General features: G+C 43.6%; 4 protein-coding genes across 7 annotated transcripts; 2 read left to right on the plus strand and 2 right to left on the minus strand.

Moving 5' to 3' along the window:
- Positions 1-3,390: 3,390 nt before the first annotated feature.
- Positions 3,391-54,724, minus strand: Mras (muscle RAS oncogene homolog). The gene is made up of 6 exons (XM_059268438.1): positions 54,523-54,724; positions 28,618-28,827; positions 10,159-10,312; positions 8,838-8,937; positions 5,595-5,674; positions 3,391-4,343 (listed from the first exon to the last, which is right to left on the minus strand). The coding sequence occupies exons 2-6, from the start codon at positions 28,808-28,810 to the stop codon at positions 4,244-4,246; spliced, it is 627 nt and encodes a 208-aa protein (XP_059124421.1). The 5' UTR covers positions 28,811-28,827; positions 54,523-54,724; the 3' UTR covers positions 3,391-4,243.
- A 24,983-nt stretch (positions 54,725-79,707) lies between these two features.
- On the plus strand, positions 79,708-99,788 carry Nme9 (NME/NM23 family member 9). The gene is made up of 12 exons (XM_059268444.1): positions 79,708-79,804; positions 80,155-80,191; positions 83,534-83,591; positions 87,123-87,226; positions 87,907-87,978; positions 90,223-90,339; positions 91,017-91,092; positions 94,628-94,710; positions 95,024-95,116; positions 95,994-96,148; positions 97,120-97,256; positions 99,447-99,788. The coding sequence occupies exons 2-12, from the start codon at positions 80,159-80,161 to the stop codon at positions 99,506-99,508; spliced, it is 990 nt and encodes a 329-aa protein (XP_059124427.1). The 5' UTR covers positions 79,708-79,804; positions 80,155-80,158; the 3' UTR covers positions 99,509-99,788.
- A 2,527-nt stretch (positions 99,789-102,315) lies between these two features.
- Armc8 (armadillo repeat containing 8) lies at positions 102,316-197,896 on the minus strand. 4 transcript variants are annotated; one of them, XM_059268439.1, is made up of 22 exons: positions 197,618-197,894; positions 177,196-177,272; positions 163,890-163,961; positions 162,229-162,371; positions 161,871-161,968; positions 158,929-159,021; positions 155,168-155,248; positions 152,500-152,575; positions 152,313-152,403; positions 150,547-150,607; positions 148,227-148,427; positions 145,385-145,480; positions 130,236-130,318; positions 129,858-129,939; positions 127,199-127,285; positions 125,423-125,515; positions 123,033-123,182; positions 121,987-122,082; positions 114,045-114,140; positions 109,844-109,916; positions 108,462-108,555; positions 102,316-104,822 (listed from the first exon to the last, which is right to left on the minus strand). In XM_059268439.1, exons 1-22 carry the CDS (start codon positions 197,660-197,662, stop codon positions 104,789-104,791), a joined length of 2,022 nt encoding a protein of 673 aa, XP_059124422.1. In that variant the 5' UTR covers positions 197,663-197,894; the 3' UTR covers positions 102,316-104,788. The 4 variants fall into 4 exon arrangements, with proteins under 4 accessions (XP_059124422.1, XP_059124423.1, XP_059124424.1 ...); XM_059268440.1 differs by lacking the exon at positions 121,987-122,082 and having other exon boundaries at positions 197,618-197,896; XM_059268441.1 differs by lacking the exon at positions 177,196-177,272.
- A 16,714-nt stretch (positions 197,897-214,610) lies between these two features.
- Dbr1 (debranching RNA lariats 1) lies at positions 214,611-226,753 on the plus strand. Its single transcript, XM_059268445.1, has 8 exons — positions 214,611-214,953; positions 215,469-215,593; positions 217,576-217,656; positions 219,756-219,841; positions 221,486-221,710; positions 224,403-224,483; positions 224,699-224,844; positions 225,723-226,753. Exons 1-8 carry the CDS (start codon positions 214,757-214,759, stop codon positions 226,426-226,428), a joined length of 1,647 nt encoding a protein of 548 aa, XP_059124428.1. The 5' UTR covers positions 214,611-214,756; the 3' UTR covers positions 226,429-226,753.
- Positions 226,754-230,323: the final 3,570 nt, after the last annotated feature.

Genomic DNA, 230,323 nt, shown 5'->3' on the forward strand with positions numbered 1-230,323 from the left:
TATCCAGGATCTTACCTCTGTTCTTGGGCCCTGGCCTAGGTCTCAGAACCGAACAGAAAGATGATTTGTGTGAGCGTGGTCAGCTGCACCCTGCACTGAAAGCCCGTGTAATTTCTTTGCTTACTGTGAACTCAGCCCCCTTTTTATGCTTAAACATTCACATAAGCATAACGATGAGCTATTTGGCATGATGTTGGAGCCCCAAAAGCTGCAGAGAATGAAAATCCTAGGAATGAGAGCATCCCTCACTTGCATAGAGTGTTCTACCCCTTATTTAGATGCTTGAAGAATCCCCAGCTTGCATGGCAGATGGTGAGATTTCACTTATCTACAAGGCCATTGACTTTTTGTTGTTGTTGCTGTTGTTTTGGGGGTTTGGGTTTTTTTTTTTTAATTTGTTTTTGTTTTTGTTTTTTGAGGTAAGGTTTTACTCTGTAGCCCTTGCTGGCCTGGAACTCACTGTACAGACCAGGCTGGCCTCTAAACTCACAAGTATGCTTGTGCCTCCTGAGTGCTGGGGTGAAAGGCATGCATCATCACAGCTGGCCATGGCCTACATTTAAAAAACAAACTCAGAATAAAACAACAAAACCTGGGTGCCCATTTGTGTAAAGTCTTCCCGTAATTGATGATTACACTCGATGCCTATGGGAGGACACTTGTGAGCTCATGCTGTCGCTAGGCAGATTCTTGCAGCGGTTTGCAGCCGGGCCTTCCTCTAGCACAGTGGTGCTAATGCTCAACCTTCCTAACGCCGCGACCCTTTAACACAGTTCCCCATGTTGTGGTGACCCCCCCAACCATAAAATTATTTTCGATGCTACTTCATAACTGTAATTTTGCTACTGTTATGAATCATAATGTAAATGTCTGTGTTTTCTGATGGTTGTAGGCAATCCCTGTGAAGAGGTCACTCAACCCCCAGAGGGGTCGTGACCCGCAGGTTGAGAGGATATGGTGGAGCTTGGCCCAGAGGCAGTGAACCTGGGCTGAATTTCTTCTAGCGCAATGCTGCTCAAGTCATTGAGCACACGAAGCCCCGGGATCTTGTCTAAGACCTTGGGGTTGAGAACTGGAAGCAAGGAGCAGGGTGAAATAGTCATGGGGGGCAGTGGTCAGGGATCCTATTTTGAATATAAGAACCGTTTCCCCCAGAAGACGGAGGGCAGGCGGTATGCAGCTGAGGAAGTGGGTTCTACAGGAGATGCCCCCACGGCTACCAGTGGGCTTCCTCCATACTTGAAGTTTGGCTAAACCAAGGCCGTGCTCTGGAAGAGTTGAGTGTTTGGGTAAAGGACGGAGGAATCACAAAACCAGGCATATTTGAGCAAGAGGAAATAAGACAGCATTTCTCTCTGTTTCTTTATTAATAAGTAGAGATACACAAAGACTTGATAAAAAGTTACATAAAAGCCTCAAGCGTCATCAAGATGTCCAGACATCACTCTCACTTCACAATAATGGCCACCTGCTAGTACTGTCACTCAAAGGGCTCAGTGTTTCAAGTATCCGGCATTCTAGGTAAACCCCAGGCAATGTGGAGTCTCCACCCAGGTGGGCAGCTAAAGGAAGGGACCCCTCTGTGGCTCTGGACTTGGTGTAGCAGGTTCAAGGGGCTCTGAGGTTAGAGCTGGCATGGGTTAGTGGGTCACATCTCCTGGCAGGCTACACTAATTCAATCAGGTACTCTCCACAGCAAGAGTCATGGGGAGGTGGGAAACTCCTAAGGGAAACATCCAGATGTCCCGAGTGGCAAAGTGCTTGTGAAGGAAGTAGCTGTGGCATAGCCCCATTCTGGGGGAGAGGAGATGGCTAGGAGGAGAAAAGGAGGTGTCAGAGTAGTGGGAGAAAATCGGAGCACACAATAGAGAGGTAGGGATGAGGGGATTCCAGGGAGTTGTACATCAGGGGATATGATGGGAACACAGGTTTCTGAAAAAACTAGAGGGAGCCTCAGAATGACAACTACAAACCCACCTCGGTCCTGGCCAACCAGGTTTCCAGGCTTTCCCTGTTGGCTGGTGATGGAAGTGCGATGAGTTTACTTTACATGGCCTCTCTGGAAACTCTGTCAAAGGGCTCACTTCTAATTCTGGAGTGTTACCTACCCATCTCACTCATGGGAGAATGGGATTCTGGGAAATGAAAGCTTACCAAGAGGCCCGAATCAAGAGACTGCAGAAAGCCAGATGTTAGCCAGTTTAGAATGGATGCCCTGGATGATGGGCCTGGATGCTCTGCCTCTTCCGAGAGGGGCAGGAGCACTGGGAGCCTCCCTTCTGGTTACCTGTGTGACTCTAGGCAACCGCTCTGCTTCCGGTGAGAGCCCCCCTCAGCGCAGTGGAGATGTAGCTCCACAGAGGCAGGGGCATGCTGGAGGCAGGTGGCGGGAGATGGGGGGCTCTCTGGCAGTGGCTGCTGCCCTGAGTGCAGAGTCTTCTGTCTCAGCGTCCTGTGCAGAGCACCCTGACCTCACTGCTGTCCTTTCTCCAGGTGGCAGCAGCTACGGTTGAGAGTCAGGGCGCCTAAGGCTGGAACGAGCCTGGTCCTTCTAGTGTGGAAAAATTCGTAAGTATTACAGGATCTGGGAAATGGTGAGATACCTCATTTGGAATGTTCTTTGGTATCCTTTTTAGGAACAGAAAAAGTGGGGCGGGCTGGCAGTTTGACAAGAAAGAAGTTTGACCTTTAGCTAACAATCATTTCCTCCTGCAGCAGAATTGTCCCTTCGATGGGGCCTTCTGTGATGAGGACCCTGTGTGTGAACAACTTAGGACTTTCCGGACTGGGAAGGAATCATGAGGCTGGACATCCACTGGGTGCTCGCTTTCCTTGGATGTCTTTCCATGACTTTCTCCAGAGTGGCCCAGTGAGCTGGCAGATGAGCTCCTGAGCTGTGCTGCCTCCTCTTCTGACCCTCCCACAGGGTGTACTTCATTCCTGCTGTCTCCTCCATCCAGTTCCCAGCTGGAAAAACCCAGTCTTTATCCCACCAGCAGAACCAGAGAGGGAAGGGTGCATCGTGGCGGGGCGAGGGGTGTCCCTGCTGAAATAAGTGCATGGACCATGTCATCAGCTCAGCTTTCCTTTCCCTTTCCTCTAAGACAGAAGAGGGCGATGGAGGTGTGCACCAAAAGAGCCCTCTGGCTGATGCCAAGAGGCCTTTACTCACTGGCTAGGCTTATAAAGGGGGTGGTCAGCTGAGTCCGAGGGAGATGGCTTCAGGTCCTGGTGCTGCAGTGATAACAGGATTGAGTGCCTTCAGTTGAGAGCGCTCACAGAACAACAGCTTTCTGGATGGTGTCACATTCACCTCCTTGCACACGCCCCTATGTTTGTGTCGGAGGCATAGCAACACACAGGTGTGAGCAAGCAGGAAGGGATACATCTGAACACAGAATCTACCCACTGCCTAAAAAGTAAATGAACGCTTTTGCAAAGCCAGCCACTTGCCTCACCCGCTTTCGGGATAAGGAAATGCCCTCTGGGGTGAGATGGTCCCAGCTAGCTCTCACTTCAGTGGCTGTGGGGGTTGGGGGGGGGTAGCAGTGAGGGGATTTTCTTCTCTAATCTCTGCTTTTTCAACCACACCAGAAGTCCTCCAGATAAATCCATCTCCCTCTCTCCAGTCTCTGGGGTCTGTTTGCTTCCTGGGTTTAACTCCACCTCGGGCTTCCGCCAAGGCCTCAGCTAACTTCCGCCATCCCTGTTGTTCATCCTGGATGGAGTTTGGCACTGCTAGGAACTCTCAGTTAAAAAGACAAGAGCACTGTTCCAGATGCTAGCTGAGAGGTCTGCCGAAGACTTCATCAGGCAGTGGGCACAGACCTCTTTAATAAAATAATCATTACTCAAATAATTTAAAAATCTACAAAAAGACATCAGAGCTCAGACACCGGGGACAGGGCCGGGGAGGAAGCTTGTTCATGGCTTGTTTGGTACCTTGTGTGTGGATAAACACTTCCACAGCAAACCAGCCCTGTGTACTTAAAAGAAACAACACACCCACCAAGAGGCTGGGAACTGGGCTTAATCAACACACACGAAGGGCTTGGAAGCTGTGGCTTGTCTCCTGGGAGAGGTGGCAAAGCCAGACCCTGTCTGCTCCTGCCCATCCTCCCTTGCTCTCTTCCTGTGCCCAGAGCCAAGGGCTGTGGTTAGAAATGGTTCTCAGTGCAGTTAGGCAGTGGGCTGGTCCCGGGGGCTGGCAGTTCATGGTTGCTCTGCCCAGGGTCTCAGGCAGTCACAAGATCACACACTGAAGTTTGTGAGTGCCGGTGGCCCGGTCTCCTCGCCATTTTGTTTTCTTTTTCTTCTTCTGGCTTTTCTCTGGAATCTGTTGCCTGTTGAACAATGAAGGATGGAAAGACAGAATCAGACCAAGCTTTTCCTCCTCCTCTGTCCCCTCTCTATGACGCCTGGGTTGGAGGTGAAGAAGGCCTGCTCTGGACAGGCCTAGGGTGGAGGGTGCTGCTGTCCTGGCCACCCAAGGAGACCAGGCTGTGAAGCATCTCTTAGTGTAAGAAGACTGGGAGAGGAAAGGAAGGGGAACCCAGAGTCACCTGACTAGAAATCAGTGACACTGGGTGCTGATTAGATTTAGTTAGATCGTAAGCTTTATAATGGAGTTGGCTTCTGTTTTTCTATTTTTCATATCTTAGATAAAACAACTGGTCAACTGATGTTCTGCGAACATTTCCTGGGTCTAGAGGGTACCTTTGGTACCACCGGTCCACAAGCAATACACGGCAGCTCGGTGAGCACCTCGCTTCCAGCACACCCGACTGCTAACACAAACACCGAGTCAGAGCTGCGCGGAGGAATAAAGATGAGGTCAGGCTGTGCGGCCTGAGGGCCTACAGGCGGGGGTGTGCACACGGCAGGGGACCAAGAGGTGCTGAACAAGGGTCACCATTACGAGGTTAGGTCTGAGTCATAGCTGACCAGCAGCCTCTGAGTCACCCACATAAGGTGCTGCAGGCGGGGGTTTAACTGTTGGGAACAGTAAAGGGTTAGAATACTGACTAGATGGATGGCGGTAGGGAACACAGCCAGGAGGCCATGTCGGTCATCCAACATAAAGTGAGTAAGGTTTTAAAGGGATGGTCAGGAGTGTGTCTCAGGGATGCTGGCACTTAAGACCCACTTAATTCCCACTGTCAGTCTGGGAACACACACACACACACACACACACACACACACACACACACACACACACAGTGTCTCTGGAATTTGAGCCCAGGAACTGTAATTGGTTGTTTTGGGGCACAGAAGGAGGGGCCTGGTCTTTGCTGTGCGGGATATGTTGAAAGCTCAGGGTTCTGAGGGTACCAGACACCTGATCTCCACAGCATGCCTACAGCCTCCACACCCCGACTCCATTACATCTGGGGGCAGTGTAGAGGTGGAGGTAAAGGGCAGGAGGAAATGCAAAGAGGTACAAGAAACGGCAGACCATAGGCTTGGAATTGGCCAGGCTCCTGGCCCAGCACAGGAGCTGTGTTCCTCTTGTATCCAGTCACAATGTGGCTTGTCCCCTCACCACAGAGGCCACCAGGGAGGGGCACAGCTGTCAGAGAGGGTACAATGCTTACCTAATTACTCTGACGAGGTCATGGAAGGCTTTGTCCACGTTGAGAGGCGGGTCCTTGGCACTGGTTTCTATATATGGGATCTGGAAGGCAAAACGCATCTTGGTCAACCTGGCACCATGACCCACAAAGCCCTCTTTGGACAGAACCCCCACAAGGCTCTAGGACTTCTTTCCTTGTGAAGCTGGAGAGTGTCACTAATGACTTTTCTAACTCCCTCGTGTTCTCTAGTCACAGAGATACTTAATAGCTCCCTAAAATAGAATTGAGATAGTCTTTTTCCACTCAAGAACAAACTGTTTCGCTTCCCACACTGAGGCATACTGTGATCTTCTTCATTCCTCTTTTGGGGTGACCTCTGACCTTTTCCCTGGGCTCCTGCAGTGTGAACTTCAGTGGGAAGGCTGAGGAGAAATGAGCTGTGAAAAGGACTCTGGACCTTGGTCACCCTGGTCCCTTACCCCCAGCTCTCCAGCCCAGCCCCACTCTTGCCGGCTCTGTGTCTGTGTGCCTGGGGGCTCAGCAGCCACGTTTGCCCAAGGATGCTGACGGGGACAGCCCGTGGGAGCTGTGGCCGCCACCTCATGGGCCACATCCATGCCATGCCTTGGACAGGCTGAGTGGAACAAACGCTCTGGGAGGTTAGAGTACAATTCTGGGTCCTAGATAAGTACCCCATGGAATCAGGAAGTGCTCGTCCTCCACATACAAACCTGCACTGGCCTCCTGGATGGGGAGGAAGTAAGCTGGCTGGGGTTAGACCAAGGGACTTTGCTACTTTCCATAACATTTATTTTTGCTGATCACAGACTTAGTGCCTTTTATTCTAATACAATGAAAGAAGCTAACTACAGTGAAGAAAATAAGTTATTGGTTCTTCAGTGCATGAGGAGAGCGCAGAGCAAGCTGAGGGGTCTGAGCAGTTGGTGGGAAGCTCCATTGAGTTACCATCATGTGAGGTCAGATGTCCTGCTGTGGATATCGCTCTGTATAAATAAAATGCTGATTGGCCAGTAGCCAGGCAGGAAGTATAGGCGGAACAAGCAGAGAAGAGAATTCTGGGAACAGGAAGGCTGAGGCAGAGAGACCCAGCCAGCCGCCGCCATGAAAAGTGAGATGTAAGGTACTGATAAGCCACGAGCCACGTGGCAACTTATGGACTAATAGAAATGGGTTAATTTAAAATAGAAGAACTAGATAACAAGAAGTCTGCCATGGCCACACAGTTTGTAAGCAATATAGGTCTCTGTGTGTTTACTCGGTTGGGTCTGAGCGGCTGCGGGACTGGCGGGTAAGAGAGATTCATCCTGACCGTGGGCCAGGCAGGACCAGGAAAACTCTAGCTACAATGTCCACACACTGCAGTGGCCCCAAGCACAGGTCTTAGTGTGGTGAGAGACACACAAAGGGCCCAGCTCAGGCCTTCGACATTTTTATTTGAGCCTCTGATAACCCTCCACAGTGGGATGGCTATTTGGCTTCCCAGGGCTCCCTATTCCTGACTTTGCTGAATTAACCCTCAGAGGTGAACGTCATCCTGCAGTGTGAAGCAGAGCTCAGGATGACAGGCTTGCAAGAACTCCACATTGCCAGGCCAGCGGAGAGTCAGTGAGAGCCTTCTACTTCCCGACTTGGCCTCCCATGGGCAGCTGGGTGCTGTGTCAGCTTTGGAGCTTCTTGTGAACTGGACACCATGTTTAGTCATGGCAGGCATCCCGGATAAGGACCAGGTAGAACTCTACCTATGGATCAGGATATTGTGCAGCCCTGTATACATGCAGAAGGGAGGCAGGAAACCACCTCCAGCCAGAGCCCCTGGGCATCCCACACTCTTGGGAGTTCAGCAGTCCTCAGCATCTAGGGGTCTCAGAACACGTGGACCCATCTTTCTTTCTCTCATTCCATACCCAGTCTGTGAGCAAATGCTGTTGGTTCTTAGAAGTGCAGCCCAACTCTTGCTGCCCTCACGTACTGCTCAGCCTCATGTGGGTTGCCGGGGTAGCCCCTGTGTGATTCTGTTCCTCTCCTTTCCCAGTGGACTATCCTCAACATGTCACAGGAGAGAAGCTGCTTGGCCACATGTCACACCCCTCTCTGAACCATCCAATGGCTTTCCTCCTCAGCCTCTGTAAGAGTCACGTCTCCTTAAGTCACTTCTCTGACTACTCCCCTGCATCCACCTGCTTAGCCACAGTGGCTGGTTTGCTACCTTGCAAACTCCAACCTCAGGGCTTTTGCCCAGATGATTTCCTTTGCTCGGATGTTCTTTTCTCAGCTATCTGTCTGGCTATCCCTTTGCCTCCCTCCTTAAGTGCTTGCTGAAATGGACCCATCCCACCTTCTTCCCAGTCCTGACCTCCCTTCCCTAGTTTGTTTCCATAGGATGTGTCAACTTCAGACAAACTAATTTACTTTGCTTATTGCCTGTCTCCATCATAAAGGTAAGTATTGAAAAGCAGGACCTAGGATGATAGAATTAATAAAGAAATAAATACAGAAGACACACAGGCAAAACTAGCTCCTAGCATGCCTTTCTCTAGATGTAGGGTAGGCCAGTAGGCAGAGATGGGTCTACCTTGTGAGATTTTCTTTCCAGCTAGCAGGCAGGACCCCAGGAGGCCAGTACACTATGTCAATATGGGACTGGGGAACAGAGACCTGACCCAGAACTATCCAGACAGCAAGCACATTGCAGTGAACTCAGAAGGGTACAGCTGGAGCAACCCCAGTGTTAATGTTTATAAAGTGGGAATAATGATGCCTATGGCTGTAAGGGTAGAGGACTTGATACCCTGCTCCCCCAGTACAGTCCTGGGCATGGCACGGGCTCAGTGAACAGAGCAGATCACAGTGATTCAGTGTCACCAGGTGCTGGCTTGTGAGGCAGAGGAGCTACCACCTCTGCCCAGCCCCATGCCAATACAGTGCCTCCGCCAGGAGTACACCAATACCACAGCTTCCGGGCTACTCTGAAGAAAGCTGTCCACCCCCCACCCCAGAGCCTCTTAGGGCTGCAGAGGGTGCTTTCTCATTGGCTTGCTGCTCATTTCAAATAATATCCCTTCACATCGCACCCTGTGGCCTCTACAGAGCCTAGTTGCACAGGAGAAGGCCTTAGTCCCATTTCCAAAGACCAGCACTGCAGAAGGGATGACATATGAACTTTCACACATGGCCCTGAGGCTCCAACACACACACACGCATGCATGCACACACGCACGCAGACATGTGAACACACACACCTACATTGTGTTTGGTCGCCATTTCTTTTCCTTGCTCCCTGGTGATTTTCCTCAGATGCATCAAATCCACCTTGTTGGCCACGAGGATCATTGGAAATGACTCCCTGGGAAGCAGGAGAACAATAGCCAAGTGAGATTCATCCTCCTGCACCACCAACTCAAGGTGATGCCAACCAGACCTTGTGCCATGCCACCCCCTCAGTGGGTCTCCTCTTTCCAGAGGAGACAAGGGCTTGGGAAGGAGGAGCCTGGGGTCTGTAGCAAGGCTAGTGTTGAGGCTGGCCTGCAGCTGTGGGTGAGGGGCCTGGCTTCCCAGACACACTCCTCCGCGCTCCAATGCTCTGATATACAAACCATGCAGGGTTACTGCAGCCCTCGGCCAGGACACAGGAAGAGCACCAAGGACAGCGGCTGGTACTGCACAATTGGCAGCTGCAAAATCAGAATGGCTCCCAGAAGAGGAAGTGAGGGATAGAGAGGCATGCACCATAAGCATCCCACTGACATGTGAATCAAGCAAAACATCAGCCCCATGGCATTCTGGGCAATATTAGATATTTTCATATAAAAAAAAAACCCTGTGATTTGAACCCCCCCCCATGCTACTTTTTATTTCTTTGACTAGCAAGTAAATTAAGATTTCCCCACCCCTGGACCACTTAAGGTATCTCTTTTGAGGTCCATATAGTCATGGGCTGAAAGCACATCAATCCAGGGCTGTTTGCTCTGCGTGCATGTGGCCCTCTGGCAGGTGAAGTCACAAGTCCTTTCCTGTGGAATGGTCATTGACTAGATTTCTCCATCTTTATTGGGATTTCACCAAAGCTTGCTGTTTTCCTTCATTTAATTTTTCCTTCTGCATCGCTTCTTTGACTGGCAGTGTTAGGTGGGCTTAAAACAGACACTAGGTGATTTGATTACGTTATAGAGTGTGAAGAAAAAAGCCTTTAATGAACGACTTATAAATCTTCTAGTCAAATGCAATTTAACCAATTTCAGTGTGTTCTGGAGGAGAAATTCACTTTTCTTTGCATATAATGCAATTTGGTTTAATTGGAGTTGGAAAACAAAGACGTTACCAATGATTCCTTTATTGAGAGATAGTTTATGGAAATAAGAGGGGCATGGGACTTGGAGCCTTGGGAGCAGCTTAGCAACTAAGAGTCAGGGGAGATCTGTAGGGGGAGAGAGGGGAAGGGAGAGAGAGGAGGGAGGGAGGGAAGAAGAGGAGGAGGGGAGTAGAGAAGAGGGCAGGGAGGGAGAGGGAGGATTGTGCTTTCAGAAGCCAGGAACAAGAGTAGAGAGGCCCTGCCTGCTGCCCTCACCTGTCCTTGACACGCAGAATGAGCTGGTGGAAGCGGTCCACGTGCTCGAAGCTGGCCTTGTCGGTGACGGAGAACACGATGAGGAAGCCATCCCCAGTGCGCATGTACTGTTCCCGCATGGCGCTGAACTCCTCCTGCCCAGCTGTGTCTAGAACTGGAGAGGAATTAGGTCACTCCGGGGCTGCCCTTGGTTCCACTGCGGCCACCGTAGACTGTGGAACCCCAGGCGACCGCTGCTGCTCTCCCCACGGCAGCTCAGCCCCAGCTGTCCTCACTTCCAGCCACCTCAGGGGCTGCTTCAGTGAAAGGCTCTGCCTGGCTCATTTCAGCCTCTGCGCTCACTGGACCACAATTCTACGGCCCAAGGACAAGCCTCAGGAAGTCAGAGATCAACTTTCACAAGTCCCTCTGGGGAACCCCAGAGCTGGGCTTGGATTCCTCACTCAGCCCTTACACACTGGGGTTCTTTGGGGGTGTGCCTGACTCTCAGCACCTCCATTTCCTCCTTCACATATATAGAAACAGGGCCTCCACCTTGGAGCCCTCAGGTGGGGAGAACACCAAAGAAACCAGCCCAGTCAAGAGGGCCTGTCTGAGCCCTGTGTGGACAGACACCATGCAGGCCTTGAGAAAGGGACAGCCTCCGGGAATCAAGGTCCACATCCGAGGATGGCAATGGCAGGGAGGGGCATCTGGGGCAGGAATCAAGTGGAGCTGGGGAGCTCTGCCACCCTCACCACTCCCACTGCCACTGCCTGGACCCCTGATGCTCACTCCTCCTTCCCTGACATACGGTGCTCCTGTCTAGTTGAGACCTAACCCCAAAAGTACCCACGTTGCATGTGAATAATTAAAGGAGTGTGAGGCCAGGCAATTTTGTCTATTAATTTAAGAAATATCTGAGCACCTACTATATGCCAGGCAGGACCTTTGGTTACAGAGTAAATGGGGTCAAAATCCAGTAGTGAGGCAGAAAAACAATTGAATGGCTGATATAACTTTACCAGAGGTAAATACATAGTATAAGGGTCAGTCTAGTTAGCTGAAGGGTGGTTGCAGTCTTTGTTGTCCTTCTGGATAGGTCAAGAAGCTACCTCCCAGTAGATGACCTTTGAGCAATGACTAAATCAGAGCCACATGACCCCGGGAACAACATTCCAGCAGAGGGACTACCCAAAAACTCAGAGGTAGAGGTGTGGCCAACAGTTGATGGGCTGGGGGGGGAGGGGCAGGTCATGAGAGTCTGGACCAGTGAAGAATGTGGGCTAAGACATGATCCAGAGGACATCGTGAAAAGGCTAGTCCAATGCTAGGGGGTCAGGGGACAAGCCACCAGCGAAGGCAGGGAGCTTTAGGAGGCTTCCGGATAATCCAGGCAAGATATGATGGGCAGTGGCTGGACCACGGCTGGGAAGAGCAGTGACAAGATGCTGAACACTTTCTAAGACACAGCTGCACTGAGGATGCCACTGCGCCCTGAACTGAGCAACTGAGGTAAAGAAGACAGAGCTGGTGGGGCTCAGTTTCTCACATGACCTGCTGAGCCTGGCGGACTCCATGCAACACCTCAAGTCAGATCCTGAAAAGAAAGAGGGGAGAGGTGCTCAAGTAGAATCACCTGTGGACAGGGGACAAGGAAAGCCACAGAATGAGGAATCTGGGGACCCCAGGATTCCACTTCTAAGGTAGGCTGGATTCCTCCAGTTCTGCCTTTTGTCCTAAGTAAAGCCTACTCTAACTGGCAATCAAAAGTGCTATGATTTGGCTTATGTGCATGGGAAGAGATGAATGTGAGAGCGGAAGTCATGATACTAATATTGTAGTTAATATAGTCACAGACTTTAAGGTATATATTATCAAAAAAAAACCCTTAGAGATCATTCAAAAATTAAAACTCAGTATGAATCTGAAAATAAAAGAGACTCCTCTGAAGCCAGACATGGGGGTACACACCTGTAATCCCAGCACTTAGAAGGTGAATGCAGAAGGAACAGGAGTTCAAGGCCAGCCTAGGCTACATAGGGAGTTCAAGGCCAGCCTGGGCTACAAGACAGTCTATCTTCAAAACAATAATAATAATAACACAAAAACCCTTTGGAAAGAGAAATGCTCATATCTGACATTGCAGGAACATTCCCATGCTTTCTAAAAGAGTTCTTTAAAGTGAAAACTAAATCTGTGGAAGAGAAAGTTGAGTGCATTATAAATGGTGGCAGATAAGCAAACATTTGAATGAAGAAAACACTTGTTGCTCAATTAGAAGACTGTGGAAGCCGGGCTTGGTGGTCGGGTCTGTAGTTGGAACTTTTCCTGTGTCTTACTGGTGTAGTTGGCAGGATAAACACACAGAGGCTTATATTAATTACAAACTGTTTGGTCTATGGCTCTGGCTTACTGCTAGCTAGCTATTACATCTTAAATTAACCCATTTCTATTAATCTATGTATCGCCACATGTCTGTGGCTTTATCTGTATTCCATTACATCTTGCTCCCCTGGAGGCTCGCAGTGTCTCCTCTGACTCTGCCTTCCTTCTCCCTGTCTCTCTGCTTGGATTTCCCGCCTGCCTCTAAGCTGCCTTGCCATAGGCCAAAGCAGCTTATTTATTAACCAGTGGTAGCAACACATATTCACAGCATACAGAAAGACCATCCCACAGCACGGGTCTGTTCTCTCTGCTACTTATGAGGCTGAGGTGCTAGGATGGGAAATTTAAGGTGAACCCAGGCAACTTAGCAAGGCCCTGCCTCAAAATAAATGGTAAAAAGGGGGGCTAGGATATATATATATATATATATATATATATATATATATATATATATATATATATATATATATATATATATATATATAAAATTGTTGGGAAGAGAAGGGAAATACTCATTTAAATTTTTTAAATTATTTTTATCTTGAAGTGTGTGTGTGTGTGTGTGTGTGTGTGTGTGTGTGTGTGTGTGTGTATTGGTATGTTCACATGAGTGCAGTACCCAGAGGCCAGAAGTAGGCATCAGATCCCCTGGAGCTGAAGTTACAGGCTGTTGTGAACTCCCCAACACGAGTGTTGGGAACTCAACTCAGCTCCTGTGCAAGAGCAGTACATGCTCTTAACCTCTGAGCCATCTCCCCAGCCTCCATAATTCTGGTCTTAATGTGATGTCCTTATTCTGGCAATGGTTAAAGGAGATTTAATCCTGCCTGAAGTTTCCTTTGTTTAGGAAGAGGCTACAGATCCTGATTATATCCTGATGCTGATAGAAAAATACATGAAGGCATAGTCTTATGTCTATCCGATACCTCTGAAAAAGAGAAGTAAAACCTCAGACTTCCTAGTCATTAGAAGAGCTAAAGGGAGAATAAAGCATGGGGGTAATATGCAACAAAGCAAAACCAAACCTAATACAAAGTAGCTATGAAACAAGATGGCGGGAATCAGCCTATCAAAATGTCAATGACATTCTTCAGAGAACTAGAAAAGAATCCTAACACTCACATAGGAGGCAGTTCTCAAAAGTAGAATGGGAAAGTAAGTATACGTTATCATTAACAATGAGGGAAATGAAAATCAGGCGTTTACTGAGATCCTCTCTTACCCCAGTCAGAACGGCTGTCACCAAGCAAAAGGCACCAAACGCTGGCAAAGATACCAAGAAACATGCACACTGCTGTTGGAATAGAAAGGGGTGCTGCCACTGGGAAAATCCATGGAAATTGTTCAAAAGTCTAAGAACGAAACTGCTGCATGGCTCAGCTGTATCATTCCTGAGTATATACCTGACCGAGGCTAAACCACCACCACAGGACTACTTAGGCATGAAGAAGAACGGAATGCTGTTGTGTGCAGAAAAGTGGAAGCAGAAATCATCCCCCTAAGCGAAATAAGCCAGATTCAGAAAGATGAATCTATATGGAATCTATATTAAAATCTATATATGAATCATATGTGGAATCCATATTTCAAAAAAAAGTCAGGAGTGATGTCACACTCAGGAGACAGACAGGAAAACTCTGTGAGTTCCAGGCTAGCCTGGTCTATATGATACAGAGATTCTATCAATGTGTGTGTGTGTGTGTGTGTGTGTGTGTGTGTGTGTGTGTAAAGGAGACAATTTGGAAAGAGAAAAAAAGATAGGTGTGGGGGACAAGAGAGGATAACGTGAGTAATTATATACATGTATGAAAGTGTCATAACAAGGCCCATTTTTTTTTGTTTGTTTGTTTTTTTTGTTTTTTGAGACAGGGTTTCTCTGTGTAGTTTTGCGCCTTTCCTGGGACTCACTTGGTAGTCCAGGCTGGCCTCGAACTCACAGAGATCCGCCTGGCTCTGCCTCCCGAGTGCTGGGATTAAAGGCGTGCGCCACCACCGCCCGGCCACAAGGCCCATTTTTTTTAACAATATATACTAATAACATTTAAATAATAATTATAGAAAATTATGGATGATCAAAGCACACAACCTGATATACCAGTAACTGAATGTAAAACTGAAGACACAAATGACTGAAGTTATTCTTGGCCTGAGGAGACATGCATCCAGGAGGAGGAGGTGATGCTGAGCTGGGCAGCCTCTGCTTTGACGCACACACCTGGAAACACCTGGGACAGACCCCAGCTGTGTCCTGAAGGTACCCAGCTTATGTCCTCAGGAAGGTAACTCTGCCTGCTTTCCCTGCTCAGGAAGGTAGGAGGCCTCTGGGGACAGAGAGTCTTACTCATTGTGGGGGAAGGGGAGTTCTGCCAGTGTGTGTGCAGATGCAGGCTGAGCGAGGAGGCAGAGTCTAGACACGGAAAACACCAGTGCAGCAGGATCTGGTGGAGGCAGGCTGCTCTAACAGCTAGTCCCGCATGCTAGCGTTACACAAGTCTCAGGGGGGTGGGCAGCCAGCACTGAAGGGTGTCAGCCAGGGTCTCGGAGGCCTCTGTCAAGACTGCCTCCTTTCCTTCTTCCTCCTTTTCTTCTTCCTCGTTCCCTTCTCTTCTTCCTTCTCCTCTTCCTTTTCTCTCCCCCTCTCCCTTCCTCTTCCCGTCTCCCTCTCCATTCTCCACCCCCGCTCCTTTCTTCCTCCTCTTTATTCATCTAGATGTGGGTCTGGCCACCTGGATTCAGACTAGCTGTCCAGATTCCAAACACATGCTGAAGCTATGACTTCCAACTTGGAAGCCTCTTCCCCTCCTCGCTGGCTGTCCCGGCTGTCGTTGGCTCGGTGGCAGCCCTCTGAGGCGGTCGGTCTCCCTCATGGGGGGAGGGGGGGTCTCACCTCTGACCCCCATGTCTGAAGCCTTCCTCCAGTGTACGCTCTCCGTTGTTCATCTCTGTGTCTCTTAGCCTGGCCCAGCGCTACACTCTGTAGTGGAATAGCAGAGATCGAGAGCCAGGCACTGTTCCCTCAGCTCTTCTGCCAGACACAGCTCCAAAGAGGACTCAAAAAGGTGCGCAAAAGTACAAGGTGCACCCCCTGACTCAGGCAAGAAATGCCCTGACCTTGGTGAAATGGCCCTTTCAACTTTAAGGAAAAGTGTTAAAAACTGACTCTTCAACTTTCACTGATGGAGGAAACAGGGGTTCCAGAACACAGAACAGTAAAGACAGTGACCTCTAGAGATGACACGTCGTCCGCAGGACCCCATCCAGAGATTGCTGCCTTCCCGTGCTCCCCATGCTTGCCGTGCAGAGGGAGGAGGATGAAGCCTGTTTTTCAGGCAAGTCAGGTAGGGAAGCCTGTGCCTCCCTAGCCATAGGTCTGCATTAACCACGTCATCTCACCGAGCACACAGTGACAGGCTCGCTCCTTCTTGTCGGAACTGTGCGCACTCTCTGGGTCGGGTGTCTAATAGGGCAAGGCCCGGTGCCTGGCAGCAAGGCTGGATGCACCAACCATGCACTGTCCCCAGAAAAGGGGATTTTTTTTTTTTTTTCAGTTGCAAAGCACTGGCAGGCTGTGAAAGCCAGGTCACCTGGGACAGCCTCCAGGGAAGGAGCCTCCAGCTGGCTCCCTGGCCCTGGGGGAGGATTCCCTTTGGCAGTCACAGCAGCTTCCTCATCAAGATGGCTACAGCAAGTAATATTCCACAGCCACTAGCCCCGGGGATGCCTGTTCTTGACGCCACACTATTGCAGCCACGGTGCCTGGAGAGAGGGGACCGTGGGGAAGGTGTGTGTGAGGCCCAAGATCCCCTGGCTTGGTGTGCAAATTGTGGGGAGATGCTCCATGACTTTGCAGAGTTCTCAGAGGAACCAGGGATATTCATACTGTGATGCTGCTCTCAGCGATGGGATGTTACAGTTTGAATAGAAAATATGTTGAAGGCTTGGCTCCAGCTGGTGGCTCTATTTTGGGAGGTGGTGAAAATGTTCAGAGGTAGGGCCTAGGTGGAGAAAGTAGGCCACTGGGGGGCTGGCCTCTGAAAGGACTCTTGTCTCTTTCCTCCCACCCCTCTCTTTCTCTCTCTCTCTCTCTCTCTCTCTCTCTCCTTCCTGGCAAACAGCTTCCTACTCTATATATTCCTGCTCTTATGACGTTCTGCCTTACCTTAGGCCCAGAGTGAGGGAGCGGGCAGAGTGCCGACCAAACCCTCTGCAACAGTGAGCAGAAATCAACCTTTCTTCCTTTTCAACTGTTCTCTCGGGTATCTGTCAGTGATGAAAAGACTGACAGACACAGAGAAGGAATTGTAGAGGGCAGCAGAGGTCTCAGTGGCATAGCCAGAGCTCAGGAGCATCATGGGAACAGAACAGAGCCCGGAAGTGGCCCTGGTAGTTGGGAAGAAAGGAGAGACACAATGCTGGCCCACAACCCCGATTCCATCTCACAGCTACTCTGGGAGGCCAGCCGTTTAAGAGGTTAAGAAACTGAGATAAGCTGAGGTGGGAAAGCTTCAGGCTGGTGTGCTAATGAGCCATGGAGTAGGTCCAACTCTACTCCTTATGACTACCTGCCTATGAGTGAGATGCTAACACCAGCACGGCCAAACCTGGTAATAGGCAAGAAGAAAAGGAAGGGTAAAGACAGACACCCGAGGCTAGCGTCATGGAAGCCTTGAGGCTCTACTTCCTATACCCACTCCCAGTTGGCTCCATCACATTCCCCCCAGATCGACACCTGCCCCTGGGCAGACATGCAGACCTGGGAAGAGAAGACGCAAGGATGCGCTGGCACTTCCCTTTTTAGTAGAGTCCTGAGTACTAAGGAGTTTAAACACAACCATACCAACTAGTTTCCTATCCCCCTGTTACCACTACTTCCTTTATTCTCACCTCCACTCTCATCTCAGAAACGAAGCCTATTCACAATTCCCACCAAAACAGCTCACCTCAAGTCTGTGGACCCATCATGCATTGCTGGTGGGATGTAATGTTAAACACACGACCCCAAGCAGCGCACCTAGGAGAACTGAAAACTTGAAGTCCACACAAAAGCATGCAGCTGAGTGTTCCCAGTGACACCATCCATGCAAGAGCCAAGAGGTGAGGACAGCCCCAGGAACCAATGAAAGATTGAGTAAAGCTGTGTATCTGTACACCGGCATGTCACCCACACATGGAAGAGAAGAATCTAAATGCCTACTGCAACTCACTGAGCCTTCCAAGAGCTAAAGCCATTCTCAAAAGACTCACGCTGTACGATTCCAAGCATATGTGATGTGAGAGCACATAAATACACGAGGACAGAGAGTGGACTGGGCAGTTTGAGGTCTGGGGGACGGAGGATGAGGAGTGGCCGCTCGTGTATGAGTGTTTGTTGGGAGATGGAATCGATGGCTGTAATTCTAGTGATTAATAATGTGTGAATTAATTGGTGGTTTATGGACACATACAACTTTGATAGCTATGCTAAAAACCACAATTTTCCCCCTGTATCTTCTTCCCTGTGTGTGTGTGTGTGTGTGTGTGTGTGTGTTTTCCTTTTTTTTTTTTTTTTTTTTTTCCTTTCGTTTTTTGAGACAAGGTTTTTCTGTCTAACAGCCCTGGCTGTCCTGGAACTCATTTTGTAGAGCAGGCTGGTCTTGAACTCACAGAGATCTGCCCTCTCTGCCTCCCAAGTGCTGGGATTAAAGTTGTATACCGCCATGCCCAGCTGTGGATTATACCTTAATGAAAAATACATTCGAAAACAATCAGCCTCCCTCCGCTTCTCTGAAACCCATGCTCCACTCCTCCCCCGATGGTGGATACCTGTCCATGTGTCTAAGTCCATCACTTCCTCTAGGCAACAACTTGTTTCTACTCTTTCTATGAAAGGCAGTTCATATTTGACAAGTCCAGAATTAGTCTCTCGAGTCCCAGTCCCACTCCATAATTTATTTTCTCCTCCCCCATCCCATGCCTATTCACCATCCACAAACCCCGCAGTTCCTCCTCAAACTATATCTGGAATCTACCCCTTCTTGTTCCTCCCCGACAGCCCTAGGCCACCACCTCATTGTACCCCAGTTTTATTCCTCTACACCTGAGCCAGAGCAAGCCTGAAACCATCAGACATATCACATCCCTCCTCTGCTCAAAACCATCAGTCCCATCCGGTCACCACCTCCATCCACTCACCTACGAGTCTCCTTTTCATTAGCTGTGCAGAGCACCTACGTCTACTGCAAGGCAGTTCATCTCACCCTTCAGCTCCCTGCATCCCACCTGACCTGGCAGAGCTGTCAAGGACGAACAGGAACAATCTTTGCAAGGCCTTTAGCTTGGCTCGTAGCCAGCAAGGAAAGTCTGGTCAGTAGCCCCTGCTAGCACAGCCCTAAGAGCCAATCACCAGCAAGGAAGGATTTAGCCATGTGAGAGCTCTCTACCTGCAAACCCTGCCCCAGCACTCTGGACACCAGGGAGCTCCAGGCCATTGGAAGCATTTGTGCAGGGATGGCTCACATAGCCAGGAGAAAGGGTCATGTACAGACCTGCAAAGCTGGATTCATCACCCGAGGCCAGGGGCCACATTTGCTCCCACAGGGAAAAGGGGAAATTCCCCAAGTCACTGTCTTTGGGAAAGAGGGCAAAGGGTAAGATAGGCCGGCTCTGACTGTACTCGGTTCTTGGTCAGAGAGCATTTGTTGTACCCACTCTACTGCTGGCCATGGGTGGCGAGCATAAATCACCACTGGACTAAAGTCCTGGCCCAGAAAAAGCTCTCGATAAGCATTCCAGTTCCTTCCTGCCCTTCCCATGTCCTCCTCTCTTCCTGCTCTCCAGAAAGAGTGTGGATTCAAATGTTCAGGGAAAATCCAGGTCCATGCCCCCAGAGAAGACAAGAGTACTTGTGTCTAGTTTTGGGGCTGAAGCCAGTGTGGAAATGTCCTGGCTTCTGAGGGTGCCAGAGGACAGACGGCCAGCCTTTCACTCTTCACAAAGACAGCTCTTGCTGAGGAGACAGCAAGGAACAGCAGGTTGTGCGCCTGGCCTGAGAGCTCCTGGGCAGGAAGGAGTCTGGGGAACAGCTCTTCGCTGTTTTGTGGCCATGGAAGCTCCAGAGGCTGGCAGGGAAGAGAGTGAGTTTAGAGCCTCGTGGGGAGGGAAGGCCAAGGAGCACTTGCTTGTCTTGTAAGTGGACAGGGGTGTGTGTCCACAGCTATTCCGCACACTCAAAGCTTCTGCCAAAGTAGAAGTCAACACGAGAGGGTGGAGAACATGCCTGGCAGGGTCAGGAGGCATCACTTCTCTACCTGCACTGGGTGTAACATAGGGGGCGGACATGCTGAGCTCAGCAGCCTCCAGGCTCTAACCCAGCAGAACCAACAGGGACACAGCAGTGCTGAGACAAAGAACTGAACAGAGGGACCCAAAGAGAAGTACAGACCATTCCCAACAGTCAAAAGAGGGCTTCCAAGGCCCACGTGTTCATTGTCAGAGGGAATGACACCAGAAAGTGGCACACAATGCAGTGAGGTATCATTCAGCTTTGAAAAGGAAGGAAAGCCAGTGCTAAGTAAAAGGAGTCAGCTATGAAAGGACACCGATCCTTAGCATGTGACGAGGCATGTAGGCTTGCCACATTCAGGGACAGGAAGTAGAATAGTGATTGTCACGGACAAGGTGAAACAGAAGTCAGTGTGTAACAGATAAAGAGTGTCTGTGGGGAGAGATGAAAAGTTCTGGAAATGGGTGGTGAGGATGGCTACAGAGCAAGGATAATGAACTGGATAGCACACACCTGCACATTTAAATGTAGTTCCAATAGTAGATTCTATTATATATATTATATAATATATTATATATACCTATATGTATCTATATCAAGAGAGAGAGAGGAGAGAGAGGTCAACAGAAAATCTCAAGCATACAACTCAGTTTAGGGCTTCCTGATTCATAAACTGAGAGAATTGGAATGAAGTGAGCCACACAGGTACGAGCCATGGTAAGGAAGGGTCCAAAGGCAGAGACCAGAAGAGAAGCCAGTCAGCCAGGAGGAGGCACGGAAGAGAAGCCTGCAGTCGAAGGGTGGACAGACTGTGCAGAGGAGATGTCCCCAGTCCTAACCGTGGGGTGTGAGATGAGGGTCTCAGGGGAAAGAATTCAGAGCCAGCTTGCTCCAAAGCCCAGGGGTTCACAGACTTGGGATGAACTGACTTCTCTTTCCATTCTCCAGGTTCTGGGAGGACACTGGGAGTGTGGCTCTTGAAATAAAACAAGAAACAGGTTTGTCAGATAGCAGGAAGCCTGTGGACCTCGTTGGAGCGGAACCTCAGAGGGCTCCTCCTGAATGTGCCTGCATGTGTGATCACAGCCATTGGAGGCAGAGCATAGGAAGACGGGCCAAGGGTGAGATGGAATCCTGACAATCCAGCCGTGTGCCTTCTCCCTGGGGGTTCAACTCCCACTCCCAACTCCCACCAGAACTGGCTGTCACATTGGAGAAGATTCTCCTGCCCAACAGATGCTGCAGCCTGTGGTGGTCACTGGGTATTTGAGCCAGTGCTGAGTGTCAGAAGCTCAATGTATCAGTCAGTCACTAGCACTGTGACCAAGTCCCCGAGGAAACCAACTCAAGGAAGGAAAGATTTATTCAGAGATTTTTAGTTCACCGTCCTTGGTTCTGTTGATCATGGGCCTGTGCTGAAACCAAATATCATGGTGGTAGGACTATGTGGAGGACAAAGCTGTTTGTCTCCTGGAGGACAGGAAGCAAAGAGCAACAGGGGTGGGGGCTGGAGACTAAGCAGAACTTTCAAAGACACACCTCCAATGACCTGCTTCCAACAAGCAGCTCTCACCTCCAAAAATATTGTCGCTAGCTAGTGACCAAGCATTCAACACATGAGCCCATGGGAGACATTCTGTATTCAAACAATAACACTAACCCAATTTCCACCTGCAACAGCAGCTACCATGACCGTGTTTGTAAGAAGTAAAGAGTGTGTCCATGGACTTTCCCGAAGTAATGTTCAATGACACACACACAAACACACACACACACACACACACACACACACACACACACACACAATCACTGTCACTACCATCACTGTTCACACGGCCATGCTTTTGTCCTTCCTCAGTCTGGAACAGGGGAAATCAGAATCCAGAGCACCTGGATATCGGCCGGGTGTGGAGTAACTGAAGGCATCTACCCCCAGGCTTGACACATCTCCAGATGGCAGCCAGCAGGGAAGCAGGACCTCAGGGTGCTGGCTGCCCAGGAAAAGCCTTGACCCTCCCAGGTTTGCAGACCCCCCGAAAACAGACTGGCCCCAGAAAGGTTCAGTGTTACGCCCAGGCCTAAATACAACAGGCCTCTGATTAAGGTTCTCTGTATAAGGGGTCCTTCTTTTAAAAGCCGTACTCAGCTGAAATGTTTTGAGCCCTTTTTCAGTGGGAGATCTGATGCTGCAGAATGTGGGCATCCAATATCTATTCTCAGGGAAGGCCTAGGTGGGTAATGCCATATGCTAAGTGTGCTGTCTTGTTTTATGTCAACTTGACATGAGATAGAGTCATCAGAGAGGAGGGAGCCTCAACTGCGAAAATGCCTCCGTAGGATTGGACTATAGGCCATTTTTTAACTAGTGATTATGGAGGGCCCAGCCCATTATGGGTGGTGCCACCCCTGAGCTAGTGGTCCTGGCTTCTATAGCAAAGCAAGCTGAGCAAGCGTGGGGAGCAAGTCAGTAAGCAGCACCCCTCCATGTCTTCTTCATCAGCTCCAGCCTCCAGGTTCCAGCCCCAATTGATCGCTCTTGTCCTGACTTCCTTTAATGATGGACTGTGATGTGAAAGTGTAAGCCAAATAAACCCTTTCTTCCCCAATTTGATTTGGTCATGATGTTTCATCACAGCAATAGAAACCCTAAGACACTAAGTCAGGCCTGGTTTCACTGATCCAAGCTTCTAAAGTAATGCCGCAGTCATGTTTCCCCTGTCTCTGCTGCTAAGAAATGTTATCACAAAATCTAAAAGCACTCTGGAAAATACTTTTTCCCCCTCAGAAGCAAATGTCCAAAGTTACTTAGAAAAACATTAAAGAAGCTTACTTGGCAATAAAAAGAAATAGCATTGACTAAGCTTGTACAAAGCAGTGTTCTTCTCTGTATGTATTATGCAATATTTGTCTGAATGTTTTCTGTGGAACACAGCCCAAAATGAAGTGCCAAAAATGGTTCTTTTGGGAAATCCTAACAATATACTCCACTAATGTACTCCTAATATACACTTGTACAGTAAAGGGTTTTATAAGACCTGCAGTATAGAAACTTATTTCTACTTATTTAACCAGTCTATCCTAAGGTATGATATCTAATCCAATAGATAATGCCTGTAATTATTTTAGAAGGTGAAAACTGGGTGCAATGACATGTACCTTTCACCCCAGCACTCTGAAGACAGAGGCAAGCAGACCTCTGTGAGTTCAAAGGTCAGCTTGACCTACATAGTGAGTTCTAGGCTAGCCAAAGCTACATAGTTAGACCTCATATAAGAGAGAGAGAGAGAGAGAGAGAGAGAGAGAGAGAGAGAGAGAGAGAGAAGAAAAGAAAAGAAAAGAAAAGAAAAGAAAAGAAAAGAAAAGAAAAGAAAAACAGAAAAAAGCAACTGAATAACAGCAAAGAAAATGCAGAAATGGGGTCCTCCAAGCACGTGCTCCAAGCCTGATCACTGACATTGATCCCTAGGAGCCACACAGTGGAAGGAGAGAACCAACCTCTACAAGTCATCCTCTGACCCCCACACGTGTGCCATAGCCAAGGAAAGCACTCACATGCATGTGCATGCATACATGCACTAAATAAAATGTAATAAAGTACATAAATGTAAATTTTTATTTTAATAGTTATGAGTAGATTTTTTTTACTAAGAATTAAGAAAACAATGTAACTAATCAATCAAACCTGTTACTGCACATACATTGTTCAGTATTTGATAATTGATTAAAAATATGTACTGAGAGAAATTACAGGGGTGGGTGAATACTAATGCAGATGTCTTGGTCATGGAAGAGGTCACCAATAAAGTGACATTTAATAGGCTATGAATGTAGCTCAGTTGGTAAAGTACTTGCCTACCATGCCCGAAGGCCTGGCATATACCTATAATCCCAGAACTCAGGAGGCGGACGCAGGAGGATCAGAAACTCAAGTTCCACCTCAGCTGCACAGCGGGTTCAAAGTTAGCATGCCATATATGAGACCTGCCTTAAAACAAAAGACAAAATCCTAACGAATTATTTCTGCAGGAAGAAAATGCTAGAAGGGGAGAAGACCACATGCAAATTCCTGAGTAGGGACATACCTGTCTACCTGTCGCCCAATGAAACGATCAAAACCTCAGGCTGCAGACAAGTCCCCAAAGGCTGGTGTGTTTTATGTGTGATGCGCTTCTCATACCATAACATGCATCCCTTCAGTGAAGGGTAAGGATGCTGATAAACGGTATGCAGGTGCCCGGCACAAGGGCCTGAGGGTTTCAAGGTGCAGTGCAGACAGGTGAAAGTTAGGAATGGCAAAAGCCACTTTAATATAATTGGAGGGCCAGTTGCCAAGAAGCTATAGCAGTCCCAAATGTCTATGAAGGACCAGCTGTCAAGAGGATATATCAGTTCCAAGCATCTATGCATTTAACAACAGAGTGTTTTTTTTTTAAAAAAAAAAAATGCACCAGGCAAAACCCCAGCAGAAAATAAGGAATTTACAATTACACCCTGACATGCAACATACCCCTCTTAATAAATGACAGAACAAGTACTCAGAAAACCAATGAAGATACAGAAGACTTGGACAACATTATCAGTCAGTGTGATCTGTGAGGCACTCACAGAACATCCCACCCAGTGACAGCAGACTCTGAGAACATCTATAAAGACAGCCCATCTTCTGGGCACTGAGACAAACCTCAAAAAAGACTTCAAATAATGTACTCTGTGTTCCCTGATACACTGGAATTAAAGATCGAGAACAGAGAGATCTCTGGAAAAGTCCCAAATTCTTGAAAACTAAGTAAGATACTTCTAAATAACCTATGGGTCACAGAAGAAGTCTAAAGAAAAATTAGAACTTGATATGAATAGAAATTAAAACATAGGCCAGTTGTAGTGGCTCATGCCTTTAATCCACCCAACACTTGGAAGGCAGAGGTAGGCAGATCTCTGAGAGTTGAAGGCCAGCCTGGTTTATACAGTGAGTTCTAGAGAGCACTAAATAGTGAGACTCTGTCTAGGAAAGAAGGAAGGAAGGAAGGAAGGAAGGAAGGAAGGAAGGAAGAAAGGGAGGAAAGAAGGAAAACATATGTTACAATTTGTGGGGCGCAGCTAAAGGAGTAATTCAGAGAATTTTATAGTGCTAAACAAATATCCCAAGAAAAGAAAAAAAAATGACTCAACAACTCGGCTTGCATTTCAGGCAATGAGAGCAATGAGGAGCATGATGGTGTGTCCCTGAGTCTTGAGTACTTGAGAGGCTAAGGTGGAAGGATCACTGAGCCCAGGAGGAGACTAGCCTGGGCTGAACAGCAAGACACTCCTCTTCAAGGACATGAGCACAAGAGAAACGTAAATCCAAAGTAAGTAAAGAAGAAAGAGTAGGCATGAGTGGAAAATCAACAGAACTAAATGAGAATAATCAATGGGTGAGCGCTGCTCTTTGAGAAAATCCATACTTACAAAACCCAACCCTGCCTGGTCAGGAAAAGGAAAAAAAGATCCAAAGTTAACAATATCGGGAATGAGAGATGACATCAGTGTAGAATCTACAAGTATTGTAAAGATAATAAAAGATATTATGAAAACCTTTTACCAATAAGTTTGGTAACTCTGATAAATGGAACAATTTTTTTGGGGGAAAGGGCGGTTTCGAGACAGGGTTTCTCTGTGTAACCCTGGCTGTCCTGGAACTCACTCTGTAGACCAGGCTGGCCTCGAACTCAGAGATTCACCTACCTCTGCCTCCCAAGTGCTGGGATTAAAGGTGTGCACTACTACTCCCTGGCAAATGGAACACATTTTTTAAAAAAAAATCACAAACTACCAAGTTTCACTGAAGACTAAAGAAGTGACTCAATGATCCTACGTCTATTGAAGACGTTTAATTCATAGTTTAGAAGATTATCCATAAAACTTGCAGTCCAGAGGGTCTTGTCAGTGAACTCTACTGAACACGTAAGAAAGAAATTAGAAGAGGTTTACTTAAACTCTCCTAGAGAAATTGAAAAAGAAGGGTTAATTCCAACTCATTCTAGAAGGCCAGCATTACTTTCATACTAAAGTTAGATAAATAAATTATAATTTAAAAATGGTCTAATATCCCGCAAGAACATAAACCATTTCTGTATCAAATTCTTTCCAACTGGAGCCAATGGCACATGAAAGGACAGTTCATCATAACCACGGGCTATTTATTTCAGGGATGAAAAGCTAGCTACACATCAGGGAAAGGGCCAGCAAGATGGCTCAGTGCCGAAAGGCACTTGCTACCGAGCCTGATGACAGAAGTTCAAATCCAGGACCCACATGATGGGGTAGAGAATGGATTCCCCCAAGCTGTGCTCTGACCTCCACATACAGGCTCTGGCACGTGCCCCAGTTTCCCCCAACACACACACACACACACACACACACACACACACACACACACACACTAAAAATAAGTAAAATGTTTTCAAAAATTAGGGGGGAAATTTAACATAATTTACCACATTAGCAGACTAAAAAAGAAAAGCCATGTGATTTAGCAGACTAAAAAAGAAAAGCCATGTGATTATCTCAGCCAGAGAAGGCATTTGACAACATCTGACATCTGCTCCTGACTGAAAGACTCTGCAAACCAGAGGAAGGAACTTCCTTGTTCTGACAAAGGGCATCTCCACCAAATAAACCTACACTTAACACCAGACTGATGCCAAAAGACTGAACACGCCCCTTAGGATAAGGCGAGGATGCCTGTTCTCACTGCGACAACTCCGCACAATACTGGAGGCTTCAGTCACTGAAATAAGGCAAGAAAAAAAAATAAAGGCCATCAATTGGAAAGGAAAAGATAAAACTGCCTTTACGACAACATGATCATCCATGCAGAAAGGAATCTCATAAAGAACCACTAAAGCTAATAACCAGTGGGTTATATGATTAATATATAAAAACCAATTATATTGGAGGAGGTCAGGAGGCACAGGGAATGTAGTGTGTATGGGGGAGGAAATGGATTTCAATAAAGTGCAATGACATATATGTGTAAAGTGCCACAATTTATTTCATTAGTTATCTTAAACTCATTTTAAAAATTAGAGATTGTAGCCAGGCGGTGGTGGCACATGCCTTTACTCCCAGCACTTGGGAGGCAGAGGCAGGCAGATTGAGTTTGAGGCCAGCCTGGTCTACAGACAGAGTTCCAGGACGACCAAGGTTGCACAGAGAAACCCTGTCTCAACAAAACAAAACAAAACAAACCCCCAAAATTAGAAATCATTTATACTTATATATTCTAGCAGCAAACAATTAAAGCTAAAATTAAAAACATTTATCATAACATCAATGCAGATGTAAGTATAAATCTGACAAAATGTACATAAAAGACCTATATATTCAAAAGTAAAAATCAATTGAGAGATCAAGGAAGACCTAAATAAGTGGAGAGAGACAGTGTTCACAGGTTAAAAGGCTCAGCATTGTCAGCTAAGACATCAGTTCTCAAGACTGAGGATATGGTTCAGGACTATGTCACTTGCCTAGCATGTGTTAAGGCCCCAGGTTCAGCACTGAACACTACAGAAATTCCTTCAGGTTGTACACAAATTCCACACTATCCCAAACAAAATCAGAAATTTTACCTGACTTTATAATTCATATATTCATTCTCATGGCTTTGACTACTAAGCTTGTTATAAAGCCATAGCTGTTAAGGCAGTGGTACTTTATCTTACATCAGACATCCAGATCAAAGACAGACTACACGGGGAATTGGGTCTCACCATTGGGACAAAGTCAACTGGAAGGAAGAATCTTTAACAAGGAACTCTGGGAGATTTGTTCCACCCCCATGCCACATGCAAAGTGTACAGAATAGAGAACAAAACGTAAATGAAAAACCCAAACAATTAAACTTCCAGGAGAAACCATGAGAAATGCTGTTATGACCTTGGGTTAAGCAAAGATTTCTTAGACAAAATACCGAAAGTACACTCTGTGAAAGAACTAATAAAGTAGACGTCATCAAAACAAAAACGTCTAGTCTTTGAAAGAAACTGTCAAGAGAATGGAAAACAAGACACAGACTGAGAAAAACATTTGCATTTATCTGAAAGAAACTTGTGAGTCAGCAGCTTTCCAGGCTCTCCTCTAGACCAGCATCTTGTGATTAATGGGCTTCATTCAGGAAAGAGATGTGAACAATAGAAAATCATGGCCAGTGGGAATCTAGAGCCGTGGTCTCCAGCTTCAGCAATCCCGACAGGGTGTGCTAAAAACAAGCCATTGCCCTCCGTCCTTGGAGTTTCAGAATGAGAAGGGGCCTGGGCACTCACATTTCTAGTACACTCCTTGACCACCACACTTCGAGAAACTCTAACTTTGCCAGAGCACTTGCAAGATCCCTCAACAAAGGGACACTTCCTAAGTAAATGCTGGTTATTAAGAAATCATTTTTCAGGTATTTTAAGCACCTCCTATTCTTGGGAATTCTTTCTCAGTTTTCCTTAAAATCTAAAAAAAGGAAACTTCTGCTTTCCCACTTGCATTAGCTTGGAACTTCTGTGCCTGCTCATCAGAGCTTCTACTCAAAGAGGCAATTCCCAGCACAGCATTTGTGAGCTGGCAGGATTCTAGCCCCGCCTCTTCATTCACTGTCCACTTTTGTTACCGCTAAGGTCTTTAAGCACTCTGCCAAGACCTGATCTCGATCTAGAATTCCCCCTGGAAGATGCATACTGCCTTACAGCAACCATTCCATAATAACAGCAAGCAGGAAACCATGTTGCTCCACTAAAGCCTATCCAATTTCCCTGATCCTCCCCATGTAATAACCCACCCCACAGGCTGCCATTAGGTCTCACCATCCAAAATGGCCCACTGATTGTCAATCTCCGTATGCTTCAGGTACGAGTCTTCAATGGTGGGGTCGTAGTCAGGCACAAAGATCTTCTGGAAAAACTGGATGGTGAGGGCACTCTTGCCCACACCTCCGTCTCCCACCACTACCAGTTTATAGGTGGGGAGGTTGTCACTGGGAACAGCACTGGTTGCCATGCTTCTGGTGGTCAAACCTAGGAAAGAAAGACACATGGAATGAGGCAGGGGGGTGGTCTTTTCTTCTTGAACTAGGGAAAAATATTTATGGGCTTTCTTACCTCAATTTGGGGGAAATATTCATGGGATTGGTTCTTATAAAGGAACACAAACTCCCAAAGGTAGATTAGAGAGTGAAACAAGGCAAAACAACTTGTGTCACATACGGTCCCACTACCCAGAGACAATTGCTGTTCAAATGATCTGTTCACCATTATTTACTGAACAGCAACTCCATGCCAGGTCTGGTCTGATTCACACCACACCACTGGTCTTTAATGAGTACAGCTGTGTCAAGGGAGTTCCTCTACAACTAGCCTCTGCCCCAGAACTATACACGTAAGCAAGAGAGCTCTGGGCCGAGCAGGGACAGAGGACACAAAAGTTCACCTTTCCCACATCAGCCCTTATCAACTAGAACATCTCTTATCCATTGGAATGCTCTGCTGAGAAAGAGCTGAGGCCGCTGAGCCCGGAGGACAGAGGGGCTGTGCTAATTTCACACGCCTGTGCTCTGGGAGACCCCTTCCAACTCAAGTCTGCCATCCTGGCCTTCCGTCTTCACGTGCTTTATCATGCTACAGTCATGCTGCTATTAAAGGCAATCTCATCCATCCATTTAAGCTGGGACACAGGGAAGGAAGGAGGGGATGTTGTGGTGGTTCTCAGTCAGAGACAGTTCTCGTCCCGACCAGGCTATCTGCAGTGTCGGGATGTCTCTGGATATCACTAGCACCTAGTGAGCAGAGGCCAGGGATGTTGCTTAACATTCTAGAAAGCACAGGCCGGCCCTCCCCAGCAAAGACCTGTGGGAGGCGAGAAGCTCCCAGCTAAGGCAAAGGACAGAGCTGGAAATGTGGGTGGGTCCAGGGTTCTGAAGAATGATGAGGCCTTCACAGGCTAAGACTGATTGTGATAAGGTGACAGAGAGAAGTGAAGGGTGGCCTTGGAAAATGCTGTCACAGAGTGCCCCGAAAGAGAGGCAAGCAGGGGTCATGGAAGGAATCCTCGGAAAACCGGGAAAGAACACAGTGCAGGCTGGCAGCAGAAGTCAGACACGGGTAAGGAAGAACAATTTGTCCAGAGATGGTGGCTGACTTCAAGGAATGCATTTCCAGACCCAACAGAGCAGTTGCACACATGAATCCACAGCAATAGTGTCAACATGCGCAAGACCTGCACACGCTCAGGCCAGGCAAAATCCCCGTGTGGAGGGAGGCAGGGGAAGCGGGCACCAAATTCCACCACCAGTGAGAAGCTATTGGCATTTGATAGCTGCTGGGAGGAGAGTCAGCTTTCTGGTGAGCTGACCACATACTGAGGCAGACGCCATGCCCGAGAGTAGTTGGGGACACAAACTGGACCAGAAAGAAGAAAGAGAAGGAGGAGAAAGAGGAGGAAGAGGAGGAGATTCCCAAAAGTTAGGTGGGGAGGAAGGGGAGGGTAGAGAGGGTAAATGTGGGAGGAGCCAGAGGGGGAGCAAGCCTTCCTGCTCGAAGGCCACTCCCAGGCAGCCTAAAAAACCAATCCTAACCACCGAGGGAGTAGAAGCTTGCTCCTGTCTCTGCACACATGAAAACACCCCAGTGCTGCTTTGGGGAAGAGAGAGGCTCAGGGGTGTAGCTGGTGTAGAAGGGTGGGGAGATAGCATAACCCCGAGGACAAGGGCCTGGGGTTCCTGCCACTACCACTGTGCCCCCTAGCCCCACCCGGAATCATAGTTTTCTTCTATACCAGACTAGCGGCTATTTTGAGAGTTTTTTTTTAAATAATTGTTTTCATCTCTACAAGATCTTCAAGTCTAGGCTGTGACAAAAAGGGTGTTAACAAAAATGTGGGTCATGTGGCCATGCTGATTTGCATGTGGCTAAAGGACAGGGCTGCTGCTGGATCCTTTGCAGTCACTGAAACCTAATGTTGACATTTAGGACTCCCCCAGAGTGTAGGGGAAGTACATGCTTTTTTTTTTTTTTTTTTTTTTTTTCAGGCAGGAAGAATATAAATCTGTCAAAGCTGGGCTGGGAATATGCTTTCAGAAATGGATCAAAATTAAAAAAGGGTACACCCTCTTGTACACTCTGTCAGGTGAGAATTTATTGCAAGGAAAAAAATCTCATCAGGGAACTTCACAGAAATGTTAGAAATATGGATAATTCAAATATTGGGGGGTGGGGAGAAAGGGGAAAATAGATACACGTAGCAACCAATTAACAAGCTGGGTACAGGGGTGCATACCTGTAATCCCCGAAGCAGCGGGAAGGCTAAGGCAGGAGGGTCACAACTTCAAGCAAGCCTGGGATACATAGCAAAACCCTCTCGCACACATACAGACAAGCATACACAGAAACAAAACCAAAACAGGGTGGTTAACAAACCTAGGAACAGTTTTATACTCTATATGGAAAAATGCCAGACCTCTAAACAGCAAAGGTGTGGGGCCGCTATCCCAGGAAGGCGCGCATCCATGATGGCCGGCCCAGAGATGGATGCCAGGACAGCAACGCTTGATTTCCTGTGTCTGTTTTCTCTCTCTCTCTCCCTCCTCTCCCTCTCCCTCTCCCTTCTCTCCCTCTCTGTCTCTGTCTCTGTCTCTGTCTCTCTCTCTCTCTCTCTCTCTCACACACACACACACACACACACACACACACACGCACGCACGCACGCACACAGTCAACCCTCCTTAGCCGTGAGTTCCATATTTATAGATTCAGCCAACCATGGGTTGTAAACATTTGAAATTTTATTTGGGGGGAGGAGCCTTGAAGATCTAGAATGACCACTCTGATCTTTGTTGGTAAGCACAATGGAGAACCAGGTGCCCATGTGGCACTTAGGATAGGCTGAAGGCCTTGGGTGGGAAATCACCGGTTTTAACATGATTAACTAGCAAACACGGTCAGTGTTTCACCAGCCTTTCCTGAAGCTGGCAGGCAGGCTCTGGGAACTGTCAACAGTACTAGAGAAAAGACCGACAGCCCCTCAAACAAAAGCAACCAACCGTTACTGTGAAAAAGAAACTTAAAGCTCCCTTCCGGCTTCTGATGACACCTGTCTAGAAACAGAAAGGCTCCTCCCCTCCAGTCCTCTAGACTGTGCGGCCAGCCTGACTGATGCTGACCTCATCAAGGCGAGGCCTTGGTCTATGAGGACTGCACTGGGAATATAACCTGTTGCACTCTTCTTCCAGCCTTCTCTCAGCACTGGATGTTAGATTTCCACCCCTGTATCACAACGCAGGCATATAGTTTGTATGTGCTATAGCAATAGAACATTTTTGCATGTGAAAAGAATTATTTCAGGCTGGCTCTGTAGCTTGGTTGGTAGAGTGCTTGCTTAGTATGTGCTAAACCTCCAGCACCCATAAACTGGATGTGGTAAAGCATGCCTGTAATTCCAGCACTGGCAAGGTGGAAGCAGGAAGATCAGAAGTTCAAGGTCATCCTTAGCTACATTGTAAATCGGAGGCTAGCCTAAGATACATGAGACCCTGCCTCTAATTTTTTCTCTCCTGACATGTGTAGACATTTTTCTTAGAGTTATTTCTCAAGTAGTATGATAGCGCTATTTATGTAGCTTATTTGTTATATTGGGCACTTATAATGCAGAGGTGATTTAAAGTGTATGAGGAGGTGCTATGACATTTTATGTAAGGGACTTGAGGATCTACAGATTTGGGTATCTGCCAGTGAGGGGTCTTGAAACCAATGCCCCACCATACCAAGAGATAACTGTAAAAGATTTGCATAGTGTAACAATCTGACAGTGTTAAAATGTCCCTCACAAAATAAAATGTTCCGGGCACCTGAAAATGTTCTTTCCACTTTCATTTAAGTTCTTTGGGGTGGAGCTGGATGTGGCTGCAGCCCCAGAACCAACCACGAGCTACCGCTTCAGTTGGCTGAGCCTCCACATACAGGGGCCACAGGAGAGTGGACCACAAGACCACAGGACCACAGGAACAGGGGCAGGCAGGAAGGACAGACATCCTCTTCTCTGCCTCCGGGTCAGCAGAGCCTGATGCCACTGTCCCTCGTTAATGACTACTGTCCTCTCCCCGGTGGACAACGATGCTAGGCCAGCACTCAGGTGCTTGCTGGGGAAAGAGACACTTTTCCATGCTCCTCTGGAAGCAGTAAGCAGTTGGGAAAGGGTGAGGAAATGAACCATTTCTGTGGACTATGGTCTTCAAAAGAACACAAGGTAACACGCACACTAGCAACAGAGGACACAAGCTTGCCCTTTGAGTCAGAGTTCAGACCACCCACAGCAGAAGCACCTGGGGTCTTGCTATAAACAGCCTCCCTTTGCTAAGGCAGCTGGCAGGAAGTGGTCAGTTGAGGGGCCTCTCCTTTTTATAGTGCTCTGACCTCGGGATTGAAGCACCCCAGGCCACAGGGAACCACATCAGGTCATGGTTCCTTTCTCTTGGACTTTCCTTCTTTTTTTTTTTTTTTTTTTTTTTGGTTTTTCGAGACAGGGTTTCTCTGTGTAGCTTTGCGCCTTTCCTGGAACTCACTTGGTAGCCCAAGCTGGCCTCGAACTCACAGAGATCCGCCTGGCTCTGCCTCCCGAGTGCTGGGATTAAAGGCGTGCGCCACCACCGCCCGGCTGGACTTTCCTTCTTACTAGGACTCTGTGGAACAGGCTCACACTGTTTCAGGCTAAAAACCCTTTTCATACCATCCTCAGCTGATGAGTCAAGTCCGAACTCCTACACTGAGCATTTAATTACGACTCATCATCATCAGCCCTCAGTAACCGCTCCAGCCACACCTGGGCAACAGCCACACACTATTCTCACCCCAACTAGCCTTTGCTCTCCCGGTGTATACATATGTCCACTGTACACAGAATGGCAGTGTGCAGAGGGGGCACAGAACGATCTAGTGAGCCCAGGCCCAGGAGTCACTTCCCAGGGGAGACACAGCCTTCACCTTGTGCTCTGAGCCCCATGGTCCCCACGCAGAGGCCACCATCACACTTGGAATCTTCTACACATTTATTATGCACCCAAGGGCATGAGCTGCCTTTGTTCCCCTCCGTCCTTACAAAGCCTGGCACAGAACAGGCTGAATGCACCAAGGCTTAAGCACTGGCATTCCCAAAAAGTTACACAAACTGCCAACCACCAAGCTGGCCTCAGTACACACAGGACTAAAGGAAACCCTCTCAGCCAGGCACTGGGACTGTGTCAGAGGGGTCGGACCAACACCACAGATGGGACACTTTTGGAATAAGTGTGAGTCAACAGGAAGGGGGTGGCTGGAGAGATGGCTCAGTGGTTAAGAGCACTGGCTGCTCTTCCAGAGGACCCAGGTTCAATTCCCAGCACCCACATGGCAGCTCACAACCGTCTGTAACTCCAGTTCCAGGGGATCTGACACTTTCATGGCAAAGCACATAAAATAAATTTTTTTAAAAAAAAAAAAAAAGGAAGAGGGGACTAGCAGGACAGAATTGATCAAGAGAGACCCCAATACGGAAGTGGTTTTGACTGGGGGGCATGCTTTTCACCCAGGAAAAAAATGGATCAAATGTCTTTGTAAATGGAGTCATGAAGATGTTGGAGTACATGCCACACTTCTACAAAATAAGGTGGTCTTGTATGGTGCAAGAAAAGAGATTCTTAAATGCCACTCAGAAGCTATTGCAAAAGTCATCACGGGGCAAGAAACTGTTGCCCTGGAGCCATGGAGCAAAATGCTTGTATGTGTAGTGCTCCGCTCTGCTTCTCATAAAAATCATTGTTTGAATGTTTGTTCTTCACTTTGGGGGATCATAGGCGGCCCCTTGAAGGTAGGGAGGAAGCTTAAGACAGGCATGATTCCTCGTCACATGTTGCCATTCCTCTTCTGTTGTGTCTCTACCCACTGACCAGCTGGATAACCTTGGGCAAGCCACGTTTCGTGACCTTGGGATCTGCTCTAAGCATGAACTAAAACGGCATGAAATATGCTGAGCTCAGAAAAGGCACCCAGATATTTCTTCTCTTGCCTGTTTATTATGCTCCCAGAAGCCAAAGCGTCCCCACCTCAGTCATGTGATTCCCAGCCATGGCCTCTTCCCTCATTTGAAGTCCCACGGCCACCTCATCTCCATTACAGCCAGATGATGCAGGCCTAGGTGGGAATGCCGCCCATTATTTAGGGCATTGTTTCCATGGGAAAGGCTCTGAGGTTCCAGCTCCCTCCACATAGGAACCAACTTTTGGAACAGCAGCCATTTGGCAGTGAAGACAGCTGAGCTGGTTCCCATGGTAACCACTGCTCCCAGAACCCCGCCCAGCCCACAGGCCGCACCAGCAGTCTAAACCATTACCCGCACTGGAAACTTCCTCCTAAAAGGCAATGTTGCTTTTTAAAATGATTTTATGTAAAAACACCAGGCATCTTTAAATTGAGAAGTAAGCTTTTTCTTTGGATGTCATTGGTTTTTTTTGTTTTTTGTTTCTTTCCCCCCCTCTATCTCTCTTATGGAAAATAACACCATCTTAACATGAAATTATTTCCTGAATTCCAGAACCACCTCCCCAAGCAGATCCCAAGCTCCATGAGGATGACAGCCACACCTTCCCATCCCCTCCCAGGGCTGGAGGGCTCTGTGCATTCGATGGCCATTCCACCCTGCCCCACTTAGCCCTTCTACCCTCCCGAACAGCTCTGGTGCCAGGAAGGGACACAATGCCCCCTTTTCCACAAGAGGCAAGCTCACACCCCCAAGAAGCAGGGATTTGGATGATGAGCCTAGCATAACCTTGTCATTCAACAAATTTCAAAGTATGGTGGGTACAGGGGGGCTGTAGAGATGGCTCAGCAGTTAAGAGCACTGGCTGCTCTTCCAGAATACCCAGGTTCAATTCCCAGCACTGACATGGTGGCTCACAACCATCTGTGACTCCAGTCCCAGGAGATCTAATGCCCTCTTTTGTCTTCCTCAGGCACACCTGGCACACGTGTGGTGCACGGACAACAATCCAGGCAAACCACTCACGCACATAAAATAAAAGTAAATCAATAAACAAAAGTGTGGTGGGTAGGTCTGAGAAAAGCCAAGGACAAGACGAAACAAAGCTCCGTGGCTGTCAGTATGGCAGCCTAGGGGATCAGCAGCAGTCTTGACTCTCTAGCCCCACGATGAGGCTTCTCAATCTTTTAGACCCTCTGTTTCCCCAGTTAAAAAAAAAACAAAAACAAAAACAAAAAAAACAGGAGACCAAAGGCCCCGTGGAAATAACATGGAAAGTGCCCGAGCAGAGGCACATGTGCAGTGAGAGGAGAATTACCTGACCCTGCTTCCCCTTCCAACCTACTAGTTCCAGTGACTTAGTTCAATTCCTTGCCATGCATGAGTCTGACTGAGGGCACCCCCACACAGGGGTGAGGGAGGATGGTCAGGAAGTCAGTCTGCTTCCTTCTTCCCAGGTTCTAGAGATCCCACAGACCCTTTTCCCCAGAAGAATAGCCCCAAACCACTATCCACTGTTCCAAGAGAGCTTTGCATGTGATAGAAATGGTGCTGGCAGCAGACGCTGTGAACGGGTCCAAGGAGGTCCCTGGCCACCCACTGACCTCACCTAGCACTACTTTCAAAGCAATGTCATATAGTCCTGGTTTCAACCAATGGTGCCCAGAGTGGTAACAACAGCCATTCCTTAGTGGATCTTTACTGTGGCGTGAACAGATAGCAAAGGTTGTACTTAGAATTGCCATGCCAAGCCGGGCGGTGGTGGCGCATGCCTTTAATCCCAGCACTCGGGAGGCAGAGGCAGGTGGATCTTTGTGAGTTCGAGGCCAGCCTGGTCTACAGAGCGAGATCCAGGAAAAGGCGCAAAGCTACACAGAGAAACCCTGTCTCAAAAAAAAACCAAAAAAAAAGAATTGCCATGCCACATGGCCCCTGATTGTTTGGTCAACTGGCCTTGAATTCATTTGCAGCATCACACAACTTCACCTGCTACTGTGATTCTCTACTCTGGGTATTGCCCATCCTGTGGCAGCTTCTCTGACACTGAAAACAAGGCCACAGATTGTTAAGAGGCCAGAGCCAGGGTGCAAGTACCCCAATGATGCTGCCAACTTCAGGGAAGATCTGGTACTCGCCATTCTGCTACCTCTCCATTTTGACACTAATTATTTTAAAGATTCCTCCTGAGCCCAGTAGTTAGGCTGGAGTTTTCTAAGTGAAGCAGGCTGGGGGGGGGGGGGGGGTAGGAGTGTGCATTCGTTATTAATGGCGCTCTTGTGAGAATGCATTCACATGGAGCTGAATCAGTCCAGGGTAGCTAATCTCATCTCTGTGATGTCTGGGTGTGCCCAGCACTGGGGGATGAGGACACGCTGGGGGAGCAACCCAACCCATATGGAGGAAACGGCTCTGCATTCCAGGAGCTGCCCTTCCCTTCTGCACAATTCCCAGAAACGGGATGCTTCCCCCAGCTGCTGACCTACAGACTGTAAGTAACGCAGGGCCCACCAGGAGTCTAGGGCACTTGGCACCCCTCCCTAAGATTCACCCCTTCTCCTTTGTATGACATCTGTGCCAACTCAGCCAGCACTGTCCCTGGACCACTCATCACCTCTAAGCAGCCACCTCTGCACCCAGCTCCCTCCATTGCTACAATTTAACCACCAGCCAGCTATGTACATAAACGCTCGCCACAGGGGACTTTAAGCCCAAGTCCACAGACAAATGTGTGGCTGAGTGTTGCTCCTTCCCGGAGCCATGGCAGATGCCACTGACTGATGGTGGGCCCCTTCCTTCCTCTTAGAGTCCTTTCCACCTAGTGCTCCTGACAGGCACACACAAGGTGATTGACATAGGTAGAAAATGGTTTGGGCGCCCCGGATCTAACCCACTGGCCTTCTTGCTCTCTCCCAAACACCTCATGTAGTGGTTATCCTTCTTCCTGGGAAGGGCCCGGGGTCTTCAGGGGCATCTTGCTTGGTCATCTTTGGACAATTTTATCATTGTCTTCTGTTAACAGCTCCTCTTTTCTGCCAATATCTTCCACCATCAAGAGAACCAGAAAGACAACACTGGACGCAAGCAAGGAGAGAGCCCTGGTACCTGTGTTCACGCTGCACCTTAGGTTTCTTCTATCATAGCCATTCACACATGGGTCCGACCCACAAGTACATGGTGCCTTCCAGAGAGGGCCTGGGCACTCATCTACCATCCGGCACTGAGTCTCTGAGCAGTGTGCAGAAACCTCTGGCTACAAGTCATGACAGCAAGGATCCTGTCAGCAGCCAACACTTAACACAAACAATGTGTCAAACCCGCTGGGAGATTCTGCCATTCAAATAACTCATTTAATTCTCAAGTACTGATTTGATGATCCCAGTTTTACAGCTCTAAAAACACAGGGCCAATGAGATGGCTCAGTGGGTAAAAGCATCCGCTGCCAAGCTTGAAGACCCGAGTTCAATCCCTGAGACCCACATGGTAAAAAGAGAGATGACTTTCACAAGCTGTCCTCTGAACTCCACACACACTCGATGGCGTGTGTACACACACATATACATGAGATAAACAAATAAATAAGTAAATGTAATCTAAAATTAAAAACAACTGAGACACAGAGAAGTTAAAATAACTCCCCCCAAGGTCTCCCAGCTAGAAAGGAGTAAAGTGACTCCAGAGACAACTCCAGCTCACCACTCTGGGTATCCTCCTATGGCTGGCAAGAGGATGGACAGGTGTGTGTAAAGTCAGGCCAGGGCAGAGAGAGCAGATGCAGGCATGTTGGGAGAGCACACAGCAATGAGCTAGGGAGGTGGTGTCAGAGTCAGACACCACCAGGGCCGAATCACTGGCCCCACAAGTGGAACAGCAAGGCAGGCCAGGGCAGAGCAAACGCAAGGACCTACGGACAGGCACACACACACACACACACACAAGCCCACCTCCCCACTCCAGACTCGGACAAAGCCTGCTGCACAGATCTGGTCTCAGCAGATACCTTGTGGACTGGAGAGGAAGTGGGAGAAACTCGACACTCTGAAACCTCATTTTGTATCACTCTCATATGGGCCCTGCCCCCAGCCCATGCACATTCAGAGTTGCTGCTTCCAGGGGGCCAGGGGCTGGCCCCTTACCTGTAACTCCAGACTAGGAAGCTCGTGCCATAGGACTAGAAGTCCGTAACTTTAGGCAGTCTTCACCCTCTGGGAAAGTGGGCACAGCAGCAGCAGCACTTGGCCTCACGGTGCTAGGAGGCACTACATCTTGTTTGTTTGTTTGTTTGTTTGTTTGACCCAGTGTCTGACACGGAGTAACTCCTCAGGAAGCATCAGGTCATCCTCATCATCAGCATCCTTCAAACCCACTCCAGTCTCTCCTCCTGCAGGAAGAACCCCTGCTCCTCCCAGGCCCTTCCTGGGCTCAGGGATGGCCTGCAAACTAGCAGATCAGCCCAGGGCAGCTCAATAAAACTCATTAACCCACTGCCCAAAGGTTCTTGTGGTGGTCTGTGCTAGCTTCATTGCAGAACCTGTGCTGGAAGGGAGCATCCATCTCAGCCTGCAATGATCCGTACAGCAGCTCCCTAGCACAGCCAGCCCCCCAAGTGCTCACTCACAGCCTGACAGGAGCCATGCCTTCTTCTGCATGTCTCCAAGAGTTCTGGAGATAGCTGCTCTCACTGCAGAGTACACAGAAGACAGCACAGTCTTAGGGGGTTCAGCATCCAACAGTATCTCCCTCAAGATCTTAAAAAACCAGTGTTCTCTACCAAAAAAACAAGGCCTCTCTGGGTGTCTTGCACTTTGGAGAGTATATCATTAGGAAGATTAAAAACTGACAAGCGACAGGACCTAAGAAATGGCCAAATTACACCTGTGTCCAGAGAAGAGTGGACTGGGTGAGGAAATAGTACAGCCAATTTCTTAAGGTTCACATCTGCCCACAGTCTGTACATTAATACTGTGGTGTAAGAGTCTGGGAATAGGGGTATTTTAGCCATTTGGGGAGGGGGTGGGGGTGCTGGAGAAGTCTTCCTGGTAAAGGTAAAGCCAGAATGGCGTCTTTCAGACCACATAGATATTAGTCAGGTAAACAATAAGAACAAGCATGTCCCAGGTGAGGAACAGAAGCTGCAAAGCTGTGAAGCTCAGAAGTATGAAACCAAGGGCACAGTGAGGGCTGTAAGCCATGAGATGTGGCTGAGTGTAGAATGTAGCTGTGACGAAGGATGGGAGAAAAACCAGGGATCTTCATCTTTGCACCTTTATATTCAGCATGGTGCAAAAACAGCATCCAGTGGCTGGTTCCAGAAACATCCAACGCTAAGGGAACCAGTGGCCAGGGCTGCAGGGAGAGGCAGGTGAGGTGGATCCTCTCTCCCCGCAGGCCAACAGGATCGTGCAATTAAGCTGGCTGCGTGGCTGCCGAGTGCCACGGGGCCTCCGACTCACTGTGATGGCCACAGGGAGATTACACAGTAGGTAAGTCCCAGCAGAGTCTGTGTGAGGCTGGGTAGATTGCATAACACAAACTCAAAGAACTGGAAGCCTAGAGCAGAGGGGGGCAGGGTTAGGGAAAGATTAGAGTCCAGACGGAGAGAGAGACAGGTAACCCAGGCGAGGTCCAGTGGCAGAAACCAGGGGAGGGCTGCTACCCCATTTTATCAAAGGGGAGACAGAGTCAGAGATGCTGAGGCATTTGCCCAAAGGCACATGGCAGTAAAGGGAGAAGCCAAGGATTGGCTTCCAAGCCCTGGCAAGCTGCAAGACTACAAGTTTGTGTCACTTCCCAGAGCTGAGGGGTTGACAGGGGTCTCAGTGTCTCGGGATCCATGCACCTTTAGGCTATGGGTCTCACCTGGCCTCTGGAACCCCAGCTCGGCTTCTCTCTGTGTCCCCAGTACCTCATCGAGGACAGGAGGAATGGGAAGATCTCAGTCCAAAGGTGGGGAACAGAACCCCTTGCGCAGTGCAGGTTTTGTGAGGGCGGGGCTCCAGCTGGAGTGGCAGCTGAGAGGAGAGGCAGATGTGGTTTGCTTTGTAAATCCTTGTTCTCGGTCCCTGGGGGTAGGGGTACCAATTAATATTTTCCTAGTGCTGGGGCAGTCTCACCCGCACCGAAGGGACAGAATTTCTTCAGCCTACCATAGGAATCTGCATGTGACTGGGAAAGTCACCCTAACGGCCACTCCACAGAGAGGGTTCCCCATACAGAGGGCCTTCCACACCACAGTCAGGCACGCTGCAGTCCTGCCCCGCCTGCTGCTCTCCCTCAGCTGAATTCCCTCATGGGTCTTTTTACCTCTTCACTGCTACCCCACAGCTGAGTCCAACGCAACCCTGCACAGGCTAGGTTCAACTAGCACAGTGGTTTCTCAACCTTCCTAATGCTACGACCCTTTAATACAGTTCCTCATGTGGTGGTGACCCCAACCATAAAATCATTTTTGTTGCTACTTCCTAACTGTAATTTTGCTATGGCTATGAATCGTAATGTAAACATCTATGTTTTCTGATGGCCTGGGAAAGGGTCGTTTGAACTCCCAAAGGGTTTGTAACAGGTTGAGGACCACTCAGCCAGCGTCTCATCCCGTCCACTCAGGCAGGCCCCTGCTCACCTTTACACACTAAACTAACGCTCTCCCGCTTCCTTCCTTCGCTTCATCCATTTACGTCAAATTCAGAACTAAGGTCCAGGACCTCTGCTGCATGTGGCTTCCCCCCACACAGTGGTCCCCACGCAGTGGCTGCAGTCTGCTCCCAGCTTGGGCTCCCTCCTCCAGCACTGTCCTCCCAACCCTTACTCTTTAGCTGCCCTTGAACACAAAGACCCTCCTGGGAAACTGTGCATGGGAATCTTCTAGGCTTCCCCTCAGCTGCTCAGCACCCCTTCCCCCATACAATCTCTGCTCCCACTAATTCTGAGCAGGGTGTCCTCAGGGGCAGGTGTAAGGATTCGGTCCTTAATTACGGCATCAGCCTTTGACGGGGCGTCCCAGCCTAAAAAGCGGGTGGGCCCTCTGTGCGCCCCTCTCTCTTTCCTTTCTGCTCCTTCCTTCCATCTGTCCTCTTTCTCCCTCTCTCCCCCGCCTCTCCCAATAAAGCTCTAAAAAGGTAACTATGGCCTGTGATTCCTCCGATCAGCACTCTCCTCCGCCCGCAAGGCTGCCGTGGGTGGCGGCCAGCCACCAGCAGTGCGCCATTTAACCAACAGCAGGGACAGTGTCCAGACTGCAGGGTGCTGGTGCCCATAGGCAGCCTTCCATCCGGAAAGGACCTCCAACTGAACTCCCTCCAGCACTCTCTCTGAGCAGCTGCCTCTGTCTTCACAGGCCCTTCCAAACTGAGCCTCAGAAAGGCTCTTTCTCGGAGTCCCACGGCGCCCCTTGTTTCAGTCTATGGAATTTCAGACAGACTCCCAGTGGCAGCCATTATCCACTGACCCCCAGAAGCCTTAAAGGACAGGATTCTATGGCTTGGTGCATGTCTAGCTGAGGTCTGACCACAAAGCTCTTCCTTGACCACATGGCCATCCTGCCTCCTTTAAGGAGCATGTCCCTGTATGCCACCCCTTCGATCAAACTCCTCTGCTAGCATCAAGAAGCTGGCTGAAGGTGGACCCTCGATGACTCTGACCCAGCTGTTAGCTGCAGCTAGAGAATGTCTACATCAGGGCAGATGTTTTGTTTTGGTCCATTTCTGAGACAGGCTCTCACTGAATGGCCTAGGCTGGCCTGGAGTTTGCCATTCTGCCTCTGCCTCCCAACAGATAGCTTACCTTTTTAGAGTAACCAGAAGTCTGGGTTTTTGTATGAGAACTCCAGATTTTGAAATACTGACCATTAGGGCTGGAGAGAAAGCTTAATGGTTAAGAGCTCTTCCAGAGGACTTGTGTTCAATTCCCAGCACCCACATGGCAGCTCAAAACTGTAACTCAAGTTCCAGGGGATCTGACACCCTTACAAAGACATACATGCAAGGAAAACACGAATGCACATAAAATAAAAATAAATAAATTAGAATACTGACCATCAGTTTAAAAGGTTTTCATTGTATAAGCCAAACAAATGACCCCCATACCTCATAATGGCTCTGCCCCGGGTCATTGGCTACCTCACTAGCTCTCTTCAGCATGTCCATAATCCTAGGGCTGTGGTGGCCTGGGATACATGACTCTTTTCACTGCTCGCCTGACCTGGATCTGGCTGCAAAATGGGCAAAAGATAAAAGCCGTGGAACTGACCCCACGCAGCGGCAGGAGTTCCTCAGCCTGAAGGGAAATTTCCAGGGGTGTGTTCTCCACAGAGAGGGCACACAGCCTGCCCCAGGAGTGGTTCAGACCCAGGGAGGCAGAGGGCAGAAGGCACATTCAAAAAGGATTTTGTTTTCCTCATTTATTTTCAAAACATTAAACACCATTATCAAATAATGTGAACATTTTTTATGCTTGACCAGAAAAGAAAGAAATGGCGACTAGGCTCTTCCCAGAGGTAGGGTGAGGCAATCTAATTTCCATTTTTAAAGAGTAACCAGATGGATAGGCCAACTAAAGGGGAAACTTCCTGGAAACGAGCTGGGCATGGCAACCAACGCGCTGATGGGATTTTCCTGTGTGACCTCTGGAGTGGCACACTGAGGAGGACCAGCTCTCCGGCTCTGAGCATCCAACCAGGGCTCAAGGCAGGGCAGGGTGCTTTCTCAGCAGCTCTTCCAAACTCAGGATTTTAAGCGTTCTAGCTGAAAAAGCAGGGGGCCTCTTGCTACGTCTCACTCTCTGAGTGCTATGATTTTCTGTGTTTTTCCTCTGCCTTCCTAACCAAGCTGGTCTGACTTGGAAGGGAGAGGAAGAACAGGCTGACTGCTCTAGACCCAAGGGCAAGGCTCAACCAAAGGTCAGCACTGACTGAGTGGCCAGTCACCCACCCTCTGCTACCTTGGGTTTTTGTTGTTTGTGGTGATATTGTGTCCCCCAACATAGTGTGCACCCTAATAAACTTATCTGGGGTCAGAGAACAGAACAGCCACTAGATAGACACAGAGGCCAGAAAATGGTGGCACACACACCTTTAATCCTATCACTCGGGAGGAAGAGATCCATCTGGATCTCTGTGACTTCAAGGCCACACTGGAAACAGAGCCAGGCATGGTGGCACACACCTTTAATTCCAGGACTTGAGATCTCATGTCTTGCTTAGAAAAGACACACGCCTTTAATTCCAGGAAGTGATGGCAGGAAGCAGAAAAGTATATAAGGCGTGAAGACCAGGAACTCGAGGCTTTTAAGCTTTTAGGCTTTTAACAGCAGTTCAGCTGAGATCCATTCAGGTGAGGACTCAGAGGCTTCCAGTTTGAGGAAACAGGATCAGCTGAGAAGTTGGCAAGGTGAGGTTAGCTGTGGCTTGTTCTGTCTCTCTGATCTTTCAGAATTTACCCCAGTAGCCGGCATTGAGGTTTTTTTTTTTATTAATAAGACCATTTCAGATTCGTGTTACAGTTGTTGTTTTGTTTTTTGAGACAATGTCTCAATATGTAGCCCTAGCTGTCCAGGAACTCCCTATGTAGACCAGGCTAGCTTCAAACTCACAGAGATCCACCTGCCTGTGCCTCCCGAGTGTTGGGATTAGAAGTATGTGCCACCACACTTAACTCCCTCTGCTTTCTAGATAGCATTTCCATTAAAAGTCATTCATCTAGGGGCTGGGATTGCAGTTCAGTCAGTAGAGTGTTTGCCTAGCATTCATAAAGTCCTGGGTTTGATCCTCAGCACTTCGTAGACCACACAAAGCAGCTTACACCCATAATCCCAGAACTTGGGAAGTAGAGACAGAAAGATCAGGAATTCATGGTCATTCTAGGCTACATAGCAAGTCTGAAGTCAGCCAGAGATACACAAAACCCTGTCACGGAAAAAAGAAAAGTCAGCCTTGCCCCTCTGCTAGCTGTATAATCTTCAGCAAATTAACAACTGTGCAAAACTATTACTGGTGAGTGACTGACAGCAGCAACCAGCTGGAAGAAGAACAAGGCTGAGGCCTGTGGCCAGGAAGTATCATTGTAACACCTGTTCATTAAACCCCAACCACATCCTAAGCCCCATGATATACTTCCCTGATTCCTAATGTGTCTTGAACTTGGTGAGATTCCAGTTATGTCCTCCCAGAGCACCGTGCCATCTACCTGGACCACATTTCACAGGCTGGTACTTAATGCTTAGTTGTATATGACGTCATGTGGTTTCCCCACTCCATGGTCAATGCACATCCCTGCAGAGCTCAGTGAACATCTGTGGACCTATATCATTTCTGCTCTGCTCAGTCACTCTATAGAGAAAAAAAATCCACTCCTGGTTTGGTCATTAGGAGAGACAGCCTGACTTTAGAATTTACACTAGCCTTAATGATGTCAGTAACCATCCTATACCATCTGTGTTCAACTGTAGGTCTAGGATACTGAATTCTGTCTAAAGGAGCTCTTTAATGGCCCTTTTTGGATTTAAAGGGCATGGCTCAAGCTTAGTCCAGAATAGACGGTCACCACAGCTCTGCAATCAAGTGATAGAAGTATGGAGTTGTCAGCTCTGGGAGGAAGTGTCCAGGAAAATTGATCCCTGGGAAATGGTTGTAAACTAGGTTTGAGAGAGAGAGAGACAACCACTGGAGAAATTCTCCAAGGGAATGACCCAGCAAGAAGAGAATGAATGTCCCTCAACTTCACTTCGGCTCTTTTCTGAGCCATGGGCAACCCCCTTTCTCCTAAGCTCTTGGTGACAGCCTGTTGTATAACACAGTAGTAGGTCTTAGGGAGTAAATACACCAAGCCTACTGTGCACACATTGGGCAGAGCAGGTAGCTGGACTGGAGTTCAGACAGCCAGCAGGCATGGTCCTTACCCTCAAACACTCAGAAATACCGTGGGTATCGGGGGTTATCACTGATGCTTAGGCAACTTTGTAAAACGGCACCCTTAGAGAACTTTGGTAAGGAGCAAATCCTCCGGGAAGAATTGAGAAATACTGGGTACCTATCTCCCCACCCGTGTGGAATGGAGGCCTGACCCAGAGAGGACAGCAGACAGGAGGGAGCTGGGGCATTTCTTCTATTATGTGTGTGGAAGGGAGGCTCACAGAAGTAGGGGACTCGCTTAAGATCACACAGACAACAGAGAGCGGCAGAAATTAGAGTAGGGACTTCTGAGAAAGGCAAATTAGAGAGTCCCTAAGGGTAGGGTGCCTGCTCTGAAGCCTAGCTGGGTGGCCCCAGACCCCTGCTTGGCACTGTTGGAGACCCTGCCTAGGGCAAAACCACCCCACCCTGTCCTATTCCATTCCACCCACGCGTAGGCTCTCTCCAAACCCTCTGCCCATCTTTCCTATTCACCCACACCAACCCTAAATAGAAGCATCCCTGTGAACTGCTTTCTCTATTAGAATGGTTATTTTGTTAAGATGCCAAGTGACCAGTTCCTGCACCCCTTTCCATCCTTCCAGCCATCCCCAGTTGGAGTGCAGAAATAAAACAAAGGCTTTGTTCCTTTATTTTTATTTCCTCCATAAAATCTTAAACATGCAGGAAACACCCACCCAGTCCCAGATAAGTGGACTCAGGCCACAATCCACGGAGGGTGGGTGGAGCTTGGGTCAGTGAGTGGAGTGGACAGGGGAGGCTGGGGAGCCAGCTGGCCTTAAATGCCAACAGGGTACCTGACCTTTGTAGACCCTGATTTCCTCGGCGGAAAAAGGGCTTGGTGTGTACAGTGGTAGACCTTCCCACTCTCTGCCAAGAATCTCAACCTGAGGAACGTGGGTGTGGAAGGACGGCTGAGGAGACATATCCTACACAAAGTTTTAAAAAAACTACATGTCCCCAAGGCACTGGGAAGTGTCTCCACCCTTCTTCCCTCATCTCCAATAAAGCAGGTTTTGAAAGGGCACACGAGAGGGGCTATTTCAGACTTTGGGCGTGATTCCTAAGAGGACAGCACTGGCTGAGAAAAAAGCATTGCCCTGATCACGCCACTGAAGCTCAGTTCCCCCGGTGTTAATTAAAACATGAATGGGTGAATTTGTGATTATCTAAAGGGGAAGGGGCTCCAGAAAGTGTGTTGAAATTCTAAAGGATAAAAAAAAGAAGAAAAACCGTAAATACCTTGAAATTAATTCTTCTTTTGAAATGAATGTAATGCTTTTGGGAGACAAGAGCCTGCCCCCAACTTTCCCCTAAATGATCAGCTCTTAAAGGGTTAGGTGGCTCCCCCAAGTTCCCTCTCAATTACTGGTGATTCTACCAATTCACACACAGTGCCACATGACTACAAATATTTTTAATCTCAGTGCTTGGTATACACGGTGGGCAACCCAACACACAGTATGTGGTGTGGGTTCTTGTAAATCCAAACTTTTCTTTAGAAATTGGGTCTGTAGACACAACACATTCACATAGTTCTGTACAACCCAAATAGAACTTAGTTCTATAGTATCTGTAGCTGCTCTCACTGGTATAACAGGACAAACCCTAGGTCCTTCCGAGGTCTCCAGTCAGCCTTGGCGACTTCCGTCATCCCCATCAGATGGAGAAGGCTCCAGAAGTGTGACCCCTTGCTGGCAACTCAAAACAAGGTGCTTCATTCTTACCAGCTCACAATGAGGATTTGAGGACCACCCCAGGTCCCTGCGGCACATTACAAAGCCAGTTCAAGTCTCAGCCCCCACTAGTGACACATTGGAAAAAAAAAATCTGCCAGTGAGGAAGGCCTTCCAGAATCGCCTGCCTCGCCACAGCACAGCTTAATGAAGCAGCTCTCTGCCGTTCCTACTCAAGCCCAAGCTGACTGCTAACAGCCTGTGGGTGGGAAGAAGAGGTTGTCTCCAGTTGCCACCAGGAGCTTCCACCCTCTGCAGCTGAAGAGCTGGTTATCCCTGCTTGACAGAGAAGAGACTCCCCGGGGGCCCATTCTAAAGGAAGAATAGGAACATGCAGAATTGGGGATCAGAAAGTGCCTCCACTAGACCTGCTGCTTCCTTAAAGCTAGTCCTGTACTTTTGTTTGTGTGGTTTTGGGGTTTTTTGAGACAGGGTCTCTCTACAGCACCCTAGCTGTCCTGGAACTCACTATGTAGACCATGCTGGCTTTGAATTCACAGACCTGCCTCTATCTCCCAAGTGCTGGGATTAACACTATGAGCCACTATACCCGGCTTTACACTCTCGTTTTGAGACAGGGTCTCATGTAGTCCACGCTAGCCTTGAAATGTAGCTGGGATGACCTTGAACCCCTGATCCTCTTGCTTCGACCTCCCAAGTGACAGGAGTACAAGCATACACCGCTGTGGCCAGCTTACTGCTACAGTTCAGAATAGACTGTGGACTTTTTCAATGATTGTTTAAGATGAACGTCACAAATCAGCAGATTCTAAAAAGAGAGTCATAGCTTTTCTGTCTTTTCCAAACCACGCCTTCTAGTCTCCAATTAAATTACAGTTGGGTTAGAACAAAATTTTGCTCCGAAACCCAGTGATCAAGGCAGATGTTTGTGAGGACAGATGAACGAATGGATGGTTTGAAAAAGACCTTTGAGAAAGCCCAACAGTGCACACCACCTTACTTCCCAGTGTAGTCACATGAGGAGAATGGAGTTTCTATCAGCATCCTCAGGGGAGGCCTCACTAGCACTTTCGGTGGGTTACCTGGGTATGAGGCCATACTAGCAATTTTGGTGGATTACCTGGGTATGAGGGCAAAGAGAGGTCTAATACCTGGAAACCAGACACAGCCCTCAGCAGGCTCACACTGGGCCCAAACTCACCAAGCCAAATGACCAGGCTCTGGTTTTAAGTCCTTTGCTGCCATGGGAAGGGTCAAGTGCATATAAAATGGTCACACCTGTTCATTCTGAGTCATGGTGTTCATTACATTATCCTTTACATTTTTCTTTTTCAAAATTAAAACAATAAGGTGAGAAAGTGATTTAGGGGTTCATAGGTGGCTGTAGGATTAATAGAGTCAGGGTTACCACCATTCAGTCCTCTCTACCCTCATGAATCAGCCACGGGTTTACTTTTAAGGTTTCTGTTGCCTTCAGTGTTTTCACGCAAAAGGTATTCCACCCACTCTCCTTAAAAGGCCCCTGCCCCATGGTATTGATTATGTTGAATCAGACCTCATAGCACCAGCAGAGAGGGGACTGAGTTATTTGGTCCTCCAGTTCCGGGAACAGCAGATGCAGCAGAAGTAGCATATGCTTGAAATAGAACGTGCTCAGACTCCTCCCTGGCACAGCATCTCTAAGCTCATGACTATGGAGACCTGCTTAGCCTTCCTGAATCCCAGTTTCCACAAGTGCAAAAGGCTCACGGCACCCAGTGACAGTTCTGAGGTTCAGGGACCGCAAACAGCACGTGGACAGGACAGGGCAAATCCACGGTCTTTACCCAAGGGAAGATGCGTAGGTAGATGGGTGGGCAGGTGGATCGATGGACAGACAGATGGATGGGTGGGTGAATGTATAGATGGCCATACAGATAGGATATCTGTAAACCAAGCCACTGAGAAGTTGAAGAATGCAAAACCGCCCATTCTATTCAACACATGACTGTGAGTGGTTTGTGTGGGACAGGGTAAGGGGTGAAAGGAAAGAATTTTGAAACGATGAGCAAATTCCCTAGTGGAACAGGCTAACCTGATGGGCAATATGTGCCCTCTCTACAAAGGTCCAGGTGGAGCCAAAGCTGTCACAGAAGGAAGGACTCCTCTGTGAAAAGCTTCCTAGTCTTTACACAGGGGTCAGCTTCCCACTGGGGCCGTATCTGTCCACTGACAAACTGTTATTAATCTTTACCTTTAAAATATACTTTTTAGCCGGGCAGTGGTGGCGCATGCCTTTAATCCCAGCACTTGGGAGGCAGAGGTAGGCAGATCTCTCTGAGTTCAAGGCTAGCCTGGGCTACAGAGTGAGTTCCAGGAAAGGCGCAAAGCTACACAGAGAAACCTTGTCTCGAAAAAAACCAATGTGTTGTGTGTGTGTGTGTGTGTGTGTGTGTGTGTGTGTGTGTGTATTTTTTAAAGTACTTTATTTTCTAGTAAAACCTTTTCTTTTTGTTTTATGTGTTTACTTATTTGCTTATGGGTGTGTGCATGTGCACACAGGAGTCAAGAGGACAAACTGTAGCAGGGAGTCTATCCTTTTACCATGTAGGGCCCAGGGTTGAACTCAGGTCAACAGGCTTGGCAGCAGGAACCTTTACCTAATGAATCATCTCACTGTTTTTCAGACAGTCTCTTGTAGCCCAGGCTGGCCTCGAACTTGCATATACCTTAGGATGACTTTAAGCTGGTCTTCCTGCTTCTACCTCAGGTGCTGGGGTTAGAGGTTATTACTACACCTGGCTCTTAATTTGAGAAAAATATCCATTAAAAAAAAAAAACAAGTCTGATATAATGCCTGCTTGTATTTTTTTTTAATAAAGCATAGTAACAACTACGTAACTATGCAAATAAGAGATCTGTCTGTACCACATCTTATTACCTCTCCCGTCATGATGAGAAATGGTTCTGCTGGGCGTGACTCTACACTAAAGATTCAGGAGGGCCTGCTGGGTCGGGATTCTGTTATTTGAGATGGCTACAACCCCTGATTATGCTCTTCTTCTTGTGGCCCTCTCTAGTCTCCCAGCATATTTCATCTGTGTATTTCATCTAATTCCCATGACAACCCTGGGCAGAGAAGCCACAGACAGGACCTACCCAAGCCCTCTAGACAGTCTCAGGGGACCAGGACTGAGCTTAGAGCTCCCTATCCTGCCCAGGTTAGCCCATCACTCCTTGTTGGAGAATCAACTCCATTCTTGGCGGTCTCCAAAATCTCACTAGTGGAACAATCCAAATACAAATTGTGACTTTCATCCATTGAGAGGAAGCTTCATGCCAGGCTCTCCAGACAGAGAATAAGCCCTTTTGAGACCCAATACATGTCACCTTAGCTGTTGAGGATGACCCATATTTTCATTTTGGCCATCTGGCTATCCTCAAGCCCATCTAATGAAGCTGCCAGGCACACAAAAGAACAAGTTAAAATTCACATGGCCACTCCATGACTCCTGTGAGAAGAATGCCTGAAGAAAATGATCTTGGAGCACATAGGCCAGCTGAAAGGTTCACTGGGGAGTGTGGGGTACGGAAGGCAAGCCAAGGAGGGCTGGTGAGATGACACTCTCAAGGAATAAGAATGCTACCTAGAGGACAAGAGACATCACTGTGGACTGCACAGCAGGGAGTGACGGGTTCAGCATGGCCTTTTGCTGTGGGATGTTCTATATGGCAAATGTGTTGCTAATAAATAAAACACTGTGTCAATAAATAAAGTGTGTCAATAAATAAAACACTGATTGGCCATTGGCTAGGCAGGAAGTATAGGTGGGACAAGGAGGAGAATAAAGCTGGGAAGTGGAAGGCTGAGTCAGAGAGACACTGCCAGCCACTATGATGAGAAACAGCTTGTGACGATGCCGGTAAGCCATGAGCCATGTGGCAAGGTATAGATTAATAGAAATGGATTAATTTAAGCTGTAAGAACAGTTAGCAAGAAGCCTGCCACGGCCATACAGTTTGTAACCAATATAAGTCTCTGTGTTTACTTGGTTGGGTCTGAGTGGCTGTGGGACTGGCAGGTGATAGAGATTTGTCCTGACTGTGGGCCAGGCAGGAAAACTCTAGCTACAGCCTTTGGCTTTGTGGTAACAACACAGCTCCCTTTCTCAGAGCCTCCCAGGGTAGGCTACAGGCTGAGGACTCATATCTTACCTCAGCCTGGTGGTAGTATCCCAGCCTCTGTCCTTTCAGGCTGCTCTAGAGAAGAACAGAACCTGGCTGGGGACACACACCAGTCTCCAAAAACCATTGCCAAAGCAATGGGCCTTAGACCAGGAGGGTCAATCCGTGGCTCATTTTCAGAGACTCATAACTGCCCCAAGTCATATGCTCTGACTGCTAACCTTGTTAACATGATGAGATTCCAAATCATCTAAGAAGCTAACCTCTGGGCATGTCTGGGAGGGTGTTCTGGGACATGTTTAATGTAGTGAGGATTACCTGCCCTGAATGCAGGCAACACCATGCCATGGGCTGGTGCCCCTGAACTAACTGAAAGAGGAGGCGGCAAGTGAAAGGCCAACATTCCTCTCTCCTACTCAGGTGCAGTGTGACCAGCCATCTCCTGTGCTCAGCATCCCAACTAGAAACACTCTCATCAACATCTCCGTCGGGAGGGGCTGTATTCCCAAACTGTCAGTCAAAATGAACACTTACATATGTTGCTTGGTCAGGCATTTTGTCACAGTGACAAGTGACATAACCAACACACACGCTCCACTCTGCACATCAATGTCTTCTGACGTTCTCATACACACATTTTAAAAAAGCAACGTCTCCAGATCAAGAAAACCACGACACTAAACTCCAGAGCCTCAGCCTCCTTGGCCACCTGTCCCACACAACAACATGCTGCAAGTGTACAAGATCTCACAAGAGCCTGGGGTGTCTTCGGCAGATCTGAGCCTTGCTGAGCCTCTTGTTATTGGAGTTTTGCTACTTGCAGCCTGATGCATCCCTGAGGATTTGGACCATAGGGCCTAGAGGCATCATATGAACTATGAGATAAGGCTTCAGAGTCTATCAGCAAAGTGCTCTGCTCTGCACCTGTATAATGGGCACCTGCTAGGTGCTCCAAATTGCAAGGAGCTCCCATCCAGTTCCTTCATTTTCCCCACCCCTCTATAAAGATGATGATACTGTATAGCTGGCTCATGCCCGCACTCAGACCCTCTAAACATTACAGCGCATTCCAGCTTTGCACAAGGACCTAATGCCCACTTCGTACTGTTTGTACAAACTACGCAATGCTCAGGAGCAGTGTATCTTCAGGTACTTCCAGGGTGGCACATTGCTCGGGGTATTTCATTGGTAGACAAGATTATAATGACAACCACATGGGTCGAATATAGCATAGAGCTCACAATTTCCTGAGAACTTGGTAGATCCAGGAGGCTGGTAAACACGTCATGTTAGGACCAGTCGCCCAAAGGACTCAATTCATTAAAGTCCTCCCCAGTCCCAGACGATCACTGGAGATCAGGGACCAACCTGGGAAAGGTGAGGTGGATTTGTCACTTTATAAAAGAGTGTGAAATATCTGTGCCTAAAACTAGTAAAAGTTACATTTGTTACACACAAATCATAAATGCAGGCAAGTGTAGTGTTGCCTGCCTTTAAGCCCAGCACTCAGGAGGCAGAGGTAGGTAGATCTCAGTAAGTTCCAGGCCAGCCAGGGCTATGGAAATTGCTTTATGCAGGAGCAAGCCGACAGTTCTAGAAGGTAGTCAGTCACCTGCCTCCCCTGAGGGCCTTTCCTCTTCATAAGGCAATGTCAAGGTCACATCTGGGGGTGGCAGTTTCCATCAGAGCAGGGGACTTGCTTAACCTCCCACTGCAAAGAGACTGACCTTGAAACCCCACAGCAAGAGGGCCTCACACCACCCACCCTGGCAGAGAAAGGCCAAACCGTGCCATAAACCACAGACAGAGATACTGCCTGCCTGCTGGGTAGTGTGAGCAGACCCATGAGTAAACACCGCGGCCTGAGCAGGGACATGCAATTTACAGGAAATTAGGAGATTTACGGAATGTTAGCAGCTCAAATTTCTTCTCTGGGAAAAGGGACAGGAGAAACTCTGAGAACTGCCTCAGTGAAAGAGCTTTGTTCAGAGCTAAGCCCTGACATGTGCCAGTTATTAATATACACAGCCGCCACCTCACACTTCAACCCACCACCGCAGGATGCGGGGACTGCTGCGCTATAAATGCACAACCCAGTCTGCACTAGCCTTAAAACTCAGCACCGTAGACCCCCCACTCATAACAGGCCAGAACAGACACGGTGTTGAAAGCACAGACTTCGGCACAGTCCTGGGTAGGTTGTCTGTCCACTTACCCTTTTCTGGATACCACCATAGTAACATCTTTCTGTCGGCGCCCTGTCTGAAGATGGGCAAATCCCCATCAAGTACCCAGTAAGCTTTGCTTTTAAGTGTTCTGTTTACTCCTTAGTCCAGGCAGACCTCTAGAGGCCACAGTTCTGAGCCCCACCAGTCTACTCTTTAATTTGGTCCAAAGGAGCAAAAACCATTGTAGCCCAAGGAGGTTCCCCACCACCAGGGGCTGTCCCAGCACTTAGGTCAGAGCCCAGGTGAAGTTGTCTTTGTCCCCTCTCCAGACTGCTTTGCCCCAAGCCCCAGGCTACCTCAGCTCTGCAGGGGTTTCTAACTGGATGTCAAGAGCCCACGCAGATGCTCACATCTGCTCTTCTAGACAGTCTTCCTGGATCTCCTACCCTTGAGTAGGGTCTCTTGAGTTCGCCCACTGACCACACTGGGCTGTCACTCAGTTTGTGCCCCTGCCTTCCTGGTGGGACAGGAGTTGGCATTGAGCTTGACATACGGTGGGGCACCGGGCCGCGTCACTTTAGCGTGAGCGCAGGCCCCAGTTGTGATCAGAGCCGCAGCAACCCGAACCCGGGGCGCAGTAAAGAGTTGTTTATGAAGCAAGTTGCCTTTCATTATCCACATGAACGTACCACCCCTCCGCAGATCCCTACCCTGGTTAACGCCATTTTAAGCCAGGAGAGCCCCACCAACCCGCCGCCCACCTCCCCGCCGAGTCCTTACCCGGGCAGCCGAGGAACCCCGGGGTGACTACAATCAAAGGAGTCTGTTTGACCGGTGGCCAGGCCCTCCCCAGCGAGGTCGCGGTGGCTAGCGACTTTACCGCGCACCGCTACGCTGGGGTGGCTGGTGGGGGGCAGAGGCCACCCACAGCCAGAGCCAGGCACCCGGGTGCAGCGCAGCACGGCGAGCACCGAGCGGGCCACACCGCCGGCCACACCTCCAGCCCCGGAACAAAGCGCCGGCCGGCCTCGTCCCCGCGCGGCTGCCGGGCCGCTCACAGCGCGCTCGGGCCGGGGCTGGGCTCCGGCTCTCGGCCGCCGCCTCCTCGCTCGTACCGGGAGGAGGGAGCGCCGCGCCCGCGCCCGCCGGGCCCCGCGCCGCCGACTGACGGCTCCGCGCCAGCCAGCCCGGCCGCCGCCGCCGCTGTCCCCGCCCCGCCACCGCCTTAAAGCGACCGCGCACCCCGCGCCTCGAGCGCCTTCCAGTTGGCCTCGACGACCCCAAAACGGCGCCACTGCGGGCGCTGGGACAGCTGGCATCGGGCAGGGTCCCTCGGCCTCACGTACTCACCGCACCGACCCGCAGCCCGGGCGCCGTGGCCGCCGAGCCTGGGACAACCTAATGGGAATTCGCCCCGGGCGACTTTAAAAGAGTCTGAGCTCCAACCTTTAACTCTCGGTAGTGGCCGCCAACTTTTGAGACCTGCGGATGCCTCCCTAGTCCTAGAGGACTCCTGTCAATAGCGTCCCCAGAACCCCAGGGTTCCGAGAGCCTGCTAGGTGGGAAGTTTCAGGCCTCAAAGTTCATGCCAATTTGCTAGCGACCCGGACAGGAGGACAGGAGGCGAAAGCCGAGTAACATTTCGCTGTTCCACTCGGTAGGAGTCACCCCCCACCACCCACCCTTTCACAAGACTTGAGATAGGATCACATAACGCTGAATGTACACTTTTAAATCGTGCATTTCAGTGGGGTTTTGGTATATTCACAAAGTTGTGCAACCATAGTTATCTCATTCCAGAACATTTTGGTCACTACCCTCTTTCCCCAATCAATAAAAACCTCTGTGGGTAGCCTTTCCTCATTCTCCCGCCTCCTAGCCTCTAGAAACCTCTAATCTGCTTTTTGGCCTCCATGGATTTGCCTATTCAGAACATTTTCTATAAATGGAGTCATACCACATGTGGTCTCTGTGACTGACTTCTTCCATGGTGTTTTCAGGCTGGATGTATGTGATCCAGTGTAGCAGAGCCTCAGACAGACTCGTCTCCCACGGATAGGAAGCATTTTGTTTAGCTATTCATCAATCGACGGTCCACTTTGGACTGTTCTGAATAAAGTGGCTAGAATGTATTATACAAGTCTGTGTAAACACGTTGATTCCTCTTGGATACACCTCCAGTGGAACTGCCAGGTCCTTAGGTAACACTTTTGGGGGGATGTGTCTGTTTCCAAAGCAGCCACAGCATTTTACTTTTCAACTACTGTCTCCACATTCTTCATGTGTGTGTGGACATGTACATGGGTGTGCAGGTGCTTAAGCATGCACACATATGCCTGTGGAGGACAGGACAACATTAGGTGTCGTTCTTTGGGTGTTATTCACCATTTTGCTTTGTTTTGACGTTTGGTCTGGAGGATTGTGGGTTTTGGTTTGGGTTTTATTGTTTGTTTTAAGGCTGGCTGGGCTGCAAGCCTAGGGGGTCTGGCTGTCTCTGCCTCCCTCCCCAGGTAGGGAAGGTCTGACGATAGACAGACGAAGCTTTTGCTCTGCTCTTGTTTTTGCCAACACTTGTAATTGTGTGTCTTTTAGGTGATAGCTAAAAGATAGCCGTGCTAGTCGGGGTGAAGGGGCCTCTTGCTCTAAGTCTCAAAGCTATTTCATGTTCTGTGTGTGTGTGTCTGTGTGTGTCTGTGTGTGTCTGTGTGTGTCTGTGTGTCTGTGTCTCTGTCTGTGTGTCTGTGTCTGTGTCTGTGTCTCTGTGTCTCTCTCTCTCTCTCTCTCTCTCTCTCTCTCTCTCTCTCTCTCTCTCTCTCTCTCCCTCTCTCTCCTGAGATAGGATTCTCTATTACCTCCATATCCACTTCAGGGTCATTTCTGAGGACATTCTTTTGTAAATGGGCCTTGATGACTTGGAGGTAGCTTTACACATTCTGACCTGCCTTACCATTTTGAGTGTTTCTCCTCACCCCAGGCCTCAGGGGACCTCCCAGCAGGCCAGACTGAGATTCTGCCTAGGGCAGGCTTCTGAGTATTTCTCCTCACCCCAGGCCTCAGGGGACCTCCCAGCAGGCCAGACTGAGCTTCTGCCTAGGGCAGGCTTCTGTTGGCCTCCCAGCCACCAACCATTTGGTGAGAGCCATGTAGTCCTTACATCCATACTCCCATCTGCTGCTCTCAAAGCCCAGGTGGCTTTCAAAAGGCCCAGGACATAGAGAACTCACCAGATGCCACTGAAAGTGTCTTTTACAGCAGAAGGGAGTAAATGAAGTGGTTGGACAGGGGCCTTGAAGGTCAGAAGTCCACCTTGACTGTGCATTTTGCCCTGACACTGCCCTTTTCTCTCATTTTTATTTGCCGCAGGCCTCAGGGAAGGTGGGCAGAGGGTGCTCCATAAGAGTGGAGTTATAGTTATCCTGTTTCCATATAGACATCCTTCTTGTGTCTCCCCAGAAATAGGACTTACATAGCTTAGTTGTTATATTCAGGAGAGTCTTCAATGGTGACTTTGGAGCATTCAGGTAGTGATTCAAGATGGATTATCTCATTTAGGCTGCCCCCCGCCCCTGCCACTGTCCATTGAAGCCTGAAACAAAGCTATGGCTTAGCTGCTGGTGAACAGTCTTTTTAGAATAGGGTGGCTGAGCAGCAAACGCAAGTTCTGAGAGTTCATTCAGGAGGAACTGATAGAGTACCCACTGAGTGCCAGGCTTGGAACAGGGACCTACCTTCCAATCGAGGACTAAGTGCTGTTGGAGAGAGATTTGCAGGGCTATGTGGGAGCCCAGAGAAGAGCACCCAGCCCAAGGTGCAGAGGGAGCAAGTGAGAGCTGATGAGCCAGGTCAGAGGTCAGAGATGGGGGTGGGGGTGGGAACTAATCCAACAGCTGGGCTAGAGACAAAGCCTTGTATACTTAGGCACGATTGAGCCGAAGCCTTTAAAAACGTTCCAGCGGATATGCATGGTTGATCAGGTGTGTCTGCAGCATGGCACACCAGACTTCTGGCCAAGAACCTAGATAGAGCACAGACCAGATTTCATGCCTTTAGGTCCAAGGCCAGCCAGTGGGCCAGGAGCCAGTTCCTGGAATAGAATAAAGGTCAGAGCTGCTGGGATGATACACAATGAGACCTCCCCAGTTAGTGACAAAGCAAGTGTGTGGCACTCACTGCCCCGGGGAACTCTGGATGCTGTGGGTCAGAACAGGCTGGAGGTAATGGTTCAGTGAGTAACCCAGAGTAGGCTGGGGCCTTCAGGAGTGGAAACCACCCATCCTCATTGCTCCGTCTTCCTGTAGACACCAGGCTTAGTGTGGTCTCTGGGGATAAAAGCAGCTCTGAGCCTCTGAGCACCCACATGTGATGTGCCACCTACTGGTTACGGTGATGGGTCTATGGACCTTCCAGGGGCCTGTGCAAGAAAGCCTTACCTGCCTTGGTCTAGACGTAAAGAGGTTGCAGGTCCATTCCCATGCAGCCTATGGCCCTGAAGATAACTTGTCCTGCCTACAAAGCCTGTACTCTTCCATGCATGTGGCCTGGACAGGCAGGTCACTTGTTAGCATTCGGTGCTAGAGAAGTAAAAAGATGAATAAGAAAACGGTCTTTGTTCCAGGTACCGTGTCTTCAGGCTGTGGCTAGAATTAAATCTTTTGGTGACCCAGAAGCATCCATCATAGGTTAGCAAAGGAGGTTTGTGGAGCCCCATACTAGTTAACCCTTAACTGGCTTTTCTGCTGGTGCAAGTTCAAGATGGTTCATTCTCCACTTACAATGTAGCATCAAGAACTGCCAAAATCAGCTTTCAGAGTTTCCATGGCTTTTGCCAATCACTATTCACCCTCTCCCCCATTAGGAGTGAAGCCTCACAAGAGTTTCTTTTGAGACTTTCACAATCCACCCCTCCCAGAGGTGCCCTCTTGCTCTTGGGGTATTCATATTCTACCCCTCCCAGAGGTGCCCTCTTGCTCTCTGGAGCCAGAAGAGCAGTTTCCCATGAATCTTCCCACTCACCACCAAACTTCTCCAAAGGGTTGCTCCTACTCAACTCATAGACATCTTTGTAGCAGTGTTTACCTTTTTTTCTTGAAACTTCTAGTCCAGTAACTTTCAATTTTAGGGGTTGCAAACCTGTAGGGAAAAATAGATCTTTGCATTGTGAATCGGAATACACACACTACACACACACGGAGAGAGAGAAAGAGAGAGAGAGAGAGAGAGAGAGAGAGAGAGAGAGAGAGAGAGAGAGAAAGTCTCCTCAAACAATAGTTATCTTTATTTTTTTTTAATTTAATTTAATTTTATTTTACAATATAATTTAATTCTACATATCAGCCACGGATTCCCTTGTTCTCCCCCCTCCCGCCCCCCCTCACCTTCCCCCGAGCCCACTCCCCATTCCCATCTCCTCCAGGGCAAAGACTGCCGTGAGGATTGAGATCAACCTGGTAGACTCAGTCCAGGCAGGTCCAGTCCCCTCCTCCCAGGCTGAGCCAAGCGTCTCTGCATAGGCCCCAGGTTTCAAACAGCCAACTCATGCAATGAGCACAGGACCCGGTCCCACTGCCTGGATGCCTCCCAAGCCGATCAAGCCAATCAACTGTCTCACCTATTCAGAGGGCCTGATCCAGTTGGTAGTCCCTCAGCCATTGGTTCATAGTTCATGTGTTTCCATTTGTTTGGCTATTTGTCCCTGTGCTTTATCCAATCTTGGTCTCAATAATTCTCGCTCATATAAACCCTCCTCTTTCTTGCCAATTGGACTCCCGGAGCTCCACCCAGGGCCTAGCCGTGGATCTCTGCATTGGATGAGATTTCTAGCATGACAATTAGGGTGTTTGGCCATCCTATCACCAGAATAGGTCAGTTCGGGCTGTCTCTCAACCATTGCCAGCAGTCTGTTGTGGGGGTATCTTTGTGGATTTCTGTGGGCCTCTCTAGCACTTTGCTTCTTCCTATTCTCATGTGGCCTTCATTTACCATGGTCTCCTATTCCTTGTTCTCCCTCTCTCTTCTTGATCCAGCTGGGATCTCCCGCTCCCCCAAGCTCTCTTTCCCTCGACCCTCGCCCTTCATTACCCCCACTCATGTCCAGGCTGTTCTCATCCATTTCTTCGTCATTTGGGCGATCCTCGTGTCTTTCTTGGGGTCAAATTGAAGACCCTGACATTAATCCACACACCTATGAACATATAATTTTTGACAAAGAAGCCAAAAGTGTACAGTGGAAAAAAGAAAGCATCTTCAACAAATGGTGCTGGCATAACTGGATATCAACATGTAGAAGGCTGCAAATAGATCCATATCTATCACCGTGCACAAAACTTAAGTCCAAGTGGATCAAAGACCTCAACATAAATCCAGCTACTCTGAACCTGCTAGAAGAGAAAGTAGGAAGTAGTCTTGAACGCATTGGCACCAGAGATCACTTCCTAAATATAACACCAGTAGCTCAGACACTGAGAGAAACAATCAATCAATGGGACCTCTTGAAACTGAGAAGCTTTTGTAGAGCAAAGGATATGGTCAACAAGGCAAAGCGACAGCCTACAGAATGGGAAAGATCTTCACCAACCCCACATCTGACAGAGGACTGATATCCAGAATATATAGTTATCTTTATTATGTGTGGTACCTCTGATAGATTCCATTCTTTTCTGTGTCAGAATTTTTCAAGAAAAGTCAATAGAAATACATGCTAATGAAAATGGTTTGAGACCAGATTGGGTTTTCAAATATCAGGATTTCCTCTTCTAGGGGAGTGTGAGCAGGTGTGGACCAGTAAATTCCAGTCACACAGAAGATGAGATTTCTAACTGCCTACTCCCATCCCCTTATCTAAAATATCGGCCAGTTTGGGGTACCAGTTAGTGACTGTTTGCCCAGGAGGACCTACGATAGAGGAGATAGTGACAAGCAAAGCTTTTACCACGTCATGACAGGATGGTAAGTGAGAACACAGGAGACCTTACACAGCTAATTTCCTCTGTGTGATGATTGCTGAGTTCTGGGCCAAAGAATGCGTTGAAGAAAACAGGATGAGGTGCTGGAGAGACGGCTCAGCAGTTGTTGCTCTTCGAGAGGACTTGGGTTCGATTCTCAGCACCCACACAGAGGCTCACAACCACCGGTAACCCCAGCGTAACCCCAGCTCCAGGGGATCCCTTCCTTTGACCTCTGCGGGCAGAAGCACAAATGTGGTGCATAGACACACAAAATACCCATACACATAAGATAAAGAGAATGAAATCTAGAGGAGGAAGAAGAAAACGACTAAGAAGATGACAGTAACAGAGGGAAGTCTTCCCTAGTCCCACAGTGTCTAGAAAATAAGGACTTCCCAAGAAGGCCTTGACAGAAACACAAAGTTAGCTCCCACTTCAAGACTCTGAGCAGATTTTGAAGTTCCATGGGGACCGAGCCTGGACAACTGGCTCAGGAATGCCTCAAGGGCAGAACAAAAACTCCATTGAAGATAGCAAGACCCTCAAGGCGCTTAGTTAAAACAAGAATAAAAACCCAGCCCCAATCCAGTTTAATCCTGGATTTATGTGATCATTCCACATGCATCTGCTTAACTGAGGAAAAGCAGAATATTCTTCTTGACAAATTACATACAATGTTTGCAAATAGTAAAACCATCAATAAATAATAAAGTAACCATAAGGAGTGCAGGTTCATATGCAGGTGAGTGGCATAGCATGATCTTCATATGCATGAGGTTCAGGTGTTGTGTAACAGTCTCCTCCGAGATTAAAAAGCGCCATCCTGCAGGGGAGCTCCTTAAGTAGGGAGGTAATTAACTAAAAAACAGCTCACGAAGTCCCTGAATCTGACCAGATTCACTAGGCCCCCTCCATACCAGGCAGGGCAGAGCCAGCTGCAAAGAGGACTTTCAGACACGAGAATCTGCAAAGGAAGACTGAGACCAGACCAGCTGCCTGGAAAAAGCAGAAACGTATGGAGCTGCCTCAAAGAGGTTTGGACCAACTGCGGCTCCTGGGAAGGACACTCTCCAGCCCATTGAGCAGCCTGCAGGCTGTGTGGTGTGCTCCAGGTTTCCCAGCTGTGCGGGCTGTCACCCATGCTGGGGTGGGCCTTGGTGATGCACTTGTCTTTGAGTCATTTCTGTCTGCTCCTGTAAGTGACCCCTCACCTGTGTTCCTGTAACTCCAGTAAAACTCATCGGTTCACCAAGTTGAACTTGGGTGGTATCTGTACTTGGGTCTGTCATGAGTTCCCTAGCTGGGGTAAGTAGATGAGTATTTCATCTCCCCAGGAAAAGTTTGGTCACACAAAATCAAGGTTCAACTCTTATCAACAAAAAACAAACAAGCAACAACAGTAATGACTAGAACTGTAAAGAGACATGAAGACATAACTGGTCAACAAGAGAATACAGTGTAAGCAGACAAAAGGTTATTCAGATGCCATTATTGGTGGACAAGGACGTTAAAATAATGGGGTATAGAGGAACTGAGTCTCGTTTTTAATTTAAACTAGGATTCTATTTAATTTTTTAGATTTATTTTTATGTTTATGAGTGTTTATCTACATGTATGTAGGTGTACCATGTATGTGTGCCTGGTGCCCAAGGAGGTCAGAAGAGGGTATCAGATCTCCTGAAACCAGAGATACAAAAAATTGTAATCTGCCATGTGGGTGCTGGGACCTGAACCTGGGTCCTCTGCAAGAGCTGCCAGTGCTTCTAACCACTGAGCTACTCCAGCCCTGGAACAGGGTCTCTGACATAACTGGGGAAAGGGGAAACTGGTACATCCATGATGAACCTGGGTTTACTCAAGATACAGAACCACACGATGACGTGGCCAAAGATACCTTAATATACAGAATAATTAAGCGTAAGAGATTTCTTACCCAAGGAGAAAGGGAACTCTAAGCAAGAGAGCCATAGATGTAGAGGGGACAACATTTAAGGCAGAGGTAGTATGGCCAAGACAGAACAATGATGGCTAAGAGGCTGGCCTTCTGCTTCTAACCCCTAGGCTGGGCTCTATGCCTCGTTGGAGACAACACAGCCAAACCCACTAGATGTCGAAGTTTGTTGAATTTCCATGAGGGTAGAATTCAATAGAAAGTGTTCACCTGAGGATGCACAGAAAATCCTCACACGAAGGTGCTATACTACAGAAGTTTCTCCAGAACTTTCCACAGGAATGATGCCCTGTGAGTTGACCTTGGAGGAACCTGCCCACAGAGATGTACCGTGTGTTTCTGATTGTCACACATGGCATGAACCTGCCCAGTGGGCACATCAGCATCAAGAAGAGGAATGCCTTATCCAGGGACTGCTGCTGGTCCTTATGTCAAAGTTTAATGTTATACTAGCTGGCAAAGGAAACATTATCATAGCTGAGCAGACAATTAACAGCGGGTTGAGACACATAGGCAGTAAATTGATAAAAGGCACAGTTGCCTTTGAAGAATACCTGATAGGATCTATGATGGGTAATCAATAGAAGTGCCTCCTGACTCAATACTTCCACTCCCAGGTCTACATCTAAGAAGGTACAGGCACCTGTTCACCAGGAGATGCACACAGGAATGCTGAATCTGCTTTACACATAGTAGCCCCAAACTAGAGATAATCCAAACGTTTCTTAACATAATAATAAATTATTTTTGTTTGGTTGGTTGGCTTTTTTGTTTTGTTTTTGTTTTTGTTTTTTTTCAACACAGAGTTTCTCTGTGAAACAGCCCTGGCTGTACTGGAACTCACTCTGTAGACCAGGCTGGCCTCAAACTCACAGAGATCCCCCTGCCTCTGCCTCCCAAGTGCTTGGATTAAAGGTGTGTGCCACCACTGCCCGGCTCACAATAATGAATTCTTTAAAAATGTGGTTAGTTCAGATAGTGGGATTCTATACCACAATAAAGAACAAAGTGGAACACAGATAACTCAAATGAAACTTGCAGAGACGGCCGTGAGATGCAAAGGGACATCACCCGTGAAGCCCAATGAAAACTACAACTAGGGAGCTGGAGGGGCGGCTTGGCAGTCAAAGTATGGGCTGCTCTTGCAGAGGACACAAGTTCAATTCCCAGCACTTACATCTGCCTCACAACCACCTGTAGCTCTAGCTGCAGGGGATCTGATGCCATCTTCTGGCTTCCATAGGCACCTGCATATATGTATATATATATATATATATATATATATATATATATATATCTCCCTACCCAGACACTTGAAATAAAACAAAATTCTTAAAAAAAAAAAAAAAAAAACTAGCTGATACTGCTAACAATCAGGACAGTAGGTCTGGTTTGGACAGGAGAGTGATAGAGAACCAAGTGGGAGATCATGTCAGAAATGTAGTTCGTCTGGATCTAGGCAGTGATCACACCTGTGCTTGTAAACCTGCAAGCACACTGTGCTGTGCATTAATGATTAACGTACTTCACATACATCAGTGTGCATTACACTTTCAAAACTCTAAACATCCCCACTAATGAATGGTTAACACATGGAGGAAACTGTGCATAGAACTGATTAAGATTGAAATGTACAAAAGGATCAAAAAAGTATAAAATTTAAAATGATAACTAAAGTCAAGATTGCATTACTGGCAGCTTACTGGCAGACTGAACACAGTTATGTAGAGACTTTATGCCCTAGGTGAGAAATCACAGGATGACATTGAAACAAAAGCAAAGAGAGAGAGAAGTCCAGATGGCCATCGTCTAGAAATCACATGGGACATACTAAGATATCTAACAGTCAATCACTGGAATCCTGGAAGGGGGGACAAGGGAGCCATGGCAGAGAGTATCTGTTGGCATAGGGAGAGATCCAGGGAGAGGAGTTTCTAACTTTTATGAAAGAATCGATCCACAGATTCAAGGAGCTTGGTATCCCCAAATAGTAAGTGCAAAGAAAATCACAAATATAACCCCAAACTCTGGAGACTTCCTCTCACCTTCGTCAGAGTGGCTATGGTCACAAGCCCAAAGACAAAGTGCTGGTGGAAATGTGAGGACAGCAGTGCCCCATCTGTCGGGAGTGTCAGCTAGTGCCACCACTATGGAAATCAGTGTGGGGGGTGGTCCTCCAAAAGTTAAAAATAGAACTGCCAGATGTTACAGCCATGCCACCCCTGGCCATATTCCCAAAGACTCTGCACTACCACGGAGATACTTGCACATCCGTGTGTATTAGCAAGGAAGTGAGCCCAGCCTAGATAGCCATCTATGGACGAACAGATAACGAAACACTGGCATCTATGGACAACGGAATTGTATTCAGCTGTTAAGAAAATTGAGATCTGCAGGGAAACGGACAGATCTGGAAAGTATATTAAGTGAGGTAACCCAGCCTCAAAAAGATAAAACTTGCGTGTTCATATGCAGATTCTAACTCTTGATGTTTGTATGTGTGTATATGAGGGGTCATCAAAGTGGACACAGACTGGGGTACTTGATAGGAAACCATGGGGGGTGGGGGGGAGAAGTGTCGGTAAGGTGTGTGGGGGAGCATAAAGTCACACAGGACATGAAAGCAGATAGGTGTCTCCTGGGGGTGGAAGGAACCAAAGGATGGAAACAAACTGAAAAATGCCAAAAAGAAAACCTGTTTTTTTGGTAAATCAATGTAAAAATTTTAAAACCTAGTTTCCAAAACAAAAACAACCCCCACGTGCATGCATATTGTAGTTAAACCACCAAAAGATGAAAGGTAAGGATAAATGATAAAAGCAATGAACAAAAGAATACAAACCTCAAAACTGACAGCCACGTGGCTCAGTGGCGGCGGGGCCTCCACAAGTGCACGCGCGTACATGGTGCATGCGCAACCAGAAGTAAGTGTAGGAGAATTTTAAGCTGACAATCAAATGGGAGTGAGGAAAGCTAGAAAGTGGAGTGATTTACTTAAGGTGCAAAAGGGAAGAAAACTCAACTTTGAATTCCATAGTTACTGGCCACATCCTCCAATGACGAAGGGAAATAAACTTTCAAACGAACCTAAACTGAGGACATTCATTACCCACTGGCAGTAGAAGAAAAGTTTCTAGCCAGAAAGAAATGGTTCTAGGCAGAAATGTGGGCATGGAGGAAGAGTGAGGGGCACCTGAAAGGTCAATTTAAAAGGAAAACTGACAGAGACATAGGCAGGTTGGGGGGACCCAAGAGCAGAGAGAAGCTCACCTCTGTAGCAGAGTTTTAAAAGGCCATGAATTTCTCAGAGACCTCAAACCACGAAGCATGAGGACATAGAAAAAAGGGTCTCCAAGCTCGTGGGAGCTCACGGACTCTAGACCGACAGCTGTGGAGCCTACGTGGGACCGACCTAGGCCCTCTGCATGTGGGTAACAGTTGTGTAGCTTGGTCTGTATGGGACCCCTAGCAGTGGGACCAGGATCTGCCCCTGGCACATGAGCTGTCTTTTTGGAACCTACTCCCTATGGTGGGATGCCTGGCTCAGCCTTGATGCTGGGGGGAGGAGCTTGGTCCTGCCTCAACTTGATATGCCATGCTTTGTTGACTCCCATGGGAGGCCTTACCCTTTCTGAGGAGTCCATGGAGAGGGGTAGAAAGGAGGTGGAGGGAGGAAAAACTGTGGTTGGTATGTAAATAAATTTTTTTTAAAGATTTATTTATTTGTTATGTATACAGAAGAGGACATCAGATCTCATTACAGATGGTTGTGAGCCACCATGTGGGTGCTGGGAATTGAACTCAGGACCTCTGGAAGAGCAGTCGGTGCTCTTAACCTCTGAGCCATCTCTCCAGCCCGTAAATAAATTTTTTTAAAAATTTAATAATAAAAAAGAAAAGAAGGTCTCCACAAATGGGTGGCAGAACCTCATGGCATGTTCCCTTCCTCCAGTGAGAAAGGGACAAGACAAGTCTGCAGCCTGGAGCACCGTTAGAGAGAGGTGCCTCAGATATCAGAGGGATGTTCCCACGGTATATCAGCCAGGAACCACAGTGAAGCAACAGCAGGATCCCATTATACACCCCTCAGAACAACCCAAACCCACTACACTGACTGACACAGCCACATGCCAGCAAGGGTGTGGACAACAGGAGCTATTGTTTCTTTCAGGGTGGGATGCAAAATGGAACATTCACTTTGGAAGACAATTTATACATTTATAATTATATAACAATTTATAATTACCTATAAAGCTGAAAATATTCTTACCAGCAATTGAGTTCCTGATATTTGCTTGGAGGAGTTGAAAGTTACGTCTACATAAAACTTTATACTTAGATGTTTTGGGCAGGTTTACTTCTAACTTCCAAAACTTGGAAGCGACCAGATATCCTTCCCTAGGTGGGTGAATAAATACACTTTGCTACATTCAAATGATGGTATGAATAAGATATGAATGAGCCTCTCAAGCCATACAACTTTGGATGTATGTTACTGAATGAAAGAAGCCAGACTTTAGAGAATGCCTACTGTGGGGATGGAGAGATGGCTCAGCAGTTAAGAGCACTGGCTGCTTTTCCAGGACACCAGTTCTATTCACAGCACTCATATGGCAGCTCATAACTGTCTGTGACTCCAGTTCCTAGAGATCTGACAGCCTCTTCTGGCTTCCATGGGCACCAGGCATGCATGTGGTGCACATAAATTCATGCTGGCAAAACACTCATACACATAAAGTGAAAAATAAGTAATTTTTTTTAAAGGATGCCTACTGGATGAATTCCTTCCTATGGCATTCTTGAAAGGTAAAGCCACCAAGACAATGAAGAGATCAGCAGTTGTCAGGGGCTAGCTGGGAGGTGGTGAGGAAGTGGAGCACAGAGGGGATTTCTAGGGTAGGGAAAGTATTCTGTGTGATGCAAGAATGGTTGATATATGCCATAACACATTTGCCAAAATACAGGGAGTTTTCAACACCGAGAATGAACTATGCTGCAGACATGTCCAATCTGTGGGTCTGCAGGCCACATGTGGCCAATGAGAGCTTTAAAATGCAGCCCAATATAAAATCATAAACTTATTTAAAGCACAATGAGATATACTTTGGTAACTCCATTGCACAGAATTCAGTGTGTATGAGCTTTGTAGATGACGACATGTCACAATGGTCAACAGTTATACACACCTGATAGGTCATTATGGTACATCAATGTAGTTTTTCAATTATAACAAATATAAGACACTGGTGGAGGATGCTGATAACGGGGCAGCTATGCATATGTGTGGGCAAGGAAGGAAGGAGAAGACAGGCCAAAGGCCCCTGCAAAACTTGGGGCTGTAGTAGCCATGTGGATAGGCTGATAACCTGATACAGCTCAGAAGCCAGAATCGAGATGTGGTAAGGACCAGCAGTACCAAATGCCTCTCCTCTGTGCACTGGCATTTGGTAAGTTCAATGTAGCTGCAGGGTAACTCCAATAATGGGGTACATGTTAGGAGGAAACCCAGAATAACAGTAACTGAGAACAACCTGAGTTTACCAGTATGAAACGCAACTGGCCAAAGCTTAATTCTAACACCAGATGGAATGAATATTTCAAATAAAAATCACCTGTGCGGCATTATTTGTGGGAGTTTGGGGCCCATGACTGCAGAGCATGGGAAAGGGAGGAAAGGTAACTGCTTGCCTTAGAGGGCTAGGAAGCTTCCAGAAGAGATGGCCACATACCAGCATGTGTAGATCTTAAAAAAGTAACTGAAGAAAGTTAGAAATTAATGTGTAGACACCACCACCCACCTGACACCATCCATGAGACACTTATTCCTGATAGTACACGGTTCCACCTATAAACTTATCACATTCAAACCATTTCAAAAAAGCCAGACCGGTGAACTTGCAAAACTCACCAGATCAATAAAGGGTGCTATATCCTCATCTGGGACTTCTAACACAACAACAGTGATGTTCTACTATGCTGACTTGTCATGTGACCAGCTGGTACCCATGCGTGCATGTGTGTGTGTATACTTTCTGTAAGGGGTAATATGAGGCCTAAGAGTTAATATTAGTAACTAAGATTGGAATGAAAGAATCCATAAGGAGCTAGAGAGATGCTCAGTGGTTAAGAGCACTGGCTGTTCTTCCAGAGGACCTCGGTTCAATTCCCAGCAGTCACACACTGTGGCTCAAAAATGTCTGCAATAACAACCCTAGATCTTTTGACTTCTTTGGCACCACACATGCACATAGTGCTCAGACATATGTAGGCAAAAAATAAAAAAAAAAAAGTTCATGCACATAAAATTAAAATAAGAATCTATGATGGCCAATGATCATGTTTGAAAGGACTGGTATTGGCACAAGACACCCCAAGACCAAGTTCTCAGCACAAAGGAGACTTATTTGCCTCAGAGGGACAGGGGACAGTGAATAAGAGACAAAGACAGGAGATGGCAGACTAGGGAGAAGGGGAAAGGAACAAGGGAGAGGGGGGAGGGGTATTTGCCCTGGAGGGACAAAGGACTGCCTCTGGATAGAGAGGAATCAGATATGGCCCATAGGTAAAAGGCAGTTTATAAAGGTAAATGGGGAAACCGTGTATTAATTTTGATTGGACAGGCTAATTATAGCAACCGAAGGGACAATTATAGCAAACAAAAGGGACTTTTGATTGCTGGACTTAGCTACTTTGATAGCTGGACTTTAGCAGTCAGCCTCAGGGAGAGGAAGTGGCCAAATAAGGGAATAGACCTTGGTGGCTAGCTTTAGGAATGTAATCTAGTGGTTTCTCCCAAGGAAGAGGGAATGGGGGAAGGCCAAGGCCTGCCAGAGCCATGTTGGCCATGCTCAGGCCTGCTACAGCCCCTTCAATGTTATCAAAGGAAATCTGGATTACATGGTAAATTGCAGCTAACAAAACTAAATGTAGCTGATTTACTCACCCCAGACAGGGAACCCTGACAGACCAAAGTATGACTCCCACCACAGTCCAACTTGGTGAGCCAATGAGTTTTATTTGGGTTGTTATTTACAGGAGAAGAAACGACCTAAAGACAAATGCAGCACCAAGGCCCAGCCCAGCATGGGTGATAGTTCAGAGAACCTGGGAAGCCTGGGCCATACTGTGCAGTCTGCAGGCAGCGCAGCAGGTTAAAGAGTGTCCTTTCCAGGACCTCAGTCAGTCTAACCTCTTCTAGGCAGTTCGGCTGGGTTCTGCTTCTCCCAGGCAGCTGGTCTGGCCTCGGTTTCTTCTTTGCAGCTCAGCTCTTTCTCATCCGAAAGAGACTCTGGCTGGGAGGGGCCTGGTGAATCTAGTCGATTTCAGGGACTTCCTGAAAGCTGTTTCTGTTGTTTACCTTCCTGCTCAGGAGCTGCCTGCAGGATGGACTGTTTCGGTCTCCGAGGACACTTACACAACAGTGGCTGGTAAATTTATTGTTACTCAAGAAATGATGACATTGTGGAAAAACACAAACGTGTCTGTATTTCTGACGGTGTTCTCAAACACACAGTGCGTAAGAAAATGAGTGATTTGGGTCTGTATTGAACGACAAGTGATCCCTGATTCTTGGAAAATGCCACTAGGGCAGCAGTTCTCAACCTCTGGGTTGAGATCCCTCTGGGAGGTCAAACGACCCTTTTAAGGGGTCATTGAAAAAACACAGATATTTACATTATGACTCACAACAGTAACAAAATTACAGTTATGAAGTAGCACTGAAAATAATTTTATGGTTGGGGGTCAGCACAGCATGAGGAAGTGTATTAAAGGGTCGCAGCATTAGGAAGGTTGAGAACCACTAGGGGAAGGAGAAGAGCGAGCTACTTCTGTCTCTCAGGGTCAAAGTTATCTCAGGATTGACTCAACTGCAGTTCTAGTCTGGATCATTCAGCTTCTCTGGGCAATCACTCCATGCAGGGAGGTTTCTGAGATGGAAAAAAAGACCAGAATAGGAATCTGGGAGCCAAGGCTAGTTGCCAGGGCTACCAAAACTCCTGCTCCATCAAATGCAGTGGAGGCCCTGCTAGAACTTGGTTCTCTCCCACCTAAATGCTGGGACAGACGGTGGCACAGGACAAGATATGGTGTGGCAGCAGCGGGGGCAGTTGATTAGGTAAGTGGATAACAGCACTGGGTCCAATAAATGCCTTTGCACAGATCTTCTATATAATTTTGCCTAAGATCACTAAGTGCTCAGGGCAGATTTGCAAACTTGTCTGCCCATTCCCTTGAAGCCACAGCCTGAGCATACATGTGAGCAGGGGGCCTAGCCCTCGTACATCCTTGTCCAGATCCTACTATCACTGAGGCTCAGTTTCTCTCCCTCATCTTTTCTCAGGAACGGGCCTCCTCTGGGGCGTCCCTTCTCCCTTCATGCTGGGAAACACAACTCAAACAAGACCCAGGCCCAGTCACTAAGACGGACTCATATTTTAAATATGGCTGCCGTGTTCGCAATGTTAATAGACTGGCCTTCCCATGCTCCCCCTGTAACAAAATGACTTGGAGCAGAGGCCAGAGGGACAGTGGCTGAGCAAGGAGACTCTGGCCTCCTTTTGGGTCATAAGCCCTGCTGTGACTGGTGCAGGCCAGGGCCAACTCTTAGATTTGTGCTTCCCCATGCCAGGTATGGGGCGTGTGAGCCTCCGAGGCTCGGTCACAGGGTGGTAGTGGGCTAGCTTTCCCAGAATGTAGGTTTCACTGTATGAGCTGGAAGAACAAAGTTTTGCAGTTTCATTCTTTTTTGGTTTGTTAGATTTTTTTAAAAGATTTTATTCATTTTTATTTTATGTATATGAGTGTTTGCCTCTGGGTATGTGTGCACCATGTGTGTGCCTTGTGCTCTCAGAAAATGGAACTCCATTTGGAACTGGGGTTACAGGTGGTTGTGAGCCACCATGTGGGTGCTGGGAAATGAACCCAGTCCTCTTCAAGAGCAACAAGTGCTCTTAACCACTGAGCCATCTCTCCAAACCCTGATATTTATTTATTTATTTATTTATTTATTTATTTATTTATTTATTAGAGCATCTTATGTATTCCAGGCTGGTCTTAAACTCACTATGTTGCCAAGAATCCCCTTGAATTTTTGATCCTCCTGCCGCCACCTCCTGAATGAAGGGAGGATCTCGGTACTGCTTTCCATACCTTTCTTGTCAATGGCTGTCTTGCAGGCAGATGCAAACTGGATCCTGAATCCCTTGTTTCCTTTCTGTGACTCACATTTCTCAGGAATTTCTCAAAAGGTAGCATATAGTGAGTCAGGGAAAGTCTGGAGCTTTGGTTCCCTGGGAATTTGCTGGGATAGATTATGTGGACATAAGGAGAACAGTGTGGATCCAGAGTAGGTGGCTCTAAGAGAATGGGCTAGTGCTGGCATCTCTGTATACACCAGTGTTGTGCTTGGCAGGGGAGAGGAGACAGCTAACTTTCTGGATGGCAAATATGGTGTCTTTTGACATTAACTGGTCATCATTTCCCAAACCTTGGGAGTTGGGTAGAGAGGAGTATGAATTGTTTGAGAAATATACATTTACTTAGAATCTGACCTTTTCAGTAATTTACATCTGATAAAAATGATGACATTGAAATTAAGTAATACTTTTCAAAGCATCCAATGGCTTTCTTCATTGAAAAATAAACTCCTGGCCGGGCGGTGGTGGCGCATACCTTTAATCCCAGCACTCGGGAGGCAGAGGCAGGTGGATCTCTGTGAGTTCAAGGCCAGTGTGGTCTACAGAGTGAGTTCCAGGAAAGGTGCAAAACTACACAGAGAAACCCTGTTGTGAAAAACCAAAAAAAAAAAAAAAAAAAAAAAAAAAGAAAGAAAGAAAGAAAGAAAAGAAAGAAAAAGAAACTCCTTAATGAGCATTTCCTGGTAGCTGATGAGAGGCTGAGCTAGGGTAAAGGTTATTGTCTGCCGCAAGAGCAATGTCTGGGACTCTAGATATGAGTCAGTCTAAATGACATTCTAAATATGGCATGTAATATTCAAAAATGCACACAAATCTTTGAGATAAATATTAATGAAGTCTGGAGATCCTAGAGGGCCATTTAGCACAACACACTCAACTTGGGGGGGGGGGCAGCTTGAAGAAGCTTCTGCTGCTGTGAGGGAGGAAGTCCTTATAATGGGGACCATGGATGCAGCTCTGCCTCAGAAGCTTGTAAGGCCACCTAGTTGGGAAAGAAGCTCTGAGAAGAGTCTAGAAGGTCATGCTCCTACTCCATTAATAGACAAAGTTTATTACCTCTCTGGAGTGGTCAAGAATTATGAAGTGGGTGCCAAACCCTCAGCCTGTAGTCCCAGATATTTAGAAAGATAAGCTAGGAGTCTCACTTGAGCCCCAGAGTTTGAAGTCAGCCTGGGCAAATAGTTTGATCTCATCCCAAACAAAACATTGTGGTCTCTGATTTTTTTTTTACCCTCTTTGCAAGCTAACAATTAGTGCGCGCACACACACACCCAGAGTTTCATAGGTGCTGGCAGAAGATGTGACGTTTCTAGGTCAGAGACAACAGAGAATGTATTAGTCAAAACAAAAACAGTACCAAGGTTTCTGGACCTTGGTTCCCCACGGGACCACAGAAAAGGAATTCTAGTGCCAATAAATCAACACTCCTACATGGAGAGTAAATGTGCCTCTGCAGAGAACAGCGTATCTCTACCTTCCAAGGCTATAAGCAAACCTTTGCTTTGCTCTAGAAGAACATTCTATCTTTCAAGGCTGTGAAACATTCCTGAAAAGATCGTTAGGAATAAAGGCATCCAGCACTTCTCTTTGTGCATGTTGATGATCATGAGGGGTTGTTGGGAAAACATGCCAGTGGATTAGAAGGTAAACATCATACAGAACAGCTCTTTACCATTTGAACTTCTCAAGAAGCTAGAACAGTGGGCAGCACAGAGCTCATTAGTTCTCGTCTCAATGGCAACCTGAGACTCTGTGATAAAATATGCACTAGGAAGTCCCACCAGGGCTCAGCAGTTTGATGATAATGCCAACTGACTTCTGTAGCTTAAAGAAAATACAGCACAATGGATATAGGTTGTCAGGCTCAGAGAGACGTTTTATAATAACTCATTGTCTTGTTGGCAAAGTCATCACAGCCCAGGTATCACACGCCTTTTATCCCAGCACTGGGGAGGCAGTGGCAGACAGATCTCTTTGGGTTCAAGGTCAATCTGGTCTGCAGAGTGAAACCCTGTGTGGTAGTTTGAATGTAATTGCCTCCCCCCCATAAGCTCATTTGGGAGTGGCACTATTAGGAGCTGTGGCTTTATTGGAGTAGGTTTGGCCTTGTTGGAGGCAGTGTGTCACTGTGAGAATGGGCTCTGAAGTCTCCTATGCTCAAGCTATGCTCAGTGTAGACACAGTTCACTTCCTGTTGCCTATGGATCAAGATATAGGACTCTCAGCTCCTCCCGCACCATGCCTGCCTGCATGCCACGTGTTTCCTCACCATAATGACAATGGACTAAACCTCTGAAACTATAAGCCACCCAAATTAAATGTTTTCCTTTATAAAAGTTGCCATGGTCATGGTGTCTCTTCACAGCAATTGAAACCCTAACTAAGACACCCTGTCTCAAACAACACAGCAACAACAATGACAAAAGTCATCCCAGCAATCAACAACAAAATACTGTATAGGGACAGCACTAATTAGAATAAGGAATTTACTGATAACAATAAGAAGACATGAAATGGTAACAAGGCAGGGTGGGGACATTAGAGAGAGATGGAGGGAGGTAATGGTGGATGGATATGATCAAAATATGTTGTATAAATGTATGAAATTATCCAAGAATAAATAAAAATATATTACTTAAAACTACTAGCAATCAATAGTAGGTTTAGCAAGATCTCAGAACAGTAGTCAATCTGGGAAACAAGCAGGTGTATCTCCATCCTCTAGCAGCAGATAACTGAAAATGAAGTTAAGAAATAAAATGTTTCAGCGCTGGAGAGATGGCTCACTGATTGAGAGTGCTTGCTGCTCTTCCAGAGGACTTGAGTTCAGTTCCCAGCTCCAGCTCCGGGGATAACCTGACTCCTCTGGCCTCCACAGATACTCTTGTACACATGACCCCACACAAATATAAATAAAAAAAATCTTTTTTTAAAGGAATAGAATGTTTCAATAATAATGGAGAGGAACACAAAATGCAAATGACTTGACTTTTCAACAACTAGGAAAATATTGTTGACATAAAAGAAAAACAGAAGTCCAATGATTCAACTTGGTCTAGATCCTGGATTCTATCCCCAGCACTGGGAAGAAGGACTAGAGATCACCCTGTTTGGAGATTGGGTGACTCAACATCAATAAAATGTCAGTTCTCTCCGAGCTAATCTTTAGAGTCAGCACAATCCTACTCAAATTTAACAGAATTTTCCAAAAAACATGAACAGGCTGACTCTGAAGATTGTATAAAAATCAAAGTAATTAAAAATAACCAAAGGAATGTTGAAAAGGAAAACAACATGTATAAAAATGCTATAATTAAACATACTGCTTTGTATACTAAGTTAAATATAAAATAAAATAAAATTGAATGACTTTGATTATGTGGTTTTAAGATAACCTTAATTATTATCTAATGTCCAATAATAGCACAAAAAAGAACCTTAAAAAAATCTCACACTAGTATAATCAGTTGATTTATTTTAAGACAGGGTCTCACTCTATAGCCCTGGCTTGCCTAAAACTTGCTATTTAGACCAGGCTGACCTGGATCTGACAGAGATCCACCTGCCTCTGCTTCCTGAGTGTGTACCACCATGCCTGGCCTAGCCAGATGATTTTTTTTTTTTTTTTTTTTTTTTTTTTACAAAAGAGAAAGCAATTCAGTGAAAAAAAAAAGTAACTCTTCTGGACACCTCTTGCTCACACAGCCAGAAATATATGTGGGAATACGAGCCATGACTCCTCCCTCACATCCCAGGCAAAAATTAGTTTGAAGCAAAGTATGGTTCACCAAGACTGTGGAATAAATGCACATCCATGCAGAAGAAATAAATTATGAATGCATGCAGCAACTGGGATGGTAGCCAGGGGGATTTCAAATTCCAAGGGAATTATATCAAATGAGCAAGCTGGTCCCCAGAAGATCGCATGTTACATGATATGGCTTATATAACTTTATATAACTTTTTCTAATGACAAAAGCTTAGATACAGAGAAGAGAATAACAATTGCTGGAGGTTAAGGGTAGGGCTGGGAAGACACCCAAGAGGAAGGTGGGCGTGGTTATAAAGGGCAACATAATGTTCCTTTGTTCATAATTCTGAATGGCAGTGAATACACCAACTTGTTCAAGGATTAGAATGTTTATAGAGTGCACACACACACACACACACACACTAGGACAGCAACCAGCACCGAGGCCATCTGAGATGAGTGAACTGTACAGTCCTCACTAATCTGTTTGTGATAGCATACTATACATTTTTTAAAATGTTACCACTGAGAGAAACCCAGCAGAGCCCACAAAGGATTTTTCTGTGCTATTTGCTACAACCATAGTAAGAAACAATTATCAAAGTAAAACTTTCAACTAAAACTTGAAATTAAGTTGGGCAGAATTCTGTGCACTTAGAATGGCAGCTACTGCCAGGCGGTGGTGGCGCACACCTTTAATCCTAGCACCCGGGAGGCAGAGGCAGGCAGATCTCCGTGAGTTCGAGACCAGCCGGGGCTACAGCATGAGTTCCAGGAAAGGCTCCAAAGGTACACAGAGAAACCCTGTCTCAAAACAAAACCAACCAACCAACCAACCAACCAACCAACCAACGAATGAATGGCTTCTACTGGATAGGATGAAGGGTTATTTGAACTTATAAGTTCAAGCAGCCTGAGCAACAGTGGAAGACTAAGGACAGGGAACCGTAAGCCTAAATGTAGAGGTAACTCACCCCGTCACTTTCCAGCGTGTGTATGTATGTGTGCCTCAGTGAATGGATATGCCCCACATGTGTGCAGGAGGTATGGGATCCCCTGAAAGTAGAGTTACAGGCCTCTGGGAGCTATCTTGTGGGTGCCAGAAACTGACCTTAGGTCCTCTGCAAGAGCATTAAGTGTTCCAAACCGCTGAGTCATCCCTCCAGCCCCTAAAGGCCCTCAGAGGTAACTTTGTAATATTTATTTTCATTATACTTTTTTTCTTATAATTCCAAGAATTGGAGCTTTTTATAACTCTTAGAAAACAGTGATAGCCAGGCTTCATGACTTGCGGGTAGGCAAAGATTTATTAGGACAAAAAAAGCAATGAACATTGTTGCAGGATATTTGAGCTCACTGTGAAACCCGAGACTGTGTTAATAAAAGCAACCTTGGATCAGGGGGCAGAGCCAGCCACTAGTTGACAGGAATTGGCCATAGAGGGTAACAGAGAAGCCGGGAAGACAGATAGACAGACACACAGGAAGGAGTAGGGAGGGACTTGGAGATTCTTTTTTGGTTTGGGTCAAGTGGAGAGATGCTCTCTTGCTGGGTCTCTGGCCAGTAAGGAAGGTCTGCTGGTTGCTTCTCAGCTTCTCCGATCTAGCAGGTTTTCACCCCAACATCTGACTCCTGAGTCTTCATTGGTAAATAGAACAATAGAGACTTAGTTAAAAACTACGTTTGGTGTCAGGGGTCAAGTCAGTGCCAGTGGGACTGTCTGGCCAGGCTGCAGCCTGAGTGTGGGACTCTAACTGTGGACTGCGGGGTGCAGAAGGTAGTTAAAGTATCAGTATTCAGGTACCGCCGCTAAGCCCACTGAAAAACAACAAAACATGCCATACAATTTGGGTAAATTGTAGTTCATCAAGCTATGGCAGTCCATACCTATAATCCCAGCACCATGGAGAATCACAAGTTAAGGCCAGCCTGAGCTAAATAATAAAAGAAAAGAGTGGCGCTCCCCTCTTCCAATCTGACTGAGGAAAACTAATCAAATAGCTCCACCAGGATGCAAGGGATGTGGGTGGGATGGCCACCCGGAGCTTTGCCCGGAGCTACTGGCCAGCACCGTCAATCTTTTAAATCATTAAAAAAATCATTTTTAAATCATTAAAAATGAGAAACTGAGGCTGAAGAAGGATACACTTGGTCCAGGCTTGCGGAGCGTTTACCCACCAACCCCACAGCTCCCTAGAGTTTTCTTGAGTGTGAGCTGCAGGAAATATTAGATACAAGGATTTATATTGCGGAGATAAACAGATAGAAAATAAAGGATAGCCTCGAGAGGGCCTGGAACCCTTTCCAACGGGCCCTGATGGTCTCTACCCGAGGGTATTTATAGAGAAGCCAAGGGGTGGTGCAAAAGACCTCCCCCCAGCACAGGCAAGTGCAGACCATCTCAGACACCTGCACTCAGGCCCGTGGTCCTAATCATCCTCTATGGGGACATGCTGGGTAAAGCCATGAGGAACCTGAAAACGGGCTCCCACACAGGCTTGCCTTTTCCAGGCTTGGTGTGTGTGTGTTTGTGTGTGTGTGTGTGTGTGTGTGTGTGTGTGTAGGGGGAGGGTCGTAGAAGATGTGGCATCCAGCCGAATCCGTCTGACTGAGAAGTTTTCAGTTCTGCCTTTGTGATTCTATTTCCTTATCGTTTAAGATTAAAAACTGGAAGATGGCACACGGCTTAATTTAGTAGATGATTCGTTCTTCGTTCCACACAGTTCCATCAGCCCTGGGGGCCGTTTGATGAAGATGTGCCTGCTGATTTGAGTCTCAGAAGGGGTTTCTTTGAGCAAGCCACCACCTTGTGGCAAAGAGCATGACTTGCAGGACGAAAGTTAATCTTGCAGACCAAAGCATTTCCTTAGCCACAGTTAGACATTTTTGCATTAAAACAAAGCAAAATAATAAGCACATTTCTTAGCATTATTGTCTAGTTAAAAAGTATATTTTCCAGATATTTGTTTTTGGACAAAACAATGTCACTGACTAATATTATCAAATATAAAAAAATCAAGTTCCAGAGGTTGGAGAAATAGTTTGGTGGTTAAGAGCATTGGCTGCTCTTCCAGAGGACCCACATGATGGATCAAAACTGTCTGTAACTCCAGTTCCAGAGGATCTGACGATCTGGCGCCCTCTTCTGACCTCCTTGGCACAGACGCATTTGCAGCAAAACACTCGTACATATAAAGTACATATAAAAAATAAGACTCCCGCCGGGCGGTGGTGGCACATGCCTTTAATCCCAGCACTCGGGAGGCAGAGCCAGGCGGATCTCTGTGAGTTCGAGGCCAGCCTGGGCTACCAAGTGAGTTCCAGGAAAGGTGCAAAGCTACACAGAGAAACCCTGTCTCGAAAATAAATAAATAAATAAATAAATAAATAAATAAATAAATAAATAAATAAATAAATAAATAAATAAGAATCCTCCAACCCCTGAAAGTCTTTTAAGTAGCAGCATACAAAACGGGGTAGCCCAAGGTGATGCATTTGGGGGTAGACTGGTGGTTCAAACCGTATACTTAAATTCTTATTTTTAGATTTATTTGTTTCATTTTATGTGTGTGTGTGTTTCCCTGGATACAATGCAAGTGTGCCGCGTGTGCTGGGAGAACGAGGAAGTCCGAAGAGGCTTGGGATCCCCTAGAACTAGAGCTACAATACAGGCCATTGTGAGCCACCAGGTGGGTGCTGGGAATCGAACTCGGATCTTCTAGGAGACGAATATGTACTTTAACCTGAGTCACCTCTTCAGCCACACGCAGCCATCTCTGTCTTTCAATGGTATAAATCAGACTTTTGATATGCTTGGATTAATACCCACTATTTGAACCTGTTAGGGATATGTGAACTTGACTTCCATAGTTGATTTTGAATTCACAATTATTTGCAGGCTTAGAGACAATTCTCATATTCCTGGAAAGCCATCTCCCGCGTGGCACTCCTTCTTCAAGGATGTCATGGATGGATGGGATGAAAAGCTGTACACCAGCTTTGGCAGGCGGGCAGGAAGGAGGCGGGAATCAAGCTGCACCGAGCACGGAAGGGTGGGATCTTTACCTTAGTGCCTCTAGAACCTGACATTCCCTCCAGCCAATGAGAGCTCCCCACTGGCAGCGGTGGGCTGGGTGCTGGGTTGCTAGGACGACCATTGCAAAGACGCTGCCGAGTCGAGTTGGAGGTTTTCTGGCTTCGTCCAAGGCCCCGGTATCTGGTATCTACACCGTTCGCAGGGGCTGTTTCCCAGTAGTTCATGGAGACTTGTAGGGACAACGGGACCCTCTTTATCGGCTCGAATTCTTCAGTGGACGCTATAATGTGGCAAACTGCCAGTGCTGCCTGCGGGTGCCCCTGGGCTCCTGAGTGAAGGGGCTTTACAGACGCCAGCCCCACTTCCGAAAACAGCCTGATGATCCCTGGGGGCCCCGGGAGGAGGGAGGGAGAAAGAGAGAGCTAGAGTGCGCCAGCCTGTGTCTCTGTGCATTTTGCATCCGTACATTGATTTACCGTCTCTTTAAAAGAGGCTCTAGGCTTGCTGGTTTGAACAGTTTGGTTTCTTTGCAGAGCCATGGGCAGCAAGAAGAAGGAGATTGCCCTGCAGGTAAGCCTGTAGGGGCGCTAGCTCCAAGCACTCGGTTGGAGAGGGTGGTGTGGGTGTGGGGTGCAGTACAAAGATGACTTTCTACTTGCTAGCAGTATGCGACAGTGTTCTGGAGCCCGAGTGCCCTACCCTTCTGTGTTAAAGTAGAAATACCTGGAGCACCTAGAAACAGCAACCTTATATATAAATATACCCGACTAAGGCAGAAGCCCTTTGTTTATTTATTATGTATACAGTGTTCTGCCTGCAGGTATGCCTGCAGACCAGAAGAGGGCACCAGATCTCATTACAGATGGTTGTGAGTCACCATGTGGTTGCTGGGAAATTGAACTCAGGATCTCTGCAAGAGAAGCTAGTGCTCTTAACCTCTGAGCCATCTCTCTAGCCCCAAGGCGGAAGCTCTTAATGGGCATTAGCATAAAACCACAAATCCCAGAGAAGATGCAGCAGCCTAATTCCCCAAGCTTATTTTCTGTTGAATAATAATTGCAGAAATGCACAGGATATATATTCTTTGGATTTGGGCATGCATCTGTGTACTTTGTGGTGACCAGTTTCCCGGCACTGTTTTGTTCAAACAGCATGGCTTGAGATGTGTTGTGTGATGAGCATTTGCTTTGTAGACTGCTTTTCTTCACTTGCACATAGGACAGGCCAGCTCTTTCTTCTTCTTCCTCTTCTCCTCCTCCTCCCCTAACCTCATTGTTTTTGAGACAGAGTCCCTCTATGTAGCACCTGTGAAGTGAGGCTGTATACATATCCCAAAGGGTCATGAAGCCTTGACATCCTATAGCTCCAGAGTGAGGGTCTTCTGTGGTAGATTCTGAGTACCTGGTTCCCTCATTATTGCTGTGCGAACCATTTCCTCAACCTCTCTGAGCCCTGTGCAGAAGCAGGGCAGGTAATACATAAACTGCAAAGTTATAGAGATGGGACTCCGGATTGATCCAGGACAGCCTGCATGCTCTCGGTGTGTCTCACACAGCCTGTGTGCTTCTTAGTTCACCCTTTAATGCCCTGTATCCCCCTGGGGGTAATATTATTTGTTAGTGGTGTTTCATACTATTCCTCAGAGTTGAGCATGACCCAGTACTCAAAGTGCTTCCATCTGCTGAGGGTGTGTGTGTGTGTGTGTGTGTGTGTGTGTGTGTGTGTGTGTGTGATCTTTCTCCACCCACAATGAGGTTGCTCTTTGAATTCATTGCCCAAGAGCTCCAACCAACCCAGAAACCCTGTCTTCTGTCTTCAGGGTTCTTTCTGTGGCTGATACAGAAATTACATGATATCAAGGAATAATCTGGTCAAAAGATGCCAAGCAATCTGTTCACTCTCTCCAAATGCAGGCCTTGGGAAAGTTTAAGTATTTTCCATGCTGATATACCCTATAACCCGGAGTAAGACAGTTCATCTGGTCCCAGGGCTGGTGTGGCTCACTCCATGAAGGGGACCAAGAAGGACAGAGATGCCAATGACATCAGTTAAACCTCTGGGTGGTGACAGGGCTCTTCTGTCCTTCCTGTCACTTGCTTCAGGGCAGTAGCTATGGGGCCAAGATGATATCAGTCCAACTCTCTCACTTAAGGCTTCAAAAGATCTTTTCTCTTTTTGGGTCTACACACACACACACACACACACACACACAGAGAGAGAGAGAGAGAGAGAGAGAGAGAGAGAGAGAGAGAGAGAGAGAGAGAGAGAGATTCCTTGGAAATGGATTCCTTGGAAATAATAGAGGATCTGCACACATTATATGGTTCCTGCTGTAATTGATGGATAATACATCCTAACACAGACCTTTACATATTTTTATCAAGAGCAAGTTATATAGGGCTGGAAAGATGTCTTGGTGGTTAAGAGCACTGGGCACTGGTTGCTCTTCAGAGGACCTGGGATCGATTCTCAGCAGCACCTGAATAATAGCTCACAGCTTCTGTAACTCTAGTTCCAGGGGATCCTCAGTGTCTGGCCTCCTCAGGCACCAGGCATGCAAATGGTGCACAGACATACCATGCAAGCAGAACACCCACACACATTAAAAAAAAATCTTAAAAAAGAACTTTAAAGAACAAGTTGTAATTCTCATGATCTTTTCATGTGTCTAGTGTCAAAGTAACACCCTGTCATTTCTCTTTGCTGTGACAAAATACCAGACTGAAGCAGCTCAAGAGAGACGTTCATTGGGCTCACTGTATAGGAGCTAGTCCATCACAGCAGAGAGGAATGTCAGCTCGTGGCTCCGTCCTCGGCAATGAAAGCTTGCAGTATGGCTTGTTACATCTGGGCAGACAGGAAACTGAGACAGGCCTGGATGTGGGTACTGAGCTATGGAACCTTCAATGCCTAGCCAGACTGCCTTATATAATGTGCCAGCTTTGCCCCGGACTGTAAAGGCTCCAGAACATGCTCCAATGCCACCGCTGGCTTGAGACCAAATGTCAAGTCATAGAAATAAAACAGCTGAGGAGAGATCCCATATAATTATACAAAAGAAGCTTGACAGAAACCTTGGAGCGTGATTCTGGGGTGTTTCTGTATGTGTCTGTGTGTGTGTGTGTGTGTGTGTGTGTGTGTCTGTGTCTGTGTGTGTGTGTGTGCGTGTATGTCTGTGTGTCTGTGAGTGGTGTGTGTGTGTGTGTGTGTGTGTGTGTGTGTGTGTGTGTGTGGTGTGTGTACCTAAACCAGTGCCTGTGTCTGCCAGAGGTTGATGTCAGGATGTCTTCCTCAGTTGCTTCTCTACCTTGTGAAATAGGATCTCTTCCTGAACCTGGACCTCCCCCATTTCAGCTAGAAGGACTGGCCAATGAGCTCCCAGGAACTTCCCCAGATGCACATCACCATTCCCCCACTTTTTACATAGGTGCTAAGGACCCAGACTTAGGTTTTCATATTTGTGCAGTGATCATTTTACTAAGCCAGCTCCCCAGCTCCCCGTCAGCCCAGCAGCTTGTTCTCTCCTCCTTCTTCTCTCATTCATCTTTTCTTTTTCTCCTCAACCTAGATTTCTCCTCCTATTTATTCTCTGTCTGCCAGCCCCGCCTATCCTTCCTCTGCCTTGGCTGTTCGGCTCTTTACTAGACCAATCAGGTGCCTTAGGCAGCCAAGGTGAAACAGACACAACACATCTTTACATAATTAAACACACGTCCTTACATTGTTAAACAAATGCAGCATAAACAAAAGTAACACACCTTTACACAGTTAAGGTAATATTCTGCAGGATAAACAAATGTAACACATCTTTCCCTGTAAAAATAATATTCTCTAAGAGAGAGCAGTGGAGAAAAGGAAGCGGCTTCCCATCCCTGCCCTCACTGACGCTGCTTTTGATCCTTCTGGCTGCAGGTCAACATCAACACCCAGGAGCTTTGGGAGGAAATGCTCGGCTCCAAAGGACTGACTGGTGATTCGAAATTAAACTGTGTCCCCTGATCCATTCTCTTCAAAATCATTCTGTAATGCATGTGAAGAAGGGGTTACAACAAGCTGTATTTGCTTTCAAGCTTGTGTCTCAATCCCTAGAACTGCATAAGCCAGGTATGGTGGCACACATCTGTAATCCCAGCATTTAGGAGCCGGATGCAGAATGCTCAGAGTTCAAGGTTCATGGCAAGTCTGAGGCTAGCTTGGGCTGCCTGTGACTTTGTTTCAAAACGTACAAACACATGGAAAAAGAACCAGGCAATTTCTTTGTCTGTGTGCACAGTAGCCTTGCCGTATCTTATGGTGTCACTCTCCTCCGGTTCAGTTTCCTGCATCCTACCATAGTCCCATGGAAAATTCCAGAAATGTAAGTTCATAATTTTAGAATTACACAACGTTCTGAGAAGTGCTGAAATTTCATGCCCACCCACTGGGGGACACCAGTCATTCTTTTGTCCGGGGTATTCACATTGTATCTACCACCTGCTCATTATTCTCTCAGAAGCTAGTTATCAAACTGTCTCCGTCCTGATGTGCTTGTATCTGCTTTGGTCCTATCCAGCTTCTGTTCTCCACAGTGTCTTGGGACATATCCCCTGAGGATAGCGGGTACTGTTGTTTCTCATGTAGTTGGACATCAGTAAATTCAGTTCAGTGAATGAGTCAGTACTGTCAGGCAGCATGGTCCTTTGGGTTTAGAGCTAATTGCTGTTCCCCGTTTGGTGGCCAGTCACTGGAAATCTTAATGACCTGAGGCACAAAAGGAGAATGTTTGGGGAGGAAAACTGGGGTTTCCTGGAACTCCCAGGATGGAGAAAGAATGAGACATCGCAGAGAATTGGGAACAACCAGGGCCTGCACGACCATTGTCCACACCTATTTTCTTTGGATCGGTTGCCCATTGCTGGTTTACCCACAACAGTGGCTTACACACTTACTACCCTCCTGTATTTGCAGGCCAGGATTAAGTACAACCCAGCTGGGTGCCTCTGGCCCCAGAGGCTTCACCAGGACTCAGTTTGGGTGTTACAGATGGCTTTTCACTTGGGAGCAGACTTGCTTCCAAGCTCTATAGGGCTGTTGGTGGACCAGGCTCACTCAGTGGTTGTCAGCAGGGTTCATGTCCTCCCTGGTTGTTGGGGCCAGAGACAATTTCTTGCCATCAGTTTCTACCTGAGGCTACTCACATCATGGTAACTTGCTTCCTCCAGAGCTGGGGCCTTGAGGGGACACAGCTGCAAGTCGGCCTTTTGTCCAGTTAATCTTTAAAGTCGTATCCATACTTTATTGTGCTCATTAGAAACCTGTCATGAGATCCAGCCCATCCTCAGGTGCTGGGGCTGACACAATGGTGTGTGTACCAGGAGACTGGAGTCTTTGCAGTGCCCACCCTGTCCTACCCATTAATCCTTCCTCTTCTCTTGGTCTCTCTGCATTCTGTTATTCTCAGCACTCTGTTCCTCTATCTGTCTATCTATACGACCATTCAGCATTCAAGAATGTGCCCTCTCTTGAAAACTCCACATCCTTCCAGCCCCTCTGCTCCTGTTTCCTGAGGTGGGTCCTGAACTGAGACATCTTTCCTGAGCATGCCATGGGTTTTCCCACGTCTTCATTTCCTCCATGTTTTCTGTTCTGAGGACAGTCACAGTTCTCATTCCAAGGCCTAGCTCAAAAGTAGCCTGCCTCTGTGAAATCTTTCCTGGTCTCCACTTTCCTCCTCATGGGAACCCCTAGGGCTCTGACAAGCTCTCCACCACATTTCCAGTTTGACATACCCTGTCTGTCTCTCCAGACTCTAACACAACACTATTAGCTTTTTCATTTGGCATCTGTAGCAGATTCGTCCAAGTCTGGGGCCAAATGGATATTAAATAATGCTAGTCCCATTGATCTGGTGTGTGTGGGTGTGAGTGTTGGCACACTCTCCAGTTGGGGAGATTATGAAGCCTTTTTGATGGTGCCAAGGCTTAACTGTTGTACCCATGTGTCTGGTCTGGGCAGCTAAATACAGCTTCAGGGTGAAGCAAAGTGTTTGCAATTTTTTTTTTTTTTTTTTTTTTTTTTTTTTTTTTTTTTTTTTTTTTTTAGCCAACAGTCCATAATCTTTTACAGATTCTGCCATGTGCTGGCTGCCCTGCTAAGCACTCATGTGACCATGGCTAGTGTTTCCTAAGCACTGACTATGCCAGGCCTACTCTGAATAGTTTAATGGTGGAAGGCTCCTCTAAGACCTTCTCTCACTGGGAAGGTTAGAGGAACGAGTACACACACACACACACACACACACACACACACACACACACACACGGGTGGAGGGGTTAGTTAACAGTGAGAGAGAATTCATCTTTCTGGCGCCAGGAGAAACCTGTTTCTAAAGCCATCCACACTGGAAGTCTCATCTGCTGCTGCCTTTTCTCATCTGCCTGCAGATTTACACCGAATTAGGTGCCTTCCAAGTATCCTCTGTTTGGCTTCCTGTCCGTCAGAGTAAAATTGCAATGCTCTTCCTTTCCAGTGTTCCCACCCTCCACTCCCTCCACTCATGGGACCACCTGATCAGTCTTTTTCCTCATCAGTCCTCCCAGAGCCAAGGAGGAGAGAGGATGAGAAGCTGGTGGGAAGTGTCAGTGAGACAGAAGCCGGCAGACGCTGGCCTCGGAGGCAGTAGTACAGACACTGCAGAGACTTTACTTGGGCCCCATTTCTTTCCCTTTGGACTTGAACTTGCCTTCCTCCGTAGAGCTGTTTACAGCATCCTCAGTCTTCAGAGACACTTTCCTTACTTCATCCAAGTGCGGTTTTGCCTGTGGTGTGTTGGAATCCAAACATCTGTCAGTTAGGAAGGTCTTATTCTCAAAGAAGCCCTAAGTTGTGTTCTCAGAATAGATGCCAAATGCTCAAGCTCCCTCCCCCCCAGGCATCCCAGTGTCTTTTTTTTTTCTCTTGTCCTAGGTTTTCTAATTAGTAATGGAAAGCCACATTTCCTATCAATGAATAAGTATCAACTGGATGCTGCCTGGCCACCTATAGTGACCTCCTACTTTTGGAGTAGTTTGTGTTCCCTTCAGATATTCACTGAGTAGCACTCTGGTCCATGCCTGATCCCCCCAAGGTAAAGGGATCACCTTAAAACATGTTTCTTCTTCTAGCTATACTCACTTCATCTCTTCCTCCCCCCCCCCACCATTTTTTTTTTTTTGGATAAGATCTCATGTAAAATAAACTCACTTATAGTTGAGGATGGTCTTGAACATCTGATCTTCCTGCCTCCACCTCCCCAGTGTTAAGATTACAGTCGCGAGCCACCGCACCAAGCTACTTCAGAAATATTTCAGATCCAGCATGCCATGTTGGAAATGAGGGATGGTTGTGTTTTATGCTCAGTCCTGATCTGCTAGGTTGACACCTATGCTGTAAGCATGTCCATTGCAGGGGGTGGAGGTGTGGAGCAGACTGTCGGCAAGGACATGGCTATCTGCTGAACATTGTCGCTACTTGACTCCTGCAGTTGTGGACGTCTACCAGGGCTGGTGTGGCCCCTGCAAACCTGTGGTTAGCCTCTTCCAGAAGATGAGGATCGAGGTTGGTTTGGACCTTCTCCATTTTGCTTTGGTAAGATTCCTTCTTTAGCAAAAAGTCATACAGCAGTGTAAACAAATTAAACACGGAAGAAGCAAGGGGCAGGAAGCACAAGCTGCCCTTTTCAAATAGAAAGGCACTGGCTGTCACAGTGTTCTGTGGTTTCTCTAGACATAAAGGCGCCAGCCTCACCACCAAGCTGTATGCCCGGGAAGAACACATGTCACTCAGGTGCATCTGCATCTCCATCTTGGCCAGTGAGCACTGTTGGCTGAAATGTCACTTTCAGAGTCCGTAGGGAACTCCATAAGATGTGAAAGAGACCCCACTAACACACTGCACACTGATGCATTGCGAGGGCCATGGACACTGAAGACAACAGGAGCCCACAGGGTTACACTAATTTCTCAGGAGCTCAGATTCTAAAGGTCATAGACAGTGAGGGGAGGCCTGAGGACCTTCAGGCCTGTCACAACCACAGGAGGATGCCAGATGGTGGGGTTCCCTGGACCAGTGGAGTAGCTGGGTGGGGAGCCAGAGAAGCTCATCTCCTTCTCACTTGACTCTTCAAGGAAGTGCCACTGGCATAAGTGTCACCAGTACGTGACAGCAAGTTGGGCTTCATCTGGGAAGTCGGTCTTGAGGGCATGGCGCTGCTGTGACCCTGCACTGGCTGCGGCTTAGGGTACCTGCTGACAGCTGGCTTTCTGCAGGCAGAGGCAGACTGTCTTGATGTTCTGGAAAAATACCGAGGGAAGTGTGAGCCAACCTTTCTGTTCTATGCGGTAAGTATCTTTGCAGAAGCAGGACTGTTTGTTATAGTGGCTTCTTTTATTGTTTTATTAATAAATAAAGCTCTGGAGTCAGATATTAGGGTTTAAACCTGATAGATCCACAGAGTAACAGAGAAAAGATCAGCTGCCCTCCTCTCCACTTTCCAAGACCAAAAAGACCCTTGAATCTTTCTAAGCACACCCCCCCCATTCCTCTTTGTGTCTCTTTATCTTCCTCTGGGCCGGTCAGAAAACTCTATAGTTTATTCCAACCAGCTGGACTGGACTCCGCCCTCTGAATCAAGGTCTAACTCCATTGAGGTCTCACAGTGACAATGCAAACAAATCTCCCATGACAGTTTGTTGACTGCAAATCTGGTGTTCAGATAGATTCATCAGCTCTCTGGAGCCACCGTGAAGCCTCAACAATGCTAAGGGGTGATGCTGTCCCTGACACACCCTCTAGACTGATTCACAAGTCCATGCGGAACTTCCCTAAGACACGGGCATGCCCAGCTGTGTTCATTCCTGCCCGTGGGCCCCCGTGCTGCAGGAGAGGAAAGACACAGCTCCGTGGTGGCCACTGGTGGCTGGGCAGCCTTCCTAGGTGACTGTGCGTGGCAAAGGACACACGTCCTGGAATGCATATGCTCAGACTTGGACGCATTAGATTGCAGCTTTACCCTCAGAGCACAGTTTTGCGATTTCTCTTCTCTGCCAAGGGGAACTTCGAGAGGAAATGAATACGTTATAGAGAAGCTGTGTATTTGCCTTGACAAGCACAGTGTGACGTGAAAGAAAAAGCAAGGGAGCCTCCAGGGAACCACGAGGTTCTGTGGTGACGAGTGGCTTGGACGTCTTCGGATGGGCCAGCTCCATGCCCCTTAGAGCCTCCTGCTGCACCCCTTGCTTCTCAGGTTGTGGCTGCCTCCCAAACTCAGGGGACAACTGGTGAATAGGCTGGTGCAGACTCAGCCCCGCCCACTCATGGTAGTCAGGGAAACCAGGGTCTGCTCTCCCAGGACTCCTGACCGCCAGTCTGGGTTACTTAGTCCAGCTCTTAGCCTTGGCACCTTGGGTGTTACATATTAGAAACTTATTTTAATTATGTATTACATTGTGTGTGTGTGTCTGTGTGTGTGTGTGTGTGTGTGTGTGTGTGTGTGTGTCTGTGCACTCACGTGAAGGTCAGATGTCAGTTGGCTCTCTCCTTCCACCATGTGGGTCCTGAGGACTGAACTCAGGTCATCATCATTTGTGGGAAGCGTCTTTACCTGCTGAGCCATCTTGCCAGCCCCACGTTAGAAACTTAGTCTAAAATGTCCCTTGATCTTTGTCCTTTGGTAGTGAGGCCCAGCTTCTGTATGGCTGGGGTTGTGGGGAGAAAGAACCACCTCATGGGAAGGAGAGAGCCGCCCGCCCACCCAGCCCCACTGGCCATCGGAGCTGTCACAGAATGCAGTCCTTGCTGAAGTTATTTGATTGCTTGGGCCCATGGTGGTTAAGAAATAAATCACAATCATCTGTGGGGATTCAGGCCACAATCTCCAACCCATGGTGGTCCACGAGAAGACGGAGAGAAACGGAAGCAGGGCCATTCTACAGGAACTGCCCCTCAGATCCATTTCTCAGTGATATACGTGGAGAAAATGAAAGCGGACAACTCAGGTCCACTCTGAGCGTGACCACTGCGAAAGCCTCCCTGACTGCCGTAGCCAGTACTGGGAACTCACTCTTCCACTTCCATGCTGACAAGCTTCGAACGTGAAGTCCTCTATTAAAGCAGTTGTTTTATCCTAAGTGTGTGTCTGGAGTGACCACTCCACTGTACCCTGACTGAGGCAGTTCTTACGCCTCCCTCAGGTTAGTGCGGTATTCTTTGCCTCAGTCTGAGTGCTTGGTATAGTGAGTACTCAATACATCTCTGTCAATAAGCCACATGTAAGTCACCTTTAGTCACACAATTTTCTGGGAATTGTTCCTCCCTTAACTACCTGCCAGTTGCCCTGAAGGAAGCTTTGACAAGGGGGGTGTGAGGGAGGGGTGGAGATCGGAGAGAAATCATTTAAGCACTAAGAGTCAAATTGAGGGCCTCGTGGTGGGATGGCTCCAGGAAGGGGCAGCAGCAGTGAGCGGGGAGGAGGTGGGCGTGGGGTTGATGAACCCTGACCTTGGGCACAGCCTTAAACATTCTTGTCTCCTGAAATCAATGACCAGCTGTGAAGAGGATTTCACGTGGTCTGTCACACATTCCAGGGAGGCGAACTGGTGGCTGTGGTGAAGGGAGCCAATGCCCCCCTGCTTCGGAAGACCATCTTACACCAGCTGGAGGTCGAAAAGAAGGTTCTGGCTGAAGGCAGGGAACGGAACGTGGTAAGTGGAGGTCAATCATCCAACTGGCAGACTCACAAGTGTGCTGACATGGGGCCCCTCCCCATGAGGAAGCCTTCATGTCCTACAGTGGGCAGTTCTTCACCCAGGCCTTGGGAGAATGCACATTCAGAAGTCTCTTTCTTTCCAGAGCCCCTGGAACTTCTTTCATCCATTTCCCTTTCACTCACAACTAAACTCTCAGTCATGACTTCAGGGAGGGAGATAAATTTACAGAACTGAGTAGTGACTTAGTCAGCCGATAACAAAATACTCAACCGACTTAAGTTCCTTTTGGCTCACAGTCTAGGCTCCAGGCCATAGTCAGTTAGCTCTGTTGATTCTGAGCCAGTGTCTGAAGGCTGAAGCCTAGACACTGCACTGGGTGTCCCCTCCCTTGTTTGAATGCCAGCTGTCCACTCTTTACCGTTCCTTAGGCTCCCCTTGTGCTTGGTTAAGAGGCAGGTTCTGAAGGCTCAAAACCAGCAAGGATTTCCCCCACCATCCAGCTGTTAGAAAGGCCCTTGTTGCCCAAACTCTGATGACCTTGGCCCCCTCCCCAAGGCTTATGCTCTGCATTTGGCACCTCTGCATCTGGATGCTGTTTCTGCAGATGTTGAAAGGCTTCATAATAATTTTCATTGGCTAAATCCTTTCTATTCCTGACTGATTTGTCCTAGGTGACTGATGAGGTTCTTTCTGGCGTAGCCAAGTGTCCTCCCCGAGAAAAGGGCGATGGTGAAGAGGAGGAGATAGGTGAGTGCCCAGCCGGTGAGCAAGGTGGATTCTGATTTGATGTGCATCTCCAACAAGTGCGTCACCAGGCTATTGGGCCATCTCAGTTCTGGGAAGCTGGCCATGAGCATTCTGTCTTCAGCACTTGGCTCCAAACAAATGGGACCTTCTTTCTGCCCTTTGGTGGCACCAGGGGGACGTTCGACAGCTGTGGGATGATACTCAAATATGACTTGGATGGCAGTCATTGGACATCAGGAAATGATCCTTCTAGAAACTTCAGTAATAACGGAGCAATGAGTTCCGTCTGATCTGGAGAGTTCAAATTTCACTTTCTGCCTCTCTCTCTCTCTCTCTCTCTCTCTCTCTCTCTCTCTCTCTCTCTCTCTCTCTCTCTCGAACATCAGGAGGCCTCTCCTCTCCACAGCCTTCGGTCCTCTCTCTGCTCACAGCCCCACCCGCTCTCTCCCGAATTCTTTAGCTGTCAGTCACAGGTTTCACATGCACTGCATTGTGGCTCTTCTGCGGCCTTCTTCCTATGAGAAGAGTGGCCTGGCTGTGTGTGAGGACCAGAGAGTTAGACAGGCTGCTGCTGGGAAGATATAATAGCAGCCAAGATACCAGGGAACCGGGATAGGGTGCCGGGGAACCCGGCCTGGATGCTGCTGGTAGCAGGAAGCTTTAAAGTTATCATCCCGTGAGATACATGTCTGTTTCTCCCGAGTGCACTGTTGGGATTGAGCAGGAGACACGGTTAAGAAAGCCAGGAAAGCACGGAGAAGACGATCAGAATTGACTCTCACAGGAAATATCCTTCCTGTATTATTGCCTCTTTCCTCCTCTGTTATAGCCTGCGCAGTCAAGCCTCTTTGACCCTGAAAACCATAGGAAACTCTTTCTCTGCCTCAGCCTCTTCTCCCTCTCAGCTAAGATTCGTGAACTTTGTCCACATCTTGGGGCCACTCCTCACCTTCACTCCTGCTGAGGTGCTGTGGCCTGACTCTGGACCCACTGCTCCTGACAGGGCACTCCCTAGAGGCTGCCAAAGGCCACAGTCTCTTCCCGCAGAGAAGGGTGATATTCATGGTACTCATGTGCATCCCTTCTCAATGCTCCCCCAACTCATCCACTCCCTACCCTCAGGTGTTCCTTCTCAATGCTTCCCCCACTCATCCACCCCCTACCCTCAGGTGTTCCTTCTCAATGCTTCCCCCACTCATCCACCCCCTACCCTCAGGTGTTCCTTCTCAATGCTTCCCCCACTCATCCACCCCCTACCCTCAGGTGTTCCTTCTCAATGCTCCCCCCACTCATCTACTCCCTACCCTCAGGTGTTCCTTCTCAATGCTCCCCCCACTCATCCACCCCCTACCCTCGGGTGTTCCTTCTCAATGCTTTCCCCACTCATCCACTCCCTACCCTCAGGTGTTCCTTCTCAATGCTCCCCCCACTCATCCACCCCCTACCCTCGGGTGTTCTTTCTCAATGCTCCCCCCACTCATCCACCCCCTACCCTCGGGTGTTCCTTCTCAATGCTTCCCCCACTCACCCACCCCCTACCCTTGGGTGTTCCTTCTCAATGTTTCCCCCACTCACCCACCCCCTACCCCCGGGTGTGTATGTTTATCTGGAGATGGGACCTAAGCCCTCAGGCATGCTAGGCCAGTCCCTCTGAGCTACAGCACAAGTCCCCACCCTCTGGCTTCTGAGATAACATCTTTCTATTTCTCTGGCCTCTTTTCCTGGGCTTCCCCTTTGAGCTGAAGCTGGAAAGATGAGGCCTGTCTTAGTGATCTCACAAGCCCACTCATCCATCACAGAATCAATCATAAGAATACTCTAATGTCAAGTGTTCACAGTCTATCAGAAATGATAACCATAGAAAAATCAACAGGTGGTTGCTTAGGGTGACATATACTGTGCAAGTCAGCTTTTCTGTCACCATATGAAACACCTGGGAATAATCATCTTATAAACAGACTCCCTTTTGATCAATTGAGGGCAACAGAGGCCATCACCGTCACCCATCTCTCAGGACCAACTGAGATGTTCAACAGCTGTTCACATGAACCCTCCTCCACTTCAGCCCTCTATAGGCAAGATGGCTATTTTGGCTCAGAGTTTTGGAGCTTTCAGCCCATAAGCAGTCGGTCCTGATGCTTTGGGGCCTGTGGTAAAGCATCACAGGGCAGGAGCATTTGGTAAAGCAGGCATCGCCCAGCGAGCAGGTAAACAAGAGGGAAAGGAGCTGGAGCACCTCAGCCCTCTGCAAGAGCATTGGCCCTGTGCCTGGCCACCTGTCAGTGGGTCCCAGCTTTCAAAGGTTCAGCCACCTCCCAACAAAGTCACAGGCTGGGGACCAAGGCTTTAGCATTTGGGCCCTTGGGAGACATTTATCCAATGGATAACATGTGCCTATTTAGTACAGGCTTTACAGATATTCCCAGTAGAAACCCTCCTTGGATACAGACGGTTTTGTTTCATTGTGGCACAACAGATATACAAGTTGAGAAGCAGAAAATAGATCATGGGAAATGTTGATTCTGTTGAAAATGCAGATAACTTACCAAGGCCAAGTTCATGTAAATAGGAGCCCAATAAAGATGGGCTCCTGGACTGGACAAAACTTTCCCTACAGTTTCTCAGAGCATATGGCATCTGATCAAGGTTGATCCCAGCACAGCCAATTAAAGCTAAAACCAAAATGAAATTGGAAAAAAAAAAAAAAAAGCTCAAGCCGCTCTATCCGACCCTCTCTCGGGGGGGGGGGGGGGGGACTTGAAGACAGGGAGCTACAAATTAGTAGCATGTGCTGGAGTGGAGAAGCACAAAGTTCATCCAGGGCTTGAGGCAACCATTTCTGCCACAAGACAAGAAAGGCAAAGAGCAGAAGGGGGCTGGAGAGAGGCTGGGTGGTTAAGAGCACTGGCTGCTCTTCCAGAGGACTCAGCTTCGATCCCCAGCACCCACATGGCAGCTCACAACTGTCTGGAACTCCCACCCCAGTGGATCCAGTGTCTTCTTCTGGCCTCCATGGGCACTGTATGCCCATGGTGCACAGGCACACACAGAGGCCAAACACCCACACACATAAAATAGATTTATTTCACAGAAGCAAAGGAGTCAGGAGAGTGAGAAGGGAGCAAGGCAGACAGCAGCGAAAGCCGAGACCCACAAGAGGGGGTGAGGAAGGCATGAGGGAGTCACCTCTATTCCTGTGTTCCGCTCGCCCGTCTCCAGGCAGCGGAGTCAGTCATTCCAAGTTTCTGTCCCTAAACAGCCTTTTGGAAATGTCCACCCCTATGTGTCCCCAGACCAGAGTTCCAAGAGTCAGACTCTGTCCCTCTAAGTCAGGCTGGGGTTCCTGACTGTGGGCTGGTGCCAGATTGGTGCCATTTGCTAGAGTCCAAGGCACAGCCTAGAGGCCAGAGGCTGGAAGCCTGGAGGCCAAGCCTACCCCTGGTACTCAGTGCAATGGAGCCTGTCCTAACAGTGTCACTGCAAATGGCCTCCCAGAGCCTCAAGCATCTGACAGCACCTCTCCGGCTCATTTCAGCGTCACCAGAGAAGACCTGTACATTAGCCATCATTAAGCCAGACGCGGTGGCCCATGGAAAGGCCGATGAGATCATGATGAAGGTAGGAGATACAAGACTTACCTTTTCTGTTCTCAGGTCCCCTCGCAGTGGATACACAGGGATGGGGGCAGTGGCAGCTGTGATGTTCTGAGGAGAGGAGGCTTCTGATGAGTTATAACTCAAACTTGGTTCCAATGTTAGATCTGGGGGCAGGTCCTGAGGGGCTGAGGACCTGCACTGCTTCTAATGTTGCCCATCTTTATTTTTTACCTTTCTGTTAAGAAATGCGGGCTTAAGTCACATTTGCAGAATACACACTTACATGTATGTATGTATATGCAGACATATCCATATATACAATGTATATTCTGCAGATCCAGGAAGCAGGATTTGACATTCTATCAAATGAAGAGAGAACCCTGACAGAGGCAGAAATGCAAGTGTTCTACCAACACAGAGCCGGGGAGGTCAGCTCATCTGCTCCTATTGGTCCATCTCACTCTCTCTTCTCCTCCTCCAACACTATGCTGACAGGTTTAGGACTTGGGGAGAGCAATACGAAGAACAAGAACAGGAACGGCAAGTGGGTGGGTAATGGGTTTGCACTCAGAATATGATTAGAGCTGTACAGCTCATGTACAATGGCTCCAAGGAAAACATTTTAACTGTAAAGTAATGGAATAAAGACTTTTATTAGAAGGATGTTCCGTAACTCCCAGAATTCATGAAAGAAAATGAAAATGCTTAACACGAGGACTTTAAGAGAAGAGAAAGTTCTAGGGCCCACAGGAGCCAAGGCAGTAGGCAAACCACTCAAGACATCACCAACTGCCGTTTTAGTCTACATGCCTTTTCTGCTGGCTTCTGCTTATGATTTGCCTACTTGGAGAGTATGGCCAATTGCTCTTAGGCCACAGCACCACTTCCTAAGCCAGGGGTGCGACGGTTGCTAAGCATCATGGTTGTGAAATGAGGAACAAATGAAATGGAGGAGAGCTCTTCCCCTAAGGAAACCCAGGATACTGTTATTGAAGGAGACAGGGCTGCAAGGCATGGTGAGGGGAAGTTCCATCTACACTGTACCCTTGGAGATCCAACACCCATATATTACATAGCCATACATACAATAATTTTAGCATGCCACTACCCACCTGGCTTACCTTCCTGGGGTCCTGGGGTGTGGCTGGCCATCACCATTACAGCGGGCAGACATGGCTGTGTGTCCACAAGCACACAAGGCTGCTTATAACTCCCTTCCAGTCTGTGCGTTGTCTGGGTTCACTGGCCTTTTTCAGGTACCAGTAACTCCTGCCCCAGGTCACTGTTTTTCTTCCCTGTGCCTAGGAGGCATTTGAGAAGCTAGTACATCACATGTGCAGTGGACCCAGCCACCTCCTGATCCTCACCAGGACCGAGGGCACCGAGGATGTAGTCACTGCTTGGCGAACCTTCCTGGGGCCTTGTGACCCCACTGTGGCCAGGAGGGAACATCCTGAAAGGTGACACCAGCTGTGGTTCCTTCATCCACCTCAAGCTGACACTTCAGTTGGTGTTTGGTTCGGAACTGTGGGTGATGCCATCAGCTCTCTGGTGGCCAGGTTCCCTTCTATATATCTAGGAAGTCTCTGACATCTTCCTACCCTGGTTGAGTTTCCCAGTCTTGGCTGAATGCCCCTACCATGGGATGCCCCTCCCGCTCTTCTAAAGGCTGCTGCTGAGTGTGGCTCACGGTCACAGATCCCAGAGACCCAGTCAAGCCTGCCAAGTCAAAGGCTGCAGCATGGCCTGTATTGTAGACCCAACTCCCACAGCCCTCTGGAGTCAGCTTCCTGTTCAGCACACTTACCTAGACCTGCTTAGCCTGCTCTGGGACTCAGTGAGCAGCTAATGCCAAATCCATGGGTCCTGGCCTTTGAGGTGACAGACCCATGGACAGACAGCAGGAAAGGACTTAGCTAAAAGCTAAAGCTCTAGAGCTGTACCTTGCAGTCATAAGGGACAAGGGCATCTAACTGAGACTAAGTAAAGCAGCCGAGGCTCAGACCTTAGGTCACCACCTAATGGGTCAAGTCCCTCCTTGGCTTTAGTGCCCTAGGCTGTAAAGTGGGAACGTCCACAATCAGAAGCCAGAGGCATTTAGAGCTGTGCTCAGCACAGAGGTCCTACCTAGCACTACCAGTGTTACAGTTCTTCTCAAAATTAGTCTTGAAGAGCTGTATGGCACACTGCATGGTGCTAGTCCTACACAGCGGGAATTGTTGTCTCCCTGTGGGCAGAGGTCAAATGCAGCCAGATCCTGTGTGCGATGCCCCTGGCCAGCAGCTGCTGGCATGGCTGCTGTTCTTGGATTCTCTACAAAAAGCAGGCACCCCCATGCTGATGTGGTAGCTGGTGGTCCCGCTACCAGAGAGCAAAGCATTTCTTTTCAAGTGAAGCAATTGTTTCTCTTACATTGTCCCAACGCTGCCAGTCTCCGGGCTCAGTATGGCACAGAAATGCCCTTTAATGCTGTGCATGGAAGCCGGGACAGAGAAGATGCCAACAGAGAGCTGGCCCTGCTCTTCCCCAGTTTCAAGTTTTCAGATAAAGACACGAAAGCCCCAAAGGGTAAGCTGACAAGGCCGATTTCTTTATTCAATCTGAGGTGAAAGCCATTTATGACCGATTATGCCTGTGTGAAACCGACAGCTTGCCTCCTAATTAGCAAATAAAGTTCGGTTCTGAAACTCAGGTCACCACGTAACGGTTTGTTCATCGAGCAGTAGGGCAGCGTTTTAATACCACATTGGGCTTTCTCTGCTTACTGTGGAGTCCTAGTTCCACTGCAGACACGTTGTCTTTCTTTCTGCAAACCATGAGGAAAATCTCACAACTTTCAACAAAATTAAAAATTTATTTTTATAATTTCACGTGTGCATGCTTTGCATAGTTATCACTTTCATCTTCCTCCCCACCAAATCTCTCTCTAGTGCTCATGTCTGTTCATTCTGTGCTGTGATCCACCGAGATTAACCGGGGCCACCTGTGTGACCATGGGTTTGAAGCTATCTGTTAGCGACTGTCTGGAGAACTCAGGGAGTACACGACACCAAAGACAGTAATCTCCTCTCTCCCAGGGTCTATTGACAGTCAAGAGTTTGGAGGTAAAGGGTGGGACCTCAGGAGGGCCCCGTGCAGGTAATGACAACTGATGCGAATTAATGATTACGGCAGTTTTACAAATCTAGGGAATGGGGTTTGGTGGACCTTCACCCTGCCTCTCTTTCAGTGTTTCCTGAGCATTAGAGGGGGTGGTATGAGACTACTTAGGGCTGAGCCCACATCTGTCCCTCATTTTCTGCATCCTGTGCAGCCAGGAGTCTTTATTCACTACTGTCCACTGTCAGGAGGCCTCTTATGATTAAGGCTGGTGTCTCCTTGTCTATGGGTCTCAGCGCTGGTATTCAGAAGGCAATTGCTAACAATCGGTCGAGTTAACCCTGAGAAATACGTTCCCCACATGGGCCTCCTCCTCCTCCTCCCATACCTGGGTTGTTAGCTGGGTTACCAGGCACTGGTCTCATCCTTTGGAAAGGGTCTTGAATCCATGCAGGTGGCACTTGGTTATTTTATCAACACTGTGTATATGGGCATACTTTGCTTTTCAAATGGCTTCTTCCATACTTGATAAAGTTAATCCTCTGCCCATCCCACACCCTCATCTCCCTAATCTCCAAGGCCTCCTTCCCTGCCTAACCCCTTCCATCCATACTACCTCCCTACTTTCTATTTATGTTCTATTATATGCCTTTCCTTAAGTTAATCCTTACCTCATATCACCTTGCTTCCTTGCTTGCACAGTCCATGTGATATGAATCATACTGAAGAGTTGACACTATGATCCCCGTGTGAGAGAGCATATGGCATTTGTCCATTTGGGTTTGGATTACCTTACTTAAAATAATTTCTTTCTCCAATTCCATCCATTTCCCTGCACATTACATTTTTCTTTGCAGTCGAGTAATATCCCACTGTGTATGTACAAACCTTGGTTATTCATCTGTTACTTCCATTTCTTAGCCCCTGTGAATAGGGCAGCGATGAACAAGAGCAGTTATCCCTGTCACAGGGCAGAGAGTCCTTTGGGTATGCGCTCAGAGTGGCATATGTTTTTGAGAACCCTCCCGATTGATTTCCAAAGGTGTAACTCGGGGCCACCGTGGGGCAGGTGGAAGTGAACTGGCTGGAAACAACCGACCAGGGATCCCGGGGAGTGCTGGAGATTTGAGATCTGGCATCTTGGCCTCAGCTGATAGAGCAAGGAGGATAATTCTAGACGGGTCTGAGGCCAGATCACACTTGGCTTCTGTGAAGCAGCCTTTCTGGGAGGAGCTTCACGTCACTTAGCACTTCTCCTGCTACAGGCTCTGGAGACAGATCCTGGCCCCACTATTCATCATTCATCAGCTAGGCAGCTTCTGGAAAGTTACATACCTGTGCTGGGTCCATGTCTTCATGTGTGAAATGGAGACAATGATAGGCCCATTAACCCCAAACTAATAATTACAAATCACCATCTTCCTCACAGATCTGCTGTGAAGATGAAAGAGACAGGATGTAAAGGTCTCGCCTGTGAATGACCTACCTGAACTGTTCATTTTTAATTCTGTATTCATCCCTCCTAACACACCTATTAGGACCCCCTTGGCTATCTGGCCTGTTGGCACACTCCAGCAGTGTCTTTTTGGGGGAGGGGGCTGGGAATGGCAGGAGTCTGGGGCCATGGCTGCTTCTTACAGAACAATGTCACTCCCCTAGGTGCTGAGGTTCAAAGAGTGGTGAGCCCCATGGAGGCCCTTTGCATCTCTAAGCATATCTGAGGACTGGAACACTACTGCCTTCTGCCAAGATCAAGATCACAAGGCCACCAGAGGGGCCATTGCTATGCTCATGTCTGCACAGGAGGACCTTCAGAGGACAATTTCAGAGCACTGATATGTTCTTGGTTCAGCCTTAGTTTGTAGACAATGAAAATAACTGTCTTACTAGACAGTCTACAGAACATACCCTACCTTCTAATCACTGCACTCGACTGAGGTAATGGTGTCACCTCTGAGGACATTGGATCCCCCCAACAATAAATCTACTGTTTTGAGCCTAGCTTGGTACCTTAAAAACCAGGCATTTATTTTGTGTGGGGGGTGTGAGTGTATGTGTATATGTGTGGGTGTGTATGTGTGGGTACATGCCAGATGACAACTTAAGGAAGTCAATTCTCTCCTTCCACCGTATGGATCCTGGGGATCTAAAGGTCATCAGGCACAGCAGCAGGTACCTTTACTCGCTGGGCCATCTCAGGCCATCTCAGCAGCCCCAACTGAGTAACTTGAGATTTGAAATTAGCTCAATAGGTATGACACTGCCACATACTGACATAGGACAGGTATGAACAGGCATGAACAGGCTTCGGTACTGCCCATGTTACCTATTCGAGTCACAAGGGCAGCCACTAATACTACAGTTCACCACACATCACGGCATGCTCCTAAAACAGTGAGGTTATACGTGGAACCGGGTCTAATCTAATACTTTTCCTCCCCTATTTCTTTGGCTTCTGATTGGGCTAAAGTCTGGTTTTAAGACCTGATCATGTGTTCCTGTGGGGCCAGACAGCCTTTGATTTTCACTGAGCTGCTGCCTCAGCTGCCCCTTCTTCCTCTGAGGGATTTGAGATTTCAGTAAAAAGTAACTTAGGACCCTGTGATGTTTCCACACGTGCGTGGCCACCCCTGTGGCTGGCCACCTTGTTCGAGCATTATTTGTGAGCCGGGCAGACCCAGGCACATTCTACTCTGGGGAAAGGCTGTGCTCTTCCACACCATGAGGGAAATGCCAGCACTCTCTTCTGCTGGTCTTCTCTAGAGAAGTTCACTCCTGTGATTTCAGGCTCTCAGCAGGCAGTTTTCTCTCAGAAGCCAGCTCTTCACTGGGGGCATTACATTTTCTGTCTCCCTAACCTAAGAACTCTGTTGAGCACTGTGCTGGCTCTGAAGAGGATGGGCCCACCTGCCTGAAGTTAGGAAAGAAGGTATGAGATATGATGCGGGGTCTACCGTGTAAAGTCCATGACCTTAGTCACCTCTGATGTGTACCCCATGATACACCTCAGGATCTGTCCTGGGCTCCCTCATGACCGTGTGCTCAGCAGTTGTTAGGATCCACTATTCCAAACTCCAGGCAACAGAGCACAGCGGGGCCATCCTCGTTTTGTGTATGGGCTCGAGAGGCCTGCCATGTCATGGCTTCCACACAACAGGCATCAGTTACAGCTCCAAACTACCTACAGGAGGATGTGTGCCCAACTGACAGCCACCTCATCTCCCAAAGTCTGGATGCTAGGGCCCTTGTCTCTGGCAGGAGGAGAGCTGGAGCAACCAAGGTCTCTCAAAGCAGGTAAGAGGGAAGACTGGGTGGGGACCTGGGCCTGAGGGTGAGATGCTGGTGTTAGTGACAGTTTGAGCCCTTCCGAGGAGGCAGATGGGAGGATGAAGCTGGCCACTGGGAGCATGGTGCAGCGCAGGGACACACTCCTTCACTGCTCTGGCCTTGAGGGTGCTGTGTGTGCAGCACTGCATTGTTTTAAGAATCTGTAGGATTCGTGGCATAAAGAATGGAGTTGGGGAAGGGGCACCCTTAAGTGGCTGCGAAGATCAGCCCTCTCAGGGGACAGCATTCTTGGGAGGGGGCTCCACTCTAAGGGTGTCTGTGGCCTGCTCTCAGTGAGAGCCACGCTGCCTGGCAACAGCAGAAGCAGGAGCCTGGAGCTGCAGAGACAGAGTGGCTGGCTCTGCCCTCTATACCATGGCCTTAGAGTTCTCTCAGCTCTCCTCGAGGATAGGTCCTGAAGAAAAACTTGACTCATGGGATAAATGAATGAGCCTTTGCTCATTCAGAGAAGGTAAGGTAAGACCTACCCCAGCTAGAAGATGTTGAAACCCCTTCTGCTGGGTCTCTACCAAGACAAGGAGAGACAATGTCCCCTTCCTCAGGCTTTGTACATTTTCCCTAGGGAAGTTATGAAAAAGGGGGCTGCCTGGTCTTCCACCTTTGCTCACGTTGGGCACCCCAGAGATTCACACTACCACACTTCTCTTCCCTTAACAGCTACCTCATCGCACTCCTCCTGTCCTCATGCTCTGGGGCAGGTATCCCTGGGTTTCTATTTCCAGCGAGGCCTTGCGCGGAGCTGTGGGAAGATTTAGATTCAGAGGGCAGCGCAGTATGGAAGTGAGGAACAGCTGTGTGTCCCTGCAGAAGGACAGCAGTCGGTCACTTGTCAGATTCAGTCTGACCTCAACAGGTGCTGGCAATGGAGGTAAGAGGGTTTGGGGAAGGGGAAGATACAACACAGCAGCTTGGGGGCTGGGTCTTGGTGGCTGGGAATGGGTACCCATAAAGGGTCTGCAGGCTTGCCAGGGGCCAGAGAGAGGGGCCCTCAGACTGCTGCAGGTGCCTCTGAGAGCCATAACTGGCTTGAGGTTATTGACCTCCTTTCCACAATGCAAAACCACCTCACAGCCCTTCACTTACCACAAATCCCAGCTTCTAAAAGCCAGACCACACCATCTTCTACCATTTCCTTATGCTCCAGTCATTTGGAAAACAGACTCCTTTTAAGAAGTTGCCATGAGTTTTCTTGGCTTTTATTAGCATGTGTTAAAATCATATTATCCAAACACTACCAGAAGAACACATATTGTTCTGAATAAAGTGCTTAAGGAAAAAAAATGCAACTTATTAAATTGGACATTCTTTTCTAGTTCATAAATTTTGGGTTACAATCAGGGCACAAAGGAGAAACAGAATGCAGTATTAGAGCGAGAAGCTTCAGTAAGAACTTGGGTGTAGACATAAGACCATGTCCCATTTCCCACTTCCTTGCTGACCAAACACTGCACCTGCATAAAGCAGCAGACAGCTTTGTTTTAATAAATACATTTCCCTTCATTCAGATCAGAAAAGTTAATTATAGTAAAGCACTTTTTATGTGACCACTGCTTATACCCACAGGCAAGATTTATCCACAGAGTTCAAGGCATCTTCAGCCCTCTCATGCTATTTGGGTTCAAGATTGTCTCAAGCAATGTGTTATTGGTTTCTTTATATTTACTGGTACTTCCTAAAACTGACGCTGTAACATTTTGTGTTAAAATGCTATCCAAGGGTACAGTCTCAGCACCAGAAGTGGCAATGAGCAGGCCCTCATAAGGCTTCATTCCCAGTAAACTAGGTTTCCTTTGAGCTAGTTTTCTCACACTAGCACTCTGACACCTGCACAAAACCCAAGTTCTGCTGTGACAGCTTTTTAAATCAGCAATATTCTGGAGAAAAAAAAACAAACAACAACTTGGAAATCTCTGTGTTTGCATCTTGGGTGGTCACATGGAGAACAGGAAACATTGCATTAAATACATTTAAAAACATTCATTTGCAATCAACCATATTTAAGTCTCCCAAGGAAGGTGCAGGCTGGTGAGAGAGCAGCTCCAAGGTGAGCAGCCCTATCAGGAGTGACTGGTGGGAGGATGTGGACCCCAGCAGCTGTACACACGCACTGCAAGCTTCTGGACCACAGACCTCACACCCTGCCTGCCATGCTTCTGACTTCCTTCTAGTAAAAGGAAGGCTGGTTCTAGCTCTGTTGAGTTCACCTTGAAGGGACCAGAAGTTAGAGCAAAAAATAATTAAAAAGTAAAAATAAAAAGAAGTCATCTTCAGTCATCCTGGGGAGATTCCCTTCCCTTCTCTCAACACTTAGCATTTTAGCTTCATTTGGGAAAAGATTTCCCATCTCATTCTAGGAACACACAACAACCAGGCATCCCCAGCTACTGTGCGGCCTTCACTGGGATGGTCAAGAAGCAGCTTTCTGGAGGATAGAAGGAAGATGCTCCTATCTTGCTGCTGCTTTCTAGGATGTGTTTGCAGAACAAGCTGGTCTCACAGTGATCTATGCTGCTGCAGGAAGCACGAAGTGATCTGGCTTGTTTCCGGAAGGGGCAACCTGCTCTCCAGGTCTGTTTCTGAACCCTGCCAGATACTGCTACACTAATGACAGGATTTCAGGAAGTCGGGAGGCTCGGGTCTCCAGTCCTGTCAGAGGCAGACCACCTGAGCCCCCCTAGGCTTCCGCTATCAGTAGTTCTATCTCCCCGGATGGGTCAAAAACCTACAATGACTATTACCTCACTCCGCTCCATTCCACCTTCCTTCTGACTTGGAAGCCTGAGAACTTACTGAATTAGGCTGAAAAAAACAAAATGAAACAAAACAAAAACCAAGGCTTTGTACCTGCTAATATTGACGGCAGTAAGAGGCTAGCTTACTATCTGCACAGCACCATGTACAGCGCCTGTTAGTCAGGTCGACTGTAGCCAACTTTTCTTTGTCTTTTTTTTTCTTTTTTGTTTTTATAAAGAAAATCTATGTAAGTTGAGGTTCAGAAATGCATATATTTTTTACTTACAAATATTCATCTGACCAAAATTCAACATAACTTTTATGGAACACTAAACAATTGTTTTGCTTTTAAAATAACATTTCATTCAAACTGTATATAATTCAGTAAAGTTTTTTTATACAGCAAGCAATGCTTAAACCCTGGAAAATCTGTAGAAAAGAGATTTTCACACAAAATAAGAAAAGAAAAATCTGAGGTATCCCTCACCCACACAGCCATTCATTCTAACTCACATGTGTGCGTGCACGCACACACGCACACACACACACATACACACACACGTATACACACACACACACACACACACACACACACACACACACACAATCATTCTTGCTCACAAAGTGGCTGCAGCATAGGCAAAAAATTGTAGGTCCAAAGGAAAATGATTGATTGTTCTAATAAAGAGTCCAGGTAGCTCAGAAACAAAACAAAACAAACACAATAATCCTCTGAGGAAATTACTACCTCAAAAACGGTTCTCAAGATGAATTTGAGATCTAAGCCTACTAAACTGCTTTGCAAACAGCTCCCTGCAGTCCAAGGTGACGTGTGCAAATAGAAGGAGTCAAATGAGGCTAGCTCCTGTACTTCCTTAAACAAAGGTGTGGGGTGCTCGCAGGTGCCCAGGGTGCGCCCATCATGCCAGGTACTGCTGCAGCGCCGTCTTTGCCCTGAAATCACAAAGTTCCTGTTAGCCACCATCTCACAACTGCAACTGAGGGGAAAACCTCTGCGGCCAGTGGTAGCTGAGAGGCAGCTGGGTTAAGCTCTGCTGAGCACCTCCTTTATGGGGCACTCAACATTTTCCCCATTTTCCCCCTGGGTTCATTTGGACAGCTCTACGATGTTCCTACAGTTGGGATGGACCTGGAAATCTGACTTGTTCGTACTGCCGTGTGGATCGATCGTATGTAGCAATATCTAGGGCTAGCTGGGGAGGACACTGGGAAGCTGACCCAGGCCAAGGTGCTAAGGCACCTGACAGACACGAGCCTGTCAGGCGAAGCTGCCTCAGAACTATGAAGGTTAAAGTTTGGCAGGCTACAAAGAAAACACAACTGTGGAGTTAGGAAGTCTGTCCTCAGAAATGGTCTCCCTGCCCAAACTGGTAGTTGCCACTAGTTGATCAAAGTGGTACAAACAGACTCAAGTACAGCTGCTACTGTAAAGTCAAAGGTATAGTCTTATGAGTTCTGTGTTTGTTTTTCTGTGTGTTTTTGACAGTCACTCTCTCTGGAGTCTAGGCTGGCCTAGAACTATGTCACCTCTTTTGGTCTTGAACTCGAAATGATCCTCCTATGCATGCTCCTGTGCTGAGATTACATGTGTTTTTGAAGTAGAGCCCAAGAATTGCCTTGTCTGGGTGGCAGACTTCACTGTGCCATGTCATTATGTATACATGATGGTCTTAATCAAAATCCTGTCTCAGTCTTTATTCAGTCCATGTGGTGGTGCGTATCTATAACAGCACTACAGAGGTGAGTCAGGAGAAGGACCATGAGTTCCAGGCCAGCCTGGGCTACAGGGTGAGACCCTGACCTCTCACCCAAATAACAAGTGACCCTGCTGATTCAATTGTTAGGTCTTTCTATTCCTAGTAGGCTGTTGGACTTCTTGGGGGCTCCAGAGTGTATGTTCACTGTGTTTATACTATATTTTATCTAAGGAGTCTTTAGAGGACAGACAGGCTGAGGAGCTCACTCCTTGGATTTTTTCTCTTCCCTAAGGCAGGCTCTTGCCATGTGAACCAGCTTGCACTGCAGCCAAGGCTGGGCTCAAACTCAAGATCCTCTTCTCAGCTTCCTGGGTGCTGAGATCACACGTGAACACCCCCAATCCCAGATAGCTCCCTTTTCTTTTAATAGGAATCTGTGTGTGGAAAGTGGAAACCCAAAACTTACATGCCACACAAATTTGGAGAAATAGCACCAGACTGGCCTAAAGCAATACAGGCCAGAACCCAAATCTATTCCAGTTCATGTTGATGAGGCCTTTCTTTGAACTCTAGATCCCCCAAAGACAATTTTACGTAGGTTTTCTCTTCCAAGCATTCTAAGCAGAACTCTCAATTAGCAGCCTGGTTCTCAGTCAGAGAGGTGGGTTGCCAAAGCCCACCAGTTAAGCCAGCAGCCATGGAGGGAAGGCCAAGACTCCAGCCTGCGGCATGTGGCTGACCTCACTTGCCTTTGGTCCTGTGCTCATCTGATTGGCACCTGGGGCTACAAATTACTCAGACTCATCTCCCCTAACCTATGGGACAATAAGCTTCAGGGAGGCAGAAGCCCAGCCTGCTCTGGAAACTTCGGGAGTCTGGAATCCCTAGACACTGATAACTAAGACAGTGTGAGAGTTCTACAAGTACTATGGGAGCAGAGAAGGGGCTGACGTGGTCAATGAGGAGGCACGGCTTCTCAGAAATGGGAAGGTCAGGAGGAAGAATAGTGACCACTGGGCATTTCTCCCCTTGCTTTCAGGACACCTACATGCCTGCATATCTGCCTAACCCACTAGTTGTCCATCTGCTCTCTTGCTGGAGTTTTCTCATCTGTCATAAATGTTGACAGGTCCTGGATCTCGGTTCTTAGCATTCTCTCTCATCTTGTTTTTACTCTCTCTTTCAGTGACTTTCTCCAGTTCCATGTTTGAACACCATTCAAATTTACACCAGTCACATTTTCCTGAGTCCTTGGATATCAAACAGGCACAAACAAGAATTCAATTCTGTCTATCCACCTAATTCCTCTATCTATCCACCCAATTCCCCCACATCCCCATCATCTTGGTAAACATAACGTCCTCTACCCCATTGTTCAGGTCAAACCCAGGTACTTTCCTTTGCTCTTATTCTAAGACTCCATAGCAAGTCCTGCAGACTTGCTCCTGTCTCCTTCCCCCAAAGCTCTCTAACAACTTCCTTTCATAAAAAAGCCCAAGTCCTTATTACTAGGGGTCCTTCCTAAAAGCTTACAAAGAGCCTAGACAACTCTTGGGGAGCTGTTGAGATCTGGCCCCTCCCACTATGATCATGCCCCTTCGTTACTTTTCTCCAGCTCTATTGCTCTTCTTGTATATCTAGTCTTCAGCATATGAAATTTACCCCTGTACCTCAGAGCTTTTGAACTAACTGGGCTCCCTGCCTAGAATATTCTCCCTCTAAATTCTGTAAGGCACTCTCTCATTTCAAGCAGGCCTATGATGAGACATCACACCCTCAGACAGACCTTTTCGGACTACACAATATGAAAGAAATGTTCTTTATTCTTTATGGTTCCTGCCATCACCTGGTCTCTATCTATTTGTTCAGTGTCTGACTTTTGTACTAGGATCTAAGTTGCACACAGGCAAGGACTTTACCAAGTTATTCACCTTTTTATAATCAACACCTAAAACAGTGAAGATCCTGAAATATAGAGTGGGTCATTTTTGAAAAACACTGAACAATGTTTGAGACATGAAGGGGAGACAACCAGGGTGGCCAATCACATGAGACAGAATGTGTAATGCCTGAAGGTATGACACTGTAAGCAAGCAGGGATGGCTACATTATGGGGTGGGCATGAGAAAGGGATAGATGTGAAAGGCAGAGCCAGATATGAAGGCACGAGGGCTTCTGGGTCTTTTGTTTTTGTTTTTGTTTGTTTTTTGGTTTTTTGAGACAGGGTGTCTGTGTGTGGCTTTGGAGCCTGTCCTGGAACTCACTCTGTAGACCAGGCTGGCCTCGAACTCACAGAGTTCCGCCTGTCTCTGCCTCTCAATTGCTGGGATTAAAGGCATGTGCCACCACCGCCCGGCTCTGAGCTATCTTAACATATAGAGAGTAAAAGAGCAGATGTTCCCCGCTATTATTCTCAGAGGTGAGCAGGAACATGAAGGCTGTTGTAAGAGTAGAGGAAAAGCATCTCTTGGTTCTTGGAGCTCTGACTCTACCTCTTGCCCCTCCAAGGAGTGGTGAGCTCCCTGAGACAGAGGCTCCCTGTTGCAATGGCATAAGGCAAAGCTCAATGGAACTCTGAGCCAATGAGTGTTTATGTGAGTTTGACCACCATCTCTACACCCACATGATGGAAGAAGAGACCCGAACAAGTTGTCCTCCTACCTCCACACATGTGCCATGGTACTCATGCACCCACCCTCATACATACATAAATACATATAAAAAATCAAAGGCAACTGCTGGTTCACAGTTAAAAATGAAGTTCAACAATCTGAGACATCTTAAAAGGGTGGCTGCATGGGTCACTAAAACAGCTTAAACCTTTCACAGCAGAACTGAGGATGGCCCAAAGCCATTATGTCAATTCAATACTCACTTGTCACAAAGGTTTGAGTCTGGCGACTGACTCAGTTTGTGAAGAATATCTACAATGCCCATATCTCGTAATTTATCCTGGCGTTCCTGTGAACCTAAAAGATTGAAACTACTAGGTTACTGGAAACACGATGGAGGACGCTGTTCTCCTCTAGCTTTACCAGAGTCGTTCACTCCAACCCTTCTGTCCCCTACCATCCCCATGTAGCATGATTCCTTCATGCCTGAACTTCCTCACAGCCTTCTACCTGTCTTCCCTGCCTCTTGAACCCCCTTCCTTCAAGTCCACCCTGGGTTCTGCAGATGAGTTAACTCTTGCATGGACTCTGGAGTCAGTCACACTCTTTGGCCTGGCATAAGACCCTGTGTCACTAGGAACCAGCTTTTAAGGACAAACCAACAGTCTCTGGCAGGTACTTTCCCTATTCTGTTTTTTACTCCTCGATCCTCCCAGCACTTCTTGCTGCCTCTGTGATAGATAGCACATGCGGCATTTCTAATCCCATACTGCTCTGTTCTGTCTTCCAATTAGACTACTAGCCTGAAGACTGGTTTCGATGTCCGGGGTCACATACAACCCTTGGTATCAAGGCCTGTGCGTTATATCTGGTTTTGCTTCCTTCTACTTTGTTCTGTAATATTCTGAATGCGAAGTACATGAAGCTCCCTGGAGTTTCCTCCCCACTAAAGACCAAGTGACTCAAGCATGTACCACCCTCTACACCCAGTGGCCCAGACTCTCTAGGGACAGGCTCCAGAAACTGTACTCATAGGCTTTCCTAGGTAGTTTTAATGTAGCCAACCTGGAGGTGAGACTCAGAACTCTCTGCAGTCTGACTCCTGCCCTGGTTCCATAAAGAGAAACCCAGGAAGCATAAAGAACTGTCCATTCCTAGAGCCTGCCTCTGACTTAATTGGCCTAGTGTAAAAAGTGAATCTGCAGCTTAGGTAAGAATCTTTCACCCAAGAAGGCTCATTGCCCACTGGTCCCTGCACCACCTCACACGTGCCCTCTTTGCCATCATGTTATCTGCATCGTTTCTAAATGTGCATCCTCACTCAAAATGAAAGACCCAACCTCAGACCACCTTCTTCAAAGGCAACTCAGTGTCCTCTTCATCAGTCCTCTCAAAGGCAGGGCCTGGTGCCTCCTTCCTATCCTTACCCCTTGTAATCTAGTACCAGGATGGCTTGAAGTATGGAGGTAGGGGCTACAATTCAGCAGCAAGCATCTGGCTCACTTAGGTTAATACTGATTCTCACAGCAAGAAATCTCTGTAATATTAGGAACCAGCTAGTCCAACTGTGTAAGGGTTCTACTTTTCCCTATGTAAATATTTCCTTGCAAAATTGTCTTTGGAACAAACTTCACCAATATCTTACCTTCTTCTTCATTCCATATGAGGTTTGATATGCAAAACATAGCGGCAAGCTGCAGTTTGACATGGGAATGACCCTAGTGACGTAGAAAAGGAATAAAAATCAAAATGGGGGCAATTTTACCGCACATCATTTTTCTCGTGACATACCATAGGTAATTCCAAGAGCCTACAGTTCTGAACCAGAGGCCATAAGCCGGAGGCACTAAAAGTTACCATTAAAGAAAATAAAGGTCAGGCTAAAAACCATGGGAAATGGTGGGAAATCTGGCCAATTGAGGAGTACAACTCTTGCTAAGACACAAAATTTTAAAAATCACCCAGAGGACTCTGGACTCTGGTTGATTTTACAACCTAGCTATTACAAAACAGCTCTGAGGTCATGGGTGAGAAGTTGTGCTTTAATGCATGTACCCAGAAACGAAGGTACCTAACAGCTCTACACTGTTGACTAGCCTGTGCTCTCTTAGTCACTGCAGTGATGAACTGGATATAGCCGCCATATTAGCTCTTCAGTTACTATCTTGCTCAAGTAGTCCAATAATCCCTCTGGGATAGGAAACGAAGCCATGGTCAGGAAGTTCATGAACAATCAGATGTAACCACACTTTATAAATAGTTTATTTTCCTGATGCTACTTGCTGAAAATAAGAGGGATAGAATACATCTGGCTTCTGGGATAATGGAATTATCTTATTTCTATATGAATATCCCAAAGAACTAGATCAAACTGCTACCTGACTTCTCAAATGTCAGAACTATGACTGAGGAGCTTCATATTCTAACACAGGATTCTTCCTTATTTTCCAATATGTACTATAAGTGCAACCTCTCCTGGTTAAGCTGGATTGTTTATTCTTATAGACTGCTTTCTCCTAGATGAAAGATGACTCTAAATAGTAAACAACCTTCAGATTATTTCCCTGCTTGTCCATTTTAAAGGTTGTAAATAAGGGCTGGAGAGATGGCCCAACAGACAAAAGCACTGGCTGCTCTTCCAGAGGACGCAGACTTGATTCCCAGCACTCACATGGCAGCTCACAACTGCCTACATCTCCAGTTCCATGAGATCCAATGCCCTCTTCTGACCCCTGAGGGCACTAGGCACACATGTGGTGCATATACATACACTCAATCACACACACACACACACACACACACACACACACACACACACAATTAAAGAAATAAATTAAAAAGATCAGTCAGGCGTGGTGGTGCATGCCTTTAATGCCAGCACTTTGGAGGCAAAGGCAGGAGGATCTCTGTGAGTTTGAGAACAGCCTGGTCTACAGATCAAGTTCCAGGGCAGCAAAGGCTGTTACACAGAGAAATCCTGTCTCAAAAAACAAAACCAACCAAACAAATCAATAAAAATAAATAATAATTAAGTAGTTAATGTACATCTGAAGGAACACCAACTGCATGATATGCTCAAGGATTTCTGGAAGGCTAAGGTGAACTTATCTCTCCAGGCAGGACTACAGATCTATCAAGAAAAATCAAAGAACTAGGCATGGCTTCCTCCACTAGAATTTTTTGGTTATTCTTCTTTTGCCTGTCAATAGTTTTAAAGCTATATTCATTGTGGGCTCATTAAACCAGCGTCAGGCTAAACGAGTAAATGGAACAAATGGACTTACAGTAAGAATTAATTTGTCACTCAGTAACAAGGGAGCTGGAGTGGTGGGAACTCAGCTTAGTTGAGTATGCACAGAAGATCTCTTCGAAAGAGGCAACATTTAAACAGAGACGTAAAGAAAAGGAAGAAGCTAGATGTCGAAACATCACAGGGCTATCAGCTCCAAAAAGAAACCGTCTTGAGGGGATCTGACGGGTGAACATTCAGAGTTTGTAGGCTAGAGTAGGGACTGTGGGTTCCACTCTGAACTCAGAGGAAGCCCCTGAAGGTTTGCAAGAGACAAGATCTGACTTATATTTTCAGAGTACCACTTTGGTTGAGGGAACTGGATATAGTTCTAAGGCTACCACTACCATACAGGCAATCACACAGGAGATGCAAAGGCATGGACTCCAGTGGAGGCAGCAGCAATGGGAAGATGTGAACAGAGTCAAAACTGGTTTTTGAGAAAGGGTTCACAGGACTTGCTGATAATCTAGACAAATGTGTGAACATGGCTGGAGAAATCAAAGTAGCATCTGATTTGCGTACTGTAGGAGATGGCAGAGGAGACCTGTAAACTTAGGAGACACTGACGCATGAAGAACCCCGAAGGCTGTCAGACAGCACAAGAAGGTGCCAAGTAGGCAGGAGGGTACCGAGTCCAGAGTCCGGAAAGGAGGTCCACACTTTGGATACATCTTTTAAAATTACTCAGAGATGGAAAGACAAACAATGGCAGAGACGAGAGTCGGTTAGGCCAGTGGCTTTCCTCTATCTCATACATAAGAATAACTTAAAAGTCTGGGTAACTAAGTCATATCCTTGGCTTTTTTATTAGATGACAATCTTGGGAGGGCAAGGAGAAAACAAACTGTGAGAGGTCCTTAGGAGGCTCTAGTGTGCAACCAAAGTTGCAGACCAGCACCCGCAGGAGAGCAGACAGGAGAGGGGACTGTCTGGGGTATGGTGTCAGGGAAGCCAAGAGGAAGGGATGTCTCTAGGCGGAAACAGCTGGCTGTGTTCAAGTCAGCTCTCGGTAGGGAGTATAAGGAAGGAAAACAGCTTTCGGACTGGGCATCACAGAAGTCACCAGGGACCTTCACTAGAAGAGCTGCAGTTGAGTGATGAGGATGAAGCCAGATTAAGGAGGTTGGAGCAACTGTGGAGGCAAGAAAGGAGTGAGAATATACAGAAAAAGGGGGTTTTGAATAGCAGTGGGAAACTGGTGTATACCTTGATGACTCAGTGAACAGAGGTGGTGAGGTCAAGCTCCTTCCTTCCGGTGCTGCGGAGTGAGGCTAGCGCATGTGCACTGGAGATGTTCTACCACTAAGGGAACTTTCAAAAGACAGAAGACACTATGTGGTGATGAAAAGACAAGGGAATTACCAGTTTAAGTGTAGGTTTTTACTCAATGAACAGTGAGTAGGTATTTGGGCCAGGCACTATGAAGGTGGCAGAAATAAAATGGTGCACATGTGACTCAGTCCTCACTTTGACAGGGACAGTAGACACACAGAGCTATGTCACTACATGGACTGAACTGCTCTGAAGAAAACAATGCTACAACTCACACAAGAGGGGCCCAGAGATGAAGGACCAGCTCAGCTGAGATAGAAGAGTGGGGAGCTGGAGAAAGAAGTGTCGCTGGTGGAGAAGTCAGAATGGATAAAGGACCTCAGGTAGGAAAAAATGTGACTTCATTTAGGAGCTGGAAGGCAGCCACACAGTGAGCAAAGGGAAGGGGATGAAATGAATCAGGGTACACAGAGTACTCACCAGGCCTTTGTAAGAGGCCAAGAACTGGACTCAGAGGAGCTGGGGGTGTGACGTGGATTTTGTCTTCTGTTCTTTCAGTACAATGAAGAGTAAGGCGGCACAAAGCAACAGGGACTCAAGAGCTAAGCTTAAAAGATCTTCAAGCAAAACAGTATGAACCTATTCTGGGGAGAATGGGGGCACAGCTTATGGGAGAATTAAGGAAGGACACAAGACTGGGTTTGTAAACACGAATCATCCAGCTCATTTCTGTGCATTTAAATTTCTATGTAATTATTAACCATGAAATGTCCAGTGAAGAGAAGACAGCTTTGCTGGAGGAAGGAGCGGGGAGACATGGTTGGAATGCTGTTGTGAAAATGGACAAAATGAAGAGAGATGGAGGTGTTTAGGATCAGATTTTGGTGCTAAACTGACAGTGTCTCATGATGACAACATGACCCAGCAGTAGGTGGCAGGCTGTGTGTTTGGAAGTAAACATGTCAAAGGAGTAAGGTACCAGCTGTCTAGAGGACTCATCCCCCACGGGATTGAGAGATCCGAGAGAGACAGGACTGAGAAGCAAGAGCCCAAGTCTTCAGTAAGAGGGGGTTGGAGGGCAAACAGCCAGGGTGGGAGCTGGGTGGTAGTGCTAACAGTGCCCACAGCACGTTTCTAGGAGTTGGGCTTGCTTTTTATACTTCAGGATCCAAACTCTTTGAATGTGTTACAGAGTAGTGAACATTCTCCTGCACAGTTTGTTTAGAGCTGCAATGCTACAGACCTTGTCTTCTAGTTCTGCAGTAAAGGGATTAAGGCTTACCATGTAATATTTGATTTTCTGCAAGATGTCATCATTGGTCATAATAAGTTCTTTTGCTGTTGTCCCATCTGCTATGTTGGCTAGGATGCACAGTGTCTGGAAAAGAACAGAGAGCCAGCGATCAAGAAAGCTCCCTCAGGGGCTAGAGAGATGGCTCAATGGTTAAGAACACGTGCGTTTTTGCAGAAGAACCAAGTCTGGTTCCCAGCATCCACAGGGTGGCCCACAACCACCAATAACTCCAGTTCCAGGGGATCCGATGCCCCCTTCTGACCTTTGTGGGCACCAAGTACAAACATAGTATATAAACATACATTTAGACAAAACACTCATACACATAAAATAAAATTTAAAAATAAAGTTTCCAGAAGATTGTGGGAAATTTCCCATCTGAAGGTGCAGAGCTTCTCATGAGTTCTATCATGAATGCCCTGATTCTCATCTCCTGTCATTACTGCCAACCACAGTAACCATAACCAAGAAAAGTCTACCTTATACAAACAAGAACTCAAACACGTCAGTCATTTCTTTCTGGACTTTAAGCCACAGTCACGTAAAGGCTGCTGCATCACCACATTAAAATTATCTTTTCTTAAAAATGTGGTTCCTGTCCATGGCCCAGCAGCAGCCAGGGTTTGAGTTGATATCCATGGCTCCTGTTACCATTGAGGGCTGTGCGAATGCCAGGGGTCTAAACAGTCATCTGAGGGCCTTGATGCTGCCACTGGGACCATGGTGACATCCGGGCCTGAGCTGCTGCCAAGGGCCATGTCTGGGTATGTTCTTGCTGCAGCTGGGGTCTGTGATGATGTCCATGGCCCATGTTGCCATAGGGGATCATAGGAACCATGCATGTTAAAATCCAAGGGCCATGCTGGCCTGGCCCCGATGACATGGGCCTAGGAGAGCTGGCTCTGCCCTTTACCTGAGGAGGTTGGTCCCAGTGGCCTAGACCAAACAGCTCAGCTACCACATAGACCCACATCCTGGACCTGCTAGAATATGTAGAGAGACTGGTCCTGCAGAACTATAACCCAGGAGCCCCCTGACTCAAGCAGTGACAGAAAACCTAAGAGGAGTTTTGGTGAGGGTCCAGTGATGATGGTGTGCCAGAAGCCTTAAACCAGACCAATGACTCACTGCAATGAACACTTTGTGGGTGGGGCTGATCAGACAAAAGGGTATACTGCATGACACAATGCAGCACCCAATGCCACTAGGATGAATGAAGAGGTGTTGAAAAGATGGAGGAGCGAGGTGGGTTATTTTGTTTGTTTTGTTTTTAATTGATATTTTTAGGGGGAAGTTTCTTTTTGGGGAGATGTTTCAGGGGTGAAGAGAAAATATGAAGGGACTGGGAGGTGGAAGGGACTGGGAGGTGAACAGGACTGGGGTACATGATATGAAATTCCCAAGGAATCAATAAAGAATTATGTTATATTAAAAAAAAAAAAGTGGTCCCTGGGTGTGAGGAGTGTGAATTAGTGGTGCACTAGCACACAAAGAGCCTGGTTAATTAAATCCTGGCACCATCAAACTCCTACTACTAAGATAATAAATATTAAAACTCATTTCTAAGAGCAGCTCCTTTTTCAAAGACGCAGCCTCTTTGCTGGAAGTTCCTAGGAGCTGCAACTCCCCTCCCTTCCCCAGGACTCCTACGTTTGTGACTGGCCTGTCCAGCAGCTACAATGGCCACTGCAACTCGGACATGTTGAGGGTTTTTGAGAGACTGAAAAGGAAGCAGTATGTGTAAAGGGGCTTGGTCCAAGTTGGCCTGATGAAGAGACTGGAGGGAGCCTATGCCAGCTGATGGGACAGTACATCTTGACAGGGCATTGACAACCGGAGTTTCTGCTCAGTAGAAGAGACTCTTTTCACCAGATGCACCATTTCTGCTGTCAGGATTAAGGTAAAGGCAAAAGGACTTTGGCAGGGAAATCAAGACAATGCCAGATGGAACCCACCAAGGGCTCATCTTCTGCAGGGCATCCAGGTGAGGTAGGACTAAGACACACAAGCTGACTTTGACACTGTTACATACATAAGTACATTTCACTGCAGAAAAAGGGAACCAAGAAAGCAAAAGTTACTGGGTACAATAAAGGCCAGAGGGAGCTTCTGGGAGGAAGCAACATGATCCCCAAGCTCAGGAATCAAAGACAGGTATGAGAGCTAAGGATAGAGCACAGACTCAATTTCTTCCAGTCTAAACCTTTTCTGTTGTAAGACTTAAGTGAATTAAGCCAAGGAAGAAACTATTTTCTTCCTCAGTCCCAAGACCTCAAATGTTCTAAGAAGTCTGTGGCTTTATTTCACTTTGCTTAACACACGGCTGTAACTAGATTGCTAGGAAGCAAGATCTGAAGGATGAACCAAAGAAGGCTACCTCTGGGACACAAGAGACAGAAAATACAACTTCTAAGCCAAGGCCTAAGCAGGTACTAAGTTAATCATGGCCGCTGGATCATGACGGAGTGTGACAATGATGTGCTGGTGTGGGACAAACTGTCAGACACTACCCTAAGAAAATCAGTAATAATGGATTTGTACTGTAAAAACAAAATCTTTCATTTTTATAAGAAAACTATTATTAGGTGTAAACGCCATGTGCATATGTAGAGGTCAAAGGGCAGCTGCATGGGGTCAGTTCTCTCCTACCTTTATGTGGATTCTGGAGAGCAAACTCAAGTTGTCAGATTTGTAAGGCAAATACCTTTACTCACTCAACAATCTCAGTGACCTTTTACGTGTGTGTGTGTGTGTGTGTGTGTGTGTGTGTGTGTGTGTGTGTGTATGTGTGTACACATGCGTGCTTGTGTTTTACATGCAGAGTTTCGATATGTACTCAAGGCTGACCTCAAACTTGCAACATTCTTCCTGCCTCAACCTTCCAAGAGTTGAGATTAAAGGAAGCTTGGATCTGTACTCTTTTTAGTTTAACTCACAGGGGTAATAAATTTGAGAAGGGTTTGACAGCAACTAATTTCAAGGGATTCAAGTTTGGAACTATGGGAGCAACAGTTGTTCTGCTCACGTTCTGTCAGAAACCTACACTTCTCATAGTCAATGCTGAGAGACAATGCTTTCTTCTAATATAGGGAACAAGACAAATATGTCCACTCTACTAGTTCCTATATATCCATTATACTAGGCATTCTAACTGAACAACAAAACAAAAACAATATGTTAAAATGTTTTCATTCATTCACAGACAGAAAATTCTGAGTAATTCACAAAAAAGGCTTAAGAGTGAACATGAAAGATCATCAATGTTTAAAAATTGTCCATATAATAGCAATGAGTATTTTTCTTTTATTGGAAATCAGTTTTTAAAACTCATTCAAAATTGTATCAAACATATAGCAGGGGGGCTGAAGAGATGGCTCAGTGGTTACTGCCTGCTCTTTTCCAGAGGACCCAGATTCAATTCTCAGCACCCACACGGCAGCTCATAACTGTCTCTAACTCCAGTTCCAGGTTATTGAAGGCATACACACACACACACACACACACACACACACACACACACACACACGCAGGCAAAAGACACACATACATACAATGTAAAGATCTAAAAACCACACACCGCAGGGCGGTGGTGGTGCACGCCTTTAATCCCAGCACTCGGGAGGCAGAGCCAGGCGGATCTCTGTGAGTTCGAGGCCAGCCTGGGCTACCAAGTGAGTTCCAGGAAAAGGTGCAAAGCTATACAGAGAAACCCTGTCTCAAAAAACCAAAAAAAAAAAACAAAACAAACAAACAAAAAAACCACACACCACACAGTAGGGTAAACATAGACTAAAGAGGTTCAAGGACTGCTTACCAAACCTAGGAACTGTTGCTACAGGGACTGGAGAAGATACTCAGGAGTTAAGAGCTCTTGCTGCTCTTCCAGAGGACCCAGGTTTAGTCCCAGCACCCACACAGCAGCTCACAACTGTCTGTAATTCCAGTTCCAGGGGAGCTGATGCCCTCTTCTGGCCTTCAGACACCAGGCACACATGCAAAACACACACACACACACACACACACACACACACACACACACACACACACGGCAAAACCCTCAAATGAATAAAATAAAAAGTTAAACTTTTGGTGTCCTTCCCTGTGAGAAGAATCCTAAAATCCTCCCTCGCTCATGGAGTAATTCTACCATTGTCTCTCCCCAGTTTTCCTCCTTGGACACCATGCATGCCTTTGCTTTGCTTTCTTCTCACTGCTGGCTTTTATAAATTGCTGTATGAGCAGAACTGCCTCCCATGCTGGCTTCTGAACCTATCTTCTTTCATGTGGCACAATGTACCTAAGATTCATCTACACTGTGGAATATATCAAAACTTGCCCATTGTGTTTACCCCCCACCCCTAGTTGCTACTCGGTATTCTATAGTTTAATCATTCCTTGCTTGAGTGCCATTTACTTTGTTTTAATTGTTTGGTGATTATGGATAAAAATTCTTATAAACATTGACAGGATTTTCGTGAAAATAGATTTTCACTTTATATACTAATTATATATGTAATTTTTAGGTATTATTAATAGGAAGCAGTGTGATAACTACAACTGCACCTCTACTGTGGATTCCACATTCACAGATGGAAAAATTCCAGGGGAAAAAACTGTGTTTGTAGTGAGCATATATACATTTTTCTTGTCATTATTCCTTAAACAATACAATATTATGATTATTTACAGAGCATTTACATTGTTACAAAAGACAACTCAGATTATTTAAAGTATACAGAAGAATGTCTGTAGATTACATACATCACTATGGCCCATTCATCTTATAAACGGGACAGGAAAATGAAGACTTTGTATCCACGTGCAGGGGAGGGGACCAATTATCCAGACACAGAGGATAACAGTGCACATTTCAAAGTGTGTCATTTTGCATTCCCACTACATTCTTGGTAGCAATTGTATAAATGGCTATTTAAAAATGTTGGCCACTCTAGGGCTGGTGAAATGGCTCAGCAGGTAAAAGTACTTGCCACCAAGCCTGACCACCTGAGTTCCACCTGAGAAGTGACTCCTGTAAGTTGTCCTCTGTCCTCACAAGCACACCAACAACCCCCCTCCCCCCACCAAGTAATGTAACAATGTTTATCTAACTGCTTGCCATTCTAAAGGATCTGTAGTGATACTTTATTGTGGAGTATCTGTTGTTGGTTGTTTTATTTTTGTCTGAAAGCTTGTATCTTTTGGACACAAGTCACTGTGTTCAATGTGCTCACACAGTTACTTCCCTCAGGCGGGTGTCTTGCAGTTCATGCTCTTAACAGTACACTCCATAGAGTAGAGGTTTCACAGTAAGATGAAGATCAATGTACCTTTCCTGGATGCTATTTTAATGGTCATGCCTTAAAAATCTCAATTTTTTTCTACTGTCTTAAAAAATTTATAATTTTACTTTTTACATTAGATTTATGAGTACATTTTTATCTAAGGTGTGAGATAAAGTTCAAAGTTAATTTTCTGGCCCTTAAAAACTGACATCCTTTTTCCACCTCAGTATCTCTGTTAGTTATCATCAAACCATGCACATGTGAGTCTATTTCTAAACTTTCCAATTGCTTCTATCTGTCAGCTGATGGTATACTGTTTTAAGTTCTGTGTTTTATAGTGTCTTAATCAGGTAGCGTGGAAGGATCTTCCACTTTTTTTTCTTTTTCTTTATAAGTGGATTAGCTATTCTAGTTCCTTTTACTTTCCAGAAATTTGGTAATTCATAAGTATATTAATATTTATTTACTCTGGGATCATGTCTGGCATTATATTGTCTGTAAAGCAATTCAGGGAGAGCCAACATTGTTAACATTCTGTTTATTTAACTCCTAGTTATTTAGTTCTACTGTTATCAGTCTTATAACTTTTAGTATACAAACCCTTATGATATTTCAATCTAAGTACTTTGTTTTTTTTTCAAGCTACTTCTAATGATACTGTTTTTTAGCATTATTCCTAACCATTCACTGCTTATTTATGAAAATAACTAATTTTCTATACTGTCACCTTGCTTAACTTAGTTCTGGATTTTTTTTTTTTTTTAATGAGTCCTTGTCATTCTCTACACAACCCTTTGTGTCTGGGGAACAGTTCTGTTTCATCCTTTCCAATCTGTGCCTTACTTATTTTGCTTGCCATATTTCCCAGTGCCCTGTTGACTAGGAATGATATGAACAGACAAACTTGTCTTCTTCCCAACCAAAGGACAACAACAAGTCCAGTCACTATCTTAACTGCAGTGGTAGTGTGGTGGTTTGAAAGAAAATGCCCCCCATAGGGAGTGGCACTATTAGGAGGTGTGGCTTTGTTGGAGTTGTGTCACTGTGGGAGTGGGTTTTGAGATCTCCTATGCTCATGCTATACCCAGTGACACTGCTTACTTCCTATTGTCTGCAAAACAAGATGTAGAACTCTCAGCTCCTTCTCCAGCACCATATCTGCCTGTACGCCGCCATGTCACACCATGATGATAATGGACTGAACCTCTGAACCCCAATTAAATGTTTTCCTTTATAAGCATTGTCATGGTCATAGCGTCTCTTCACAACAATAGAAACCTTAACTAAGACAGGTAGCTTCATGGATAAATACACCTGTGAACATGTATATGTACTGCAAATGTATACGACTTAATGTATGCCCCAATAAAAATAATTCATTAAATGCTTTTGAGAAGGACTGAACTTCCAGCTAACAATTAGGCAGTTTAAGTCTCCTATTCACACCCACTCTGGGTCACCTCCAAAATCTGTGAGAGTGTCCATATCTACATCTGCATCCTGTGAAAACACACTGCTGTTGGTCTTTTGCCCACATCTGAATCTTGCCTGGCCTTTCTGCCTTGCTTCTTTTCAAATGGATGACCTCTACCTAGGTGAGCTGTTTCCACAGACAACATGTGGACACTTTCTAAGGACCAGTTTCTTTTGACTAGTATATTTCCTCATTCTCCATTGATGGCTTTCATTTCAACCACTTCCAATGATGCTTAGATTACACCTTCTCAATGTTACTGCACATCTAAAGTTTACTTTTTAATTTTAAATCACCTAAGATATTTGTCTTAAAATGACTTAGTCAACTCTTGTTGTTGTTGTTGTTAAATCCAGGCCCAAATCAAGTCCTAAACTCTCTGATGTCCAGGACTGTTCTAAGTCAGGATCACAAAGAACAACTCCATATGATCTGGGACAAATTTCTGTTTCTCTCTCTCACTCACATACATAACATTATGTGTGTGTATTCATGTACACATACACACACACAGCTCAGTGAATTCTAAATATGAACAGAGCCTGGAGCCAAACAACTATGTCAGGAAAACAAACATTAGCAGTGCTTCAGATTCTGTGGTATCATCTTGGCAGGTCACTTTTATTCTTATGGTCAAATAAAATATACACAACTTCTATGATAAATTCTAAAAAATACAGAAAGTGACTCCCAACTGAGTCCCTGATAATGTAGCTGCTGTACTTTCATACCTTCTCTAAATATGTCCTATAGAAAATAAAGGTTTGAAATGCTAACCAAGAATAGAAGATGCCAAAGAGTAAAGAAACCAAACTGCCTTCAGGATAAGGAATTATCTGACTGGAGCTGCAGGAATTTGAGTTCGGAGTTGGGAGTTCAGAGTATAGTGATAGAGAAGACTTATCTCCAGTGAATCCTGGAGTCTAGGATGCATTAAGTCCAGCATGCTAAAAGGAGGCAGTTCCTCTAGAGACAGGGACAGTGTATATGTTATATAACATAAAGGAGAAAACTACAGACTCTGGTCATGTGTTCCTCTATTCCAGGGAAAGAAATCATCGAAAGAGCTGAAAGGGTGGTGGAGGACCCTTCATCTTGTCTTCTGCAGTCATATTTCATAAGACTACAGATCTATCTTTGTACTTACAATCAGAAAGCTCTCCACAACACATACCTGCTCTTTAACTTCAATGCTATGCTCCCCTTCCAGTATCAGAGTGACAGCTTGCATAATCTGCTTTCCATGAGTACTCATTATTTTATCTATATGCTGTAAAACAATGGGAAATCCACAATTACCATCTGGAAACCAGAGAAAAAGACCACAGGAGGCCTCTTTTTCTTTCATTTTCGTTTTAGTTTATTTAGAGAGGGTCTCATGCAGCTGATCAAGACCCTGAATTCCTGATCCACCACCCAAGTGCTGGGATTACAGGCCATGTACCACTACACCTGACTTACAAAGGTTTATCAACGTTACATGATGCACAACTGCTTCAGGCAGAACAACAAGACACACAGAACCAGATTCCAAAGACCAGTGTGGATTGTGTGTTGAAGTCATCCGTCTCCCCCTGCCCCCTTTCCTCTGTGTATTATAAAGAGAACTAAAACCACTGAGGACCAAGAAGCACAAAATGGATGGGGAGCCAGACACGGAAGATATGATGTAGGTCACTAACACGGTCTTAGGTTACAAATGTGGTAAGATGACTGAAAAGACAAGAAAGGCAGAGAAGGGGCCATCATGCTCTTTATCTACCCGACAACCACTGATGATGATGGTCAGGGAATATCAGAGAGTGGCCACAATGAACCACTAGCAAGGCTCAGCCTCTCATACTCTTTCACACACCCATTTCTCTCTGCATTGACATCAATATGTGAGCAGGGGGATGGACAGTCTCTGTATAATGATACTGAGAGGAATTTTCAAAGAGAAACAGAGGCCTCGGAGACAATGACTGGGCAGATGAGAAGACCCACTCTGGTCAGCAAACCAGATAAAGTTACAAGTCAAGGCAGGTATACATCCAGCACCAGGGAGGGAGGGAGACCCGACATGCAGGCAGTGGTGGCGGGTAGGGGACTGTACAGCATGGCAGCTCCTGAGCATCTGTGCAAGTGACAGCCCCATAAGTGAACTTGTTTCTCTGGAGTCAACAGCATTTGACTCACTCACAGATGCTGAGCAATGGAGAATCCTAGGATGTTACTTACAGGCCGAGTGGAGAGGAGATTTCTAAGAAGCCCTAATGTCTTCATCAGTACATTCAAATCGGAATCTGATAGTAACCGGAAGAGCTGTTCAGTACTCAAGCTTCGTAAAATATCCGCTTTTATTTTCTGTTCAGCCTGAAAAGCCATATTCTGAAAGAATTAAAGATATTACAAGAATCATGTCTATGGTCACTGTATTAAATGTGATACGATTTTTCTGATACTCACTTATAGAGAGCACTAACAACCACTCTTAGATATCCTTCTGTAAGAGGAATATAATCACTTACTGACATGCGCATTTGAACAAAACAAACCCATTTATTACCTTTGAGCATATTTTTATGTATTTTATGCTAGGTGCTACGATGGTGCACCCTATCACACAGGAAATTCTCAGTGGGTGGGAGGTATGCCCTGACTATTAGCAACTCAGATGGCCAGTGGCTACTTTGTTTCTACTTATTTTCTAATTCATATAATAGATTAGCCCAGTTTACTCCAAGCTCTGTGTCTAAAGAAAAAAAAAAATAGCAAATGCCAAATAACAATTCATAAGCAAACACTTGCTGTAAAAGTCTCTTATAAATTGGTGGTTTAGCAAAAGGTAGATGGAATAATTTAAAGTTAAGTAAAGCTGGCTAGAAACAAGCCAAGCTAAGGCCGAACATTCATAAGAAATAAGCCTCCATGAGTGATTTTTTTGGGAGCTGGGTGGCGGGCCCCCCAAAAGAGCAAAAACAAACAGCAACACTGGAAGCACCAATACATCTGATTGCCTTTGCCCTTTAAAGTTCTAGAAGGGAAATGTTCAAAGGTTGAATGTTTTACCACATTAGAACTGAGAAATGCTACGGTGAGTCAGACCAGCCATGATTTATCCTGTCTAAGCCACAAAGCATTACAAAGGGAGAGTAAGGCTGTCCCTGATAGTGTCCTTGCCTGAGACAGCAAGGTGTTCCTCAGTTTGAACTATTCATAGCAATGATGTCTTGACTATGAAGGTTTATTTTCATACAAAAACAATTGGGAGGTTGCAGTGGGTAGCTGTTCCAGCTTTGACTTTGAAACACTGCCCCTAGAGTGACAGCAGGTAACTGCCACACCTGCCTATGACCTGCCCCTGGGGCGTGGCTGAGAGGGAGCCCCTTAAGACTCAAGGTGTACACCTGCTTGCCCCTTCTGGATACCTTGTGGTCTTAGAAGCTGGATGGGAGACCAAACCAGAGTTGTCCGCTGGATGGTATCTCATCTCTCCCGGATCCTGTAACCAACCCCTATTGGCTGCAAGTTACCCCAGAAATAAATCTCTCTTGATTACCAGATTAAAAAAAATGGTGGTTTATATGTAGTTATTATCCTCTAGTCAGGTGTTCATTTCAGAGAGCAAGATTATCTATGATGCGGGCCCCACCCCCAGGGTGTCCCCTCACCTATGGCATGTGTGCACACTCCCCCACTAAATAAAGTTATCAGATAGTTTTAAAATAGCAAGAAAAATGTAAAGCACCTAGCTTTGGTCTGATACACAGCAATTACATTGTAAATACTGTAAGTTTGTTTTTAAAATTCATGTAGGTTTACTTGTTTTCAAAAATTAATGAAGTTTACTTTAATGATCTTGAGAAAAATGGCTCTGATCTCAAAATTTTAGAAACTATTATTATATTTATCAGTCATGTTCAATTACTAAGTATTTATGCACCAGTTATGTTATTTTGGCAAGGTAACTACTCTATAAAATATGCCATGTGGGTGATGCTTCTATTAGCTCAATTCAGCTACTTCAGAATGTCTATCTTTTAAAACATGTACACCATAAACATGAAATTTTATGTGTCAGTTAGAACAGCAATCATTCTATGCCTTGGTTTACTATGTAAAGAATGAAAAGAATATCCCTATATACACATATAAAATAAGCAGCTCCTATGACAAGTAGTGCATTCAGATGAACACAGACTTCATTTCCCAAATGAGGAATTGCTATATGACCAAACAATTCATTCACAGCTGAACCTGAAAGATAATGAACACAGAATCTTTCAGACTTTAAGTCATTAGAAAACTGGACTATGTTAGCCAGTTTTTTAAAGAGAAAATTCTAGCTGAGCAATAGTAGCGCACACCTTTAAACTAAGCAATTGGGAGGCAGAGGTAGGCAGCTCTCTGTAATTTCGAGGCCAGCCTGGCCTACAGAGCAGGTTTCGGGACAACCAAGGCTACACAGAAAAACCCTGTCTTGAAACACCCTCCCCCCCACCAAAAAAAAAAAAAAAAAAAAAAAAAACAAAAGAAAGAAAGAAAATTCCAGAACACATTCCATAGTCATAACTTGATAATACCTCTATATTTCTTGTAAATTGTGACTTTAAAAGGGAGAAACATACCATTAAAGCCCAAATCCCATTCACTCGTAGAGCAGGGTTTTCACTCTGTGTCAATCCACAAAGCAGCTCTACAGCTCCTGATTCCAAAATTGGCTGATTGGAAAAGGAGGAGCAAGAAAGAATGATAAATAAATAACAATAAAAAACAGAGTCCGCATCAGATATTCAGATATGCAAACCAGTGTCTGCTTCACCACTGACTGTATAATCTCTTCTCCATCTCACCAATTCTAATCAGGAATTAATGCACCATAAAAGTTAACTTGAGGAAGACATTCTCATTCTCTCCTTCCCTCCCTCCCTCCTTCCCTCCCTCCCCACACACACATACACACAGTCTGTAGGCATCCTAATACGGGCCCATTTCACACAGACTCTTACAACCTCATCTACTTCCCCGCTCTTGTTCTCTCCAATCCAAACACACTGCAGAACTCATTTCAGGCCTATTTTCTGCACTAACAGTCCATGACATGAACACAGCACAACTGTGTTCTTAAAGGCATACCACATCTCATGGCCACAATAGCCTAACTACCAAATATAGTTAGAATACCTAGCTGAAAATGGGTTTCTAGAGTTCTTAAAAATCCAGACTTTACAAGATGAAGATTTACCGTTAATGAATACCTTTCAAGGCCACATGCCAAGTGGTTACTAGAAAGAACTTAAGGAATTCAGCTGTACAGACCCAGGAAAGGGCACACAAACACTGGGCTGTCAATCAACATTTCATCATGGTCACAAAGGGGCCTACGAGACTCCACCCCTTCCTGAGGGTCTACTGCCAGTTAACGGTTGCTGGGAAAGAAGGGTGTCATGTTCTTCAGTGTGTAACCACAGCCAAGCTGCCCATGCTCTAGGAAGTAACTTCCACCCATGGTCATGCAAGCAACCCTAATCAACACAGCGGATGACACACAAAAGTACGGGAAGAGAGTGATTCTCTGGGAAGAAGGGTTTCAGTAGGAGAGGGAGGAGGGGAGACAGGAAGAGCAGTGAAAACCACTAAATTCATCAAACATGGAGAAAACTGTCAAGAACAGAAATAATAGAAAAAAATCCCTGTATTTGTTCTTCCCCAAACAATGACCACTGAATATTACTTTCTGATGCAAGGAGTTTTTCCTTGAAATGACTTACAATCCTGGTTTTCAAAGACAAGTTGTTTTTCAATTTATTCTTTAGTAAACATTGTTTGAAAATAGTCTATTATTTATATTTTTATAATTATTTCTTTATGTGCAATTTCAATATAGGCTAACCACATACAGTGATATATTTTATTTATTTATAGACAAGCTGGCCTCAAATTCTTGGGCTCTTGGAACTCTCTTGAATCAGTCTCCCAAGCAGTGGAGACTACAGGGGAATATTACTTTGGGCTTTGAAACATCTATGAAGTAAGTTGAACATGACAGGTAATGGGAAGTCATTCCAATACTGAAAAATAAGTGACTTGTCTCCTTCTCTACCCAAATCAAACAATTCAGAAGCAGTTCTTCAACCCAATCCACAAATTTCAACACCAACTATTCTTTTTAAAAAATAAGAAAAGCTGGGAGGTGATGGTACACACCTTAATCCCAGCACTCAGAAGGCAAAGCCGGCAGATCTCTGTGGGTTTGAGGCCAGCCTGGTCTACAGAGGGAGTTCCAGGACAGCCAGGGCTACAAAGAGAAACTCTGTCTTGAAAAGTCAAAATAAATAAACAAATAAAAACAAAAAACCAGTGACTGACTAAACTTTAGCCAGGTGAGAGAAAACGATACTGACCTCTTTACTTGGAGAAAATTCAAGAAGAAGGTTACATAACATGGAAGAGGCTACTACTAGGATTTCATCGGGTGCATTTTGTAAAACCTACAGAATAAAAAGGGCAAGGTCGTTAATTTTGAAATGCTGAAGGTGAGGTCATGACTAAGTAAAACCCTGAACAATCATCTTTCAACCTGACTTCTCATACTAGACAGTGTGTGTAGGAAAAAATAAGGCAATTCAGAAGCTGACCTCTACTGTCAAGCAAATAGAATTTTAGTAATAAAATAGGGCTAGGGTATAGCTTAGTTGGTAGAGTGCTTGTCTAGCATGTATGAGGCCCTGGGTTTGATCCCAGAACAAAAAATTATACACATGCATACATGCATATGAATTTTACCCAAACAGAAAAATTTAAAACACAAACAAAATTTTTTTTATTAAAATTAAATGGCTATTATCTTGTGTTTTGTTAACCAACAGATTAAAATATATGGAAAAGCAAATAAGAAAAATTATTAGATACATAAGCAGCTTCTCAGCTATGAGAAATCAAAATGTGTATGAGTATCTGTATCTAATATTATATCTTAAATGTGTGACTAAATCATAGTTTGAGAGTTGAAGTCACATATAGCCATGAGTACAAAACTCTTCCAAGCTGCTCCTTCAACATTTGCCCTTGGAGAAGTAGACAGAAGTCACCTTGTTCTATCCTTGATGTGTATGATAGAGATTTTGAGCTGAGTAACCAGAAAAAAGAACTCCAGACATGAAACAAGTTATTTTGGGAAACAGAAAATAGTTAAAAGGTCTTGAATGGATAATTTAAATAAATTATGATCAAGCTGTAATTCAAAACAAACAAAAAAACAAAACCCTGAAAAGAAAGAGTAGGAACTGTAAAAGAAAATATTAACTGAGGTGAGCCTTCAAATATCTAACAATGTCACATTTGGCTCCATTGGTTTTAGATAAGAGATTGTGAATCTGAAACAGACTTTTGTTGACCTAAACCAGTCAACTCCCACGGTGGTGCCTTACCAGTGTGGAAAGGCATTAAGGTTGTAGTTAGAGTAGGCAAATAACCTTCCTGAGGTTGGGGGCTCTTAATGAGTTTCAGGAAACAAAAATACAGAAGGAAGTGAGTCGTTTTCAAAAGGGTGCCATATGTCCATTAGGGGAAGTAAGGTGAAACAAGCTCAGAGAATAATGTCAAGAAATGAATGGGACAAGTGCAATGTCACAGGCTGAGAAGGAAGGCCCACAGCAAAGGAGAACCTGAAGGAGTATTTTGTCCTGATAAGCCTCACAAGGCTGTAGCATAGAAACCTAAACACAAATCACATACTCAATACTGTCATACTGTCATTCCTTCCAGTGAGGTAGCTCTAGGGTTCATACTTTCTTTTTTTTTTTTTTTTTGGTTTTCTGAGACAAAGTTTCAGTGTGTAGCCTTGGCTGTCCTGTAAATCACTCTGTAGACCAGGCTGTCCTTAAACTCACAGAGATCCGCCTGCCTCCACCTCCTGAGGGCTGGGATTAAAGGCGTGCACCACCACCACCTGGCTCATATTGTTTCTTAAACAACAACTATCATCTTACTTCAAGACCTCAAAGAATAAACTCTGCCATGAGACCAACTTTCCTATAAGAACCAGTCAGCACACTAATTCCCAAGGCACTGGTCCAATTCCACCTCTAAAGCAGATAACAGTAGTACCCCACAAAAACAAAGTCTCACTATACAGACCAACTGGCTTCACTTCATGATCTCCCTGCCTCTACTTTCCAGTTTCTAAGATATCAGAGATGCATCACCTAGCTCCCACCTGGTTATCTATCCATCAGTCTGTCTCATTACACTCCATCCTATGATAGTCATGAAGGCACCCTTGCTATTTCCTACATCTTTCATACACAGCATTTCTGCTCACAGAAAGAAATCCTTCTGTTCATTTTACCTTTAAAGTCTAATTCACATTTGTCCTGCTTGACCTTCCTCTTATTTCTGCCATACTGACGTCCCTACTCTAAAGTGAAGTTTAAGCAAGGGTAAGACGGCTATTACAAGGCCGATGTGCCTGGAGGCTTCACTTAGTGCTTAGTAAGTACTCAAAAACAAACAACAAAAAACAAATTTTAAAATTCTACCGAATAAATGAAATGCATACTTAAGACATTAAAAAAAAATCAAAGACCAAGATGACTGTGGTTCAGTATGGGGGTTAACATTATCAGCAGCAACTAATTGCAAGCACTCTTTAAGTTTCAATTCAGATTTATTTGCCTTGAATTCTTTCTTGCTGGCATAGGAGATTCCAAAAGCAGAGTTAATCTTATTTTATATCTATAACTAGCCAATTATTTTCTTTTTTATGACCCAAAGACTACAAGGAAAACTCTTGATTTAAGTTTAAAAAGTAATTATAAACACAGAGAAGACCAAATGAGTACTAAGAGCTCAAGCTAATAAAGAAGCCTGGGCTGGGCCTTCCCTCTCACACATGAAACGCTGCCCTGAGAAATGCATTCTCTAAGTCTGTAGATGCTCAGAACATCTGACTCAAGATAAACATCAACATGTTCTATGAAAGAATCAGATGTAATCCTAGACCCGGGTGCTGCTGGCCAGCTCAGCTCACAGGCTCTGTGCCAACTGCTGTGACTTTCTCACCTTCATTAAAGGTTTCCACACCGCATGATCCTGGAAACTGGTTCGAAGCTGCTGTACAGATCTGGATAAACTGTGCAAACATCTATAAAGAATGATCAAAATTAGCTTCCCAAGAAGCCAAAACTCACATTCCAAATCAATTGCTTGGCTTTTCACTAGTACGAACGGACACTTCAAGCATGGCTATCGATACTAAGTCAGCTACAGCAAGACACCTCTCGGGCGTTGGAGGTTCTGTTAGGTAACATTGCAACTGCATGACTTCACCTGAGCAGACATTCCAGGAACATCTGCATCCTGCGCTTAGTGAAGGACCGGAAAGGAAATGGGCTAAACACACAGCAAGGGATTTTTATTCAGACCATGTAAAGCTCATACCTGACAGCAGCTAACCGCACCTTGACACTAGACTCAGACAAGCCAGTCACAATCCGGTCCATCATATTTTCAGTCTCAATGATCTGGAGAAAAAGGTTAATGCTGCATAAATAACAACATGAAGGTGACAAACTTCACCGCTTGTAAATGCAAGTATGTTAGTGTCCATTAAGAGTTCAATGTTTTTAGCAAAAGATTTTACCTCTCAACAATCACCTTGCAGTGGGACAGGCAGCTCACTAGAGACGGGGTAAACACTCACTAAGGACAAGCCCGGATAAATGGCAGCCATAATTATGTTGATTTTTAAAGATGCTTAAAACAAAATTTACATAGCATAAGTACTATAGAGGTGTGCATAAACGATCTGGAGTGAGGGGATGCAAGTAAACCATGAGGCGTTTCCCTGTAAGAATGATAAAGAATCATAGTCCACAATGTCCTCATCAAGTGAATGAAATCTATAAGTTCTGACATAGCTATTCTGTGGCTCCACCTTACCAAGTAAATTTAAACTAAGTGAAATATTTGCAAGTAACCCTTGCTATCCTTCACCACAGCACCAGGCCCTGATACATGACACCACAACAATCATTACGCTTTGTTTCTTATGGTTAAAAGATACTCTGAAATCAGTCTTCATTAAGCCAGGTACTGATAAAAGAATAGTGTGCAAAGGAAATTAAGCTAAATTGCATAGGCCTACAGAAAAATAGACTTTTCCTAGTAAAGTGTTAGTATAATCACAAAACATTAACATCGTCAATGGATATTTGTTGAGTTCATGTGTGAGCCAGTAGTCCTGCTAAGCATTCTATAGTCTCTGGTTATCTGACTCTTCTATTATCTCTTCTCTAAGTGCTAGTATGAACATTCTCACTGACGTCCTAGGAAGTTGACCTGACTGCAGAGTCCATGCACTTAGCAACACTTGTAATATTGCTCTGGTTAACAGTTCTAAACATGAATGATCCATCATTGGGAGGAGTTGGTACTCTCACCTGGAAGACCTAGCACAGACCAATACGAGGGAGCTGTGGATAGCCTGTATGTCCAGGACACACCAGTTAAACCAGATTCTTGCAGAGAGAGGAACCTGTGATTTTAGAAGGTGAGTTCAGTGTGCAACCAAAGATGAAGCTTAAGACCATCAACCTAGAGTGACATGGATTCAGAAGCTGGACTTCAGAACAGGAGAGAAACCTCAGCATGTTCAGAGCCCAGCAGCAGAAGTCATTTCCAATTACCAGTGACCAGTAAAGAGACCTCTACTATCAAGAACAGAGAACCTGGGGCTGGAGAGACGACTCAGTGGTTAAAAGCACTGCTCTTCCATGGGCTCCAGGTTTGATTCCCAGCACCCACATGGCAGCTCACAACCTTCTGTAACTCCAGTCTATGGAATTCAATGCCCTCTTCTGGCTTCAACAGGTACACACAGGTGGTACAGACAGACATACAGGCAAAACACTCATACACATTAAGAGGAGGAAGGGTGGAGGAAAACCTTGGGCTGGTGAGAAGGCTCAGTGGCTAACAGTATGTGCCACTGAGTCTGAGGACTTGAGATCAAGCACCTGACCTACATGGTGGAAGGAGAGAACTAGCTTCTGCAAGCTGTCCTCTCACTTACAAACATATACATAACACACATATATACATGTAACACACACACACACACACACACACACACACACACACACACGGAGCAAGAAAGAGAACAGGAACCACACTTTAGCCACAGATCAGGAAAGGAAATTTTCATATAGTGTTTTCAGTGTCTAAATAGCCCAAGAATATGTACAATATAGTACAAGAATGCTTAAGTTCCTTATACCAAACCAACCCTAATCACATTCTTACCTTTTACGAGCATCCATGCTCTGCCCATTATCACTTCTAGCCCCTCATATGCCTTCTTTCTCATGCTAGCTACTCTTTAACTCTCCTCTAATTTTCTCCCAATGTAGATGCCTGCCAGCTTCTCAGCAGACACAATCCCACCTGTCAGACTTTCACCACAGGTTCCCTCCACCCCTTCCCCCCACCCTGTACTCACCTGGAAGAGATCCCCATGTTCCTTGTGGTACCCATCTCCCACTTCAGCCCACTTTTTCCTTTTTGAGATGGGGTCTGTCTATGTTGCCCTAGTTGAGTCTCTAACTCAAACACAGGAACCCAAGTGATCTTGTCACCTCAGGCTCCTGAGTGATGGGGACCACGAGGCTGTGGCTCAAAGTCCCACTTCTTATTGGAACCTCTCCATTCTGTCCCTTTTTTCTTTACCTTTGTTATACTGAATACATCAAGTTGGGTACATGAAGCTTAAAGCCCTTCTCCTACGAGCCCCTAGACCACTTCCCCATTTCCTTCTTGTATCTTTACAGTGACTTCATCAGAGCCTGTGTGTGTATAGGAGAATGAGACACAGGATTACTTTCTAAAAACCAGAAAACATATCAGCACTCACTTCAGGTGCTTGGGAAACCGAGGCACAGGCAAGACTTGATAGAGACTTACGGATAATGTTTACTGGCTACATTTAGCCAAAGAAGTAAATCTACCAGTCTAGCAATCATATAAACATCTAATAAAAACTATCTCAATATAGCAACAGGTCATAAATACCTGAATGCAGCTGACAAGATGGTTCAGCAGGTGAAGATGCTTGCCCACCAAGCCTGGCAACCTGAGTTTGATTCCAGGAATGCACATGCTGGAAAGAACTGACTCACACAAATTGTCTTCTGACCACCAAACATGAACCAAGACACCCATGCACACAAATAGTATTTGTGTACACACTTCTCACAAACAAATACATGTAAAATAAACAAATGTTTGAAACTGCTTAGCCTCAAGAAAGATCCTAATTCCATAAGAGACAGGCTAGAAAATTCTAAAAGCTTAGTATAGCCCCACATCAAGGCTATGACCTCCTTCCCAAAGTTATTGAGGTCAACAATCAACAGCCCTGGGAGAGGGAACAGTGTGTTAACCATAATAAAATGATTGGCCAGTCAATCTAGTGGTGGAAGATGTAAAATACAATGTTACATGTGCTATATAAGCTTAGGTGGAAGATGTAAAATACAATGTTACATCTGCTATATAAGCTTAGGCAATCCACTTTGCCTCTCTAGGTCTTCAGCAAAATGAAGACACAGCAATCATTCCATGATATCAGCAGGCAAACAACAATCCGTTTCCCTGGACAAGACTCCGTTTCCCTGGACAAGACCATTAGATTGTTCAGAAGTACTATGGAAGGCAAGGTAAACAGGAAAAAAGTCAGGGACTGACCATGCCTAGTGAAACACGTATCAAAACCAGGTAGGACAAATAATCCAGTTCCTACATGCATTCCTGCACTCATTTATTCAGCAAATATGAGTGTCTAGTCATGAACATGGTTTAAAACTCAAGGAAATAGTAATGATGGCGAGAGTCCTTGCTCCATCAAACTTGGTGCTGAACAGCGGCAACCAGACCAGTGCTATGGTGTTTGTGTCTACAGCTGCAAAGGCATCTAAAGGAGTGACAAGATCATGGGCTTCAGCGAGGAAAAACAAAAGAAACATGAAGAAAGGAAGGGAGGAGAGAGAACCATTCTGAAGAATGGGGCTTTTACTATTAATTGGGGAATGACCATTAATGACCTTTCTAGGGAGTAACCAAGCTCAGAGAGGATGGTGAAGAACTGTTAGTGCCCACCACTTAAACACTGGAATTATTGGAACCTCTCCATTCTGTCCCTTTTTTCTTTACCTTTGTTATACTGAATACATCAAGTTGAGTACATGAAGCTTACAAAACTTATTTCCTAACAAAAACTTAATTCCTAAGTTTTGTTTGTTTGTTTTTTTTACATTAAGGCTATCTTGAGAGTCTTTCTTTCCATCTGGGTACAAACTGACTTTTCCTGGGCCATCTACATATAGGTACAGATTTGTAAATTAAGTTGTTATAAAGCAGATTTCAGTAACCCTGCCAGGGTTCTTCTAGGAAGCTCAAAACTTGAGACTTTGATTCATAAGAGGGTAAAAATACAAAAATCAGAATATGAACATAGAATTCCAGTTCAAAATAGCATCCAGGGAGTTTGTGTGAATGAACAGCATGATCTAATCAAGGCTTTACAGCCTGAGCACTGAAGCCATGTTGATTGGGGTATAGGGAAGCACCACAGTGAGAATACCATGACCAAATGAGGACAAACATGGGATTACAAGGCTTTAAGGAAAGGTTTAGAAATACAGACAACAAATTTTCAGGTCAACAGGGAAGGGCTTAGAGGTGACTACCACCAAGGTCCACTGACTCATGGTAGTGCCACATTTTTTTTTACAGATCTGGGGTTGGAAAGGCACGAGCAATAAACCATGTTCTCTATGATACCTCTTAATGACCCCAGTACCACGCTCCAAAACTTTGGAAGGGACCAAGTCATAGCAGCCAGAATGGAATCTTAGGTCCTTCAAGGATGTAAGAGTAATGGCAAGTGGAAGTTGTCTGATTGACCCACGGGTCTTGTTGGAGATTCCATAAAAGAGATACTGTCCTTTATTACAGATACCGCATCCAACCAGAAGGGGTACTAGTAATAGGCTGTCTTTCAAGTGGAGGAGGTCATTCCTTTTCTTCTGGGGACAAGGACTATAAATGTAACTACAGAACTAAATCTGAAACTGATGAGGTTTAGGTCAATGGACTAAGTGTTACACTGGTATCTGTAGTCAATATCTGCATGCTGCTGCATTTGTATTATTGCAATTCTTCCAGGAATGGCCACACATCTAGTAGAACAGGATGGGAGAACAAAAGACCTCTGGGCATGAGGAAGAAACAGTGAAAGAACGGAACCCATATAACACCAAGATGGTTTACTGTACATACAGCAATGTCAACAACCCAAAGATATCCTTTAGATACAAGAGAAACTCTCAGTCCTCCGTCAATAAACTCCAGACGACCTACAATCCAGTTAAGGCCAGGACATATACCATCTTTTCCTAGGAGTTTATGAAGAGCTAGAAGGATTGGAAATATATGACTAAAGAAACAAAGCAAAACGCTTGGAATCAATTATTCTTCCTCAGTAAGACTAAGGATGAAACATTCTTCAGGTACCAGAAAAAAACTTAAGTCTGAACTTTAAACTATGTTTAAAGCAGGTCAAGCAAACTATACAAAAAGTAAGCCTCATATCTTGAGGTTTTAGTGGTATTAGTAAACTTTGCAAGCAATTTAAAGTGGGTGGGTTTGGGGTCAAAGGGGTAGATGATAAAGTGGTCATCATCTTAACATCAGTCTAGTCATTTCACAATTTCAAATGTGATTGTGAGAAAGGTTCCCCGAAGTTCTATAAAGTGTAGTGACAGTTCTAAAGAAGACAGAGCTGACCACAGCAGTAAAAAGCTAGAGTCAAACTTTGAAAATAGAAAAGGCAGCCTCCCAGATCTATGAAGATAAATGACTGCATCTAGGAAGTCTAGTTAAAGCAGGAGAAAGCAAGCAGCGAGTAGCTGAAGGAAATAGGAAGGACCTGTCACAGAGGACGGAGTTGGTGGGCGTGGACCACACTGCTTCAATCTATTAAGTGTTGCCATAGACAGCAATGAACAGTGATTTCAGCTCTAACCTTCACCTAGATGAGAACTGTGAATGTAAGACCTCATGTTAGTCAATGAAAAGGCTGATTTTCATAATGGTGCAGGAAATAGAGGGGCCATAAGCAACAGAGGAAGATAATGACATTGCCCTCTGGCTTCCACATGAACAAGCAGAGTCTTATACACCTGCACACATACAAATATACTAGCATGCTAGCATACACACACACACACACACACACACACACACACACACACACACAGCTTCAAATATACTTTGAAGAAATGTGGGTTATCTCAGCTCAACTTTTCCTTACCCCCAAACAACAAAAAATAGTACAAATATTATGCTGTTAGAAGTGTTATATTGTATTTTAAAAAACCCACATCAAGCTGGGCGGTGGTGGTGCACGCCTTTAATCCCAGCACTCGGGAGGCAGAGCCAGGCGGATCTCTGTGAGTTCGAGGCCAGCCTGGGCTACCAAGTGAGTCCCAGGAAAGGCGCAAAGCTACACAGAGAAACCCTGTCTCGAAAAACAAAAACAAACAAACAAACAAAAAAAAACCCCACATCAAGTATCACTATATGAATTCAAATTTTAAGTTCAATCATTAGCTTACATTAGCACAGAACTAATGCAGCCACCAAATTACACTTTAGTTTAACAAATAAACAGAACCACTATACATCACCATTCAAACAGCAATAAACATTCCTCCACCTCCTTCTGTTTACTATCCCAGGGATGCGAACTGTGCACTGTCCCAGGAACTGTACAACATAAGAAATTTATTCCGTATGTGCATAGTCATACACCTCACAGTCTTTATTAAGGTCCAGACATATTAAGGTCACAATTTACTGAGCAAATACAAGCCTAATGCCTGTAATAGTCCAGGTACTGCCTTTATGTAGCTTACATTCTAGTGATGAACACTACAGCTTGACAAAGTAGTGACTATTAAAGATCAAAGGATCTCACGTGTTACCTCAAGTTTAAATCTATTCCCCAGGGAATCTGTCCACAAAATAAAATTCTGAAATGGTACCTCTAGCTGGGGGTGGAGTTCATTGGTAGAGTGGCTTGCCTACCATGTACATGCTGGGTTTGATCCCAGCACCTCAAAAGAATAAAAATAAACAAATTATTTAAAAGGAAAATGCCACAGATTGAAATAGTATCTGAATATTTCCTCTCTAGAATAGTTTACAATATAATCACATTTAGATAGTACCCTTGGAAAAACATTTAAATTGATGCAAAGGAAACAGACATGAAGATTTCCCACTCTATAGGCCCAAACTTCTGAAAAAACTAATTTCCATGTGTGGAAGCAAAAAAGTGGGGAAGCTTTCCAACAAAGATTCTTCATAAGAGGCCTTTGCAAACTCCTTCGTGTGTTCATCCTGATTACAACCATAGTGTGCTCGTTGCTATGTGGCCTTCAATATATGATCCTCCTGCCTCCCAAGCATTGACTAGCTTATACTACCATGTCCTGCTACAGTCATTCTTATTCTGTGTGTGTTAATCAATCATGGCAAAACTGGTTTACAGTGTAAATGAGATGTTCCATACATATATGAAACCTGGGAAGAATGACTATACAGCAATTTTTTCTCTTCTGTTTTAAACTTACAAGGTATAAACCAATCTATGCTTCATTCCTGGCTACATAAGTGATATATCATGAATGACAAACACACAAATAAATAAATGGATCTCATTATCTACCTAGTACCAAACAGAGAAAATTGCCATGTGTTCTCCAAGTGCTGCCCTACCATCTGCTAGCATACACTCTGTAATTCTATACCAAGCTCCCCATTTTAGACAAATCCACACACTCTTCTTACCCTTTACGTCATCCTTTGACTCTATTAGAGGTATGCGACTTTACATAAGTAATATGCTGTGAGGAGTAGAGGTGTTGGCTTCAGAGAGACAGGGACAGTACTCAGATTCTAAATTTATTTACTAGCTGCCACCTTGCTCAGACTGCTTGCTTCCAGGTCCAGAACAGTTATCTCACAGGGTGGGGTGAGGTTTTAGAGAGAGAGAGAGACAACATACTCAAGTTTACCATGAAGTGTCCAGCACATAGTGAGTTCTCAATCAATGGCTGTTCCAGTCACATGGAATTCAGCTTCAAAGCAGAGTATATCTGGATTATTTGAATTGTATGATTTTCGACCCTCCAACATGCTTTATATTTGCTTACTTTTCTCTTAGATATAGCATCTTACTCAGCAATGTTCCTAAGCAATCCACAGAATCCAGGAATAGTTTATAAATAAAAGCCACAGTTTTTAATCTCTTTTGCCCAAGGGTCCCATATACCATCATCATTCAAATAAGGGAATCTCTAGTGACAGTGTCACACTGTTAATGCTTAATAATGGTTTTTGCAGGAAGGCAGACAATGTCCTCCCACTCTCCTGGTTTTGTGGGCCGCACTTCCTTTTACAGACCAAAGACAAACAGTAAGTATAGTTTCCCACCAAATTGGTTTATGGTGTTTGTTTTGTTTTTAAAGCTATGTAGTGTCAGCACAGAGTGATGGGTTCTTTGTACAAAGGCCAGACAGTAAGTAAATCCTTTAGCCAGAGGGGCTCTGCTTCTGTTTCAGCTATTCAACTTGCCCTGGGAGTTCCAGACATGTGAGCATGGCTGTGTTGGGACAGAGCCGTAAGGACACAGGTCTGAACTGAATTTACTATTCCCATGTCAAAAAGTGGTTTTGCTGAGAGCCTTCCCTCAACCACTTGAAAGCACAAGTCATTCTTACAAGCAAGAACTGCACAGGTGACAAGTTATGTGTCCTGCTGACTCCTGGGCTGGCATTTTAACTATGGAAAAGAGTGTAACAAGAGCTCTGATTTTTCACACTCAGTTCTGTCAAGCTTTGCTATTCCAAAGTTTCTCCAAATGCTTCCTGTCCAAACAAAATACTCCTGAAGAATCTACCTAGGTTGCCCATTTGCTTCACAAATGTAAAGACCATATTCTATCCCCTTTTTTGGTTTATAAACCACCTGTCTTTTAACTAAATTATAAAGAGCTTATCAACTACACACCATGAACTGCATGGAAACACTTCACTCCATGTCTCCTTTTAATGAGGTTCTGAGGTAAACGTCTTTGGCTGTCTTCTAGAAGGGCCTCCACTGTGTACAGAGCAGTTCCACACACAGCTTTGCTGCATTCAGTGTGCTGAAGATCAGGGTCTCACTACTGTGGGCATGTTGCAAAACCTGGCTCTCTCTTTAAAAATACTTACCATGAATGAATGTTACAGGGCTCATTTAGAATTCTTTGGAAGGTCAGCTTTAAGAAGGTAATTACAATTTAGTCACCAATTAAAGTTAAGGAATTATAAATTCTGAACTTGTACTTATAGCAAAGCCAAATTCTAAAGGACGTTATGTCTGTGGTGCCATGGAAAACCCTGAGAAAGTTCAATTAACACACAGGTAAGGCTTAGAAGTAATTCCTTACATCTGTCCAAGGAAAAAGACAAACATAGAATCCAATGCTGTGCTTTTGAAATAACCATGAAATAAACTATCCCACTTTGTAAAACTTTGAAAACATAAATTCATGGTCATTTATACTCTTAACCAAAAGACCAAATAACAATAAAATCAAACTACAACAAAGGATAAAACTTTTCCAGGTGAATGTTTAACAAAATTTGAAGAAAGCATAAAATATGAAAATTGACTTCAAATACACACTATAAAAATCTTATAGCATTAAAAACAGAGAAATAAGTGTATATTTTTCTCTTTAGGGAATTTGTCTCCTAGGAATGGTGATTACTTAGAGCAACAGTGTTAGTGCCAATCATGGCTGGAGAGACTTAGATAACCATAGATAACATTTTACAAATCAAGATTTTTAAATGTATCTTAAGTTCAAAGTATAAAATAAATCTGTTGTAAGAGATTCATTACACAGAGAGTATGTTTCTGAAATATAAGGATTCTTTTTCTAAAATGAGCCTACTGACATTTTGGGCAATTTACACCATAAAATCACTTTCTTCATTATAAATCCTTATTTACATCTCGAATGTTGCTCATCTTTTCTTCAAACACATGAAAGACATATACGGTATTTATTTAAATTCTCCCATGAAGTAATTTACAGTAATCAAACAATGATGTCATTTATTGAGTGCTTATTGGCCGACATCACACTAAACATAAATACATTATGTTGAATTTTTCTTGACAGGAAAAGGGACAGGAAGGAGATTCTTATTTTTCTTTATTTTCTTTTTTTTTTTTTCTTATTTTCTCTGCCTTTATACCTCTCAGATTTTTTAAGTTCAATTTAAAAATAAAAAGCAAGCTAGTCCCATGGTGTCATCTATAATCCCAGCTACTCAGAGGCTGAAGCAAGAGCATCACTTGAGACCAGGAGTATGAGCTAGCCTGGGCAACATAGCCTGACACTGTCACTTAAAAAAAAAAAAAAAAAAAAAAAAAAAGAATTCACACCTTGATTGTTTTGCTTTAGGCCATGTAAAACTACTGTAGATCTCCTCCCCAGGAGACAAACTGAGTTTTCAGTTCTTGAAATACAAAATCAAAAGCATTTAGAAAGGATTAAAAGTGACATACCCAAAGCAGTTAGATTTCAATTTCATTCTATAATAGTTTCAAATAACTCCTCGTGCCCCTATCAGCTGCTGCCTGACCATTTCTCACTCTACTGGGTTTGAAGCTAACAGCCAGTTCTTCATTCCTCTCTATGCTGCCTCTACTAGGCAACCCATACAGCTGAGACAGCAGTTCAATTAGTCAATGTAAAACTGACCTTAAAACCCTTGATTAGCTGGAAGATACTTCATGTAGGTGTAATATCACTTTAACAAACAGGTTGAATCCCCAGTCAGGTTAATTTCTACAAACTACATCATACGTTTATCCCTAGAAAATTTGTTCCAGATTCACAGTTGTACATTCTATGATTTTTTTTATAATCACACACAGAAAAAGAAAGAAATCTTTTCTACAACTTGCGGTGCTAAAGATGGAGCACAGAGCCTTGGCATGCTAGTTCTGAACTACAGCCCCAGCACTACTCCTATATTTCTGATTAGGATACAATAGTCAAGATTACCTGGACATAAAACATGTTCTCTTTGACTCATAACCCAGGTTACTAGACATTTAGAAATTAGGATTACCTGCTCTTGAAAACCGAGAATCATTTCTATTTCCTCTATGCTGTATCTAATGAAAGCCCTTGCCCATAAGGAGCAGATATCTACTCCCATTTTAAAGTTCTTCTCTTCTCATACATATGGGATTGCTGGTGAAGTGGGGAAAGCTCCTAATCAAGTTTAAGAACTGTTACAGAATAATGTAATTCTACAACACAGCTCATTCATCCATCACTTTGATTACTTTGTTCACTGGTCATTCATTCTTCAAAAGTTTATTGTCAGCTACAGAGCTGTAGAGTCTAGAAATACAGTAATGAACAACAAATTAAAAAGTACCTGCTCTCACAGAGCTTACATTCTAGTTCATCAAAAATTCTCTCCAGCTAAAAGTTAAGTACTCAGACATGAAAGAAAAGCATTTCGAAAGGTTCTCCTAGTCAGAACCCTAGAAGGTACAATAATGACAATCAGTATCTCATTAACATTTCTAATGTATTTACTTTTACCCAAAGCAAAAACAACATCCTTTGTTTATTAATTTCCTTGTGGTTTAATTTATTCTGTGCCATTACCATTTTTCATCAATGTATACTTCCTAAATTTCTGAAGCACTCCATTAGTTCCTTGAAGAGATTAAAAGAGAGGTAGCAGTTGTTCAGTTTCTAAAGTCCCTGATGGTCAACAGGTATGAAATGAAAAGACGGTCTTCATGTCTTCAATAGAAGAGAAGTGGTTCAAGTCTATAGGATTGCTCGCTACTCCTGGCTCTCCATGACTTAACAGTCCACTGACAACACCCGTATCTGAAAGCTTATTGCTCTACGTCTTGTTGTCCTGTCCCATGATCTGAACTTCCACTTTCTAACCAGTACTACTATGTGGGATCATTAGAAATTGGATTTGCCCCTGACAGAGACCAGAGTTAATGCTTACTTGGTGTTACTGTCAATTTAGTTATAGCTAAAACATTCTGGATTCTTCTATTGAGCTCTTATTTCCTGTCCATGTCCTTATTCTTTCTAACATAATCCACTTAAGAATCAGGGTCAGTTGTTACAGTTAAGCCAAATTCTTCTAAGTGTAATGTAGCAAGGTATAACTCCCATTAATAAACTCATGGAGCCCACCTTGTCTTGGGCTTCTCTCTCTTCTTGACACAACCAGTGGGAATGCTTTTCATTCTTACAATCAGAAGCTTTTTTCTTTTACCCTTTTGACCAGACATTACAAGCAGTTAAGAAATAAGTGCGTATGTCAGAGTAATTTTAAGACAAATGCTAGGAATAAAAACACCAACTTTGCTGTGCATAGGAGAAAGGAAGATCCAGTCATACTAAGTGACACATCACCCTGTGCATTATTTCTGCATTTCTGTTTCTATTCTCACTCAACATCGTATTTATTTATTTATTTATTTGCTTTTCAGGGTTGTGGGGAGGGTTGATATAGGATCTCATATAGCCCAGAGTGGCCTCAAGATTGCTATGTAGTCGAGAATGACCTTGAAATCTTGATTCTCCAGCTTCCAACCTCCCAAGTGCTGGGATTATAGATGTGCAATCCCACACCCAACTCTTGCTCAACAGATATTTACTGAGTTCTTCTTAAGTCACAGGACAGCTGAGTTTGTTGTTGCTTCTAATGGAAATCCAGTGACAAGATTCCAAAGAAGGGATGGCAAATCTCTGACATGGAGATCATGTTTAGTTTTTGTCTGACTCAGAGAAAAGGTATCAGGAAACGGTAACACAACAGACCTTAAGCCATCTTTAAAAGCACTGAGAGAGAGAGAGAGAGAGAGAGAGAGAGAGACATAATTCTAGGAAGACAGATGGTTGCTATCTTCCTTTAATGGCTGTGTATACTTCTCACTCTCGCTGTTTTTTGCTCTAGTTTTCTTGTATTTATTCTTCCTCCTTTCCTTAACTGGCCACAACAGGACATTGTGACACATATTATTTACTGGATTATGTTCCTGTTTATAATATGAAAACCAGACCAACTGCACACTTCATCGTTGCAGCTGAAACATGAGATAGATAGATAGATAGATGGATGGATGGATGGATGGATGGATGGATGGATGGACGGACGGATGGATGGATGGATGAATAAATAAATAAGCTTGTTTTAGTGGGCCTGGGAGGGTAGGTCTACAGTCCTTGAAATTTCTTATCAGGATTATCTACACATATCAGTATACTGAAATTCTATATTGACACGAATAAATGCTACATTAAAAAACAATAATAGTGTTCATTAACTACACAAAAAAGAATACCATCAAATTACATAAGGCATAAGTATAAAAGATAAAGAAATACTTCATGGAAAAAGTAAATTCAATCTATTGAAATAATCATTTCAATAAAAAGAAAAGAATAGTAATAAAAGCATTCCAAGTAAGAGTTATCACTTTTTATACACCAAAAATAAAGATTTTTCCCACTTCTAAGACCAGCCTTTAAGCAGTTTGTCATAATTTTTTTTTTAATAATTCTCACTTTATAATTTCTTCAGTGAGTTCTATGAACTGTAAACTATTCACCAATTTCCCAGGATTAAATAACTTCCTAAAAATTCTATGTAATCCCATCACAGAAGAATAGCATAGTAACTTTTCTTTACCACACACATAAAAACTATAGTTAACAATTATAACTTATTCTTTATTTGTTATCTTTCTACAGAAATGATCAACAGCCTTACCAGGAAATTGTACACATTGGGAATACAAGTTTTAGTAGACTACTGATTAGACTGTTATGTTTCAAGCACTTCTAGAACATGGTACCACGTATTAAGTCATTAATTCCAAAACAATCATTTATTGACAAAAACAAAAGTACAAAGAGGTACAAATGAACATCCTATCCCCATTATGTTCCATCTATCTAACTCCTTTTTATTCTATGACATGGTCTTCTGGAGCTGTGAGGATGGATAAAATATTCCTCCTGTTTCCTAATAATCCAATAATAAATCAGCAAGTACTTAAGTTACATAGTCCATGTCATCATTAATTTTATCTATACGAGTTACCATCAAAACATCTTCTCTTGTAATACACCACATGTCTAAAGTGAACAAAATATTTCAGTGTCAACATCCATAAACCATGGCTAGACACATGTAATATTGCATCTCTAATGTTTGCTTTGAAGTAACAATTCACAAGTGAAAGTCACAGGTGATAAAAATGGCATTTATAAGTCATATACTAAAACACTTTAAGAGGCCAAAAGCCTCTCGCTAGTTAAACTAGACTGAGGACACTGGAGAAATCAGCTTGTTAGTTGTGCTTTTTATACTGGATGTGCTCCTCACACATTTAATCTTATTGCTGCTACTTCAGTTTCTTCAAGGATGGTTCTTGTTCAATTATTTCATCTAGCATACTTAAGTTTGGTTCCATTATGTCTCTAACAAGCCTAAAATACTTCTCTAAAAACTCATGGTAAGTTTCAATACTTTTAATTTCTCTCACAAATCTCCTTAAAATACCAATACAGATGGAGAGAGTCAGTAAATCATCATGTTCAATAAATAGTGTCTAGATGCTCTTCTACTGTGACCACTCGTGACAGGACATGTGGTTTTGTTGGTTGATGTCTGTAATCCCCTTGTGTGGAATCTATCAGACTGTATGTTTTTGAGTGGTAAATTCTAGCCTTTTAGTTTGTGTAGGGAGCCAGGTTAGAATTTAACACTACACTGTAAATCTTACCTAGAACTACTTCCATAAAGAACACGAGTTCAGTGTTAGACTAACATGGGGACGAGGTACCAGTGACACATTTTAGAAGAGCTGGAAAATTCAGATGACCACTCACTAAACATAAAATCATCATTCCACAAAGATTTTATTCACATTAAACTTGCACAGTAGCAAAAATAAAATAAAATAAAAATTAAAAAATCAAAACATAAAACTAAGCCACATTATTAAAGAACAATATACAATAGATATTCGAACTTCTCAATGGCATTAGAAGGTATATCCATAAATAACATTTACAATTCTAGTGTTAGATCTTTCAAGGTGTCTAAAGCTTCACAGTGCTAGAAATGATTTTTATCAGAACACATGCAAAAGTGTGCAACATAATGATCCATATTAATGACACAAAACAGCAGGCCAGTTATTTATCATTCCAGCATGGCCATGCCACTCTATGTTCTAAAAACAAACAACACCCCAAATCCAGGTCCCATTCATTCTTCAATTATGCCTTTTGTCACTCTGCTTTATTATATTCAAACAGTCACTGTTAGTGCTCTTCACCACGACTTTCAGGTTGACGTCACTCCCTGCCTGCTGGCTGTCAGGACTGGGGGACGCCCCTCTCCCAGACTCACCTTCTTCCGGATGTCTTCATCATTTGCTCCAAGAGAGGCGTAGAGCTTGAATGCAGCCTGGCGAAGTTCATGGGCATGTTTTAAGTCATGATCAAGCTACAGGAAGTGGGGAGAAGATAAATTCCAAATTAGTCTGTTTCATCTTAATAAAATATAACATTATAATAAAATAATAAAAATAAAACAAAAATAACTGAGTTTCAGGAAAAGTAGCAACTATCAATATTGGTACTGTCACTACATGAACTTTCTAGTTACTTTTGGGCTCTGTTCATAGTTGAGATCTTGTTGTGACTATGTCAGCATGACTTGAAATGCAGTCTACTTCTGTCTAAAAGTGACAACCTTAACTTTGGCATTGATACATGAAAGGAACTGTGCATGCTGTTAAGAGTCCAGTCCTTCCAGATGGCAGTGTCAGCAGCACTGACATCTGCTTCCACCAGCTCCTTAAAAGAGAGGCACAAAGAGAAGGCATGCCTAGACTTGCAGTCTCCAACTGCAAGTTGAACAAAATGAATGCTATTATACCTATGTTTTTATAATTTTCGCATTTAAAAAACTTTTAGAAATAGGGAATCCTCTGTGAAAATCTTCAATGAAGAATATACTAGGGTCACCATCACAAGCTACTAGATTTATGTCCAGGGTTTTTAAAGACAATTATTAAAATTAATTATTGGCATAAGATAATTACTGCTATGTCTAAATATACATAAATGGCACTGTTAGCAATTCTTCCACAAACCTGTTTTCTGGATCCTTAAGTATGAACTGTAACTATACAAGGTTTATCAATAACATTCTTAAACTAAAAGACTTAACATAATGATCTAAATGAGCACCTCCTAAAGGCATTATCTTGGGAAAGTGAACTCTTACTTAGTTTGCAGGTATTGTTGAGAACACTATAAAACCCTCTTCTGAAACCTTCTAAAGCACTAACTGAATCAGCTACAGCCCAGACAGTGGGTCAGCTTTGTTACTAAGCCTTCTAAGTTAGCTGCCACTGGTTATGGATTTAGGATAACCAAGTGCGCCATCAACACAAGGTAAGCAGTATCTACTTGAGGTAGCTATGAAGACACTCGTCAGAGTAGCTCAAAAAGCGCCGACACGGACAGCTTGTGGAAGGGCTCTACAATGTGAGCACTCACTTAGCTTTCAGTCCAGGAGCATCGGACCCTTCAAGGCTTAACCACATTACAGCCATAACTTGGATCATACAACACAAATACGGACTGATATCATCCACTTATTAACATGAGGATTTCCCTCCATAGGTCTAATATCTATACTTTCGTAGTTAAGACATTTTTGGATAATCCAACACCAAAATTAAAGATTACTAATCAAATTTTTACTCATGTTTATCATTTGGAGATCATTTAAAAATTATTCCAGTTTTATGATGAAAGAAATGAAATGGAAAAACAATTCTGAAGAGCAGAAATAATCCTCCACACACGAGTTAAGTACGTTACGTGTGCTTACACAGACGCTTCCAGGACAGTTTCCTGGGGCATGTTCATTTTTCTCCTTGCCTTGCTGAGGAGGAAAGCTCAGGCTGTTCTGGAGACCAGGATCAGGATTCGCTCACGTATTTCTTATTGATGAGATATTTTATCAGTGTGAGCAAATGTCCCAGGGAAACAGATAAGCACTGCGCCCATCACTTCCACTAGGAAAAGAACGCTACCAAGGACAAGTGGACACATAACTAGTTATCTTGATGCCTGTTTTGAGTAGGATCTTTTATTATGTAGCACAATTTAGCATCAAATTCACGGTCGACTCCCCCCTCCCAGCCTCCTGAAGGTCGTTAGACATGTGTCATCATATCTGGCTTCTGAAAACAGAACTTTAAACAGAGCACAGCGCATGTAACTAATGTTAAGTACCTCTGACAGTTATTTCAGGCCTTCCTAAGACAGAGAAAAGGCATACCCATAATTTATTTTCAACATTAAATGACAAATAGGCCACTGCCTGCTAGATGGCTTCAGATGTCAGAGCATGTGAAAGGTGAAGAGAGCACTCATTCTTGGGACCACCGCCACATTCATAAACTGCTCCTGACCACAAGTAAGAGTCATTATCCTATCTGCCATGACCTCCTTAAATAAAGTTATGTTAATAGATTCTCTTAGAAATGGATATAGCAAACAAGGAATACCAAACTCCAAGGAACGTTACTTTAAGAAAAAATAAACATGGCTTGGTCCTTAGTTGGTCCCAAACTGAGGTTAAGCGGTATTGTAGCATTTAACCTCAGGCCAAAAGCACAGTGTGAAACCAAAATGGGGAAAACAGGAAAAGGGAGAAGACTGGTGGATAGTAAACTGAGATCAACCAGGTGAAAGTAAGACAAATATCACCCTTGACCTTAAAAAGAAGGAAAGAAGGAAGGAAGGAAGGAAGGAAGGAAGGAAGGAAGGAAGGAAGGAAGGGAGGGAGGGGAGGGAAGGGAGGGGAGACTGGGGAGGAAGGAAGGAAGACAGAATGAAAGAAAAAGAAAGAGAAAGGAAAGGAGCACCAGAGATGATTCTGTGACCCTGAATTGAATTAGATTCTGATATAATGTCAACACTCAATGTAGGGACCTCACTATTTTGGAGATTTAGTTAAGGGAGCCAAGAATATAATTTTTTTCTTGCTTTTGTGTTTAGTGAAAAATGTCCTGATAATAAATATTAAACAAACTTGATCTTAAAAATCTCGAAAACTACTATGTTAATAAAGATAAAAGACCCCTTTTAAATAAAGTGGGCTCTCAGATGGAATTATCCACTGTTTCACAGCTGTGTGCACTAAGAACACTTTAAAATCCAGAAGAACATACCCTTTTAATGTCAGTGATGGCACTCACTGAGCTGGGATACTTGAAATAGTCAGCAAGCATGGCAATGAGGTGATCGGTTATGCTAGCGATTCTCTGTAGCTCAACGTCTGGCTCAATCAGATAGGCGAGGGTCTCAGCTCCTTCAACTCTCTCCTCTAGCAATCTCTCCTTACTGCACATTCGAACCAGACAAGGCAAAGTCTGAAAGCAGGGACATCAATGATTTGCTTTTTCATAAAGGCAAAAGCTTGATGAAGAGCATTTGATAACTAAATCAATCCCATGGTATTGGTTGGAAGTCATGTTTATATGATATATTTCTTCGACTGGTTTTTAGAAGAAAAAAAGTTTAAATGCAAAAACAAGCAAAATTCAGAAGATTGTTTCTTCTAGCATGCTCAACTCTTAATTATGCTAAAGTTCTAACTTGCTTTGAAACTTTATTGGAGAACTTTATAAAACACATTTGAGAACTCCTGACAGATCAAACCACATCAACAGTCTGTCCTATCTACATGCTCACCCTAAAAGAGAACTTGCAGTTTAATCACCAATGATAGCCTTTCCTTAGTAACATGGTTGGGATCACTTTTATTTACTCATTCATTCATTCATTCATTTTTAGTAATTAATTCTATCTACAGTTACAAAAGCAAAATATAGCTTAAAAATTCTTACCTCTCTCAGATTCCACCAGTTCTAAAATGTTAATGAGTTGTATCAATCACTGTTGTTAATTTTCCTAATACCATGCTAGAATGAGTGTGGTGTCCACTCATTCAATTTTACTTCTGAAGTGCTTCAAACACCTTGACACTGGTCTTGGTAATGTCTCTATATTAGGCTCTCAAAACTACCCTGTGTGTCTATTATTTGTAAGGCTGATGTAAAGGTAGACACTGAAGGGTTAATACTTATTGGAAGTTGTCTCGACTACCACAGTCAACTATGCTCTACTGCTTTCTAGATTCTTATTTGTTTTTTTCTCCCCCAAATTTGGCAAACCAATGAATTGTATTGAGGTTACTTACAGGAGCACAAACGTCTCAAAGACAGTTGCATCTTCCTGTTCTATTTTTACCACAAAAGTCAGCACATTGTTGATTACTACTGATTTCTTATTAGGCTAGTTCAGGCTTTACAACTCAACTATAGGCTTCTGAGGGAAAGTCTTATTCTTTTCCTAACATTCCTAATTACTAATATTTATCAATACTATAAATTCCTGGCTTATAAAATTCAATGCTCCCAACTGAAGCATCAGAAGATAGTACAATGAGAAAGAATGTAAGGGTTAAAGAAATAAATGAGCCAGTCATTTCTATGAAAGTCCTTAGTAGTCTACAAAGAGCTGTTTACTCTGGGGGTCCTTAAATCTTTCACCAAATACTAATGCAAGCTAGTCACTAATTTATCGACTTCGGTATTATTTCTTGGTGTTCTGTTTCATTTAGACAGGGTCTTACTATGAAGTTCAAACTGGCCTCAAGCTTGGAATTCACCTGACTCAGTCTCATGAGTAAACTTAATATTCTTTCTCCTTCCCCCACCCTCAACAGGGTTTCCCTGTGTAGTACTTGCTGCCCTAAAACTCTGTAAACTAGGCTGGCCTCAAACTCACAGAGATCTGCCTGTCTCTGCCTCCTGAGTGCTAGGATTAAAGGTGTGCACCACCACTGTCTGGCTTAAACTTAACGTTCTTAAAGATCTTTTAGCCTTGGATTCATTTTTTTCAACAATGGTAATGCATTTGTTTTATACTTAAAAGCAAGTAAGACATTGGAATGTGTTTAATACATGACTAGCCTCACAATATTTCTGTGAGATAGCTAAGTGGGAATTATTGTCTCCATTTTCATATCCTGGAATTGAAGAGTGTGAGGCATCCCAAGCCAGAAGTTCTCAGGACTGTTAGCAATGGTCTCTCATCCAGGCTTGTCTGAGATCAGGGTGTGCTGACACAGAACACAGATAATAGCTGCTTTCTGTCATTTACTTACTCTCTTATGCCTTTTGATTTCTGGATGTGAGGGTGAGGTATGTCTTTATCTTTGTAATTGACAAACAGTACTACTTCATTGGGATTTTACATATTAGTACAATTTTATACTCCCTTATCATAAAAGAAAGGCTGTAATAAAAAAATTATTTTATTGTGGTATTCATATACATCTAAACCCAACCTTACACTACATGGCATATCACAGAAAAGCATCATGTATGTCATCATTTTATGCAGTGTACTCATACCATAATGCAAGTGTGTAAAAAGAAACAAGAATAGCAACATTCAGTGCTTTTAGATAATTAATTGGCTTACCTTTAATACAATACAGCTGTCATCTGTCCGAATTGCTCCAGCTCTGCACATATAAGTTAAACTGGAATAAAATGACACAAATTGTACTTGAGGTTTAAAGTGTTAAAAATATACTATTTGCCTTTAAGAGTTTATAAAACAAACAAAAACAAACCCATATACTATCATTTAAGTGACAAGATTCTGACATTCCTTATCTGAAATTCAGTTAGCTGTAAAATAAACCAACATATATATATATAAACAGTAGGCTAGCTATAAAACAAAAGCAAAACAAACAAAACTTTAAGATAAATGCCCCAGTAAGTGAAATGAGTGGATGCATTTCTGAAGCTTGGTGTGGTGCACAAAGTGGGCTCTTTTGTTTTTCTCTACACTTTTCTCTTTTCTTTTTTCCTCCTATACTGTTAATGCTTAACATTTTCCCTAACAAGAAGGAAAGCGATGTTAAAATGCAATGATAAACGGTTAAGGGTCCTATGTAGCAATAGTCCAAGCCTACTAGCAGTAGAAATATCACAGAGGGCAGTGCAGCTCTCCATCAGAAATGAGGATTTGGAGGGCTCAAGAGTAGCTCTGGGGGTTGTTCAGAGATACAAGTCTACTTACAAGTACTGAGACAATTTACTCAATAATTATATCTAGCTTTCAATGAAAATAAATGTAATAAAAGAAAAATTTTAAAAAAAACAACAAAATGGACCCGTGATATGGCGCAGCGAGTAGACACACTTGCTGGCAAGCCTGCCACCCTGAGTTCCATCCTGGGACCCACATGGCCACACGAAGAGAAGCAACTCTCACAAGTTGTCCTCTAACCTCCACATGTGCCCTCCACATGTGCTCAGTGCACACACAGGAAAGAAAGACATATGATTAAAAAAAAAAAAAAAAGACTTCATGTCTCCTAAACAGGTGCTGAATAGTCAGTTCTTCAGAAACTCGGTGAACTTTTCTGAGTTTGAGTCCCTCAGTAAGCTGGGTCAGAGTATAAAACACACCAAATCAGCAGAACTATTTTATTTGAATTCTAAGGGCTAAAATTTTTGTAGTATTGTCCCACTGTCAGGTTTATTATGTTTTTCATTTTTTAAAAACTATTTCTAGCTGGGTGATGGTGGTGCACGCCTTTAATCCCAGCACTAGGGAGGCAGAGCCAGGGGGATCTCTGTGAGTTCGAGGCCAGCCTGGACTACCAAGTGAGTCCCAGGAAAGGCGCAAAGCTACACAGAGAAACCCTGTCTCGAAAAACCAAAAAAAAAAAACCCAAAACAAAACAAAACTATTTCTATAAGGTCATTAAGTTAACAAAAGGCAAATACTCAGTTTGAACTTGAGACCAAAACCAAACAAAGAACCCTACAATACAAAATTCTAAGTTTTCTATTAAACACTTGGCACAGAACTGTGCACAACACGTAATGTACTGGTAATTCACCAACACTCTGTGTTTCTTTATCTGTCTTCCTAGCTGAGTGTTTAGAATGTATTGACCATACCTGATCTAATTCTGATATTTCACCCTAAAGACAAGGTGAACACATGGAGGATTTAATAATTTTCTATGAACAGTTTTAGAGGACAGCCTTGTTCCTCATACCAGGTATTAAAAAAACATGTCCAGTTTAGGAAAACGTAAGACAGCCCAGTTAAAGTTCAAGCTTCCAAATTCCAACAAGACGGTGAAGGGAAGCAAGCAGATTATGCTACCATGCTCATACTCTACAGTGTTAGCAGCTTTCCTCCCATGCTGTTTTGACTCTTACCATTTTGCTGATGTGAGCTGCATCTCAATAGGTTTATCCCTCTGTAACATCTTCACGAATATCTGTGGTAACAACTCCCCGTCAACCAAAACTGGAAAGAAAACAAAAGACAAAGAGTAAGAAAGTCCTTTAAATTTGTGAAGTTCAAAATTAAATCACATAGGTGCCACTGAAAGTTCCAGCTTACCATTTACCAGGGTCATCGATACCTGGGGGTTTTCAAAAGCTAAAACTGAGAAGCATTTCAATGCTTGCATTCTAACCTGTAAAAACAAAAAAAGAGACAAAAAGTATATTTAAGTTTTGAAATATGATTTAATGTTTCAGAATCTAAACTCCTCTTCTGAATAATTATTTAATTCTACTTAAATTATGATTAGGATGAGGCATAGCTCAGACAGAGCACTCAAGGGCTTGAGTTCATTCATTAGGACTGTGGGGAAAAAACTAAACTAAAAGAAGGAACCACAGAAATAACAATAACACCTGCATATCCAAAGACTACAGCAGAAGCCAAATGATTTTAATAGAAAAAGAAAGAGAGAGAAAGTAGCAGTTCAAACTAACAGAAAACTACCTAACCAAATCTAAAAACATTATAGAAAATGTAAGTTTTATAAGGCAGAAAGAGAGAGATTAACAGTAAGTACCAGGTGCCTTTCAGGTGGGACATGTCTTTTTTGTACAGGACTGAAGTAAAGCGTTCTGGGGTATTTTTTGTTTTGTTTTGTTTTGTTTTAGCATTCTTATAAATGTTTGTGAGATGGAATTGGGGCTTAAACCAAGAAGCAATGTTAGAATAAAAGTTAGAGAAGGATTAAGCTATAGTCTAGGTTTACATCTGTGGGGATGCTGACCAGAGTATCCACCAGATGATCTCGTACACCCTCACCACTGAGCCTGACTCTATACATAACCACCGAAGGAAGTTGGCAGGCTCCTGCAGGACAAGGAACAAGATGCCCCCCCCCCCCACCTGGGAATGCTCTACAGTGCTGGCATGTGCCCTTAGGTGGAGTCTACAAAATGCTAATGACAGCATATTATTCAGAGACTTCCTTCCTAACAAACTCTAAGTTTTAAAATTTGTTATGGTCCATAAGTCTAGCGTAGGAAAGATAGGAAATTAAAAATGGGGAATTAATGAAGCTCGAGGATGGCAGAAGTGAAGGGACAATGAATGACAGCCTAAAAAACTGTTTTTCTTTTTTTTGTTCTTTCAGAAAAGTCTATTTAGAATACTGCAAGGGGCAGGCGATGGGCATTAACAAGAGAACCACCAGCACCTCTGCAACTGTTTTATTGTTTGTTTTTTGGGACAGGGTTCTCGGTATAGCCCTGGCTATCCTGGAACTTGCTCTGTAGACCAGGCTGGCCTTGATCTCACAGAGATCCACCTGCCTCTGCCTCCAGAGTGCTGGGATTAAAGGTGTGCGCCACCACCACCCAGCTTCTACAACTGTTTTTTTAAAATGGTATTTTTATTTATTCTTTGAAATTCTCATACATGCATCTAACATATTTGATATTATCTACCCCCTATTACATCTTCTTGGCAACTGACTGAAGGGAAACTCACTTTTCTTTATGGATGTGGCCACTGGTGGCCTTTGCTCCAGGGCATGGCCCCACCCCCATCTGCACAAGGCCGGAACTGATTGGACTCAGGGAGCTATTGATGATGATAATGATAATTGTAATAATAATAGAGGACATGAGGTTGGGAGGGAGCCAGGGTAGAGAGTCCTATGGGCAGTTGGAGGGAGGTATAACTGTTTCTTGATGTGTAAGTCCTGACAGTCTCTGCATGGCACAAGGCAGAGGAAATGGCTTCAGTGCATAGCTCCTTGCCCTGCTTTTGGCTAGTTTTCAGCTGGCGTCATATGCATTCCTATCCTGTAAGCTTTCACCATGACCAATAACCACATGGTGGATGTCTGAGGTGGAGCCTTACCAGAAAGGAAATGAAGGACAACAGGGCAGGCCAGTGTCACCACTAAGCAGACAGAGGGCAAAAGTTAGTGCCTCTCTGTTCTGGCTTAGCTAGTTTTAACAAGACACAGGACAATGTTCCACTGTTTCTACAGCCTGACAGCTAGGCAACCATGAATGGCTTGATGTTTAATAGTGGATTATAATGCTGCTTATCACTATATAAAAGACAGCAAGGAGCCAGTGGTAGTGGCGCATGTCTTTAATCCCAGCATGAGGGAGGCAGAGGCAGGCGGATCTTTGTGAGTCCAGGCCAGCCTGGGCTACAGAGTGAGTTCCAGGAAAGGCGCCAAAGCTGCACAGAGCAACCCTGTCTCAAAAAACCCAAAAAAAAAAAAAAAAAAAAAAAAAAGAGACAGTAAGGAAAATTATTAAGCATGAAAACTTTTGACATCTTAACTCAAAACACAAAACAGAGTACAACTAAATGTTGATTTGTATGTAGGTATATACTGCAGGTTTGAGTCTGTGTAGCTGGAAAGACTCTAAATATAAAACCCAAAGTCTCCCCATTCAGTCAGCCAATGCTCCTGCACACTTTGAAGGCATCAGCTCAAGCATCAGGTTCAGCACTGCAAACTGACCAGAGAGACCTGAAATACTATTTCACAAATGAAAATCCACAACTCGTGGCATAAAATGTCCTGGAAAAAAAATGGAGAAGGAAGGACATGTTTTTCCCACAGAAGAACATACTGTAGTAACATATGTCCTGTACCACTTTACTGATAGAACATAACATCCTGTATGGATGACTAGAAATCTACTCCTGATCACAGTTACAGAAGAAGCAATAAAATATGTAAGCATATTTCTATTAATTAAAATGAAGATAAAATCTGACATAACGTTTTTCATCTTACTTTGTAAGAGGGTGAGGTTAGTAGGTGAGCAATGTTCTGTACTGCCCCATGGTTAAACAAAATTGTTTGATGATCTGGTCCCTGCAAGAAAAGAGAATACAGTAACACATTAACAAAAATCACAACTCTAATTAAACCACACTTACTTAAAATAAACTACATTCTACAGCATAGATTTCAGTTGTCCTGTACTTGGACAAACTCAAACCCTAGAGCAAGGCAGACAGACCGTAGTATATAACGTGCTGCCGTAAATTCCTCATGACATGTCTACATCTCCCTACTTACCTCCCAAGAATACAGGGAAAAGACTATAGCACAGTGGTTCTCAAGCTACGACCCTTTAATGCAGTTTCTCAAGTTGTGGTGACCCCCAAGCAAAAAATTAATTTGCTGCTACTTCATAACTATAATATTGCTACTATTACAAATCATAATGTAAATATGTGATATGTGACCCTTCCCAAAAGGGGCTGGGGTCATGACTCCCAGGTTGAGAATCACAGATCTAGGAGGATGAGGGAGGACAGGAGATGTGTACTTATATAGAACCTTAGATGACAATGATAAATTCCCAGACTACAAGGGCACAATGTACTTATTATCAGCTATCCACCCAGAATGGCACAAAACATCCTTTATAATTGCTTGATAACATTCTCAAGGCACAGGTTTTAAGCACACTTCCCTTCCTCCCAGCTCATTTACACACCTGCAGATAAAATTATGGGCACTACTCGCCAAGTGCTCACTGTGTGATGGGCATTGCTCTAAATGGTTTCACTGAACCGTCTCATTTGAAATAGCTTGTTCATTATAAACATGATGGTGGAGATTATTATGGGGGAGCCAAGAAAAAACAGGTCTCTTATAAATTTGTCTCATTTTAAATCTCATGAAAGTAAAAAGCTTCTGTATAGCAAAGGAAACCAAACTATGTGAAGAGGCAGCCACATAATGGGAGAGGATCTTTAACAGCTTAGTCATCTGACAGAGGATTAGTGTCTAGAACATACAAAGAACTCAAAAACCTCAACACTAAGAAAATGCTGTCTAAACACTGGCAGAGCTTTTCTGAATGGCTACATAGGAAGAGGACTGCCTCAAACACTTGCACCTCTCTGCTCCTCCTCTACAGCCAGCCTTTCTGTGATGTGAGGAGATCTAATTATAACGTATTGGTTCCTATTCTTTAAGATATTTCATACATATAGAAAGCAGGGCATGTGGCCCACAACTATATTCCAGTAGTCTAGAGGTTGAGCAGAAGGATCACTACTCAAAACCAGCCTAGGCTACAAAACCAGCCTGTCTTGAAACACAACAGTTGTCAGGTGTGGTACTGCCGCCCGCACCTTTAGTTCCAGCATTCAGAGGCAGAAGCAGGGGCTGGTAGATCTTTGAGTTTGAGGCCAGCCTGGTCTTCATAGTGTTCTAAGACAGCCAAGGCTACACAGTAAGACCCCACCTCAAAACAAACAAACAAACAACAAAACCCAGAACAGAATAAAAAAAAAACTGTATATAAACAAATGCATGTGTATGCTTTATCCCATTTTAACTCAAACAGTAGAATACTAAACACATCTAACCCTTTACATTTTCTTCTCAATGCATCTTAGATATATCAGTACATATACATTTTCTCATTTGTCCTATCCTACTTCTAGTAGATGAATGCTCTATAATTATTAGATTTTTAGTCTCTTGATTTCTCTCTAAGGTCCACACCATCTCTCAATAGTCGTACTAACAAAAGCTTCATTTACAAATACCAGGGAACAGATCCAGCACACTGTAATCCTCTGTACAGAATTGCTTCCTGCTGGTTGAAATGCCTTATTTTTTATCTCAGGAGATGGCAACAAATAGTTGTTACCAAACAAGGTCTTCCTTCTCGCTAAGCCTCTGCCCAGGGTTGTGGAAAGCACTACAAGGAAAGCCAACTGGAGAAGAGGGCTCACCTTGGATTTTTGTCAAGTGTCTCTTTCATCTCTGCAAGAATCTAGTGGGTAGGGAGTGAGGCGACACCCACCAGGCACTGATTACATAAGCCCTTTCAGTCTTAAACACCAAAGAAATCTCAGAAATCTGAGCTATTGCTTACAAAGCAGCAGCAATTCAGAAATTAGAACTCTAGCAACTATTATCACTTTTTTGTACCTTCATAACTCAGAAACATTCCAGGATGTAATTATGATAAAATAATTAGTTTATCACACAGTGCGTTAGTATTCTTTTTCTGTCTTGTTCCTCAAAGCATGTGAAGTGACTTAATGCTGATACTAATCTATTGGTAAAGTCCTATTCCACTTAATTTTTGCTAAGTGGGCCCCATGAATAAGTCTTAAAATTCTATTATAGATTTTATTTATTTGGGCCTATATACAAAAAAGGAACATGGAAACAAAAGGTTTTCATGATTAAGGACAATATAAAGACCATACAGACAGTTGTTTTCAAAGATGCATCAGGCAACTGTGTATTTATAAAGATGTTGCATTTTGAGTCATTACTGTTGTCATGGGCTCATAAAGTTCCCTGAGGTTTAGTTAGAACTCAGAATACTTAAATGTGTTCATTTAATGACAATACTAAACTATCAGGAAAAAAAAAAAGATTAATAAAAGTGCTTTTTCTCTGATAGGATTGTATGTCAGTAGTGGTTGTAGGGTGGCTGGCATAAATCTTCCCAGTAAAGGAGTACTGATGTAATGGCTCCTTCCTCTGGGATGGCAGCTGAGATAGTACTGAGCAATTTCAGGTGCTAAGAAACTTCTAGTGCATAACCTCAAAAACTACTTACAGGCATAGGGCTAAAACATCGTTCTATTGTTATAAATACTTACATCTTGTGGGTTTGAACCCATTGTTAGCAAATGAATTTCAATGAAGTTTCATTTTCTATGAGTTGGCCTACACACTGTCAAAACAATCAAGAGAAATCTCAAGGATTTTTGAACAACAAAAAAAAAATCTTATATTTTAGACTGTGATAATCAGGGATTGGATGGGGTTTAAAATAATTAGATTACAAAGTAGATGTCATTCCTGAAGCCAGGTTAACTAATTTTATTTGGGAAGATATGCTAAACAGCACAGAGAGTGATCCTCCAGCTGTGAGGTATATTTAGTTACTCCTTCCTTTCTGAGGCCAGAAGCTCCTCACCTGGCATCTGTGTTACACATGATAGGAAGGTGGGTAATGCTGCATCACCAGAACATAGCAACAAACTGGTTAGAAGTAGGAAAATATTTAGCAATTATCTAAGATGACAAATAAATAATCACCCATGGTTACCTAAGAGACTATTCAATATATGAAGTAAAATGAACAGCACTCTTCAGTGTAGGTTGGAGCCTTTTAAAAGCATGGAAATTGGATTTTTCAGACACTGAGTACATGGAGGACTCTGAGGGCAGTCTGAGGTGCTGCTGGCTCTGCACTCTTCCCACACTGCCCTCAGACCTTTCACCCTGCATAAGAACATGCTGCCTCACCGCCAGGCAACTTGGTTATGATAAACAGAAGCTTTCAAGCACTTCCTTTAAGTGAAAAGGAAGCTCTCAAGAAGGAAATAGACATTCAGTGTGCTGAAGCCAGCAAAACCTACATAATGCTGAGACACTCAGCACACTCAGCCCCAAGCATCACAACCACAGGCAGAAAGCAAACCGAGTGTGTGTCAGCCTTCAACCACTACTCTTTGTCCCGAGAAGACACCCAAGTTTCCAGTGAGAACACTGACTCTGGTTCTTACTTTGCAGCAGTGTGAGAAGATCTGGCAGATATACTCCTGGGTGTAGCGAGACCTGCTCAGCAGTGCCATGAGGTGTGGTATCACTGTGGCATCCTGGATGGAAGGGAAGGAGCAGACAGCAACAAGGAACTTAGGCGTTAAGCATATGTGACAAAGTCTTTCTCCAAGAAAGTACATAGCAAAGCTTCCTATCTTAATGGTATCAAATCAAGTCTATTTAAGGAACAGCAAAATAAAAGCATCATGGCCATCAGAACTGTTCAAGCATAGGATAAGGAAAGATATTTTCATATTCATCATTGAAAATAAAATACAAGAGAAGGAACTTAATTTCTCTCACATAAGTAACCAATGTTCTCACTATAAAACAGCATCATTGCTAAGAGTAGGAAGAAATCAGTTCTGAAACCAAAATGTGATGGGGTGACTTATTAACACAGACAATGTTAAATGGCTTACACAGAAGTGCTGTACAAAATAAATCTGACATTTTGGGTCTTGGGTTGTTATGGTATGCACCAGTAACAATTATGATGGTGAGTTAGCTATTTTCACACTTTGAATGATTAGTAACTTCTCACATAAAGCCCACTAGTGGGCTGGAGAGATGGCTCTGTGGGTGAAGTGTCTGCTGGCAAGCTGCCATGCAAAGGATCAGAGTTCAGATCCCCAGGGCCCACAGAAAAGCCAGGGAGGCATGGCAGCCCAACAGTAATCCCAGCCTCAAGAAGCAGACAGGGTTGTAACATGAATTTTAAAAGGTTTTACTAAATTAAAAACCTGGAGCCAGATATTGAGATAAATTCTGAAAGATCAGAGAGACAAAGGAACAAGCCACAGTCGATCTTAGCTCGCCAACTCCTCAGCTGATCTTGTTTGCTCAAACTGAGAGCCTCTGAGTCCTCACGTGAAGGGATCTCAGCTGAACTGCTTAAAAGCCTCTAGTTCCTGGTCCTCACGCCTTATATACCTTACTGCTTTCTGCCATCACTTCCTGGGATTAAAGGTATGTGTCCCTCCCAAGCAAAGACAAGAGATCTCAAGTGCTGAGATTAAGGGTGTGTGCCACCATGCCTGGCTGTTCCCAGTGTGGCCTTGAACTCAGAGATCCAGAAGAATCTCAGTCTCCCAGTGGTAGAGTTAAAGGTGTGTGTACCACCACTGTCTGACCTCTATGTCTAATATAGTGGCTGGCTCTGTCCTCTGATCCCCAGATAAGTTTTATTTATAAATTATTACCACACAGGGTGATCTCCAAAACAGGACAGCTAGCTGGGTTAGCTTAATCTATGGGCTCTGGATTCAATATATATGGTGGAGAGCAACTGAGGAAGACAATGTCAATTTCTCACCTCACATATGCAAGGATACCAATACATACACACAAACAGACACACAGACACACACACAAACACACACACACACACCTTGCAAGCACACATACATGCACACCACATACAAACATATATACACATAAAAATAGTCTAAAGCCCATTAGCTTACTTACTGCTGACATTTACATGGTGTCAAAGGAAAAGAGAACCCTGCTTGAAGGCTTTCCAAGCTCTTCTTTTATTTGTAATGCAAAAGGGATCACAAACTGAAAGGGTGTTTTTGCATTGAACCAGACAGAAAAAGGAAACTTGGCTCAAGCTTCCTAGTAAAAGTGGACCACATTTCAGAGCCATGCTCATGTACAAATGTGCACACAAATTTCCAGAGGATGTTCCCAGAGACTGATTGTAATTCTGTAAGCCTGGGGAAGGACTGAAGAGTCTGCTACCTAACTCATTTCCCAAAGAAATGGGCTGCTCTACAGACAAAACCAGGAGGTGAGGAAGAAAAAATGCCTAAGATCTATGAGGGCGAAGTAGGAAAACAGAAGGCTATAATTCCCTAAAAGTAGAATCTTGCAGGTTAGTATGATCCACTGTGTTGTCACAAGTAGTTAAAAACAAAGCAAAAAACTTAAAACCTCCAACTAGCCAGCAAAGCACAGAGGCTGAGAATGAGCGGGGGAAGAGGGCTAGCCAGGAGGCAGGCTCCAAGACCCCTCCACTTCTAATCCCCTTCTTTCTCTGTCCTTCCCTCCACTGCTCTCTGATTCACCAATCCTGTCCAACAACCCCAACCCATTTCCCCATGTGTGCCTCTCTGTCAACTGAATGTCGGTACCTGTAGTTCACAGATGATAAAGAGTATGCACATAACTGCCTCCGTTACCTGTCCAATAAACAGGAGTCCAAAGTGGAAACCCCAGCTTTCCTCACTGGACTGTCTATTTAGTGCCTAAGCAGTTCTGACAGCCAACCTCTACACTATCCAGCCAGCTAAGTAAACTGAACAGCTCTGCTGCTGCCTACACCCCACCCCACCGTGGCCCTGACATCTAACACTATTGAATTCTCTATGATAGAAAATCTCCAAGGCATAAAAGCTAAATGTTTCATAATTTAGAGAAACATCCTCCCTTAATTTATATATAATCAACACAGAAATGAACCGTTAAAAGCAGCATGAAAGAGTTCTCAAAATGTGTAACTGTCATTTGCTTATTTACAAAGCCAAGAATATTTAACACTACAAATAAGCAGAAAGTCAAATACTTGTTAAGATTTCCACATCTAACAGTTATGGTGATTTAGGAGGAACTAGGCAAATCAGAAATAGACTGAGAAAGAAATCAAACTATGAGCCCAGTGGCGGTGGCACACACGGCACATGCCTTTAATCCCAGCACTCGGGAGGCAAAGGCAGGTGGATCTCTGAGAGTTCGAGGCCAGCCTGGTCTACAGAGTGAGTTCTAGGACAGGCACCAAAACTACACAGAGAAACCCTGTCTCAAAAAAACAAAAAAACAAAAAAAAAAAAAAAAAGAAAGAAAAAAAGAAAGAAAGAAAGAAAAAGAAATCAAACTGTGACCCCCAATACCCCAAACTCACTGTGTACAGTAGCTCTTCTGGAGTGACAGGACTGGTGAAGACTGTCCGGAGGCATCGGAGGCAAGCTTCAATGAACTTCAGGTCAGGGGATAGTAGTCCTATTAAGAGAAACTACATGTAAGACATTTTTGTTTGTTTGTTTTGCTTTGTTTTTTAGACAGAGTTTCTCTGTGTAGCCCTCATTGTCCTAGAACTCACTCTGTAGACCAGACTGGCCTCGAACTTGGATCCACCTGCTTCTGTCTCCCGAGTGCTGGGATCAAAGGTGTGCACTACCACTGCCCAGCATGAGACACACCTTTCAACCAGCATTTAAAATAGTGTAAACAGAGCACAGAGAAACCGGTTCCCTACATACCTTGTAGCAAGGCAGGGATAATATGGCAGTCTAGTAGAGACTTGACATTGTTTTCTGTGCCCATTGCAAGGCTCCCTAACACCACTGCACATTCAGTTTTCAGCTCTGTGCTGGAGGTTTCTTGTTGAAGCAAATACAACAATCTAAAAAACAAAGGGGACTTGGTAAACAGACTGTAAAACAAAAAGTAATTAATGTAACAAAGCAGTGTGATAAAAATAGTGTGGGAAATATATCTCACATAATAAAAATATGGTTGAAACAAGCAATCAAAAGGCAGAGTGGTAGAGCACACTCCCGACTGATACTTTTACAACACAACTCCCACACTCAAGGCTCAGGGAACACTGCGGAAGAGTAGGCAGAATGACTATAAGAGTCAGATGACCAGGGAGGTTGCTGTGAAACTGTGCTTCCTAGGGATGTTGGATCTATACCATAAAGTCTCACTACATGACTCACTAAACATGGGTAATACCAACAGACATGTTAACATAGACAGGGGAAATCAAGGCTTTAACTCTAGATAAAGAAGTACAGGCAAGGGGTTGGGGATTTAGCTCAGTGGTAGAGCGCTTGCCTAACAAGTGCAAGGCCCTGGGTTCGGTCCTCAGCTCTAGAAAAAAAAAAAAGTAGTACAGGCAAGTAAGGAACACTGAGAACAGGACAAAGTTCACTCCAAACAAGAGCATGACAACTGGTTATCCAATATCAAATGGCTATCCCTGAAAACATATATACAAGTAACATTATACAGACTAAGCTGTTATTTATATCTTAAGGAATACACATACACACCAACAATTAATAAAAGGAGAAAGAGAGCAAGAGGGAAGGTTTGGAGAGATGAAAGAGAAGGGGGAAATAGTATAATTATATTATAATCTTTAAAAAATAATTAAAAAGAAAAATATGAAAAATAAATAAATAGATGTATGATTGTTTGAACTTATTTGGATTTTTTTGAGAAATAATTGTTTATACCATCTCCTAATTCAATAAAAAAAAAAAACACTGACAGACAAAAATCTAAGAAATTGTCTTATTTTATACAAAATAACTATCTCAGTTTACCAAACTATAAACCTGAAAGTTGTAATCAAGTAGTCTCTATAGAAACAGCACCATGCCCCATGTTATCCGCCACTTCCTGGTAGGTCCCACCAGAATATGAAGACTCTCAATGCCAAGTTCTATTGAATCTTAAATGCACAGTAGAAAGGGACCCTGAATTCACAGCAGTACTTCTAAGAGGGCCTCTTACTAATTTTCTTAACGAAAATGTTCAGAGTCTTTGTGAATGGAAAGCTTTCTTCTCTTCCTAATTACCCCATTCCAGCTTGAGGCCAGCTTGCCAAAGAACTACTCCCCAAATCCTCAAATCCTCAACCTCCACCACTTATTCTATGAACACTGAAGCTCCCTAAACACACACACACACACACACACACACACACACACACACACACTTGCATTTATGTGTATATGCTTCCATAGATAGTTCTGTATTGTTCTGTATTTTAAAAACATTTATTTAAAAGAAATTATTTAAAAAAAAAAAACAAGAAAGAATATGATAAGCAAGGGGAATCCTATAATTGAAGAAGTACATTAGAAACTTGGCATGAATGGAAGAAAAATAAGTTAGACCGTAAACATACCTTGGAACAGCTCCTAAAACAATGAGGTTGGCTTTCTGTTTATTGTTTCCAATTACAGCATTTTTCATGTCTCTGAATTCAGGGGAAGAAAAAAAAACCAAATATGTTGAAACAGCATAGGAAAGTATCACAGACCAACTCATCCACTTTATCATTCAACATCTTGGGTAGTGCAAGTTCAGAAGTGTGTGACAAATTCCAATCCTTCACCCTTGCCACCTAGAGTGCTGAAGAGGAGACAGAGAGACGTGCTAACTGGCTGTGGGACTGTACAACAGGAAGCAGTAAAGAAGAGAAATCCTGAGTCCCAGTAGACTTCCACTAAAAATAAGCTGGCTTCTTCTAACATGGGTAACAATCCTTTGAATACAAAAGAGTACGTTAGGTCATCTTTAATACAGCTCTGGGAGTAGATAACAAACCACCAAACAGCCAATGGAACCTACCTGACTTTGTAGCAGGGACCACTCTGTTCCACCTCCCCTCTGACCTTAGAACCATTAATCCTCTACCAGCACTCAGCAGCCTTTCTGGAGACTCACATTCATTCTCATATATTCATTCATATGCATACTACCACACACACACATCACTCACAAGTGCGCACATGCAGGGTGCATGTGTGTATGCATGTGTTTGCTTTAGAAACAGGAAGATTCTTAGAATAAGGGAGATGACTGTAAGTGGTGGAGGGCAAAGATTTGGGGAATAGTTATTTGATCCTAATGTTTTAATGTGGCATTTCTTTTTTTTTTCTTGTGTGTGTGTGTGTGTGTGTGTGTGTGTGTGTGTGTGTACACAGAAGCCAGAAGAGGGTGTCTGATCTCCTGAAGCTAACATTACAGGTAGCTGTGAACTGCCCAACAAGAGTGCTGAGCATCAAACTCAAGTCCTCTGGAAAGCAGCAAGTATTCTTTTTTTTTTTTTTTTTTTGTGTGTTTTTTTTTTTTAAAGATTTATTTATTATGTATACAGTGTTATGTCTGCAGGCCAGAAGAGGGCACCAGATCTCATTACGGAGGGCTGTGAGCCACCATGTGGTTGCTGGGAATTGAACTCAGGACCTCTGGAAGAGCAGTCAGTGCTCTTAACCTCTGAGCCATCTCTCCAGCCCCGCAGCAAGCATTCTTAATCAGTCCCATTTCTCCAACCCCTGAACATTTCTTATCATTCCATTTTATCTGCTTGATTTTCTTATTAGCTGTACCCATTTGGGATTTGATTTTGTTTTTTAATTTCCTACATTTAGTCTTCATATGATATCCAACTAAACATTGAAGAGACTTGTGAATACATCTCCATCCTCCATCCTTTCTGTGTACTGCTGTGCTCATACATTTTGCAGTGTGCTGGTTAAAAACAACACACTACATAGTATTAGTATTTTTTGCTTAGGTATCTAATTACCTTTTAGGAAGATAAAAACTTAATTTTTGTATATTTTTTGTATATTTGACAGTTTTTATTCTGGCCACTAGCCACTAGCAGAGTTCTTTACTTAAAGTAAAATTGTATTCCAAAATAAGAGTACTTATATAAATTCATATTCTTGGATGGCCCCAAAGGATATGTGGAAAAAATATAAATATGGCAAAACAAACTCAAAATGACAAAGAAAATGCTTTTAATTTTAAAGTACTTGTCCTAATTGCTAAGAACTGTCTGGCACAGAACACAAGAGGGCTATGTTCCTAAAGGGCAATGGTTCTAAAGGTGGGGAAGGAGCATTTCCACCCCAAGGGCACCTTAGACACTTGTATGGATGTCCAGGGAGAATTCCAGTCATAGTTTTACAAATGACTGGAAAACCCTTTTTGTACATATTTACAGCAAATGGCATTCTTCCCCAAGAGTGCATATGTCACATAAACACAAGAGAATTATTTTTTAATCAAAAGTTAAGCATTTTGTGCAAAAACTCGTGGGCCATCTGATTGTACATGTCTCATATCTCCCCTTTTCACTGTCTTTGAATCACCTAACCTTAAAGTGGTAGTGAGACTGTTTCCTTATCAACAGAAATAACAGATGGATGGTGTCTTGACCAAGCTCCATCTGTACACACAAGAAACTTGTTTTGTGTCTATTAAATCTATTTTAGTATTTCTAGTTGCCTCTTAACCAATTTTTAACATCTCAGGCCTTTTATCGAAACCTTCCAGTAACTAGTGCTGAGGAACTGATATAGAATTTGGGATTCAAGAGAACCAGGGGACTCTAGGCCATACTTTCTGTTCAAGAACCCTTGATTGGGCTTCTCTGAGGCTTTTATTTCAGGATAGCTCAGGGTTCAAAGCTGGGACAGAGAAGCAATGATAAACATACTAACTCTCATCATTTTCACTGGGTATGCTCAGGAGGCAGAAAGTCTTACAGCTGTTTCATTATGTCCTTGATTATGCTAAAGTAAGGAAAACAAACATTTTGCCCCTGGCATTCATTGGGCTGGCAGAGGCATCCCCTCCTCCCCAGGAGAGTAAGCAAACTTCTATGAGAACAGGGTTCACACAGCAGGACAATGTAGCAAAGCCTATCGTATATGGGTTACAGTCCTTCTGTTAATGAGTTAAATTAAAAAAAAAAAAAAAAAAGTTGAGCATTTTGGAAAACAAGAACCAGTTCAGCAGTACTCACTGTACTTGGGTCATCAATACCACATAGCTGTCTCAGGACACCCTAGCAGTTCTCGTAATCAACTACCTCAGAAGGTTTCTATAGCAGTTAGACTTAGGCATTTACATATTAGAATACTATAATCATCTTATCTCTATAAGCAGGGAAGGCATTACATTCTGCTGGGGATTAACTAACTGTATTAAGTAGGTGTTGTTACTATGAGTCTAAAACATTGCAAGATAGTATAACAGTGTCCCAAATAATAAGGGGAAATTAGATCAGGGAAATGTTAAGAACACCATTAGGGGGCACTCAGGTTTTCAGCTCACCCATCTCTTTTGTATCACAAAATAAGCTCTCCCAAACACTTTTGTTTCTCCCTGTTTTAGACAGCAGAGGTCTATTATACATAAGAATATTTTGCAATCTTGAAAGTTATAATCCTAGAAAAAGTTGTAGAGTTAGCAAAACATCATCTGGTAGTAAAATGGGGTGTGTGGGGGGAGGTGAAAGTAACCTTTTAAAAAAAAAATCAGGAGGTACGTATTTCCAACACCAACTACATTTACAGGCTGGGAGTATGGCTCCATGGCAAAGAGCTTGCCTAACATGCCCAAGGCCCTGGGTTCAATCCTCAGCACCTATTAAGACACACAAAAAGTGTTAATTAATCCTCTTCTGCAATTCTTCAGTTATCACAGGAGAGTCCTGTTATGTTTAGAGATGTGCTGAAAGCTGATGTCACCACACATTTCTGAGGGTATTTTTACGTCTTGAGGCAAACACTGAAACTACTTGCTTTCCCATTAGCTCACTATCTGAGGGTAGGTCTTACAAAGACTGATCGAACCCTGTCAGCCAACTTTCCCTTAGATCTTCTGGATGACCTAAAACAGATAATGAACTATTCATTATGAGGTTATTAGACTTAATGAGATTCATTAAGTTTGGTTTGGTTTGGTTTTACCCAGTCCTGATATACAATTATACAACAGGAGAATGCCAAGGTCTCAGTAAAAAACAGTTAGTGAGAGACTATCCATCGGGCTCCTACTTCTGGGTCAAAGCTACTGCTTCCTTCTTAGAGACGTTCAGAACCACTGCCGCACCGGCCGAGCAGTCGGTCACCCACTTCCCTCATCACCCATTCCCTCAGCACACTCCCCCACCTGAAGCTGCCAGCTCAGAGTCTCTGTCATGCCCGCTGCTACTGAGGTTCTCTACTACAGAACTCTCAATCACTGCTCCCTGTTTCCCCTTCCTAAACTTAGCGAAGAATGAGATGTCTATCCTACCATAGTTTGTGGACCCATTCCAAACACCCAAAACCAAAGTAAAGTGTGTTACAGACAAAAGACAAAACAAACAAAAGAGCAAAACCGATTTTCTAATTCTCTTAATAGTTTGTACCAATATTTAAGAACAAAGGAACTTTTGCTTTGGCTCCAAGAAGTAAATATACCCATGTTAGACAGACATATTAACAGCCAGTAAATTAAATTACCAGCCTTGTTACTCTAATAGCCTAGCAGGTCATTTTCATGAAACTGTTAAAGCAAACAGAGATGTTAGTCACCTATTTAAGGACAGTAGAGTCTACCTGTTATCATCTACTCATCCCTTTCCTCAGTCTTCTGGTCTAAGAGTGAGGTCAATGTCACTCCCTACAGGATGACCTGACAGCTCCAGGTCTGGTGTCCAGGTGTCCCTCTGGGGAGCCTTTAATTGGATGGAGAACATTCATCTCTCTGTTAGCATGTAAGTCCATTCCCTTTTACAGGCAAGAATATAAGTATGACCTGGAAATATTAGAGATGTTACTATATGGATCATTACTTTTAATATGTACCCCAAAGAAATACTTTTAGAAAAATCAAGCCCAATGAAGACACAGGTAAAACAAAACTATACAAGATCTGTCTGTCTGTCTGTCTATCTACCTCTACCTACCCACCCACCTATCCATCTTTAAAGTTTACATAGTACTCCAGACTTACTACTCTAATTTGTCTTCAAGGCAGCCTTGGGTAAGAATAACCCCATAAGAAAGCTGCAGCTTAGGCAACACCCAGATCCAGGAAAAGCCTTAAGCTAATACCACCCAGGGATCCACCCAGGGGTGAGGAAGTACCTGACATCCCAAACATTCCAACCATTAGTTAATGTGGCCAGATGTCCTTGAGTCTAGCACACACCTATTTTTTGTTTTACAGATACCCCTAGACAACTGTCAGCCAATCAGGGTCCTGGACCCTGGAAATCCCCTCATCCCAACCTCTGCTAGATAAAAACTCTGCCCCAACTGAGCTCAGGGCTCTCTGCTCTCACCAACGTGTCGGACAGACAGAGGGACCAAGCTCCAGAGCTTGAAATAGAGGCTCTTTGCTTTTACATGCTGGGGAGGGGGGTGTTGTTAAGATTTGTGTATTTGCTTGTTTTTCAGAACCCCATATTAAATGACGGATCCAAGTACGTCACCAGGCTTGGGGCTTACACCTGCAATCCCAACATTGTAAGAGGCTGAGTCAGGAGGACCATGAGTTTAAGACCAGCCTAGACTACATAGTGAGTTCCAGACTGGCCTAGACTACTCAGGGGGATCCTGTTTTGAAAAACAAAAACCAAATGAAAGCAAAACAAAAGAACCAACTCATGTCTTCTACGGGAGATGATTTTTTTTTCCATTTCCTTCTACACATAGAGACTATAGCAATCCGATAAAAAAATAAATTTGGTATCTTTCTTTTTATTTTTCTATGTCTGTATATAAAATAAAAGCATTTAAAACTTTTTGTCAGACATCCTTTTCACAGGAGATCAAAAGAACACAATTTCTTGCCTATCTTGTCTACTGATGCTTGGGAGAAGACATGCCTGATTATCTTCTTCTAAGAGTCACAATTAGTTCTTGAGCTCAGCACTGTATTATGTGTTATGAAGGCTACAAAACATCATACAATGAGATGCCTATTTTGTAAAGTTACAATCTCCCTGGAGAGACAAAAAAAATATTACTAACAGTGTCGTCAGCCCAGCCAAATTATAAATTTAGTATATATAGTATAGGTTTAAAAATACTATGATGATAAATAAACTTAAAAGATTTTTGAGGCAATGGGAGGAGCTAAGCTGAACTGTAGAAAATGGTCAGAACGGAGTGAGCAGATGGCAAGAGCCAAAGAAGCTATTGGTAGATTACGATGGACGTGAAGACGGTAGGAACATCGACTGAAAAAAGAAGGTTCACCTCAGGGTGGCACGAACCCAAAGTGACAGGAAGGAGAGAGACTAGAGGAGAGGATCAGGGAGTAACTGTGACTTGGATCACAGAAGTGGCATGAAGAAAGCAGTGCCTAAGGAAGAAGGTAAGCTAAATGTAGATAGGCTGGTACGCTGACGAGACTGAAGTCCACAGGGGCAACTAAGTGATGACACCCGTCATCATCGTGGTACTCTGTAATCACATAAAAGGAGGCTGACTGTGTCTGGAGTTACTTAACTCCATTAGGCTTCTGACTCCCTAGACAGAAGCCATATTCACTATTATGTACATTCACAGGACAGTGCGTGGCACTTGGCAGGTTCACAAACTCTTTCATGTTTGGGAATAATAAAACATAAGAAGCCTAAAGAGGAAATCCCTCAGCAAAACAAAGATTCACTCTGATTTCAGACATACTAAATTAAAATTAAAATAAGAAGACCTATGTATGGTGGGTATGATCAAGATACATTGTTTACATGCATTAAACTGTCAAAAAATAAATATTAAAAACAAACAGAAGAAAAACAGAAGAACATCCAGGTAGAAAAGTTTAAAACACATGTTTTGGAGATACCCCATTTTGGGGGATGGGAGGAATTGGTCTTAAAACATCACAAAGTACACCTTGATGCACTTGACAGGAAAAGAGTTCAGCTACAATCTCGATTCCGCACACCAATGAATGGTTTTAGGAGACACAGAGTATTACATGGAGATTAAACTTTCTACTTTACTTCCCTTTTCTTTGCTCTGAAAGAGATTAGAGACAAAGGGCTCAAACATTAAATGCAATGTATAGTGCCTACCAAGCAGACATTTAAGTACAGCATAGAGAGAAAGTAAACAGTATACCTTGCTGTTAAAATAGTGGCAGAAAAGAAAGAAAAAAATAATTGAAATCTAGAGCTGCTGAAGAAACAAAATTTCAATCAGGAATAAGCCTATATTTATTTCTAAATAGTCAAAAGATAGAATAAAGTTGAACCTATTATCGCCTAAAAATAAAGTAACATTTAAGGTTAGAGTTCCAGACTAAAGATCAGCTACACCAGTTTCATTCTGAACCAGTGTTATTTCTCAATTACTTGAGACAGCTCTCATTTAGAAGAAAATACTATTTTACAGTCATTTTTGTTCTAAATGGTAAGAAATGGCCAAATAGTATGTTGGGCACAAAAACTATAGTCTAAGTATACGGTTTGGTCCACTTACAAACTCTCGATATCAAAGACAATAAGCTGTAAAATACGAAAGAAAAATCCCACATAGTTGTGGGTAGCTAAGAATAAAGCAGTGTCTTCCAAAAAGACAGCAATGTAATACATCTTATTATATCATCCAAGTATGATGAGCTTCTGATTTCTTCCCTTTTTTGGTTTTGTTTGTTTGTTTTTCAGCTTTGTTTTTTGAGGCATGGTTTCTCTGTGTAGCCTTGGCTGGCCTCAAACTCAGAGATCTGCCTGTCTCTACCTACTGAGTGCTGGGACTAAAAAGGAATGTGTCACCATGCCTAGCTGAGCTTTCAATTTCTAAGCATAGCTAGAAAATGAGGTACATATATTCACATCCCAATTAAACAATATTTATATTTCAGATTAACCACCAGCCATTCGTAAGCTGCTACATTAATTAGAATTCAGAGACTAGGAGAGTACTCAACTAGGATCAATCCTCAGCACCAAAAAGAATTTAAAAATGAGCTTGATGATGATTTATTACTTATAACTTTGAATCAAAATCAATTTATTTTTCCAGTTCTGAGATCAAACCAGGCCTTGTGTATGCTAAACAAGTCCCCTCTATCACCAAGCTGCATCCTCAGGCCAAGGAAGCAAACTTTTCATAGGACACTTGGCTCAAGTCAACTTAAAACACAAACCATACTCCTATCATATGTGCAAACAGAATAGGCCTGAAAACTGGGAGCAATTAGCTTATTCTTATAAATTACTCTGTGATGAAGATATTTAAAATATAATTTCAGAAACTTCCATAAAATTAAAATATTTTACAGTAAATATATAATTTTTCTATAGCATCTTAAGGTTCCTTAGTAAATAAATATTTTAGAACATCTTTTATTTATTTTTGATAATTTCATACATGTATACAATATATCTTGATCATATCTACCCCTAACGAATGAACAATTCTGAAAATTACATACTGCCTCAGAAATTAGACTATTTACTGGATTTAACTCTGTTTTACCAACATGACTGCAAACCACCTTATTTTCTTCAAAAAAAGTATACAACTTAATAACTATGTAACAAATGTTCAACATTTTGAAGCATATTAATATTTTAAATCTAATCATTCTAAAGAACATCACAGAGTGTGTTAGAATACTACAGAATAATGTGACAGCAAATAGGTGCCCTGTACATATGAAAAGATGTATTATATATAAACAGATACATAGCAGGCCTTCAAAATCAGCATCACACATATACACATTGAAAGAGGTGTTTCTACAGCAGCATAGACAATGTCAAGTTGAGCTAATAAACTACGGCAATCTCATTGTTGGCCATAACTCCCAGGCTAAGTTCCATTTTAGAGCACTACTTTCAAGACTCAGGATTACTCTATAACACTGCTTCTCTGGTATACTATTACTTTATACATATTTATTGACCAAAAAGTTAACCTTGTAACTTAAAATTCTCAAGAAACAAATATTTTGTTTTTATGTGAACTGCTAATTCTAGTTCACTTAACAAAAACAGAAGACCCTGTCTATATCAAAAGCAGAGGCATATTGTTTCTAGAGCCAGAAACAGTAATTATTACTAAAACCATCTCATCTCATTAGTACATTAAAATACTTTAGAAAGCACTTTAGAAACCGCTTCTTAGTGAGAACTTCCCAATTCATACATTGACAATTACCTGTGAATTACTGGAGGAATCTAGGCCAGCTCTGATTCTACTCAACCTTGAAACCACAGAGCCAGCCATGTTTGTTCATATCACCTTTGCCTTTCAACATAGGAACATAAATGCATAGCCACATGGGAGTATCACTGATCTTTTAAAGAACTACTAACATAAAATCCAGGCCAGGAGCCTAGTTGAGATGTTTTGAACATGGGGGGAGGAGGGGAGTCATTTAAGTAGTTTTGATTCATGATCTACAAAATTTTGAACATTTCTTCAACTATGAGATTTAAGACAGTTGAACCAATACCACAACAATCTTGCCAAAAATTGTACTGCAACTGTCTTTTGTTTGCTGCTGTTGTTTTGAGGCATGGAATCACATAGCCCAGGCTGGCCCTGAACTTGCTATATACCAAAGTTGGCTTCCAACTCAAGTTCTTCCTGCCTCTGGCCCTGTGCACTAGAATTATGGGTACTCACTAGTACCATGTTCCATTTCTACAATTGTTTAAAGTCACATAAAGATCTCTACACTAGAGAAAGCTCAGAATTTGCAATGTAGTCCAGTCTGTCTAGTACGCCTATTCCCTTTTGCAACTGAAAATTCTACTACAATTCATGACCTACAGGAGTGCCACCCCCATCTGCATATATCTATCTCATGCCATACCTAATTATCTTCTGTCCAGTTATACATTTGAAACTTTGCTCTTTTTGAGGGAAAAAAAGGATTGGTTTCTGTATTCAAGTCTTTGATACAGGAGGATCATCCAAATTTATGCTGAATGTTAAACTAGCAACAAAAAGTTACATTAGATAACCATTCATCTCTAAGTTCCAGGCCAGCCTGGTCTACAGAGTTAGTTCCAGGATAGCACAGCGACACAGAGAGACCCTGTCTTGAAAAACAAAACAAACAAAAAGTAATACAAATTAGACTTTAAGATGCAGCTGGGCAGTGGTGGTGCATACCTTTAGTCCTGGCACTTGGGAGGCAGAGGTGGAGGATCTCTGGGAGTTCGAGACCAGCCTAGTTAACAGAGCTAGTTCCAGGACAGCCAGAGCTACACAGAGAAACCATGTCTCAAAAAACCAAAAACAAAAAGATAATTGTTCATTCTTTAACAAATGCCAAGTAATACTGATTCTTAATACAACTTTTCCAATAAGGTTGCACTTAGCGATTAGGTAACATGCTCCTTTACGCTCTGCATTATCTACAGAGCAGCTTTCTATATTCACAGCCACGTCAATAGTTAATAGGCTATGATGAAAATACATCGCTTATGTTTAATTTCTTCAACTTTGTTTTTCCTATGTTATTTATATTCATAATTTTTGTGAGAAAAAATAAATTTAATAGAGCTAGAAAAATAAAAGTCAGTTGGCTTGTAGATTAAGCTATAGTTCTTATCAATTCTTTTTTGTTTCTCCATTTGAATTTTGGATTTGCAACTGTTTACTTCCGTTTCTGCCTAGTCCTCCCCTAAAACTAACAGGTTATCTTTCGTTGGTTCTATTCTAGATATTTTCCTCTAGATACCTATTGTATCCAATATGACTCCTATATAATGTTATGAAATGTGCACCTTTTCCTAAATATCATTGTGGTTCCCTTTTCCCTCTATCAATATTGTACTGAACAAATATATCTAAAAATAAACGTTAAAAATATAATTCACTTTTTACTCTATAATTTGTTATAATTTTCAGACAGTGAAACTGTTCAGGAAAAATAAATATTTGTGTATAGAGAAAAAAGCTTTATCAGAATCTCAGTAAATATGCCTTTGAAATGGAGTGGAAAACAATGGTTGGCGATGTGTTCCTCTGAAAGTATAAACAGACTTAAGCGGCCATCACTGCACTTGGAGCATCTTACTTAGTACTTGCACTTTCTCACCTGAATCAAGCACTCTGGTGTCCCCCCCCCCCCCCCCCCCCCGCCTTCTCTTCAGTTCAAACTGAATTGTTTCTGATTTTGACTTGAACTTTCCTTTCTATTTTCTGAAGAGACTCATATCTTTTTTCCATCAGTTGAAGAAAGGCATTTATTAGGGAGGGTGAGAAAACACACACATACAACGAACACACAGAGAGAAAGAACCTCCACAAAGCAGAGGGGAGACTCGGGAAGTCAATCAATGCCCCTTTAGGTCATTTTAAAAGTTATTTTAAACTAGGCCAGTAACAACTGACCACTTAAATGACAACAGGTGGCCTCCACAACACTCCAGGCATTGAATTTTATATTTCTGAGTTACTTCTCACCACAACCTGGCAGGGTAGGTGGCTATTTTCTCTTTAAGATGACAAAATAAAAGTTCAGGGAAATTGAGTAATTGGCCTAAACATACAGACAGGAAAGGACCCCCCCAGGAAATGTCACAACCAGGGATTTAACCTACTGTTGGCCAACTCCAGTGCCCATGCTCAATCCCCTCCCTCACATAGACAACTCTCCTTTGTCTGCCTAACCTGACAGCTTAGACTCCACAGCTTTTCAAGAGGCACTAAGGCCTTCACATTACACTTAAGCTGCTTTCTTACAATGAGTGTCCTTCTTTTGATTGCATCCCTTACTCTTCAGCTCTCTCACTTGTCAACTTTTCGAAAGCTCTAGTGGTCTTTAGTAAATTTAAATTTTCCTGAGTTTAGTTACTCACATCAGAGAGAACCCAGGATAAAAGTTTATCAGGAAAGATCACTAACTAGTAAATAAATCTAGCTTTCTCTTATCGAGCAGTAATAATGATGAAAGTATCATCTTCTACTATATACTGAATACTCAATGAGCATCTTCAACTAAACTGAAGAATCCTAAGGAATATTTAGTATTCTCTATCTAGAGAGCTGTCTGGTCCGTGGAGGGAGTGTCTGTCTTGTCTAAAGAACTATGTTATTTAAACCTCCCTCTTAACTAAAACTCAATGGAGGCTTTTCTACCACTTTTTCTGATACCACTCAAACTAGTCTGTAAGAGAGCTGACTAAACCATCATAAATTCTCTCAGTTAAGGGGGCGAAAGCAAAGTTAACATGAGCAGAGGGTCTCATCTCTTCTTGTTTCTCTAAAACAAAGGGCAAAAACAATGTCAAATATTCCGAGTTCCAGCCAGCTTTTCTGGCTTTGAGTAAGAATTACACTCAAGAGCTGGGGAGATGGCTCAGCACTTAAAAGCACCTGCTGTTCTTGCAGAGGCGGGGGTGGGGGGTGGGGTGGGGGGGGTGGGGGGGTGTTTCGGTTCCCAGAGCCCACAATGGGTGGCTCACAAGCACCTGTACCTCCAATTTCAGGAATCCAACACCCTCTTCTGGCTTCCGAAAGGTACTTGCATGCATATAGTGCACACATATACACTCAGGCACACACACACATAATGTAATTTTTCCCCCCGGAGCTAAGGACCGAACCAACTGAGCTAAATCCCCAAACCCACATGTAATTTTTGTTTGGATTGGTTTTTGATTTTTCAAGACAGGGTTTCTCTGTATAGCCCTGGCTATCTGGGACCTTGCTTTGTAGACTAGGCTGGCATTGAACTCATGTTGATCTGCCTACCTCTGCCTTCTGAGTGCTGGAGTACTGGGACTAAAGGTGTGCCACCATTGCCCGACCACATGTCATTATTAAAAAAAAAAAAAAAAAAAAAAGAATTATAGTCAAAAGAAAGGCTGTAAGCAAAACATCTCAGCTTACTACGGCCGAGAAAGAATAAAGCTTAAAGTACTATTTGACTGAAAACATTAGTAAGGGAAGAGGAAGGAAAGAGACTCATCTGCTTGTGGCCTGATGGCTACCCCAAATGCACTTCATCCTTAACCTTGTGCCTTCCCCAGAACTGAGGCCTGTAGGTCCTATGCTTCCCAATTCCACGAGCAGCCTTAGGCTAGAGCTTCTTCCTCAGAACTAAGATGTTAAAGGAAAAGCCACTGAACCTCAAAAGTACAGGACATTCACTTTTCAGTCACTTGAAGTCTTATCCCATTTGCCCAACTTTAATCTTAAAACCAATCACCTACAATGTGTTGATTAAAAATATTCCCCTCATTGAGGAAGGCTATTCATGCTCTCTGTTATCAGGAACTTAAATTTTCTAAGGACTGCTCTCTAAATGTTGATATTTAGATTTTCATCACTAGGAAATTCTGATGACAGTTAATGAGTTAACCAAAGAAATAAAGCAAAACAACAACAAACTCCTACTAAACTCTTCTCCCACTGCTTTCCAAAGATTAACTATGAATTTTTATCTCGCTTTTGTAGATATTAAAAGCAAAAGCATTCCCCAAAGGAAACATTTTAAAATAGAAAACAAGGGCTCTACAAAAAATGAAGCCAATCACGTTAGTTAATAAGTATCAACAGACAAAGTTTTATAATAAAATACTGTCATGAATGTCAAGCACTCATCTCATAAATGAAGTCAAATGGAAGAAAAGAATTTATACCTGCATTTTCATAATTATATTATTTGTCAGATTAAAACATGAAGACAAACAAGACTTTTTCATAGAGTCTTAAATGCATACTACTTACATGACACCTTGGAGAACTTTCTGGGGATCAGGGTCAAATAGCCTGTCAACATAGTGGCGACTGCTAGCTGTTACTTCCTAGAAAGTAGGGGAAAAATGATGACATCTGAAGCCATGCAAATCACAAATTCATAGCATCACCCACAACACCAAATCGCTAAACAGTCTACCTTAAGGAAGAGAACAGGGCTCCTTCCAGAACACATTTTATATGCTCCCTCATATGCTACTGTTAGCAGGGAATTTTTTTTCCCTTAGTTATCAAAATAACTAGAAACTACAGTGTTCAACTCAAGATGCCAGTGGCCATTTGTTTTTTTTAAGAGCACCCAATTTAAAGGGTAAAAAAAAAAAAAAAAAAAAAAGGATAGAAAATCCATGACATAAAACACTCCTAAGTTTGGTACTGAAACCGGTAAAGGAATTTGAAAAATCAACAAGGCACATAACTCGGTTCATTTAAAAGTTAAAACTAAAGGAGGATACTATTTTTTTTTTGTAATTGGTCTTTCAAATCACTCTGAGAAAAACCTGTAGATTAGGGGAGACAAAGGACACTAGGCCCCACTAGAAACATAACTAGCACTGAGCCTTTTGTGCTGAGTCCCACAGGCTCTGTCAGCAGGAGAGCATGTTCTCCATGGACAGCTGGATGCTATATGTGTGTGTGAGTGACACTGAGGGCCCATGCTTCTGTAGAGTACACACTACAGGAGAGAAGAGCTCCTGGCCAGAGGTGCAAGGGAATCCCCGCAAACAGACGCAGGGAGCATCACACCTGACAAGCTGACCAAGATAAAGCGTAATGGTGGGTGGTGGCAGTACCTCAGAAAGGAAACAATTCAAAGAGGAATTCGTAACTCCAATAGTGCTGTCTAGTCTGAACTGGATGGCACTTGGTAGAGTTGGAAATACAGAGAATACTTGGTAGAGCTAGAATACATAGACTAAGAGGCGTCAGGCAGCATATGCCTATAACCCCAGCTGCAGGGATGACGAGGCAGAAGGAAGCCAACCTGGGTTACACAGTAAGCCCCTCTCTCTCAAAAAAAAAAAAAAAAAAAAGTAGTTAGGGAGATACTTACCTCTTATTTGTACTGTGGAATGTGTTCTTTTTATTATGCAATATCTTGTAATATGTTTTATTGGGTGTTCATTTACATTTAATTTTCAGTATGTAACGTCATTTAAAACCGTATATTGAAGAACTAGAGAAATCAGTATGTAACATTATTTAAAACAATATATTGTAGAACTAGAGAACAAAAGTACTTTTGTTCCTTGCTCGTTTTCTCTTTTCTGTTGAAATGTGCTTATGTACTGCCATCCATTAGAACAAGGTGTTACTGGAAGAAACTTTTCCAGTTTCCTCAGAGTCCTGAATTAGTGGAAGAGCTAACTACCACAACACAGCTCTAGCTTAACACTTCTACACCACCAAAATTAGCTCTGGAGATGCTATACATATATATGCAGGCAAAACATCCATACACATAAAACAAAAAAATAAATAAAAGAACTCTCAGCTAGGGTAAATTGAGCAAATCTGTATAACAAACACAAAACTTATACCACCCCATTTAGATAGGGTTTCTAACCGAACCTGGAGGCCACCAATTTGACAAGACTAGCTGGTCAGCAAGCTTCAGGGATCCTCCTGCCTCTACTTCCCCAGAGCTAGAATTACAGTGTACACCACCATGCCCAGCATTTTACTTAGGTGCAGGGACCTGAACTCAGGTCCTCATTCTTGAAGGGAACACTTTACCAACTGAGCCATCTCCCCATCCCCCACCCATTTCTTGACTTTCTAATAGTGAGCTCTTCTGGACTTCTCAAACTCTGAGACTCTCCCACCCTGGGGCTGACATTTGGTTTTACAGCTCACCCCTTTACTCCAAGCTGTGTGTCTTCTGTTGCCTCTCAATATGTTTAAAAACCAAGAGAAGAAAAAGGTATGGTACACAGATTATGTACCTTAACTCAAATGAATTCCTCCCACTTTTTAAAGAGTGTGAATATCTGGTTGTCTCAGTACCATTTGTAGAAAGACACTATTTATCCATTGAATATCTTGGTGTCCTTATCAAAAATCCTATTGACAGGGGCTGAGTTGATTTATTCCTATTCTTTTTTTTTTTAAAGATTTATTTATTATATATACAGTGTTCTATCTGCATGCATGCCTGCAGGCCAAAAGAGGGCACCAGATGTCATTACAGATGCTTGTGAGCCACCATGTGGTTGCTGGGAATTGAACTCAGGACCTCTGGAAGAACAGTCAGTGCTCTTAACCTCTGAGCCATCTCTCCAGCCCAGATTTATTCCTATTCTTGGTTTTCCTTAATCTATATAGTCTTGTGCCAGTGCCAGTGCCAGTGCTGGTTGCCACAGCTTTCTAGTAAGTTTTTAAATGATAAAGTAGTGAGTGTGTCCCTTCGCCCTGGCCAACTGTGCAATTCTCTTTCAAAATTGTTAAATTATTCAAAATTTCCTCCTATAATAGCAACTCGTTCCTGTTCTGTGCCTGGTTCATTCAACACGCCAAGTACAGTAGTGAGGAACACGTTAAAGATGAAGAACTCAGGCCCATGGTTTACATCTTTGTGTTTGCTACTAGAAATACGAAAGCAGAAGTTTATGTACACACTGCAAGGACTGGTCTCAGAGAATGAGTACTGTGCAATAGAGCGGATACGGGAAGACAGCCAACGTTTGGATCACAGTCACAGAACCTGTAAAGCCAAAACATGAACTGTCAAGGATGCCTGTCAAGCTGCTGCCACTGGAAAAGAACAGAGGGTAGAGAGATGACTGCAGACTGTAAATGATAAAAGGGTACCAGTGTGACTCACCATTCAGTATTTCACATTGCCTTTTGCTCAAAGTTCTGTTACGTGCCAAAGAAGATGCCAAGGACACTGAAGGAAGAGCCTTCTAAAAGGCTTCCAATCTGTAAGAAGTCGGTCATGCACACAAAAAGATGATCCCTTAAGCCAATGTGACAGGAAGCAAGCTCAGAGGATACAAGCTTTTCCTAACATATTCATGCCCAGGGCCTGCATGGAACAAGTCTTGCGTTTCACTGCATTTCTCTGTAGATGGAGCCCCTCTCCCCATAGTTCTTGTTTCTTTAGGGAGCAGCTTGGGAATGAAAAGCTAAGAAGGAAGATAACTAGTCCAGGTACTACTCAGTACTGATGAGAAGGTGATATTTGATCACAGGCCTAGAGAAGGGCAGGTCCTTACAGACCAAGAGAGAAATCAAGACAAGGCTCTGAAATACAATTATGTATGTCAATATTATGAAAGACCAGGGGCCACTAGCGCTGGAGCAGAATGAGCACAGGGGAAAGCAGTGGGACATGGGACCCACTACAGGGATGTGGGAAAGAGTTGCTGTGTCCAGCATGGCAGCCACTAGCCTCACATGGCTTTTATTTTTTACCATTTGAAATATGGATAGAAACAGAATTTTATCAGTTTTAAAACTAATCAAAAGTGGTTTTTGGTTTTTTTAATAATTTATTTATTTTTATTTATGTACATTGGTATTTTGCTTGTATGTATAGTCTGTGTGAGGGTGTCAGATCTTGGGGTTACACACAGTTGTGAGCTGCCATGCAGGTGCTGGGATTTGAACACGGGTTCTCTAGAAGAGCAGTCAGTGCTCTTAACCTCTAAGCCATCTCTCCAGCCCCTTAATTAAAAGTTTAAAAGCCAATAGTGCATTCAATTATTAGGAAACTTTCATGAATATTTGGAGTTTCCTATGGAAACTACTTTTGTGAGTCTATTTTTTCAGTTGTAAATTTTGTGCAACTGAAATAAAAACCAAGTATTTCTAATAATTTTTTCTGAACTATATAAAGTGCACACTACATCCAAGACTTGATATCACAAAAGTAAAATAATCTCATTATCTACTTACACAGATGTATTAAAATACTATTTTGATATTTGGGTCTTTATAACATTTAAATTGTTTTCTTTTTACATGTAATAGCATGGTTGCTAGAAAATTTTCATTTACACAGCATTCATTATTTTTCTACTACACAGCACTGGTAGAGTCTTGTTAATCAGTATTAGGATTTTTATTTTTATGGCATGAGTTGGGAAATCATAAAACAGATACATGACCGACTAATGTTTAAGGTTTGCGCTAGCTGTAAATTTTACGCATGAATAGAGAAAGGGGAATGGGCTACAAGATACAAGACAGACATGGGGGGCCAGACAGAAGGCTATCTCAATCACCAGGAACAGTTAGTTACTTCATGACAATAAGCAGGATCATAGTGAACACTATGGAGGTAATAAGATTCACCCAAACTCCAGTTAAATGGAGAAATCTGAAATGACTGTCAATCTCTATATGCTATCAGACTGGACAGAGGACGTGGGAGAAAAGAAAAGCCAAGGATAACACTGAAAGGTTTTCCTAACCACCTAGAAGACTGACTTACCACTTAATGAGACGAATAAGATTTAAGAGGTACAGACTTAGATAGGAAGATAAAAATTTTGGCTTCAGATATGCTAGGATTGAGAATCCCTATAAAGCAGCCCAAGTGAGGATATATTTGTTGAGTTTAGGATTTAGGGAAAAGTTGTGAACTGTAGACACAAATCAGAAAAATTATCTTATAAACAGGATTAAATTGACTAAGGCAGTAATCACAGATAGATCGAGACCAAAAATCTTTGCTCCACAATCAGTGTTATGGACAGAAATCCATGAAGTTTACTCACAGAATGTTTCAAGGAGGGAGCAGTTAACCATGTCAAGTCCTAGTGATGTGTCTCAGAAGATAATAAACAAGACCTGTCTGCTGGATTCAGGAACAAGGAGAGCATAAGTGAGAATTTTACCAAGAAAACATAACAAGAGGGGTTCAGTTATTGAGGGTGTGATTATAACGGTGATAGATTAGTGGGAATGATTTGGGAGAAGACAGCAGTCAGAATACGTGAAATAGAAATGATAATGGATTTTAGTCATGAGTAAATTAAGGTCTAGAGAACAATCATGGAAGCTGGTATCTCAAAACAGGAGGACAACATGATTATTAGATACAGCTACAATTTTAGAAAAGCATTTAGATAGAAAACTAAATTTCTACCAGGCATAGTGGTGCACTCAGCACTCGGGAGACAGAGGCAGGAGGATCTCTGTGAATACAAGGCCAGCCTGGTCTACAATGAAGAATTCCAAGATAGCCAGGGCCACACAGAAAGACTCTGTCTTTAAAAAGAAGAGGAGGAGGAGGGGAGAGGAAGAAAAAAAAAGAAAGAAAACTAATATTCTTTAACTAGTAAGTCATCATGGAAGTAATATTAGAAAGAGTTAATATGAGCTAGGAACCGAGAGCTTAAGCAAAGAAGTGACCAGAGACAGTCTGGAGATGAGAACTGAAATCTGATGAGATTCAACGGGTCTGAAAACACAAATGAGGAGTAAGAAGGATCTTTTTCCACTTCTTTTGAGTGCTAGAAGGAAAAATGGAAATAAAAAAAAATTAGTTGAGAAGACTTCAACAAAAAGCAGGGGAAAACGTCATCAAGTAAAGAATCTTGTTTCATTCTAAACAAAGACAAAGGGATCATGGAGTTTAGCATAAAGTCTAGTGAAGGGAACAGAAAGCAAGGGATGCAGGTGGAAGACAGACAGCTAAGTGGGCATGAGGAATGACCCTAACGTCCCCGGCCACTTGCAGTTAATGTGAACAGAAATACAAAGCTTGATCCTGGTGGCCACTAGAGTAAGTATGAGGTGTGGGGTACGAAGCATGAAGGCCACCAGGCTCTTCCTCTTGTTTGTCAACAGTCTGTATTGGAGCAACAGCTTGATCTGGGTAGGTCTTTACCCCTGCTCTTGGAGACAAGCAAATTCGTATTACATATTCAAAGCTGCAATAAAGTCATCACAAACGTATTTATTAAAATAAATTTTGTTGAACAGTACTCCTCTACAATTATATTATATAAAAATGAACTCCTTCAGCAGAAAAATTGTAGCTATCAAATCTGTAAATTAGAGTTAGTGCTAAGAAATTGATGAATGAATAAACCCTGTGTATCAAACAGGTACAGAGAGAAGAGGGAAAAGACGAGGGAACAAGCCTCAAGTTGTGCTCCACTGTATTATGTGGATGCAAGTTCCTTTCAGCAGGGTCACTATCTGCAAGTGCTTCCTGCATGGCTTTCCGTGATCCCCTCCTGCTGATAGCCATGCCCTGGCACAGTCTCTTCCGTGGAATGAGCACTGGTCTATTAACTCTGGTAAACAGAATGTATCAGGCAAGATGGGATGTCATTTCAGAAAGTTCTCTTGTTGCGTTCTCCTTTCTTTCTGTCAGAAGCTAACTGTGTGATTATGAGCTACCCTACAGAGAGGCCCACATGGCTCACAACTAAGTCCTGCCAACAACCACAGGAATGAGCTGAGAACTAGGTTCTTCCTAAAATCAGCCTGCACATGAAACTAAGGTGCCTGCTGACAATGATGGCAAGTTCATGAGTCAGAGGCCCAGGGACGAGCTAACCTTCAGCTTCAATCCTGACTTAGAGAAACGAAGAGACAATCGACATTGTTTTTAAGCAGCTAAATTTTGGCACATATCTAACACACACACACACACACACACACACACACACACACACACACACACAAATGGATACTGGGCCATTGAACGTATCATTTAAATCAGAATGACTTATGGATTAAAAAAAAGAAATTATTAATCGAGCATAATGGAGACAAGCTGGGCTATGCAATCACCTGAGTCTTAAAATTCTTAAGTAGCAACAAAGAGAGGAAATATTTCCTAGATATCTCAGAAAACTGGTCAGAGATTCTAACAGGCAAACCAGAACAGGCTTTACATATACCTCTTAAACCACCCATGAACAGGATCAAACCATTCTCTCTTAAAAATCCATTAAAAATAAATAAATAAAACTTGTCAGGGAAGGTCTGAAATGGCTGTCTGCTAAAGGCCAGACCTGCCATAAATAAAGGCAACTTAGAAATGAAGAGAAGTGTCCAACTTGAGTTTAGAGCTAAATAAGCTAAACTATTAGTTTATTAGAGAATTAAAGATGTTTAAAGTTAGTAAGTTCTCACAGTTATTCTAGTTCATTACTGCTTTGCTCTGGGTTGTTTTACTTGTAGCTTCTTTACTTTTCAGTGGGGCATATAACTGTATGAGCAACAAGTCTCACTGTGACACTTTCCTACACACATACCTTGATCTAGCCCCCACCTCTACGATCTTCTCTTACACCTACTTCTCCTTGTCCCTTTCTTGCTTGTAATGGTTCCCTTCTTATTTTCATGGGTTTTTTTTTTTTTTCTTTTTTCTTCTTTGTGAGTCTGGCTTATCTCACTTGACAGATTGATCTCCAGTTATACCCAGTTACCTGCAAATAACAGGTTTTGTTCTTTATGGCTGAATAAAAAAACCACTGCATATGTAGGTCTATATATTCTACAGTCTTTACCCATGCTGTCAATGTGTCCCTAGTCTGATTCTGTAACTTAGCAGATGTAAACAGTGTTGTGACACAAATGAATATGCTGGTGTCTCTACAGAAGCCAACTTGACTCCTTAGACTAGACACACACAAATGAGTATGCTGGTGTCTCTACAGAAGCCAACTTGACTCCTTAGACTAGACACACACAAATGAGTATGCTGGTGTCTCTACAGAAGCCAACTTGACTCCTTAGACTAGACACACACAAATGAGTATGCTGGTGTCTCTACAGAAGCCAACTTGACTCCTTAGACTAGACACTAGGGAATGGTACAGTAGTTCTATTTTTAATTCTGAGGGCCCTCCATACTCATTTCCACAGTATTTGTACTAATTCACAGTATATAAGGATTCCTTTTTCTCAAACTCACAAATATTTGTGTTTTCTTGGTGACAGCCATTCTGCTTTCTCCCACACTTATCAATATTTGTGGGTTGTTGTTTTTAAATGACAACCACTCTGACTGGCTTAAAATGGAGCCTTACTATCATTTGACTTGCATCTCCCTGATGATGAACATTTTTTCATGTATTTACTGGTCATTTGTACTTCTTCATTTAAGAAGCATCTGTTCGATACACTTGCCTATTCTTTTGTTTACTCTCCTGCTGTTTAGGTTTTTTATTTCCACACTTACTATGTCAATATAAGATTCTTAGCCGGGTGGTGGTGGCACACGCCTTTAATCCCAGCACTCGGGAGGCAGAGGCAAGTGGATCTCTGTGAGTTCAAGGCCAGCCTGGTCTTCAAAGCGAGTTCCAGGAAAGGCGCAAAGCTACACAGAGAAACCCTGTCTCGAAAAACAAAAACAAAACAACAACAACAACAAAAAAAAAAAACAAAAAAAAAGATTATTTATGCCATGGAGTAGAAAAAACAAAGATTTATTTGAGTCCGAGTTTTACCACTATGTGAATTTGTGCAAAATTAAATTTTGTGACTGTTTCTTCGTTTATAAAATGACTACACAAAGCTCAGAGTATAGCTTAAATGAGATAATATACAAGAAAAATCCCTATAAATGGTGAACATATCCTACTAATTGTAAAAGAATTCTATTTTCTTGTGTGTGTTATGAAAAGAAAATGAACAACTGCTTGGATAAGTCTACTAATGTCCTGTAGTTAAAGCCAAACTTTTCAGACAAGGACACCTGCCCTTAAGTAACAGCAGCTGAATCTCAGAACCTACATACTTGGTAAAAAAAAAAAAAAAAAAAAAAAAAATACATTTTTTAGTATGTTACAATTTATGATGCATTTTCTTATTGAACTTCTAATTCATATGGGTCTTTAGGAATGTAAAATATTTTTTTAAAAAGATTTCACTGTGGAATTCTTAAAGATTTATTTATCTTTATTTTATGTGCACTGGTGTTTTGCCTGCACTGAGAATGTCAGATTCCCTGGAACTGGAGTTTCATACAGCTGTCAGCCACCATGTACTGTTACCTTTTTTCTACTCTGCCTATCCGATTGCCTGGACAGCCACTGAAATCTTCGTTGTAACTTCGTTGTGTGTGTTATTCTTCCATGGTGCTGGGAACTGAACCCAGGTCCTCTGGAAGAACAGCCAGTGCTCTTAACCACTGAACCATAGCTCCAGCCCACTCTCCCCCTACTGTGGAACTCTGATCCCATAAGAAATGAAAGTTTAAACTAATGTCTGCTAAGCAAAATTTAATAGCAATTAATAAAAAAAAAAACCTGATAGGAACTTCAAATTGTTCACAAATTAAAAACCAGGATATTTGAACTCTGAAGAGAATTCACTTTTAAACCTACTGCAGCTTGAAATTTATTTCTACCATTAATTTCCCAAGTATTATGCTAGATGCTGGGAAGAATGAGATACCCTCAATGCAGTCACAGTACAAGCAAGTAAAATACAAGTGTAACTTGTAGCAACTAAGAGAATCAATATAAAAATCAACAGAAGCTAGGTGTGGTGGCCACCCCTTTAAACCCAGAGCTCAGGAGGCGAGCCAGGAGAACTTCTGTGATCTCAAGGCAAGCTGGACTACACACTGAGTAGTGTAGTCCAGTCCAGCTACACTACTGGCCAACCGGAACTACATACTGAGGCTGTTTGAAAACCAAAACCCAAACCCAACAACAACTCTCTACAAAAAAGAAAAACAAAACAAAACAAAAAACCCCACAAGATTAAAAAGGAGGTAGGGTTCGGAAGGTAATCTAAAAGACTAGTATTAATTTACCAGATGCAGAGCGAGGGAGGAAGAATAACACACACACACACACACAGACAGCTCTATAACAACAAGGCATGTTTAGGAAAGAGAGAACAATTCCGTATTAAAACGATCTAGTATATAAATGGGAACACAAAACAACCCTGAAGTTACAACGAAGATCTCAATGGCTGTCCAGGGAGTCGGACAGGCAGAGTAGAAAAAAGATAACAGTACCTATGTCTTCAAACTTACACTTCTGTTTTCATGTCCCTCTATTGTAACCATACCATCACAAGCTGGAACCAATGGGAATTAGAGCCAAAAGCTATCCACACCATTTGGAAAGCCCAGTAGTTCTAAAGTAGAAGGACTACTCCTTAGGTTGTATTTTATAGATCTGTAAAAATAACACATCTGACGTCTAGTGGACAAGGACTCAATAAGGATGGTGTATGCCATGAGATGGCAGTCTTGCCACCCACATCCCACCTTCCCACATCTACAATCAAATTCCATCCTCCATATAAACCTAAAGTATATTTTGTGTTATCTCAATGTACCATCAGTTCCCCAAGAATGCAGCTCCTTTATAAATAGAGGTTATACTTTGTCTTGTTAGGACATTTTACCAAAAGTTCAGACATTGAAGAGGCTACATAAAAATCACTAAGGATTCCAATTAAGTAACCTTAAAGTCTTCATCAAGTCTACAGTGTGCCTGTCACATGAGTAGTTAGTATGCACATTTGGAAACATATTAATTATTATTTTGGTGTAAATACACCTGCATATTTACAATTTAACATGGTATCTTAAATCAGTTTTCTTTTTCCTTTAATAGAGTGGGGTTATTATGTCAGCTTTTAAGTTATACACGAGTATAGTTAACATTTTCATTTATAGACAAGGAGTATTACTTTGTAAACATCTACCACTACAAGAAAGTAAGTTTTGATATGGCTTGTGATGACCAACCCAGTCAAAGAGGGAACCCCAGAAATGCACTCCTATCCCCAAGATAGTGTAAAATAAAAATCTGAGTTTCCAGTGTCTCCAAAATCATCTGAGAAAAACAACAAAAACAACTAACGTCCTTCTGTCACTATGTTAATATTCTGAAATATCAAGCAAATTCTATTCAAACCAGTCAAATATTCCCAATTATGCATTATTTTGTTTTTATTTTTTTGTTTGTTTGTTTTGTTTTTCAAGACAGAGTTTCTCCGTGTAGTTTTAGTGTCTGTCCTGGATCTTGCTCTGTAGACCAGACTGGCCTGGAACTCAGAGATCTGCCTGGCTCTGCCTCCTGAGTGCTGGGATCAAAGGCGTGCACCACCGCTACCCAGCTCCAATTATGCATTTTAATGCCCTGGACACTTACTGTGCTTATATGTGTCCCTAGAGAAACCAGGAATCCCATACTCAATAATACTGGAAACCAATACTGAGAGTGGCACTTTACTAAACTATGCCTCAATTTCAAATCAGACACTTCCCTCCTGGTTTGGATTGCGTTCGTTTAAGAACATAAAAGACAAAAAAAAAAAAACCTTAACACTGTCTCACTCCTGTCACTTGAAGAGTTGTGGGAAAATAAGTATTTCTCTGCCCATGAGTTAATTTCAGACAAAAAAAATTATCAGACTAGCAGACAAAACTAAATAGTAAATAAGTCTTCCCTAATTTTGAGAGGAGAAAAACTTAGCCTCTTCTGAAATAATATCAAAAAAGAAAAGAGACATTATTAACAAAGATAGACATTTCATGAATAGACAGCTATCCTGTCCTCACTATATTATTTCAAAATTCCACTTTGCTTCCAAAAGGAGGGGAAAAAAATGCCCCACATTACTTAAATCCAAGGCTTTGTGTTTTGTTTTATGCTTTTCTGGCCCCATTAGGACCCAACCAGACTCATGATGTTTCTTTCAGACACTTCACATAATAAATTTGCAGTTATTTTTATCATTAGATTTTTTTCTTATAGGATTATTCTTTGTTATTTCTAAAGTTTCACAACATCCTTCCTTTCCAGATTAATCAAAACCCCACTTTCCTATAACCTCAAGTAACGGACAATTTCTAAAATGACACTTGACAGTTGAGCTAGGCCCCATCCCTAACATACCAGTAGTCTGGCAATTGAGACTACTAAAGTATGATCTGCTTTAATTCCAAACATCACCATGGAAATAGTAAATACTTAACTTTGATCTGTTATGCTGGAACCCTGACCTCTCAATAAATACAGAAAACCAGGCTTTATATATTAACAGAATTTATGAAAAGTAATTCAATAAATGTTCATAAAATGTGGACATAAACTCCTAAACTATAAAACAAGAATACAATTTTGGGTTTTTAACTTATTTATTGGGGGGGCACATACATACACCATGATACACATGAGCCATGGTGCATGTGTAAGGTCAGAAGACAACTTGCAGGAGTCTGTCCCAGGGATTAAACTCAACACTGTCAGGCTTGGCAGCAGGTCCCTCTTCCCTGATGAACCAGCTCATTGCCCTAATTCTGTACTTTAAAATGTAGGAATTTGTAGAGCTGAGTTGGACACTCGGCATACCACAGTGGGAAAGTTAATATATCCAGTTCTTAGTTTTTCCCCAATAAAAAATGCCAAGGATAAACTAAAGATTGTCTGCTTTTTTTCCAGATAAAATATTCTCTAACTATTACTCATATACTACAGAATTTTTTCATAATAGAAAAGCCAGTGCACAGTTAAGAGTAAAGGGGATAGTGAGTTTCTAATTTAATAATATCTTTTTATGATGTTAATATACACTATTAACAATTGCTTTGGTGCTCACAAGAACCAAAAACAATGTAGCATTCGTACTTCTAAAACCAAACACTATAATGTATATCCTTTTAAGTACAAATCACAAAAAGCCATATAGGTCTATTTGATCTTGATGTTCCTTCACCTTTTTTTAAAAAATTATGCATTCACTCTTCAGTGTAGTTGTTATGAGATGTCCCTAAACAGAGTTAATAAGCTAAAGAAACCTTTGATGCAAAACAGCATAATGTGGCAATCCAAGGAATTGAGACTATCTCTGACAAACACCAAAAGGATAAAAAGGGCTGTGCATGTCACAAAGATAGAGATACTTCCTGGGTTGGCTGAAGTTATTCACATGCCACCAATGACAAAATAGCCAACAAAATCTTCTAAGATATAACGAAGGCCTATTTCTCAATCCTGACATTAAAAAAAAGTGAGCTACGTAGACACAAGCAGATATTGCCATACAATAGTTTAAGTTATTCAAGACTGTAATAGTGTAGTGACTCCAAGATCCTGGGTATGGTCTTTTATGGTACACCTCCTGAGTACTACTGTGCACAGGCTGATTATAAGGGCCTCATTTGCTTCCCATTCTCAGAGGCGGTAACAGCCTTGCCATGGAGCTATCCATGGTGCTTATTTACACTCAGCCCTCTCGTCTAACATAAGAACTTTTCCATTATATTTTCTCCCTGGATCTACCTGCCTGTCATCTACATTGTGGCGTATAACAATTATGGCAATACTATGAGCCACTTCTGATCTGTTTTTCCATTTTTTGCCTGTGTTCAAGTATCTTACTTTCTTCTAGCCTGACTCTTCAGTTAACCTAGCTTTGCATTCCCAAGCCAATTAAACCATCTACTACACAAACCCCTTACAGTGGCCACGAGTTCACTTTGGGGGAGAGTTCACTGACAAACTCTGGACAAAAAGTTAAAATTTCTCAGATTCAAGTCCCAAATATGAAATCTTACAAGAGTTTTAAACATTGTTATTTTTCCTTACCATTCCAAAATAATTAAAGTGACTTTTAATAGCACGTTTGGTGTCTGACATTGGGACAAGTAAAAGAATTAACTAAGGACCAAGGTGCAGGCTTCGGAGAACCCATGAACTCCTTGAAACCATGTGATTCTTTAGGCATATGCATGATCTTCTTTGAAGAGGTGGGTAATACTAAGCCTTAAGAAGCTAAAACCCACAACATGCTGCAGAGATCACAGCACCGATATTCAGTAAATGAGGCTGTTCTTTTACAGAAGGGAACAGAAATTATGTTTGCCAGATAATACTCTTTGTTTACCTAGAAATCAACCTGGCAGATAGTATTTACTTTAAAATAACCACCAAACCAAAAATCAAAATGTAGAAGATGAAGTTCAGTGACAGAGCACATGCACACAACCCTGGATTGGGGTTGGAGGGTAAGGAGCCAAAATCCAAGAATCAATCCAAAGGCTAGCTCCCCAGATAAAACTGACAACTCTATACTAAGATGTTTCTGATTCTTCATAGGTTAGAAGATTGGCTGAGCACTAAGTGTCAGAATTTGGGTGGCCGCAAAATGCCCTGAATCATGAAACAAGCAGCTCTAAGATGCAACACATTGCCACTAATATTAACAAGTTCATATCAACAGTCTCCTTTAGGGCCACTCTTGACAAACCTTGCACAAACCCTACAAACCCTATGGTGCTTTGTAAACTAACTCTGCAAACTTCTAAAGCATGATGAAGAGATTTCAGTTTTGTATTTATTACTCAAATCAAAGGAAGGCAAATTTACACTTAGAGGCTAGCTGGGTTCAACTTGACAGAGTTTTCTGATTACTGCCAACTACCCACACAAGAGAGCGGATCAATAAGCAGCAATAGGCAACACCAACAGAACACAACTGTCCAGAATTGAACAGACAAAAATCAAGAGATATCTAGACTTAGAAAACTCTATAATGATAAAAGCTGCTCATCAAATAAGACCCACTGGCCTCTGGGAAAGGCTGTAAAGGAGCCAATTAAAATCAACAATTGCCTGAGCGCTCTATACCAGATATGCAAAATTCAAAGGCATTTTACTACCATGCCTCCCACAAACAATTATAAAGTGACCAAACCAAACGAAATCTTTTTTTGTTTGTTTGTTTTTTGTTTTTTGAGACAGAGTTTCTTTGTGTATCCTTGGCTGTCCTGGAGCTAGCTCTGTAAACCAGGCTAGTCTCAAACTCCCAGAGATCCACCTGCCTCTACATGTTGGGATTAAAGACGTGGGCTACCACCACCTGGTGCAATCATCATCTTAACAAGGTCTGCAAATTTTCATTTAGTTAAATCTATATTATCAATTATTTCAACAGATCTAAAATTCTTCACCAAATCCCAGATTCCATGGAATTTTTTTTCTGTTTTATTCGATTTTTGGTTGTGATCCTAGCCTTTAACTGCTGAGCCATCTCTCCAGTTCTCCTGTTTTCTTCTAAATCATTGGTTTTTGTTTGTTGGTTTTGTTTTTTAATTTTTTACAATAAAATCTCTGATCTTCTTTGAATTACTAAGGTTGAGACCAAAGTTCTTTTTGGAGAGGGGCACCAGCCCCAAAGTTCATTTTTTACCTATAGCTAAAAGAAGAGAAGACAAACTACATAAAGTACTTGTAAATACCCACCTGATAAACACATAAAGTCAATAGTCAAAAAGCAAGCAGTCCAATTAGTGAGTTAAAAAAAAGACACAAACATTTCCCCATACTACATAAAAAGATTTCAAAACTGTTATTCATTAAGGAAATAAGCACAAATTAGGAGCATGATACAGTATCAGTCCACAGCTATTAGGGAAGCTAAAGTGAAAACTAAGAATAATGTTGATAAGGACTGAGAGAAACTGAATCTCTCATACATTACTGATAGGAATATAAAATGGTAATCTGAAAAGTTTATCAGTTTCTTGACAAAAAACAACACACAGTTATCACATGTAAAATGATACTTTTAGTAACTACACTTCTAGGCATTTCTTTCAATCATATCTACATAAAGAACCTGTCAGTCATGACTGTTCACAGTTGGTTATAATAACCAAAAGCTAGGAACAAGAATGTTCAATAGATGACTGATTATAAACAAATGCTTGGACAACCACTCACAGGACACTATTTGGCAAGAAGACTTGCAATATAGATTGCATATAGATACATGCAATAATTTGGATGACTCTCCAAAGTCTGGGTGACAAAAGCCAATCCCAATAGGTCACATTCTATAAGTTTCCATTCATGTAACAATGCAGAAAACTTACAAAATTATTGAGGGAAAAAAGATAAGTAGATGCCACCAGAAATTAAGGATGGGGTCTGGAGTGACTTTAAAGATGTAGGATGAAGGAAATCCTCATGGTGATGGATACTTTTGTATCCTAACAGCAGTTTAAAAATGATACAAAAATATCCACATACCTCTATCAATTTCCTGGTTCCATAATTATGTAAAATGTAACCAATGAGGTAACCAGAGTTAGTTACATACATGACCTCTCTGCAACTTCCAGTGAACCTATACTTATTTCAAAAATAAAAATAAATACAAAAAATACAAAACAATTTAGGGCAGAGCAGTGGTGGCCCACGCATTTAATTCCAGGACTCGGGAGGCAGAAGTAGGGGGACCTCTGAGTCCAAGGCCAGCCTGGTCTATAGAGTGAATTCCAGGCCAGCCAGGGTTACACAGAGAATCCCTGTCTCAAAAAACAAATAAAACAATAACAACAACAACAAAAAAAAAAATTAAAAAGTCTACAAAACATGGGTAATATGTTGAAGGGTTAGGTTAAACAGGAATGGCCATGGTACAGTAAAAAGAGCTGAGTCTGTCCACCTCCTCCAACAGTTCAATTAAGCATTTATTAAATACCTTGTATATATAAAAAATGCTCTAATAATGGGATTAAGGGAAAAAGGCTAAGCACTTATCTCTGAATTAATTTACTCTTTAAAAAAATTACTGCAGAGTAATTATTTAAGAGAGCTATTGCTTGCTATGCTCTTCTGTCTTCTTTTCCTAGTTAGTTCTAACTCATTCTTGAACTCTGAGCTCAGTGTCTTTAGGAAAACATCCCATGATTCTGTGTTATTGGAGTAAAATCTCCAAAGAACACACACAGGTTGTGTAGCTCACCACTGCTTTCTCTAACTCAATGCCATACTTGGCAAATGTCAGAAGCTCAAAACACACTACAAGAAACAATCTATACAGTACTTTTGGAGGCTGAGGCAAAACAATGTTGTTGTTTTAAGGTGTTTATTTTATGTGTGTGTATTTTGCTTGCATATATGTCCATGCACCATGTGCATGCCTGGTGTCCACAAGTCAGAAGATGGTGTCGGATCCCTTGGAATTGGAGCTATGAGTTGCCATGTGGGTGCTGGGAATCGAACCTGTGTCCTCTGTAAGGTCAAGAAGTACTCTCAATGGCTGAGCCACCTCTCCAGCCCCAACAAAAGGACCTTAAATTCAAGGCCAGTCTAAGTTTTACAATAAGACTGTGTCTCAAAATAAAGAAAAAAAGCATACAACAATAAAAATGTATACAAAGCTTCAATTACATACAAATGAGTAGACAATGCTAATGGAATTTGGAAGAATTAATGATGAACTTCAACCTAAGAAATCCACTTATATGGAATGGATGGTTCCTATGAAAGATAAACAATGTTGAAGTTCAAAATTAAGTATGAACATCAACTCTTCCAAACTCAGAGCCCACTGAAGAATTCAAATTGAGGAGTGGTCCTCCAAAATGTTCTTTACAAAATCCATGCAGAAACAGACTTGAACTGAGGCAGGAAAAATAACTAAAGCAGGATGCAGCAGTTTACATCTGTAGTTCAGCTACCCAAGAGGCTGAGGCAGGAGGATCGATTAAGGCTATGAGTTCAAGACCAGCAATATTGCAAGACAGCCATCTTAAAAAATTAACCAAAGGCTGGCAGAATAACACCACCAAGCCTGATAATCTGAAATTGATCCCCTGAAACTCATGATGAAAGGAGAGAACTAACCCCCTCAAGTTGTCTCTGACTTCCATATACACTTAGTAGCACACATGCTCCTCACCACATACACTCAGATACAGACACACAATAAATATAATTAATAATAATAATAATAATAATAATGACACTGTAATAGTGAATACACAAAGAAATACTGTCCTGAATGAGGGCCATCATTCAGAAAGATGTGAGCAACACTAATAAAAAATAGAAGTATGAGTGGAAGAAGAGACAAAGATGATTCAGGGAAGTTTAACAGAATGATTAGTGAAAGACAATATCAAACTGGGAAGTCATGACTAAGTCGTCTCAGAAAAAGAACATGCTTTGTTAGATGTTACGGATGACATCCACACAAAGATTTGAAACTAGATGTAGGTGGAAAGTCAAGATGATAATGCAGATGTGTGGATTGAGCAGTTAAGGTTAAGCATGCAATTGAGGTCTCTCAGGAAGACGGTATAATGGACTATAGATGGAAACCATTGAAAACAATCTGACTTCCCATTAGTCAACTTACAGTTATCACACTCTAAAGCCCTCAGGACTCAGATGCATTTCTGATACCCTTGCATTTGCTAAAGTACACAACACAGGGCAGGGCTTTGTACTTCACTGGTATACAGTAAGTACCTTATTAAAGGGATTCACCCGTGTTGGTGGGGGTGTGGGGTGGGGGTGGGGGGAGTGAGGGGGGTAGGGGATGGTCAGAGGTCAACACCTGATATCTTCCCCTGTTTCTATCTTACTTTTTGAGACAGGGCCTCTCACTAAACCTGAAGCTAGCTCCCTGCTGTGACTAGACCAACTGGCCAGGAAGCCTCCAGGATCTGCCTCCCAGGACTGACATTACAAACATGCACTGCCATATGTGGCCTTTTATGTAGGTGTTGGGGGTCCTAACTCAAGTCTTCATGCTTGTGAAGCAAGGAATTTACCCACTGAGTCATTTCTTCAACCCCAATAACTTCTAATTAATAATTAATATTAAAGTGACGCTTTAGTTAGCTATTTGAAAAGTAAAGCCTTTCCTTTAACCTGTAAGATGAGTAGGTTTAGACATTTTAAAGCATTTATCCAAAGCTTCCACCTTCCTAAGGCCCTAAGACCAAAGAATTGGAAAACTAGACTTTAGATCTAGTTTATACTTCCAACTGAGACAAGGGCTAAAGCAAATTCTAACTCAAAATGGAAAATATTCTCCCAGAAGTTTTTGATTTATATACACTATTCAAGCTGATAATGTACAAAAAGTAAAGAGGCCACAGGTGGAGCCAGGGCTGTATTCTGGAACAGCACTTTACCAAGTGTGCTCAAGAGGCTGAGTTCAATCACTCGTGGGGGGGGGGGGGTGCGGGGTGCGGGGAGACAGACAGACAGCCAAAAGTTTTTTATATGAACTAAAGGATAACTGCAATCTGGATGACATAATCAAAGGGGAATTGAACCTTTAGGATACACCCTTTTTCCTTTTTGTCTTTTAATACAATGAGAGAAGTCATTGGTCTGTTCTCCTACAAAACATTCACGGACATCCTAAGTGGAATATAGGTGGCTAATGTGCTCAGTAAGTAAGTGAACAGTACTTCTCTAGTTGCAGTTTAAGTAAATAGTTTAGTAAAGTGAATACAGGGATAGATTTGTTGACCGCGCCGTGCCCCCCCCATTACATTTTGCACTATATTGTAACTTAAGTCTTTCCTAGGCAGCACCCTATTGAATGGCTCTAATCCTGAATGAAGTGATGTACTAGGTGCCTTTGGACACGTGAGTGTGTTTGTGTAAGAGGTCAGAGAAAAGAAACCGGTTGGAGTTGCAAGACTGTAGAAACCTTAACAAGTCATCTGAATCCAACTACCATCTCAATAAGTCTCAACAAGTCTAAAAGATGATCAATCGTTCTTTGCCTGGATACTTCTTATTTCCGACAACAAATGAATCACTGGTAAACTCTACATGGAGTCCAACAGCTAAAATACATGTAAAACGCCTCCAAAGTTATCCCCCTAGCAACTTTCATTCTTGTTCATTTCATTGCTGGTCCTGTTCTTTTAAGGACAATACAGTGGAAGGTGAATGTCTTCTTGGTTTGTTGTTTTTTAATTTAAGAAGAAAAGAAATGGTATGACCTCTTGGCATCTCAACACATTCTCTTCTTTCGACAATGGGGAAACCTAATCTTTTTTATTCCCCATTTTTGGTCCCTCCCTCTAAAACATTTTGCGCTCCCGAAAGAAAAAATGAACACCGGGCAATAGGAACATAGTTTCTCTAGTCTCAACAGAGCAAAGGGGTTTAAATAACCACACACAATAGCAAGAGTTGCAGCTGATATGAAAACCACCAATGCCAAGAAGCAAGCGGCTCCGGCAGGTGCTTGGGTGCAGGGACGTGACAGAAGACACACAGCCCTAGCCTGGCAGCTCTGTGCTGTGGCAGCTGAAGAGCTCGCACCTCTTCTAGCCACAGTCCGGGAGAGTGGAGTGGACGGTCGGTCCCAGGCCTGCCCTGAACCTCCGCAAGCAGAGAGCTCGGTCTGGAGAAGCAACCGTGCAGAGAGGGAGGCAGGGAAAACGCTCGGCCAAGCCCAAGCCCAAGCCGCGCCCATGGGCCGGCTGCCGAGAGCCCGACCTCCCCGCCTGCCGGACGCCCTCCTGGGAATCCGCACCGGTGGGAGCTCGACAGTGGGAGACGCTTCGGGCTCAGCCCGCGTCGCGTGCATCCCACCTAAGGCCACCGCAGGGGGTGGTGCTCGGGAAGCTCACGGCGCCGAGGTAATGCTGTGGGCAGAGCCCAGGTTGCCCAGCACCGGGCGGGTCACTCACCGAGAGGACACTCATGCGGATTGGGGTCTCCAACAGGCACGCCATCTTGAGCCTTCCCACCCGGCTGCTGCCGGCGCCGGCGCGCGGCCGGCACTTTCGACAGCCACCTATGGAGCCAGCAGCCGGATCCTCTGTAGAAAGCCAGACAAGCTGCTCAGAACCGACCGAGCTCCGGGCGTCGCTCGAGCACCGAAGGACTGGGCAGAAGGGAGAAGAATGGTTAACCGCGCCGGACTCAGGCTTACGAATCGTCCTCTCAGAAACAGCAGCTACTCTCGCTGGGGTCAGAGGTGGGCGCGGGCAGCGGCCTCCGCATGCGCAAAGGCCTGCCTGCCCCACCTTCCCCCGGCTGGGGGCGGAGCCTCACTCGGGCTCTACTAGCTGTGGGGCAATCGTAAATTTCAGTTTACAGGTTCGTTTTCCTAAACGCTGGTAGGTGGAGTTACCTACGTAGTTTGAAATTCACTTTCACATTCATTATCTCACTCTACACCAAACTCCTAGTTTCAGTACTGTCTCCACCTTAAGGCTGGAGAAACTGGTCTCAAAACCAGGTCTTAAGCCACCAATAAGAATGGTCGTTTCACACGCTTCAGTGCTCAAGCATGACCTGCTTTAACATTGTGTGCCCGACCCACTTATTCTGGTGTAGTGTTAGGACTGGGGACTCTAGTGCCAAGACGCCTGAATTTAATCCTTGCTACTTTAGTTAGCACCATTATCTTGGACAGGTTGCTTAGCCTCCTTATATTTCACAGATCTCCCGACTGTAAAATAAGGGCTAATGAGAATAAATGAGCCAATAAACAAAACATGCCTGGAATGTGGAAAGCGTTATGCTGTCTATGGGTTAGCATTTTTCCAGCCTCTGAGTTATATGGGGGGTTGGGTGGAGATTGGTCAACTATCTGAATATTTCATGCTAAAGCACTCTGATAAGTGAAGCCATCTCTAATTCAGGTTGTTGCTGCTCCTCTGGATAAAGCAATAGGCTTCCAAGTGCTCTTAAAGCAAAAGCATAACTTCTTCATTGATCCTCATTTCCTCCTGTACTTTCTAAATTCATTGTATCATTTATCACCCTTGCTTATAGGTCTGTCACAAAATGTTGCCCTTCTGGAAGGCTGGAAGCTGGAAGTTTAAGAGAACCTTCCTGCTATAACAGAATATTCTATCCCAGATTATGTAATCTGCATCCTAACTACACAATCTTTGACAGTCTTCACCCAGGTGTTACTATTCACTCAATAATGTTTAAAGCCAGTTTCAACCCATTTAAAATAGTTAGCCTTTCCCTAAATCATAGCCTGTGAAATCAAATTTGTTGTGTTCCATTTTATTCTAGTGCACATTGCCATTCATAAATAAAAAAATTATTTAAATTTCCATCAGCCTAGCACTTAAAATCATGTCCTAGTATGCCTGCTGCAACCAGGCAGATTGTACCTCTGCACACAGTCTCCATAGCTATGCGATCTGCACCTTACCAACTCAGGCAATGTATCTTTCAGGAACTCCCCTCCCCCAAGCATGAGTTAGGTGACTCCTCCCCCACCCCCATTATCTTTCCTTAAAAATAATTTTACATTTATAGTGTGTGTGAATACACACAAGCTGGCCAGAGAGCAGCTTGGGAAACTGGTTCTCTCCTTTCATCCAGGGCTCCAGGAATCAAAGTCAGATCATCACATTTAGTGGCAAGAGGTTTTACTTGAATCATCTCCCCACCTGTGTCATACTCCTTTAACTTCACATCAGTTGTTTCTTTCATGTAACATAATATCTCTAACAATATTTTCTCTACATATATTCAATACAAATAACAATATATCTAATGATATATAATATAGTATCTCTAACAATATAATATATATTGTATAATATATTTTATATGTAATATAATATCTCTAACAATATATACTATATTGTTAGAGATATTATAATATATTGATTATAGATGTTTTGGAGAAGTAACTATACTATTCACTCCAAAAATTTTATCTTCTTGGTCTTTTATCTTGATGCCTACCATAGGCATATGTTAAATTTTTGTTGAATACACATTTTTGGCTTTGTTTCATCCAGGGACAAGTTCTGAGTACAGGCAGTTTATTTTGGAGGTACTTCCAGAGAAAAGAATTGGAGGGAAAAAAAAAAAAAGAAAAGAAAAGTCAATATAAGAGTTTGCTGCCGGGCGGTGGTGGCGCACGCCTTTAATCCCAGCACTCGGGAGGCAGAGGCAGGCGGATCTCTGTGAGTTCGAGGCCAGCCTGGTCTACAGAGCGAGATCCAGGAAAGGCGCAAAGCTACACAGAGAAACCCTGTCTCGAAAAAAAAAACAAAAAAACAAACAAAAAAAAAAAAAAAAAGAGTTTGCTATTGGGGCTAGAGAGATGGCTTCCTACTTAAGAGCACTGGCTACTCATCCAGAGGATCTGAACTCAATTCCCAGCACCCATATGGCAGCTCACAGCCATCGGTAACTGCGGTCACAGAGGATCTGACACTCATTTCTGGCCTCCAAGAACACTGCATGAATGTGGTACACAGGCACACATGCAGGCAGACCACCCTTCCACATAAAAAATAAAAGATTGAAAATATATTTAAAAAAGAGTCTGCTATTGAGATCATTTATTCCTCAAGCACCTCTGAGAAAATACATAGAATGCCTCTGGATAGTCCATTTTGAGGCTAGAACAAGTGTCCACCACTATGTTAGTTGAGGATTTCCCCTGGATATTAAATTTCTGCCTTCTGCACTGCCTCTCTCTGTGTTCCCCACCCCCATGTGTGTATGCACATGTGTATGTGAGAATCCTCAGCAACATAGCTGGGAAGATCTTTCACAAGCAAGCACACCATAATGCCCAGTTTGTCAGTTGCTTGGCTCAGAGGATAGTCACTCACAAAGCTGCTGTTGTTTTGTACTCCTTTGGCTCTTTTGGGGGCCCACCACCCAGCTCCCAAATAAATCACACACAGAGGCTTTTTCTCAATTATGAACGCCCAGCCTTAGCTTGGCTTGTTTCTTGCCAGCTTTCCTTAACTTTAATTATCCTGTCTATCTTTTACCTCTGGGCTTTTTCCTGTTCTTTTAGGTCTGTAAATCTTACTCTTACTCCATGGTGTGCTGTGTAGCTGGGTGGCTGGCCCCTGAAGACTTCCTCTTCTCTGGATCTTCTATTCTCCTCCCAGATTTTAACTTCTATATATTCTTTCTGCCTGCCAGCCCCACCTATCCTTTCTCCTGCCTTGCTATTGGCCATTCAATTCTTTATTAGACCATCAGGTGTTTTAGACAGGCACAGTAACACAGCTTCACAGAGTTAAATAAATGCAACATAAAAGTAAAACACCTTAAAATATTCCCCACCAACACACCTTAAAATAATATTCTACAGCACAAAACTCCCTCAACACTTGTTAACTGTTTATATTTACTCATGGAACCAGCCTTGTTATACACTTCTGTGCTGTCTCCAGCACCTCATGAGCCCTCCCTCCCCTCCATAAGGGAATGTTAGTGGGCACACTTTTCTGAGAAGCTCCTGTCAATAACTGAAGCTGTTGTAATTTTAAGACAGTAAAGGCCATGTTAAGCCCAGAGAACAACATTCCAGAACTTCTACAAACAAGAACGACACTTTTCCCTGCATCCAAAAAAATATTATTTGTCTTAGGGTTTCTATTGCTGCAACAAAACACCACGACCAAAGTAACTTGAGGAGGAAAGGGTTTATTTGGCTTACACTTCCACAGCACAGTTCATCATCAAAGGAAGTCAGGAAAGGAACTCAATCAGGGTGGGAACCTGGACGCAGAAGCTGATGCAGAGGCCATGGAGGGGTGCTGCTTTCTGGCTTGCTCAGCCTGCTTTCTTATAGAACCCAGGACCACCTGCCCAGAGATGGCAGTACCCACAATGGACTGGGCGCTCCCCTATCAATCACTAATTAAGAAAATTCCCTACAGCTAGATCTTATGGAGGCATTTTCTCAATTGAGGCTTCCTCCTTTCAGGTAACTCTAGTTTGTGTATCAAGTTGACATAAGACTAGCCAGTACAACTGTCCCCTTGTCAACTTGACACAGAAGCATATAACTATTAAGCCATACCTTTCCTTTCTTATTCATCTTCAAGATCTCACATTAAAAACATAAGTAACTTTAAAAGTCCCACAGTTTTTACAAATCCAAACACATTAAAATTGTAGTCTCTTTAAAACATCCAATCTCTTTAGAAATCTAAAATCTCTTTTAAAAGTTCAAAGTCTTTCAGCTATGGGCTCCTGTAAAAATCAAAATTAAATTAACCTCTTCAAGAGGGAGGAAATCAAGGCACAGTCATAATCTGAACAAAGCCAAACCAAATTCCAACAGTATAAAAAGCTCTATGTCCAAGTATCTGGGATTCACTTTCAATCTTCTGGGCTCCTCCAAGGAGCTTGGGTCACATCTCCAGTTCTGCCCTCTGCAGCACGCACAGCTTGTCTTCCAGGCTCCGGCTGGCTCCACTCCACTGCTGCTGCTGTTCTTGGTGGTCATCCCATGGTACTGGCATCTCCAAAAAGCTGAAGTCTTCTGTTGCAACTGGGCTGCACTTTCACCAGTAGCACATGAGAGCATGTGCTCTCTTCATGATGACAAGCCTCAACTTCTTTACATGGCCCCTTCAACGGCCACTGAGGCTGCACCTTCACCAAATGGCCTCTGCTTGGCAGTGTCAAGCCTTAGCAGCTCTCCATGACCCCCTCATGCCTTCAAACCCAGTACTACCTGGGTGACACTTACACTATCAAGTTCAGCTGCCAGCACAGGTAGAACCTCCTCTGCTTGTGGAATACAGATTCTGTGTGCTGACCCTGAGCAAACTCTTCCCAGAAGATTTGGCCTCAACCATGTTGGTCTCTTCCTAATTACCACTAATTTCTTATCTCTAGCTAACCAGCATCAATTGTTTTAGTAATGCAAAGGTTTCACTTCAATATTGCTGCTATCTTGTTAATTACAGCTGACTCTTCAGCCCCCACTGACCAGAATGATAGAATATCAATTAAGAATAGCAAATGGCCCTCATAGAATCTTTTTTTTTTTTTTTTTGAGACAGGGTTTCTCTGTGTAGCTTTGGAGCCTGTCCTAGAACTCGCTTTGTAGACCAGGCTGGCCTCAAACTCACAGAGATCCGCCTACCTCTGCCTCGCATTTGCTGGGACTATAGGCATGCACCACTACCGCCTGGCTCCCTTCATAGAATCTTTAAATTCCTCTGAAAGTTCACAAACAAGGCCTCCATCTTCTGCACTGCTCTCAAAATTCTTATCTTCCAAGCTCCTACAAAACAGTTCACTGAGCTTTCAACACTCAATGGCTTTCTAACCCAAAGTTCCAAACACTTTTGAGGAGGAAAGGGTTTATTGGGCTTACACTTCCATACTGCTGTTCATCATTGAAGGAAGTCAGGACAGGAACGCAAACAGGGTGGAAACCTGGCGGCAGGAGCTGATACAGAGGCAATGGAGGGGTGCTGCTTTCTGGCTTGCTTCCCATGGCTCAGCCTACTTTCTTAAGAACCCAGGACCACCAACCCATGGATGGCAGCATCCACAGTGGGCTGAGCCCTCCCCTATCCATCACTAATTAAGAAAATTCCCTACAGCTAGATCTTATGGAGGCATTTTCTCAGTTGAGGCTCCCTCCTTTCAGATAACTCTAGCTTGTGTGTCATGTTGACATAAGACTAGCCAGCACAATAATAGAGTTTAATGAAGAAAAAATAGAAATATAGGGTGGGAAGTCAGTAGCCAGAAATAAATCTGAAAAGTCTTTGTAAGTATCTTCATAGAACTCCCAGGATAAATAACTGTATTGTATTAGTCAGGGTTCTCTAGAGTAGCAGAACTCATAGAATGAGTCTCTCTCTCTCTCCATATATACATATACATTCTAATAAATCCATATATATATATTTACATATTTATATATGGATTTATTAGAATGACTTACAGGATGTGGTCCAGCTAATCCAACAATGGCTCAATGGCTGGCTATGAATGGAAGGTTCAAACATCCAGTAGTTGTTCAGTCCATGAGGGTGGTTGTCTCAACTGGTCTTCAGTATATGCCAGAATCCAAAGAAGTAGGCTGCAATGCCAGTTAAAGAATGGACTTGCTAGTGAAGCAAGAGCTAGCAGGCAAAGAGCAAAAACTTCCTTCTTCCATGTACTTATAATATAGGCTTCCAGTAGAAAGTGTGGCCCAGATTAGAGATGGGTTTTCCCAGCTCAAAAGATCTACATGAAAGCTGTATCTCCCTACCTTAAAAATCTGGATTGGAAGTAGATCTTCTCCCTTCAAATTAAGCAAAAATCCCTCACAGGTGTGCTCTCCATTTTTGGATTTAATTCCAGATGTGCTAAAGTTGACAACCAAGAATACCCATCACATATATTTAATACAGCTATATTTGCGGGGGGGGGGGTGTTTTTTTGAGACAGTGATTTTCTGTGTAGCTTTGGAGCCTATCCTGGAACTTGCTCTGTAGACCAGGCTGGCCTTGAACTCACAGAGATCTGCCTGCCTCTATCTCCTGAGTGCTGGGATCAAAGGCATGTGCCACCACTGCCCAGCTTAATACAGCTACATTTTTTAAAGTAGAATCCAGTCTGGTGAGACAGCCCAGAGAGTAGACACTTTTCACCAGGCCGGAAAACCTGACTTCCAACCCAAAAAAAGGTTGAAGGAGAGAATCAATTCTCACAAGTTGTCCTCGGATCCCCACATATGAACCATAGCATGCGCACAGACAGACAGACAGACAGAGCACACACACAAATAAGTGTACTAAAAGGAGCTGGAAAGATGGCTCATCCATTAGCACTTGTTGCTCTTGCAGAGACCTGGGATTGGTTACCAGTACTCCCATGGTAGTTCACTTCTAGGGGATCCAATGCCCTCTTCTGACCTCCAAAGGTATACATGCAGGCAAAACACAAATAAAATAAATTGAATACAACAAAAATAGGCATGGTGGCACGTGCCTTTACACTCACAAGGGAGAGGTATCCTGATCTATAGAGTGAGGCATGGCACACACACCCTTAATTCCAGCACTGGGGAGACAGAGGTAGATGATCTCTTTTTTTAGTATGAGGCCAGACTGGTCTACAGAGTGAGTTCTAGGACAGTCAAGGCTACACAGAGAAACCCTGTCTCAAAAAAAAAAATCACACACACACAAAAAGTAATGCAATTTTTTTTAAAAGGAAAAGAAGTCAAAAGAAGTCATCTGCATGTGCTCCTTGCAGATGATGGGATTCTATACATCAGAGACCCTAAAGACTTTACCAGAAACCTTGTAGAGGTGATGAACACTTTCAGTAAAGTGCCAGAATAAAAAAATTAACATAAAAGCTGAGCATGGTGGAGCATGCCTTTAATCCTAGCACTTGGGAGGCAGAGGCAGGCGGATCTCTGTGAGTTCGAGGCCAGTCTGGTCTACAAAGTGAGTTCCAAGACAGCGAGGAAGAGAAACCCTGTCTCAAAAAACCAACATAATAAAAAAGTAATAATAATAAAATTAACATAAAAATTAGTAGTTTTCCTGTACACTGCTAGATAAATATACTGAGAATGAAATCAATGATATAATTCCATCCACAATAGCCTTAAAAATGGGATAAATCTAAGTAAGGAAGTGAAAGACTTCTACGATGAAAAATTTAAAATATCAAAGAAAGAAATTGAAGAAGACACAAGATGAAAAGACTTCCTATGCTCAGTGATTGGAAGAATTAGTATTGTGAAAAAGGATGTCCTACCAAAAGCAATCTACATAGTCATTGTAATACCTTTCAAAATTTGAACACCTCTGAATAAAAATTTAAAAAATTCTTATATCTTTGGTTGTGAGCCTAGCCTTTAAGTATGGTTATATATTTGTGCTGAAATGTGATTTTATTTGTATGTTAATAAATAAAAGTGCCTGAGGGTCAGAGCTAATAGCAAGCCATTTAGCAGAAGTCTGGCAGTGGTAGCACACGCCCTTAATCCCGATCACATGACAGGCAGATCTCTGTGAGTTCAAGGATACAGCCAGCATGGAGACACACGCCTTTAATCTCAATACCAACCATAGAGACCTGGAGGTCCGTATAGACAGGGAGTGACGAGGAGGTCATGTGGTTGGGTTTACAACCAATGAGAAGGTAGAGCAGAAAGTCAATAAAAATACAGACACACAGGAAGTAGGTCTCTTTCTGAGGGGAAAGATGACAGCAACAGCGAGGGGGTAAGAAGGTGGTCTTGGTCTTAGCTCTTGGCTGCTGCTCTGACCTCTTGGGCTTTTAACTCTGCATTTGGCTCTGTGTTTCTTATTTAATAAAACCGTTCAGAATTACATCTACATTTAAGAGCTGGTAGTTTCTGCATACACTGCTTTTAGCTAAAGGGCAATCTTTCCTGATACTTGGACCAGAGGAAGGCTTTGCCATTTACATGGGTCTGAGGCATTGGGAACCTTGACATGGCCATGCTCATGTCAATAATACACATTCACTCAGAACTACAGCAGAAGTGCAGCTAAGGCTCAGGAGTCACCACAGAAGAGGTGGAAGAGTGAAAGAGCCAGAGGAACTTTGCTGTGCCATTGTGTCTCCTAGAAATGTCAGAGAAGCTACACCCATGGAGTCTCATTAATATGGCTCACAAACAAGGATGACACCAAAGGACATGCTGCTGGGCAGTGGTGGTGTTGTGGCTGCGTCGCGAGACTCCCGAGCAAGACCACCACAGAGCCGATATCTGATGCAAAACACACTGGGGTTTATTAATAACAAACAAGCCCAAGCTTGGTCTGTGTCCATCTGACATAGTGGGTGGAGGAGGACTACCCTGAGCTTTCAGGGTGAGGGGTTTTTAAAGAGAAAAACCACAAGCATGGTGGTACATGCCTTGGCATCATATGATTGGGTGAGGTGTGTAACCTTTGAATTTACTGGTTGGGGGTTACAGTTATCATCTTGGGGGCAGGCCTGAACAAGTCCCAGGCTTTGTCCTTGAGCTGCCATGGGAGCTGACTGTGGGGGCTGACTCAGTGGCCCAGGCTCTGTCCTTGAGCTGCCATGGAGGCTAGCTGGCCTTGCACATTCACATTGACCCTTGCACATAGCTCTAAGTTGGTGAGGGGTTCCAGACAGTAAACAACTGGGTGAACCTTGAGCAGTCAGAGTACGTGCAGAAAGGGAGCTACTGCAAGGACTATGTCATAGCCCTCCCAGAAACTGCTTGCTCAAGTCTCAGGAAACTGAAGTTGAGGCCTGATCTCTGAGAGAAGACTGAGCAGCCTGTTATAGACTCTGCTTGGTCCTTTCAGTAGCACACACCTTTAGAGGCAGAGGCAGGCAGATCTCTGCGTGATCTGTAGGCCAGCCTGGTCTACAGAGTGAGTTCCAGGACAGCCAAGGCTACACAAGAAAACCATGTCTCAGAAATCAAAACAAAAGCAAACACAAACAATAGACAAGCAACTAAGAAATGTCAGGAGTGGAAGAAATAGTCTTCCCCAGGGAGACAGGGTCTCACTATATAGCCTAAGATGGCCACCTCCAAAGTGTGTGTGTATTTATTTATTTTTGGTTCTTTGAGATAGGGTTTCTCTATGTATCCCTGGCTGTCCTGGAACTTGCTCTGTAGACCAGGCTGGCCTCAAATCAGAAATCCACCTGCCTCTGCCTCCAAGTGCTGGGATTAAAGGCATGTATTACCACTACCCTGCTTGTGTATTTATTTTTTTACATGAAGTCTGCTTTCCTGGGCTTGGACAGGGAACACATGATTAAATGCAGGCACCACTATGGTATCTCTTTCCAGAAAACAGTGAAAATTGGAATCAGCCAGTGCACCTGCTCCTTTGGTGACAAAACCAAGAGGAAGAAACAAGGTGCTGTGCTCGGTCTGTTGACATTTACCAGTAATCCCAGTACTTCAGATGTGGCCATCTTAGGCTATATAGTGAGATTCTGTCTACAAAAAAAACAAACAAACAACAACAAAAAAGAGAAAAGGAGGGAGCAAGAAAGGGAGGGAGAGACGGCATGTGGAGACAAGGCAGTGTGGTTCCTTCCTGGAAACATTAGCTGGTGGTACCTGGGGCTACACTGATGCTATTATCCTGACAGTCATGAGCACCATAAGAAGATGGAAGGAATGAAAAGACCAAAGAACTCCACCATTTGAGAGATCACGAACCTGTAATAAGAAAAGGGGTAAGCATCGTGTGGTGCTGCACACCATCCCAGCACTGAGGCAGTGGCGGCATGAGGATTGGATAGCCTGGGACTATATAGCCAGACTCTTCTAAAACAAGGAGTGGGGAGTGGGGGTAGATAGCAAATTTGCCTTCTTTTTCTTCTATTAATTAAATATTCTGATGGAAGCTACATGGATACGACTTCTTCAAAAAAGATTTGGAAATTAAAGCTAATTTAATTTATATTTGAAAATCTTGCTGAGATGGGTTATATGATAATCTGGCATTCTGTGCCGGTAGTTATAAGAGTAAGAGCTAGACAATGATAGGCCTGAACTAATCGCCAAGCAGTTTAAATAATATAAGTGTCTGTATGTTTATTTTATAAGTGGGCTAAGGGACTGCCGGGCATTGGCGGGACCCAGAGAGAAAACTCTCCAGTTAAAATGGCGCCCAACATGGGGCAAGAGTTTCCACCTAAAACCCGAATAAAAAGATTCTAAAATGGAGCTATAAACAGTTCCTAGTTGTCTCTTTCAAGTTAGCAGCAGCCTGCGTGTTTGAGCTACTATCTACTATGGCGGGTTCCTGGCATGCATGCTTGACCTGTAGGATTATGTGGTATACCTGTAATATGCTTTATATTGTAATAAGCAAAAAACTGTTTCATTTTAACAGAGACATATGATGGAGCATTGTCAGTTTTGATTTGTGCAGGTATACCCATGATGGCCATAACTTCTAGCAAACGAGTGATTACAGAATAAGCCTTTTCAGAACTCAAAGCAGTTGCCCATTGAAATCTTGAATAAGTATCAATGGTATGGTGTACATATTTCAATTTTCCAAATTCTGCAAAATGAAACATGTCCATCTGCCAGATTTCATTCCTCTGAGTATCCTTTGGGTTACATCCTGCTGGTAATGGCGTTTGATTGTAGAAGGAACAAGTAGAACATTTCTTTACTATTTCTTTGGCTTGTTGCCAGGTTGTGGAAAATCCTTTTTTAAACCTTTACTATTGACATGATGTTTTTTATGAAATTCTGAGGCCTCCAGCACATTTCCTATCAATAATTTATCAATCTCATCATTGCCTTGTGCTAGAAGGCCTGGCAGACTAGTATGGGATCGGATGTGAGTTATATATAAAGGATGACTCCTTTTCCTGATTGTATCTTGTAATTGAATAAATAGTGAAGTTAATTCTGAAGCATCAGGGATAAATTCTGCAGTCTCAAGATGTAATACCACTCTTTCAGCATACTGAGAGTCAGTTACTATGTTGAGAGGTTCTGAAAAATTCATTAATACCAACAGAATAGCATACAGTTCTGATTTTTGAACTGAATTATAAGGACTTTGAACCACTTTACTTAAATTTTCTGATTTGTAACATGCCTTTCCTTGTTTGTAAACCCAACCACATGACCTCCTCGTCATTGCCTGTCTGTACAGATCTCCAGGTCTTCTATGGTTGGTATTGAGATTAAAGGTGTGTGTCTCCATGCTGGCTGTATCCTTGAACACACAGAGATCCACCTAGCTCTGTCTCCCAAGAGCTGGGACTAAAGATGTGCACCACCACCGCCCAGTTTCTGCTATGGCTTGCTATTAGCTCTGACCCCCAGGCAACTTTATTTATTAACATACAAATAAAATCACATTTCAGTACAATTAAAATATCACATTTCCCCTTTTTTATTTTAATAAAAAGAAAAAAGGAAAAAGGTTATAACTAACATGAGAAAAACTATATACAAAAGTACAATAACTACATACAATATATACAAATAATATATATCTAAAAAATGTCTAGTCCATTTGTATTTGACAAATTCAGTGAAAATAATTCCATTATCTATCCTATTTTGGTAAGTCCAAAATGTACCTAATTCACTTTCTATCTAACTAATCTTCAACTATAACTAACTAATCTTCAACTCCCTCAGAGACCCAAGAAGGAAATAATATTACTTAATAAAAAATAAAAACAGGAAGTGCATGCAAGCAACTTCCCCAAAAAAATGTGAGTTGACAGAAACAGCCAGCTGCCTGGACAATCACCTGAGGTTTCTCTGCAGTGTACAGCTCATTTAAATTTGTAATGGATAATTAAAAAATAGATTAATAATTAGTCATCTGTGATAATCATACTCATAGCCATGTTAATTAAGTCTTCTAGGTATACATAGATATATTTCAGATAGATAGGTAATCTTCAAATACTTCAAAGACCTACAGAATATGGCATTTAAAATATTTTAAAAATTTAGGCTTTCTGGACAGTGAGACATGTCTGCTCCTGGCAGCACCAATTTACTTCAGAGAAGAGGATGGACATCAAAGACACTGCATATGGAGTTTATCTTCACCTTGGCAAAAATAGCCATTTGGACAAGAAACTGTTCTTGCCTGGACTGCTTGATCGACTGGACATGCAGGACCCATGGAAAGGTGACCACTGAACTTTGCTTGGCAAAATGGTCCTTTAGGTTGCTGCTTCACAGAGAAAACTGCCAGACATTCTACAAGACACAGAGAAAAATGGCTGAGAGACTCTAGCCCTGTGGGCTGAAGACAGATGCCCCAACTTTACAAGAGAACTTTAGATGACTGTCCAGGCTGCCAGCTGTCTCTGTCTACCCTACAAGACTCCTGAAAGTTGCTTGCATCATTCTCCCATTTCTCAGGTAATATTATATCCTTCTGAGGTCTTTGATGTAGTTGAAGCTAAATAGTTATAATTTTCCTTAGTTATGATTAAAAGATAAGTTAGATATGAAACCTTAGACTCACAAATATAAGATAGATAGGATATCTTCTTTAATTTTGCCAAATAGACTAGTTATTATAAATAGACTAGATATTATAACTGTAATTCTTGCTTGATAATTGTTTTGTTATCTGTAATTTTACTATGTAAAAGTTAAAACCTTCCTTTTTAAAAAAAAAAAGAAAAAGGGAAGTGCTGTGGGATGTTCTGTATGGCAAATATGCTAATAAATAAAACACTGATTGGCCAGTAGCCAGACAGGAAGTATAGGTGGGACTAACAGAGAGGAGAATTAAGGGAACAGGAAGGGAAGGAAGAGACTACCTGCAGCCACCACCAGGACAAGGAAGATGTAAGTTACAAGTAAGCCACGAGCCACATGGCAAAGTATAGATTAATAGAAATGGGCTGAATATAAGAGTAAGAGCTAGACAATGATAGGCCTGAGCTAATGGCCAAGCAGTTTAAATAATATAAGCGTCTGTATGTTTATTTTATAAGTGGGCTAAGGAACTGCTGGGTCTTGGTGGGACCCGGAGAGAAAACTCTCCAGCTACAAGTAGTCAAATGATAGACCTTATAGGACATTAGATGTATGCCTTAGGTTTTTATAAATCTGTTCTTTTTAGCTCCACTTTTTTTGGGAGACACATTGATATAAGTTTTATAAATTTTTGTTTTAAAGTCATATTTAACATTAGGCCTGGTTTTAAAGGTATATATACACAAAATGAAAAAATTTACATGTTAAAAATCTAAAAGTTAATAATTCATATAAATTAAAAATAAAAAACAGCCGCTGGATGGCTTTCTGGTTGTAATTTCAGCCATTTAGTAAAAAAAGGAGAATTGTTTCAGCCTAGGAGTTCAAGGCCAGCCATGATAATATGGTCATATAATATATATAAAGAGGTTGGGATTTAATTTAACAATATCATTAAATCATTTTTTTATGTTTCAAAATTCTAATGTAGAAGGACAACATTAAAGCTAATTAAAAGCCTGGTGTAGTGGTGCACACCTTTAATCCCAGCACTCAGGAGGCAGAGCCAGGCAGATCTCTGTGAGTTTGAAGCCAGCCTCATATACAGAGTGAGATCTAGGACAGCCAGGACTACACAGAGAAACCCTGTCTGGGGGGGGGAGCTAATGAAAACATTCATTTTCTATCTTTTTTTTACTCTTTGTCAATTTCAATATCACAAAAATGATATCTTTCTGGTAATTTGAAGGAACCATACCCAAATCACTCTGGTCACAATGATTCTATATTTAATCTTTAAAAATAATAAGTATTAGGCCGGGCGGTGGTGGCGCATGCCTTTAATCCCACCACTTGGGAGGCAGAGGCAGGCGGATCTCTGTGAGTTCAAGGCCAGCCTGGTCTACAGAGTGAGATCCAGGAAAGGCACAAAGCTACACAGAGAAACCCTGTCTCTAAAAAACCAAAAAAAAAAAAAAAAAAAAAAAGACCAAAAAAAAAAAAAGAAAGTTAGGTCTTATTTTCTCTATGGATTTGCAAACCACATAGGACCAACATAAAAAAATGGAAGCTAAACCCCCCCATTGTTGTTGTTTGCTTTTTACTCTTTTGAGGGCCTGCCATTCAGCTCCCCAAATAAATCACACATAGAGGCTTATTCTTACTTATAAATGCCTGCCCTTAGTTTGGCTTGTTTCTTGCCAGCTTTCCTTAACTTATATTATCCTGTCTACCTTTTGCCTCTAGACTTTTCCCTTTTCTTCTGTAAACCTTACTCTTACTCTGTGGCTTGCTGTGTACCTGGGTGGGTGGCCCCTGGAATCTGCCTTCCTCTCTGGCTACTTCTTTTTCTTCCTCCTCCCAGATTTTTCCTATTTATCCTCTCTGCCTGCCAGCCCCACTGGTTTCTCTCTCCTGTCTCATTATTGGCTGTTCAGCTCTTTATTAGACCATCAGGTGTTTTACACAGGCACAGTAACACAGCTTCACAGAGTTAAACAAATGCAACATAAACAAAAGTAACACATCTTAAAATAATATTCTACAAGGATCTCTGTGAGTTTGAGGCCAGCCTGTAGATGTAACCAACCATCTTATTAAATAAGAAACACAGAGCCAATACAGAGATGAAAGCCAAGAGACCAGAGCAATAGCTAAGAGCTAAAAACCTTACCCTTTACCTTCGCTGTACCTCTCTGAAAAAGAATTACTTCCTGTGTGTTTGTCTTTATAAAGACTTTCTGTTCTGCCTTCTCATTGGTTGTAAACCCAACCACATGACCTCCTCGTCACTGCCTGTCTGTTCAGACCTCCAGGTCTTCTATGATTGGTATTGAGATTAAAGGCGTGTGTCTCCAACGCTGGCTGTATCCTTGAACACACAGAAATCTACCTATCTCTGCCTACCAAGTACTGGGATTAAAGGCGTGCACCACCACCGCCCAGCTTTCGCTATGGCTTGCTAATAGCTCTGACCCCTGGACAACTTTATTTATTAACATACAAATAAAATCACATTTCAGTACAAATAAAATATCACCATACCAACCTGGTCTAAAAATCAAGTTCTAGGACAGCCAGAGCTGTTACACAGAGAAACGCTGTCTGGGGGTGGGGTGAGGTGGAGAATTTAACAAAGCCATAGCCTTGGTGCTGGCCAGCGACTCTTTGGCATGTGGGTGCAACAGTACCTCACCACTCTTCTCAACATTCCCATCCCCTGTCCCCCAAGGTGGCATCCTAATTTATTTGGAGATCTACCCAATAGCCAGGGTGGGGAATGAAAAAAGCAAAAACAAAACAACAAAACAACCCACTTCTAACCAGCAGTGCCTCTCTGACTTTCTTATATTTAGTCTTTAACATCATTCCAGAATCTTTCAATTATCCTTAGCCTGCTTACATATCTTGCTTTATTTGGAATTAATTTTGGTGTCTTTGTTCCTAGGACATTGTCTCTCTGGTTTTTTTTTTTTTTTTTTTTTTTTTTTTAATGAGCAGACAGCCACTATTGATTGCATACACTTTTAATACCAGATGTGAGCAACTTACAGAGGCAAACAGATTTCTGAGAGGTCCAGGATATTCTGATCTACATAGTTCCAGGCCGCCCAGGGATACATGGAAAGACCCTGCCACAAACAAAGTATACACAAGAAGAAAAAAGGAGTAGGGATATATTTATTTCTAAATCTCGGTATGACCTTGATTAGATTGTCTTTTCTTTCTTTTTTGAGACAGTTTCTGTGTGTATGGTTGTTGTTTTTATGAGACAGGGTTTCTCGATGTAAAAGCCCTGGCTGTCCTGGAATTCACTTTGTAGACCAGGCTGGCCACGAATTTACAGAGATCTGCCTGCCTCTGCCTCTGTAATGCTAGGATTAAAGGCATGGGCCACCACAGCCTGACCTAGCTTGTCTTTTCTTGACTGTTTTTCAGATCTTTAAATGTGTGTACTTCTCTGTATCACCTTGATTAGATCTTCTTTTCTTGATTAAATTTTCAGTTGTTTTCCTTTACTGGTTCCTTCTTTACCATTCATTCTTCATTGATTCGTCGCCACCTTTTCTCTCCAGAAGTTTTCAAGATACTCAGTTACTTTCATTCATCTTGCATTATAGGATAAACAACAATTTGGTAGGAAAACACCCATTCCCCTTAGTAAAAAAAATAATTTTAGAAATTCTCAGGAGATATAGTTATAAAATAATCAGTAAGTTTCAAAATTGCATTTAAAATTTTTTAATGTCATCACGAAAAAAAATCCTTTTTACTTTCTAATTCATTTTTAAGGCGATTATCTTTGCTGGGAGAATTTCTGGAGATTTTATTTCCTTTTCTAGTTTTAAACTATCAAAGCGATCAGATTACAAGGATTCAAGGATCCGGGAAGACAAGACAACGCCTATATTAGACAAGCATAAAGTTTCTTCCTTGTGTTGGCAGGACCTTTCCCGCTCCGTCTCTCGCGAGACTTGGAAGCCGGAAGTTACACAAACGAATCTAAAGTCGCCGCGGCTCTGTTAATGTTGGCGGGAGCCGGGCGGGTGACCTGTCTGGTGCACTCGGCTGTGCGGTCCGGGCTGCGGGTGATCGAGGGCGTTGCGGTGGAGTTCCGCGGCCCGTCGGCACGATGCGGGTGGCTGTGGCCGGCTGCTGCCATGGCGAGCTGGACAAGATCTACGAGACTCTGGCGCTGGCGGAGCAGCGCGGCCCGGGACCGGTGGATCTCCTTCTGTGCTGCGGCGACTTCCAGGCGGTGCGCAACGAGGCCGACCTGCGCTGCATGGCCGTGCCGCCCAAGTACCGCCACATGCAGACCTTCTACAGGTGAGCGGCGCGCGGCTGGGCCTCGGAGCCCTCGGAGCCCTCGGAGCGCACCCTGGACGGCCAGCAGGGGCGGCCTTCGCGTGAGGTTCCTCCTGCCGCTGACCCCGGTGTCCGGAGGACCTGGCACTTAGGAAATATCCCTGTCCTCCTTTCTGTAGACGTCTGCCTGCCCCTTCTTCCCAGGGATCGGGGAGACGCCAGCAGTTTTAGATACCTACTTTGCAAATGCTAGAATTCTAGGATTAGTTAATTTAATGATCCAGTTTTTACTGGACCTGCTGTGTGCTAGTCTGGGTTCTAGAAGCCCAGACGATAGCCGTGAACTTCACAAAGTTGTTGACCTCGATGAATGTCTACTGGTTTGAGCTCAAGATTTCATTCATTCGTAAGGACAGGGATGGATGGATATTGGGGGACGTTTGGCCGTTTTTGAGCTCGGCCTTTTCCTTCTGACCCTCTGTTGCTTTTCTGCTGTGGGTAATTTGACTCCTGACAACTTGACCCTTATCTTGTAGATATTACTCTGGAGAGAAAAAGGCCCCAGTTCTCACCATCTTCATTGGAGGAAACCATGAAGCCTCAAACCATTTGCAAGAGTTACCCTATGGTGGCTGGGTAGCACCAAATATTTACTATTTAGGTATGTGTTTAAGCACACTTTTTTTTAATCTTGTTGGGATTTGTACCGATTGGGAAGTATCTAGAGGACATACGGTGTTGGGGGATTCTGTTAACTTAAATAATCATGAGAATTGAGTTAAAACAGTTATTCAATGGCCAGTCATGAAAATCCATCCATCCTTCTTCTGATGGTTTAAATAATAGTATGATTACAAAAATTTTGCTATTTGTAGTCTATTTTTTCTTATTAAATTAGATTTTATAATGGAAAATGTTAAACATACAGGAAAATATCAAGTAGTATAGTAAATTTCTCTACTTGTTAACTTCAACAACTATTACTCTGTTTTACCCCCATACTTAAATACTTAGTATTGTTTAAATTTTTCCTGTGGGAGATGACTGGACTATAGCAAATCATTTCATTTGTATATCTTTAAGTGCATGATTTTTGAGTGATTTTTTTTTAACACACGTAGTACCACTTTATACCTAACTAAAGTAAGGTATTCATTATTGTCTTTTGCCTTGTTCCTACTCTTATTTCTCTGTATGTCTAAGTTACCAGCTCTACAAACTATTTGCTCAGGTAGAATCCAAACATTCGATCTTCAGGATTCTCTCTTAACCTCCAGTGGGTCCTCTTCTCTCTTTTTTCCATGTAGTTTATTTGTCTTAGAATATGAAAGATTGTCTTGTAGCATTTCCTGCATTCTGGATTTAGCTGATTGGCTTCCTTATATTATTTGGAATGTTCCTTTTATTCTCTACATTTTCCATCTTTTAAAGTTTGCAACCCTTTCATTTCTTTACTTAAATGTAGATTGTTTCTAGAGTAATTTTCAGGCTTTTCCAGTGATGGAATCATAACTTCGGGAATTTTGTTTCTCTGGTTCATTACTGATTTATCGTCTTTCAACAGCCTCAGTATTATGAAAAGTTGAAGTTGGGCAGGGCATGGTGGCACACGCCTTTAATCCCAGCTCTTTGGAGGTAGAAGCAGGTAGATCTCTAGGAGTTTGGGGCCAGCCTGGTCTACATATGTAGTGAATTCCAGGCCACCCACAGCTATATAGTGAGACCTGTCTCAAACAAACAAACAAACAAACAAAAAGAAAAGGTGAAACTGTCAGAGGAGTCAAAAATGAAATGTAGAAACTGCATGTTCTTTATACATTATACCTGTTGATTGATTCCTGCTGTGTAATTCCAGCACAGGACATGTTTCTTCCTCTCTCTAATTCCTGCCACCGATGGCATGTCCAGCTGGGTGCCACTGTGTTTCTGTTTGATTTTAACATCCGACCTCATTCATCCTTTAGAATACACTCAGTCTCCTGGCTGATTGATTCCAGGCTTTCTCTGCCTTGTGTATCATCAGCATATTAATGGTATATGAAGTGTAGTAACCTTATTATGACAAATATTTTCAAATGATATGAGGACTTGCTAGGGTCTGAGAGAAGCCCCTAAGAAAGACCATCAGTCACGAATGCAATCAGCAAGAGCATTTATTATTTCCAACATGTTGGGGTGGCAAATAGCAACTCCGAAGGGAAGTCAAAAGCTCCTTTTAAACAGAGTTAGAGGAATTCCAGGGAGGAGGGATTAATCTGGTGCTGATTGATGGAGAAAAGATTAGTCTGGGGGCTGATTGGTGGGAGGATCTAGTGGTTAGAGACCTTCCAGCTGCAGGGTAGGGAAAGCTATCTTTCACTTACCAGGTGGGGGCTCCTGCTGAGCCAACAGAAGGTGGGGGAACCTGCTGATTGGTTGCCCCTAAGTTGTGATCTTCTTGAGAACTGCTTGCTCAGCTCCAGCCAGTTCCAGTAAACAGAAACTAAGGCCTGGTCCCTGGCAGGGCTGTTAGAAACCTGTCATGGCTCTGGTCTGGTTCCCCAGCCCTCTCAGACTATATAGAATTCCAGGCTTCTACATGGCTTATTCTCTTAGTAGGTTCCTTCTGCCTATAACATTTTACTGAATTGCATAATTTTTCAGGTTTGGCTGGTGTAGTAAAATACCGAGGTATAAGGATTGGTGGAATCTCTGGCATCTTTAAATCTCATGACTATCGAAAAGGTATTGTTTGTTTTTTTGTTTTGCTTTTTTGTTTTGTTTTGTTTTTTTGAGACAGGGTTTCTCTGTGTAGCTTTGTGCTGCTGGAACTCACTTGGTAGCCCAGGCTGGCCTCGAACTCACAGAGATCCGCCTGGCTCTGCCTCCCGAGTGCTGGGATTAAAGGTGTGCGCTTCCGCCGCCGCCACCACCACCACCACCACCACCACCCGGCGAAAAGGTATTGTTTTGAGTGAATAACTTTTATATTTTAGAGCTTGCATGCCCTAGAGTAAAATGAGCAAAATTTATAGTTTGACTTATCCATCAAATTTCTTGTTTACATGATACTATTCTTAATTTTTTTTAAAGATTTATTTATTTATTATGTATACAGCATGTATGACTGCAGGCCAGAAGAGGGCACCAGATCTCATTACAGATGGTTGTGAGTCACCATGTGGTTGCTGGGAATTGAACACAGGACCTCTGGAAGAGCAGTCAGTGCTCTTAACCTCTGAGCCATCTCTCCAGCCCTTAATTTTTTATTATAAGTATTTTATGCACATGAAAATGTAGATACTGTATAGTGTATATATGTGTTCATGATCTAGTTTTAACAATTCAGTGTCAATTTTAATTTGATTTTTAAGAAATATAACAGTATAGGTATAACTGAAGTTCCTCTTCTTTCCCCCTCCCAATAGACAGGGAATTGCTGTTTCCAATTGAGTGTCTATTATTCACTTGATTATTTCATCTCACTACTGAATATGCAGGATTCCTGGGTTTTTTTTTTTTGGAGGTGAGGATCAAACCTAGGGCCTTGCGCTTGCTAGGCAAGCTCTGTACCACTGAGCTAAATCCCCAACCTGGGGTTCCTGTTTTTATGTGTTGAACAGTGTTTTGCTTGCATCTTTTGCAGCTTGCTTCCTGGTTTAATGTGGTTCTTTCATTATTATTATTATTATTATTATTATTATTAATTTTTGTTGTAGGAATTTAGCAGAGTCATTGTATCTGGGGTAGATATTAGAATGAACAGCTGTTTTTTAGAAGTACTTTAACCTTGAAGAATCCTTGTGGAAAACAGTGATTGTTTTGCTGAAGGGTCATTGCAGACATCCCAAGATTTTGGTTACAAGATGACTCAGGCACACCTGAGACTCTTGTCTTATTGTGTATTGCAAAGGATACATAGTAAAGGACTAGAGTCACGGGGGCCTGTGATGCTCTCCTTTAGTAAGACATGTAAATTAGATTAGGGACCTTAGTATGAAGAAATACTTTATGTAACAATAAGTACATCTTTGTACGACTGTTCGGGGTTCAGTTCATCAGAAAAGCTGGACCTTCCTGTTGCCACATAGGCCTTAAAATTTCATCTTGGAATGTCTCCTTTCTTCAATCAACCTGTGCTACAAGGTGCACCCAACAAATTTTTTCATTTCTTTTACATCTGACCACAGTTTTCTCTCCCTCCTCTCCTCCCATCCCTCTTCCCCTTCCCCCACTAGTCCACTCCTCTTCTGTTTCTGTTCAGAAAGCGGCTGGCCTCCCATGGGTGTCAACAAGCATAGCATATCACGTTGAGATAGGACTAAGCTCCTCCCTTTGTATTAAGGCTGGGAGAGGCAATCCAGTATGGGGAATAGGTTCCCAAAAGCCAGCTCAAGCATTAGGGACAGGCCCTGATCCCACTGCTAGGAGTCCTACAAATAGACCAAGCCATACACCTGTCACACATATGTAGAGGGCCTAGGTTGGTTCCAGGTTTAACATGTTTTTGAAATCCATGTCTTTACTTGTTATCTGTAATCTGTTCACTTATGGATAGTTTCATTGTGTGGACACACCGCTGTATCTAACTGGTTTTTTAGTTAGAGCAGTGGCTTAGATTCATACATATTGCACAAATTTTATGAATTAAATTGGCAACTAAAACAATTTTAATTGTAACTGTTAATTGCAAGTCTGTTTCTTTACCCCTCTGCTCTCCGTGGTGCTAACCTGTTGGCATGGACTACAAAGATGGGCCCTTTGTTACTGGTCCATGTGAATGTAAATTTGGAACCACTTTTGGAAAGACAATGGTAATACAGTTTATTTCTCTCCAATTTCAGGTCATTTTGAGCGCCCCCCTTATAATCCATCTACCATCAGGAGTATATATCATGTGAGAAATATAGAGGTCTACAAGTTAAAACAGGTATGTGAAAAGTACACAATAGACTTGAAATAAATTTTGTACTAAAATGTATTTGATTATATTGGCTTGCAACATTTGAGAATAGCAATTCAGTATTTCTAAAATTTAGAGTTTGAATAGTCTTTAGGAGGTTCACAGGTGAACAAATTTTAATTTTTAATAGTTTAAAGTTTATTTTAACGTGCAGTTGTAAAACATTTAATTTATGGTTTCACATATTATACTTAGGCTAAGAATAAAGTGTATGTGCTGAAATAAAATAATATTTTCAAATAAATATTTTAGCTGAGTGCGATGGTATAAACCTAATCCCGTCATTTAGTAGGCTGAAGCAAGAAGATTATGAAGTTGAGGTTACCCTGGGCTACAAAGTACAATCTTATCTCAGAAGTGAAAATTTTATATTACTAAATTTTAGTATTAGATAAAAATAACTAAATAATAATATTTAATAGAAAACAACTAATGGGAAGATGATAGGGGATATGAGAAATTGTGAACATGGTCTCAAAAAACTGACTTAACTGGTGAATGAAACTGAAGTTGTTGAGAACCCACTCCAGGGGTGATTTGGGGCTGAGCGGTTTTCACACATAGTATTTTATATAATCTCGTTCAAGTTTGGGGAGGTAGCTCTCACTCTGCCTTCCCTAATTAAGAGTTCCAAGTCAAGGTGTAGCCAGACAAGAAACCTGCCCAGGACCTCCCTGTCTCAGTATTCATGTCCTGCACTGTCCCCAGAGCTGCAGTGCGTGGTATGCTCACAGGCCTTTCCTACGATCTGTTTGTTCTTTTCTTTTGGTGGCTTTTTACCCCTTACGACCCAACTGGATGCTCCTATCCAACCACCACTTCTCTGGTTGGGAGTCATCGCCTTTCTTCAAATCTGATTATCCATTCAGTGACTATTATATCTGACCTACATTCTGTATTGTCTTAAATAGTAATTGTTTCAATTTAGTTTCCCAAGTACTTGTTTCATATACTTGATAGTGCTAAAGAGTAAGTAAAGTGTAGAACATATTTTGTGTTTTCCTTATAAGCAACTCTAGATATTAATTTATGTAGCAAAGGGAGAATTTTGAGTCGGTACTACGTGAATATGTTAGGGAAAACTGATGGCAGTGTAGAAGTCTGTACCGAAGGCCGACCATGCAAGCACTCCGCCACCCATCTGCATTCCCATCTCCTAATGTTTTCCGGTTAAGTTTTTGGGTTTACTGTATTAATTATCTTGAAATCTTATTAAGTCTGTGTTCTCTAGATCTTCAAAATTATAATTTCTTTACTAGATGAATTAACACAGAAAGCTAGATTGTCAGTCTATAAGAGCTGGTGCATGTGGTGTAGAGAGGAAGGGATTAACGGTTTGTTTAGTCTATTTCTTTTCTTTTCTTTTTTTTTTTAAAAGATTTATTTATTTATTTAATGTGCACTGGTTTTTTTTCCTGTATATATTCTGTGTGAGGGTGTTGGGTCACTTGGAATTGGAGTTACAGACACCTGTGAGCTGCCATGTGGGTGCTGGGAATTGAACCCGGGTCCTCTGGAAGAGCAGTCAGTGCTCTTAACCATTGAGCCATCTTCTCCAACCCCTGTTAGTCTATTTTTAAGAATTTTCTTTCTGTTCTTCTGTTCTTCAAGTTGAAGCAGCCTGTAGATATATTCTTATCTCATGACTGGCCAAGAAGTATATATCATTATGGAAATAAGAAGCAACTTCTTAAGACCAAATCTTTTTTTCGCCAAGAAGTGGAAAATAACACGCTAGGGAGTCCTGCTGCCTCGGAGCTGTTAGAGCACCTAAAGCCTGCGTACTGGTTTTCTGCACACCTTCATGTGAAATTTGCAGCCTTGATGCAGCATCAGGTAGGACAGAAAATATTGGTCCTTATCCTTAATAAACACTTACTGAATATCCATGAACTAGGCACCGTGGGTACAGTGGTAAAGCCAGAGATGGGGCCAGGTGGTGGCGATTGTCTTTATCCCAACACTCGGGAGGCAGAGCCAGGCAGACCTCTGTGAGTTTGAGGCCAGCCTGGTCTACAGAGCGAGATCCAGGACAGGACAGGCACCAAAACTACACAGAGAAACCCTGTCTCAAAAAAAAAAAAAAAATTAAAAAAGCCAGAGACGGAAACACAACTCACCTCTTAGGAGTTGCTTACTCAGTACTCAGTGTGGGAAAGAAATGAGGAAGCAATTACAGAGCAAGGTGAGTGTGGTAGAAAAGTTTGGCTGAGGTGTTGGAGGGACCCAAGCAGACTGGTGGGCTCAGATTGGTCTACTGATGGAGAGGACAGTTTCCAAAGGACTGCATGTCTGAGCTGCATCTGGAGGTCTCAGGAGACAGTCTATGGGTGTTGTAATAGAGAGACCAATGCTTGAAGACTTATAGGTCTGAGTGCACAGTGCGCTTGGTACTAGCTCCTATCCCTGAGGTGTAGAGGCAGATACAGACGGAACAGAGTCAGAACTGCTTTCTGGGTAGAGCTTGGGCACTTACTCCTTCTAGAGTTAGTTAGTTAGTTAGAAAGGGTCTTAGGAATATTCTCAAATAAAACTATGTTTCAGAAACATAGTTGTAATGTAGGGAAGGGTTCGGTCCAGTACTTGGGGAAGCACTGCATGTCCCAGCCATTCCAGAAAGATTGGGCCATTAGAGCTCTGAGAAAGTCTCCAGAAGACTTGCAGAATTCTCCAGCTGTTAACCTGCATTTCCTAGGTGGTTTCCCTATGGAGTACTTGATGAGAAAGCAAGATTTGGGTATGAACTGGAAGGTGATGGGAAAGGTGGAGACCGGTGGAACCAGGTGGTTGTTCTAGAAAGACAAATGGGCAGGTTTGTGTGTGGAATGGAGTGATGGCAACAGAGAGGGTGCTGCAGAGCAAAGGGCAGGGAGCACAGAGGATGAAGCCGGCTCTAGAGAGGCTCTGGGGGCAGAGCAGTAAGCGTGTGGTGACAAGGAGGGAGCACAGGATGACTACCAGAGGGGTTTTTTTGGAGGCCGGGGGTTAGGAAACCATTTAGAAAATTCAGGCTTAGCAGTTGGAGATTTCTTGAAGTCCTTTATAGAGTTTCTCAGTCTTTAATGCATTAATGAGCACTTTGTAGAAAGGAATGTCATGTGTAATGCTTCCCAAACTACTTTCCTACTTTAACAACACTCTGAGATAGTTTGTATCTGAAAGTACGCCCAAAGCACTTTCAGCTGTGGTCTTACTCCAGAGCGGCGGAAGTTAGACTTTCACTTATCTGTGGCCACTCAGTGACTGTGCTTCCTTGACGTCCAAGCATGCCTTTCCACATCCCGCTACTTTCTTTTGCTTAAGAGACAGTGGGGATCTCGTTATGTAGATCAGGCTGGCCTTGAATCCAGATCTGGCTGCCTCTGCCTTCTGAGTGCTGGGATTAGGGACTTGTGTTACCATGTCTAACTGACTCTTGAGCTGTTTTTTTGTTTTGTTTTGTTTTTTGGGTTTTTTGTTTGTTTGTTTGTTTGTTGTTTTGTTTTTGAGACAAGCTTTCTCTGTGTAGCCTTGGCTGTCCTGGAACTCACTCTGTAGACCAGACTGGCCTCGAATTTATAGAGATCGCTTGCCTCTGTCTCCACAAAGTGTTGGGATTAAAGGTGTGTACCATCACCGCCCAGCGGTAAAAAAATAGTTTTATGGGATATAATTTACATATCAAGATTAACACATCTTAAATATATAATTTACTGATTTGTTGTTGTTGTTGTTGTTGTTTTTGTTTTTCGAGACAGGGTTTCTCTGTATAGTTTTGGTGTCTATCCTGGATCTCGCTCTGTAGACCAGGCTGGCCTTGAACTCACAGTGCTGGCTCTGTCTCGAGTGCTGGGATTAAAGGCGTGCGCCACCACTGCCTGGCTAATTCACTGAGTTTTAAGTGAATGTCTAGAGTTGAATGAATACTACAGTCCAGTTTGTTGGTTTGTTTTGTTGAGACAGGGTTTCTCTGTGTATCCCTGGCTGTCCTGGAACTCATAGAAATCCACCTGCCTCTGCCTCCTAAGTGCTGAGATTAAAGGTGTGCATCACCACCTGGTTCACAGAGCAGTCTTAGAACTTGTCCATCTTTTTCCCCAGAATCTTTTGTGTCCATCTGTAATCAGCTTTGCATTCGTAGTTGTAGACGACCACTGATTTCTGTTGTCTCTTCTGAATAATTCATGTAAAAAGAGTTTTTAGTAGCTAGTTTCTTTCATTTGTTTGTTTTTACAAGTCACTCATGTAACACACGTCAGTATTTGACATCATTACGTTGTGAGTGTTTGTTTTGAGTTTTGGGGTAAATGGCAGCCAGTAGTGGTGAAGTGCTTTGTGCTCCACTGTCCAAGTCGGTGTAGACTTTTCCCTTTTTCTTATCTGTCTGTCTTCTCCTTTTTCTGATCTTTCTCTCTCTGTTTTTTCTTTTTGGTAGTCATTCTTTTGACACAGAATTGGGAGCACGTAAGAAATGTTATTTCTGCTCTATTCAATATATGAATTACTTGTGATGTTTTAACATTCTTACATCATGGTTTGTGTCATCTAGGCCACAGATAAAGAACAAGCAGGCAAAGCAACCAAGTTTTTAGCTTTGGACAAATGTTTACCACACAGAGACTTTCTTCAGGTAATAAGAAAATGAGTAATTTTACAAAAGTTTTACTCTTTCAATGATTTTAAAGAAATAGTTTTTACTTCAGAATTTATTTGTACTATTTATAATTTATGTTTTCTGAGAATTTTTTGGCATTGTTTATATTAACATTTTAAATTAACTAGATTTAAAATTATTAGAGTGTTAACATAAATGAATTACCTAAAATTTCCGATTTTGTCCTATAGGTGTTAGAAGTAGAACATGACCCCAGTGCTCCTGAGTACTTAGAATATGACGTTGAATGGCTTACTATTCTCAGGGCCACTGATGACCTGATCAATGTGACCCGGAACCTATGGAATATGCCTGAAAATAATGGTCTGCATACAAGGTAGTTTTGCTCACTTTCGAACTTGCCCTCTGCACTGTGTCCAGTGCAGTGTCTCTGATCTGTGTTGTATTCTGGTCCCTGGAGAGTTTGCTTTGTCTGCAGAGAAGATGGGGCGAGGTGACAATGTGCTTTGGGGATCTGAGCATTTGGTGAGCCTCCTGGCAAGTGCCTGCTTGATGTCCTGACGCACTTGTGAGGTGTAAGTTGCCTGTTGTCTCTAATTTGGGCCTGCCTGGGAGACTTACACCCATTAGCCCCTCCAGGCACTGGCCAGGAGACCCCAACTTTGTACTCAAGGTTGAATGATAGTGGAGAAAGCTACAAGTTTTTGTCCGAGGCTGACAAAAGAAAGGGTCTGTTAAGTGTCAACCCAAGTAAGTTTATGAATGTATAAGCATGCTTCAGACTATGGCATGGTGAAGGTTTAGTTCACATACACATGTTTGTTTTGAGGGATGAGTAAAGTTTTTTCTTAGAGTTGTTTTTTATTTCTAAAGATTCTTTGCTAAGTTAATTATAATTTTACCATGTGGGTTTTTTAATTTTTAATTTTTATTTTATGTGTATGGATAACCACCCTGCATGAATGTCTAGGCACCATGTATATGCCTGGTACCTGTGGAGGCCAGAAGAGGGAGTCAGATCTCTTGAAACTGGAGTTAGAAATGGCTATGAGCTGCCATGTGGGTGCTGGGAATTGAACCCGGATCCTCTGAGAGAGTGGCTAGTGTTCTTAACCACTGAGCCATCTCTGCAGCTCTTGTGTAGAATTTTTAAAGTTTCTTTTTTAATCCTTATGACTGGAGTCCATACTTAGGTGTTTTACTAACTCTTTGAAGGTGATAACATGTACAAACCAATCGCTCTGATTGTTACAGGTGGGATTATAGTGCAACAGAAGAAGCTATGAAAGAAGTAATGGAAAAGCTGAACCATGACCCCAAAGTCCCCTGTAACTTCAGCATGACAGCTGCTTGTTATGACCCTAGTAAGCCACAGACGCAAGTGCAGCTGGTTCACAGGATCAATCCGCAGACTACGGAATTCTGTGCCCAGCTGGGCATCACAGACATTAACGTCATACTTCAGAAGGTCAAGGACAAGCCTTATCTGTTTGGTGAATATGAAGAGCAGGGTGATCTGGGAACCGATGACTCTGAAGAAGACCGGAGTGAATACAACACGGACACATCTGCCGTGTCCTCCATTAATCCAGATGAAATCATGCTGGATGATGAGGAGGAGGAAGTTGCAAGTGCTTGCAGTGACATGAACACGCCTTCTGTAGAACCTTCTTCCGATCAAGCTTCCGACTTCTCCACAAGCTTTTCCGACGTCAGGAACTTGCCAAGCTCCATGTTCGTGTCTTCTGATGATCCGTCCCATTCTCCGACTGTTAGGGAGGGGAAACCTGGGGAGACTGTGCAGTCTGGGGATGAAAAGGACTTAACTGAGTTTCCCCTGAAGAGGCTGAGTAATGAACATGAGCCTGAGCAAAGAAAGAAAATTAAGAGGAGGAATCAAGCCATTTATGCTGCAGCAGACGACGATGATGGTAATGATGAAGACAGGGACTTGTCTTAGCGATGTATGTAGTAGGTGATTTCAAGACCCTGTTTTTAGGGTTGAATTTTTGATTTATTACTGGACTTTGTAATAATGAAATGATGGAATTTTAGTTCTCTATCAACTTTGTTTTTAGGTGTATGTTTCAGATATAAACTTATTAAAATTTCGTATGAAATTTGGTTGATGACCTTTTTTTGAAGACATTCACTTCCATTTTTGTCAGCACTTACTGCATTTGAACTTTGAGAAACTGTTCTCTAAGAAGGGACTATGAAGATTAACTAAGATGGATTTTGTAAATGTTTGGATGCATAAAGCGTCACTTAATTGCTGAAATTAATATCCTGTTGGCTCATGTGTATTATATTTTAGCCTAAATTTTTATGTAACTGGTAGCTGTATTAAAAGTTATCTTGGCCCAGTGCAGTTTAGTATTAATTACCAACCAGATTGTCTAAATGCTGTCTCTTGCTGCGTGATAGATTGATAGGAGTAAAGTATTGTCAAATGTCATGTCAAACAACTCCACCTCGCTTGTTTCTAATTACCGTACCTGGGCTGCCTGAGGAGATTACCTCTGGACTTGGGAACAGAATCATAGCTCCAAGGGTCTCCTCCTCATCCACTGCAGTCCAAATCCAGGCAAAGGAAATCCTGAAGTGGTGGGCTTCCATTCTGCCAGCATTTGACGTCAAAGCTTTGGGACTTGGAGGCTTTTATGTTTGTTCCCTTCCATTTGTTTCATTTAAAAGATTATTTTCTTATTTACATAAGGTATTTGAAACTGAATTTTCCCCACTAGTTTGAATTCCACAAATTCAGATCATGGTTTTCTCCAGAAAAGTTTTTCTAACAAGAAAAAGAACACATGTATGCCTGAGGCAATTTGTAGTATTAAACTACCCCGAATTTTTTCTTTTTTTCTTTTTTCTCTTTGGTTCTTAGAGACAGAGTTTTACTGTATAACAGCCTGGGCTGTCCTGGAACTCGCTTTGTAGACCAGGCTGGCCTCAGGAGATCCATCTGCCTTTGCCACAGAGTGCTGGGATTAAAGGCGTGCGCCACCATGACCTAGCTCTTGAAAATTCTTAAAGCAGAAAATAGTTACATATAAGACAAAATGCTAGAATTAGTAGATGTTGATTCTAAAAAACAATCAAGAAAGAATACAAATGCAGGCTGTGCAGATCTCAGACAAACAAGTTCCAGATCAGCCGGGGCTATGTAAAGAGACTGTCAAAAAAATTTTAAGTATGCAAATACAAAGATGCAAAAATATTATTCTTATAATATTGTCTAAGCTTGGTAGAAAGTATGGTTAGAATTTCTTAGGAACATAGGATTTATTGATGTCAATTGTAGTTGAAATGGAGTAAATACGAAAGTTATCAGAAAATGATTCCCATAAAGTACCTGGTGGCTTTGTGACAGCTTGTCCTGCCTGTTACCACAAAGGCCAATGGGCAGAGACAAATTGAATCATTTAGTTATGTTCTATTCAGGTGGTGGGCCATCGGAAGACTGCACTGGGTTCACACCCTAGGAAGAATGAACCACGTTGTATTGCACTTCCAGCCAGCAGGCTATGTAAGGAGAGGCAAAGGGTCCAGAGCTTAGGGTCTCTCCTGTGGTCAGGTGGTCAGTCCTGTCCCTGACATTCATGGTGCTGGTGTCTCATTATCTGTACTTCTCACTTGTTATTGTCTCTGGAACACCTATGTTTGAACACTCCCAAGGACACTGAGTGGTTAATGTCCACAGGTGGTATCCTGTGTTCCTCCGAGTGCCACCTGGGCTTGAGGTTTAACTCAACGAGCCAGCCAGCAGTGTGTGCCCAGTGAGCTGTTTATGATGTGTACATGCAGATTTTCTCCTATAATGAGTACAGGCCCTGTAGCGGAATAGTCCAGTTTCCTCCGGAAAGTGTTTAAAGCCTGCTAATCTCTCCTGTTAAACTGTTCCACAACATAGAAAAAGAATAGGTTCTTTTTATGAAGCAAGTGTAATGCCAATGCCAAATCTAAAGTAGATGATGTGAAAAAGAAACAACCTCACAAAATGTCAGAAAGCCTTGGGGCTAGCGAGATGGCTTGGCAGTTAAGAGCATTGGCTGTTCTTCCAGAGGATCTGGGTTTGGTTCTTGGCATCTACATGGAAGCTCACAACTGTCTGTAATTCCAGTTCCAGGGGATTTGATACCCACTTCTGCCCCCACTTGTGTATCATTCACACATATGGCACAGACATACATTCAAACAAATACGCATGTACACATAAAACAAAAAAAGTACATTTAAAGATGACGTGGCGTGAGCCATACATACAGTAGAGGTGGTTCAATACTGTGAAGCCTGTTGAGACAATAGAGGTGATAAGTCTAAGAACAAACCATGATGATTTCCATAGATAAGGAAAGGGTCTTTGACAGAATTGAGCCCCGATTTCTGGTAGTGTAAAAAATGAAACTCTACCATCCAGCTTACTTTGGAAAGAGTAAGCATTTATCAAGGACAGGGACAGCTACTGCCACCGCTGCAGTCTACATTGTCTTGGAAAGAACCGAACAAATCAGACAAGAGAAAATACTGAGGGCAATCAGTTGCAGTGAAGAGCTCCGCATGTGGATGGCCTGGTAGTTTAGGGAGAAAACACAAACTCCAGACCAAAGTCAATATAAGCATCACCGTACCCCAGGATAGTAAGGTAAAGTGATGTGGGCTGGGGATGCAGCTTAGTAGAGCACTTGCCTGACCTGCACAAAGCTGGAGGGATGAAGGCTGGGGTGGGGATGGTGTCCAATCCTTAACATCACATACATTGGGCATGGTGCTGTACACCTGTAACCTCGGCACTTGGCAGGTGGAGGCAGGAGAATCAGGAATTCTGGGGTACATGAGACCTTGTCTCAGATAATAGTAATAATGATAATAAAGTAAAATCAGTATCAATAAATACAGATAATAAATAAATAATAAGAAATCTCCAAAAGTTATAGTGAGGAAAGAAAACCCAGAAATATACCTTGCTCCAGATCATTGCAATTCTGTGGTCATCATATACCTAGGGATAAAGATGTTACCACTCTAAACAGAACAAAGCAAATATAGTTTAAATTATATTATTAGACTATAATTCTTGATAGTCTATATTATTAAAATGTCAAAAAAGGCTGTTTTTGTTTTTTTTTTTTTTTTCCAAGACAGGATTTCTCTATGTAGCCTTGACTGTCATGGAACTCACTCTGTAGTCCAGGCTGGCCTTGAACTAATAGAGGTCCTTCCGCCTGCCTCTGCCTCCGGAGCACTGGGCTTAAAGGTGTGCACCACCACTGCCTGGCTAAAATGTCAAATTTAATTCTAGGAAATAAGCTAGTTTTATAAACACATTGGTTTTAGCTTTGTTACCAAGCCATTTTAAAATACTGCATGATTGGGCTGGAGAGGTGGCTCAGTGGTCATGAGATCTTGCTATTCTCTCAGTGGTCCACGGTTTGATACCCAGCACCCACATGGTGGCTCACAACCATCTATAAAGTTGCTGAGTATCTAACTCCCTTCTCTGCCTCCAAGGGCATCAGACTCACATATACACACACATACATGTGCACCATACAGACAAAACTCATACATAAAAACTAAAAATAAATCTTAAAAGCAACGTTAAAATTTTCTGCATGAGTATTTCTAAGAGGCTAGCTATCACAACTGCAGACTCTAGGTAAATAGACCAAGGTCCACTCTGACTACCACCCCGCCTTTTTTTCACTAAGTAGCCCAGGCTGGCCTTGAGTTTGAAATCTTCCTGCCTTAGCTTCCCAAGCACTGGGATTACAGTGTGTGCCACCAGGCCCTGCTGTTTTTGCAAACCCAGGACGTGCATGTCAGGTGAATCCTCCATCACGGAGGAACAA

This window comes from Peromyscus eremicus, chromosome 7, assembly GCF_949786415.1.
Source record: "Peromyscus eremicus chromosome 7, PerEre_H2_v1, whole genome shotgun sequence".
NCBI classification, from domain to species: Eukaryota; Metazoa; Chordata; class Mammalia; order Rodentia; family Cricetidae; genus Peromyscus; species Peromyscus eremicus.

Excerpts from the sequence above, each read along its gene's own strand:
- Armc8 (XM_059268439.1), bottom strand. The coding sequence starts at position 197,662 with ATGGCGTGCCTGTTGGAGACCCCAATCCGCATGAGTGTCCTCTCG. Across the intron at positions 152,404-152,499 it reads ATCGATGACCCTGGTAAATG|TTTTGGTTGACGGGGAGTTG; the intron begins GTAAGCTGGAAC and ends TTTTCTTTCCAG. Across the intron at positions 148,428-150,546 it reads ACAGCTGTATTGTATTAAAG|ACTTTGCCTTGTCTGGTTCG; the intron begins GTAAGCCAATTA and ends CCCTGCTTTCAG.
- Nme9 (XM_059268444.1), top strand. The coding sequence starts at position 80,159 with ATGGGCAGCAAGAAGAAGGAGATTGCCCTGCAG. Across the intron at positions 96,149-97,119 it reads AGGAGGGAACATCCTGAAAG|TCTCCGGGCTCAGTATGGCA; the intron begins GTGACACCAGCT and ends CAACGCTGCCAG. Across the intron at positions 97,257-99,446 it reads AGACACGAAAGCCCCAAAGG|GTGCTGAGGTTCAAAGAGTG; the intron begins GTAAGCTGACAA and ends TCACTCCCCTAG.
- Dbr1 (XM_059268445.1), top strand. The coding sequence starts at position 214,757 with ATGCGGGTGGCTGTGGCCGGCTGCTGCCATGGCGAGCTGGACAAGATC. Across the intron at positions 217,657-219,755 it reads ATCTCATGACTATCGAAAAG|GTCATTTTGAGCGCCCCCCT; the intron begins GTATTGTTTGTT and ends CTCCAATTTCAG. Across the intron at positions 224,484-224,698 it reads CACACAGAGACTTTCTTCAG|GTGTTAGAAGTAGAACATGA; the intron begins GTAATAAGAAAA and ends TTTGTCCTATAG.
- Mras (XM_059268438.1), bottom strand. The coding sequence starts at position 28,810 with ATGGCAACCAGTGCTGTTCCCAGTGACAACCTCCCCACCTATAAACTG. Across the intron at positions 10,313-28,617 it reads TCAGTGGGCCATTTTGGATG|TTCTAGACACAGCTGGGCAG; the intron begins GTGAGACCTAAT and ends ATTCCTCTCCAG. Across the intron at positions 8,938-10,158 it reads ATTCTGCGTGTCAAGGACAG|GGAGTCATTTCCAATGATCC; the intron begins GTGAGGGCAGCA and ends CCTGCTTCCCAG.